General features: G+C 40.0%; 1 protein-coding gene across 2 annotated transcripts; it reads left to right on the top strand.

The window, feature by feature from the left end:
* Positions 1–90,359: 90,359 nt before the first annotated feature.
* Positions 90,360–287,544, top strand: BACH2 (BTB domain and CNC homolog 2). 2 transcript variants are annotated; one of them, XM_083348139.1, is made up of 7 exons: positions 91,203–91,221; positions 188,854–188,927; positions 200,061–200,203; positions 235,447–235,701; positions 263,257–264,807; positions 285,082–285,288; positions 286,428–287,544. In XM_083348139.1, the coding sequence occupies exons 4-7, from the start codon at positions 235,459–235,461 to the stop codon at positions 286,905–286,907; spliced, it is 2,481 nt and encodes an 826-aa protein (XP_083204265.1). In that variant the 5' UTR covers positions 91,203–91,221; positions 188,854–188,927; positions 200,061–200,203; positions 235,447–235,458; the 3' UTR covers positions 286,908–287,544. The 2 variants fall into 2 exon arrangements, with proteins under 2 accessions (XP_083204266.1, XP_083204265.1); XM_083348140.1 differs by lacking the exons at positions 91,203–91,221; positions 188,854–188,927 and adding an exon at positions 90,360–90,623.
* Positions 287,545–288,358: the final 814 nt, after the last annotated feature.

The raw sequence follows: 288,358 nt of genomic DNA, 5'->3' as shown, positions 1-288,358 counted from the left end.
AACCAGTGGAACAACCTGCCTGTGGTGAATGCTCCAACACTGGAAGTTTTTAAGAAGAAACTGGACAGCCATTTGTCCGAAATGGTATAGGGTTTCCTGCCTGAGCAGGGGGTTGGACTAGATGACTTCCAAGATCCCTTCCAACTTTATCATCATCATCATCATTACTACTACTACTACTACTACTACTACTACTACTACTACTTTGGAGAATAGGTTGGCCCCTATTGCATATGAATGCAAAATAAAATCAAGAGAAAACCTAGTGATAGAAGGATATACTTGTCAATGGCTTTCTTATGAACAATTACTACAAAGATTTAAAATAGATAAAATATTTTTTGATTGTGAGCATTCTAAAACTAAGTCTGAAATAGAACTATATGCAAATGATAAGTTATGGCAAAAATTTCATTTTAGGATATGAATATGAAAAAGGCTGCTATATCATGGCTACAAAAATCAAAGTTTTTTTTTTCTTTCTCTTTACTACAATCTATTGATTAATTCAATTTTAGCAGCGTAGGTATGGCAGGCCAGTATATGAATGGGTTTCTATGGGTTTTTGCAAAATACCATAGTCTGTTACCTCTGAAATGCAATTTGTCTCATAATTATTAACTGATTTTATTTCCTCAATAGTTTGCCAGGTATGACACTATCTTTTGCAAAATATACTATCATGGGCCCAAAGGACATTGCCATTTTTCTGCCTGTGAAATCAGATAAGTAACCCAGGTTCATGGAATTTTCTGGTGTTTAGAAAATAATGTAATGAAAACCAACCTGAAAACTGTTAAGTTGAAGTAAGAGTTTAATATAGCCTTCCTATATTTCCTCCTTTTGTATTGTTATCACATTTGGGCTGCCAGAAACCAGATACTCTTAGAGAATTAATGTTTTCTGTACCTAGTGGTTGCCCAGGTTTTTGCAACTCAGATGTGATGGTCTGAGGTGACAGCAAAGGATATAAAGGCAGAAAAGCAGGGAAGATGTTATAAAAAAAAACCCCTATATACATTCATTGCATATGGTTTGTACAATATCAAATCCATCTATAGAATTATCCTGAGCATTTCATAGTAATTTGAATTTTGGTGGACACTTAAAAGCAAACACTATTATGGCTAGTCCAAATACCTGCAACATTTTTGGTTGTAGAGCCACATTTAGAATTTTAAGGCCCGGTTACTCAAATATAAGACAATAGATTACCCAGTCATAACGCTGTTGTCTTGAAGGTTATGGACAGTTATAAGATACTGATTAACCAAATTCCTACTTGAAATGCTCTTAGCGTTACTTCTCCAGGACTTTACTATCTTTGCTTATCTTGACCTTTTTCTTGGGCATGCTTCCAAACCAAATACTGATCAGCAGGCATTCATTATTTCAAGCTGAGGGAAATTCTTAATAATAAACATGGTTGCAGGGCTTTGATTTCTAAGGTTGGAAGCTTTTTTAAAAAAAAACCATATCTAAAAATGTAAGTGGAGCATGGATTCTAATAAAAGTAGGTGTTCATGAGCATAAGTGAAACTGATGAGTAAAATGTCTGAATTTCCTAAGATTTTTTTTATACCTTTAGCAGGATGGGTGATAGCATGACAAGCAACTGACAATGTTATTTATAGGTCAAAAACAAGATCTTTTGGAGATTTAAAATGTAAAATATACAAGCATCTACACAAGAAGGATTTTGGTGAAGTAGAGTAGTGTGTGATATATAATCCAGATACGGTAAATGTTGCTTAAGGAGAGATAATTCCTATCAGGTTTTCTACAAAACCAAATGAAAGCAGTTAATGAAATCTGTGATTTTAAGGGAAATGAAAGAACAAAGACAGCATTGACTTAAAGATTATAATTATTGTTTAAGTGCCAGGGAATTAATGAAAGAACATCTCTTTAAAATTAATTCTTTGCAAATCAGTCAACTGTGAAAATATGGAAAAGTATGGGCTTTATTCAATATTTTTTTAACGTATTTGGATAGACAACTTGACCATGTCGGTTATTTCAGTTGTAAAGATCAAAGTATTTGTTGGGACTTATATTGAAGAAACAATCCATGTTATCCAACACTTTGTAATAAGACTTAAATGCATAATAAGTTGCTTAAATTCACCACTAAACAAGCAAAAGCACCATAAATCACCCACTCTGTGTAAAAAATGAGTGATTGTGCAAGTATGGGGTTCACCAGGAATACAGTGGAAATGCATGTGAGGGCCAAACTGTCAGATGCTGAAGACAAGGAACAATTATTTGAAGAGTATTTGAAGAGCCTTCCCATTTACCTGAGAGAGAAATGGTAGTACGTTTGGATGTAAATGGAAAAAAAAAGGATGTTAGAGGAAAATTGTAGGATGCTAAAGACAAAGCATATAGGGACGCGGTGGCTCAGTGGGTTAGGATGCTGAGCTTGTTGATCAGAAGGTCAGCAGTTTGGTGGGTTGAATCCCGAGTGCCGTGTAACAGAGTGAGCGCCTGTTACTCGTCCCAGCTTCTGCCAACCTAGCAGTTCGAAAGCACGTAAAAATGCAAGTAGAAAAATAGGGAGCACTACGGTGGGAAGGTAACAGTGTTCCGTGCGCCTTTGGCGTCTAGTCATGCCAGCCACATGACCACGGAGACGTCCTCGTACAAGCGCTGGCTCTTCGGCTTTGAAACGGAGATGAGCACCGGCCCCTAGAGTTGGAAACGACTAGCACACATGTGCGGGGGAACCTTTACCTTTACCTTTAAAGACAAAGCAAATGAAAGAATGGCAAATAGATGCATAATTGAAAGGCTTGGACAGAAAAGAGTTGCTGTGCTATTATGCAATTAAGCACTAGTCTTAATCAAGTTATAAAAGATGATAGATTATATAGGATGAGCTATTCTCATTTTCATCAGGCATTTATTTCCCTGCTTTAGGTTTATCAACTGTCTTATTCATTTCCAAGATAGCATTCTGAAAGCCTATATGATATATAAACTATGCATCATATCGCTTTCTTATTTACTGTAAGCATGCAAATTATTATTGTTGTTATTATTATTGTTATTATTGATCATTGCACAGCCAGCCAGATGTTCAGACTGGATTTGGCATTTTTGTCTACCTATCGAGTCCTTACCAAGGATCTGGGATAGGCAGATGTGGATGTTTGATGGTATTACAGATATCGTGGCAGGATGGAAGCAGTTCCTAGTAAGGCCACCTTTTGCAATTGACTAATGGTGAATTTGTCAATGCCAATGGTGTTCAAGTGGTGCACCAGTTGTTTTGGGATTGCACCCAAGGCACCTATTACTATTGATTATGATTATGATTGTGATTATATACACAACAATGTAAAATCACAACTGCAATTCTTTAGCTAATATTAGCCTTCATTCACATCAAGTTCTTTCCAATATCATAGGATGCCATGTATTGGCAAAATATATGTGTGAATCCAAGCACTGTGGCCTTTTATAATTGCCAGAGGAAAATTTTGTGACTGTGCTGATTTTTGAAGGGCTCTGCAAGATTTTTTGGAATGACACTCAGTGTGCCAATAATCACTGGGGCTTCCATGGCCAGTTTATGACATAATATTTCAGCCTCAATTTTCAGACCTTGATATTTTGTGATATTCTCCAATTCTGTGTTCTATTTTACTATCTCCTGGTATTGCTACTTCAATTATCCACACTTTATTTTTTTCAACCATCGTTAAATTTGGTGTGATAGGTGCCAAGAATTTATCAATTTTGTATTCAGAAATCCCACAGTATTTTAACTTGCTCATTTTTACTACCTTTTCAACTGCATGTCCTCACCCATTTTTCAGGATTGGCAAATGATAATTTTTACACATATACCAGTCAATCATTTTCGCAACTGTGTTATGTCATTGTTTATAATTAGTCTGTGCAATCTTCTTACAGGAGCTGAGTACATGATCAGCTATTTCTTCCGCTTTTTTTGCATAATTTGAATCATTTGATGATTTTTCAGTTCTGTCCTTGATTGCATAAGTTCAAAAAGCTTAGTCTCAAGCAGCCAAAAATCAAGCCTTCAGTTTCTTTTTTAACATTCCATTTCAAGCCATTTCCAGATTTTATCTTTATCCACTTTCCCCTTGATATTTTGTAGAAAGTAATGTAATGTAATGCTTTTCTTTGTTATCATTCTGTTCATGTTTTTATAACATTATTTTGATATTCATGTTTTGTTTCCCATGTTTCTTATTATGCTTCAGGCTCTGCTGAGTCCTCATGAAAGCTTATACAAGTGCCTGAAGTTTTCTTGGCAAGTTTTTGGAACAGGTATGCCATTGCCTGCTTCCTAGAGCTGTTGAGAGTGATTTTCCAAGGTTACTCACAGGACTAGAACTATTAGCCTCTTGGTTTCCAGGCCAGCATGCTCTCTCTTTCTCTCTCTCTCTCTCTTTTTCTCTTTTTCTTTCTCTCTCTCTCTATCAGTCTGGATTGCCATGTAAAAAATGATAGAGGTACAGATAGTGAAAAAAGGTAAAATATTTGGGTATATATTTATCAGCTAAATGTTCAACATTAAAAGAAGACAACTATATAAGACTATTGAAACAAATAAAGTTAGACCAGGAAAAGTGGAAGAATTTGAAATTGTCCTTACTAGGAAGGATAGCTACAATTAAGATGAATATATTGCCTAAGATTCTATTTTTGTTCCAGACAATCCCGATAAAACTTGGGGGACTTTTTTTTAAAGAGTTGGATTCTTTAGTTTTGAAGTTTATATGGCAGGGGAAAAAAGCTAGAATAAAAAAGAAAACTTTGCAAGATACTAAAGAAAATGGGGGTTTTGGTTTATCTGAGTGGACTTTGTATTATCAAGCATCCGTATTGACATGGGTGAAAGAATGGATAATGCTTAGGAATAAAAGGTTGTTATGCTTGGAGGGACATGATTTACAGTTGGGATGGCATGCGTTTTTATGGTATGGGAAAAACAAAATTCATAGATATTTTCAAAACCACTGTATTAGAAATGCTTTGATAACTGTATGGGAAAAAATCAAAATGAAAATATATGTAAAAATTCCAGGGTGGTTATCAACAATTGAAGCTTTTTCACATGTAAACTTGTTAGATTTTGAAAAAACGTGGACATATAAAGGTATTTTAAATATTGATGGGACATTGAAATCTAAGCAAGAACTGGAATATCAGGGTATCAACATGTCATGGTGGGTACGTTTACAAATACAAAATAGATATGAAAAAGATATGAAAATGTATGGATTTTATAAAGAACAAAATGTGTTTGATAAGATATTATTAACGTCTGATGAGAAATTAATTTTAAAAATGTATAACTTTTTGTTAACTTTAGAGATGGAAAGTGAACAAATTAAAGGGACAATGACAAGATGGGTGGAGAATTTTGGTTATACTATAGAGTTAGAAGAATGGCAAAAACTATGGGAGAGAAATTATAAATTGACAATGTCAATTGCATATAAAGAAAATCTGTATAAAATGTTTTATAGATGGCATTTACCTCCAGCTAGATTAGCAAAAATGTTTAAAAATGTATCAGGCAAATGTTGGAAATGTAAACACAATATAGGTACATATTACCATATTTGGTGGACATGTGATAAAGTTAAAGCCTGTTGGAGAAAAATACATGTTTGGCTAGAAAATATACTAGGAGAACATGTAGCATTTAATCCCGAATTATTTTTATTAGGTATATTACCAGAAAAGACTGATAAACAAAATACATACTTGGTTCTACATATCATAACCGCAGCAAGAATAAGTTATGCACAATGCTGGAAAAATGAACAAGTACCATCAGAAGAAGAGCTAATAAAGAAGATATTGGAATGTGCAGAGATGGACAGACTAACTTTGAGACTAAAAGACAAAGAAGAAACAGAATATTATGAAAGCTGGAATTTATTTTATAAATGGTTGGAAAAAAGAACCAAAGAATGAGATTTGTATATGTATTAATGAATTATAAACTCAGTTCACACGTTGTTTGGAAAATTAACCTATGTATGTAAAGAATAAAAATTTTTTTTATATATATATATATATATATATATATATATATATATATATATATATATATATATATATATATATATATATATATATATATATATATATATAAATTTCTAATTCTACCTGTTTGTTAAGAGAATTGGGCAGGACCAGGTGGCAAGGAAGAAAAAGCATTATTGATTACAGTATATAGCCTAGATTACAAGAATCAAGGCACTCATTTCACTTCTTAAAACACTTTTAATGAAAAAAGACAAATAAAAATAAATAGAAACAAAGTCCACAGTATGAAGGATTTTTAATCAATAGAATTGTGCTGATTAAAAATAATATATAATAATAATATAAATAATTATGTGTCATGCGATTTGCCCCCAAAAACTGTGGCTATAGCAACAGCACTTGCTAAGGAGGCCATGGTAGAAAAGATTCTTTTTTTAAGTTAGTTTCTTAATATAGAAAGACAGCAGGTTGCATTTACACATACTACATTTTGTATTTCTTTTACTATTTGCGAGCTTCACTTGACCTCAAGTTTAAGTTTAGATTTTCTAGCTTTCCACATTTAAAAGATTAATTCACACAGCACACTAAACCTTGCATTAACTGTATGAAGACATCAGAAACCCCATTTGAGGTCTTATTTATTTATTTATTTACACTTATTTATTCATTTTTTATCCCATCTTAATTCCTTGATAAGTAGCAGCAAATACATCTAATACTCCTTCCACCTCCTATTTTCCCCATAATAGCCACTTTGTGAGGTGGATTGGGATGATAGAAAGTGACTGGTCCAAAGTCACCCAGCTAAGGCAGGATTAGAACTCACGGTTCTGGTTTCAAGGCCAGCACTACCTTCTCTCTCTCTCTCTCTCTCTCTCTCTCTCTCTCTCTCTCTCTCTCTCTCTCTCTCTCTCTCTCTCTCTCTCTCTCTCTCTCTCTCGTACAAGAAAGACTGGCAGAGTCAGGAAGAGGAATTAAATGAGGCATCACTTTAGAAGCCTTATTTAGCCACAGAAGAATGAAGTCCAACCCTGCTTGTATCTCAGTCTGGGGTGGCCAAGTAAATAACTTATGATTCTTTAAGGCCTGCCTGTTTGTTGAGAAAAGTGGGCAGGACCAGATGACAAGGAAAAAATGAGTTCTATAGACTAAATTTCAAGATTCAAGGCATCCATTTCATTTCTTAAACAACTTCCTGTGGCACCCTCCTGCCCCCAATGCAAAAAAATAAAAAATAAAATGTTGGCTGTGGATTGCATGATCCTGGAAAAGACACAAATGGCAGATGGGCCAAGAAATTAAATTTTTGAAAGTATGCAAAGTATACTAAAACCTGTTTTTATTAGATGTATTATGGCTACCCACTCTCTGATCAGCATCCAGATATACAATTATAAACCATTCAGAAAAGAACATGGCAGTCCAGACTAAAAAAAACCTTACCAATAAATCATGATAGGGGTTCCTTGGCTCCTCAGGCCTTCCCTTCCACTTGAATTTCCAGATAGACTCTTCTATTTGACACATTGATCAAGGCATAGCTGGCTTCTCTCTCTATTCAGAGATACAGAATAATATTAAATCTGGCTTCAGACACTCCCTATCCACACCACCTTCATATTATAAAGTGAAAAGAAGGTACTTTGATTGTTCAAGAAAGAACCTTGAGGAATTAAAGGAAAAGACCTGCTCTATCGGCTAGGAAGAAAAGAGCAATGGCTTTTACTTCCACCCCAAATCCCAACTATTAAGGCTCTGTTGAATTATTGAATGAACTGTTTTGGAGGTCATTTTAGAGGACACTGAAGGTGAGAAGTCAGTAAGTTTTTATTGGGAAAATATATATGATGGATCACAGCAGGTAGCAATAGATGGCTAAGCTGATATATCTTGAAAAACTGAGTTGGGCCTGGTGACTACTTGGATGGAAGTGTAGGCTAGACTGGAAGTGTAGGCTAGACTGGAAAGTTAAAAAAAAGTCCTAGAAAACGCACATCTGTTGCCAAGGAAACTGCATGGATTGGATACATCCGTAAAGAGCCAAGGTGGATTTAAAGCAAATTTCACTTTTTTTACTTTCCACATGGTGGACCTAATAGGCAGAGAAGCAAAGGATCCCAATGGCCAGGTTGAGGGAACAGTGATCATAATTGTGACGTTATCATGCTGAAGATGTTTGAGCTCAGTGGTAGAGAAGTCATGATGTTGTGTCGGCAGATTAGTAGGGGAGTGGTTTTCCATCGGCGGGAAAACCCCGAGCAGGGGTTGGATGTTGTTTTCTCGGCGGGAGATTCCTGGCCGGGGGTTGGTTAGCGTCAAGCGGCCGTTGGACGTATATATAGGGCCACCCGGTCGGGGATCCCCAGTTGACCGCATGTGTATTAATAAACATTATTGTTGATTAACCTCGCTGTGTGTGCTCATCAATCCGAACATAACAAGTGGCGACGAAGGTGGGATCGACGACGGAACAGCGAAGGAAGCGGCGGAAAGCTAGCAACGCGCAAAGCGGGAAATTCTAATCACAGTCAACCAAATAGCCGATCATCGCGAGCGGAAAGAAAAAAACATGGCTCAAGTCGGATCTCTGAAGGAATTCGACCCGAACTACCCTGAAGACTGGGAGGAGTACATCGGCCAGGTCGAGGGATTCATGTTAGTAAACGGCATAACCGACGACCAGAAAAAAGCAGCTGCACTCCTCACCATCAGTGGCACACCGGTTTACCGGGTTGCCGTAGGACTTTGCCAACCATTGCCGGTGTCCAGCGTTTCTTACGCCGATCTGTTGGCCAAGCTAAAGGTCCATTTCACTCCGAAGAGATCGGAACTATACTGGAGGCGAATATTTGAGAAACGGAACCAAAAGCCGGGCGAGTCAATAACGCAGTTCATGGCTGCAGTCAGGGAAGCAGCCCTACGTTGCAGGTACGACAATCTGGAAATCAGAATCCGCGACAGAGTGGTCCTGGGGCTGCGAGACGAGCAGTTACAAAATAGGATAATCGCAAAGCCCACAGGCAATCTGCAAGAAGTCCTAGACGAACTCCTTACTTACGAGTCGACTGGGAGACGAGACCCCCCCACAACAGCAGGGGCGCCACAGCAGAAATTAACCTAGAAAGCCATGTGGATGGTGGGGAGGTGGATTACCAGTGGGAAGCCGACGTCGATGAAATCGCCTGGAGGTTCGGGAAGATGGCGGCAAGACCCCCTCGCACAGACGGCCCCGACCGCGGAAAGAGACAACAACCTCCACCGCAACAAAGATCCCAGAGGGACAACCAAAACCGACCTCGAGACCCTGAAGCAAGATGCGGTAGCTGTGGTGGCAACCACCCCCGAGCAACCTGCCGATTCCGAAATGCTAAATGCAGGAATTGCGGAAAAACGGGCCACATCCAGGCAATCTGCCATGGCAGACCACGCGACAACCAACTGCACGACATCGACGTGTGGCCCGCAGGTAAGGTAACCCCCAAACTTAGTGGCAGAGAGACCCCCAGACCTAAGGCACGCTCTTCCAACCGCGGGGAGGGGGTGGGAGTCAACCATGTAGGGAACCCCAGGATCAACCACATACTGAGGCCTAAATTAAAAATAGAAGTCTTACTGCAGGGCATCCCCTGCAAGATGGAAGTAGACTCAGGGGCCTCAGTATCGATCATTTCTGGCAGCACCTTAAAGCACATTGAAAGCACATGCAGCCAAAGAATTCCCCTGAAACCAACCCAAATCCAATTAGCTGACTTCCAAAAAACACCCATAAACATAAAAGGGAAGGCCACGGTCAGTGTTAGCTACAAGGGATTCATGGGCCCCTTAGATCTCTTGGTCACCGAAGGCCAGAGAACCAGCCTAGTAGGCCTCAATTGGTTCTCGGCCCTCGGAATTTGGGTGGGGGGAATTAACACAATAAACCGTCTGACCCTCAAATCCGTCTGCGATAATTTCGCAGACGTATTTGATGGGTCATTAGGAAAATACAAGGGCCCCCCATTAATTTTAACTTGGATCCAGCAGTTAAGCCCATAAGGCTTAAGGCCCGTAGGGTGCCTTTCGCCCTAAAACAAAAAATCGAGGCCGAGCTAGATAAGCTAGTAGGCCAGGGCATGCTGGAACCTGTAGAAGGAGGCCCCTGGGAGACACCAATCGTCACTCCCCTCAAACCAAATGGGGATGTGAGGATTTGTGCCGATTATAAAGCTACCCTTAACTTAGCAATGAAAAAACATGCTTACCCGGTCCCGACGGTGAAGCAGGTCCTCACGACGATCCAGGATGGCGCCATCTTTGCCAAGCTTGACTTGGCGCAGGCGTATTTGCAACTTACTGTGTCTAAGGAAGCCGCCGAGGCTCAAACGATAGTTACCCACAAGGGGGCGTTCCGAGTTCACAGACTTCAATTTGGAATAGCTGCAGCTCCAGGCATCTTCCAAGAGGTGATGGAGAGGACCTTAAAGGGCATACCTGGTGTATGCCCTTACTTCGATGATGTCCTGTTCGCTGGAGAAACTGAAGAAATCTTAGCTGACAGGCTTGAACAGGTACTGAAAAAATTTAGAGATGCTGGGCTTAAGTTGAAGAGGGAAAAATGCTTTATAGGTGTTAAATCCACTGAATTTTTAGGATACAGAATAGATGCTCTGGGCATACATCCCACTGAGGGAAAAATAGAAGCAAGTAAACTAGCCCCAGAACCCAAAAATAAGGCAGAGCTCCAAGCTTTCCTTGGTCTAATAAATTTCTATCACGCATTCTTGACACATAAAGCAGCTATAGATGAACCCCTCCACAGGCTGTTAGACAAAAAGACCCCATGGCAGTGGCAAGAAAAGCACAAACACAGTTTCCAAACCTTGAAGGACATATTGTCCAGCAGGTCCACTGTCACACACTTCATTGAGAACAAACCAATCTACCTTGCCTGCGATGCCTCACCTTATGGGGTGGGAGCAGTTATAAGCCACATGGATGCCCAGGGGCAACAGAGACCAATCGCATACTATTCCAGAACCTTAACCAAAGCTGAACGGAATTATGCGCAAATCGACAGGGAAGCACTAGCCATAGTGGCTGGTGTTAAAAAATTTCATGATTACCTTTATGGTAGGGACTTCACGATATATACAGACCATAAACCCCTGTTAGGCCTGTTCACTACAGATAAACAGACACCCCAAATCATGTCCCCTAGGATGCTCAGATGGTCTATTTTTTTAGCAGCGTACACATTCACCATCAAACATAGGCCTGGGAAGGAGATGGGTCATGCTGATGCCCTCAGCAGACTGCCACTATTAGATACTGGACCAGACCCAGCACCTGCAGGGCAAATCCTTTCGTTACAAGAACTACCTGAATGCCCACTGACAGCTAGGGACATCGCTTTAGCCACTAGTAAGGACCACATACTTAGCAGAATAGCTGCATGGGTCCAAGGGGGGTGGCCCAACAAGAATCTAGACCCCAAATTTACACCTTACTTCAGAAGGAAGGACGAAATGTCGTCACACCATGGGTGCCTGTTGTGGGGCAATAGGGTTGTCATACCAGAAGGACATAGAAAGGCAGTCATCGGGGAACTGCATGAGGGGCACCCAGGGATTGTGCAAATGAAGGCCCTAGCCAGAAGTCATCTATGGTGGCCAGGGCTGGACACGGCCATCGAGGAAAGAGTAGCAGGGTGTTACCAGTGCCAGAGGTCTAGGCCTGAACAGACACACAATCCCGTACACAAGTGGGAGGTGGCTCGCAACCCATGGTCCCGCATACATATAGATTTCGCCGGACCATTCCAAGGCCTAACATTCTTGGTTGTAGTTGATAGCTACTCCCAGTGGTTGGAGGTCGTGCCTGTAAAGTCCATGACTTCCACAAAACTATACAGGTTTTGAGGGGACTCTTTGCCACCCACGGGTTACCTGACGTGCTTGTCTCTGATAATGGGCCCCAATTCACGTCTAATGAATTTCAGGATTTCCTCAAGGCCAACTGGATTAGGCACGCGACGTCGGCACCCTTCCACCCCTCCTCCAACGGATTGGCCGAGAGAAACGTCAGGACAACAAAGGAAGCACTGAAAAGGATCATCCAAGGTGATTGGCACCAGAGACTGGCCCAGTTCCTGTTGGCTCAAAATATGACACCCTGCACAGCCACAGGGAAAAGCCCAGCAGAGATGAGGTGGGGCAGATGGTTGACAACTAAATTAGACAGACTCCACCCGGACAGGCTACCTGTGGAACCTGAACTGGACAGTTCAACCAGGTCTCTCAACATCGGAGACTTAGTTTGGGCCAGGAACTATGGGCAGGGGGATAAGTGGACACAAGGGGTAGTCATTGACAAAACGGGGCCTCTATCTTACATCATAGAGGGGGAAGGGGACCGGCTGATTAGGAGACACATTGATCAATTGAGGAAAAGGTCTCCTGAATTCTTGCAGGCAGCGAATGACAGGGATGTCCAAACACACAACGACATTAACAGACAGAACCAGAGGGTCGTCGCACCTGGTGGGGGAGGGGTAGAAACACAACCCAGAGGGGTGGAACCATCCCCTCAGGGGAACACTACCCCACAGTCATCGGCACTCATAGTAACACAACAGCCCACAGGTGCTCCACCAACAACTACACCCATACAGACAGCAAGGCCTGAAGGGGAACCAAACAACAGAGCGGGTAGTACTTCAGGGAGATACCCAGCCAGAGTTCATAAGCCACCAAATTACTTAAAGGACTATGTTAAATGATAACACTTATCTGGGGGGGGAAGGGGTGTTGTGTCGGCAGATTAGTAGGGGAGTGGTTTTCCATCGGCGGGAAAACCCTGAGCAGGGGTTGGATGTTGTTTTCTCGGTGGGAGATTCCTGGCCGGGGGTTGGTTAGTGTCAAGCGGCCGTTGGACGTATATATAGGGCCACCCGGTCGGGGATCCCCAGTTGACCGCATGTGTATTAATAAACATTATTGTTGATTAACCTCGCTGTGTGTGCTCGTCAATCCGAACATAACACATGAGAAAAGAAGATTAAAAGTGGTTTAAATGCTCAGCTCCAAATGTTTGGCGTCCACAGATTTTTCATTTGTTTAATTTCCTGCAAGTAATGAATATGCATCTGAAGTGGGAGAAGAAGGGTTTCACCACATTACCTCTTGGGATTTGAGCAGACCCATGTCCAGCATATCTTATTTTCTTAATTTCTAACACAAAACCCACCGCTGACATTTCTTCAGCAACTGAGATTTCTATTCTTTCCCTTCCCATAGTGAACCTCTTTCCTTCTCCATCTCTGTCTCTGTCTCTCTGTCTCTCTGTCTCTCTGTCTCTCTGTCTCTCTCTGTCTCTCTCTGTCTCTGTCTGTCTGTCTGTCTGTCTGTCTGTCTGTCTGTCTCTCTCTCTCTCTCTCTCTCTCTCTCTTTCTGTCTCTCTCTCTCTGTCTCTCTGTCTCTCTGTCTCTGTCTCTGTCTCTCTCTCTCTCTCTCTCTCTCTCCACCCTTGAGGAAGGATAATCTGGGATTAGCACTCACAGCACAGCAGACTGAATGTGTTACACGTAACATTAGAAAACAAAGTTTAATGCCATGGAGAAAATTGAATTGAAGAAGCAAATACAGGTAGTCATTGACTTCTGGCCACAATTGAGCCCAGAATTTCTGTTGCTAAGCGAGACAGTTGTTAAATGAATGTTGCCCCATTTTACGACTCTTGTTAGTAACGACTGTTAGTAACCCAGTTGTTAACTGAATCTGGCTTCCTCATTGTCTTTGCTTGTCAGAAAGTTGCAAATGACGATCACATGACCCCAGGACGCTGCAACCATCATAAATACATGTCAGTTGCCAAGTGTCTGAATTTTGATTGCGTGACCATAGGGATGCTGCAACAGTCGTAAGTGTGAAAACAGACATAAGTCACTTTTTTCAGTGCCATTATAACTTCAAATGGTCACTAAACTAATATAAGTCGACGATTACCTATATGGGGAGTGGGTAGCCTTTACACTTTTATGAAATGCTGTATTCTAATTATAACAGAAGGAGGGAGAATTATAATAGAAAAGTATAATAGAGAAGAGCAAAATATAGAAATATTTGTGTTATGTTCTGGTAGATCTGCTTTTTCAAGTTGAATGGATGCAATTCCTGCGAAGAGATAAAAACAACTGCATAACAACAGGAAAGTTATGCATGATGTAACGTTATCCTAAATTATTTTATTCAATCATTAACTGGGAAAGAAATTCAGTTCTATCCATAGGCCTGACAGATATATAGGGCAGTGCTTGCAACTCTGATGCAAACCTAGTTTTTGCTCATGTTAAGAAAATTCAATCCACTCCACCTTCATTTACTTGCTCCAGTAGCTGTTTCTGACAGAAATATGTGACATTTTATTGCTTATCTCAGGAAAAGGGGGAAAGTGGTTCAGCGTAAAACAGTGGCAGTATTCATAGAGGGAGCAGATTTATGAAATTATTAATGTACTGCAAGCTACAGCCAGCTTCTGGATCTCAAGATTTGACAGAAGTGGGGGGGAGCGAATAATACCTGACTATGATAAATGCAGTCAAGGAGCAAACTGAAAGCCTGTGGTGGGTTCACGATGTCTTTCCAAGGTTATGCTTGGTTTGATGTATTTTAAATTGAGATGATGGTGATGAGAAAATTTTGCCTTTTCAGCTCATATCTCTCTCTCTCTCTCTCTCTCTCTCTCTCTCTCTCTCTCTCTCTCTCTCTCTCTCTCTCTCTCTCTCTCTCTCTCTCTCTCTCTGATATATTGAATTAGGAAGGTGTGGCCCTGATTGTGCTTCTGATGTTTCTCTTCTGGTTAGCTTGGTATTGTGGTTTGGTTCATCCAATATGTAAACAATGGTCAGGTGTTGCTGACACTGCCTAAGTCTTTGGAACACAGAAGACTCTAGTCTCTAGTCTCTTCCATAGAGGGTTGGACAGGACTGATTGTACTTATTTTGAATTTGAAGCTAATGTAGCTATAAATTATAGGATGGTGAGGACTTTTCCTTTAAGAAGCAGGATTTAACAATATATCAGTGTTTTTGTGCCACAGATTTTAATGCTCAAGTAACAAAGAAAACAAGATTTAGCTGGATTGCAGTTACCAAATGTAAAAAGCATCTCAGGTTTCAGCTATGTTCTGAAGCTTCAGCCAAACAATTGTTTGGCTTACTAGGCTTAGATTTTTTTTTTTCCAAACCCAATCCATCGCGGTCTGCAAATCATGATTTGGAATCTAGTAGATTGGTGAGAATCCAGCCAATTGAAATGTATTGCCCAAACCATGATTAAAACAAGGCTTAGCAATGTGTGATTTCTATCTTAGAACAAAGGCTGCAAGAAAAGAAGAGGCAGAGAAATTCCTCGTATATGAGCGGAAGCAGAAACAGAATTCAACTCCAGATATGATAATGCAGATATCTTGAACCAAAACACGGCAAACTTCCAAGTTTTACTGCTTCTGATAAGCATTAAATAGCTATTCGTTTATGAGCTGTACTGCTGCCACCTTAATCCTGTTCTGCCTCTGACACTTTTTAGTGACCCTTGTAATCATATTGTGCATGACTATGGTGATAAGACTGATTGACATTTAAGTTCAGCTTTCAGTCTGCAGGTTGGGTGATTATGTGTTCCCCTTCAACAGCAGCAAAATAATAATGATAATGAATATATCCGTTCTATAAACCTGTCCCATTGACGTCTGAGGAAGTTGAGTTTGTTATTGTTTCAGCAAAATGCATTCTGCAGTTTCATTGCTTTGATCCTTGGCCTTGGGTGGCTTTTCAAAGCTTAGTGAAAAGGAAAGCAGGGTTATGAAATTTGTAACTGTTTATGCATCAGATAATTGTCTCTCTCGTGGCCAGTCTGCTCAGATGACTCACCTTATTCGCTCAAGAAAGCTCAGATATTGTTGAAAAAGATTTCTAACCACATTTTCCTTAGGTTACATTAAGGTTTCGAAGCAAATAAGAAAATACAATAGTTAATCACTTATACACTTTTTTTTACAACTCATCAACACGACTTCTCAGGACCAGTTATCATTCTTTTTTAATTTAATAAATTTATTTCTATCCACCCATCCATAATTTTTTTTTAAAAAAAGACTCTGGGCAGCTTGCCTTGTTAAAACAACCACAGCCCAATCTAAAAACTCAACATTGTTCCTATCTATGAACAATATAAATAATACCATAAACGCCACCCACAGTCACTTAAGTGAGATGGGCAGTATAGAAATGTGACAAATAAATATATTTATTTATTTTATTTTTATTTTATTGGATTTGTATACCACCCTATTCCCGTAGGACTCAGGGCGGTTTACAGGGCAGTTAAAATCATGAATACAAAAAATTAAAAACAAATAAAACAATTAAATTAAATTCAAGCCCCAAGAGTAAATCTAAAACCCAGTTAAATTAACAACCCCACAGTCTGGACCAAACAGGTCGAAGAGCCAAGTTTTCAGGTCCCGGCAAAATGAGCGAAGGTCGGGGGCAGTCCTACATTCTGTGGGTAGTTGGTTCCATAGGGCAGGCGCACCCACAGAGAACGCCCTTCCCCTGGGAATAACCCACCGGCATTCATTAACCGGCGGTACCCTGAGAAGGCCCTCCCTGTGGGGGGGGCACAGGATGATGGGAAGATGCTGCCGGCAGCAGGTGTTCCCTTAGATAGTCTGGACCCAAGCCATTTAGGGCTTTATAGGTCATTACCAGCACCTTGAATCTCACCCGGAGGGCAACCGGAAGCCAATGCAGCTCACGGAGAAGAGGTGTTACACGGGAGTATCGGGAAGCTCCCATCAAAACTCACGCGGCTGAATTCTGCACCAGTTGAAGCCTTCGGGTGGTCCTCAAGGGCAGCCCCATGTAGAGGGCATTGCAGTAGTCTAACCGGGAGGTCACAAGCGCATGAGTGACTGTACGTAGAGCATCTCGGTCCAGATAGGGACACAACTGGCGCACCAGGCGAATCTGGGCAAAAGCCCCCCTGGTCACGGCTCCTATATGATCTTCCAAACTGAGCCGTGAATCCAGGAGGACTCCCAAGTTGCGAGCCCTATCAACGGGGGGTAATACCTCATCCCCTATTGTTAATGATGGAGAAGGCTGTTCAGCCTGAGATGCCGGTATGAACAGCCACTCAGTCTTGTCAGGATTGAGACGAAGCCTGTTTCTCGCCATCCAAACCCGGACCTCCTCCAGGCAACGGGACATCACAGTGAGGGCATCACTGGGTTGGGTTGGGGTGGAAAGAAAAAGTTGGGTATCATCAGCGTACTGGTGATACCCCACCCCGAAACCACGAATGAGCTCACCCAGCGGCTTCATGTAGATGTTGAACAGGAGGGGAGAGAGGACCGACCCCTGAGGGACTCCACAAATGAGAGATCTCGGGGTGGACCTCTGTCCCCCTGTCAACACTGACTGCGAGCGGCCCAGGAGGTAGGAGGAGAACCACTGTAAAACGGTGCCTCCCACTCCCAGCCCCCTGAGACGCCGCAGTAGGATACCATGGTCGATGGTATCAAAAGCTGCTGAGAGGTCTAATAGGACTAAGATAGAGGAACAACCCCTGTCCCGAGCCCGCCAGAGATAATAAATTTAAAAAATAATAATAATATAGAGGGCAAGACTAAAGCAGGAGACATCTCTCTCAAGCAATTTCGTTTTCAATGCTCTCTGAGCTTGGTAGTTTTCTTGCAGATCTTTCTAGACTAGCACTGATGTTGTTAACCTGGTTTGGTAATGAAACATCTGCAAGGAAACCACCAAGCTCACTGAGCACCGAAGACCCCACAGTTCAACCCTGAGCCACAAATATTCTCTCTATCAATTTCATTATCATAAGTTTTCAAAAATTTAGCAACAAAGGGCACAGCCTTATTTTCAGAGGGACGCTATTATACACTGCCAGCAGTGCCATAGAGAAGGAACCCCTCTTTGCTTTAGCCCCCTGAACATCCAGATTGTTGGGGGCAATATGCTGACTCCGTAAACCGCTTAGAGAGGGCTGTAAAGCACTATGAAGCAGTATATAAGTCTAAGTGCTCTTGCTATAATAGATCTAACTGATCAGGCCGATACTGGCTGCAGAAGGCATTCTATATTTTTGTTGTTATTAAGGGTTGTTAGCATTTTTGTTACCTGGATATGGTAGGCCTAACTCTATATTCCTCATAAATGTGAGGAAGAATGAACTGGCTTTCATAAGATCCCAATATTCCTTAACTGAACTACGTAAAGAATCAAGCAGTGATACAACTGAGCACTTTTACTGTTCTTTTTTCCAATTCCAGGGAAGGTCTTGTAAATGTAGCTTTCTGTTAGGATTGTGCAAGGATGTCTGGGATCCTCAATTGAGAAAGCAGGCTAGCTAACCTGCCTCATTGTTCCAAGGTGCTGCTTGTCTCAACAGCTTTCTGCATCTGGATCAAAATTCTGAAAAATTGGAGTCCCACGCTCCCATTGCCTAACTTGAGGAAATCATAAATGGGATTTGCAGAAAAGTAAGACCGCTACTTTGGATTCTGCCAAATTGTATTGAAATTACTCCAGGAGATTTGAGTTACCCTCTTTTATAATCTTGGTTATTGAAATGCCCATAACTATTTGCTTTCTAACATAATAGAATGACACTTACTGGAAAGCCAGACCATTAGAGGGGATAAAGTATGCATTCTAAATGGTAAGGAAATCAATACAGCAGTTTGTAAGTTACATGCTGTTTCAACGGTAGAAACTGCTTGCTCAAATGACTTCTGCAATATTCGCAATAATCACTTTTCAACACAGCTTGGGACCTGTCCCATTGCCTGTTTTCAATTGGCTTAATATACAAATATACCTATTAGGTCAGCCAAAATGGGATGGGAAGGATTTAGGAGAACAAAGAACAGGAAAAAGACACAAAAGAGTTTACACAGCTTTTAAAAATGCATAAAATAATATCATTTGAAATGATTTGGAAGGGGTAGGCAAACAAATGAGCAAAGGGAAGAAATTTTAAAAAGTACAATTGAACAATGACTGCATTTTAAACAAAATGGGATCTACAGTATTGAGAAAAGGAAGGATGGGTCGGGAAAGAAAAGCAATGGATAAAAAGGTGCTGAAGAATGATCAAACAGCAAACAAAATGAGGATGGTGAAAAAATAAATAAACCAGATGTTTATTTGCAGGGGGGGAAAACCCACAACTCCAAATATGCAACCAGACAGAAAGAAATCATGGGTGACAATGATCATAATAACAGTATGCATACACCCCTCTCTTTCCCAAACCCTCTTTGGCAAGAAATATGATCCATTCTAAAGTGGATCCTAATCCCAAGACAGAACCTCTGACCTAAAGCTATTGATCTTTTTCTATTACTTGCTGACAATTTTTCAATCTGCTAAGCTGTAGGCCTTATAGCAATAGCACTTAGACTCCTATACTGCCCCATAGTGCCTTAAAGCACTCTCTGGGCAGTTTACAATATCGCTATATTAACCCTAACAATCTGGGCCCTCATTTTATCTAGCCCGGAAGGAGTGAAGGCTGAGTCAACCTTGGGCCCCATCAGGATCGAACTCCAGGCTATGAGCAGAATTAGCCTGCCATACTGCATTCTAACCATGGCGCCCCCTTATAAAACAAAAGGATTGTCAAGAATAATAGGGGAAAGTATCAGATGAAATCCACTTAAACATTTCAAGATATTTCATTTTATAAGAGTCATAAATGAGGAATCAGGTGGGTACAAGTAGTGCTCACTTAATGACCACAATTGGGACAGGCAATCCCATCACTAAATGCCCCAGTCTGTAAGGGAAATATCACGTGACTGCAAAGGGGTTTATGACATCACTTCCCTTTCAGTTGTTAAGAGAATCGCCACAGTCATTTTATGAAACATCATGTGACCATGACTTAACAGTTTACCTCCATCTTCTCTTTTAACTTTGCTTGTCACAAGCCAGTCACAAAGCACACAAACATGATCACATGATCATGTGACTGTGGGATACTGCAATGCTTGCACTGTAAATGGTAGGATTGGTCACAAAACTATTTTTTAACCCCATTATAATTTTGAACAGTCTGTAATCTGTTTGTCAAAAGAATCAGGTACAGAAAACTATTTGAGTTTCTAGTAAGAGTTGTACTGATATGACTTTGTAGATATTGATTGATATTTATTTATTTGCATCCCATCTTTATTATTTTTACAAGAACTCAAAGCAATGAACAGGTCTAACACACCTTCCTCCTTCATACCCTATTTTTCCCACAACAACAACCCTGTGAGGTGGGTTGGGCTGAGAAACAGTGACTGGCCGAAAGTCACCCAGCTGGCTTTCATGGCTAAGGCAGGACCTGAATTCACAATCTTCCACTTTCTAGCCTGGTGCCTTAGCCCAAACTGTCTCATAATGATATGCTACTAAAACATAATGAAATATGAATAACTTAATAAGAATAGTCTTGTGGAATCCACCCAAAACTCAGTTTGACATTTATGAATCAAATCTGGATCATTAAAATATACAATCACAGTGAGTGATAGTGCTTTGATGGTTAATTTAAAGATATTACTTAAATATTGATTCTACAGGACATAGTTTTACGCAGACAGGTGTCCAGAATGCTTTCCAATAATCATTTCAAAAAGTAATTAAGAACCAGGGATCAGCAAATGATCATTATTGGGAAAAGATACTGTGGAGTAAAACACCCATAGAAAATGCTTAGAAAAGAAGGTTTCTATTCTGTTTCTTTAAACTGAAGGCAGCCATGTATTTAATTATCTTTTAGTTTTTGTAAATTTCTGTGTTTTATTCTTGCCCTGTACACCGCCCTGAGTCCTCCGGGAGAAGGGCGGTATAGAAATATTAATAAATTAAATTAAATTAAATCCTTCTACAAAAGAAAATATCCTAGTAGAGAGAAGCCACAACATTTCATGTTTTACTAATAAGAAAAAAAACATTATAGCTCCTGGCCAACCTAAGGATGTCTGGTAGAGAAGATAGGTGTGTTGCGCATATGTTTGTAGCACCTTTCAGCAAAGATCGAAAAGCTTCACATTCTGCCTAATACTATTTTGAGTGCCTGCACCGGAATCACGTGGGGAAAGTGTTACCCTGTTTGTTACATTGAATCCACCAGCAATCAGTATCCCTGAAGTATCGCTAATTAAAAATGAAGCCCAAAGACCTCTCTGTGAAGCTTTTTGCGGCAAGAATAATCAGAAACAGGCTGTGAAACAGAAATAACTTCATCGGCAGGGCTGTGGTTCCAATCTGTAAGTAATGCCATCTGGTTGTCTAACAATTTAAGCTGTTAACATGGTTCCCATCATCGTCACAGTGTGTGATTTTGCACACATGGCATTGATTTGTCTACAGTTTTGGTGTGAGTCCTAAAATTGCTCTGCTTACTGAAGGATCTTGTAAACGTGCTTTGGCTGTCCCTTTACAAGCACATATTTCAATTACTTGCAGGGTTCTTGTTTAAAGAACAGAGCAAGGCTATTTTATAGAATGATTGTGGCAATTTTTCCCTCTCTCCTACCCACACCCTATATATCCATCCATCCATTCCTCCACCCATCACCTATCTATCTATTATCCATCCATCCATCCATCCATCATTTATCCATCTGCACTTGCTTCTCTATAAAAGAGCGAGGATTTCGGATGCTATCCATCTAGCCTTTTTTACAGCATAATGAGAACAATGTTGTGAGCACAGAGACCATCTTTTCATTTATTGTAGCAATATACTTAGGAGAAGGAAGAGTTGTTCGCCACCTTTTACATCTTGATTGAATTAATGAAGAGCTCCTGTCAACAGAATATTGGAACACTGTTATCATGTCACCCCTCGCCCTTCTTTTCATTAAACTAGACATACCCAATTCCTGCAACTGTTCTTCCTCTGTTTAACCTCCAGTCCCCTAATCATCTTTGTTGCTCTTCGCTGCACTCCTTCTAGAGTCTCAACATCTTTTTCATATTGTGGTGACCAAAACTGGATGCAGTTTTCCAAGTGTGGTCTTACCAAGGATCCCCTGCATCCTTCACATCTGAACGGGAACTTAAAAAGCTAGCCAAATTATTGCAGACTGTCGAGCTCCTGGGATAATTTGGAAAATTTCCCAGAAAAAAGAGACTGCGTTTGCATTAGGAGCTTGAGCTTTCGCAATAAGTCATTGGATTCAGGAGCCATCCTGAAGGATCTTTGGTGCTCATCCTACCTGTTCTTTGCCTGATTAGCTGAGCTGTATAGGGATGAAGAGGTGAATGTGTACTCTGTTAAACTGAACTGACTCTAGCTTCACTCTGGAATTCTGTCTGAATTTTCATTAGACCTACCTGCAAGTGGTTCTGAGCATACAGGTGGTCCTCGGCTTATGACCATAACTGAGCCCAAAATTTCCATTGCTAATCAGGACAATTGTTAAGTGAATTTTGCCCCATTTTATGACTTTTTTGCCACAGTTGTTAAGCAAATCACTGCAGTCGTTAAGGGAATCCTGCAGTCATTAAGTGAATCTGGCTTCCCCCATTGACTTTGCTTCTTGGAAGCCAGCTAGGTGGTTACAAATGGTGATCCACGTGACTGTGGGAGGCTGCAATCATACACACCAGTTGCCAAGTGCCCTGAATTATGATCAGGTGACCATGGGGATTCTGCAATGGTCCTAAGTGTGAAAACTGGTCATAAGTCATTTTTTTCAATGCATTGTAACTTGAACAGTCACAAAATGAATGGTTGTAAGTTGAGGACCACCTGTACTTTGGAGCTCTAGTTTGCTGGACATTCCTTTGCAGTGGCCTGCAATGTTTTGGGTACCAGAGATCAGTTCCATGGGGGGCAATTTTTCTGTGGACTCGGGGGGGGCATGGTTTTGCACCCTGTTTGCATCCTGTGCGTGCATGGGATGGGGCTTCGCTCGCTTGTGCTACCTGGTTCCTGGAGAGCCACTGGCCAGTGCTGGTCCGCAGACCGGGGATTGGGGACCCCTGTTCTATTGGACTTTCTTTGCACATGAAATTGATTCATGATTGCCAGGGGCCCAAGACTGAATTTTACCAGCACACCCCCAATATGACATGCGTACAATGCCTCTTAAATTAAAAAAACTCTTGTTTTCTCAAGAGTTTTAAAATATTTATTACACCAGCAATCTATTTTCCAGCAATGATTATTAATTGTTAGTCCGACATTTGAGTTAGGCTGAAGGGTCTGGGGTTGGGAACAAATAAGCCCGGTGTCATGAAAACAAACATAGCTACTTCTAACCAGAGACAGAAGCAAATAATTACTGGGTTTAAAGATACTGTCAGAAGAATTCCAAGACATGATCTCTCTTTAATAGACTCCTTGGCAGGATATCACATCACTCTGGTTCTATGGATTCATTTATAAATTATATATTCTCTCCATTCCTTCATGCAGTTTTTCTGCTACCTTGGATGAAAATGAGAATACTAGCAATGGAGGTGGATACAATGGTATTTACTAATGGTTTGTATAATTTCAATTGCAAGACTGTGAGTTAGGAGGAGAGAAATGGAATCTTTGCTCCTTGTTTAATCAGAGATTTGTGAAGCTCATAGAATCTAACAAATCTAGCAATGTCAAAGAAAGAAGCAGTTAGGCTTTCCCCCCTCTCTATGTTCTGAGGAAAAGCTCAAATAGAGCACATTTCAAGGGTTCTATGAAGAATGCTCTTAGTAAGGAGGTAGACAACTAGGGGGCGGCTGGCTCAGTGGTTGAAAACACCAAGCTTTCCAACTGACAGCCCAGGTTCAAGACCTGAGCACCATTTGACGGGGTGAGCTCCCCTACTTGCCTCAGCTCCTGCCCACCTAGCAATTCAAAAGCATGCAAATGCGAGTAGGTAAACAGGTATTGCTTTGGTGGGAAGGTAACAGCGTTCAGCGCACCTCGGCATATGGTGGCCACATGACAATGGAAACATCTGACTCCCTCGACTAGGAAACGGAGATGAGTGCTGTTGTGTAGCCAGTTCTTTGCAGGCATTGAGCGAGACGGGAGGTTCAAAACAGCAACATGCTTTGTTGAAGGTCAGAACAAACAGAAGCAACAAGGGAGCTGCTATTGCAGCTATTTATACGGTTGGCCGATAGGCGGCGACCAATAGGTTTGAAGCTAAGGTTTCCCGCCCAAAGACCTACTTAGCCGGCTGGAGACAACCAGTCTGGGCCAACTAGCAACCGTTACAAGTATACACTATTAGCAATTGAATTAGCAAACAGTGCAACTCCAGCAAACACAACATATATAAAACCCAATACATTACAAGTGCCACCCCCTAGAGTCAGATATGACTGGACAGGGGAAATCTTTACCTTTACTTTTAAGACACCTCAGAACCCTTTAACAAAATACTGAAGAAAGTGGTATAATGTGGAATAATGGCCTTAAGAGGATGAGTCTGGTTTGAACTTCAGGATGGAATTTATGTATACACTGTATGTTTTTAATGGGCCCCCTCTCTCACAGAAAATTGTCCTAAATGCAGGAAATGAGCACATCAGGAAGAGCACTGAAGAAAGGCTTGGTTTGGGGTTATTTTTGAGGTTATAGATCTGAAATTCAAAGTCACAATGGTGTACTAAAGAGGTGATATTGTAGTTGATTTTTTAAAAATAAAAAAACTTACAAGCAGGAGGTTTATTTGTTTGAAAAACATTAGGGCTCTCACCAATCAAAAAATGTGTACTTCAGAATTCCACCACCTTAGCCAACTACTTTCCACTTGAACTAGCAAAAGGACCAATCGGGAACCAATTTGGAATGTCACTAAATACAGAGGTTGTCGTAGATTCCCATGGAGCAGATGGAATTTTGCTTGTCTTTGGTGCTTGAATTCCTGGTTCACTTCTCTTTCTTCTAGTCAGTGTATTTATTCAAAGTAATGCTTTGAACGTAAAAGACTGTAGATAAGACATATTTTCTGCATTGAGCTTTTTTTTTCAGTTCTGCTCTTCCATTTTACCCTGCTTATAAAATGATAGAATGACTATTCTAAATGCATCTGAACTTTGTGGATAACCATAAACAATGTGATCTTCACTGAAACTCAGTTTGTTGTTGTTGTTGTTACCAATAAGGACAATTATGTATTCATTCTCAGGTAGAGATGGCCTTCCTCTAGCCATACAGCAGGGTGGTCTGTCCAAATACAGTTTAAATATTAAAAAACTGAGAGTGATAGAAAGCAGAGGTCTTGAACATGGCTGTCAGAAGTTGTAGTTGAGAGAACAGATGGAGGAGGCACTTAGCTTATCTCTGAATGCTGCTCTCCCTCTCTGGTGCAATGTGTTGTTATTTCTATTTCAATTACAGTAATTATTTTCAAAACCACATACATGCATTTAATGTATGCCTAAGTGGTGATACTGAAGTCTTTGCAAAATCCATTTTAAGATGATACTAATGTTATTTTTAACATTGCATTTGTGAAACTTTACAAATTAAATGTTTTTTTAATACAAATATACAGTTAAAATGAAACGAAAGGAAGCAAAGATAGGAAAAAGAAAAATGAGGTGATGAATTTATTTTTTATGACTTCCACTTGCAATAGTTTGATAAGGATGATGTTTGACAGCATTATTTAAGGCTTTTGGCAATTTTAGCAAGCTATCTTTCCTAGGGAAGAGGATGAATGAAATCCAGGTATGGACATTTGTGTCCTGATAATATTCAAGTAAGTACAGTGTAATACGGTCTACATAAAACAGTGCTGAAAACTTCCAAACTAGCCCTTCTAAAGAGAATGGCAAACCACTCTCATATTGGTGCCCACGAATCTGTCCATGAAGTTACCAGTCGTGTTTGACTCAAGGGAAACTTTTCCTTAATATATTTTAAAAGTTTATATTTTACCCTACTATATGGTGCAGGTTTAATCTACCGGTATATTATAATAATAATAAAGTTGGAAGGGACCTTGGAGGTCATCTAGTCCAACCCCCTGCTCAGGCAGGAAACCTGGCCTATACCATTTCAGACAAACGGCTGTCCAATCTCTTCTTAAAGACTTCCAGTGTAGGAGCATCCACAGCTTCTGGAGGCAGGTTGTTCCACTGATTAATTGTCAGGAAATTTCTCCTTAGTTCTAGGTTACTTCTCTCTTTGGTTAGTTTCCATCCATTATATGAACTATCTCTGAATTAGGGCTGAAAGGCAAAGCAAAATTGCTTTATATAAATGATATAGGTCCATCTATAAAGAGTTTAGGTTAGAAAAAATGTTTTTAGAAATTCAGGTTAAAACCAGACCTCTCTTTGTCTCTTAACTGTTCTGTGTTTTCATGATTAAGGGCAGGATTAAACTTAAGTCTCTTAGGATTGTTTATAGCCATCTAAATCATGTTCTGTTCAGAGAGCCAAGGGGGGGAAAGGGCATGAGGCAGACAACCTAAGAGGTGCCACAAATTCTTCAATAAGAGATAACTGGATGATTTAAGGTACAAGGTTGTTTGAGAATGGATGAAAAAGATTGGAACTGCAGCCCTATGTTTTGCCACATATCACGAGAACCAGGTGTTTTCCTTCAATGGATAAATTATTTGTTGCAGTTATTCATTTAAGTCATCTTATACCCAATGAATTATTCATTCCAGCTGCCGCCATGAGCTAATCAGGATGATCAAATATGAGGTCAGAAAGCAATTTTTCCTGCCAAGGGAACAGAAGCAGTCTGCAGCAAGGACAAGATTAGCACTTTTAAACTATCTCTATTTGAGTACTTCTAGAAAGCTTACTGATAACAGTATTGGCTCCCTATCTTTAATACTTAAAGATCTAGGGCAGGTAGCACATTGTATAATAAATTGTGTAATTCTGCAACATTTTCCTACTTATTTTCCAAAATTCAGTTGGCTAGCTGTAGCTGAGTTCACCCATAGTGCTTAATCATTACTTTGGTTAATCATGGCTTGATGAAGAAGCCATAATTGGTGAGTTCATAAAATACCCTAAGTCAGGGGTGTCAAACTGCCGGCCCATGGGCCGGATGGGTCACCAAGAAAAAGCGCTCACCCCATTGCCAGCAATGGGGAAAAAAGTCCCGATATGTCGCGTGATATCACGTGATGTTGCAAGTTTGACATGTCTGCCCTAAGTGATTTTTTTTTTAAAAAAAGTACAATTTAGTGCAACGTTTGAACTTAGAATATGGTTTGGATGTTAAAACAAGTTTGGATGTTAAAACAAATCATGCATATACTTGTTCTAGCTTGGTGGAAATATTAGACACATATTTGTTTATTATCAGATCATGGTGAATTATCCCTTTATTTCTTAAGGTTTCTTTCCTTGCTTTCTGGAAGTCTGGCAGCAGCCCTTTATGTACTAAGGAGAACTGGATACGATCTTTTATTTGAAGCAAAACCCCTGTTGCATACCTTAAAACTCACTCCAATCCTATGATTCTTTACTCAACGTCATGAGACTTACTCCTAAGTAACAGTAAATCTGCACAAGCCTTAATTTTAGTCTTAAGTGGAGTTTATTTATCTGCCTGGTTCTGACAGCTTAAAGATCTCACAGCTCATTTTGCAACATCCATAACAATCTTGATATTTGATCAATTGATGCACCAAAATAAGTTGGAGATAAGTTGGAGGACACAATTATTAGATTCTGCATGAGATATCAGAGAAAAATAGCAAGTGTTGATCCAAAGCAAACAAGAACAAGTAAACAAATGTCCATCTTCATAATTCACTTCTTGAAAAGCACCTTCTGCCACTCTTCCACACACTCAAGAGCCACCACCAGTTGACATGTCGTTGGAGGCACTTGTGTTATAAGTCAAACAAGACTGTTTAAACGTCTCTATCCATTGGTTGCTATAGCAGATCTTTTTCTAAACAAAGAAAATGCAGCCAAGCTGAAGTGAGCATGCAAGAAAACATGGAATGTCTGCCTCAAGGTTAAACCTCAAGGTTAAAAAGAGCTGTATGAAAAAGTTACATTTTTTTTCCTTTCATCTCTGCCAACGTTGTTATTCACAACACCCTTTCCCAAACATGGGATTTTGTAACTTGAAAGCTGATTTGGAAACAGGTTGAGGAAAGGAGGTTTATATAATGCTTTTTGAATGTTCAGAATTTTTCATTTACGAAATCTCAGCTGGCCTTACTTGACTGAACAACATAGAGCAATAATATTGCCATATGGCAGTGTTTTTCATCCTCAGCAACATTAAGATGTGTGGACTTCCAGAATTCTTCAGTCAGCATGCTAGCCAGGTAATTCTAGGAGTTGAAATCCACACATCTTAAAATTGCTGAGGTTGAGAAACACTGTTACACTTCATTTAGAGAAGGATGACACTAAGAAAAAAAAAGTGCCTATCTAGAGCTACCCTAATAAAGCACATAAAAAACAGAATTTTGCTCATAACACTGTCTGCCATCATGTTTTTCTCACCTTGCAGACACCTCTGTCAGCACCCCTGATCTTATGAAAATTCAGTAGTTGTCTCCATGTGCTTTTAAACTGTGAAGTCCAAAAGAATATTTTTTAAGTAAAGATAGGACTTCCTTGAAGTTCAATTCTCTTCCTAAAATTACATTCTATACGCAGGATGCATGTCCCCCTACATCATTCTATAATGCTATCGCACTAAATAATATTGAACTGCCATCAATGCCCCTGATGCAATACTTGAAGAGTATTTAATGTAAGGCTTTGTATATGTTCAGAACTTTCAGAGAGATAAATTATCAGTACTGACAGGGCAAGCTACTACAAATAAACAGAGAGCAAACCCACTCCTAATCTGGTACCTAATCAACAAACAAGTTCAGAGAGCACTAAGGATTCCACAGAGAAATAAATTATATCATACAGTATATATTAAAGTAATAAAATGCAGCACCATATGCAAGTGTCAGGTACACCATGGTAAGCCCACATAGCCACACAGCTTTGAAAGCTGAAATGGCTTCCAAGTGCCATCTGAGGTCCTGGTTATCACCTATTAAAGACCTAGGAGCCCTGGTAGTGCAGTGGTTAGAATGCAGTATTGCATGAAAACTCTGCCCACAGCCTGGAGTTTGATTCTGATGGGGCTCAAGGTTGATTTAGCCTTCAACCCAGGGCTTTTTTTCTCATAGAATGCTCAGAACGGAGTTCCGGCACCTTTTTTGGATGGAACCTTGTAGGGTAGGCAAGGCGGGTTGTATGACTTGTGTGAGTTCCGGCACCTTTTTCTTTTACAAAAAAAGTACTGCTTCAACCTATAGGGATTGTACAAAAGGGTATTCTTGTTGTTAGCCTAATTACCGCCATTTTGCTTCTGTAAACTGTGCTTGCGTTAGGGACACCATTGTGTGAAGGCAGGAAGAACATGTACACAGACCCAGAGATAAGAAAAAGAGTGGGAAAGGAATGAAATGTGATTGGCTGATATTATGTGTACTGACATGTGTAGCTTTATGATTGGTTGTTGCCTGCCTATATAAAGAAGTGCCTAACTGACCAGTATGTGGCACTTCTGAACGCAGCTGGCAGTGTTCCAGATAGTGTTCCACCCAGCAACTTTACTTGGCCAAATAAAGTTCTGCTTCTCCTGGAAGTCTCTGCTTGAGTCTTCTGATTTGCCCTCTTGGAACCTCAAGTTCTTTGGGTAGCTGCTGACCCTTACAAATCCTTCTGATGTTGGTAAAATGAGGTGCCAGATTGTTGGAAGCAATATGTTTACACTGCAAACTGCCCAGAGAATGCTGTAAAGCACTATGGGCCAGTATATCATCTAAATGCTATTGCTACATGTCTGAGGGCCAATTGTTTTCACTTCCAGCCCATAAACTAGCAAAGTTAGCATACTCCAGGGTATTTCTCTGATGTTATCTAGCAAGGCCCGGGGAAACACACCTTCACTGTTGTGCACCTTCCATCCAGCTTCAGATGTTTTAGACTCTGTTAGTTTAGGACCAGGATGTTAACTGATCCGGATATATAGGGGTAGTGAGTTTTCCATTGGGACAATTTATTACAAGTCTAAATTAAATCATCAGCAAGATGGATTCTGTAATTAATGAAAGGGAAGGAATTAGGATTGGAGTCAACATTCAGAAAAAAAAACTCATTTTATTTTATAAAACAAATGGCTTAAAAGGAACACATTTAAAAGTTAGGTGAGCAAAAATAGATTTGAAGATGGGATACCTGATGAAAATTTAGGAGCTACAATAAAAGCATCTGGATTGGATATTCAGCAGCCGGAAAGCAGGGAGAAATCAGTCCAGCTCTTGAGCTTTTCTATGCAGAACTTAGTCTTGTAGAATTCAATTACAGCTTCTCCCAGGAAAGTATGTTTAAGATTGCAGTCCCGTGTGCATCTGCATCAATATTGATTTTCTAATCCCAGGTGGCCTTTGTGTACTATGGTTACAATGCAGTCCCAAGCAAGCTTCTTCAGAAGTAATTCCTACTGAACTCTATACAGTGCTCTCTAGTAAAGGGGGGAAAAATGCCCTAGTGAGAAGCTTGATCCTGGTGATGGCCTCCATACAGTTTTATTGGTACTTTTAAGGAAGACATTTGTCACTGTATGCCTCTGGAACATTTTCGTTTTCAAATGTTGCAGTCTAGTGAACAATCCTGAAATTTCCAGGTGGCCCCCATCCAGGTACCTAGCCAACAGAACACATCTGTATAATCCAGAGTTCTATGTGCCCAGAAAGAAAAGCGCATAGAGAAGGGAGGCAAGGAGAATGGCAAAATGCTAGCCCCATTTTATTATTTAATTTTTAATTTAATTTTATTAGATTTATATACCGCCCTTTCCCGAAGGACTCAGGGCGGTTTACAGGTTGGTTTATAGTTGGTTTTGGACTGGGTAAAAAGGATTTAACAGAAATAGAAACTATTTAGAAACATATCTTTATGGAGCACAAGCCTTTTAACATTAAACATTAATTGTAAAACTAATGTTGAAATTAAAATTAAATTAAACGTTATGAAATCTAAAGAAGGCTGCTTGCAAGTGTATTTATTTATATAACTAACCAAATCAATAAATACACTTAAACATTAAATTAAATGTTATGAAATCTAAGGAAGGCTGCTTGCAGATGTATTTATTTATATAAATAAATAATATACTTAAAATTAAATTAAATTAAATGTTATGAAATCTAAAGAAGGCTGCTTGCAACCATATTTATGTATGTATGTATGTGTGTATTTATTTATTTATTTATTTATTAGATTTATGTTCTGCCTTTATTCTGCACAGCTCAAGGCAGGATGGATGATGTTCTGGCTAATTTTTCCCCACAACTAAAACATTTACAAGTGTCTAGTTAAAGAGAGGTGAGAAGCAGAAGTTGGATTTTTGTTATTCCTTCTTGAACACTTTGATTGAATCAGCTTTTAACATTTCACTATATTTCACATTCTTTCATCTGTTATTGTATTATAATTTGCACCACTTTATATTTCATTTTCAGTATGGATAAAGCGTGTGTCCATTATACTAGACCGTTCAAAGTGACCACGGCACTGTAAAAAGTGTTTTATGACCATTTTTCACACTAAACAACCGCTGAAGCATCCCCAAGGTCATGTGATCAAAATTCAGAGGCTTAGCAACTGCCTCGTATTTATGACGGTTGCAGTGTCCTGGGGTCACGTGATCACCTTTTGCAACCTTCTGGCAAGCAAAGTCAATGGAGAAGCCAGATTCACGTAACAACCATGTTACTGACTTAACAGCTACAATGTTTCACTTAACAACAGTGGCAAGACAGGTTGTAAAAGGGTGCAAAACTCATTTAACAAATGTCTCCCTTAGCAACAGAAATGTTGGGCTCAGTTATGGTCATAAATTGAAGACTACCTGTAATCTATCAGTTATAAAGTCCTCAGTCATAAAATTGCCTTCCTGTTGCTGTCAAAGTCAGCTATGCAGAGGGCTGATGGCTGAGTCCTGTTGACTTAGTTCTAGAAGTGACTGACTGGCCCAGTGACTCTCCTGGTTAGGAATCAAGCTGAACCTGGGTCTCTGGTTTATTCTAACATACTTTATCCTCTCTCTGTGCCACACTACCTCTGTAGTTCCAAGGAGTAAGAACTAATAAAAGCCAGTTTTACGATGACAACAAAAATTTAAAAATACAGGTTGGATTGCAACCTTGTGAACAGGACTTCAAGCTGTAAAGCTGTTCTTGATCTGAACTTATGGAAGCTCTCAACGGCGCACATGGTTTCATTAAAGTTATATTAGTCTTTGGAGTGGCTAAAAGGGTCTCGCCAGTTATTCATGAGAAATGAGATCAGTCTATTGGCAACACCATTCATTAATCTGATTTCTTTCGAAACGCTCTGAGTGGACATGATATGGTAGCCGGATCTGCATTTTAGATGCCTGTAATTATATTGATAGGATATGAAGGGGGGGGGAATACTGATCTGGCTGTTGCCGCAGTGCAGGGAGATGAGATAATGGAACAGCACTAGGCAGCCCTCTTCTGCAAGGGAATTGCAAAAAAAAAGGACAGGTTTTCTCATTGCCAGTTTCAGCAGCTTTTTGCTGATGGGTACGACCTTTTCCTAGTAACTGTGAAAAAAAACAAAATCCTGATCAAAGAAGATAGCAAGGAGGCACTTCACCCACACACTTGCAAGTAAATAGGTAAACCACAAACACTTGTTTGCACAGTTAGAAAGAACTTGAGTTAACATGCGAGTGCCACTCATGAAGAACTGGTGCATAATCACCTCTTCTTGTTTGTTATTGTGCTGCCCTTCCTTAAGCCATGTCCTCATTTGTCCCTGACTATAGAACAGGGGTGTCAATCTCAATTTCATTGACGACCTCATCAGCATTGTGGTGCCCTCAGGGGGGATGGGTGGGTGTGACCCACTGGTGGGTGTGGCTGCAGTGGTCACGGCTGACTGGATGGACATGGTTGCGGTGGGTGTGGCCACCTCAAAATTGCTTGGAGGGACACCTGTGGGGGCTGGGCAGGGTTGGGGGAGATCCAGGGGGTCTCTGGCAGGTGGGACGGTGGGCAGGAAGTTCATCCTGCAGGGTGAGGAGAGGAGAGGCAAGGTGGGGGTGTCATAGCCATGGGGCAAGACAAGGTGAGGGGCTGGGGCAGTTGCTGCCTGACACCATTGGCCCCCGCAGAGGCCACCGGGGCTGGCCCCTTGACTGATGTACTCTGGGACTCTGCAGCCCACTGCAAATACCAGGTCAGCCCTCCAGCAGTAGGTGAAGGAGGGGGGAGGCACAGGATGCACACCGCTGGATGCGCCTACTCCATTCCATCTGTTTTGGCTTGCAGTTGGAGAGCAGGTCACTGCTGGTCTTCTCCTCGGCCCCCTCGCAGATCTTGCCCTTGGACAGTGCATTGAGCCTGTTCCACTCATGCACCTGATGCACTTGGCCACACCTCGGGCCGCTGCCGCCAGCAACTCATGCAGGTCCATTAGGCTGCCACCACTGCCCAGATCTGCAGGCCCGCCTAGCACAAAGGAGGCAAAGTGGTCAGCTAGGAAGCTTGAGTAGAGATGGTATAGCATGCCCAGAAAGCAAAAGGCTGCTGAGGCCCAGCAGAGAGAGGAGGGACGCATGCAATCCTGGCTGGGACTGGGCAGCCCTGGCACCGATGGGGATCTGGCTTTCCCCGCTCAGGGTGGCTTTTGGCTTGCTGGACCTGAGCATGCTCTAGCACTTCTACTTGGGGCTTCCTAGCTTTGCCTCCTTCATGCTGGCCAGGCCTGCAGCTCTGGGAGGTGGCCTAATGGACCTGCACAAGAGGCTGGCAGGTGCCACTGTGGTGGGTACCAAAGTGCATGAGGGTAACATGCTCCACCCACAGGCCAAGGGCTTCACCCATGGGCCAAGGGCCACAATAAGAGCAGAGATCAATAACTGATTTTTTTTCTCCCACCTCTTTCCCCTTCTCTCCACGTATACAACTGTAGAAGTGGATGGCTTTCTGTAAGCAATTCTGAACTCTGCACATAGACCCCATTCCATGGCACAGTTTCTCCCTCTCCCAATCTCAGTTCTTACCTTTTGAGTTGCCTTCACACACTGGGCAATGCGAGAAGGGAGGAACTTCTGCAGTGAGTGGGAGAAGCCATATTTCTTCTTTGGAGGATGTGCATTGGGCTAGTCAATGATGCAGAGTGGTGTGGCCCAGGAATTACAAGGTGGGACAAGCATTTTGGATACTATAACTGGGCACAAGAAGAGGTAAAGAGTGATGTTTGCATAAAACCACAATGATGCCATCTGATAATAGCATCTCATAAATATAGTGAGTTGCATTAGGATCTTCTTAAACATGTTAAATTATTTGCCCATGCACATGTAATAGAATAACAGAGCTGGAAAGGAATTTGGAGGTCTTTTAGTACAACCTTCAGACAGGAAACCCTATATCATTTCAGACAAATGGTTGTCCAGTCTCTTCTTAAAAAACCCCAGTGTTGGAACACCCACAACTTCTGGAGGCAGGTTGTTCCACTGATTAATTGTTCTGTCAGAAAACTTCTCCTTAGTTCTAGGTTGCTTCTCTCCTTGATTAATTTCCATCCATTGCTTCTTGTTCTGCCTTCAGATGTTTTGTAGAATAGGCTGATCCCCTCTTTTTGTGGCAGCCCCTTAGATATTTTTCCTTCTTTTTACTAGAGTAGACATACCCAATTCCTGCAACCGTTCTTTATATGTTTTAGCCTCCAGTTCCTTAATTGTCTTTGTTACTCTTCTCTGCACTCTTTCTAGAGTCTCAATATCTCCCTTATATTGTGGTGACCAAAACTGGATGCAATATTCCAAGTATGGTCTTACCAGGTTTTATAAAGTGGTACTAACACTTTGACATGTAGAAAGCCATGGAGAGAATATGCAGGAACCTGTGTTTATTTTTTAAATGAAGTGAAGCTTATAGTTTGTATTACAATTCCCACGTGTTTCTGCTCCTGATAAGAAACTGTGCCACCAATTTTCAGCAGTATGATTAGCAGGGCCTCATGTGGCAGTAATGGGGAGGGATGAATGCACAGAAAGAATTTTAATAGCCAAAGAAAATGGCTTGTTTAATACCCCACTTCGGCTGAATTCACATTCTACTCTAAATTATTACCTATAGTTTGTAAGTCACAATGGTAGGGTTCACACAACAGATCAAATCAGAACTAAGCAACCCATTTGGTGGCCAATATGTTAATAAAAGGAACCTTTTTTTCCTCTCTCAATTATACACAGGATTTGTATTCCATTTATTTGGAATCTTTAAAGAGGACATAACAAATTCTTAACGTAGTATCAAAAGATTCTTTGTAGCCAGGTTCCATCAGCATGGCCTGACAGAATTAGTATCTTTCTAAGAATGGCAATTCTTCCCGATTAGTTTGCAGAATCTTAGATGGATGTGTGAATGATGAATTATAAATAGTGTAATCTCTGCTTTGTGGGATTCCTTACTGGTGTTGTTTCTTCTTGCCCACCCTCCTCAAAATACATGAATCGAAGCAGTGAATTTCTAAATCTGGTCATAAAATGTCTCTCTCACTATGTATCTTCTCTGAAATCCATTAAAGGTAAAGGTGAAGGTTCCCCCGCACACGCGTGCTAGTCATTTCCGACTCAAGGGGCCGGTGCTCATCTCCGTTTCAAAGCCGAAGAGCCAGCGCATGTCCGGGGACGTCTCTGTGGTCATGTGGCCGGCATGACTAGACGCCAAAGGCGCACGGAACGCTGTTACCTTCCCACCGCAGTGGTCCCTATTTTTCTACTTGCATTTTTACGTGCTTTCGAACTGCTAGGTTGGCAGAAGCTGGGACGAGTAACAGGCATTCACTCTGTTACGCGGCACTCGGGATTCGACCCGCCAAACTGCCGACCTTCTGATCGACAAGCTCAGCATCCTAACCCACTGAGCCACCGCATCCCTCCTAAATCCATTACAGCTTTATAAATAGCACCTGCTTGTTTGTTTTCTCCTCTCATCCTTCTTTCATTCCAAATCCTGTACAGTAAAAAAGAAAAGAAAAGCTATGGATGGTACAGAATATTTAGTGTGTTTCCCATGTGTCAGCTTTTAGACATTAATTATGGTACCAATAATAATTAAAATACTAAATGCAATTTATGTAACATTTTTCTAAAGAGTATCTTGCATTTTAAGATAGTAACTTCACACAACATTTTTAGGACCACACAAACCATATTTTGGGCTAGAACAATGTGAGACCCCAGACACTGCTTGCTCGTTCATAGTGTACAGTGACATGTTCATAGCATAACCCACCATTATTGTTTGTTAACTATGATTGCATGAAACTAGCAACCATAGTTTATTACCAAACATGATTAACAAAATCATGGCTTTCCAAGTCAGTAGTTTCGATGAAAATTTCACTTCCTGGCTTGACTGTGAACTGGCTAAGTATCTCGACTGCTGAGTATATTTATTTTGGAGGCTTTTTATTGTTTTTAATTGTTTTTAATTGTTTTTAATGTTTTAATTGTAGTATATTTTTTGAGTTGTAAACTGCTCAGAGACATGGACTGAGATGGGTGGCTGTAGAAATTGAATGCGTAAATAAATTTAAAAAATGAGAGATGCGGCTTGATGTTTCAGACTTTAGGAAGAAAACAAAAATAGCAAGAACTTGAGAAAAATATAATTAAAATCTAAATAACATTTAGTTGTTTTTAACTGAATCTTCCAATAAGCTACAGTACCTCACTCTCTCTCTTGGTCAGACTGAAGGCACAGAATGAGAGATGTCTAACCTAGAGATTATATGTAGTCCTCAACTTATAGCTATTTGTTTAGTGACTACTGAAAGCTACAACAGCACTGAAAAAAATGATTTCAAACCAGTCCTTATACTTACAACCAGTGCTTTTTTTGTAAAAGAAAAAGGTGCCGGAACTCACACAAGTCATACAACCCGCCTTGCCTACCCTACAAGGTTCCATCCAAAAAAGGTGCCGGAACTCCGTTCTGAGCGTTCTATGAGAAAAAAAGCCCTGCTTACAACCCTACCAGCCCACCCACCCCCGGTCACATGACCAACATTTGGTTGCTTGGCAACTAGCCTGTATTTACGATAGTTGCAGAGTCCCAAAATATGATCCCCATTTGGAACTTTCCCAGCTGGCTTCCAACAAACAAAATCATTTGAGGAAGTCAGATTTGATTAATGACCACACAATTCACTTAACAAGAGCAATAATTCACTTAACAACTGTATCAATTAAATTTGTCAAATCTGGAGTGATTCATCTGAGAACCACCCCGCTTAGCAATGGACATTTTGGTCACCAGTGTAGTCATAAGTCAAGGACCACCTGTACTGCCTCAGACTTTTTCTCACCTCACACATACCTTATCTGTAAATAGTTAGATAAATATTATTCCCTGTTAACTCAACACAATTGCCACCCCAGTGACCGAAAGGACTCAATTTTTTGAATATTATCAAATACCTTTTGGGGCTAAAGAGTCATTCCTTTGTTTTAAAAGCATCCAGACACGTACTTCTCCATATGTTGTGATATTAATACATACATGAATTGGCAGCTGAATTTTATAATTTCTGTGTATACGAGAGGGAAAGCACTCTGCAGTGTTATGGTAGACCAGATTCTTCTTTTCACTTACAGGCAAAGAAAGAAAGAAGCAAGGAAGGGACTTTGTGTCTCTTGATATTTTATCTGGTCTACTAATAACTGTATCAGCAGGTTTATAAGCTGATGTTCTTTTAATTGTTTCGCCCCCTCCTCTCATATGCATAAACTAATGGGCACACTACTTCTTGTCTCTTTTTTTTAAAACTGCTAATGGTTTCTCCAGTAATATAAAATGAATGATGGCACAGTCTGAGATAAACAACAACAACAAAAAAATCAATATGCATCCAGAGACCCCAACTGTAAGAGCAGGAAAAAGCTGCCTATGCAAGACAAGGGAAAACACAATTATCTATTCCTACTGCACTGCCGAGCCTAAGATGCTGAAATATCAACTAACAATTTCCATGACTTGGAAAATGAAGGTACAATGAGACAATGCCGCTGTTTTTCATGTCAGGTATGTAGGTGGTCATGGTGAAAAATAGAATGCTTGAAATTAAGCCACTGGATTAATCCAGCAGGACTGGTATGATGTTTTTATTATGAATCTCACTGGTACATGTATATTTGGATTCTACTCAATTTTACAAGGAGAATGCTATTCTTAAACACACCCCTTTTCCCCCCCTGTCGCTTAATCTCCCCTAATGCAAGTTAGCTATAGCAGCAGCTACCTAGTACACTTCTGGTACATAACATTTTAGGGAAGCTGTTGCAACTAAGCCTTCATTGACTTACAGTGATAAAGTCTCCTGCCTTAAACAGGGGGTTGGACTAGAAGACCTCCAAGGTCCCTTCCCGCCTTATGATTTAATGTTCTACGAACAGATCATCCACAGGAGGACAGACAAAAAATGAACTGAGTGATGGAAATGGAAAAGACAAGATTCATTTAAAGAGGATACAGAGAACCTGCGTTTGTGCACCCAAAGCCTCAAGCTCACTGCAAGAAAATGGAGGAATTTATATTTCAGATATGTTTGTTTTTTTAAAAAAAATAATTAAGATTGCTTCAGAACTTGGGTAATATATTGACCTAAATAGTTTTAATCCATAAGAAAACACAATTTGACACCCTATGGAGAATATTGATTTTTTTAATAATAAAATTTAGCACTTCAGACACACCCACAGACACACATACACAACACACAGAGAGACACATGTAAAGTAATGAGACACGCTCTGCAACTATAATTTATTTTCTGTGAAACTAGTTTCCTAGGAAACCTCTCTTCTACCTCTAACACCCGCCATCCTTTTTTCCACCATAGCCAAGAATCATTCTTCTCTTCCTCCTTACTTTAAAACTCCAACTCAACAAAATACTTCCTTGTTTGTTTTTTGCCTTTCCTTAAAGAACTTTCCTTTCTCTACCTACTTCCTATAGTGCACTTTGTAGATTTTAGTGACTGACTGATGCACATCACACAGATGTTTATACACCATCATCCATCCAAGGACTCAGAGTGGTTTACAATGCAATTGTTTAAATGTAAACAATAACAAGGCATTTTATAAATGAGAGCTGCTTCAAAGGAGACATGACTCCAGGCTTCCATTTCTTTTAGCACCCAACTCCTCTTTAGGCTGAATTCAAGCAGGAGAGCAGTACTTTCAGTATCAATATTGATACTGATATCAGTGTCAACACACATACATTTTTATAATTAAAAAACACACATCCTGAACTGCACCCAGAAGTCTGTTGGCAGCCAAGGATGCAACCAGAGTGATGACATCATGCTACTAATTTGACTCTTAGCAACCCAGCACTTACAGCAAGGCACACTAATCAAAGAATGAAGCAATGATCCCATAAATCACAGCAAATCTTCTTGGAGCATGACCATGCTGATCACCTATGACCATCATTCAGGATTTTAATTCAGGTTGTTTGACCCAGCCTTCAGGAAATATATCAGAACAGCAGCAACTCTAGCTCAGCAAGGGTAGGTTCCCTCCAGGGGTTTCATTTAGATATTGAACAGCATGGATGTAAAGGTCAGAGGGAATGACCTTGAAGGACTGGAGAAAGAGCCACTACTAAGACAACAATCAGAGAAGCAAGGTTTGAGCTTGAGAAATTGTTTCAGACAACCTCCTCCCTAGTTCACAGGAAGATAAAATGAAGGGGGAAAACACATTCGGATTTGCAAGATTCCATGGCCATAACTGTTACAATTAAAGCAGTCCTGACCTACATGGGATAGGTTAGTTAGCTTGGTCTGTCTTGTTAGGCTGACCAAGTAGGAACACAGTGGCTCGCGGAGTTAGGGCACTGGATTGGAGGTTAGCAAGCCCATGTTCAAGACCCAAGTGCTGCCGTGGGGTGGACAAGCTCCCATCCTTCACTCCAGCTTCTGCTAGGGACATGAATGTCCAACTGGGCATCCCCCGGCAACTGTGATGTCACCAGCTATTCCTTTCAACCTGGAAGTACCTTGGTGCTTCTGACATAAGTGCAATACTAGGTTGACTTAGAGCAGAGGTCCCCAACCTGTTGAGCACCAGGGACCAGTTCCATGGAGAGAAGTTTTTCCGTGGACCGGAGAGTGAGTGGGTTTGTGTGCTGCCTGCATCCCACGGATGGGGCTTTGCTTGTTTGTGTGGACCGGTTGCTGGCATGCCATGGACCAGTACTGGTCCACAGACCAGGAATTGGGGACCTTTGACTTAGAGGTTTGAATTATGTGGCGCCTCATAATGGAATAATCAAGAGCTTGGCTAATTTCCTTTCCCCACCCACCCACCCCGTATTCCCCCCTCAGGAATGCTGACTGGAATCACCCAATTAGGAGATGATGTAACTGCTGCAAAACATTGCTTCCATCCCCATCTTTCACAGGTGGTCCAAAGAGATATCATGGCAAATGGTATTAAATGTCACTGAGAGATCTAACAAGGACAAGTGCATTGCTGCAGTCCAGGCCCTAATCCAAGTCACAAACCAGTGATCAATGCTATTTCCGCCCAAGCTTGAATCTGGGCCATCAGCTTCCTCTGGAATTCTCCCTGGAAGAAGCTCTTCTCCAACAGCTTTCCCCCACCCCCCCAAAAAAAATGGTTGGAGGCAGAGGTTAGAGATTCAGTGAAAGTTGTCCAATACTGTATTAAGAGATGGCTTGCTGCATTCAATGGGAGAAATATTTCAGCCTTTTTGAAGGCAGGCCACGCTATTCCTGCCCTGATAGGGACACGGAACACCTCTCAGCGCTGCACACATGTTTCCAAGCTTCTCCCCCACCCCAAAAAAGAACCCAAGCAGAGATATATCCAGCCCATAGGTGGCAGAACTCATGCCACAGAAAACTTTACCTCCATCTCTACAAAGGAATCCCAGTTTATATCACAAGACATAACTTGTGTTGTGTCCTATAAGATGCTGTATAAATAGCAATCTATGTCAGAGGGAATGTGAGCAATGTTATTTGCAAACAATCTCGTAAGCAATTGCCAGCAAAAAAATCTTTTATCATCATTATCCAAAATGAATAAGAGTATTGTGAAACAATAAAAGCAGAGAAGATATTCCTTCAACCATGTTAGTTCCAACAATCTCTGCAATATAAACCCAGAAGGAGCATTCATACTGCCTGATTTATTCAAATATACAGTTCAACAGCTCTTCTTCAAATCTCAAGCTCTTATCGTTTTGCAGAACTTGAAACTCTGATTCGCTAACCAATTCTGACTGCATGCAATTGTCAAAAAGTGGTTATCCCAGCGGTTCTCTCACTCTGCAAAATTATGACATCCTAAAATGCTAAAATGAATTTGGGAGACTGCCTTCTACCCCCACACCCCACCCCTGTTAAGACAATGATTTAGGATTAGAATTGGGCAAGAAATAAATACAAGTAGATATTGATTAATGCAGTTAATGAATGCCATGAAATGATCACATTATTCAAATTCACACTATTCAAAGTGTGGAAAATAAAATAACTGTTTTGAGCTTGATGAAAGTAGGCAATGAAAAATGTTAAATAAATTTGTATAAGTATATTAAGGAAATATTACAGTGTGCTCGTGACCTCCCAGCTAGACTACTGCAATGCTCTCTACATGGGGCTGCCCTTGAGGACCACTCGGAGGCTTCAGCTGGTGCAGAATGCAGCTGCGCAAGTTGTGATGGGAGTTTCCCGATACTCCCATGTAACGCCTCTTCTCTGTGAGCTGCATTGGCTTCCAGTTGCCCTCTGGGTGATATTCAAGGTGCTGGTGATGACCTATAAAGTCCTAAATGGCTTGGGTCAGGATTATTTGAGGGAACACCTGCTGCCGGCATCAACTCCCCATCGTCCTGTGCGCTCCCACAGGGAGGGCCTTCTTAGGGTACCGCCGGTGAAGGACTGCCGGCGGGTGACTCCCAGAGAGAGAGTCTGGGAGTCACCCTTCTCTGTGGGTGCGCCTGCCCTTTGGAACCAACTTCCTATGGAACTTAGGACTGCCCCCAACCTCCGTTCGTTCCGCCGGGACCTTAAAACTTGGCTCTTTGAGCTGTCTGGCCTAGACTGAGGGGTTTTTAATTGGGTTTTAAAGTTTTAATTTTTGGGCTTAAATTTGATTACTTGTTTTAAATTTATTTTAACTTTTGTATTGTATGGTTTTAATTGCCCTGTAAACCGCCCTGAGTCCTACGGGAATAGGGCGGTATAGAAGTCAAAATAATAAATAAATAAAATAAGTATAAAAAGAATATAATTAAAATTTAAATTTTTGGTAAAGAAAGTCACAGAGTAGTTATAGAAAGCAAAATAAAAATAAAAATATTCAATCATAGATTCCAACATCTTATAATATGTTAGCATTGTTATAACTATGTTCTTGTCATTAAAATGCATCACATTTTTGCTCTAATGCAATATCAAGCCTATTTTTTAAAAAAAAATTGTAGTTTTTCTTGGGCAGGTTCTTCCTTCCTTTTGTACAATGAAGATTAGTAGTGTCTAAGACCTCAACTGCAAAGGTGCTTGAAGTAGCCTCAATTATACATGCTCCAGCCTCACATTAACTGAATTTTGGGGCACATTAAATGCAAACTGGTATCAATTTACAATTCACATGAAATCACCTATCATATTGTTCAAACTTGCACTAATTATGAATACACTACCTACACCCCACTTACTTTTAGTAATTACATTTCAATCTATACATCAAATAAAACAGCAACAGAATTGTACAATTTTACAAAACCAAATTCTTGCATTGGAAATAAATGAGCAAAACAACGCTCAATAAACCATAGAACCATATTTTAACAGCAACACAAGTAAGCACATGATGCTTACTTTTGCATAGTTTCTAACATCTGGATTGCTTTCTGAAGACAGATGCCCCGATTTCTCCCAGAAAAGGAAAACAAAGGTGTTTTAAGGTATCTTTAAAAGCTCTTAAAATGCTGCTGCTTGCAAAACGGACAAGTTGTAAGTTGCTTTTGGTGCATTGTCTCTTTGATGCACTAAGTTTTCCATCACAACCCATCTTTTCCTCCCCCAACACACACACACACACACACACACACACACACACTTGGAATGTCTTCCTCACTGCGAGAGAATCCCTCCACAGTAATTCTTTCTGCAGAGTAAGCAGTAGGTCAGATGGGCAAAGCTTTGCACAGAAGCCTTATGAGCTCTAGGCTTGATTATTCCTCCTTTGAAAAGCAAATGTGGCATGTTAAAAAAGCAATGAGAACAGTCAGGCTTCATAAAAAGGTCTGGAAATGTCTTCTGTTGCATTCAGTATAGCTTTACTTCAAGCTCACAAGTCAACTCAGGAAAAACTTAAAAGGATTTTGGTGATTCTCCATTAATACATTTATGACCTCTTGGTGCTATCTTTTTTATATAATATTTTTATTGAAGTTTTAAAATACAAAGATAAAAATAAATACAAACTAAGAAAAATATAAAAAGGAAAAAGGAAATGTGCAGAGAAAAAGAAAAATATGTATTTAAATGACTCCCTTCATCAAGGCCCGTACAATTTCAATAACTTATCACCTTCCCTGACATTTCAACAAAAGAACTTCTCTTTCATGTCTTAGCTATAAACAAAATACAAAACCTTGTCATTCAGTCCTAATTTTAAAAGTTATTAAAAGTTACTTTAAAGGTATACATTTTAAGTTTGCACAGGGTTAAGTTTAATCTTTTTTAAATTGGTTTTAACTTTTGTATTGTTGGTTTTTAATTCCCTGTAAACCGCCCTCAGTCCTCAGGGAAAGGGCGGTATATAAATGTAATTAATTAAATAAATAAATAAATAAATAAATAAATAAATAAATAAATAAATAAATAAATAAATGAATGAATAAATAAAAAATAAATGCACGGTATAGAATAGATGATACCTGGTTCAATAATAGTAACTGCAAGAGGGATCTTGGAGTCCTAGTAGAAAAACCCCTTCAGTATGAGCCAGCCATGTGCAGCAGTAGCCAAAAAAGCCAATACAATCCTTGACTAGAGGAATAGAATCAAGATCAAGTGAGGTGTTAATATCACTTTGGTAAGGCCACACTTAGAATATTGCATCCAGTTTGCGTTGTCACAATATAAAAAAGATGTTGAGACTCTCAGAAAGAGTGCAGAGAAGAGTAACAAAGATGATTAGGAGACTGGAGGCTAAAGCATGTGAAGAACGGTTGCAGGAATTGGGTATGTCTAGTCTAGTAACAAGAAGAACTTGGAGTCACTTGATAGCTAAGGGGTTGTCACAGAACAGATGCGGTCAACCTATTCTTCAGAGCACCCTAAGGCAGGACAAGAAGCAATAGGTGGAAACCAATCAAGGAGAGAACCAACCTAGAACTAAGGAAAAATTTCCTGACATTTAGAACAATTAATCAGTGGAACATCTTGCCTCCAGAAGTTGTGGGTGCTCCAACACTGGAGGTTTTTAAGAAGAAATTAGACATGCATTTGTCTGAAATGGTATAGGGTTTCCTGCTCAAGTAGAGGGTTGGACTAGAAGACCTCCAAGGTTCTTTCCAACAATTTAATCAGACATCAGAGGTTTTTTAACAGCACTCAACTCAGACAACAACCTTACTTCTATGGTTGGACGGTCAACCAGCTGTTAAAACAGACATGTCAAACTCACACCGTCACGTGACATCGCGCAACATAGTGGGACAGTTTTGCCACTGCCAGCAATGGGGTGGGTGTGGCTTCCACGTGACGCATCCAGCCGGTGGGCCGGCAGTTTGACACCCCTGTGTTAAAACCTCAATAGTCAAGGCAGCTAAAATATGGTGATGCTCACCATCTTCATCCAATACTAAGAAGTCAGCTGCCTCCAAAATGTTGTAAGTTATTAAGGACAGTCCTCTCCAGCTGTTGATCATAACACATTACTCAGTTTCCACATGTGGGCTTGGTTCATTCATTGTGCTTACCTGTGCTTGATTGACCAAGTCAGTGACTGGGTTCATATAACATGTTAAAATAAACAACTTTGTTTAAAAACGCAAAATAGCTAGGTTCATATGGCACTGTAATCCAAAGCCACTGAAGCCACAGTGTGGGGTAGCCTGTGTAATGTGAACCTAGTTGCTGAGGCAATCAATGTCTTGATTCTTCCCAAGCAGGAATACTTCTGCTGTGATTACAATTCTCAGAATTTCTAACTAGCATTGAAAAAGGTTGGTTGGGATGTATATTGCCTTTATATGTGGGTTTGTTGTCTCCTAGTGTTTGTCCTGTTAAGGTACAAGATTCTTATGTGTTGCATGGCACTTGCTTCATTTTCCATAATAAAGCTGTTTATGAATGATACAACAAGTTTTATTTTTTTAGCCAGCTTGTTGCAGAGCTTGATGCAATTTAGGACTGAGAGGGAAGGACTGGCCGTAGGTCATAGAGCTGGTTCCAGGACTAAAGAAGGACTACAACCTGAGTCTCCCTCTCCAATACCTTCACCAATACAGTTCATCGTAACAGTTTCCTGTTTCTTTTATATGTGGAAATACTATTATAGCAAATGGCTATTTTATACTAATTACTATGCATTTCTCTAAAGCAGGGGTGTCAAACTGCCAGCCCGCAGGCCGGTCGCATCATGAAGAAACCATGCCCACTCCATTGCCGGCAATGGGGAAAAAGCTCCAATAGGTCGCACGACGTCACGTGACATCGCGAGTTTGACATGTCTGCTCTAAAGGTTTTTAAAGATGTTTATGTCATAGGGTGGGTTGTTTGATCTTGGATTAGTACTTTGTGTGTATACATCCTTGGTATTTGTAAATCATGGTTATCATGGTTGTATTCAGCCAACTGTGATTGCTATTGTTGGCTTAATTCAAGTCCCACCAAGCTGGTGACTTCAGCTAGTCACAGTCTCTCAGGCAAACCCCCTCACAGGGTTGTTGTTGTTGTGGGAAAATAGGAGGGGGAAGGTGTGTTGGATATGTTCACTGCTTTATTTACAAAAACAATAAAGGCAGAATATAAATAAATAAAAATAAATATGTCTAATTAGTGCAGCAAATGAGCCCAGATCCAGATCCCACCCAGAAACTGATATACCTTTAAGAATCTTTTCTTAGGTCTGTGCACACTAAACCCTCAGGTTTATGCTCCTAAAGGACAATTGATAAATGATTGTTGGGGGGGACCACACCTGATGTTTGCCACTGCCCTGCCTCATTGCATAAGTGAATTCCGTACCTTCATTGTCTATTGACATTGTCTCTTCAATGTCCATTGAAAATATATTCATTCATCTAGTACCTTTTCCCACCCTCATTCATGCATTTGTGAGACCTCATTTGAGTTGCCCAGCCAGTGGGGCCACTCTATAGAAATATAAGCTTTTTGAAGAATATGAATAGTCTGCTAAAGATACTGAAATTTTTGCAGGCGGAAAAAGTGGAACAAAAGAGGAACAGGTCCCAAATTAACTCCAGTTAACTTTCAGTCTAAAAAGAAAAAGCTGGTCTTTCGGTCTTTCCATTTTTGTTCAGTCTCTGGAAAAGAAATGGTGGGGAGGAGGTCATTCAGGACTGTAAAATGTTTCTCCTTGGGTAGGATAGAAACTGAAGTCAAGAATGAATGCCCTTCAGCCATCCAGACAGTGCCATCTGAAGCCTTCTAAGTAGAATCGCACGGCCAAGCCTGAACAAGGGAATTTCAGTCAGAACTTGGCCCCGTTGAAAGCAGTGGTTGGAAAGGCCCCCGAGGCAGCATCAGTGCTGCAGCAGTTGAGGTAAACAGATTTTTTTTTCCATTCCTAATTTTCCTTCAATTAAATAGAGAACTCGCTTATGCAGACTCTTGTTTAGGCTCAGTCATGATTCGTTTAAAACTTCTGCCAACATATTTTAGTCATCTTCTGGCAAGGACTTGCGAACCACAAATGTTACATAGCTGCTGGATGAATCATTGCTTTAGATTGTCTAATTCCTAGACCAGTGTTGGCTTGCTTCCTTCACTTTGAAAAAATTCAAAGGGCCAGCACTGAAAGTGTCAGGAGAAGGGGATTCCTACATGAAGAATTAGAGGTTCTCCATGATGCATCTGGAATTAGGGAAAGCTAAGGGTAGACTCATGGGATATGCACCAAAACATTTCCATGTCTCAGATCAGAGTGGTGGTGATCTTGCATCTGAAAAAAATGGATCCTAATTTATTCTCTAAATTTTATAATATCTTGAGCCCAGGGCAACAGCTGAACAAAGAGTAAGCATTTTCTAACCCAGGGGTGTCAAACTGGCAGCCCGTGGGCCAGATGCGTCACATGTAGGCCATGCCCACCCCAACTCCACAAAGGCAAAAAACATTGCGATACATCATAATATGTCACGTGACGTGACCAAGTTCGACACTCGTGGTTTAACCTCTCCAAAACCTCTCATTGTGGAAAATGTAATTAATCCCATTTCAGTGGTGGGATTCAAATATGTGAACAACCAGTTCTCTGTGTGGATGCCACTTCCAGAAGTCCATTCTGGGCCTGGGCAACAAAAAAATTAGCTACCAGTTCTGCCGAAGTGGTGCAAACCACCTGAATAGCACCACTGTCCCATTTCATTTCTACATCTGTTCAGGGTTGGGTTTTTTTTAATTAGTAGTAAAGTTTATATTTGTTTCTAGACACATTTTTCCTAATATAAGTATCTCTTTATGCAGGTTTCCAAATGTGTTAGGAGCAATTTTCCCCCCATAATACATTTTTGTGTCTTGTGTTCAATAATAAAATATTTCAGTGCCTTTTGACAAACATCCTGAACCATAGTCAAAACAATTATCCTCCTTATCAGTCTCAACATGTTCAAAGTCTGAGGGGCGTAAGATTGTACCAACCACACAACACTAATCATAAAGTAAGATATTCAAAATTGTCTCAATGCCATCATAAGCCCTCAATATACATGAGATACTTAAATGCCCAATAGCTTTCAATGAAGTATCCCTGGTCCTCGTAACAGCAGAGTTACAGTGTGCTCAACTTTGTGAATATTGATCCTTTAAACTTTTCTATAATTAACTTATACCTAGATTAATGATTGGCTAAAGCCCAAGTTCACAACGATCACTACCTTTCATGGACAAACAGTTCCACATATTATTTCTGTGTTTATCTGCAATATTTATATTGCATTCCAAAGACTCAGAGGGTTAACAATCATAAAACATGCTGCAGTTTTCCTACCTTTATGCAGTGGTGGGGTTCAAAAAGTCTCACCTTTCTTTGATATTCTTTGGTATTGGGGTAAATATTAGGATTTACCCCATCCGTGTCATGGACACTCTTGTTACTATGATAATTTCTTTGCTCTCCCCTTGTAACTTTATTGGTACCTCCCAGCCAGGGGGACTCATTGCTGGGTACCCTAGCTTCCATATCTTTAAGTCAATCCATCACATTTTATGATAGGGAAAACTGGAGTAGGTCACCATCTTTTTCTCTTGGCCAGAGCCATGTGGGCCAGTATAATAGGTTTATACTGTTCACTATCTCATACAGTGAGGTACGATGGGGGCGGGGAGGGTAAGGCAAACAAATCATGGTTAACCATTGTGTGAAGCCAGGTATTCTACACAGATCTCTATAAGTGTTCTGTGTTGTCTTTGGTTTTGGTTGTTCATAATGTACTTTCGATTTATATATTCTGTGTATATTGAGTATTTAGATTTTTTAACATTTTTTGGACAGTTTTCTACAGTTCTACCTATTTCTCAACTCGTCTTATTATTAAAATGTTATATTCTGACCATCCTTACATAGGTTTATTTCAAAGCTCAGCCCATATTCAGCTGGGCACTGTACAGAGAGATTTAGTTTAAATCATATTAATCATATTCTGTGTAATTTTCAGTTTTGCATTCTTCTGCATCTCAGAAATAAAGTGCATTGTGAACTCAACAATGACAAATGCATAAATTATGCTTTGTGGCATTTCACTTTCATTTTTGTGGCTTTTTGGAAGCCATAAAATAAAATAATTGTTGGAAGCCACAAAATAAAATAATTGTTCTTAGCTACTATAGGATTAACTTGTTGACTTCTTTCAAGATGCAAAAAAGTAGGTTAATTAACTTTCACTTCATTTCATTCATTTTAGGACATGGCAGAAGAAATGTAATTTAAAAGATGTGCTTTGAGAGAAAGGAAGTTGGAGGATTTTTCACAAAAGACAACATACTTTAAAATATCCTCAGCAAAGACCTGGAATAAAAGATCATACATGTTGTGTATGTAAATAGTTAGCAATAAGCCATGAAAGATATTGCAAACACTGTGCAGCTTTGCAAGGTTTAAAGCGGGAAAATAAGGTGCAATCATTGGACGCCACAACCAAGGAGCGGGAAAACAGACTGTTTGTATTGGTTACAGTTCAAACGCTTTCTCTATAAAAGGGTTGCAACATTTGACATTTGACAGTTGACTTTGTGTATTCAATAAACTCGTTCAGTGTTAACCACTCTGAGTCCTCGTCAATTCGAACCAAACAACTGGCGACGAAGGTGGGATTGACAGAAGACCAGAGATTAGGAAGAATTGTCGTGAAGGCGGCAAAGTCTGAGCGAGTCACAGTCAACCGAGCGGCCGCGGCAGAATAGGAAAAAAATTCTCCGAATGGCGCAAATCGGGTCATTGAAGGAATTTGACCCTAACTTCCCCGAAGATTGGGAAGAATATATTGGTCAGGTCGAAGGATTCCTGTTAGTGAACGGAATCACCGACGACCGGAAAAAAGCGGCGGCACTTTTGACAATTTGCGGCACACCGGTCTACAGAGTCGCTGTCGGGCTGTGCCAGCCACAACCAGTCTCCAGCGTGCCCTATGCCGACCTCCTTGCAAAACTAAAGGTGCACTTTACTCCCCGAAGGTCCGAACTTTTTTGGCGGCGCATCTTCGAGAAGAGAAATCAGAGACCGGGGGAGTCCATACAGAAATTCGTCGCTGCCGTCAGGGAAGCCGCAGTTCGTTGCAAATACGATAATTTAGAAATTAGGATTCGGGACAGAGTTGTGCTGGGCTTACGCGATGAACAATTACAAAACAGAATAATCGCCAAACCTACTGGCGATTTACAGGAAGTGCTCGACGAACTCCTAACGTATGAGTCAACCGGGTATCGCGACCCCCCCCGCAGTAGCATGGCGACAGCACCTGAAATTAACCAAGAGGGCTATGTGGACTGCGGGGAGGTGGATCAGCAGTGGGAGGAAGAGATCGCCGAAGTCTCCAGGCGATTTGGGAAGATGGCACCCAGACAACTTAGAAGCGAAGGGCCCGAACCCGGCCGCCGGCAACAACCCGCAACACCGCAGAGACCACCGACCGGGGCACAACGACCGTGGCGGGACACCGCAACCAGACCGCGCGACAACGACACCCAGAACCGATGTGGCAGCTGTGGCGGCAACCATCCCCGCGCTTCCTGCCGATTCCGCACCGCCAAGTGCAGGGCTTGTGGCAAGACCGGCCACATCCAGGCCATCTGCAGAAACCGCGTCCGGGACTCCCGTCTGAATGAAGTCGATGTGTGGCCAGAGGGTAAGGTAACCCCCAATGCTAGTGGCAAGGAGACCCCTAGATCCCGGGCGAAATTTTCAAACCCAGGGGAGGTGGCCCGAGTCAATCGGAAAAGGCAGGGAAGGGGGCACAATTTTCCGGACGGAAAATTAAAAATCACAGTCCTTCTGCAAGGGGTTCCTTGCAGAATGGAAATCGATTCTGGGGCTTCAGTGTCGATAATTTCCACTGAAACCCTGGAAAAAATTGAACAACTAAGTGGAAAAAGAATTCCACTTAGCCCAACAAATATTCAATTAATGGACTTCCAAAAAAGTCCAATAATCGTAAAGGGAAAGACCAGCCTTAGAGTTAATTTTAAGGGATTTAAGGGGGTCTTAGATGTGGTAGTTACGGAGGGGAATAGGACTAGCTTAATAGGGCTTAATTGGTTTCCTGCCCTGGGAATTTGGATAGGGGGAATAAATTCTGTGATTAGAAATAAGACCCTCGAATCCGTCTGCAAAGAATTTGCAGACGTATTCGATGGATCTCTAGGCAAGTACAAAGGGCCCCCCATTAATTTTAACCTAGACCCCTCAGTAAATCCAATCAGGCTAAAGGCCCGGAGGGTACCTTTTGCCTTAAAAGAAAAAATCGAGGCCGAGCTCGACCGGCTTGTAGGCCTCGGAGTTTTAGAACCCGTTGAGGGCGGTTTATGGGAGACGCCGATCGTCACACCCCTCAAACCCAATGGGGATGTGAGGATCTGCGCCGACTATAAAGCGACCCTCAACATTGGAATGAAAAAGCATGCTTACCCGGTCCCGACGGTGAAGCAGGTCCTCGCCACGATCCAGGACGCCGCCATCTTCGCCAAGCTCGACTTGGCGCATGCGTACTTACAGTTGACTGTTTCCAAAGAGGCTGCAGAGGCGCAGACAATTGTTACCCACAAGGGGGCGTTCCGAGTCCACAGACTGCAATTTGGGATTGCAGCTGCTCCAGGCATCTTCCAAGAAGTGATGGAGAGGACCTTAAAGGGCATACCTGGAGTATGCCCTTACTTTGATGATGTCCTAATAGCTGGAAAAGATGAAGGAATGTTAGTAGAGCGACTGGAACAGGTACTGGGTAGATTTAGAAAGGCTGGATTAAAATTAAAAAAGGAAAAATGTAGCATAGGGGTTAAGTCCACTGATTTTTTGGGGTTCAGGATTGACAAAAGCGGAGTCCACCCTACCCCTGAAAAAATCAAAGCAATAAAAGGGGCGCCTGAACCAAGGAACAAGGCTGAGCTACAGGCCTTCCTAGGCTTGGTAAATTTTTATCACACTTTTGTGCCACATAAGGCTGCCATTGCAGAACCACTGCACAGGCTTTTAGATAAGAAGACCCCTTGGCATTGGCAAGACAAGCACAAAGTGAGTTTCCAGACCTTAAAAGATATCCTTTCCAGTAGCTCAACTGTAACCCACTTTATAGAAAATAGACCAATCTACCTGGCGTGCGATGCTTCGCCTTATGGCGTTGGGGCAGTAATCAGCCATTTAGACACCCAGGGAATGCAAAGACCCATTGCTTACTACTCCCGCACACTAACCAAGGCAGAGCGGAACTATGCTCAAATTGACCGGGAAGCTTTAGCCATAGTGGCAGGAGTTAAAAAGTTCCACGACTACCTGTATGGCAGGAACTTTACAATACTGACAGACCACAAACCCCTGCTGGGACTGTTTACCACAGATAAACAGACTCCCCAAATTATGTCTCCCAGGATGCTGAGATGGTCCATTTTCCTCTCAGCATATTCATTTTCCCTCCAATACCGACCAGGTAAGGACATGGGTCATGCAGACGCTCTTAGCAGATTGCCCCTTAGCACAACAGAGGAGGACCCTGCCCCAGTGGGACAAGTAATGTCCCTACAAGATATTCCTGATCTGCCCCTAACTGCTAAAGACATAGCTGAGGCAACCAATAAGGACCCCATCTTAAGGAGAGTAATGGCCTGGGTCATGAGCGGTTGGCCCAACGCCAACCCAGACGTAAAATACAGTCCATTTTTCCGAAGGAAGGATGAACTATCAGTTCATATGGGTTGCTTACTTTGGGGAACTCGTGTAGTAATCCCAGGAATCCACAAATCAGCTATTCTATTTGAATTGCATGAGGGACACCCTGGAATAGTAAGGATGAAGGCCCTAGCTAGGAGTCACTTGTGGTGGCCAGGATTGGACCAAGACATTGAGGAATGCGTTGCCAATTGCCATCTGTGCCAACGTTCCAGGCCTGAACAACAACACATCCGCACACATAAATGGGAGCTAGCTAGGAATCCTTGGTCCAGGATTCATATTGACTTCGCTGGACCTTTCCAGGGGTTAACGTTCCTTGTAGTGGTCGACAGTTACTCTAGATGGCTAGAAGTAGTACCGGTCAGTTCAGTAACGGCAGGCAGAACAATACAGGCATTAAGGGGCCTCTTTGCCACTCATGGGTTGCCGGATTTAATAGTGTCTGATAACGGGCCACAATTCACATCTATTGAATTTCAGGATTTCCTCAAGGCCAACTCGATTAAGCATAAGACTTCTGCACCCTTCCACCCCTCCACCAACGGATTGGCTGAAAGGAACGTGAGGACCACGAAGGACGCGCTTAAAAGAATCATTCGAGGTGACTGGCATCAGAGACTAGCTGAGTTCTTGTTGGCTCAACACACAACCCCTTGTTCGGCTACAGGGAAAAGTCCAGCTGAAATGAGGTGGGGAAGAAAAATCCTGACCAAGTTGGACAGACTACACCCCGACCGACTCCAACCAAACATTGAATTAGACATTCCTAACAGAACATTTGAAGTGGGGGACTTGATTTGGGCCAGGAACTACGCCCAAGGGGATAAATGGATTCCTGGGGTGGTAACTGAAATCTTAGGTCCCCTATCATACATCATTGAGGGGGAAGGGAATAGGGTCTGTAAAAGACACATAGACCAGCTGAGGAAAAGATCTAGTGGGTGTGTGCCAGCTGAGGGGGACCAAAGCTCAGTTAGGGCAAACAGTACAGATAACATTAGGCCAGAAAGTGGTGTAGTGGTTGGGCAAGATGACATATTTCCTGATGCCCATCAACAACAATTCAGTCCAATTGATTGGGAAATACCCCTGCGAAGTAGGCCAGTGACAACTGAATCCCAAACACAACCTAATACACAAGGCAGTACATCTGAAGCCAGTAACCCTGAGCCCAGGTCTAGTAGTAACCAGCATAGTAACCAGCAGCCAAGCAGTCAACCAGGAAGAAGGGTCCCTAGCAGCCAAAGCAACAGATACCCTTCTAGAATACATAGGCCACCAAAATACCTAATGGACTTTGTAAAGAAATGACACCAACTGGGGGGTAAGGGGTGTTGTGTATGTAAATAGTTAGCAATAAGCCATGAAAGATATTGCAAACACTGTGCAGCTTTGCAAGGTTTAAAGCGGGAAAATAAGGTGCAATCATTGGACGCCACAACCAAGGAGCGGGAAAACAGACTGTTTGTATTGGTTACAGTTCAAACGCTTTCTCTATAAAAGGGTTGCAACATTTGACATTTGACAGTTGACTTTGTGTATTCAATAAACTCGTTCAGTGTTAACCACTCTGAGTCCTCGTCAATTCGAACCAAACAATACACTCATGATTCTGTTGCATTTTGACAACATACAGAGCAGGATGAAACAAACAGGATACCTTAGAACCAGCAAGGAGTAACAACAACTGTCAAATGTCATTTTTGGATTAGCAAAAAGTTGCAATATTAAAGAAAATGAGAGAATAGACAAACTTCATGATTCGCGTTTCTTTTTTGTTCTTAGTAATATAGTTCTTAAATTGACTAAATGATCCTACTTACTAATTGCTGATCATTTTCTGTCTAGATTATCTAACCATCAAGCGAAGGTAAAGGAAATCTGCTCAGCGCCTCCATTTGCTATTGTTCCCAACTGTTGTCCAGCCCCATGATTCTGGGTCTGACTGAGCTCACCCTCTCCCAGTCTCCTCTCTTTAAAATCACTAAGTTGTTTACTTCTGTAGTGCACAGCAATGGCTTAGGCCTGGGATATTTGCAGGACCGTCTGCTGCCAGGAACGATCTCCCATCGCCCAGTGCGCTCACACAGAGAGGGCCTCCTCAGGGTACTGTCGGCTAGACAATGTCGGCTGGCGACCCCCAGGGGGAGGGCCTTCTCTGTGGGAGCGCCAGCCCTGTGGAACCAACTTCCCCTTGAGCTCTGGATGGCCCCAGATCTCCGGTCCTTTCGCCGCGGCCTTAAAACACTTCTTTTCCATCAGGCTGACCTGGACTGATGACAGGGATTTTAAAATGTTTTTTAACTTTTAACTCCAATTTTAATTTATTCTATTGGGGCTGTTAATTTAATTCTTTTTAACTTTTGTATTGTTGTATTTTATTGTTGTTAGCCGCCCTGAGTCCTTTGGGAGATAGGGCGGCATATAAGTCCCAATAATAAATAAATAAATGGAAACAATGCCATGCTGGAATACCACTACAACTCAGCAATAATTTTTGAGGGGCTCTAGATGCTCTACTACAGCATTTGGAGAAGCCTACGTAAAATGTATTAACACTATACAAATTAGATCAAAGAAAGTCTCACTTGCTTACAATACAGTAAAGCTTCTTCACAATTGTGCATCAACATGGACCACTCTTCTGCATTGAAACCAGATCTTCAGTTCCGGAAGTAACCCAATCTAACTTGTGTCACCTGTGAGCCAGCTAAGAATATGATTTGAAAAAAGCAGAGAAGGAAGGAAGGAAGGAAGGAAGGAAGGAAGGAAGGAAGGAAGGAAGGAAGGAAGGAAGGAAGGAAGGAAGGAAGGAAGGAAGGAAGGAAAGGAGGGAGGGAGGGAGGGAGGGAGGGAGGGAGGGAGGGAGGGAGGGAGGGAGGGAGGGAGGGAGGGACAAAGAGAATCTTCCATCTATTTCTTAACCTAACTGGCAAGAACAAAAAGACATAAGAGAAAGCCCACAAATACAATATTTACAATTATTTTACCCAGTAAAAAAGAAGCTAGGCAATGAATAAGTAAGGACAATAAAGTCAAAGCCAGCATCTTTGAGAATAAGATTTAAGAATAATTTAAAGAATTATTCTTAATGTCTTTAAAGATAAAAGTTTGGAATGTAGATTCATATTTATTGGATAAGTTAGATAAATAGACAGATAAATGAATATTATATGTTGAAAGGACTGGAAAGAGAGGAGAATCAAGCAAAAACAGATGAAGCAAGTATGGAAACATACAAGATGAAATATATAATATATCATACATATTACACAGACACACACGAGGAAGCGCTTGGAACTCCCAGTGGTGATATGGTACAAAAATAACTCAAGAGTTAAGAAACAGACCTATTGATCATTAAATCTAATATTCTCCTTTGCCACAGAGATGTTTTAACTTGAACATAACTACCGGTATGATATTTTTATTTTTTACCCCTTTGTGATATGGTACACTATCCAAAGTACGTACTGGAAGATGAATCTTACTGAGAATTTTGAACTGGGATAGGGAGATTTATTTACTTAAAACGAATTCCCTCAAATGTTCAGTGATCCACTCTGGATTCAGACTTTGCCTCAAATTCAAATAAAGGAAACCAGCAAATTAGGAAATCAGTATCTTGCCTGAATGGCTTTCTGGGTATCTCTTTGTATTCTTTTTCAAGCTAAGCTGGGTGGTCAAACTCTTTTCAAGTACCTGTCCAGTTACTTACTGTAGATAAGCCAAGAGAAGCTCTTCTGGGTCCTTTCTGATACACAGGAAAGGTCATCCTTTTGTAATTCCTAGGCTGCACAATGGCTGAGTCCTGCTTTCCCAGCATTCAGGAAGATGGTAAACACACATCTCATCTGCTAAGCTTTTAACCGTTAGTTGAATCCTATGTTTAATTTGAATTTTGATTTCAATCGCATTAAGGTTGTTTTAGTTTATATCTTGTATATTATCATAAACTGATTTTACTGTTAAGAAACTGAAAGGCAGAATAACTTCTTCAATAGTAATGCGAGGAGGTCTCTATAAAGCCTTTGTATGGTTTTAACGTTTAATCCTTCCGTATAAGATATAAACAATCTTCAAACTGCGACAGAGAGGAATTTGTTTCAAGCTTAGCCTAATTATTTGTAAGGCGTGCCTGTCATCATTTCAAATATAAAGGACAGCACAATTTGGAAGTTCTCTAAGCACGTTGGATTTGACTTACCGCACTCATCACGTTTGCATTCCTAGCATTTTATCCATTTTATTTAAAGCTGGAATAAATTAAACAAGCAAAAGGGACCACGTTTTTAGAACATAGGGGGTAGCACATGGAGGCTAATTTTTTACTTAGGCTCTCCTCCTCCCTTCTTTCCCTTTCTCACTTTTGCTAAGTTGTTAAGAGAAATAAAACTGCAAGAGGGAATATAGCTGCCAAATGTATTCTCCCTTCCCTTAGAACTATATATTTTGATTTATACACCAAAACTGTGTTTAGACATAACCCAGCTACTTCTACGCAGAGCAAATTGATTTATACCAAGAATGCTTAATTAAGGCAAAGAGAGCTTGGGGGAAAACATTCACTTGTCTAGCAAGTTCTTTTTAGGTTGGTGGGTTTTTTTTGCCAAGATCACACACACAAAAAAACATTAATTGCTATTGCTGGATAATTCTCCAACATATTTTTGTGTGTATAAATACCTTGTGTATAAGCCTGTATGTGTAAGTTTCTTCATTAGGCCACTTAGGCATATTTGTGGGAGAAAATAATGTGCTGCATAACTTTCTATGCTCTGGGTTTTCAACTTGTTCCTCAATGAGAGCACAAATGAAAGAGATTCACTGGGGCATATTATTCCAGCTTGCAGGCTTATTTTATTGCTTTTCAGTTTTTCTAACCTGCCCTTCATTTTGACATATTCTAGGACTGGTATGCAATTAAAGTAATGCAGTAAGATAATTAGTAAAATCCCCTCAGTGAGAGTAAATTTCTTTTTTTTAGATGTTCCTTTGATTTATTTTCACATATTAATTACAATTTTATATTTTATCTATTTTGAATATTATTTGGGGGAGAGAATATAAATGAAGTTTATAAATAAACATGAAGTGGGAAATAAATCTATGAAAAAAAAACAGACAGAAGAAAGTCCATGGATTGTGGCTGATAACAAATGTAATGAAGGAAGTAGTAAAGTCCATTGAACTTCACATGGTGTATTAAATTGTGTTAATGATGCCAATCATGCTTCCTCAGAGAAACTATATAGTAATAGAATTGGGGTTCCATTATAGATAAAAAAAGTTCTTTTCTTTATACGTAATATTCTACCTAATTGGTTGACCATACTTGAAAAGTTCCTCACCAGAATAATTCTGTTATTTAAACCTTGAAAAGTAAACACCATCATTATTACTTGGATTCAAAGACTAATATGCAACCAATTCTTCAGAAATAAATGTAGCATGGTTTCCACATAAACAAAGCGTTCAGAACTACCTGGCAGTAGCTTGTGGTGTATTTTCAAGGTGAGCTCAACATACAATTGATCCTAGGAAAGCTGGAGAATCTGTGGTTCTCAGACTACATAAACAGCTCCAGAGCTCTTAGGTACAGATTGTCCTCTGCCCAAAGTTGTCTTCTCTTCTGTAAGTCTAGCCACCGCCAGATACCTTTGAAAGACACCTTTGTGGCAGATACCTTTGAAAGTCCCATTTCTGCAACTGCAGTCATCAAAGTGTAGAAGTCATCTCATCTAATATTTTAGATTCTATACCAACTGTGGTCTGTGATCTGATCTAGACTACATTTGTGAGGATATTTTAGAAATGTAATTTCTTTTGGGATGGCCAGTCGTAATAGAGGCCTTTCCATCGAGTAGCAAGAACGTCTGATTCTCCTGCTTCCAAACAAATTCCCATCTTCCCTTCATTTTTCCCTTTTTCCTTTTTTTGAAGATGAATAAAAATGCTTTTACTAAATTGTTAAGCTGAAAAAGTCAGATACATGTTTCTAGTATATATTTGTGTATGTACTGAGCAAGCTATCCACAATACATCATGAATCTTTGGACATGGCCATCAAGGCCAAACCTGTAAATGAAACGGAATGTACAGTGTTATGTACTGGGCTCATTAGTAATACCATGTGGGTTGCTGGAGCAGCTAACGGCTCTCCAGCAACCCAGACTACAAGTCTCCAGTGCTGCTATTGGCTATCCCTAGGCGGCAATGGTTGCTTCAAACCTATTGGCTGCCACCTAGGGGCTAGACTATATATTGCACCTAGTTGCAGCCATTTCCCGAGTTCAGATTCTGCAAGAAATAAACCATGTGTTTTCCTGTACTCATTTACCTCATCTTCATTCCTGCGCCAAAGAACCCGCTACACAACACTGGCGACGAAGGTGGGATCCTGCTTCCCTGAAAAAGAGCTGAAGTCTACAAGGGGAAGGCAGCGCACGCTGGAGGGAAAAGTCATTTCCCCCTCCCCTCTCTCAAGGTCGGCTAGCAAGCTATGCTAGTGACCTCGTGCTCAGTGGACCCATTCCCTGAGCCTGGGAAGCAGGATTCGGAAGAAAACGCAGGAACCAGCAAAGACAAAATGCCAAAGGTTTCTCCAGATTCTGGGGTTCATTTGTTCTCTCTTGTTCCATAGCACCCACTACAATGAGCACTTGAGGAGGATCAGTGGTAAAGTTCCCATTTTGAAGCTAGTAAATTGTTGGTGACAAGTGGCATGATGGAAGACAAAAAAGACAAAGCTCTTCATGTATATCTCTTGTCATTTGGCTGAATTATAAATATATAACTAAAATTGAATATCTAAAAAAAGAATGATACCAAGCAATGATACCAATCCTTCATTCTGATCCAATGTCATTTTTCAGCCGTGATGGAAAAGTTGGCACTCATTACATTTCCCAGTGCTAAGGAAGGTGACCCATTCTCCCTTCCGTCCATCCATTTGAATCTGGCTCTGACAACCAGTAAATGGTTAATTATTCATATGAAATATTTAATGGTATATGGAGTATCCGAACATGATTAAGAGAGAGTGTAAGATGTGATATCAGAGCTGCATTAGAATAAGAGATACGCACTTAAGACATTAATGTTGCTGCTTCTTAGAAATTGCTTTTACCACTAGAGATAAAGGAAATTTCTCTGTGCCATTCCTGAACCCACAAAATCTCTTATTCAGGCCTTTCCTATATGAATGCTAAATATATGTTTTCCTTCTCCCTGTGTTGCTTTGACTATTCCAATTATTGAGCTTTTATGTTGTGATGATTTTTGATTATTTTTTTTGTAAATTGAATGTAGATGATCTGCATAAAGGAAATAATATTAAAAGGTATGCTGCATTACCAAGTCTATTGTATATGTAGGGTTATATGCCGCTTCAATGGAATATAATTCTAACCGGTTTTCACTTGCAATTTAGTCTTTTAACAAAGATTAAAAACTAATAAGTGTAACAATACATCCACCCACATAAGTATATCCCAAAGCGCAACAGTGGAAAACACAACTCCATTGTAGGAGGCGTCTCCATTCATATCTATCTCCTTCTGGACCTTCTGGAATGGTCAGACTTAATGGCTTTCCTAATGCCTAACATGGTTGGAGCCAATCTGATCTCAGAGGGAATGGCTTTGCACCAAAGTGAGGAAGCTACACATTTATGGAGAGTCTCCATTATCCAGGTCACGTTTGTGGGGTTTTTTTTGGGTTTTTTTAAATCCCATTTATATCCCGCCCTTCTCCAAAGACTCAGGGCAGCTTACAATCTAAGAAGCACAAATCAATGTGCTTAGCAATAGCCTTCATTCTATGTATATGCCTGCTTAGTAGGGCTTTCCCCCCCCCAAGCGGCATTATTACAAATTGCCCCCAACAATCTGGGTCCTCATTTTACCTACCTCGGAAGGATGGAAGGCTGAGTCAACGTTGAGCCTGGTGGGACTCGAACCTGCACTAATTGCAGGCAGCTGGTGTTACTTAAGGAGGCATTAGCCCACTGCTCCACCAAGGAGCAGTTTGTCCCATAGATGCCTTTTCCAAAGGGCAGCTGGACTTTCTTGCGGGTTTTTTTCTTTTGAAAACATTTTGCTTCTCATCCAAGAAGGTTCTGAACCAAAGAACCTTCTTGGATGAGAAGCAAAGTATTTTCAAAGAAAAAAGAAAAGGAAGTCCCATTGCTTTTTGGAAAAGCACCTTGAGGAAGCCACAGAGAAGGGTCATCCCGTGGTCCAGGATGATAGCATTCCATTAGAGACCCAGATTTTTTTCTAGATTTCTTCTTTCTAGAGTTTATTGGATAGGCAGAGGCCACTGAGAATAGTTGGGTTCATACCAACCCACAGCTGGAACATTCAGGATTTTCAAGATGACAACCTGCACTTTGACTCATATCCATAACCAGACAATTGGTTATGTTTCTAGTAAGCTTTAAATGATCGAAGCAGCTGCTAAAGAAATGTTTTCCAAACAGTGTTGAAAAAAAGGCAAAGAAAAGCTACAGGTAAATGCCAAAAATATAACCGCCATGGATATTTCTGGGTGGGGTGTTGTCTTGCAGATTTCACAAAATTCCACTTACAAACTGATCTCTGTTGCTTGGTTTTAGAAAAATCAGCTAAGTTGTCTAATTTCACATGTAATATAAAGCAGGCTTAAGTAGATATTCTGTTTAAGTTTATCAAGATGCTACTAGAATAGATAGGTTTACTTCTTTGCAGGTCTACAATGCCTGCAAAGAATCACCTGCCAAATGGAATGTGTACTTCCTAAACACCTAACCAGCCAATAAGTGTTGCTTTACCTGGAACTAGAAATCCTCTCTTAGCCATTTGTATGTACACAATATAGACTTAATACTCCTTGCATCATTAGACAATCATACTTTCAGAGTTAATCCTAACTTCCACTTATATTAGCTTACCTCTGAATTTCATCTGAACACATTCACACAAAGACCTTATTGAAATCCACACTGCAAAGAAATCTATCTATAATTTTCCTCTCTTAAATCTCCAAGCATTTCTTAATGTAACAGTTCCTGTGGATGAAGAACTACCTAGTTTGATGTTATGTGAAGAGGCATAAACCTGTCTTCACTTGCACAGCAATCAAATTCCAATGCTTGCAATCATTTTTAAAATTTCAAAGCTATAAGCTTTGCATGCTTCAGATCAAGTTTTATTGGAGTTCATGATACTACTTGTGATAATTTCAATGTAATCTTTTTTATGCTGGATATCAAATCTCCAGATGATTCATTGCCACTTTGTGCAGCTTTCTCAATATTGTTGAATTTCTGCTAAGCAACAAAGTACACACACACACACACACCAAAACAAATGTGAAGATGTATTATAATGGTGTGCAATATGCGTGCAAACTAAAACCATGCGCCATTACGAAGTTCAATGTTTCCCTTTAAAAAGCCTTCCTGAGTAGTGGGAGAAGTGGTTTTGGCAATGCAGGTCCAGGGGAGAAGACCATAGGGACAACTGCTTTGCCTACGACTGCATTCCCCAATTACACAACTTCCTCAAGGGGTGGGACCCCAGCTCCCATAATGCCCATTCTGTGAGGAAAGCTGTCTGGAATTCAATTAGTTTTTCATATTATATACATCTTGGTGGATACACACATATGTACACTTCTAGCTCACACATGAATTAGATGTTTAATCTTCTCTACAGTTTTAATGATTTTTTAGTGTTTTTATTGTTTAAATTTTTTTTATATATTTTTAATAACAATATACAGTATGTTTTGAATGGTAAGCCACCCATACTCATTTACTCACAGAAATAAAACAAACGAATAAATAATTAAAAAAAATCTGCTGCACCACAATTTACTGAGCTTCATCAAGATAAATATACCCCGATCACAACTATTGAATTTAAAAATTGTGCCATGCCTTACCATTACAAGGTACATCAGAAATTTATTAACTGATAAGATAAAATGGGATTTATTACAAGGACCGTGCAACTACTAGATGTATTTTCTGAATGGTTTGCAAGTCCTCATAGTGACATGATTAACCTATTCTTATGTACTCCATAATGTTTTTACTATGAATTAACTAAATCTCTGGTTGTGAGTGTATGTATGTATGCATGCAGGTGTAGCAAGACAAAAACATTTTCTAAAATTCTTAATAAAAGATACAGGACAGACACTGGCCTTGTTTTTATCCTCTTAATAAGATTAATCAGTAAACTTTATGACTCAGAAATCCTCTCAGGTAAAGGTCCAACATATTATATCACAAAGGCAGGGCTTTTTTCTCATAGAACACTCAGAACGGAGTTCCGGCACCTTTTTTGAATGGAACCTTGTAGGGTAGGCAAGGCAGGTTGTATGACATGTGTGAGTTCCGGCACCTTTTTCTTTTACAAAAAAAGCACTGCACAAAGGTATATATAAATAAAAACCAATCAATTAAACATCACTTTCTATATACAGGTGGTCTGTTTCATATATGAATAAAAAATAAGTAATGTCCCATCTTTGCCATGGAAAAGCATTGCAATGGAATCTGGAGCTTCAGCTGCAAGTGGAATCACATTATCCAGAAAATCAGGAGACTGGTGGCACCTTTCCTGATTAGACTTCCCAAGTTAAACTTTCCAACTTATGCCTTTTAATAAAATGTGTAAGTTGGAAAAGGTGCTATCACATTTTTTATTTTTAGCTACCATAGACTAATGGCTCTGTTCTCAATACTGTCCTCATAATCTAGAATTAAAGATGTATTCCACATGGTAAATACAGGCTATGAGAGACTTACTTACCTGCAAGCATTGCTGAAAATTATTTTCATGAATGAAAAACATATGAGTATAGTCCTCGATTTGCAACAGTTCATTTAGTGACTGTTCAAAGTTACAACAGCACTGAAAAAAGTGACTTATGACTGTTTTTAACATTTACAATCATGGGAATGTGATCAAAATTTGGCAACTGACTCATATTTATGATAATTGCACTGTCCCAGTGTCGTGTAATCCCCCTTTGCAAGCTTCCTGACAAGCAAAGTCAATGGGAAAGCCAGATTCACTTAATAAGTGTGTTACTGACTTAACAACTGTGGCAAGAAACGTTGTAACATGGGACAAAATCACTTAACAATCTCTCGTTTAGCAACAAATTTTGAGCTCAATTGTGGTAATAAGTCGAGGACTACTGTATTTTCTCCATGTAAACCTACATTAGTCTTCAGCACACAGCCTACTAAATGAACAAGCATTGAGACTATTCTGATAATATTCCCATGAAGCCTTGGCAAGACCCCTACTGGATATTTGAAAGCATTTATTTTTCTTATGCTGAGGGTCCTCTCTTGTCTTCAACAAATGGGCACTAGTCAGTACCTTACACATGCTTCATAATCTGAATGATGAAATCAGAGATATTTATGGAGTCCTGACAAAACATATAACTTCCTTTCTTTTTGCCTACTTAAGAATAAAGGCAGATATTCTCAACTAGCGGTGGTGAAATAAATATGAGCATAAATTCTTCAGCTGGGAAGCAAGTGTTTCATAACACAGTCATCTTTGCTTCTCTATCTATCTTTACATTTAATGACAATCTTAACAATAGTAATAACAGAAACGGCAAGAGTAACATTTCAGAATTCATGCTAAGAAATTATTTTAAAAAACGTGAAGCAGTTATATTCATTTAGGGATGAACCTAATAAAAAAGAGGTTCCCTTAAGTAAAACTCAGCTCCTGGGAAATAGTTGGGCCATGTAGTGTTTTTGGCAACAAGTAATTTGCCATTGCTTTCTTCTAAAATTTAACCTCTCCTCTCATTCTAGCATATAGGCCTAGGATTTCCTGATAGTCTCCCATCCAAGTAATAACAGGCCCAAACTTGCTTGCTTTTCAAAATCAGCCAAGGTCAGTGCTGCCACCTAGTGGGCATCTAAAATATGGATAATACCAATCTTTCTACCCTACTTCATTATATTTATTTAATGACATAACTATTACAGCAATTAAACCAAATTCTAGAATCTAAACTGCCAGCAGGATTGAAGTTTGAAATGCGTTTGAAAAAAGATTCAAGGAATATGCTGTGACACATATTGCACTAAATCACTGTTTCGTTAACCAGAGTTTCTTAGTGTGGAGTTTCTCAGCTATGTCCCATAGAAACCTAAGGTGCCATGAAAAAGTAAGGATCCCCCCCAAAAAAAAGGTTTAAGGGCCACTTTCAAAATGCAATGAAATACCTACCACCATAGGTTTGCCTCTTGTTTTTAAAGGTTACAGGAAATTTGATTTTTTTTTACTAATCAATAATTCAGCCTGAAAAAAGTTTTAACCCCTCCCTGTCTTAGTAAACAGAATGCAAATGGATGAATTTTACCATCTCACTAATCACAAACCATGATTTAAAAACCACACCATCATAGCAGGCCCATTGGCTAAGCAACCATGTAATCTGGGAGTGAAGAGATTTTTTTAAAAAAAATCAAAATGGTGGCTACACTTGCATGATCAAAGCCACATATATAACACAGACAAAAAGGGGGAGGGGTGCTGATCAAGTGATTGTAATCGCCATCTTGGCTTCTTTGAAGCTCCTTGTGTGTAGCTGAACCATATTCCATCTACTCCTTTCCCCAAAGACGTTTTTTCTTAAGATGTCGTGTATTGGAAAGGTAGGCCTTGACTTACAATCATTCATTTAGTGTCCATTTGAAGTTAAAGCAGCACTGAAAAAAATGATCGTTTTAAAATGACTTATGATCGTTTTATACACTTATAACCACTGTAACATCCCATGGTCACATGATCAAAATCTGGGCCCTTGGCAACTGGCATATATTTATGACACATGGACTGTCCCAGGAACATGTGATCACCATTTGTAACCTTCCCAGTCAACTTCTGACAAACTAAGTTAATGGGGAAAGCCAGACTCGCTTAACGACCTCATGATTCACTTAACAACTGCAGTAATTCGTGGCAAAAAAGGTTGTTAAAATGGGAAAAACTCACTCAATAGCTGCCTTGCTTAGTAGTGGAAATTTTGGGCTCAGTTTGGCCATAAGTTGAGAACTATCTGTAATACCTCCATATTCTCTTCAAGAAGATAGGCTGACAGGTGATTGCAAAAAAAAATTGGGGAGGGAAGAGTTTGGCAAATTAGAGTATGGTTTTTCTTTCTTAAAAATGTGAATACATTTCATCGCATTAGCTGACATTACAGCAATTTACTTTGCTGCTTTCATAAAAGGAGGTAATGAAGCATGAAATTCTCTACATCAGCCTTCAAATATTGTTCAACGACACATGAGCTTGGGCTGTGGAGGAGGAAATAAAATTAACAAGTTAAAAGAATGAGTCTCTGTCATTTCTAAATGAAAGAAAAGCTGTATTGTATAATTGTATATTGTAATTTAGGGCATGGGCATCTTTGTTGTTGTTTTTTCAAAAAATGTATTGGCATTTGTATCACTTATGAGAAATATATAAATTATGTTAATACAAAAAGGAAAGAAAAGATGGGGGAAAGACCCCCAAATCCCTTGCATTAGAATTTGTTGTTGTGTTTTTTACTCCTACAAAATAGGGGGAAAAAGTACTGTTAATGCTTAAATTACTTTCTTTTCCACTGTCACTCATTCAGTCTGCAGCATTTTCTAAATCTGCCCCAAGCTTACTTTAGCTGATTTTCTCTAATAAAGAAATATCTTGGCTACCACCAAAAAGGGTTTCTTTAAAAACACAAATTAGGGAGAAACCTGATTTCATTTAAAAAGTTCTTAAAATTAAAATGTTGCTGATGTATAAATTAAGGATGACTTTAAATGCAGACATTCCTTTTAATAATCAAAGTAATAATAAACTTATGCTTCATTTTTAAGCAAATCCTATTGAAAATATTTTTTATTTTTTTATTTTCCAACACATTGTAAACATGTTTTAACCTTAAAACAAAGAATCATCCACTTCCTAGAATAGAAATTTTACTTCTTTTGCACTTTGCAAACTGAAGTATATTCAGAAGTGAACAAAAAGTGAAATTATGCTTGAGCCATTTCCCAAAATTCAGAAATTTAGCATTAGACTGTCCTTTTCAGTTCCTAGTATTAAGAATTGTTTCTATGACTGGAGAGGCATATAAACTATATTAAATAAATAAACATCTAGAATAGAAATTTTACTTCTTTTGCACTTTGCAAACTGAAGTATATTCAGAAGTGAACAAAAAGTGAAATTATGCTTGAGCCATTTCCCAAAATTCAGAAATTTAGTATTAGACTGTCCTTTTCAGTTCCTAGTATTAAGAATTGTTTCTATGACTGGAGAGGCATATAAACTATATTAAATAAATAAACATCTAGAATAGAAATTTTACTTCTTTTGCACTTTGCAAACTGAAGTATATTCAGAAGTGAACAAAAAGTGAAATTATGCTTGAGCCATTTCCCAAAATTCAGAAATTTAGTATTAGACTGTCCTTTTCAGTTCCTAGTATTAAGAATTGTTTCTATGACTGGAGAGGCATATAAACTATATTAAATAAATAAACATCTGCCTATAGCTTTTTTTACACACACACACACACACACACACACACACACACAAAGCCAAACCTCATTAGTACTGAATAGGGTGTGGGGGGGGGGGACTGGAACAATAGAAAAAGCTGACATCTTTTCTGCCTTGCACTTTGTGTTGTGATTTATATACTGGAGTAGAACACAATATATTGGATTGCTTTGTTCATAGCATTAAAGAGGCAAATCAGACAACTTCACCAGTTTTTTTTTCTTACTAGAAGCTGGATGTTAATATCTTCCTTCTCCCAACATTATTGCATTGTGATCTTTATTATTTTTTGAAAATACTGTATAGATACTAGGATATACCTTCTCATCATTTCCTTTTTCCAAGATGAAGTAATGGAAGCATCTTCCAGTAATTAGATATTTTTTAAAAATATCCAGGCAGAATTGGGGAAAAGGGAGCTTCTTCCCATAGGGAGCCTGATTCTGAATCAAACATTCCCACACTCTGAATCTGTTGGATGTTCCCATATTATCCATTAGCAGTACCTATCTCATATATCCACATTAACAGTACCTAAAACCATTTTAAAAGTTTATGAAAAAAGGCAATGTCACAGGAAAATCAAAATTCATGTATCCTAAAATTAAATGAATGAATTTTAACATATTGTTGGTATTTTAGTTTGCATGGAATTACCATGACTTATTGAAGATTATAGGGACAGGCCTAAACCACCCAGATTATACTGAGGTGAGAGCCTTTAAATATATTAATGCAGCCCTATTGGTGCAGATCTTGGTAATGTTGCACAGCCTTGAAAAAAAGTGTTTCATAATGTTCAGGAATACAAACATAAGCTTCTCTGTGCAAGTCATTAAAGCAATTGTTTTCTGGGCTTCTTTGGATGCTGTTGGCTATCTCCACCTGCTCTTTGCACAGCAAAGCATGCAATTACGAATGTATATATGCTGTCATGGGCATTCACCATTTTCACTTCAAACCGTGAAAACAGCCACATGCCATAAGCTTTCCACCTTTTGTCCTGGTATAAAAATACATACATACATACATACATACATACATACATACATACAAAGGGGGAGGGTCTTGCATTTTAAGGGTGCAATAATGCTATCATCGTTCCGCCCTCTTTGGGAACATTGCTCGATGCAGTTTGTGGTCTTGCAGAAAACTGCCATGGACAATTCCAAAAGCAGCCCCTGCAACTCTGAAAAAGACAAGGTTGCTTCAGAGAGATGCTTCACACCCAGACCCATGCATGGGGAAAGCACCTTTCTGGAAGGATATCACAGCCCTTTAACAACAACAACAACAATAATAATAATAGAGTTGGAAGGGACCTTCTAGGTCTTCTAGTCCAATCCTCTGCTCAGTCAGGAAATCCTATACCATTTCAGAGAAATGGTTGTTGTCCAGTCTCTTCTTTAAAACTTCCAGTTTTAAAGCATTCACAACTTCCGGAGGCAGGTGGTTCCACTGATTAATTGTTGTATCAGGAAATTTCTCCTTAGTTCTAGGCTGCTTCTCTCTCTGATTAGTTTCCATCCATTGCTTCTTGTCCTGCCTTCGGCTACTTTGGAGAATTCTTCTTTGTGGCAACCCCTGAGATATTGGAACACTGCTATCATGTCACCCCTATTCCTTCTCTTCATTAAACTAAACATATCCAGTTCCAGCAACCATTCTTTATATGTTTTAGCCTCCATGAATACATTGCTAACTCATATTTAAGTGAATGTCCACTAGGACTCCGAGATCCCTCTCACAGTTACTACTATTGAGCAAGGTACCACCTATACTGTACATTTGTTTTTTCTTGCCTACATTTGTTTTTATTGCCTAAATGTAGAACCTTTTTTCACCATTGAATTTCATTTTGTTAGGTAACTCCCAATGTTCAAGTCTGTTGTCAAGATCCTTCTGTATCTTAAGCCTCTCTTCTGGAGTGTTGGTTATTCCTGCCAGCTTGGTGTAACCTGCAAATTTGATGAGTTCCCCATCTATCCCCTCATCCAAATCATTGTTGAAGAAGTTGAAGAGCACTGGGCCCAGAACAGAGCACTGGGGCACCCCACTACACACTTCCCTCCATGTAGATGTAGTTCCATTGAAGACCACATGCTGAGTATGGCCAGTCAGCCAGCTACAAATCCATTTGGTGGTGATGCTGTCCAGCCCACATTTTTCTATCTTATCAAGTAGTAGGTTGTGGTCTACTTTATCAGATGCCTTACTGAAGTCCAAGTAAATTATATTGACAGCATTCCTTTGGTCCACTATGGCACAACCCAGCAGAGTATATTTGGAATGGTTGAGAGTGGTAATACAGGCAAATTCTCAATTTAAGATCATAACTGGAACCAGAATTTTGGACATGAAAGGATATGGTCAATATGTGAGTCATCGTGTGACCACCCTGATTTTATAACTATTTTTTCCAGGTCATTAAGCAAATCATAGTTGTCAAGTGAATCACTCAATTGTTAAATGAGTCATGTGGCTGAAGTTGTGGTTAAGCAAATCCAGCTTCCCCACTTCACTTTTCTTGCCCGAAGTCAGCTGGGAAGGTCACAAATCACACTCACATGATCTTAAGATGCTGCACCTGTTGTGAATGGAAGCCAATTGCCCAGCACCTGAATTGCAATCATGTGACTCAGAGGTGATATGACAATCACAATTTTCAGGATGGGTTGTAAGTCACTTTTTCTGAGGCTGTCACACCTTCAAATCATTCTTAGTCATTAGTTGGAGACTACTTGTCTCGGTCTTTCAGCGCAAATAACTGATGTCTATAAGATTTCACATATTTCACCTAAAGTGGCAGCAACACACATAGTTATAAAACTCCCTGAAGGCAACTATACTTCCAACCAATGCTTTTACTATAAGGACATCCCCTTAATATGCAGATTCTGGCAGATTAATTTCTTCCTGGTGTTCTCCACCCTTTAACACCTTTGGGATTTAGCTGGGTTTTTCCTACATGTGTAGTAATCCTAGTTCTCCCTCCTAGCACTGGCAGAAGTAGGCAACCCATTCTGGCATCAGCAAGTAAGAAACAGTGGCAAGCTGCTGGGCACTAAAGCAATTTGTGACAGTTTGTTCAGAAGCTGCAAGCAAAGCAAGGATGAGAGACATCTTGTTATTCTCTTTGGGGAGCAAAATGTCTCTGCTCCTTCCCTTCCTTTTCTTCTGCTATTTTAAATTCCTGCCAGAAGCTTCAATCCGATAGCAAGTATTCTATCTCATTCGTTCACTCACTCGCATACACATACCATGAAAACAGATGGAACTAATCATATAGGTGATGATGTGGCCTTGTAACAATAGACGAGCAAAATATACCATCAACATTGCAAACAATCAGCAATCTGCTTCCTCTTATGGAAAGCATTAAAAAAGAATGGTTTTAACTTATGTACTAACTAACACTTTCTAATCTCGCCATTAAATCTCCAGCTGGTACAGTGCAGAATAACAATTAAGGGCAAGGTCTATTCAATAATATTTTTTTCAAGCTGGCCTTTTAACACTATAGAGAAAATGAAAAACAGGATGGCAAAAGGGATAAATACAATTGTTCAGGCCTTGTTTTGTTTTGTTTTGTTTTGATCCCCACCTAGCAAACATCTCAAACAAGTGACAGTGCCACTATTAGCAAGTAATTTTGCAACATTCTCCAAGGCTCTTGTCCTTAAAAACAGTCTTTCTTCCCACTTCACTCCATCTCCCATACAAGCAAGGGATAGTCATTCAGATTTAGGGTAAATGTAATTATGGTAGGTATGATTGCAACGGGCAAATATGGTTCTGATTGCAAAGAGTGTCCTGCTGAACAAAGTCACAGGAATATCTAGTGTCAACTGGAAGCCCAAAGGCAAGACCAGATAACAGTACTGGGGAAATGCTGCCCCATATTAGTAGACTTCTAATAATCATACAGTACCTGACTCATGCAATTGTCACTGTTAGTAGATAATAGTGCTTTCTTTTCTCAGCCCTGAATGTGTTAGCTTTAATTAAGTATACCAAGTTCTACCATAATATCATGAAAAAAGGAGAAAATCTTCTCGGTATTCCTGTTTTTCTATATACCTAATTCTGGAATGCCTGCATTCCATAGATATGGAAGTCGGGGAATCTTCCTAATATCTTACCAATTCCTTGAATACCTTCTAGCATTTATTATAAGCTCAAAGACTGTTGCTTTATTAAACTACTTGTTAATGAAAAGGATGGGACTGGACCATCTCGATATACAGTAGCTTATCCTATTATTATTATTATTATTATTATTATTATTATTATTATTATTATTATTATTATTATTATTATTATTCAGATCACGGCGGAAAGACCGAAGGTCAGGAGCCATCTGGAGCTCAACCGGTAATTGATTCCAAAGGGCTGGCGCGCCTACAGAGAATGCTCTCCCCCTGGGGGCCGCCAGCCGGCACTCTCTGACTGGCGGCACCCTGAGGAGGCCCTCTCTGTGGGAGCGCACAGGACGAAGGGACGTTGACGCCGTCAGCAGGTGCTCCCGTAAGTAATCCGGACCCATGCCATTTAGGGCTTTATAGGTAATCACCAGCACCTTGAATCTCACCCGGAGGGCAACTGGAAGCCAATGCAGCTCACGGAGTAGAGGTGTTACATGGGAGTATCGGGAGACCCCCATCACAACTCGTGCAGCCGCATTCTGCACCAGTTGAAGCCTCCGAGTGGTCCTCAAGGGCAGCCCCATGTACAGAGCATTGCAGTAGTCTATAGAAGAGGTCACGAGTGCATGAGTGACTGTACGCAGGGCATCCCGGTCCAGATAGGGTCGCAACTGGCGCACCAGGCGAACCTGGGCAAAAGCCCCCCTGGTCACAGCTCCTATATGATCTTCCTGACTGAGCTGTGAATCCAGGAGGACACCCAAGTTGCGAGCCCTATCAACGGGGGGTAATACCTCACCCCCCATGGTTAAAGATGGAATAACCTGAATTTCCCGAGATGCCGGCACGCACAACCACTCAGTCTTGTCGGGATTGAGCCAAAGCCTGTTCCTCCCCATCCAGACCCGAACTGCCTCCAGACAACGGGACATCACATCGAGGGCATCACTGGGGTGGTTTGGGGTAGAGAACCCCAAAACCATGAATGATCTCACCCAGTGGCTTCATATAGATGTTGAACAGGAGAGGCGAGAGGACCGACCCCTGAGGAACTCCACAAACGAGAGGCCTCGAGGCCGACCTCTGCCCTCCTGCCAGCACCGACTGCGAACATCCCAGGAGGTAGGAGGAGAACCACTGGAAAAGAGTGCCCCCACTCCCAACCCCCTGAGATGCCGCAGTAAGATACCATGGTCGATGGTATCGAAAGCCGCTGAGAGGTCTAATAGGACTAGGACAAAGGAACAACCCCTGTCCCGAGCCCGCCAGAGATCATTCACCAGCGTGACCAATGCCGTCTCCGTGCTGTACCCAGGCCTAAAGCCTGATTGGTACGGGTCCAGATAATCAGCTTCCTCCAGGAACAGAGGGAGCTGATGTGCCACCATGCTCTCAACAACCTTCGCAAGAAAGCGAAGAAAGCGAAGAAAGCGAAGAAAGCGAAGGTTGGAGACCGGACGATAGTTGTTCAAAATAGCTGGGTCCAGGGCAGGCTTCTTGAGGAGGGGCCTCACCACCGCCTTCTTCAAGGTGGCGGGAAAGCTACCCTCACTCAAAGAAGCAGTTATCACTGCCTAGAACCAGCCTCATGTCCCCTCCCAAGCCGCATAAACCAGCCAGGAGGGGCACGGGTCCAATAAACACGTGGTGGAGCTCAGCCTCCCCATGATCCTGTCCACATCTTCCAGAGTCACAGGATCGAACTCTTCCCAGATAACGTCACCAAGACCGCTTGTGTCACCTCTGTCAGACTGGTCCAAATCCGAGCAATTTTGTCCGCCAGATGTTGGCTAAACTCCTCGGCATGACCCTGCAAGGGCTCCTCCCTCACCTCCTGATTGCGGAGGGAGCAGGTCACCCTGAACAGGGCGGCCGGGCGATTATCTGCGGACGCGATGAGGGTAGCAAAGTAGTTAGACCTTGCCACCCTCATCGCCGTGAGATAAGACCTCATAGAGGATCTCAGTCGCAATCGGTCGGATTCAGACCGGCTGGATCTCCAACAGCTCTCTAGGCCCAATCTCCGACGCTTCATCTCCCGGAGCTCTGCAGAAAACCATGGAGCCCACTGGGATCTGCGCCGGGTCAGGGGCCACATGGGTACAACGCGGTCGAGTGCCTCCGTGGCTGCCTTTTCCCAGGCTTCCACCAAGGCATCGGCCATGCTGTGAGTGAAGGTGGCAGGCGGGGACCCGAGCGCCACCTGAAACTGCTCAGGGTCCATTAGGCACCTGGGGTGGAACCATCTTATTGGTTCCGTAACCCCGCGACGGGGAGTGGCGAAACAGAAGGCCAGCCGCAGGAGATGATGATCGGTCCATGACAGGGGCATAATAATTGGAGAACCCCCACCCAGATCATCTAACCACCATCCAGATAGAAAAACAAAATTGAGCGTGTGACCCCACCCCATGAGTCAGGCCCTGAATTACTTGCATCAGGTCCATGGCCGTCATGAAAGCCATGAACTCCCGAGCAAACTCTGATGATCCCCCCAGGGATGGCAGATTGAAGTCCCCCAAAATCATAAGTTTGGGGAACTCAATCACCAACCCCGAGAGGATATCGAGAAGTTCAGGCAGGGCTTCTGCTACACTTAACTGCTTACTGCAGTATGTCTGTTCTGGATACATGTTGAACTGAATATACATGTACATCTATATATGTGTGTGTATGAAATACTACCTTAAGTCACATCCATCAACATTTTGTTATAACACTGAACTTTCCAGTGCATACATGCTCACCTCTAAAGTTCCTCGGGCTTTCATTCAGCCCTTTCTGAGTGCTATAATAATGACATTTTATCAGGGTGTAAGAAAAGAGATCATTTCAATAAAGACTTTTTTCCCCCTCCTCTCCTGGTAAAAGACAGCAACTTTTTTTTCTTGGCCTTTTAAACAGTGACACATCTTCCTGCATTCAGAAATAATCAAAGGCCTGCTTTAATAATGCCTTTCCTTCTTAGTTCTTATCAGCTGGAAAGGTTGTTAAAACATGCATTCATAGGGCGATTCAAAGGTTTTATTCAATCACTTCAGAATTTGCTTATAATAATTTCTGCCATGGTTGTGTTGTTTTATCTGTAACAAGGTTAATCAAGCAAAATTATTTCCTGTGAGAAAAGGTCTAATTTCACATTTGGGTTGCATATATGTATTATGTGACAGGATGTTCCCTTCTCCATGGCCAAAAATTCTAGTTTGTAAAACTGAAGCAATTGCAAAAAGTCTACCAACTAAAGAGAAACCGTTGCTAATTGTTTATGATGTTGAGATCACAATGTTAGATCCTGACATATAAGATGACATAAAAAGATCACTAACCTTTGATTTACATATAATTTGTTGATAAAGCTACTATTATTTCTACTACTACTGTCATTTTGCTTTAATTATTTTTTCCCATTCTAACTTCTTCTCTTCACCTCCTATTTCCCTATATATTATTAGATTGTATGTCATTAGGACAGACAATTAGGTCTTCTGTATAATCACTTTATTGAGCCAAGCAAATACTTTCTTTATTCAGAATGTATTGATTATCCTGTTGATACAATAAGCAATCAAATATTTGTACATCCTTTTCCTATGTCTTTTCTCACTGCACAAGGGCAATTGTTCCTCAGAAACCTAGCTCACTGCCAACATCTAGAATTTTTTCCAACCCTTGGTAGCAACCTCTCCATGGTTGTTTTATTCCTCAGCCTCTTCCTTTTTCAGAGGTTTACTGTACCTCTGCTCTGTGATGTCTATCCTTCATGAATTCTAGACTATGTGTAAATTTTCAAAGGGTTCCATTTATACTTCATGAACTTGTTTGGTCAAAATGCTTATATATTGTTAGAGTTGCAGTGGGCTCATATTAAAGTTAATGGACTCAGTTAGTTGATCTTCTCTAAGATAAGATGATAACCTTTATTGTCAATTTGAACACACTGGCCCACATCAAAAATGAACTTCTGTTGCCTGCTTTCAAAAGAAAGTATATATCTACCCATACACATACATAGCACACATATTCACATTACACACACACACACACACACACACACACACACACACACATGAAAGTGGTAAGGATAGGGAAGGAAGATGTACTTTTCTCATTCGACGCAGAAAATGTAGGCGCTGCTGTGCCCACTTCATCAGTGTCTCACTGTTGAGTGATCAAGCTAGCCTACAAACTGCACACCCAGAAACATGATGCTGCTAACAACCTCCACAGGTGAATCATTAATACAAAGAGGTATGTGGCTGTGCCTGCCTTGTTTGGATGGTAACTTTGAAGCATCTGGATGATTTCCAACATTCTTGCATTTTATTTGCAATGTAACAGGACAAAGGAGGTTGGCAAATAAAAAGAAACAAGAATAAAACTACTAGCAAATCTTTTCCCTTTTTTCTGGGGTTGAGAAAGGAGTATGAATGAGTTTTGTTTCAGAATCTATGCTTGTTCATCTGCCATGGGATAGGCACCCACAGAACATTGGAAAGAAAATCATTGATTAGTTGATGGTTGGCAATAATCATAATTTATTGGTCACAGTGATTAGCAAATGCTTTAACATTTCATCCGGAGTAGACTGAATTTATTTTAAGGAGTCATAACCCCAATAAATCTGGAAGGCTCTGGATTGAGAGAGACAATTTTATCTTTAGGCCATCTGGACTGCAAGCGTGTAAATGTAATTTTGTAAAGTATTAAATATAATTTTAGTAATGTCAGGAACCCACCTTTACATTGCAGGACTTTACATAGATCAAACATAGTCATGTAGTGTAGTGTTTACTATGATGATTGGCATTGCTTGTCTAAAAGCTGGAATATATATTATTATCTAGGCTGATTTTAAACTAGTAATGCTTGGGATTGACCAGAATTGAATGAACCATTATTGTCAAAGTACAACAATGTATACATTGAGATTGGCTGACCCTCCCTTCGTGCCCCCACCCCCAACTTACAGTGACACAAACCCTCCATCTTATTACCCCATGTGAGCTAATTGCACAACGCACCGGTCTCACAAGTCAGTTATGCATAAAGTTTATAAAATTATTTCTCATTCAAAAGCCTAACAGCCCATGGATAAAAGCTGTTCTTCAGCCTGTAGGTGCCACTGGCTATACTCCTATATCTCCTACCCGATGGTAGGAGAGTAAAGAGATACCGTCCAGGGTGTGAGTCATCCCTGAGAATGTTCTCACTCTTCCAAGGCAGCAAGCCCTGACAATGTCATCCAGTGGTGTCAGGGGACAGCCCACAATGTCTTGTGCTGTGCTCACCACCCTCTGTAATTGTTGTGTATGCCACCATAACACCAGGTGGCATTGGTCAGGCGGCCTGATTGGTCAACCTGTCCGGCGGGAAATATAGGACACCGGGTTGGGTGTCACCTGGCCAGCGGGAACACGGAGCAACCGGGTTGGCTGACTCCAGGGGCATCAGTAACATAAGGGGCACCAGAGGTGGGGGCAGTTCAGTTCCAGCATGTAATCAATAAAGGCATTACGTATTATGCTGTCTCCTCATTGTCTCCACGCGGTCGCCCATGCTACAACAGTGGCGACGAGGATGGGATTCCGTGAAGTGCAGTAAACACGACCTCGGAAAAGCCGGATAGCGTCTGCCGCTGAAGGCAGAAAGACAACTGCACACTGTGGGAAAATTTGAAAAGCCGAAACGAAATGGCGAAGTTAGGCATTGTGAGGGAATTCGATACCCGCCACCCTGATGATTGGAAGAATCATGTAGGGCAAGTTGAAGGATACCTGCTGGTCAACGGCATCACGGAGGACCGTAAGAAAGCAGCGGCTCTACTGTCCCTCAGTGGACCGGTGGTCTACCGAGTAGCTGTGGGACTGTGCCAACCGGATGGGGTTGCCTCAATATCATACGCTGAGCTCAATAAAAGACTGAGCCAACACTTCATGCCCAAACGTTCTCAGCTCTTTTGGAGGCGAATATTCGAGCAACGGAACCAGCGACCGGGCGAATCCCTCACCGATTTTGTGGCAGCAGTGTGAGAAGCCGCATACCGTTGCAAGTATGATGACTTAGATGTCCGGATCTGGGATAGAGTGGTCCTAGGGCTCCGAGACGAATGGTTACAGAACAAGATCATCACGAAGCCCACCGGGAGTCTACAAGAAGTCCTGGATGACCTAATGACGCACAAGTCAACCGACCAACACGACTCCCCCCGCAATAGCAATGGCGCGAGCGGCTCTATCCACCAAGAAAGCCTTGTGGATGGTGGGGTGGGAGACTTTGATTTCGAGATGGAGATAGATGAAGTCACGCAGAGATTTGAGAGGACACCCATTAGGAATGACTGCTGTGACACCTCAGACAGACAAAGGAGACTAACAACAACCACAACTACCAGATCTCAGAGAGACGCGAACATCAGGCACAGAGACACAGAGCAGAGATGCGGCAGCTGTGGGGGAAACCACTCCAGAGCATCGTGCAGATTCCACACTGCAAAGTGTCGGAACTGCGGCAACATGGGCCACATCCAGGCCATTTGCAGGAGCCGGGTCCGTGACAGCCTCCACGACTTAGAAGCATGGGCACCAGGTACCGAAAACCCTTTGCGCCACAGCACCAAGCTCCTTCGGCCTCAGGCACGTACTTCTAACTGGGGAGGGGGGGTGAGATCCGTAGGCCACTCCACAATTAGGCAAATGTTAGGCCCTAAAGTTAGAATCGATGTCCGGTTGCAAGGAATTCCTTGCAAGATGGAGATCGATTCGGGGGCTTCGGTTTCAATAATTTCAGGGGAAATGTTGTCCGCTATTGAGGAAAAGAGTGGCCGCCGGATCCACCTAAACCCCACCCCGATTCAGTTAACAGATTTCCAATGGGCCCCGATCAAAATAAAAGGTAAGGCAACTGTAGAAGTTTGTTTTAAGAATTTCAGAGGCCCATTGGATCGGCTGGTAACTGAAGGGAGGAGAGCTAGTCTAGTAGGGCTCAACTGGTTCGGGGAATTAGGGATCTGGTTGGGGGGGATCAACTCGATTCAACCCAAAAATCTCGAATATGTTTGCAAAAAATTTGCAGACCTATTTGATGGGACATTGGGCAAGTACAAGGGCCCCCCAATCAAATTTAACTTAAACCCAGAGGTACTCCCCATTAGAATTAAGGCTAGGAGAGTTCCCTTCACTCTCAAACACAAAATTGAGAGCAAACTGGAAAAGTTAGTAGGCCAGGGAGTGTTAGAACTCGTGGAAGGGGGCCCTGGGAAACACCCATCATCACCCCCCTCAAACCCAGGAGAGAAATTAGGATCTGCGCTGATTACAAGGCCACATTAAATAAGGCTTTGAATCCGCATGCTTACCCTGTCCCGACGGTGAAGCACGTCCTCTCCGTGATCCAGAAGGGCGCCATCTTTGCTAAGTTGGACTTGACGCAGGCGTATCAGCAATTAACTGTAAATAAGGAGGCTGCAGAGGCTCAAACAATAGTCACCCACAAGGGGGCATTCAGAATCAACAGATTGCAATTTGGCATCGCAGCAGCCCAAGGTATCTTCCAAGAGGTAATGGAGAGAACTTTAAAAGGTATTCCTGGGGTTTGCCCTTATTTTGATGACATGTTAATTGCATGGGAGGATGAAGAAATTTTGGCTGACAGGCTTGAGGCTGTACTTGAAAGGTTTAGAGCAGCTGGCCTGAAGCTAAAAAGGGAGAAATGCTCCATTGGTGTGGCATCCACAGAGTTCTTGGGCTATAGAATTGATGCTCTGGGCATTCACCCCACTGAATCAAAAATCAAAGCAATCACACTGGCCCCAGAGCCAAAGAATAAGGCTGAACTGCAGGCATTCTTGGGGTTAATAAATTTTTACCACACATTCCTGCCACATAAGGCTACAATAGCTGAGCCCTTTCATAGATTACTTGACAAAAAAACACCATGGGCTTGGAAGGAGGTCCATCGTAAGAGTTTTGAGAACCTCAAACAGTTACTGTCTAGTGACTCTACAGTAACACATTTTATTGAAGATAAACCAATCTGTATAGTGTGTGATGCATCTCCTTATGGGGTGGGCGCTGTAATCAGCCATCTGGAAGCAAATGGGGAACAGAAACCCATTGCATATTATTCCAGAACACTGTCTAGGGCAGAGAGGAATTACGCCCAAATTGATAAGGAAGCATTGGCAATTGTGGCAGGTGTTAAAAAATTGCACGATTATCTATATGGGAGGGAGTTTACTATTTTCACAGATCACAAACTATTGCTAGGGCTATTTACAACTGACAAACTCCACAAATAATGTCCCCAAGGATGTTATGCTGGTCAATATTCCTCTCTGCATATACATATAAAATGGTTTACAAACCTGGTAAGGAGATGGGGCATGCAGATGCCTTAAGCAGATTGCCATTACCAGTAACAGAACCCGATCCTGCACCAGTGGGCCAAATCTTAGCATTACAAGAACTCCCTGAATGCCCCATCATGGCAAAGGACATTGCAGCGGGCACAACAAGTGATTCAGTGCTCAGCAGAGTGGCAATGTGGGTACAATCGGGCTGGCAAGAAAAAAATCCAGGGTCACAATTTCAGGCATACTTTGTGAGGAGGAATGAAATGTCTTCACACAAAGGATGTCTGTTATGGGGCAACAGAGTGATAGTGTCAGACAAACTCAGAAATAGGGTTTTAAGGGACCTGCATGAGGATCACCCGGGAATTGTGCACATGAAGGCCCTTGCTAGGAGTTATGTGTGGTGGCCTGGACTAGATAAAGCCATTGAACAACAAGTTGCGGGGTGCTATCAATGTCAGAAATCCAGACCTGAGCAACAACATACCCCTGTGCACAGGTGGGAGACCACTCACAACCTGTGGTCCAGGGTTCACATTGACTACGCGGGGCCTTTCCAAGGACAATTGTTCTTAGTGGTCGTAGACAGCTACTCTAGGTGGTTAGAGGTGGTGCCTGTGAAAAGTATGACGTCCGCTAAGACCATACGGGTGCTGAGGGGGCTCTTTGCCACACATGGGTTACCTGATGTAATAGTATCTGATAATGGCCCTCAATTCACATCTACCGAATTCCAGGACTTCCTCAAGGCCAACTCGATTAGACACACAATGGCTGCACCTTTCCACCCGTCCAGTAATGGCTTGGCTGAGAGAAACGTAAGATCTACAAAAGACGCACTGCAAAGAATTATTGCTGGCGATTGGCATCAGAGACTGGTGCAATTCTTGTTGGCTCAACACACTACACCCTGTACAGTGATGGGTAAGAGCCCAGTTGAGCTGCGCTGGGGAAGGAGATTGATAACTAGACTGGACAGACTTCACTCAGACAGAGTGGCCGCTGAGGCAGAACAGCCCAATGCAGCCAGGACATTATCTGTAGGGGAATTAGTGTGGGCCAGGAACTATGGAGTGGGAGAGAAGTGGATGCAAGGGGTGGTGGTGGACAAAATTGGGCCCTTGTCATACGTTGTTGAGGGGGAAGGGGATTGGCAGGTAAAAAGACATATCGACCAGCTAAGAAAGCGGGCACTGGAGAACCTCCCACAACAACAACAACAAGAGGGCTATACACAGCAGAAGCACAAGGGACTGCATATAGAACTGCTTCAAGATCATTCTGAACCACCACTACCGGCAGCAGCTCATCAGGCAGCAGGGCCAACAACACAAAATATTAGACGAGAGATTGATCTCCCAACAGGCTGGAAAAAAGTGGACATAGAAAAGATGTGCAAGTTGCTAGGAATAGAGTGAAAAGACTTAAGCTAAAGTGTGCCACAGACATTTGAGCAGTTACATTAATGGGAATTATCAGACAGTGTGCTTGATAGAATAATGATATGATAGAGATGCTCCATGAAGAAAGACATATAAAAGAATGATTGTTGCAAAAAATGAGGATCAGAAAAATATATTGCATGATATATAAATTGAGAGAAAAATAATGGTAAAAAAGTAGCCTAAGAAGGCAAGGAGTGGCTAAGGTTAAAAGAAGCACATAAAACGCAATTTCAGTTAAGGTAAAGCCAAGACATTTTGAAAGTAGGTGAAGATGGGTCAGTGAAGAGGCTTCAGCAGAGTAAATAAAATTAAAAACAAAAGGGTGTAAATTATTTGGGATGAAACTGAAATGAAGAGTGAAATGCTGTAAGACAGGGGTTTCCAACCCCCAGTCCATGGACCAGTACCAGGCCGCAGCATGCCAGCAACCGGTCCGCACAAACAGGCAACACACAAAACCACGCACACTCTGGTCTGTGGAAAACCTTCTCTCTACAGACCCAGTCCCTGGTGCCCAAAAGGTTGGGGACCTCTGCTGTAAGATGTATTTTGGAGATTTTGAATGAGAGTGACATGATATGTCAAAGAGTGGAAATGAAAGAAATGCTTGTTAATATCTAAGGGGGGAATGATGAAATGGAAGACGTAAATGCTGTGAAGATGTTGTTTAAAAACTGTCAGATACAGATGATGCAATTGAAGAAATATTGAAATATGAATGTGGTTTCCTAATGGAATGACTATGCAATATGCTGTATATGTGTTTGATCTATCTAGAAACTAGGAGAGTCTGAGTTCTAGTCCCACCTTAGGCATAAAAGCCAACTGGATGGGTTTGTAGTAGTCATTTGGGTCAATCTTGGTTAGGGAAGAACATGCTTAAGAGGTACAGGTCGTCCAATAACTTTAGAATAAAAATATGCCTCTGATGAAATCCCACTAATGCATTCCTGTAAGGCATATGCTTATGTAGGTAATTCACAGGTAATAATTTGAGAGGAAAATCAAATGAAAATGGTAATTTTGCAGATAAATCTTCACTTTAAATGGGATGATGCAAAAATTAAGTAGAAATTGGAATGCTCTTGCCTTAAACAGAAGTTTTGAGATATTGAACATCTTTTATTAAATATTTGTATTTAGATGTACAGTAGGTCTAGTGAAAGTTTTGAATTACTAATATGTTCTGATAAATTTATTTTTTTCTTTTTTAGGACCCTTTATTTGGAGTGGAGTCGGGGCGACTGAATGGAGCAAGCATTTACTGGCCAGGTGCTTTTCCTGATGCCTATGTGGAGTTCACAGTAGATATTTTCTTTTTCAGTCCAGAAAAACATCCATCACTGCCCAGGATTGAGCTCTCAACCATCCAAGTGGGAGGTGAACATCTTCATTTCTGGCCATCTTGCAGTGATAAATTGAAAAGAGTACAAGTGAGGGGGGAAAACAAAAAACCTCTGGCCTTATTATGCTGCTGCTATTTTGATGTAGTTCACCTTTGTCCAAAAGGGGTGTTATGGTCCTATGGTGAGCCAACAATAAAAAATATGCCCAAAAGTTTTTTTGGGGGGGAAAGGATAACTATTTATTGGATCCATAATGGGACCTCTGAACTATGAGTTGGGATCATAGTTCTGTTATAAATTATCACTTTGAACAATGGTCTCTAATATGTATGTATGTATGTATGTATGTATGTATATGTATATGTATACACACACACACTAATCCTCTTTGCTTATTTTATTAGACTTATACAGCACCTTTCATTCCAGAGATCAATGTAAGTAGAGCATTCCCTTATATTTGTGCCCTCAACAAAACCCTGGAAAGTAGACTAGGCTAAGAGAGAGCAATGGGGTCAAAGTCACCCATCTGTGACTGAAGAGGGATGAGAACCTCCGTTTCTCCACTCCTAGACCAAAACCCTAAAAACACTATATCAATAGAATATTTAGTTCCTTAAACGTACCCAGCAACATTCTGTGACTTTTTCTACTATATGGGGAAGAGTATTGTTTTTTTCATTTACCAGAAAGTCTCCCTTTCCTTTCAAAACAAAGAACCTGCATCAGCCTGAACAAAAGGTGAAACCCTTGTTTTGGAAAGTGTGCAGTGTGCTGCTCAGGATTATATTTACAGAGTAATGCTGCGTTTGAGATACATACTGTAGATATACATGCTTGTGCATATGCACACACAAGGAAGAAGGAATGTACTGTGCAGTAACTTTGCAGTGAAATAAAGTTCTCTGTGTAATAATAGTTTATTAATTGCTGTTTGGCATCCCTTTTTATAAGAACTGTCACAAAACAAATGTGCAATGGATTTTTGATAGAGGAGATACCCTCTAAATACATTGCACAAATTTTTAAAATGTATTTTAAATTATTTGTAATGGGTAAGGTATTTCCTGAAAGGAACACTGACATTATACTTTGACTCTTGGCTAATGTTGCAGGTAACAAAACCAACAGGAAAGCATTTGGAAAAGTCAACATCCTTCTGGCAAATATGACAAAAAGATGACAGAGCTATTTTCACATTATTTTAGGATTACAAATCTTAACACTGTTTACTTTAGATACATATTTTCCTTGTATTATGTGTAATCTTTTTGTTCAAAAAACTACTTCATTGAGTTTGTTATCACAAATAATTTCTCAAGTACCCTCAGATTAATGATTGATGAGACAAGAGAGAAAGAGGGAGGGAGGGAGAGAGAGAGAGAAGGTCTACAGAATAAATTTTATTATTCTTCAGATGCTGGCCACTTAATTTCAAATGCTGACACTGCTGGTAGGTACAATTTACTCCCCAGTTTCATATTTTAGTTCTTCATGGATCAGAATGCCTCTATGACATAAACACAGAAAAAGAAACAAACAAGGAATGGTTTAAATTTCAGACCAACATAGTGAGAAATAGCTTGTTACAAAAAAAGCTAATATTTCTAATCAAAACATTTAGAGTAAAAGCTGGTTTGGATTAAAACAATGAAAGAAAATCCCTTTCAATACATATGAACCAGCATTTAAAATTATCTCTTGAAGACAATTACTTATTAGTACTGTAGTGATTCAGAACATTGATTTTTAAGGTTTTAGGTGAGTCCTTTTACTAGATAAATAGTACTAAGCCAAACATGGTTGCTCAAGAAGTTGCATCTCACAGCCCAATCATGTGCACCTGAAAATCAGTGAGGACTATTACAATACTTTAAAGACTAGTCACATTATTAAGGCATAAAGCATTCATGGAATACATCCTATTTCAGCAGATGCATGAAGTATTTTTTCAGGGATAGGAACACATGCATGGTTACCAGGGGATTATAAATAGTAAGATCAAAGTGCACCATTTTGTGTGTGTGTGTGTGTGTGTGTGTGTGTGTGTGTGTGTGTGTGCACGTGTGCTTGTACGAGAGGGAGGGAGACTATATACATATTCAGCTAATTTATAAGGAATTATTCACATCATATTCATATACTTTAAGAGCTATCATGTATTCGTAAAAGCACTGTAAAAGGCAGCAAAAAAGCTTTCCTACATTGAAGGCCTTTTTTCTATTATTAAAATCTCACTTTTGTTCAGCCTGACGATTAACAATAGCTAATATGAACAAAAAGATAACGTATTTAGACTTACTGTTAGGGTCAGCTTGGACTAAGTAGGCATTGGGTTAGGATGCCAAAGCATAGAGTACCAATGTTCCCCATTTCTGAATCATTCTAAAATATATGCAAATATATGCATCAAATATATGCATCAGATAGCCTTAGTCTGAGGGAGAGACAAAGAAAATCCCTTTCTTCCTTCCTTCCTTCTCTCCTTCCTTCCTTCCTCTTTCCTTCCCTTCTCTGATCTTGCCAGCACAAATCAAGCCACAATATAACTAACCAATTTCCTCTTTTCGTTGACCTGCATCAGTTCTTGATTTTTATTCACTCAGGTTTAGGTTTAGGTTTTATTTGATTTGTATACCGCCCTTCTCCCTAGGGACTCAGGGCGGTTCACAGCGCATATATAAATAACGATGCAAAAGTTAAAAAAAAGATTAAACCAATGCCCAGTTAAAAAACAATAATACAATACTAAGAACAACAATTTAAAAACCCATATTCCCCCATCAGGCCAGACCAGCTAATTCAAATAAGTGAGTCTTCAGGCCGCGACGGAAGGTTCGGAGGTCTGATGTCATCCGGAGCTCCACCGGCAGTTGATTCCATAATGCCGGAGCGCCCACAGAGAAGGCCCTCCCCCTGGGGGCCACCAGTCGGCATTCCCTGACCGGAGGCACCCTGAGGAGGCCCTCTCTGTGGGAACGCACAGGGCGGAGGGGAGTTGACGCCGGCAGCAGGTGGTCCCTCAGCCTCATTATTCCAATCTTTTGCCTTAGCCTCATTAGTATCTTCATATATTTGCAAATAATTTTCTCTCATCTGCTACAGTAGGAAGGAAGGAAGGAAGGAAGGAAGGAAGGAAGGAAGGAAGGAAGGAAGGAAGGAAGGAAGGAAGGAAGGAAGGAAGGAAGGAAATCCAAACTTGTTCATACTTTAGCAAATTGCCTGCTCTTCTGTGAAATTGTAGAAAGAACAAATTGAATACAGAAGCTTTGATGAATTAAAATGCAGAAAAAATCATTTTGAACTGAAAATTTCCCAAAAATGCCGAAGAGTACAATTTTAATACACTATTTACTCAAATCTGCTCAGAAGTTGTCTCCAATAGAAAAGACACATAAGTAGATGCATATATGATTTCTGCCCTAATTCCACTTAAAAGTAGTTAGCCTTAATTTATTACGTTTCCTTTAAATACTTAGGGTTGATGTTTCTGAACATAGCTGAAATCTCTTGTCTATAATCACTTTTAGGTCAAAGGGGAATAAACATGCTTTTTAGTCATAAATTTCATCCTAACATACATGTAAACCATCTTTTATGATCTTCATGCATGTGTATTTAACAAAAATGAATCATGTTGGTCAGAGTGCCATGAAAGTAACAGCATTTCAGATAAATCCTGGTTTCCATGCTGCAGCATTTCCAAAATAGCATATAATTTTATTCATTTCTCCTCAAAAGTGCTGAATGCAGTAAGATATTCTTTGAGCTGAGCATCAAGCCTTTCCATAGTCCAGGGCTTTTCAACAGGTGGTACGCATACCACCTGTGGTACTTTGCCAAGTGGCAGGTGGTACGCAACTGCCAGCCAAGTGTAGCAGGGGAGAGGAATGAGCCTAAGCGAGCCAAGCCTGAGGAAGAGGCAGCTGCAGCTGCAGGACTGTCTGTGCTCAGCAGAAGCCCCAGGAGCCAGCAGGTCTCCAGCTGATTGGCGCTTCCCGAAGTAGCTCAGAGCTGGAGGTGAACTGAAGAAAAAAAAAAGGGGGGAGGAGAGAAGAGGCTATAAAAGGAGGTGGTTTGGGTGGAGGAAGGAAAAAAAATTGGAAAGGTTTAATCCCTTTAAACAAAGGTAATTAGTTTCACCCCCTTTAATTGAGTCTGTCTATGGCAGACATGTCAAACACAAGGCCCGGGGGCCGGATCCGGCCCACAAAGTGGTTTCATGTGGCCCACAAAGCCATCCTGGAAACAGTGAGGGAACGGCCCCCACTACCTTGGCCCTGACCCAGAGACCCTCCTTCTGCCAGAGACCCTCAGATCTGTCCCAGGCCCCCATAGGCACCCTTCATGCGAACGTTGTAGAGCGGCCATGCCCATCCAGTAGGCCATACGCACTCTAGCCACGCCCACCCAGTAGGCCATATGCACTATAGCCACACCCACCCAGTAGGCCACGCCCACCCTGGCCATACCCACCCGGCCCCTTGAGGGCAACCGCAATGCTGATGTGGCCCTCAATGAAATTGAGTTTGACACCCCTGGTCTATGGCTTTTAGAAAGTTTTCTTTGAAGGTAAACAGGCTTAATTTAAAGCTAAAGCTTTTCGCAATTGCCAGCCTTTCAGTCTAGATTGCAACATTGTGACACGTGACACCCTGAGGCAGCTTAAAGAGAAAAAAAAATGGACTTTGTGTTTCTTTATTACTTTGCACATGATTCCTGTGTCTTTAAGGGTACAGGGAACGGATTGGGTGTGTGTGTGTGTGTGCATTCTTACTACACTGTGAAAGAGCTCAGAAGGGAGAGAGGAAGAAGGGCTGACCAGCTACCTTAGGAGTCTACAAACTTAGCAACTTTAAGATCTGTGGACTTCAACTCCCAGAATTCCTCAATCAGCCATGAGGGCTGAGGAATTCTGGGAGTTGAAGTCCGCAAGTCTTAAAAGTGCCAAGTTTGAAGATCCCTGAACTAGCTGGTAGTGGTGCATATTAATAAACATGGATAAATTCATCATACATTTGTCAGTGCAAAGGGAAAGTGATTCAGCAAAGGAATAGCCACCGAAGAAATCAAAACTGGTTCTTTTTTTCTTTTTTCCTACAGTTTGTAATATTTTATTAGATTATAGAATAAAATACAAAAATACAAAAACAAATAGTAGGACATAGTGGGGAAGAAAAGGGGAAAAACTGAGGGGGAGAAGGGAAAAAGAACAGATTTCCTTTGTTGCAGTAGAAGGAAGCATTAACACTGAATCTCAACTTTTTACTTTTCCATAATATTATAAACTAGCCATTTCCATAACAACAAATGAATCTAATCAGTAAAATCTAAAATCCCCCCCACTTTTTTTTAGTCATCAAGGTTTTGACACCTTGCTAAACACTGGTGGTACTCAAATATTGTCATGTCCTAAAAGTGGTGCAATCTGTGAAAAGGTTGAAAAGCCCTGCCATAGTCCACCAATACTTCAAATCTTCCAATACCCACACTCATTGATTGCTTATTAGGTGTCTACTTTATGGCCTTCCATCTCTACCTCTTGAAGGACATTCTTTTTGCAGCCAATCTGACAGTCTCTCTGTCTTGGTTCAGTCTCTCTGTCTGATTGTTCCTACAGCTGAAGTTATTGGACTTTGTTTATCGTAATTCTTGACTTCGTTGTTTGCATTTATCTCAGACATATGCATACCTCTGTGAATATATGAAACCATAGGTTCTATATGTCATGTTTTGAAAGCACACTCTCAATTATGAAATACTAGTTATGGAAAACTAATGGTGCAATAAAGAAGATAAATTATTGTGTCATCACAAAAAAGCAGGATCTAAAATAAAAGAATTTATATGGGCAGAATATAAAAGAGGAATGACTCTTTTAAGATGATGCCTGCCATCTGCTGGTATTGTATGATAATGCATACGTGTTGCAGCAAAAGAGATGATCTCTTCCAACTGAAAGAATGTTTACTAGCCATGATGTTAATATCTTAAAAACAAACTTTTAGTATTGGTGACAGAGAATTAAATAAACAAATATTTTCCCTATTTTCAAAGAACCAACTATAATCTGTACTGTAACAAAAGGCATCTACAAGTTAAAGAAGTTTATGACAGGTCTAAAACTTCAGATTCTAACCAGCCAGAAAGCCTACTTTTTCTAGTTAATGGGGCAAGAGTTGGAGTCCAACATAATTCGGAGCACCAGAGATTCTTCCCTCTTGGTTTTGGCTTAGCCCTTTTTTTGTTAATAATGCAGATTATTTATTCTATTTTCTGTTTGTGGGGAGATATTTTTTTATCCAACCGTTTAGAATAAGTCCTTACTTAATGGCCAAGAAGAATATGTATTTATGCCATTGATGTTTATTATTATGCTAAGCCTTCTCAAATTATTTTGGCTTTTATTAGTCATCAAGACATATCATTACCATTTATTATTTTATGTTTTATTTAATTTTAAGCTGGGTAATTTTATTAAGTATTAACTGATGCTAAAGATTATTAAGTCATGCTTTTTTATTATTCAGAGGAAAGCTGTTATTTGGGGCCCAGTGTACAAATGTTGACACCATGCTGTCGGCACACTCACACAATTATTGCTATTGTAGTCATGGCTGGTCATAAAAAAAAGCATGATCAGAAGGTGAATTTGATCAAAGGCTCAGAATGATCACAACCATTAGTGGTTCCTTTCTGGAACCCAAAAACATTCCTGCAAATAACCCTACTACAAGACTGTGATTTGTTTTATAGTATATTGGATTTCTTATTTAAGTTTTCAATTTAAAAAATAAATCAAATGTCAGTCGGGACAAAGAGCCATCCAAGCAACAAAGGAGGCGTCTGAGGAGTATTAGTGCCCACGAGCGCAACGATGCCTAGCTCTACTTCAAAGCATCAAAGAAAACTAATTGCAGTACCAAAGAGGCATTAACAATGACTTTTCATCACCATTGAGCTTCCCTCCAACTACCGTACATGAAGCACGGGGAGGAAGAGGGGGGAGAAGGACTACAATTCCCAGTATGCCTCTCAAAAGTTGCACGAACACAAAAGGAGGAGGGAGCCGAGAACGATAAAGCGCCGCGCCGGAGAAACTGGAGAGGGTGTGTACGCATGCGTAAAAAGAACCGTCGGAGAGAATCTCCACGCAGGAACCCCTATTCTCAAAGTGGGCTTACGCCGGTCTCGGCCTATTCCCGCCCCGTTAGGAGCCGGTGCCACGCGATTTGCGCACCGTTGTTGTGAATGGGGGGGAAGGCGGGGTTCTCCTACTCTTCGTCCGTCCGCGCGTGTGTGTGTGTGTGTGTGGCGGTAGTGGTGGCGGCAGCGGCGGGAGGAGGATGATGTCAGCCTGCGAATGTCAACAATGTAGCGATTGAGGCGAGTAGGCGGCGTTCCTTTGGGAAGAGCGCGAGCCACGGGGAGAGTCAGCGTAGCCGACCGAACGGGGGCCGCAGGAGCAGCAACGAGCCGCCGCCTTGTGCATATAGCCCCCCAACCCCGAGCTCTCCCGCGGCAGAGCAATTTCTGCCTGGCTCCCCTTCCTCCCCCCCTTTTCTCTCTCTCTCTCTCTCTCTCTCTCTCTCTCTCCCCTCGCCCTTCTTGCTGCTGCAGCCTCCGCCTCCTCCTCCTTCTCCTCTAGTTTCCCTCTTCCACCTCCCCGCCCCCTCCCTTTTATATGCATATGTGTTACTTTCCCCCCTCCCTTTCCCCCTTTTCTCTGCAAGACTTTGCCTCGGGAAGCAGCTGGGTTTGTTTTTGGTCGCCGCTGCTGCTCCCGCTCCCGCTGCTGCTCCTGCTGCTGCTCCGTTTCAAAGGAATCGGCTTCTGACCCTTTTTCGATGCACATTTTCGCCAGACCACCTCAGCAACCAGAGAGCCCTCCAAAAGGGGAGAGATTCGGGTCGCTTTCGCCACCCCGCCGGCTCTTTCGCCTCCTTTCACACGCTCGCGGGAAAACACGCGGAGCCAGCCAAAGTTACGGTGCTAGAGGTGAGCCCCCCCCTCCCCCTCTCCCTCCCTCCCTCCCTCCCTCCCTCCCTCCCCGTTTCCCGGTTTTCCTCCCCTTCTGAAGGCTGGAGGTGAAGTTTGGTGTCCGCGGCTGCCGATTTCGCTTTTCTGACAGGAATATACACACACGCGCACACACGCACACACGCACACGCCTCTCGGGTTTTGGCTTGTCGGGAGATGCTCCTGGGTCACAGGCAAGATTGCACGCTCGCCTTGCTGGACGTGGCTTGGAAATGCTTCCACACTTGGCCGGTGCGGCGCATTCGCCAGCCCCGCTGCGCACGGTTAACGACCGGCGTCGATTTAGTTTTAACTAGCGAACCTGCGGAAGGGTGGCTTTTATAGGGGGGGGGTTGAGGAGGAGCACAGTGTGGAGGCATGGTGTGCGTGTGTGTGTGTGTGTGTGTGTGTGTGTAGTGAGCGTGGGAGGGAGGGAGCGAGAGGATTACGGTGGGTCAGTTTTAATTGTATTAAAGCTTCTATCCCGTCGCGCTGGAGTAAAAGTGATGAGTGGAGTAGTGGAAGCCGAGCAGGGATGGCTGTTTTGAAGGAGCTGCAGAAGGAGGAGCTCAGAATAGTAAGTCTGGCATCAGAAGGAATGAGGAGGGAGGGGGGGTCGGAGTAGACCGCTCCCTCCCCCCCCCCCAGCAGCTGTCAGGTTGCGAAGCCCTTTTATCCAGCCGGGAGGGAGGGAGGGGGACGCTAGGTACCAAGCAAGCAAATGCGTTTTACGCCCGTGCTTTTTTTCCGGCGCCTTGTAGTTTTTGGTCCTTCTATTCTAGAGTATCTCTAGAAGACTTTAGTAAGGGCATGCGGTGCTTCTCGAAAGGGGTGGGAAAAGCTCACCGTGCCTTAAGACAAGTTGCAGTAAAGAAAGAGGCTGGTCTGGAAAGATTCCTTTTGGCGTTGGCTAGAATAACGGGGAGGCTGGGGGGGGGAGAAGGGGAGAATAAAAGGGGGGCTGTGAGAGAAGGAAGGATGGGTGAGTGTGTGTGTGTGTGTTTGTTTATTCAGTCTGGGTGGCTAAAAGCTTCCTGACAGAAAACCCCTTAAAGCTATCCTGCACAGGCAAGGCACATCAAGCCGGCTTCATTATTGGGGGGGGGGGTTGTATACCAGTTCTTCCAACAGATTTTCCTATTCACATTCTGAGGTGCATTGTGATATCAGTCTGGTCAGCGCTGAGTTCCTTTACACACACACACACCACTCCATGTGGAGGTGAGATTACAGTACACCTTACACACCTTCTTGTGTGTTTAAAGACAGCTTGGTTTTGAAGCTTGCTAATTTTATTATTATCCTTTGGGTTGTCTTCATTCTTTTCCTTGGCAAATGCAGTTGTAGGGAAAAACTCTGTGTGTGTGTGTGTGTGTGTGTGTGTGTGCTGCAGCTGCCAAAAAAAACCCAACACAGTGTTAGGCTGCATTAACAGAGGGATAGAACCAAGATCACGTAAAGTATTAATACCACTTTACAATACCTTGGTAAGGCCATACTTGGAATACTGCATCCAGTTTTGGCCACCATGATGTAAAAAAGATGTGAGACTCTAGAAAGGGTACAGAGAAGAGCAACAAAGATGGTTAGGGGACTGGAGGCTAAAACATACAAGGAACGGTTGCTGGAATTGGGTATGTCTAGTGAAGAGAAGGACGAGGGGGGACATGATAGCAGTGTTCCAGTATATCAGGGGCTGCCACAAAGAAGAGGGAGTCAAGCTATTCTCCAGAGCACCTGAAGGCAGGACAAGAAGCAATGGATGGAAACTAATCAAAGAGAGAAACAACCTAGAACTAAGGAGAAACTTGACAGTTAGAACAATTAACCAGTGGAACAACCTGCCTCCAGAAACGGTGAAAAAGTATGCCTACTTGAGACATCACTACTGATTGCTAAGTTTTTGATGTATTGGTTAGTTATGCAAACAGAGCTGCAGAGTGATTTAATTAGAGGAAGCATCTTTGAAGAGAATAAGTGGGCACTTTCTTGTCTATGCCTTACAACAGGCAGTCTTTAGTTTTTAATTGTGGCTCCTCTATCACCTTAATCTGTTGAGTTGCACAGCAAAGGATAATTACTTCCCACTGCAATATCTTCCTTGCCTCATGGGATGTTTGAAGAAGATAATGCCTAATGAAAGACTTTGCATTTCCCCCACTGACTCAGATATAAGGTGAGAGATGTTAACTACAATGATTTTCCCAGATTATTACAAATGTAACATATAAACCACACAGCTAACTGCAGTGCCTATTAGGAAGTAAGCTAAATATGAAATCATGCTTCTCTGTTTTGTGGAACAGGTTATTTTTGTAATATAGTGGCTGTCTTTTTAAAAACACTTCTAAGTGAAGTTTAAAAGAATTCATCAGGCTTTCAATGATGGTAGTCCACACAAATCTGGAATAAACATTTAAACTGAGGTAACAGTTGGAAACACAATTTTAAATTTTTTTATTGAAAAGTAATTGTGAACTGTAGTATTTGCAAGCTAATATATAGCATAAAGTCCATACATTGGACAGCACACTGAAGTCTTATGCAATTTTACTTAGAGGACTCGTGAAATCTATTAAATTAATGTCCCCAGTTTAGGGAATATTTTTGTATTAGGAGATACCTGGATTGATTTTATTAAGAGACAAGTAAAACTAGAAGCTAAGGTGGAAACATTAATAATAAACATTAACTTCAGTCTTCGGGGCACATAATGTGAAAGTAAGAATCATTGGAAGAAACCCTGAAATATGCAAAACTCTCAAAGGTAGTTGAAAAAGAGGACACAGTAGCTGGATAATAGGGTTGATGACACAAGTATTCAAAAACTCAGTTCTTGACAGACTTGGTGAAGTGATATCCATTGAATCTCAAGGAGTCACCGTACAACAATAAACATACATTTGGAATTTTGTAAAAACTCTGACAAAATTGCTGCTGTGAAATGCTTATTGTTGTAAGCTCAGGGATGGCAAAGAGCAATTCAGTTCTTTATGCAGCCAACACAGTGCTAGGCTGCATTAACAGAGGGATAGAACCAAGATCACGTAAAGTACTAATACCACTTTACAATGCCTTGGTAAGGCCACACCTGGAATACTGCATCCAGTTTTGGTCACCACGATGTAAAAAAGATGTCGAGACTCTAGAAATAGTACAGAGAAGAGCAACAAAGATGATTGGGGGACTGGAGGCTAAAACATATAGGGAACGGTTGCTGGAATTGGGTATGTCTAGTTTAATGAAGAGAAGGGTGAGGGGTGACATGATAGCAGTCTTCCAATATCTCAGGGGCTGCCACAAAGAAGAGGGAGCCAAGCCATTTTCCAAAGCACCTGAAGGCAGGACAAGAAGCAGTAGATGGAAACTAGTCAAGGAAAGAAGCAACCTAGAACTAAGGAGAAACTTCCTGACAGTTAGAGCAACTAACCAGTGGAACAACCTGCCTCCAGAAGTGGTGAATGCTCCAGCACTGGAAGTTTTTAAAAAGAGACTGGCCAGCCATTTGCCTGAAATGGTATAGGGTTTCCTGCCTGAGCAGGGGGTTGGACTAGATGACCTCCAAGGTCCCTTCCAACTACTGCTGCTACTACTACTACTACTACTACTACTTATTATTATTATTATTATTATTATTATTATTATTATTATTATTATTATTATTAATCTTACACACAAGAGACAGAATCTTGCCAGATCAAACTCTTATTACTCTTACCCTAAACGATATAGACAGAGAGTTAGGCTATCCTAACTCTCTTCCTCTGTCTCCTAACCAGCTCTGGGCTATGTTGCCTGTTGTTCCCCCTCGCGTTTCTGGAATGTTCTCCCTCCTTTCTGTGAAACTGCTGCTTCACTGTAGTCCATCACACCAGCTCCTCCATGGGCACCATCTCTCACACTTGCACAGTCAAAGGACACAAAAAACAAATTATGCTAGAGTAGCTTTCCCTTACCATCCTCTTGGGTTCCATTAATGCTCTCTATTACCACCAACTTTGTCTGTGTTGGATTTGCATGCTAACAAAAAACCAGGCTACAATTGCCCAGCATCTGAATGCTCTTCATATCTCTGTGGATTTGTGCAAAGTGCAGAGGCCTTATAATTAAGTGTAATGTCAGAAGCTGAGATTTTATTTTACATCATGCCCCATCTTTATTTTTATTGTAAGATTTTAGAAGATGGGTCAAAAAGTTTGATGGGTACTAATTCTATACACAATATTGAATAAATTTGGCAGTATTGGTGTGGTGAATCAGGTGTCATACATTTCCCTGATAAATAAAATGGTTCCTATAGCCACCATATTACCTAATTTTTTTCTTATTTTATAATGCTTTTTCCTCTCTCCTGAATCTACAATCCTGCACGTATTTGCCTGAGACTAAGCCTATATAGCACAATAGGACTTACTCCTGAGTAAATATATTGGATATAAAGATTCTAAACTACAAATTATTGTTTCTTTGTTGCTCTATAAAAATAATTGAATATAAACTTATAGAATATATTTAATATAAAATTTACTTATCTAGAATACACTTAATAAAAGACAGGTATAGTTCCCTTGTAATACAATGATGAAGAAACAGATAACTGATTAGGTGGATGTTTTGCTCCTAGGTAGCCGTGGGATCTTTCAGAGTAATACTAAACTACTTTGATTAGTATTATATCAATGAGTTAGCTGAACATAATGGCTATGTCCTCTCCCTAATCATTGTAATCATCCGTCCTCTTGGTTAACAAGAACTGGACACAGGGAACGTACTCCCATCACTAAGCAATGCAGTTGTTAAGCATGTTAGGCAAATCCCACATAATGGTTAGGTGTGATCACCATTAGTGATCACCTGCCCGGCTCCCCATTAAGTTTGCTTGTCGGTGGTGAAGATTACAAATGGTGATCGTGTAACTGCAGAACACTGATGGCTGCAATATAAATCTCCTCTTTCAGCTTAACTTTTGACCGGTTGTTGAACGAATGGCTGTTAATCAAGTACTATCTGTGCGCTCAAGGGATAATTGTTCCATTTGAAAGCAGAAGTGTTCTTTGTAGTATATTTAAAAATCAGAATGTTATTTAATTAAGGCTAAAACTTGAAACAAGCCAGACCTAGTTTTGCTTAATTTGAAAACCGTAATTTAAATTTGGGGAGAAAAAATTGCAATTTCCAGGTGGGATACAGTGTTTGATGTAGTGCTGTGCAGGTATCATAATTATTTTGCTATTTGGTTTCCCCCACTCTATATTTATTGACATTTCTAAAAGGCCCAGTTCATCATAGAGTCATTTGAGTGCAAAACTAGAGTGTCTGCAGCTTAGGGATCTATAACTGAGAAAGTTATGGAACAGGGGTGTCAAACTGCCGGCCCACGGGCTGGATGTGTCAAGCCAAAACCACGCCCACTCCATTGCCCGCAATGTAAAAAAAGTCGTGATACATCGCAACACGTCATGTGACTTGGTGAGTTTGATATCCCTGTTATAGAAAGTTCTGAAAAGTCTTGCAAGAACAAGACTTTTTAGGAAATGAGCTGCCCAAACTTTAACCATAAAATCCTTTGAACGTATGACTGCTGAAAGCAGCTTACAAAATTTGTAGGTAAGGAGCAGGCTGAGAGTTAGGAGAGAGAGACTTTATCTTTCTCTGCCTAGTATTCTCAACTTTGTATGCAAACATGTATGAATGAATCAGTATTTGCTCATGATGCTAGACATGTGACTCTTAAGATCTACCAATCTGAATTTAAACATAAATTGTAGTTTGTTTGTTTGTTTGTTTAAAAGGATTTTGAATTCCTTGTCTTGAATCTTTTGTTAAATCCACTGTTTTACCTATTTTCTTGATTAGTTTTAAAGCAAAAGATATAATGTCCACCCATTTGAAACTCATTCATGTATCTTTTTTATATGAGAATATTTGTTTATTATTTGGATTTATATACCGCCCCTCTCCCGAAGGACTTTGATTTGTACATGATTTGATATTTATAGCATTTTGTATAGTTGCATTCACCTGCATAAATCCATGTGTGGATTTTAAGACAACCAATCTTTATTATAAAATGCTAGGTTATAGTAGTGAAATAAAGTATGGCAACAGACATAGATATTTTTCCCCCCAAAAGAATGCTGACATTACTAGAAGGCATCACATCTCCCTCACATTTAAAAACTTCCTCTTAGTATAACTAGAAATCAGGTGTTGCACTGGAAATGTTAACACTTAACAGCAACATTATTAAAGGGAAGGTTTTTTTTTAAACAAAACAAAACAAACCCTGCATTATAAGTGTGGGAATAAGAGTTTGGATTGATTGTTTGTATCCTGAGTTTTAAGAGTAACTTGTTTTGTGACTTGCTTCCTTTTCTCAAGCTGCACAAATAGTGCCTTCAGCAATGGTGTGGAGATGTTGGGTGTTTTCAGTTGAGTTCCACTGATGAGCTACAGTAAAGAAATGCAAACAACATTTGCGATAAAAATCTAGCTCTAATTAATGTTTGGAAAGTATAGGCGGGAGAGACAGGTTAGATAGATGTGTGGGAAATTTACAGTGCAATCCAGTGCACACTTACTTCCAGCAAAGTGTTATAAAATCGCAGCAATCTAAAATAGGAAAGTATGTTAACAAAGCTTTTTCTTATGATAAGAGTAATGAGCGCAAATAGCATGTTTGATGCTTTTTCATGTCAAATGAAATTGCAGCATCTGTTTCTGTAGGAATTTTCAAATGTTTCAGATTTAAATTTGCAATATATTGAAATAATGTATATGAACTCAAATAAAGGTAACTATGTTTTGTATTTTAAATATTGCTGACAATCCTACTTTTAATTTCACATGTCCAAAGTTGGGGATGCCTATTCAGTACATCTTAGCAAAAAAAAAAAGATTTTTAAACTGAGGGATAAAAAGAAAAAAAAAAGTTACTGATATGGTTGTGCGAGTTTGCATGAACTTCTGTATTTAGAGAAATGTATTCTGAACTTCTGTATGCCTAAAATATATCTTTGATATTTCTACTTTGCCTGCATTGATATTTCTCACTTTAGACTTTTCAGTTAAGCGACAGGGTTTAGAGCTGAACTTTCCCATTTTGGAATTGTACACCCAAATTCTTTAATATTCCAAACTGATATCTAATTAGCTTTATTCACCACCAGCATAACCATCTCCTCTTTCTCACATAATTTAGTTGGCTGCAAGCTCCAAAGAAAATTGGTTTTACAGACATCAGAATCACAAGGCTTCTGAAGCCACAGGAATTTGATTCCTGAAGATTTTGGTACCAAGATCAAGAACTTGATCAGTGTTTTTTGAACCTGCTGTGTTTTGTACAGCTAACTTTTGGGCAAACTGAACACTATGCAAACTTTCAGGCCTTGTTATATTGCCAGTGAGCACCTCAAGAACATAGCTAACAGCAGTCTCACTTTCTGTTAATATGAGCAGTGGTCACTCTCATAATTATTTGTGAGTTTGTATAATTATCTAAATTAAATCCCAAGAGGGGGGTATATTATAACAATATTGCAAGAAGGGGGAAAAAGACATGAAAAAAATTTTTTTAAAGAAAAAGCCAACGCCCCCCCCCTGCTGTGCATTACAAAACAGCTCAGGCAGAAAGCATTGTGGAACAATTGTTTTAGCTAGTTATGGAATGCTAGAGAGGGCCTTTATGACTCTTCTAGTGTTAAATTTGTTATCATTTTCTTCCTCTATATTTGGTTCCAGTTTGTCCTTACACCCCAATATATAGAGAAGCATCATAAATTTTTTTGCAAATGTTTAGTTCTGTAGTAGGTAATTTGCTAGGCATTGTATATTAATATGAATAAAAATGTGAGTGGGAAGGTGTGAGTATTTAGACCATATGTTTAGACGCTGTATTTGAAATACATGAGTTGTTTGAACTAATGCAACAACTGCTTTATACAGATTATGGATGGTATGGAAATATGATTAAGATTTGGCAAATGTCTGCATGGGAAATACATTTCCCAATCTCAGTTGGGGTGGTTTATATGTTAATATTTCCTGATGCACATCTATTAAAGGTTAATAATAAAGGATGGGAAGGGTTAAGATTCCAAGATAAGGCAAGATATTATCTCATAAAAATGGAACATTTGTTTTCAATTGAAGTGTTGTCAGATTATAAACTTATTTATACATTTTTAAATTGTTTTCTGGTATATGGTCTTGGAGGATGTTCCAGATTTATGGGGCCAGGAGTGCCTCATGGGTAACACAGTTGTTGTTAGCTGCGAAGTCGTGTCTGACCCATCGCGACCCCATGGACATTGTTCCTCCAGGCCTTCCTGTCTTCTACCATCTTCTGGAGTTCATTTAAGCTCACGCCTACTGCTTCAGTGACTCCATCCAGCCACCTCATTCTCTGTCGTCCCATTCTTCTCTTGCCCTCAATCTTTCCCAGCATTAGGCTCTTCTCCAGTGAGTCCTTCCTTCTCATTAGGTGGCCAAAGTATTTGAGTTTTAGCTTCAGGATCTGGCCTTCTAAAGAGCAGTCAGGGTTGATCTCCTCTAGGACTGACTGGTTTGATCTCCTTGCAGTCCAAGGGACTCGCAGGAGTCTTCTCCAGCACCATAGTTCAAAGGCCTCACTTCTTTGGCACTCGGCCTTTATTATGGTCCAGCTTTCACTGCCATACATTGCAACTGGGAAGACCATAGCCTTGACTATATGCACTTTTGTTGACAGGGTGATATCTCTGCTTTTTAGTGTGCTGTCTAGAATTGCCATGGCTTTCCTCCCCAGGAGCAAGTGTCTTTTAATTTCTTGGCTACGGTCCCCATCTGCAGTGATCTTGGAGCCCAGGAAAATAAAATCTATCACTACCTCCATTTCTTCCCCATCTATTTGCCAGGAATTGAGAGGGCCGGATACCATGATCTTGGTTTTCTTAATGTTACGTTTCAACCCAACTTTTGCACAGTAGCCTTAATTTAAGTTTCAGACAGCTGTCTTCCAGCAGGGTAACATCAGTGGTCCTAAGTGGAGTATGTTTGCTGAAAATCCCACCTGGATTTTATGGAATGTATCTGAATGTGACATCACTGCAAGAGCTAACTGTTGATTAGAGTAATTATAATATCTAATGTTCATAGTATTCATAGTCCCTTAAAAAGGTCAAAATGTGAACAAATTATGCATCCGGAGATCTGTAATATAAATGCTCCAAGGAAAAATAGAATTTGTTGCAATATGAGTTTAAATATGAGATCATTTTTTCCCAATAAATAGACAAATGTGTGATTTCCAACACACATACAAATATACAGGGTGTCCCCAAAAATTTAAAACTTCAAATAACATTAAGAATTTTGGATCACCTGGTAAATGTAAATAAAGGGATTAATAAGAGTTGAGGTAAACCCCACTCTTTAGTCTTCCACTTTCAGAAACTAAGTAGTTTAAGTGGTAAAATAAGAGGTTCTTTGCCCTTTTATTTTAAAAAAAACATTAAAGCCTTCATTTACTTATAACTGTTGCCTGGCTGCTTAAATGGATGGTCTTCTTAGAAATGTAGAGCATTTTTTAAAAACACAGAAAAAAGACTTACTATGTAAGTCAAAACCTGCTGCCTCTGCCTCACATCATTTTTTTATTGTCCAAGTGACAGATGCTAGCCCAAATTTATTCTGTTCAAAATCCTCATAGGAGCAAAATGCTCTCGTTTGTTCCCACCAGAATTCAAGGCAGACTTTGTTTTAATTTGAAGCACTGCATCAGTTTGCTTTGCATTATTGAAAGATTTTGTTATTTTTGTTATCTCATATTAAGTAATGTTTTAAGATAATGTCTCAACATGTAATGTTTATATCCCTTATGAATCTGCTGGTATGCCTTCTGATCAGCTAAGTCTTTCCTCAAATATGACTAATCTGGAGGTAGCATGCAATAATAATTATCACCATGAGTTTTGCTAGGAAACTGACATTGGTGCTTCAGTAGTTGAAAATAATATGTTGGCAATACTGATATTTTTCCTATTTATGTCAGACACAATAACAGATTATTCTGGATTATTTAAATTTTCCACCTTTCTATTCTAAATTTGATTAAAGTTTGTCACATCTGTAATAATGTCTACTCAGCAGTTGCAAAACTTGGCCATTGTTTTGTGTATACTAAGCATCTCCTACTACTACTCCCTTGACAGCTGCATGAACTAAGTATCCATATTGAAGCTTGCTTCAAGAAAATGTAAAATTCATGAGTTTAGCCAGCTGAATTGCATTCCGCTTTCTAGTTACACTGAAGCATCTTTGTGGTGTGTTGAAAAGCATCATACTTAGCCTGCCAGTTCTGGAGCAGAAATTATCATTTGCGAACAAGCAAGCAAACAAACAGAGGTTTAGAAAGAGAATGCACAGTACATGTTTTTCAAAGGAAAAATAATTTTAAAATAAACCCTAATTCCATGCTTTATATAAATTAAGTATAATCTTGGCAATTTCTGTGAAAGTTTTTAAAATAGATAATTTACCTCTCCCTGTTTGAGATTTAGGTAGCCTGTTTTTCACAGTATTATTGCTGTACTTCTACATTCTCTAAATGCTTTTCAAGTTACAATACAATCTTATTTTCAGTAAAATAAATTCTTCTATATTAAATATGTGTTTAGAATTGCAATATTCATCTTTCTACAAGTAAAAAAAAACACCAAACTGGTTATGTAATTGTTAATTATACAAGTTTAAATTAAACTAAGGCCTCTCATATCCATATCTAGACTGAAATCATTAAATACTTTCCATTGGTATTCATGAACAGTGTTATGGAGATATAAACTCTTTATCATAGATTGATATATTCTGTTTTTTTGATATTTTATCATACACTTTAATTAAGATTACAGAAATGAAAGGCTCAAGCTATTTATTCTAAGGAACATTTAAGCACTTGTAGAAATCAGCAGATGTACATTCCTTTGTATGTATTCTGTTTTTGTGCCCAGTCTTACCTTGTAGGCTCAGATGGCTTAAAGACATTTTATCACTATCTCATTATGCATTTGTAGATCCACATTGTAAAGTGTCTCATGATTATTTGTTCCACTTCAGTCCTGCTCTTCTGTCTGGAGCTCAGAGTCTTTGAATGCCTGTCTATTGGGATGGGGAATAATATACAACTGTATGGTTGGATCTGATCTTACCTCATGCATAGAGTAGAGCCACTCAAACCTAGTAATTTATTATAAAGTTGCCCTATTGGTTTCCATAATTCTGTTCAAAGAATGACTACTTCAGGTATACTTTAAATTTAAGATAACTGAAGAAGACACTGCTTGTTCAAGATCATTTATTATGTTTGGATGTTTGGATTACATTTATATTTTCTGAACTATATTGAACAGTCTATCCATCAGAACAAACATGCCTAGAAAAATATTAAACAGGAAAGAAATCCTAATGGTCTTTTCTGATTGGGGGCTGATATTAGATGTTTATGTACTTACATGTTTTTCCCAGAGGCAGGTTATTTGCACCACTGAAAATGGTGAACTTGAACAGATGTAGTAATTCATTGTTACATTATTAGTTTCATAAACAGTGGATTTTTAGTTTAAAAAGGGTTTGTGAAAATGTTTTTCTGAAAAATCTTATCTGTGCCATCTCTTTGATATCCGTTATGTTACACCAACTCTCCAATGTATAGTAGAATGCCCTTTTTAGTCCCTGTACATCTTTCATAAATGCATGTTTTTTTCCAAAGAATACAAGCGTGACCCTTTATATTGTGGAGTATATTGAAACTGTGTAAGTGTTCTAAAGTGAAGCTCTTACTATGAGATCTTAGAGAGCGATATTTTGCAATATTCCTGTTCTCACTTGCCTTTTTGGCAAATCTGAAATCTAAAATTGGATGACTTTGAATGACATTGTAATAATCTGCAAGTACAGATTGCATTTTCTCTATTAGTGAGTCAATGTGACCTTCCTTCCATTTTTCATTAGATAAAGGGTTTCCAGGTCACGAGACTTTGTTATAAAGAGAGATTGTGTCCCAGCATCAATCTTTCTAGAAATTAACCTTACACCTCTGCTTATAAAATAATCTCCCAGCTGAAGTGTTAAATACTTTTGAGTGCTCTAATTCAAAGTAAGTTTCCCACTCATTAAAAATAAGGGCATATTGCTTTCATGTAGGACAGATTTTTATTTTTCAAAAAGAGAAGTTACTCAGACGCTTTGAGCTGTTTTATAATGCTTAAACAAATTGATTCTGAAGACTTAATGCAGCTTCTAATTATAGCTAACATTCAGAGGTGATTTCTTTGAATTGGACATGTAAATAAGGAAATGAGAAATTGTGTGCTACTGGTTTTCTACATGTTAATTGTATGTGTGTCCACGCTTCCTGAGTAGAAACTTGTGTGTGCATGTGGGTCTGTGTGAGCATACACGCACTCACACACTTCTTTGTGAGCCTTCTAAAAATGTCAGCAGTTTCCTACAGGCAGCTCTTGCTGACTCACAGGTCCACTGCAGCACAGCCTACCTTAATTTAAGTCACCTGCAGTAGGAGAGTACACACTTGAAGATTGTGAGAAAAGTGCTTCGTTACTGAAAGAAGTTCTTTATGCTGCTGTGGCTTCCTTCCTCATTGAATAATACCCTACATCTTATAGTGTTGTGTTGTTTTTTCTCTCTCTTTTCGCATTGCTCTTGAGCTGCATGTTTGGTGCAAAAATCTGCTGTGCATCTGCTGGAATGTTACAGTCAAATTTCATGTAATGAAGGCTTACATTTGTCTGTACTGTGGGCATTCGGTGACAGCTCTCCTGAATTTGACTAGGAATTGTCAGAGGTCTAAAGTGAATATGAGCTCAGAATGGACTCTTTCAAAACCTAGTTATCCTATTTACACTTCAAAATTATAGATGTGTTAAAGGCAGACATACTATTATGTTAAACTAATAAAGTGCAAGCAGTTTTGGATTTATACTTAAGGATGTACATACATAACACACCTTCAGGGTGAAATGTTGTAGAGTAAAGGATTTATACCTAAAGATGCACATATATAATATACTTTCAGCGTGAAACTGTATAGGAACAGAGTTGATGGATTGCACAACAGTCTTTAGCTCACAAGCTTTATATCTACAAGATAATTATGGATTGCTACTGCTCCTTTCCTCTGGCCTAATCTCCCCCTCCCTTTGATCCTATATATTTTCTTCATTTGTTACAATAATGGACTGTGATATTAAGACTTCTAAATGAAGAATTGTACTTACTGAATGTAATTTTAGGATATGTAGAAGGTTTTTATTTCTAGCATTCATCTGTTCACATACTTGATGCAGAGTTTGAAAACGCCTGAGGGCTTTTTCCTAGCCATAGTTTCCACAATGGTGAGCCATTAGATTTGTGAAAAACACTTTTCAAGATAGCCTAAAAATACAAAATATTGAAATGAAATAATAAAATAAATATGGCCTGCAGAAACAGATGCACTAGAACAGGGTCCCCAACCCCCGGGCCATGGCCTGTGTAGAACCAGACCATGTGAGTGGCTGGCTGGCACACACGCCCATCCACACAACTCGTCTTGCAGGAGTGGCGGGCCTCCACACATTTACATAGCTCGACTTTGCATGAGCGGCAGGCCGGCACACATGCTACTTATAGAGGCCGGCTCCCCTCCCCACCCCACTGAGCCGCTAAGCTGTAAAAGTTGGGGACCGCTTCACTAGAACATTTTTCTGCTTTTAGTGGACCTAGGCAGCGATCAACACGATAGGGCTAATTCTTATTGACTGTAGTAGATTAAAACTTAGTGGTTTCACTTTCTTCTGTGGTTATTGTAGCAGTCTGTTTTTCACATAATCATATAAAGAATTCACACAACGTACTCTTAGTTATAAAGCTGTAAGTTGACAATGTCTTGGGTTTTATTTTGTCTTCAAACTAACTGGTGTTTGCCATATTTATGCAACTGAGACATACAGTATATCTTACTACATACCATGTTTCCCTGAAAGTAAGACCCACCCAGAAAATAAGTCTCTGTTTGATTTTTTAACGTGCGCCTAATATAAGCCCTACCCCAAAACTAAGCCTAGGGGGGAGTGGGCATGGCCAGCATGGAAAGTATAAGAGCGCGGGAGCTGACGATATCCAGAAGCAGCCGTAGCCCGCACAGCACAGGTAAGTCCGAATGCTTCAACCACCAGGCCGGCCCTCCAAACAGAGGCGTGGGGGAAGGCAATCCTGCCACATCGCACAGCCACCTGGCTCACAGGAAGCTCACGTGGAGGCAGCAGGCAGAGGCAGGCGATCTGTGTGGCAGCCTGGCTCACAGGAAGCTCATGCGGTGGCATTGGCAGGAGGCAGAGGCATGGAAGGGAGACAGGCGATCCAGACACACTCCATCCCATCGTCTCTCAGCTTGCCCGCAGCTGCGCCTGGGCAGGTAGCCCTGCAGTGTGTCATGATTGCCTGCCTCTCCCCTGCATGTCTGGTTACACCTGCTGCTTGGACAGGTAATCAACTCACCTGTGCTGTGCAAGCTGCACAGCTCCAGAGTGCACCGGCTAATGGGCCAGTGGGCTGCAGAAGCTGTCAGACATCATCGACCCCCGCACACTCGCCACTTCTTGTGTGTGTGGCCAGGCTGATCACCCCGTGCACCCACTACCTCTTGTGCACTTGGCCAGGCTGATTATCCTGATACCGTGTTTCCCTGAAAATAAGCCCTAATGCATCTTTTGGAACCAAAAATAATAACAATATCGGGTCTTGTTTTGGGGAAAACACCGTACAATAATTGCAGGATTGTTTAGAGTTTATGGTGGTGTTCAGTGGTGGGATTCAAATAATTTAACAACCAGTTCTCTGACCATTTTAAGTATAAAAAAATGATATACCGAAAGGTAGTTTATTATTTCATGCATTTAATACTTAAATAAAAACAATAAAAGAGGTACACAAAACTAGATTATTGTAAGATATTAAGATATTAATGAAATATTAATATTTTAATGAAAAAATTAATGAAATAATGAAAATATTAATGAAAAAATATTAAATAATACCTGCCTAAAAACAAACTCTTATTTAAGATATTTCCATATTGCTTCTTGATTGGCATCCTCACTTGCAATTTTCTTCTCTTTTATCTAAGCATCATCGGCTGTATGATTTATCCTTAACCATCATTTCACTGTAGGAATAGGATCCCATTCCTTTAGAGGTAGGCCAATTAAACTAATAGTCATTGTGTTTGATATATTAGAAACAGGTGACTTCTCTGAACATATTATGTTCATCTTTGAAAAACCCTTTTCCACTTGCTGAACTTACAGCAATTGTTCTGACAATATTTTTAGCTCTTTGAACACTTTCAGGAATTGCATAGTTCTGGGAATTTTTTAAAACATTTCCCACAAAATCTCGCTAATCATTAATATCAATTTGGAAATCTGGACAGGAGACCATGCCATGACTGTTCCAGAAGGCCAGACACCACCCAGGCCTTAAAGTCCTCCCTTGGCAAATGGGCCACCGGACCTGGAGACGGGCAGGCTGTCCATGCACCGCCTACTGCGCAGTGTGTAATCGGCGGCCAAGGTGGACTGGGGGCAAGACTTCCTGGCCATTGGGCCTTCCCATAGGGAGACCGGAGCTTCCATCAACTGGGCACCCTTCACTTCACTGGTTTTGTGGTGTGGGCCAGCCGGGAGGCACAAAAGATGGAGTCTGCCTCACCACAGGACTGGGAATTAGGGGGCTTGGACACTGAAGCCCATAACTGGTTCAGCAAATTCAACCAAAAATTAGGTATTGGTTCTGCTGAACCAGTGAGAACCAGCTGAATCCCACCACTGATGTTGTTGCCAACTTATCTTTGCCTGAATTCATAACTGAAGGGAAACAATGTGTTTGTCCTATTGATTTTGTTTCGCCCATGACTGAAAATGTAATATATTAGTTTAATCAATTTTACTATTTTTTCTGATTTATAAGTATTCTGTTTCTTTTTGAAGTATTTGTTGCTTAAATAGGATTAGTTAGGAGTCTATAGCAGATTCATTCTGTCTACCAAACAGCCAGCTTGAAACTGAAAGTATATTTTGTTGTCTTTAAACAGATATTATTCTATACTGAATAAGTAACAATTTTACCTATCAGGTGGAATATGATTTTAAGATGCTCCCAATAGGTGCTCTCTATGTGTCAATATGTTCCAAATCATATTTGTCCTTAAAATCCAGATCTCTGTCCAGCCCTTTACCCTTGGTAAGAATTACTTTTTTTTTAATCCCATTTATATCCCGCCCTTCTTCGAAGACTCAGGGCGGCTTACAATCTAAAGCCCAAATCAATGTGCTTAGCAATAACCTTCATTCTATGTATATGCCTGCTTATTAGGGCTTTTGCCCCCCCCCAAGCGGCATTATTACAAAGTCAGCTTATTGCCCCCAACAATCTGGGTCCTCATTTCACCTACCTCGGAAGGATGGAAGGCTGAGTCAACCTTGAGCCTGGTGGGACTCGAACCTGCACTAATTGCAGGCAGCTGGTGTTACTTAAGGAGGCAATAGCCCACTGCTCCACCAAGGCTCTTTATGGGTTAGTCAACAAAATTGCTTAATCCAAGGAAGCAGAGGGAATCTTTCTTGTTACTAGTCTGCTCTGATACACTCCCCGCCTATTAATGAATGGAAGGGAAAATAACTTTTGAGAATTGTGGAAGAAAAGGCATTCTTGGTTTCTGCTGATACATATGACTCATTGGTTTCAGGATGTTTTTCTACTTCTAATAATAAATACATGCAAGATTTTCAGAACCTGTGTTAAAAAAATCATACTAAAAGGTTGGAAAACCTGATAAAAACATTTTTTTTATTTCAAACAAAGCATTCAGTAATTTCTATATTGTATAGATGAATAGGTTTCTTCCATTGCATTTTAATAATATATCATTTTCTCCATACACTGCCTCAAAACTGTTTCTTAGGTCTCTTTCTTTCTTTGTTATAAATGGCTGGAAAAATCACAGCATATGCTGATTAGGGACAGGAAAGAAATCAGCCAAAATATTTTCAAGTCACTAGAGGCGCATTTGACCCATTGAGTATCCCTATATTTTGTATATGTCTTTGTGTGTGAACACCTTTAGTCCTTTCTTTTCTACTCGGGTAAAAAGAGCTTGTTTTCAACTAGATGCTGTTGGACTGCATCAGCAATTTGAAAGTTGTTGGTAGGCAGGTCATTGATCTATAGTTGTCTGGTCCATCCCTTTTTGTTGGATTTTTCATTATCAGGTAAGTTTTACCAGATGTTGACCAATCTTCAGTTTCACCTCCTTGCATTATGTTGTTAAACGTATGATATTGTGGCTGTAGGCCTGCCAGATGTTCCAACCAAAAACCATGCAGTTCATCTTCACCTAGTACCAACCAATTCTTGACCTTTCCCGTCCTTTTCTCCACCATTTTGCTTTTATCACAACTTCTTTTTTATTCTTATCCACCTCCTTTATCCAAGCTGCATTCTTGTTATATTTCTTTGGCTTGTCCCATAGCTGCACCCCAAATCACCCTGTTTCTTCCATGTCAAATGTTGATTGATTCACTGAACTCTCTCCTTCGATGGATTGGTCGAAACATTTTTGATTGGATTGAAATTGAATATTTTGCCTATAGTGCATTATTATTTTAACTTATAGTGTGCTTTATATCCTTTATGCAAGGCCTGCAGGGAGCCAGTTGAAGTGGGATAAAGAGGCCCAAGGGCAGGATGGGAGGTGATGTAGTTTCTCTGTGGTTAGTTATAATGGTGAATGATCGTGGGAGTGCTGCAGCGGCCATAACTTTGAAACCGGGTCATGTAGCTTTTGGGGATCCATTGTAATTTTGAATGGTTGCTAAGTGACCAATCATGAGTTAATAGACTACCTATTGTCTATTAAAGCACAATGTAAACAAAACACTTTAGGATCGGTTATGATTGGAAAATACTTTTTACTATTTTGATACATTTGTTTATTTAAATTAATACTATGAGATGAATAGCTACATATTGTTCTATTAAAGTTGAAGTTCTTGTTGTCTTAATTCATAATTTCTTCTTCACGTGTAAAATTTTTGAAGTAGTCTGTTTCATGAAGAAGATGGATGGCATATAAATTTAATAAATAAATAAATAAAAATAAGTAAAACAAAAATGGGGTGTATCAACCAGAATGAATGTGAGCAAGATAAAAGTGCTTAATTTAACATAGTTGTGTTCCATTATATTTCACATGCTTTTAAATTGGTCATGCAATGTGTTTTCAAAATTATTCTGTGTGTTCAGCCACATTTTTTCAGCCTGTTTAGATTTTGTATCCTTTAAGGGAAAGCCAATATGGAATAATAAACAGAATCTTGATTTAGATTGGTGAGACCCATATTCAAGTTCTTACTTAGCAATGAGCTCATTAGGTGACTGGTTACTCATTATCTTAGCCTAATTTACATTGCAAATTGTTACTGGAATAAAAATGAGAAGTTGAAAACTGTATGCTATTTTGATCTTGTGGAGGGAAATAGGATATACCATAAATAAAATCTGTAAAGTTATTAAATGGGCAGAATGCAGTCAAGTATATTGTTTAGGAATAAAAACTCTTGATTTCTGTGCACCTAAAGTATGCAAAGGTCTGAATACAATTCTAGGTGTAATAGAGTATACACTGAGCAGTAGCCATGCTTATTTAATTGTTATATTTTAAAACAAAGAATAGTAGAATGTTTTATGAATGTTTTTATTTGCTTTGGGGCAAGTTTTCAGAATAAAGTTGTTTTATTTTCCCCCAAGTAGATGAGATAATTGTCCAAATGTATGTTTATTTTGTTGTTTTATTTACTAAACATAGCTGCAACAAACCACTAGTGCTTGTTGTTTCTACTGTTATATTAACAAAGAAAATCATTATATTCAAGAATGTGTGTTTTTCTAAAGTCAATATTATGATAAACTTGCTGAAATAAGAGAAAGGGATTTATTTGAAAAAGCCATACTCTAACATTAAAAAAAAATGCTTTGTTGAATTTTAGAGTTAAATACTGGAAAGCTTACCTCTGGCAAAGTTATAAAATCATATTAAAATATTAGTAGAAATATAATGGTCAATTCAGAAGGGCAATAATTTAGATTACTGTACAGTCTCAAGTTAAATTCCAAAACCATTGTTTAAGTATGGTATATATTATTCCGATCAAAGGACCAACTTTCTGACAGTGAGCTTCATGCAATATAATTTTGTAATCTTTAATTGTCTCCTAGTGGATAACAAGATTTAGGAGAGGATTTAGGTCAGATTGGGTCCACTTTGTATCATATCAGATGAAAGATATGTATTATTTTAAATACCTTAATTGTTTGAAGCTTCTGAATTAAAAGGTGAAGCATCCCAGCATTCATCAGATGAGGGGCCAGGATATGATGTTTGTGGGTGCCCCTATAAGTTTGAAAGGCATTGATAATCTTTAGGAGGGTGATTAAGCAGAACTTGTTTATTTATGGAGCTTTTGACATTTGGGATGCAATTACATTGCAGATTCTGGGGTGGAATAATGGTTATATACCAAGATTTGTTATTATGTATCTTATGCATTTATTTGCATTTTGTAAATTGCCCACAGTTCCTGTGAAGTGAGTGGTATATAAATATCATTTATACATACATGCATACGTTTTGTTATAATGGTCCTTGACTGGTATATATTCATATTTACCTTTAAGTAAGTGAGACATGACAGGCTGAGGTGACATGCAATATAACCCAGAGTCAACATGGAAGCAAATGTGATGAAGTTGAAAGCTTTTTATTGGAGGAAAAGGAATGAATTTATATGTAATAGAGATACCTGATGTACTGGTAGTCCTCATTTAGCAACCATTCTCAATTATCATAGTAATGAAAAAATTACTACCAATCCTCACATTTTCCATCTTCACAGGTCTCTAAAGCAAAATAAAATTGGTATAAGGTCATAAAATTTTGAAGTTAACTTAGTGACAACTTTGTTTAATGATCAAGGTGCTGGTTCTCATTGCGATCATTAAGAGGAGACTACCAGTGTTGTACAGGTAAGCTAGAATTAGACGAACCAAAGGAAATTTGGTTCTTACACCCTCTTTTCTGGAAGAGAGTAGCTTGAGTTTATAGCATTAGTTTGTAATGTTGTAAGCCTGTTATGGAGATGCACTGAAGTCTAAATTTTTAATTAAGAGGCCTCATGCAAAAGAAATGATGTGTCTGAATTTCACAAGTCACCTTACGGCATTCTACTTACTTTTCACTTTGTTCACTGAAGGTGCAATTCAGAATATTTATCTCTTTATTTAATTGAAAGTACTTTTAACTCAACCCAATCTGGAAGGTTTCTGGGTGATGTACAATATATACATAGAAGAGGGGGGGAGAGAACCCTATCAACGTCACAATAAAACCCCATGAAAAACACAAAAGATAAAAGCCAAGATAGGTATCCTCAATCAATCAGCTGGACCAAGTTGAAAATTAGCTTAAGTTATTTTCAGAATGTCAACAATAGTGGTGTCTCCCCTGGGGGGGTTATATTAAAAATGACTGTTGCCTCACTTCATCCTATATAATTCACCAGAAAGTTAGGGGGGATTTTCAACAGATGTTTTCTAGATGACTATTATCAGTCATCAAATTCCTGATGCATATATATACATGAATACAAAATTCCTACAATTCTTTTGCATTGCCCTTTTTTGTCTAATTTAGCATGCTTTAGATGTGTTGAACTACAACTCCTAGTATTTCCAGTCAGCTAGATCCATGCATCTCTGGAAGAGTGCCAAGCTGTAACAGATTGAGAGAATCACAGTTCTGTCTTTCTTTATTTTTCTTCTGCCTCTCCTAGTTTTCTATTTTGTAGGTTGAATTCAAGTAGGATGTATGAAACATTAATTTGCCTTTCTCATAAAATTGTTTGTCTGCCAATTGAGGTTTCCTTCTACTGGTGGAACCTAATGACTAATACTTAAATTTAACCACAAAGCTCTTAGTGGAGAGGTAGAAGTATGAAGAAAACAAACAATATTCAGTTATTCCAGTTCATGGTTGTAAAACCTGGCATGTTTAATAGTTGAATTATAGTATAATTCCTTCTTTAAACCTGATGGTTAATACAATAGATGAAGTATATGGCAGTGTATGCAAATTTATGAAGTCTTCATCACAGATATTTATCACCTTCCTTTAAATTCTATTTTGCCACTCCAACAATTTTATTTTCCATTATTATGTATATTTTTCTTGATTTTAAATTAAATCACTTTGGTGCTATTCAAACTAATAAAATGGCCTAAGAGCTACAGTGCATTGAAGAATTTTCTAAATTCTAAAAAGGAGAATTTAGTAAAAAAAAAAGTATAGGATCAAAAATGGAAGCGAAAAAAATGTGAACTATCAGCTATCAAGAATTTTTTCCTTGCACATATTTCCTCTTTTAGTTGATTCCTCAAAACCTCAAAAAAAAAAAGAATTAGATTGACCAGTCAGTTATTCCTGTGAAGCTATGTATTTAAATTTTTAAATTTCACTTGCTAAATCCAGTCTGCCTGAAAAAGCGGAATCCTTGTGCCATAACATTAAGCTTGTCAACTGTAGTCATCATCCACATTTTCATGGAGATTCCGTAGCCCATAGAACGTGAGCTCAAAATGATAATTGCTCCAGGCCCTAGAGGAGAAGCTGGTTTTTTTTCTTTATGAAAAGAAATGATACATGGAAAATGTCCATTGGTTGAGGCTCTGGGAATCTTTTGGAATTACCCCTTTTAATAATAAAGTTTGCCTTTTTAAATATAATAGGGTGTTCCTTCAACAAGGATACACGGGAGGTGCCTTTTCAAGGTTCCAGAGAATTCTTTTTCTGCCTCTGTCCACTAGGCAATCAGAAAGAAACCACTTGCTAATAGGCACAGAAGTTGTTTAAGAGTGAAGGTGCTGTAATAGGCTCCTCGTCACTTACAGTACTCTTAACTGCCTGGGAAAAAAGAATATCTTTTCAGTAGCTAATTATGAACATAAAGAGTTGTTCTCCAGCAATTATGTTGAAGTATGTTGGGGAGTCTGGTTAATTGCAGCATAGCAGAATCGTGAGCAGTCTTGCGCCGAGCCATCAGCTTCTTCAAGGAAGAAACCTGCAAGTGAAGGAATGAGGGCCACTTGAATACATTTGATGAACTGTTTGACATTCCCCTTTATTTATTATTTAAAGAAGGTGTGTGGCTCCCCAACTTAAAAAAAAGTGATCTGCCTTATAGAAAATCAGCCAAATTGAGTCCATTAGAATCTCAGGGGTGTGTGTGTGTGAGATGAATGGCATCTGAAGCATGCCCACACAGAGATTCACCTGATTGTGTCTGCCCATTTCAGAAGATCAGCATGGGTATGCTTCAGGTCCCATTCATGAAAAAAGGGCTTTATATGTGGCAATCAGCTCTTAATTTGCATCTGGAAATCTATAGAAAGCCAACATAGTTTGCAATGTAACAGTGTTACACGTCGTTATTAGGGTTACAGATAAAAATAATTTGAACAACCCCAAAGAGGAATCAAATCTTTCAATCCATAACCATATAATGTGTAAACTGCAATATTTCTAAAAATGCCATCTGCTGGTTATTTCATAATGAAAATTACTCACAATTTTCTCATTTTGATGATTTAAATGAAAGAGCTGAGAATTTTGAAGTTTCTTTGAAAGAGGACAGAGGAAACTTATAGGTGGTATTAGGCTCAAATATAGAATTCCAGAACTGTTTTTACAGATGCTACGGTTGTGGACACTAAGTTGATATTGAATTTAATTACGGCAGCAAGACTCTTAATAGGTCAATATTGGAAGAAGGAGGAACTGCCGACTATAGAAGAATGGACTTTAAAGGTTTCTGACCTGGCAGAGATGGCAAAGATTTCTGCTTATTTGAAAGATCACTCGCAAGAACGTTATGTTATGGAGTGGAGAAAATGGATTGAGTATATCCAGAACAAATATGGGACTAAGAAGTTTCATGTAGCATTTGAATAAGTCTTCCTTTCTTTTTTCTTTTTTTCCCTTTTTTTAATATTTAATAGTAATAGTGTTTGTAGTTATCCTATATGAGCTAGAGAGTGATAGATTTTAGAGTTTATAGTTGTTAGCATATGGATGTTTATGATTGTTTTTTTTGTTTTTATACCTTGTACTTAGCTTTGGGAAGTGGGGGGGGAGGGGGGGAGGGGGAGGGAGGGATGGGTACAGGAGGGGGAGGGGGGATTGTTAAAGATAAAATGTATGTTAAAACTTTTCAATAAAAAAAAAGAATTCCAGAACTGTTTTGACATTTTGGGATGACTCTTTCCATTTACCAACTACGGTAAATATTGGTGGTATGAACAGTGAAGGAACAAGAACAGTTATATTCTAGAAAAGAAAAAGTAAACAGATGACCAGCAAATACAGGCCTGATACATACTGTATACTAAGCATGTTAATGTGATTTTTGACTTAGTATGTTGTAGGAATTGAACCATGCATTGTTTGTTTAACAAATTATGATTAAATAGCTATGCTCTATGAAGCCACATAGACTTGTTGTTTCCTTTTGCAATCTTCTCTTCCCTTTTTACTTTTTCTCTATTCTTTCTGCATTTTCTTCAACAACACTAGTAACTGGTGTAAAAACAGATTTAAGAAATCAGAAATATCTTAAGGAAACTTGCATTGTAGCTGATTGTCTTACATCAGCAAACTCGCTCTTTTACAATGCCTATTTAAAATTTAAGAGCATTTATAGTTAAGTTTATATATTCTAGAATTGAGGCATCTTTTCAGAGATATTTTTTTTATTGAAACACAAATGGGCAAGAAATCAGTGGGAGCAGGAGTGACTTCAAACTTCCTGTCGGCTTTCCCATTAATTTCCTTGTGGGAGGGAAGCTGACAGTGAATGTCAGAAATCTTCCTTCCTTCCTTCCTTCCTTCCTTCCTTCCTTCCTTCCTTCCTTCCTTCCTTCCTTCCTCCCTCCCTCCCTCCCTCCCTCCCTCCCTCCCATGGAATGTATGGATGACGTTGTGCCTTAGGAAGCAACCAGACAAGAAAAACGGGAACAGGCTAATGGATCAAGCAGTTAAAAATGGCAGCGGGAAGCTTGTGCTTTCAGATTTGCAAGATTCTGCTAATACAGTAAAGTAGAATTAGTTCATCTAGTTGTCTGGTTTACCTGGGAGAGCTGATGTCAGTCTTGCATGTCTGAAAGTATAAACTATCCACCACCATTTTTAACTCTTTGATTCATTATGGCAGGTCCTTTCTAAATTTCTTTCTTCTTTCTGTTAGGCCACTGAGGGCTTTTCCTGAGTTTTTGATTCAAGGAAAAAACTTGCTGAATAGCTTCTTTTTACCTTTAGTGTGTTGCTCTTAATTTTGAAGGCAGTAATATACAAAAAAGTGCCTTCCTGTATAGAAATAATGAACCTTGAAATATTATTGTATTCCATCTCCTATTAGCCCAGCCAGCCTGGCCAATCATGAAAGATTGGACATTGCCAGCATAATACCTGCAGAGTCCCTGTTTGTGGTGCGTCTTGAGCAGTTATTCTGTAAATTGTTGAATGAATTGTTCTTGAGGTCTTTGATGGTTTGTTTTGGATTGGATCTTACCTAGGGTCCCTCCAAGATAGGCTAATGTGTAAACAACTTTCTCATTTATCAAAAGCATTTTAGGACTTTTATCCCTGAACTGCACACAGTAGTAGTTAATACCTACAATTTCTGTGTATCAAGAGGATAAACTAGAAAGTAGAGCTCATTGAATGTAATGGTAACAAGCACTTTTAGAAATGAAATAATGTTAAAAAGTTTGAGGTCATCCCCCAGTTGCTAGTATGTTTTCCAAATTACAACCGCAGTGTTTGATATAGTGCTGCAATGAAACCCTATAAAGAGGCAATTTCTTTCTTGGCTGAAGCCTCTTTTATTTCACTTGGATCTAAGCTTGGAAAGTTTGGAAGGGTTCCTAATGGAAAAGTTCCTAACAGAAATGTGAATGGCCCCCCTGTATGTGTTTTTAAAAAATCTAAATTGTAGCTGAATGCATTGTATGAAGCATTCAGATGAAAATCCTTCTTGGCAGCCTTGTCAGTGATTCACTATGCAGGTGCACTTCAATTCAGTTAAGTAAACCACTACTTTAAATAGTCATTCAAGTGAAGCATTGCAGTTAAAAATGGCATTTAAATCTTTGCTTTCCTTTTTTTTTTTAACTGGCCATCTCTTTCTCCTTCTTTAGCGTCAGGCACATTGGGAAGGGTAAGGAGGAGAAAAGAAAGAAGCAGATTGGGGCTTTGAAAAAGAGAGAGCCTTTTTTGGGTGGACTATTAGACATAGATTGTGTAAGCACTCGATAGTTCAGTTTGCCTAAATCATAATTTATGTGATTTCATTTAACAAATTCTCTGCCGGCACTGTTAATTAAGAATTAACATCTAAATTATTTTTTTTGGTGATTTTTATCTCTATGATATTAGTTAGCCTTATTGATTGTTGTTTGCGGGGGGGGGGGAAGGTGACTTGAATTTAGGCCTTGGTTTTACAAGAAGTCCTTGTTTAACAGCTGTCTTGTTTAGTAACTACATATCATAATTTGTTTAGTTACGACAGTGATGAAAAAGTAATACTTGCATTTACGAACTTTACAAAGGAAAGCTGAAGTAAAATCATACGCGCAGTTTCAGTTTCACATAATAACCAGTTTATTTAATGACTGAGTTGTCTCTTTATACGGCTTCAAATCATGGTTTGATTTGATTTTTATCTCAAAATCATGTAATCTAGAAAGTATAGTAATAATCAGGATGATCTCAATCTTTTTATATTATTTCATTTCTAAAAGTGTTTGTTACCATTATGTTCAATGAATAGTCTAGTTTATACTCAAGAAGTAGCACCTTGAGAATTATTTTTCATGTTTCTATTGTAACTAAAATGTTCTTAAACCATATGAATTCAGATTCAGGGGGTTTTTTTGGTATTAGACTTCATCACTATTGGTCAAATCAGTCTAGTTCAAATTACAAGTAGTCCTTGAGTTACAACCATAATGGAGTCTGCATATTACAGTCATAAATTGTGATGGTTATAAATCAGGCCACCCATGTGATCAATCTGATTTTATGACTTTTTATGAGGCAGTCATTAAGCAAACCCAGTGGTAAGTGCTGGTTTTCAGCAAAACTGTCATAAAACATGGTTACATGACTGCAGAATGCTGCAAATGGCCATATATGTGGGCTGGTTGCTGAGCATCCGAAGTGTGGGTCATGTGACCTGGGGACAGCCATCAGAATTTTGAATCCTAGTCATAACTATCCCCCAGCAAGGTCTGTCATAAATTTGGTCACTAAGCGACTGTTTATAAGTCAAGGACTACCCGAATAATTTTATAGTTCAGATGTTTCTCCAGGATCCTTGGAAGAAAGGTGAGGCACCAATGTAATAGTTATAGAGAAATATTTAAAATTGGGGATATACATTACAATAATTGTCCTTTGGTCATTTTACACAGAAAAATGGAATATTGTAGAAGCAAAATCCTGGTGACATAAATTTTCATCAATAATAAAAGTCAATTATAAGCTTTTCTTTTTATCCTCAAATTTGAGCTATTGATAATGGATAGAGCAAAAAATGTTTGATCTGTCAACAGCCAATCTGATTGGTTCATTTGTATCTCTAGCTCATGAAGTATATAAAATCTACCATTACTGGAAAACTAGGGTTAGTCTCACTTAAGAAGGAAAATATTTTATAAACAGGATGTTTTTTGAGAGTTTATATGATATAAAGTTGATTGTAACTTTGAATTTATTATAATGATTAAACTTGCATTTATTCATGTAAATGTGTTACTTACAACAGAAGGAAACTTTTAAAAAAAAGTGACGCAAAGCATGCATAAAAAGCTCTATTATTTTCCTGTAGAATTTTGTTATGAAAATGGTTGTGAGAGATGCCTAGGTCTACCCTGATTTATAGAGGGAAAAAGTATTGTGAATCATAGTGATACCAGAAGGTCAAAAGGAAGTTATTTCTCATCATCATCCAGCTTAGTGTGGTTTATTCAAAAGTGGAAAAGACTTGTCAGAATAGCAATATTTCTTTCCTGTGGTTGTATATGTTAAATGTTTAATTTTTATTTGCGACTTCTGCACTACTAATGCTTAGAGAGATCAGGTCTGTTGTACTTTAACTTCATTTTAATTTGACATTGCAACCAGCTTAATGCATTGTAGCAAAATAATACTGGGACATTGATTTACCCTTTGGACAGACTCCATATATACATTTACTCTTTATAAGCACCTAGTTGTGTGCTTATTCTGTGGTTGTTGCAGTGCAGCTGAAAATTACGTAGGAGACAATTGGCTTCCTCTGAGACAGTTACAGGTGGCCAGATGTGGGTGGAGTGAAGGGGGGAGAAGCTGTGGGAGAGGTACAACACCCACATCCTTTGGCTTACATGTTTTTTTGTGCTACAGAAATTTTGATCTGTGCTTTGCTTTCACTATTCACTACTTTGGTTATACCTGAGGTTTGGTTTCAGAATATAGTACTGTACACCCTCTTTTAAGTTAGTGAAACAGTTATGAAGTTACTTGGAATTCAAATACAGTAAGGATTTAATGCTTTATCTTAGGCTAGAAGATAGCAATTCTGATTGAACAAAATTGGACCTGATTCCTGCTGAGTTTGTAACTCTGTACCATATTCTTCAGCCCTGAAGAGGGGTCCTTGACAGCAGGAATATCTCGTAAGACTACAAAAGGGCAAGAGGTGTCAAAATGTATGCGGTGATTTTGCTGGTGCCCTTTTTAATCTACGGTAAATCCTTTCATTGAAATTCTCTTTTATTTTGAAACGTAGCTTTCATCTATTTTGTAAGATCAGGATTCTCTCTGTGTTGGAGAAATAGGTCTTTAGATGTTCTCAAGTAGCTTTCCAAACAGTATCCCCAGTATTATTTGGATATTCTACAGTTCCATAAAATATGCTGTATCATGGAAAATTTGAAGGGCAGTTTGTCTTGGCAATGCTCAGAATACCAAGACTATTGCTGTTCATAAAGTTAACAGAGATTGATCTCTTCTGGAGGATTAAGACCCTTTAGCTTGATGCCAGTCTTGCACAACCACAGTAGGTTTGTCAGATAAAATGGGAATAAAATGTGTGTGGCCTTGAACTACTAATTTGAAAAATAAAATATAAATACGTGTTTTCAAGTTTTCATGGAGGGCGATCTTTCTGTGGAGCTTGGAGGAACATTCTGATGTTAATAGATGAGTATGTATATTGCGAGACCTTCTATTCTTCATTTTTAAATTTCTGCTCTTGAAGCAAGACTAATTAAAATCCATTTTTCAGTAGGACTGAAATTGTTGTCAAATCCATGAGTAATGTGAAGTAATACATATTGGTAGACCAAATCAGCAGGGTTAGGGATTTTTAAAGGAAGAAATTACAAATACAGCCAGGTGGATGGCACTTTTCTTTACCCTCCGTGTACATGCCAAACTGACACTTTATTGGGGAGTTCACAAATATTAACTCCTTTTTTTAAAAAAAAAACACCTTGCATTTTGTTGTTCCCTGAGGATGAGAAACTCCAAAGCCTTAGCAGGGTATTGCATTTCAGATGTTGTGCTACCTGGGTAGCAGAACAACAAATTGCAGCAAAGGGGCTCCTGGGAAAAATAATCCTATATAATCCCTTGATAGAAGAAATACAGAACTCTTCAAAAAAAATTAAGGCTATCCAAAAGAGTTCCAGGGTGTACTTTCAAGCTGACAATATTGGAATCTGAAGATGGGTGTGGAAAGAAACCAAGCCAAGGAATTCAGAGTAGCATTCCTAGCACTCCCTCCACTTTTTCTTAATCACAACAACCTGAGAATGAGTAACTGGCCCAGATCCAAGGCCAATAAAAGTCATTTTGGCACATGGGGAAAAATCAGTGTACTATATTATTATCATAATCACCACCACCATCATTATAATTAGTACCATTATTATTTCATAACATCAAAAACCTGTTGCTTAAGGTAACGCCAGCCATAGTTCTCTAGAAATTTCAACTCTTTTTTCCTTTGTGGATGCCTTGCACATGCCATTTTTTTTGCAAGCCTTCCTGCTCAAAAATTCCACAAATTCTCAAAAGAATACTTCTCCATTGTCTTTTTCTTGTTGCAGGAACGTCTGCAACCCTATATTGTTTTCTTAATATAAGCAAGCTTGTTGATGACAGCAGTGGAAAGGAATACAAATCATAATTTTCTGTCCTCACCCAAAGCCTTGTTTTAACATTGAGCTGTCAGTTCCAAATCTAGTTAACACTTTTGCAGTTGTGCAGTAGACGGGGATGATGCCATTTTGGATACCGAAGAATCTTATAATATATAAAGAATTTTTTTCATGTCATGTCATGGTATGAATTCTATGTCATGAACCTTCTAATTAACAGCTTCCTTCAACTTCCAACCTTACCTGAGTAAAACTGCCGGCCCAAGGGCCAGATGCATCATCCGGAAGCCGCGCCCACCCCATTGCTGGCAATGACAAAACCATCCTGATACATTGCGTGACGTCGCGTGACGTCGTGAGTTTGACATGTCTGCTCTAAGTTGTACGGACTTTTATAAACCAGCTACATCAGCTCCTGCCCTCCACAGTCCCTCTTTCTTTGAGGGAAGTGTAGTTGTTTTCCATTAGCACCTTTGCACTCTGTGTTTTAAAACTGATGGACTGACACATAGGGTGGCTTGGTTTCTTTATACACCGATTGGTGGGTTCAGATATTGATAGCTTATGAAAAGGTAGTTAGTACCTTTTCTTCAAGCCGGAAGGCCTGACTTTGCTATTCAGAAGTGTGAGGAACATGAATAGTATGTTTTCAGTGTGTGTGTGTGTGTGTGTGTGTGTGTGTGTGTGTGTGTGCACGCGTAATAGATCGGAGCCCCTTCTCTATCTCTCTTTGCTTTATCAGACAAGCCTCTTCTTTGTTTCAAATTTATCTTGAGTCTTAAGGTTTTGCAAAACTTTTTTACATTTCTGTAAATTTTGTTTCAAAAAATGGGCCCAATCTCTTTCTTTCTATATAACCAATTTCTCAGTAGTCTGGAACGCAAATATTTCTTGTGGTTAGATCTATTTTTGTGGGAAAACTTTTTAAAAAGCTCATAAAATAGAGAAAAATGCAATTTCTTCTACAATAACATCAGTTGTTATTAGTGTTTTGTTGAATAAGTGTTTTTATGTCATTATATAATGCTTTAAGGCTGAAACAATGCATTCTGGGGCATATTTATCTCTCTTCTTTAATAAGTTTCTGACTGTGCTTGCTTTAGGCATATTTTAGAGTTAAATGATAGTCCCATCTTCCAAAATGTTTATTTCAGCAATATCATACCATATATTTTCAGTTTGTTCAACTGCTTGTCTTTCATTGTGTTCTTCTCTGTATAACATTTTTGATGGCCTCAAAGGAGAATCCCTTTCAGTCTTTCATTCTTTGATTTGTTACTAATCTGTAGTTTAATTTCTTCTTGTCAAAGTTCAGATTAAATTTATGGAAATACTTAGCAGCTGTATGAATATGAAGAAAGAAGAATTGTATTTAAATTTAAAGTATAACTAGGAGAAAGAATTTTACTACTTAGCTAAATATCAAAGTTCAAAGAATCAAGCTAATAATACTGAAAAAAGTAACACCCAATACTTGTGTATCATTTTCATTTCTGCTTACTATTAGTGCATTGGGATTGGTGAGCTTCAGAAATAGTATCAAGTAACCATTTCAGAGTAGCTATTTGTTTTCACTGTATCTTTACTTAGCAAGAATTTTATTGAATTGCATAGACTGAGCAAAGCTTTAAACTGAAGTATATTGGTTGAACTCCTATTTTAGCCCCATTCCAGTGTGTGTGTGTGTGTGTGTGTGTGTGTAAATTTTTTGGATTGCTAACAAAGAATTAAAGGGAGACTTTTTTGGAGCAATCCAAAAATTTACACAAATAATGAGTTGTCACAGTTGTGACTACAGCCTGTGGATGGCCTTAGGTTAGGCTGATACAGGCAATAAGATTTGGCCCATATTTGGGCCTTGCAAGGTATTCTAAAATACTTAACAAATACTTAACATATACACACACACACACACACATGTTATGACAAAATAAATATTGAGACTTTGAAATGATCTAAATTTGTATATGGTCATTATGCAATGTGTGTATGCCATAAGTAAACTTCAAAAGTAGGGATTTCTAGAAAATAGATCATATAGGAAGAAATGGTCAAATAGTTTTTTCCCCAAGCACTTTAAGAATATTCTATGACTAGCACTTTGAATTATGCTAATAAACCAGTGTGCAGCAATGATATTGTTGCAAAGGCCTGTTCATTTTAGTCTAAATTATATAAGTTGCATTATGTTTCAACAGAAAATTGAGTAACTTTCAAGAATTGCCAATAAGCTCTTATCATAATTAATAACAACAACAGTAAATATTTATTATGTTGCAGGCGTATGTTAGTTTGAATTCTAAAGTCCCAGAGTACTTTATTTTACCATTTTCTGTTACATTTTCTATTTTATAGTCCCAACCCTTCTTGCTTGTTGGCAAATGATATTTCTTGCAGAACTTGCAATGCACCAGTGTTGCTACTTTGTCATGCCATTTGTAGTTAATCTGTGCCATCTTCTTGCAACAGCTAGCCTGCCACATAACCCAGATTTGACAATTGTTGATAAGAAAGACAATAAATTCTGTATAGTAGACATTGCCAGAATCTGGAGATAGCCGAATAGAAGAAAAAGAAATGGAAAAAATAGCAGAATACAAAGACCTGCAAATAGAAATAAAACAATTGTAACAAAAGAAAGCAAAGGTAGTACCAATAGTAATAGGTGCCTTGGCTACAAACCCAAAACAATTGGAGCACCACTTGCCCATCATCGGGATTGATATATTCACCATCAGACAATCGCAAAAGATAGCTTCACTTGGAATGAGTTGATAGGTGGACAGAAATGCTAAATCAAGTCTGAACATCTGGCTGACTATGTGACAAACAATGGTGGGATTCAGCCAGTTCGCACCACTTTGGCAGAACCGGTAGCTAATTTTTTGTTGCCCAGGCTAGAATGGACTTCTGGAAGCAGCATCCACACAGAGAACCAGTTGTTCACATATCTGAATCCCATCACTGGTGGTGAACCATAATTTATTAAACATGTATGCTCCCCAACTCCTAACAACCCCTGGGAAGCTCACAACAGTAAAACAAACTAGAATTAAATCAGTAAAAAATAAAAGATGGTGAGAAAGATGAAGTGAGAACTCACTGTCCCTTGCCACAGGCCCGGGTGAATGTAAGGTGGGTGTGAACATATCCCTGGGTTGATTATTCCAATAATTGATTCAGCCAAAACAAAATAAAGTTATTCCTAGTCAGAGTTGCAATTTGGACATCAAAAAGGAAGGGTGGTTCAGGAATACCTTTAAAGTTACATTGGATTTTTCAAGAGCAATCTGATCTAATTTAGAATTTGATGATTTCCTATTGTTTTATGGGAATTAAGCCACACATAGTCTCTCTTCATTTTCTCACCTATATATTCTGAATTTTTGTGTCCAACAGATAGTATGGCCTGGACAGTGGTAATTATACAAAAATAAAACAAGAAATGTACAAAAAGATACATGGCACGGGTCCGGAGTACCTTAGGGAGCACCTGCTACCGGCATCAACTTCCCTCCGCCCTGTGCGTTCCCACAGAGAGGGCCTCCTCAGGGTGCCACCGATCAGAGAATGTAGTTTGGTGGCCCCCAGGGGGAGGTCCTTCTCTGTGGGCGCCCCGGACTTATGGAATCGGTTGCCGGTTGAGCTCCAGATGGCGCCCGACCTTCGCTCCTTCCGACGCGATCTGAAGACGCATTTATTTGAACAAGCCGGCTTGGCCTGATGGGGGATGGGTTGGGTTTTTACTATTGTTTTTAATATATGTATTTACTGTTTTAGCTTGGGCATATGTTTAATTCTTTTTTAACTTTTGTATTTTTGTATTTTTTATATGTTTGCCCTGTTCACCGCCCTGAGTCCTTCGGGAGAAGGGCGGTATATAAATAAAATTATTATTTATTATATTAATGAAGTAGATTGTTAGCCACATATAGAAGACATTGTCCAATCATGGCTTAGTTATTTATCTCAAGGATTATGCATAAGCTATTCAAATAAGGAAATAGATTTTTCCCAAGTTAAAAAAAAGATTGATGACCAATTATTTTAGAAAAAGCCCTAAAAATGATTGATATTTGAATTTTAATTACTGTTTTATATTTTCAAGTAATATTAGTTTATTTGTTTTCAGACTTTATTCTTCATTTTTGTGCTCACAAATCATAAACCTTTGCCAAAAGACAAAGTATATCTACTCTATTTCTTCTTTGTTGTCTTAGGAAGAATTTCATTCCAGTCTCTTCCATGGTCTTCTGTATAGATGCATTTTTGTTCGTCCACATTGCATTACAAGAAGGGGGGGGGACTCTTCAGGAGGTTTTTTGTAAATTAAGAAATAAGCGTTTCGCTATTTTTCTTTAAAAAAAACCCTGTGCTCTAAGAAATTGGCCCTGTTGAAATAGACTTATTTGGTAATACACACATGTCTCTGACTTATAAACATCATCTCAGATGCCAGCCAGGCCATACTTTAATTTTAAAGCTGGTGATAGTGCTCCATCCCATGCCAGGCATTAGAGTGTTATTGGCTAGGAAATCTCTGTGCGGCTAAATTGGGAATTCCTCTAGTTTACTTCTCTCAAAATAGCTCAGCAACTCAGCTCATAAGCTTTTGGACTCTTCCATGATTCCAAGTTTTTTTTTGTAGAAAGAACTGAAATCTCTAGAGGTGCTGCTTGCTATCTTGAAGCTGGCGTTTGGATTGAGGAGTCCTATTATTTTTACTTCTGTTGCTTGTATGTATGTGTGTATTTATATATTTATATTTCAAGCAATGTTCTTCAGAAATTTAAGCTTCTGAAAACATGACAGTGAATGGTTTTAACAGGCCTGTGAAATTCTCTCCAAATGTCGTTTGGTATTTAATAGGCTCAGTGGTATGATCTAACAGCTAATGTATTTGGTTTCTTATTACCAGCCTCATGAGATTTATGGATTCCCTGCCTGCCCCTCATCCCCTCTTTTAAACTTTAGATTTGTTTGCCAGAATATGTAATGTTGGTTATGGTAAGGATCAGGGATAGATTTATTTATTGGAAATAGAGAGTTAAGAAAGAATCAGCCTTTACAAATTAGAATTTGTAAGTCCTGCAGTTTAATTAATTTTCTTGTTGAAAAGAAAGCTTCCAAGTATATATTGTTTAAATTTGGTGTGGAGATGGAGGTAATCTAATGGTTGTACCATTCATTACTTTTGTGTGGTAAATGCCAAGTAGATTACAAACATTTCCTTTTCTTCTTGGATTTATTGAAATAAATAGAAGGTATATGGTTTTAAAATGCCACTGGAAAAGTTCATGAGACACACCAAATCTAAGAATAGATGCTGGTCATTTATTAATTTGTTCTGCATGATTCTAATATCCTGAAAGATTCCTAAACATTTCATGGGTCAGTTCATAGTTCAATTGGAAAATTAAAGAGAAAGAGAAAAGCATGAGGTAGTATTTTCAGAATGTTAGACCTAAAAAATGGGTAACGTTGAAATATGTCAATCTGTCTCGGCAGCTTTAGAACACAAATGTGTTGTTGTTTTTCTTTATTTCTCGATTGTGATTTGAAATAAATCCATTTTTAAGATACTTTGGTCTTGAAAGAGAAATCAGCACAGTGGATCTTGTTCTGTATAGAATGAAATTCTGAAACATCTCTTAACAAGATTAATGGACAGTATCTAAATATTTATAAAACATAAATGAAATTATACTGCATTGAGAATATTCCTGTATTACAGTAAATATGTTCTGGTATTGAGTCAGTTTTATTTAATTTCTCTTGCTTATTTAACTTTATACTTTAAACCAATAAGCTACAAATTTGCATGATTGCCTGCTTATGATTACTGTGGGGCTAATTGCATTAAATCAGTTGTTCATAGATGCAGGTTATATTAATAGTTGAAGAAAACTGGTATCTTTATAACTCACAATTTGAATTACTAACTGAATTTCTGCATTAAACTGCTAGGGTAGTGTAATTTAGTATTGTGATGAAGCAAATTATTAAAGCAACTTTATTGGGTGCGATTCAACATTACATTTCTTTAGTACCCACACTCTTATTTGTAGCAAAAGCATTTACCCTTTAAAATACGTCAGTTGAACATATTTTGTGTGCAATTTATGCAAGGAGTTACAGCATCTTAACTAAACATATTATCTTGGAACCAGACTGCACTTGAAAGTGGCCACTGGTATTAATATTTATACGGTCAAATAAAGCAAACTTAAAGGATATCTGGGAACTTCATATTTAGGTATCCTTTGTTTAACTACTAAATAAGTTTCCAAGAAATGTAACTATTATAGAGTGGGATTAGGAGAACTAAATTTCAGCATTAGGAACACCCCTCCCCCAAAGATGTGTATTATAAATTGAATTACTTTTAGATTATTATAATCACATGACTGAATAATACATGTTGGAAGAATAAGATTAACCATGTACAGGTAGTCGCTACTTAACAAACCATTTGTTCAGCAACAATTTAAAGTTATGGCACTGAATGACTGATATTTATGCCAGTCCTCAAACTAAGGATCATTGCAATACCTGAATGCTCACATGATTTAAAATTAAGGTGCTTGGCAACTTGTCCACAATTATCACTGTAAGGGGCACTTCAACTGCCCTGCGCCTTGCTATGCCCTTTTGGTTGCCCTGTGTTCCACCACCCCAACCACCCTTGCTGTCCTGCACTCCACTGTGCTCTCCCCCCACTCTCTATACTGTGCCACCCCTGCTGCCCTGCGTTTTGCTGCCCCCACCCCCTTGCGCTCTGCCCCACCTCCCCACACCTTGCACTCTGCCAACACTGCTGCTCCAGCTGACCTTCGCCATCTTGCTTGTGCTGTTGATGAAGCACTTGCTGACAAGCACCAGCCATTGCTTCGCAAAGGGCCGGGCTGCCACTCCTCCTCACCAGGATGAGGAAAAAGATGGTCAGCTGGACATGGCAGGAGCAGCAGAGTGTGGAGTGCGGGGCAGGAGAATGGGGGTGAGGGGGAAGCGGCAGGCAGCCTAGTGCAGGGTGGCCAAAAGGTCAGAGATGGGAGAAGATAGCTGGGTGGGGGGAATTGAAGCAGAGGCAAGCATGGGAGGTTAGGAGACTTGTGAGGTTGTTTCCTAACAACAATGCAGCCCTGGACTAACAACCACAACCTGGAGTACCAAACTGCCATTGTTACGCTACATGGTCATGTGATGTTTCACTTAATGACTACCTTCTTAGAATCATTAAGTGAGGACTTTCTGTAAGTAAGACTATTGCTGTACCACTGTCCAGAAGGAAAATTTCGATATGTTAATATGAGCAGAAATTTTCACTGGGTTTTTTTCTCTAGAGCCTCCTGAAAAAGTGCTTGGAAAGGTTGGGAGACTTTCTGAAAATATATGGGAGGCATGGCGACAATGTAAAAAAGAACACGCTCAAAATGCCTATTCTTCCCTTATCTATTGCCACAGGGGTCTTCAAACGTGGCCCTTTTATGACTTGTGGACTTCAACTCCCAGAATTCTGGAAGTTGAAGTCCACAAGTCATAAAAGGGCCAAGTTCGAAGACCCCTGTATTACCATGAGAGCTTTTAGCAGACCTCTGTCCATTCCATGGTTTGGCCTTTTGCTTTTGAGAGTTAATTGCTACTCCACTGATGGAATGAGCTTTACAGGCATGTACATTGTTAGAGATGTTGTCCACGTTATAATATTCAGTTCTGTTAGGTTCAGTAAATATAGAGTTAATAGTTTAATATGATACACTTGTTAATTTGCTGAGTAACACAAAAATGTGTTATAACCAGTGCTTTTTTTGTAAAAGAAAGAGGTGCCGGAACTCTCACATGTCATACAACCCGCATTGCCTACACTAAAAGGTTCTATCCAAAAAAGGTTCCGGAAATCCGTTCTGAGCGTTCTATGAGAAAAAAAGCCCTGGTTATCACTAACACACACTAACACATTGCTATGTAAAAGCTTACTTTGCATATATGTAAGCTCCGCTTGAATTGTCACAGCACCAATTAAAATTAGCATCTCCCCCCCCCCTTTGCATTAGTGCAAGAGGTAAATTAAACATTCAGTGCATCTGGTAAAATGATATCCAAGCCCTGAAAATACATATTAGAATAGGGTATGTATGTATTAAGATGGCACATAACTTTTGGCTTTTGCTGCAGTAGCCGAATTCAGCTACCAGTTTATGAAAACTAATATTTTTTTCTTTTGCAAACGAAAATTCTTTTTCCACAACAATAGTCCAACAGATAGGTTGGACTGAGAACACTGACTATTTAGACCTGTTTATTCTATTTTTGGTTTGATGGTAGATTAAATGAATGCATTTTATCATTATTTGTTAAATGTTTGAAAGATGTTAAAATAAATAGAAGTTTTAATATTCTGGGGTTTTTTTGGACTTTTATGCATGACAGGAAAAAAGTTTCTTACCAAATAAGTTCTTGATGCACTTTATTTTGGTACAAATATCAGCAGATGTCCACTTTATATTAATGACAACTTAAACAATGGCTCTAGGACAGGGGTCCCAACCCACAGGCTGCGTCCCACTACCAGGCCTTGAGCCTTTCAGAACCAGGCCATGGAAGTGGCAGGCGAACAGTCACATGCATTTCCACTCACACGAGCAGCGGGTGAGCATATGCAAGTGTGCTTCATTTGCACAATGTGTGTCCGCTGCTTGTGCAAATGGAGTTGCACACGTGAACCTACCCACTGTGTGCTACGGAACCTTCCCCTCTCCCTTCCCCAGGCCAGCCCCAAAGCCAAAAGGGTTGGGAGCTCTGATCTAGGATAGGCATAGAAAGATTTCCAGGATGTTTTCCCAAGAATAGATTTACGGTATCCATTTTTCTAATATAAATCTAGATTGATAGAAGTCCTACATTAGTTGAGGAAGGAGGAATCACATTAAATATGTGTATTTTTTGTGAACATTACTCATAATGTTCATATTTATTTTCTTTAATACACAGTCTTAAAAATGGTAGATGGTGTAGCAGTTTGAGACATCACATTAAGAGGGTCTATGTAACAGTATATTAGGCTAATATTTTGCATGTTTTTGGATGGATTGAGGCAGTGCTTTTCTCTCCCCCCCTATTCTAAGGACAATTTTCTCTTAAATAATTTGAATATAATTGAAAAATCGGTCTGCTTTGCTCAAATCTGTCTTCATAAACTATTTTTCTTCTCTCAGTTTCACTGAGCTCAGCTTATCTGTTTGCATTTTGTTTTTTGTTATATACTGTATTCTTTTAATCACTGCGACCCACCTTGGCTGTTGGAATAAACGGAAATTTGGGAAATAAATTCAGTAATAAGCAGTGTTTTTTAGCTTCATTGGATTCTATGGAAGTTCCTCTTTCAGAGCTAAGAAAAGGAACAAATTATTTAGAAAAATAAAAATAGGTTCAAATTGCACATGTTTTTATTAGCGGAAGAGTTTGAAACAGTCTCATTTCCTATTTCATCAGTCACCTTATGCTTTGTAATTCATCTAACACCATTTGTCTTTGTTGAGGTTGAATTAGGTCAAACTAGCACAGTATTCTAGTTCTGTTAGTTTATTAATAATTTACAATTATTGCATTTTAATAATTTGGCAATTCTTGCATGTGTTTTCATTTTTAAATAAATAGGCAATTTAAATTCAATTTATCAGAATAAAATATGGACAGATTTTGCTTGTTTATATGGTTAATCATTATACTTGATACAATTCAACTCTGTTAAATAATTTTCGTTAAATTTTGTATAATACCTGAGGTATTTTCTCAGGAAGCATAGCACTAAATCCTGAAAAATATAATAACAACAACAACAACAACAACAATAATAACAACAAAAATAAAAATAAAAATTAGCATGCCCATGTTTGAGAATTCACAGGAGTGCATATAAAGCCTTTATTTCTTTCTCTTAGGTTTCCGAGTGCCTTACAAATTAGACCAAGGATTTCAGAGAATCTGTGATTATTTTTTGAACTTAAGATTAGAAGTAAAACACAGTGGCATAAAAGCAAGTAACGAGACCGTGACATGAAAACAGTAAAGGTGGTATAATTTTCTCTGCAGTTAAAATTCATTGTGTCTGTATTATTTTTTTAGGAATTAAAGAATTCCTAAAAATGTACAGTATATAGTTTCCCTTATGCAACCACCAGGTTTTCTGTTATCATACAGTACTTTAATGACCTACAGTATTTAAACAAGACATAATCTAGTTAAGTATAACCCCATCTCTTAAATACTTAAGAGGTAAGAATAGAATTGCAACATTACACAAATTTTGCAATAATTACAGAAAGAATTTATAGTGTTAACTTTTATAAGGAAGAAATTAATATTAGTGATTCAGCTGTTTTCCATTAATCGAGTAAAATATAATGAATTACAACAGTGGTTCTCAACCTTTTCTTCACCCTGGACCACCTTTAAATACCTTTTGTGGCAATAGACCATGGCCACCAAGACTTAACTCAAGGTTTAAATCATAACATTTCTTCAAGCTTTCGTGCACCTCCTGTGATGACAATCATGGCCACCCAGGGGTCTGCGGACCACAGGTTGAGAACTACTGGATTACCGTAAAGCAGCAGGTTCCCAGGAAGGAGAGAGCATATTCAGAGGATGGGGGTGAGATAAGAGATAACATAGTCCAGAGCTGAATTGTGGGAAGGGGGAGAGATTTAGGATAGGCAGTCTCTAGAAACTCCCAGGGAATATATCTTTTAGGTTAAGGTAGAATAGGCTTTTGAAACTCAACATTAAGAAAACCAAGATCATGGCATCCGGCCCTTTCAATTCCTGGCAAATAGATGGGGAAGAAATGGAGGTAGTGACAGATTTTATTTTCCTGGGCTCCAAGATCACCACAGATGGGGACTGCAGCCAAGAAATTAAAAGATGCTTCCTCCTGGGGAGGAAAGCCATGGCAAATCTAGACAGCACACTAAAAAGCAGAGACATCACCCTGCCAACAAAAGTGCATATAGTCAAGGCCATGGTTTTCCCAGTTGCAATGTATGGGTGTGAAAGTTGGACCATAAGAAAGGATAAGCGCCAAAGAATTGAGGCCTTTCAACTATCGTGCTGGAGAAGACTCCTGCGAGTCCCTTGGACTGCAAGGCGATCAAACCGGTCAGTCCTAGAGGAGATCAACCGTGACTGCTCTTTAGAAGGCCAGATTCTGAAATTGAAACTCAAATACTTTGGCCACCTAATGAGAAAGAAGGACTCACTGGAGAAAAGCCTAATGCTGGGAAAGGTTGAGGGCAAGAGAAGAAGGGGACGACAGAGAATGGATGGAGAGTGACTGGATGGAGTCACTGAAGCAGTAAGCATGAGCCTAAATGAACTCCAGAATATAGTAGAGGACAGGAAGGCCTGGAGGAATGTTGTCCATAGGGTCGCGATGGGTCGGACTCAACGTCACAACTAACAACAACAACAACAACAGAATAGGCTTAGTGTGGCAAGATTCTTTATATATTGCATAAGCAAATAACTGAAATTTCACCTATTTTATATTGTTCTTGAGCTAGACCTGATATAAAATAAAATTTGTTGTGGAGAAAATTCAACAAATATTTTTGTTGAGTATAGTTTGAAGGGAAATTGTCATTTATGTTTGATACCCATGAGTTGTTCCAGGTGCTCCTTCCTAATCAAGAAACAACCCAAAAGCTATGCTTAGTTGGTTGCATGTGAATTGTTGCATGCAGCAGTTTTTTTTCCACAACTTGAAAGCATTATATAATTAGAGAAAATAATAGTTCTTTAATTCAGTTTAATATTAACTGAAGAGATTTGATGTCCTTGATCACTTTCTAGATCCAATTATTTCTGGAATAAGTACATTTCCATTGAGAAAGGCTGTTTGGTTAGAATTTTGAAGACAGAGTAATCCAATTTGATTTTGTTTTTAATAACCTGAAAACATACTAAGTGTATTTATTAAGGGTTCAGCCCCCTGCAAATACTGGATAATATTACATAGTTTGACCTAATTGATTAGTAGAACACCAAAAATTGATTGTAACACCTAATTGATTGTAATAGATCAGAACACCAAAAATTACTTTCTGGATTTCCTGATTGCATTGTTGTACTTGGAATCTGAGTACTTCACCAGTAGCAAGAATTTTTTGTTGCTTTGTTATATTTTTCCTAAATACCCTAATCACAGTATATGAATACAATTTGGAATGGCTTGCAGACTTTATCTTGCCTAATTTTTTAATTCCTTTACTTTTTCCCTATAAACATTTCTACAATATTTTCCCTGAGGCTTAGCCTCTAAGACAGAGGTGGGGAACTATGATCCTTTTATGACTTGTGGACTTCAACTCCCATAATTCCTGAGTCAGCCACATTTATATGTGGCTGGCTCAGGAATTCTGGGAGTTGGAAGTCCTCAAGTCATAAAAGGGCCGTAGCTCCCCTCTCCTGCTCTAAAGCAAAAGCCAATGGGGGTCAAGGTCATCCAGTTCTTGCAAAGAGGCTATTCCGCACAATAGATACCCCTGGGCCCCAATAAAATAATATTGTTTCACCGGGAAGACCTGGACATAAGACCTCCTTGCCTAATTGCTTGATAGTTACCACTGCTGCTTCCTATTTCTTTGGTGATACTCTTATCTTGCACCCTTTCACGTAAGCATGATATGTGAGAGATGGAACACCACAGCCTATGTTGCTACTTGTGAGTAAAAAGAGAGAAAGACGAGAAGTGAAACAGATGCAACTTCTGATTTATGTAGCTTTGAGGCATGGGGCTACAAAAAGTACCGTATCCCCCCTGATTGTGGGATGTGTGGATAATAACACGAGATTGTAATTTAATATTAAGTTCATTTAAAAGTAAGAAATAAGAAAATGTAAAGTTTCTGTTTTGATTTTAGGTAGCTCCATGCAAAAAACCCTCAGTGTGTAAAAATAGAGAGCTGTTCCAAACCACAGGTGGTAACTTGAAAAAAAATGATACCCTATACAAAAACTATACATAACCATCTAAGACTCTGAGCAAATGCTAAAATGGTGCCTATTTGCTTCTTTTTGAAAACACAGTAATGTGAAAAAAATGCCAGTTTGCATCAAACATACAGGAACTGTGCTTATACAGAACCCACAATAATCAGAAAGAAGTTATTAGAGAGAAATGCAAACAACATACACAGTGAATCAAAGACCTGATTGCAAATTCTTAACTAAAATGTTCACCTGTGCTTTAGGAATAGCTGGTATTGCTGAAACAATGGAATCATCTTTATTTCTCCAGAGTCCTTCCTAGTTGTCACCTTTAATTAGAGACTCTGGAGTGGTGCTCCCCTCCCCCTTAGGTCTTTTCTTTGCTCCAGGACCAGCTTGTTACTCTTTCCATTTTCTCAGGAGGTTTGCCTCCGATTCCAAAGAAGAAAATGACATTTTAATCAGAACAGAAGGGCTGGGGGAATCTCTTTTTGCCTGGGTGTCTAAGCCATTCCTGAATCTAATGAGGTTCTGTATTGGCTATGTCTGAGCCAGCCTCTTGGTGTCTCACCTGAGAAGCTGGCAGATAGCAAAAATGTAATGGAAGACCTTTCCCATTTGCTACCATTATAATAATATTTTGTCAAAAGCATATGATAAATATAAGTGTTCTAAAATGACTGAGGGAGAAAAATGCAAACAAATAACAAATCAAATGTTCCTCATGTAGGAAAGGCAGTAGCCATAGTTATGAAAACAATTCTTATATTCTTTGTGCTATGACTATGTCACAATTAAATTTGCAGGCATTTGGAGCTAATTTACACTTCGTTCGGTACCCCACAATGCAAGAGCTGCTATTTCACATATTCTTTTCAAGCTGAAACTATATTGTAGTTCCGATAATAAGTATGTGTGTGCATATATTGTCATTGGACAAACTCTAGGGATATAGTATCAGGGAGATAACCTTGATTGAAATATGCAAAAAGTACTACATAAACAAAGAGGGCTGAAACATTCTTTCCTTGCTCTTTGCAAGATAATATTCAGAAGAGATTTGGGCAGGCTTCCAGCTAGTGCTGGTAAAGCACAACCAGGCTTGCAAGGATCTGTTATTGTAGCTATTCTCTAAATCTTCCTGTGGGGTCGCTTTCCTGATTTGCTCTATCTTCTAGGACTGAGATATGGTTGTCATGGGCACTGTTCTGTAGACCCTGTGGTGAAGTTTAGCCTTAAAATCAGATGGGATTGCTGCTGATGTGCTTAATTGCTATTCTGTGGCTGAGTTGGTAATAGTGCTCTCTGGACTTGCCTTCTCTGTACCTGAAATTGAAGATGCCTCAGAAGTTCATAACAACGATGGACTTGATTCAGATTATTTATGTTAGACCTGGTTTTTATGGTAGTCACAATATGATCTGGAGATGAGAGACATGGTCATCAGTAGTTTGTTATAGATATATTACTCCTTGTTAGTCTTGGAGGTTCTGTCTAGCGTTCAGCTGGATCTCTCAGTGACTTTTAATGCCACCATCAAGGTACTCTGCACCAATTCAAGGGACTGAAGTAGGGGGTGTGTTTTTGTGGTTGCTCTCCATCCTGAAATATCAATTCCAGTTGGCATGGAGAACCAACCTATTTTGTACTTTCCCCCCCCCCCCATCCAGGATTTCACGAAGTTTCTAGCTTAGGTTGCTCATCAACACAGAGTTGGTGAGCAATTGGAATCCTCCTGGACCTCAAGCAGCAGGTAGTAGTTATGGTCAAAATGGTCTTTGTACAAATTTATCTTGTGCATTAGTCCCCTTTTCTGGATTGGGAGGCCCTGCTCATTCATGTCTTAGTCACTTCCTGCTGGTTTATTGCAAAACATTCTATGTGAGACTGCCCATGAAAAGCATTTGGAATGTGTCCAGAATGTGGTAGTACATGTAACTCTGGGTGCACCATAGTATCCCATATAATATTGCTGCCATGTGAGCTGTACTGGTTCCCTATAGCAGGGCTTTTCAACCTTTTCACCCATTGTACCACTTCTAGGATATGGCAACATCCGAGTACCACCAGTCACCTAGCAAGGTGTCAAAAACTTGATGACAACCCCCCCCAAAAGGAAAAAAGTGATGAAGTACAGGTAGTCCTCGACTTACAACAGTTCACTTAGTGACTGTTCGAAGTTACAGTGGCACTGAAAAAAGTGCCCCCCAAGCCACAGCCGAGCAAGACACCTGCCTGCCCGCCCGGCTGCACTCTTGCTCCTGTCCGAGGTTTTCATTGTGAGCATTTCTGTTGAGGATTGGCAGCGGGGGTGGTTTGGGGGGGAGTTTGGTTTTTATTTCCCCCCCCCCGTCTGCTGGGTGGTTGTAGCAGGTTTTGGTCACTTCACATGACCCTGGGACACTGTGACCGTCATAAACATGAATCAGTTGCCAAGCATCTGAATGTAAATCACAAGACCCTGGAGATGCTGCAACATTCCAGCTGATTGGCGCTTCTTCTGGGCTCAGCAGAACCTCCAGGATCAGTGCCGAGCTCCAGCTGGAGCCTGGTGCTGATCCTGGCACTTCTGCTGAGCCCTGACAGCCCTGCAGCTCCAGCCATCTCTCGCTCAGGCTTGTGCGGTGCTGCCATTCCCCTCCCCCGCTACCACTTTCCTAGGATGGTCGCATACCACCTGCCAGGTGCCAGTGTACCACAGGTGGTACCCGTACCACTGGTTGAAAAGCCCTGCCCTATAGGGTTCTGGGTGCAATTCAAGGTTCTGGCTGCCACCTTTGAAGGCACCAGACTGGATTATTTATAGTACGACATAGCTCTGGTAGTGTCTGCCAGTTTCTACTAGATGTGGCAGTGCAGATGTGCTGCTCTCTGTGAAACAGTATTATTTTATTGGGGCCCAGGAGTTGTGCTTTCTGTGTTGTTGTATCTACCATGTGGAACAACCTATTTGAAAGAACTGGATGATCTTGACCCTGTTGACTTAGAGGCTAGGGGGCCAGGATGTTAGTAGAACCTAATATGTGTTTTGCCCTTATGTTATTAAACAATTTTGTGAGATGCTGTCATTATTTTTAATTGGGCATTGCCTTATGGTTTTAATGTGTTTTTTTGTTGCCTAGAATTACTTGAACAGGATGTGTGGCTATAGAAATTGGTTAAATAAATAAATATTTATTATAGGTGAGATGCAAACTTGTTGGTGGGGAGAAGGTAAAAGAATAGACGCTTTATTTTTGCCTGTTTTATGCTCAAAATTCCCAAAATTAAAATCTCTCTTCCTCGTGGAAAATCAGCATATTTTTTAATTTATTGAATAAAGGAAATATTTATGTTGCTACTCCACACTTTAGATAAAATGAAATCCTAATTTTTGGTTTACAAAAACATACTTTTAACAAAAAGTTTGGAAAAGTAATATATCCCTGCTAACAATGGAATGTCTGAGATCCCACTTACTACATTATTTTAATAAGGTGGCTTCAAATCCTTGAGTCTAAAGTGGGTTAGTAATTCAGAGGTTTAAATCTGATTCTTGTACCCATACATATACGTTATGGGAAAGCTGCTTTATTCGTCCCACTGTTATTCATAAGTGTGCCCTTAATTAGTGCCTTCACTAATTTTTATTTAATTTTAAATTATATTTAAGGTAGAAAGAAAAGGAAGAATTTCAGTCAGATACCATTTAAAATGTTGGACCGTTTTAGCAATTCTAGAGAATGGCTTGCTGTAATATACACATGCAAAGATATTTAAGAAGTTTTAATATTTTATAGCTCTGGATACAAAACCTAAATCTGCTGTCTAGTTTCTATGGTAACAAATACTGAAGTATGTCTAGCCAACACTGACTCTTTGAATTTTTGTGTTAATTTTTTTAATTTCTTATTTTTGTGAGTGCTAAACATAATTCATATTTTAAGCTTTAACCAATGTTTTTGTTTAGGAGAAAGAGATAATAGGTGATTAGATAGGAAATGGATTAAGAAATATCTTTTTTTAATCCAGATTTTATTGATACAATGTTCTGAATCGAGTGGCTGAGAATGATTTACTTTAGTTATTATAAAATACAATGGTTGCTACAAAGTTTTCTTGAGGACATCACAAAAATGGTTGCCCTCCACATGCTATTGGCTTGAGTGTTTCACACATTAAGCATTAGTTGAAACTTGTGGCTTACCTCAAAGCTGTGGTCCAAAACCCTCATATTGGTGAGGTGTAAACCCAGCTGTTTTGGAGGCAATCCTCATCACTCAATTCTATACCACAAATTTTCCCAGTATGTTGTAGAATTGTGCAGAAAGTGTAACTCAGGTCATTTTTTGTGGAACATTCCAGATAAATAAAAAAAATACATATGCAACATTATTGTGGAGTCCTGAGAGCACCAAGGGCTTTACAGTTCATCCCTGAGCTACAAATATTCTCTTCTATTGTAGTATAATTTACACACAGTAATTTACACACCACGCTAAGCCAAAAACTAACCTGCTACTATGTGGACTGGTGAGGAAAGTCATACTAGTTAGTGTGTGTGTGTGTATACACACACAGTACATATATCTACACATATATACATACATTACAGACAGGCAATGGAATTGTGGCTTATTTCACCGCTCAGCTCCTTCATCAAATGCCTTTGCATGTTGTCCCACATTACCCTTTACTTCCTTTATTGCTAGTTCACTTTAGAAACAAGATGGAGAACACTTTTCTTCAGAGATCATTGCTTTCTGTTTTCATTTCCCTAATACAAACTTTTCTCCTTTATTCCATTTCTAGACAACGTCACTGAGATTATAACCATTACTTTCCCTTTCCACTTTTTCTTGCTGTCTTCTTACAAAATTTACCAACAGTCAAAAAAGATGTCTGATGATTGATGAAGAAAGAGAAGAGTAAAAATCTTTATTGAAAATTTAACCCATTCAAATCAGGCTTCAGACCCAAAATTGTACTTTCAAATATTCCTAGATCAGTAGTACCGACACTGGGTTCCTACATGTTGGTGGATAATAACTCCCATTATCTCCAGGACTAATATTCTACCATCTGTTGATCCAGGTTTGGTAACCTGCATTGCAGACGGATGTTATCATTGTCTTTAATCCTGTTACATTACAGTTTCTAATAACTTTTGGAAATTGCTCATTAATCAGAAGAACAAGTATGAGAACGCTTGGTGCTTCTGCCTTCAATCCTGTAAAAAATAAAAATTTAATCATAAGATTAAGAATTTAACGAATCTGAAATAAATAACAAAATGCTAAAAAGATTTGATCTTACAAAGTTATAAATCGACTAAGGGTTCTGATAAAATTGGAGTAATGAAAATTGCAATAAGATTTTGGAATTAATTATAAAGAACAGGTTCTCATTGGAAATAGATTCTGTTTTGGTTTTTACAAGACATAATAAAGATAAGCAATTTCATTATTTTAAAAACTTTAAAATATTGTTTAATATTTAAAATATTAAATATTCAAACAGTAAACTAATATGTACAATAGCAGCAACAGATAAAACTATTAAAGTACATGCAGCACAGTAAAATTACTCAAGACTGGAATATAGGGGTTAGGGCTGCAGGTAGAATGTTATCCATTTACCATTAGGGATATTCAACCTATTGGAGGGTATTGGAGAGAATATCCCCTTCCTGGTAATCGTCAGTTCATTTAATCGTTATGTCACCCAATTCTCAATGACATATGATGATATGCAGAGTATTGAACATTTCTGAGATACACTAATGTGACAATAATGCTAAACACTAACAGATATCTAACTGCCTTTCATCAAGGGAAATTGCAGTTCTGTTTTCCAGATCTTCCTTTAAAGTCTGTGAAAACCAGGTTGAAGTATGTTCCAACTAGTCAAGGCTATCTGGAAGAGCAATATCAGACAAGGCAAAAGAAGAAAAGCAGCTCTAGTTTTAAACTGAGGTTCCAATTTCTGCTCTATTATTAAAAAAATAATTTAAATTGTTTTTGTATGCTGTGCACTCACCGGACTCTAGGCAGCTTACCAGATTAAAAACATGAAAATACAGTACATGCAGTTAAATAAAATGACAAAAACCACATCTTCTTTCATTGTTGCCAGCTACTAAGGACACCACATTCCAAAGGCCCAGCAAAAAAATATTGTTTTCACAAGCTTCCTAAAAGATAAAAAAGGGAGGGGGGGTATTTCCCAATAAGCAGACTGCTGAGAAGACCATCTTAGGGACATCTGCCCCTTGATTCCTAGGGGGCTAGATATCTGTGGTGCTCCATCCTGACTAGGTGGAGATTCCATTTAAAGCAGATGATCCTGCCATTAACAAGGATCCATGTCATACAGGGTTTTACAGGTGACCACTAGCACATTGAATTGTACCAAGAAGCCAGTGGCAACCAGCATAGTTTCCCCCAAATAGATATTCCATTAAACCAATTAGTACCAGTCAGTAGGTGGCAGTCACATTTTGTGCTAGTTGGAGCTTTGTTTCAGGTTGTATTAAAGGCAGCCCCGTAGAACAAATTGTAGTAGCTCAAGTGCAAGATGACTAGAGCATGAGTCACCATCTTCAGCAACTTCAGGTCAGAAAATTTGCACTTCAGAGAGAAGTGGGCAAAGATTCTTCTAGCCACATCCTTCACCTGCCTCTTTAAGCAGGAACTATGAGTGCTTGGATTATGTACCTGCTCCTTCAACAGAAGTGCCATCCCATTAAGTAAACCAGTCATGGAGCCATAAGGCCTATGTTTCAGCAGCTATTGAGATTCATTCTTGAGTTTGCTCCACTCTATCCAGACCTTGCAATCTCTACGTACAATTATAAAACCCAAAGGAAACATTTGTCAGTCTTTTGACACAGACCAAGTTAGGAAATAAGCTCCACTTGCACTACTGAAACTTTACTCTTACAGTATATAATAAAGAATCTTGAAAGTCTGACAAAGATTCTGTTTCTCTGCTCCCTCATCCCCAATACTAAGGAGAATTGAGGTGGGCAATCTTGAGTTTCTTTCATAGTCTTGCATTCCCAGTATAAGCTGGTGTTTATCTAATAACTGTTGAATATTGCCAGTCATGTTCAAGGCCATCTCTACGTCCTCTGCATATATAAAGTTGGGTATCATCACTGTATTGGTGATATATAACTAACCAGACACAAAGATGATTTCCCCTACTGGCTAGTTACGTATGGATGTTAAGAATCAGAAAGAGGATCAGGGCCTGAGAAACTCCTTACTAATATTTCTAAGTTCTTGATCCCCCTTTCTCACCATTGCCAGTTGGAACTGCTCACTTAGGAAACAGCAAAACCACTATAAAACAAGGCTCCCGTCCCCAAATTTCCAAGCAGTCCAAAAGAATAACATTAAATGCTGCTGAGAAATCTAACAGCACCAAGAAGAGTCTGTTATCATCATCCAGTTTCCACTACAAGTCACCGGATGAGTGACCAATACAGATTCCATCCACGCCTGAAAATGAATCCAAACTGTCTGAACTCATTCTACAGAGATCTCTGTCCATTTCCTCAGGTGTTACAGACTGATTGAAATTATTTTTGCCATTTGTGAGACTTTACACATCTGAATGAATGTGTAAATCCACATTCCCCCAGAGGGACCACATCCTCCTAAATAATGCCATAAATTGATATTCCACAGAAGCAAAAAGGAATTAATGTTTCACTGCCCTTACTACCGTAGGTAGACTTGAACTTGAGGTCATACTACCTCTGGTTATTCTTGTTTTTCTTAACTAATAATCACCCCAGGAATCTCCCAAGATGCTTCATCTCCCAGATCCAGGTAAACAACACTTTCCCTACCTCCATAGAGCAATTAAAGATCCATATCAAGCTACTGGTCAGGTCACAGTTGTCAGGAAAACTGTCCAGGTGCCCATTAGAAACCAACTGGATCCGTAAATGCCTCAGACAGACCTTCTTATTAAATGCACCCCCACGTTTACAGAAGGCTATGGCTTAAAGCTGTGAGAGAGACAGATTATGAACCAACCATGACAATGGACAGATCTTAATGGCCTCCACTTTCAGATGATCTCCCAATTTCTTTGAGATAAACACTAATTGGCTATGTGGTCCTCTTTATAAGTTGGAATCATGATGACTTGAGACAAGTCCACAGTGTCATGGCAGCTATGAATTCTCAAGCCTCCCTCAATCTCATTTTCAGTACATGGAGGCTGATATCCCCCAGGATGCAAAATATAGGAAAATCCTCTACAGCAAGGTGATGAGATGAAAGAGTTTAGGAAGAGAAAGCAAGTATTATACCAGCAATATGCTCAGCATTTTCCTGCCCCCGAAACTCACATATAGAACCTTATGTAGAGCCCTGGTGGCGCAGTGATTAGAATGCAGTATTACAGGCTAACTCTGCCCACCGGCTGGAGTTCGATCCCAACAGGCTTGAGATTGAATCAGCCTTCTATCCTTCCAAGGTCAGTAAAATGAGGACCCAGATTGTGGGGGCAATATGTTGACGCTGGAGCAGCTCAGACTGCTGTAAAGCACTATATAGGTTTAAGAGCTATTGCTATTGCTAATCCAGTGGTTTGCGAACAGAAAGTTCATGCATTTACTATGCAGTCCAGGCTGTCACTAAGAATTAATGTGAAGGGCATCCTTTGAAAAAAGTATGTTTTTTTTTTTTTATTGAAAAGTTTTAAAATACAATTTTCCTTTAAAGAACCCCCCTTCCCCCTCCCTCCTCCCCCCTCCCTCCTCCCCCCCCTACCTCCCCCCCTCCCCCCCTACTTCCCAGAGCTGAATACAAGGTATATATATATAAAAAAAAAACAAACCTAAACAACCATATACTAACAACTATAAATTCTAAAATCCATCACTCTCTAGCTTATATAGGATAAAGCAAACCTTAACAATATTAAGTATATATAAAAAAAAGAAAAAAGAAAAAACTAAAATAAGAAAAGGACACTCTCTAGCTTATATAAAATATAAACTTATATAGAATGGAACAAACCTTAATAGTATCAAATATATATTAAAGACAAAAAAAAAAAAGGAAAAAGAAAGAAAAAAAAAACCCCTTCTCAACCCTATACTTAAAAATATGGAACGCTTCACATCCTAAATAAACTCCATCCATTTTATCCATTCCATGATATAACATTCTTACAAATAATTTTTGAAATTAACCAAGAATCCCAAATCAAAAAACTTTAAAGTCAACTCTTCTGTATTCGGCCGTTCCTCTTCCAATACCACATCTATAGTTATTCCAAACATAAAAATAAGAAAAAAAAGATTGCAAACAAAACTTAAACCTCCATTTAAAAAATCTTTTGTATATTCCCCCAAGCTTTAATCCAAAAAAGCTCACCCTTTCCACAGAACCACCAAATATAAAAATATATTGCGTCTACACCCAAATCTTTTCCCACCTCCCCTACTTGACCACTTGACTATATCATAAAAGTTCCATAGTCTTCTGCAAATCCTGCTATTTTCTCTTCTTAAATCGTTTTGCAGCAGCACGCGTCACCCTCTGTTTTATAGATTCATCCGACGAGGTTGTCTTTTGATCTCCTCCAACACCGTTGTCTTCTATCTGACCATCTTCGGCCTCTTGATGCACTCCTTCTCCAGATCCCTTTCCAGCTTCCAAAAGTGTTAATGGCGTTGCATTTAAAACATTATTGTAAAAATCACGCGCTTGCATCACAGTAACCAGACGGTACTTTTTACCTTCGTGCGTCACCATCAACCCCACTGGGATCTCCCATCTGAACCTTATATCTCGCTGCTTGAGCTCTTGCACAAGAAATGTAAAATCCTTCCTTCTCCTTAAAATCTTTGGAGGAATTTCTTTTAAGACCAAAACTTCTTGATTAGCAATCACAACTTTAGTATCATAAGCAGCTTGTATAACTTCATCTCTAGTTTCTCTTTTTGCAAAATATACCACCACATCTCTAGGCAACTTTCTCTGTCTGGCAATCCATGAATTCACACGAAACACTTTGTCCATGCCACCTTTTATTTCAGATGCTGGCTGTTTCAACACTATTTCAAAAGCCTCAGAGACCAGCTGCTTTAGATCTTCCTTAGTATTCTCCTTTAAACCTCTAATTCTAATAGCAAACTGCATCTGGAAATATTGAGCAAGACTCAGTTCCTTTTCCATTATATTTTCATTCTCCAGTACTTTTGCTTCTAATATAGCATTCTTTTGAGTCAAGTCTTCTAGCTTTTCCTCCAATTCTTCCACAGACCGAGCCACTTTAAGCACTGGAGTCAAGATGTCTACCCTCATCGCTTTGAGCTTCTGTTCCATCCTCTCCTCCATTCTCTTCTCCAATTTCTCCAATTTCTCCTCCATCTGTGCAAATCTAACATTAATTGATTCCAAAATTACCTGGGTATGCTTTTCAAGAGCATCTTGTAAGTCCTTTGATGTCAATACATCAGGAGGATGCAGCGCCTGCAATAATGATTGTTGCACGGGAGAAGTTCCAGCACTCCGAAGAGTTTTAGGGGGTGGTTTAGCCGCCATCTTTTACCAAATATGACGCACTTTCACTTCAGATTTATAATCCAAAAAAGTCCATCAAGCTGGAGAGTAAAACATAATAATCATCTTTACCATTTCCTCTTGTATCGCTCTGCCTGCTCCTTTAAACCATAGTCATTCCTTCAGGCAGGGGTGGTCGCAGACGGCTGGCTCTGCTCCAAGAAGTCAGGAGCAGAGGCGACGGCCAGCTGGGAGCAGCCCAGGCTACGGGGGAGTTCAATCCTTCAGCCGCCCAAGCCATAAGCTCAGGCGGCCCTGGAGAACTCTACCCCTACCTGGGAGCTCGCCCCCTCCTCTTCTCCCGAGGAGGGGGCTTCAGATTCGCCCGAACAGCTGATCGGCGCTGTTTCGGGCGAAAAAACAACAGCTGAGCCGCGGGCAGCCAGGGAAGGCTCCCTCCGTCGCCGCGGAGCCACCGGAAGTCGAAAAAAGTATGTTTTATAGAACCTCTACAATGTTGGCATCAGAAACTATAACGATCTTTTGTCCTTACTTCTCAGACATGCTTCTGGACAAAAGGCATGTCAGACATTTACAGGTTACCAATATCTACATTATTCTACATTTGAGGTTTGATTTTTCTCTCCCATGACTTGACCTGTGATCATCTTCAGAATTGCTAATACCGTCTTTTATAAAGATGTTCATTTTGGGGAGGGTGCTCAGTCCTTGGCATGCCAAGAAATCTTGGTTACAGAACAGAATAACAGAGTTGGAAGGGACTTTGGAGGTCCTCTAGTCCAACCCCCTGCTCAGGCAGGAAGCCCTATACCATTTCAGATACATGGTTGTCCAATCTCTTCTTAAAATCTTCCAGTGTTGGATCATCCACAACTTATTGAGGCAGGTTGTTCCACTGATTAATTATTCTAACTGTCAGGAAATTTCTCCTTAGTTCTAGGTTGCTTTTCTCCTTGATGAGTTTCCATCCATTGTTTCTTGCCTGCCTTCAGGTGCTTTGGAGAGTACCTTGATTCCCTCTTCTTTGTGGCAGCCCCTGAGATATTGGAACACTGCTATCATGTTACCCCTAGTCCTTCTTTGGATATGTCTAAACAAAACAAACACAATTCCAGCAACCATTCTTTATAGGTTTTAGCCTCCAGTACCCTAATTATCTTTGTTGCTCTTCTCCACATTCTTTCTAGAGTCTCAATATCTTTTTTACATCATGGTGACCAAAACTGGATGCAGTATTCCAAGTGTGGTTTTACCAAGGCATTATAAAGTGTTATTAACACTTCACATGATCTTGTTTCTATCCTTCCGTCAATATAGCCTAAAACTGTGTTGGCTTTTTTGGCAGCTGCAGCACACTGCTGGCTCATATTTAAGTGATTGCCCACTAGTATTCTAGGATCCCTCTCACAGTTACTACTATTGAGCTAGATACCACCTACACTGTACCTGTGCATTTGGTTTTTCTTGCCTAAATAAATCTTACTTTTTTCATTATTGAACTTCATTTTCTTAGACAGTGCCCAATTTCAAATCTGTCAAGATCCTTCCGTATCTTAAGTCTATCTTCTGGAGTCTTGACTAGTCCTGCCAGCTTGGTGTCATCTGCAAATTTAATGAGTTTCCTATCTGTCTCCTCATCCAAAACATTGCTGAAGATGTTGAAGAGCACTGGGCCTAAAACAGACCCTTGGGGGTACCCCATTGCATACTTCCCTCCTTGTAGATGCAGTTCCATTGAGGAATACACATTGAGTGTGGTTGGTCAGCCAGTTATGAATCCATCTGGTGGTGATGCTGTCTAAGCCACATTTTTCTATCTGATCAAGTAGTAGATTGTGCTCTACTTTATAAAATGCCTTACTAAAGTCCAAGTAAATTATATCCACAGCATTCCTCTGGTCCACTATTTTTGTCACTTTATCAAAGAATGCAATAAGATTTATCTGACTGGCATGAACTGTCTCCTCCTGAAAGGATTTCTGGTAGCAGAGGCTGGAATAGACCTCTGCTTTGAAAGTACTGCAAGTTAGCAGAAACAAGGTAGAACTAGATCACTCAACAATTGTTTCAGTATAAAACAGCTTCATATGTTTTATATTTCAGTAGTGGGATGAGAATCAGTCACCTTTTGAATTGCAGCCATTCATAGACCTGCCTGTCATGATAAGAACTGATGTCAGTTCTCTCCTCTTCTCTGCTAGTATTGGATATTTCTGCTGTGGTAAATCTCCTATGGCACAGGTGTCAAACTCAATCACATCACGTGATTTATCATGACATATTGCAACTTTTTTGCCTTTGGGGAGCTGGGGTGGGTGTTTAAAAATGTCATTTTAAACACACACAGAGGCACACATGCATGCATTAATGGCTAGTAACAAGGCTTTTTAGGTTCTCTATTTTTGTGCAATATTTAACTTAAGAATTCCACCTTTCATCAAGTGATATGTTTCAGCTGATACTATCTAATTTTCTCATAACTCATTCTTTTTCCTCGAATGTATTGGATGAAAGAGGTTATTCTTTGCAGCAACAGTGTAAATATATTCATGATTGATATGGGATTTCAAACGTAGGTGGCATTTGACAAGAGAAGCAGAATTTATGTATGTTTGCATATAGGTGATTTATGTTAATTTTGTTTAAAAAGGAAACATTTTAGCCCAGCTTTCTAGCAAAATGTTCTTCCTATTCAAGGACAATTTTCAAGAAATTTATTATCTGTATTAATACCAAATATGGTGAAACAAACAGGAGCTTGTGGCCCAACCCCATCCCCAATCACATAACAGTCTAAAGCAGACATGTCAAACACAAGGCCCGGGGGCCAGATCTGGCCCGCGAAGTGGTTTCATGTGGCCCGCGAAGCCATCCTGGAAACAGTGAGGGAATGGCCCCCACTGCCTTGGCCCTGGCCCAGAGACCCTCAGATCTGTCCCACTCCTGCCCAGGCCCCCAAAGGCACCCTTGATGCGAACAATGTAGAGCTGGCCACGCCCACCCAGTAGGCCACTCCCACCCAGGCCATACCCACCCGGCCCCCTAAGGGCAACTGCGATGCTGATGCGGCCCTCAATGAAATTGAGTTTGACACCCCTGGTCTAAAGCTAACAGAGGCATTATTCCCAGACTTCCAATCAATGCCAATAGGCATTACCATAAGCCACTATCATGGTAGGAGTAGAAAAATTGGTGCAATCTTTTCACAACTAAAACTTAAGACTTTGTTGTATTCTTGTATACTGTTGTTTACCACATGGAAAATGTAGTAAATAAATGTTAGTGTTTAGATCACAGGACTTCTCAAATTTAGCAGATTTATGCAGAAAAAATGGAATCCAGATTAAGTTCTAATAGCATATGCAACCGTTTAGATTTTTTAAAATAATTGTGTCCCCTTCATTTGTTTACAATCATTGATCACAGTTTGGGAATCTCTGTGTTAGATTGCATTACTTGTAGTAACTCAAGAAGCATCTGTTTGCATCAGTACAGTAAATGCTAGGGTGAGAGATTACACAGCACAAGCTGAAGGTACTTTTGCTGTTTATCCTAAATTTGCTTTATCCTAAATTTTCAGGGATAGTATTGTTTCAAAATGCGGACGATATAGTAGGCACGATTTTAAACTTGTGCATCTCCTGTCTATATTACCTACTGTAGATATTTGTCATTTACCAATTTTAATTATTGCTCCTCTACTCCACCTACACATTGTCAGAATTCTACTCTCCATTGTGTGTTTTGTGTGCAGGTGTAAACAAACTTATTTCTAAGAAATCTGAGTGTATAGGTAGGGCTCCCCATTTTGAGAATGCTCCGTTTTTTTAACGCTGTTGTCTCAAGTGTCACCATTGCCAGTTCTAATTTCTGTCCACAAGCAAGTGTGCAAATATCAAGGGATGCACATGCTTGTGATCCCATGTACAAGCAGGAGTGCCTGTTTTTGCCTTGTCATAACACAGCAGCACTCTTGTGTTTCCAGTTCAGTGAATGGGAATAAATTCTTGCTCAAAAGTTTTTTTTTTAAAAAAAAACAGATTCCAAAAGATGCATGTAGCTTCAGAGGGAAATTCTTTGTGCTTTACAGTTGTTTGTGTGGATGGGAAGCAGATGGTAAGCTGGGACACCCGCTCAGATAGCTAAGGAGCCAAAACATATGGTTAATAGTTAGGAGAAATAGCTTTTGGGGCCAGAGCTTTGCCGACTGCTTCACATTACAGATTGTTACAGTGTGTGTCATTACATTGCCAAGCTAAGTGCTTAATACCCACGGCGGGCTCTGAGAATACTCTTACACAAACGACTTTCAGCTCTTTGCGAGCACAAATTGCAAAGCTGATGTCACAGGCAGCTTTTAAAAATGCCACTTTGCTTCCCCCTCTCTTCTTACAACGAGGTAAGAGAGAGCTTGGCTGCTTTACAAACTGAGCCGCGCCGCATCTTGTGTTTTCCCTGCGTCGCCCTGACTTGGCTTTGTAGTCCCATTTCCTTCCAGGATCGTTTGCTAACCCAGCGTTTCCCAACCTTAGGAACTTGAAGATGCGTGGACTTCAACTCCCAGAATTCCCCAGCCAGCTATAGCTGGCTGGGGAATTCTGGGAGTTGAAGTCCACGCATCTTCAAGTTCCTAAGGTTGGGAAGCGCTGTGCTAACCTAGCAAAAGGCTTTACCTGGATGGTAGACTTGCCCTTTACAAAGTCGCCATTAGAAGTTCCTGCCTGTTTTGGTGGCTGAGGGCAACGGGTTGCCCACCCACCCACCCCCGTTATCTGAGGAACCGCTGTGCTCATTCGTCTGCTTTTCGTGGCCCGCTTCCTTTTATTTTTAGCCAGCTCCGTCAAGCCTGACAGGCGGGTCATTTGAGCCAGAGAAAAAGGGCAGAGCTCCAGGTCTCTTCCACAAAGCCATTCTTTCCCTCTGCCTCCCTCCTGGGAAGCCTCCCGACGTGGCCGCCCGCTCGAGGCAGATGGATTTGTTGAGTCATGTGAGATCATTTACACAAAAACACAGCCAGGCAGAGAACCGGGGGGGGGGGGGCGGGAGGGAGGAGGAGGAGGAGGAGGAGGGGAGAAGCCAGCGTGGGGTGTGGGAAGGGGGAGTTCAATGAGGAGAAGTGAGCGAGGGAATGGACGGGTGGGTGAGGGAACGTGCAGCGCTGTTGACTGGAGGCTGTGGAAAAAAAAATCGTCGCTGAAGCGGCCAGACAGGAACGCAGCCTCCCTGAAGGTAACGATGTCTTAGTTTACAGCGGAGGGTGGAGCCACGGCCGAGGGGGAACGCTTGAAAACGAGATTGTTCGCTTGCAATGAAAAGCCACCGCGTGCGCCTGTGTGTGGGGGGGGCAGGGGGTGCGGCTCCTTTCACAAATGGCAACGGAGTCGAACTACTGGGCAGGACCGGGGTGTTTTTTGACCCAGAAATATCCCTCGCGTTTCAAATCAAGGGAGGGTGGGGGGAGAAAACCAGCGTGGGATTCAAAAGGAGCTTGGCTTTGTCTTGACGCCAGCACGCTTAGTAGATGGGGGGATGGGGGTAGAAGAAAGGGCTGGAATGCAAACGTGAGCACTGATTGTGTGTGTGTGTGTGTGTGTGTAGGAGGAGGGGGGTGGTTGTTGTAAGCTTTCTGCGTATTATTTAAAGGGGCAGCCAGGACTTGGGGGGAAGCAGTTTGGGGTGTTATGTTAGTCCAGCGTTTTCCAACCTTAGGAACTTGAAGATGCGTGGACTTCAACTCCCAGAATTCCCCAGCCAGCTATGCTGGCTGGGGAATTCTGGGAGTTGAAGTCCACGCATCTTCAAGTTCCTAAGGTTGGAAAACGCTGTGTTAGTCCACCGCATTCAGACAAGAATGATCGTGGCGCGGACTGAAAGTGAAGGGTTTGATTTTGTAGTCGCATGCAGACACATGATGATGAATGACTGAGGTAGTTTGTTTGTTTGTTTATTTATTTATTCGGCTTACATACCGCCCTATTCCCCAAGGACTCAGGGCGGTTTACAAGGCAAAATTTAAAAACAATCCAATAGAGAATTAAAATAAAATTCAATTAAGTCTAGCCGCAAAAAATTAAATCACAATTTAAAAAACATTCAACCCGTCAAGTCCAGACCAGATAGCTCACAGGTCTGCAACCCGCGGCTCTGGAGCCGCATGCGGCTCTTTCAGCCGTCTCCTGTGGCTCCCAGTCCTCTGCCATGTGCAGTCCCCCCCCCCAAAAAAAAGTGGGACTAAAAAAGTTCAACCAATCAATTCAAATATGCAGGGTAGGTGCATATCTCGCCTTGTCTCCACTCTTCAGTCAAACCCTGTTCTGCACATGCGCACATGTACGCGCATGCACACATATTTTTTGCGGCTCCCAGTTTTTCCTTTTGTGAGGGAACCAGTTCCGAGTGGCTCTTTCACTGTTTCAGGTTGCTGACCCCTGAGATAGCTCAAAGAGTGAGTTAGTTGCATTTGTCTTCCAAACGGTGGATTGTGGATTTTGTTTACTGTTGCAAGGAGCAAAACAAAATTGGGGGAGGGAGGAGAGTTGGAATTTTTCATTGCAGTGAAGAACAGTTTGCCATGTAGTGTGGATGTGTGTGTGTGTGTGTGTTAGCATGTGCAGGATGTAGATACAGATTTAGACCAGTTTTCTGTTCTGTGCTTGCCTTCCTACAACTCACTCTTAAAAGAGTTTCAGTCACAGACATCTGGAGGATGCCAAGTTGAGGATTTTTGACTTTTGCAAATTTAAGTTGGGGAAGTATTGGGAGAATTAAAACATATTGCAAGAGAAAAAGCATAAACTAGGAGATCAAGCTATATGGAGAGATATTGTGCTTGGTTATTTAAATGCAAAACTGAAATATTTGTCAAATGCTGGCTTGTCTAAATAAGTACTTTGAAATATGTTCTGCTGGTATTTTTAGCCTGCTTTCTTTGATCTTTTATTGATCTTTTAAAATCTAAAAAACTTGCACATCCTTTCACACAGAAAACAGCCCTACCAGGAGAATACATAGGTTTTTTGTATGGGAAAGTATTACAATATGTGAGTTCCTAGTTCTCTCTTAAATTTTATTTATTTTTTATTTATTATATTTTTATCCCACATTTATTACTTTACAAGTAGCTCAAGACAGCAAACATACATAATACTCCTTCCTCGTGTTTTTCCCACAACAACCCTGTGAGGGAGGTTGGGCTGAGTAAGTGTGACTCCCCCAAAGTCACCCAGCTGGCTTTCATGCCTAAAGTGGGACTAGAACTCAAGGAGTCTCCTGGTTTCTAGGCCAACATCTTAACCACTATATCAAACTGGTACACCCTGTGAGAAAGTCCACGGTCCTATCAGAACCTTATAAAAAGCATTGTATATAGCTGTGATCTACAGAACTATGGGATTCCATGTGAACTTAATGGAATCTCATGAGACATGGGGGGGGGGGGAAGCTCATTCTAATTTAACCAGTTTTCTATCACTACAGCTTTCCTTCTTGATCACCAGTTATAGGATTCAGATCTTTGGCTGAAAAAGTTTGAAAACCCTACTCTGTGTGTGTGTGTGTGAGAGAGAGAGAAATATAGAGAAAAATTGCTTTAGCAGGGAAATTGAAATGGAGAGAAAGATAGGTACATATTTATCTAATCTTTTGCATATTCCTAAAGCACTTTTCTTTCCATTAAATTCCATAATGCTGTTGCCTTCATGTCAATCATCCTGATTCACACTCCTCCATATTCTGTTCATATTAGGAGAAGAACATCTTACATGGACAGATTTAAGTAGTCACCTTCTTCTCCTTTAAGAAATAAGCAAAATATTTATTACCTGTAGATAATCCCTGGCACTAGGTGCCCAGTGGGGCTTATTTAGATCATTCTGAACTAGCCCAGTACCTCAGATCATCAGTCTTGTCTTGGAGATGCCAAGAGGGCAAGTAATATATCTCAGATTATGATTAGATTAGATTAGATTAGAGTCAAATTGTTCTTGACTCCTACTGACCACATGCAAGTAGTTCTCAGCTTACAGCTTTTCATTTAGTGACCTTTCGAAGTTACAATGGCACTGAAAACAGTGACTTATGACCATTTTTCACACTTACTACTATTGCAGCATCTATATGGTCATGTGATCAAAAGATGGACACTTGGCAACAGGCTCATATTTATGATGGTTGCAGTCTGCTCCCCTTTTGTGACCTTCTGACAAACACAGTCAATGAGGAAGCCAGATTCACTTTATAACTCTGTTACAGTTGCAGCAATTCACTTAACAGCTGTGGGAAGAAAGGTCATAAAATGGGACAAAACTCACTTAACAACTGTCACGCTTAGCAACAGAAATTTTGGGCTCAATTGTGGTTGTAAGTCACAAACCAAGTTAAATACATTTTATCATTTGGTAGTATGTGTAAGTATAGTACTGATTACAATGTCAATTTTATTCCAATGTATTTATTTAAAAAAATTAAGATATATATCATTCTGAGTTATGAACAATTCCATTATTCTGTCTTAAAATCAGTTTAATTTGCAGTGCTAAGGAGAAAAGTTTATATATATTTGATTTTATCAAAATGAAGATTATAGAGTCTGGAATTTGGTGTCTTGGATTCTATTCTAGCACATATATAGAAATATGGGCTTAACATGAAGCATTCTTTTTGAATATATATTCAAACATATTTCTCTTTATATCAGCTGAATTAATCAATATTTTTAATTCATTACCTTTTGCATATTCCTTTATGCACATTTTGGAAACTTTTGAAACATAAATATGTGAAATTACATTGGACATCAAAAGTTGTAGAGATGAAATTGGTACTATATGACAAGGCATCAACCCTGAGTATTTTGATCATGCATCAGTATCCAGAATAAGTAGGAGTTACTAGTCAATTATGATTCTTTTTTTAGCTTGAAAACTAACTATTGATGACCATAATGCATTCTTATGATTGGAAAGGAGATAATATAAAACAAGTCTATTAATGAGAAAAGTTCACTTTTTCTAGTTTTATATGTCATCTGTTCCTTGGGCTATCTGAATGGAGGTAGTCTCTTTGTGCATATTCACACATAAATGATCAAAGGCAGCTTTGAAGCAGCCATGTAAGCCTTTAAAGGTTATGGCTGCTTTCATGCTTCAAGTTGTGCTTTGCAATAAATTGCAAAGTACTTTTCTCAAAAGCCTTGCATAGTCCTAATATCAACTTTAATTTGCAACTTCATATAGAACATTTTCATAATAATTATATGTTACCTGAAGATGTTGTGCAATATTGATACAATATTTCATACTGTGGTTCAAGAGAAGATTGTGGTTCATCCTTAGTGGATGTAAAACAACTGACAGGAAGCCATGGTCCTCCTCAGAAATGCATTGGGTGTATACGTATGTACTCTTTTTTAAATTATTTTAATTCCATTTATATCCCGCCCTTCTCCGAAGACTCAGGGCGGCTTACAAGCTTATCAGTAGCCTTCATTCTATGTATATGCCTGCTTGTTAGGGCTTTCACACACACCCCAAGCGGCATTATTACAAAGTCAGCTTAATTGCCCCCAACAATCTGGGTCCTCATTTTACCTACCTCGGAAGGATGGAAGGCTGAGTCAACCTTGAGCCTGGTGGGATGCGAACCTGCACTAATTGCAGGCAGCTGGTGTTACTTAAGGAGGCATCAGCCCACTGCTCCACCAAGGCTCTTAATGTATTTCTGAGGAGAGTGTGTTGAGATATCAAGATCTGCTTTTGGTGGTTTCAGTGTTTGGTGGATAGAAACACTTAAATATCTTATTTGGGATAACTGTATAAATTATGGACTGCACTAGATCAAAATCGTCTAGAATATGTGTTTGAATTATTCATGATCTATGGGCTGATTTGGCAAACTGTACTACTGTGCAACATAATATTGCTATTTTAAACACACACGATTTTTTAAAAATTACAACCAGGATATCACTTTGACACCTGTAGGAAGAATATACTCTCTGATCCAGATTACCCCAGTGATGGACCATCTTTTAAGCATGGCATGACAAAAATTCAGAAAATGCCCAACTTGATTCCGGTGTTATGTATTACTTAAAGAAACATCAAATAATTACCAAAGAAAAAAAAGGAAAACAAATTCATTTTGGGAGGGCCTGTATGAGAATCCGCAGCTTCTGAAAATTAGGCGAGAACAGGGCATGCTTGCAAGAATAGTTGTTGTCAGGTGTTGGTGAATGCTGGTGTGTGACCCAGAACGTCACGGCATGTCATCTTTGACACGTGTCATAGGTTCACCATCACTGTTCTATACAATAAAGGATCTTTGCATCAACAGGCTTCTGAATACAGACCTGAAATGCATTTTACTGGAGATTTAACGTGTATCGTACTAAGAATTGGCTACAGTATTACATACTATTTGCAAAATCCTATTTCTGTAAGCAAATTGTTTTTACAGGATTGGAACAATCACATCTGTCACCTACATGAAGAAAAGGTGGCAAATGTAAAGGCTTGTGTGTGTTTTTTTTAATGTCAAAGTTTTTCTAGGGGAGCATTAGTAATGCTAGTAAATAGATACTTTAAATAGTGGGTATTTCAAAAGCCCACAATGAAAGAAATTATGTATAAAACGTTCATTATAGTAAATTACTATTTTTTTATCATTACTAGTTTTTATAAACAAGTAGAAACATCATTTTCCATGCGTGTACTAGTCTTGCTGCATAGGAAGCAGCTGAATAATTGTTGCTGTTTAAAATGTCACATATTCCAATGATAAATGCTACCATATAGTTTACTTTGCATTCAAGAGTTAGTTAATAACACTGTTCTGAAATTGCCAATGACATCGTTTTTTTTATTTGCAAAGTTTCCCTTTTAATTGTTTCTTTAAGCTTCTCATTCCTCCTCCACGTTCCCTGCTCTACTGTATTCTGCCCACACAATGTCTTTAGCTGAGATTAACATTAAGGAAAAATGTAACCCAATTAAAAAGAGGGGAGGGGGAAATAGAGAGCAAGTAACTTCTAAAGATTTGCTTTGGATTTTAGTTTGCACTGTATTTATAACAGTTGCCGCACCATAAGAGGGTCTTATGGGAGAGTGGTAAGCAGCCAGTGCGTGGCTAGAACTGAAAGCCGCTTATCTCTTTTAATAAGATAACATCATTAGTGCTGACAAAGTAGTGCAAATCAATAGAGATAATGGACTGTTTCTATCTCTCCTTCCTATTTGGGCAGAGCTCAGCAATTAGAATCTGCTGAATCACAGGTTCCAGCTTGGACTATTATTCACATCTACAGTTGTCACTTATGCACCTCAGGAGAAGGTGGGGGGGAGGGAAGGCAGGGATTACAATACCCTTTTAGACTCAAAATAATAAAGCAAGATTGTGAAAGAAGCCATACAACGGCCTAGGCCAGGGGTCGGCAACCTTGGCTCTTTTATGACTCGCGGACTTCAACTCCCAGAATTCCTGAGCCAGCATAGCTGGCTCAGGAATTCTGGGAGTTGAAGTCCGCGAGTCATAAAAGAGCCAAGGTTGCCGACCCCTGGCCTAGGCTCAACTTTTAAGTTGGCTGAAACTTATTTTGTCTGTCCTCCATGTGCTCTTTTTTCGAATATTGTGAGAATGACAACCACTCTGGTCTCGCACCAGTGCAGTCTTAGCCCCCTCTATTCAAATCACCAAGCAGCCATGCCACAAGAGAGGAGTTACTACAAAGGATAGGGTAGTGGAAAACAGGAGCACCAAATATCGAAATGTTTTGGTTTTTTTTAAAATTACTGAATGGTATCCTTTTCTAAGGGGGCACAATGGCTCAGCAGTTAAAGACACTGAGCTTGTCAGTGGGAGAGCTGACAGCCTGAGTTCAAGACCCAAGCTCCACGCAACGGGTGAGCTCCTGTTACTTGCCTCAATTCCTGCAGAGTGAGAGCAAATGTGAGTAGATTAATAGGTACCACTTTGGTGGGAAGATAACAGCATTCCATGTGCCTTTGGCATATTTATTTATTTATTTATTAGTTGGATTTATATACCGCCCTATTCCCAAAGGACTCAGGGCGGTTCACAGGGCAGTTAAAACAGTACAAAAAGAGAATAAAATGGAATTAAATGCCTAAGGAAAGGCTGGACTATCAACCTAGGACTCCCGAAACCTCATGAAAATTGTCCTAGGTGCTTTCTACTGCTTCCAAAGACTATATCTTTCTATCTTTCTTTCTTTCTGTCTGTCTGTATGTCTGTCTGTCTGTCTGTCTATCTATCTATCATCATCCATCCTCTATGTCTGTCTGTTTATCTATCTATCATCTATAGCTATGCTGGCCAAAAATGTCTTTGAACAATGCTGGCTCCCTCCACTAAGAAATGGCAATGAGCACCGTGCCCAAGAGTCAGACAGGTAAACCTTTACTTTTTTTTTATCTTTTCCTGAGTGGGGGAAAGAAGTAGACAAAATATATATATACATTTACTCATAATGTTTTCCTTTCTAAATGGAAAATCATGATGTGAGACTTTGGTAGTACAGCTTTCTCTCTCTCTCTCTCTCTCTCTCTCTCTCTCTCTCTCTCTCTCTCTCTCTCTCTCTCTCTCTCAAAGGTTACTAAAACCTCAGAAACTTTTTTTCCACAGAATTGTTTTTTTAAAAAGCTGTGTGGGTATTCTTGAATATAGGGTTTTCCCCTAAAGTCTGGCCTCTAGAATAATTACACTTCATCAGCACTTGTGACTGCCCTGTTTTACTGTTATAGGTTGTATAGCAACAGTTCAGTGTGGGGTAACGAGCAGCTTTTTCTCATTCTTTTTTATTAATACAGGAATTTTGAAGAAAAAAAACCCACCTTCCTGTTTTCTTTTTCTTTCAAATTTCTTGCATCAACAAAATGAACAATGTCACAAATTCTGGGGATTTTATGCGGATGTCATAGAATTAGTGGCAGACAAGCAACAATCTGGAGCAAGGTGGCCAGGGCAGCTGGGGACAAGAATTTTCTCTTTCTCCCTCAATCATCTTATCATTTGCTATAAAGAAATAATTCTCTTTTATGCCACCCTGTTGCAAGAAGGACAAGATGCTGTCTAGATGTCATGGGTTGCTTACATATGTGTTGGAAAAGAGCTGGTAAACACTGGATATGTAAATTGGCACAGATTTACCATAAGCACAGTCCCATTTAAATACAGTCAAGTAAGAATGACCGTTTAGCTTAATAGATTATTCTTCTAGGCCTGGAAAAAAGTCCTTGGAGTTTTTAACCACTAAGCATTGCTTAAACTAAACACAGAAACAGAACATAACTCTAAAAGCATCTCCCAAAGCTGTTGCAAGTTTTTTTGGGGGAGAAATAGGTTGAAAGTAATTCATTGTATTCAAAATAATTATGAAGAAATAAGTGACTATATAGAGTCTGCCTTTAATTTGGAAATATTATATATTTACCTAAATATGCCAGTATTCTAATCTATCATCAGAACATAGGCCACATAATTTTTGAAGGCTCTTGGAATTTTTGACCTGAAAATTGTATTATTCATATCATTCCTGACTGATTTTCCATTGTGTCTGTGGATCCGTTGTAATCAGATTTTCTCTGATTTTTCTGATTTTTATTAATCAGTCCATGGTTTGTGACTTCAAGAAAATGTGGTTTTGGTTTTCTAAATTCATGAATATTCAAAGCTTAAATACATGTGTAATCTCTAAGTAGGGAACAAGCATCTTTTAATCCAAAGCTAACATCTTAGCGTACATACAAAAGTGTACTTAAAAAGATAACCTTGGATAGACCTACCGTAGTTAAGTAAAGATTAAGAAGGGTTGAAAGTAAGTAATCCCACATTTTCAGTGATGTTCCCTTCTTCATCTTTTAATTTTCTGATACTACTTGAACAGGAGATAATTTTCCCCTCAAATAATTTACCTTTACATTATCTTAAATTTGCTGAGAATATGATAATGGAGGCAAATAAGAGTGTGTGTGTGTGTGGTGGGGGGTGTTTCTGTCTAATCTTCCTTTCAAGAGTGGGAGTTGATTTAAATTCAGGCTTGTCATCCTTTCAGAGAAATGCAATGTATAAAAGATTAGCAACCATTACTGTGTCTAGAGAAGCAAAGTATTTATTGATACAAAAGCTTAAAACTTCACTTTTCATTGCTACCAGTTGCCATTGGCAAGGCGCTGCGGCAGGGTGCATTAATTCTCATGCCTTTTGGTGTTATACCTCATTGTCTACTTCAGCGTTTTCCAACCTTAGGAACTTGAAGATGCGTGGACTTCAACTCCCAGAATTCCCCAGCCAGCATAGCTGGCTGGGGAATTCTGGGAGTTGAAGTCCACGCATCTTCAAGTTCCTAAGGTTGGGAAACGCTGGTCTACTTCATTTTCTTTTTCCCATGTAATTGTTTCAGAGGCCGTTGGCCTACCTAGCACTTCTAGACATTTGATAGTTCTATAAAGGCACTGACCTCTTTCTGTGAGTTTGGGATTCAGACTAAGAAAGGCAGGTAGCAATTTACTTTATTGCCAGTCAATACTGCCAAGTTCTCAGGTAGACAAAGCGCGTAAGAGCCATTTACCTTACTCCCTTCTTCTCCCAAACCCTGGAACCAGTAGGATAAATTTGTTATGGAAAATATAGGCAGAAGCACAGGGAAGTACTGTTTGTTAAATAGTCTTCACTTAACAGCTGCCCCATTTAGTGACTTTTCAAAGTTACAGCGGTAAAGTAACTGCTATAACTTTATAACTGGTCCTCGCACTTATGACCTTTGCAGGATTTCTGCAGCCACGTGATCAAAACACACGCACAACAGGTGGGTGTTTATGATCATTGCAGTATCCTTCTGTCTGATGATTGCCATTTGTACACTTCTCAGCTGGCTTCAGACAGGCAGAGTCAATGAAGAAGCTGGTAGCAACCTCACAAGCTGCAGTCACACGATGTCTTGTTTAATGACCCGCACGTGATTGACCATGGCACAAGTGAGATTGTAGGTCCTGTGGGATCATGTGATGTTTCCCTTAATAACTGTCACTTAGTGATGAAGTTGTTAGTCCCAATAGTGGTTGTTAATAAGCAAGGATCACTTATATTTTAGAACTGCTTTGCTCCATTGCGTAATTTTATCTTTGCTTGTATTTTCATACCTTTTTCTTTGGTTGCCATTTCCTTGATCAGTGATTATTAATTCTTTTATATAAATCTAGGTTTATAATTTGATTTAGCTATGTCATTTTCCTGTTATTCATTTTGTTGCTTTTATTACAATTTTAAAAAAACCTCATTTGGTATGACTCCATTCCTGGACATGTCATGTATAATTCCAAAAACAAAGGGAATTTATGTGGATGCTTTTGTGGATGAGCCGTGGCAGGACTGGGGAAAGAGGGGTACAGTTGCCTTTGATCAGCTGCCTTTGATAATATCCATCTAGGATGCACAACAATTTATTTAAACCACAGTTTAGTTATGGTCAGGCTAAATATTTTTCTGTGTCTCTTTTTTGTAATTGTTTGAAATTTATCTGTACAGTAGTTTATGCTTGTAGAAATTTGGTTATCTCCCACACTGGAAAATATCCTACCACAATATGATGCATAAATGCAGATAGATTTTTTTCTGTGTAGGCTTAGGCATCTGATCTGATCAGTGTTAAATTTTATTTTTTTAACACTATTTAAAAACCTAATCTGAATATGGGAAATGTGTGGTTGCAATTTTTCAGTTATTCCCCTATTTTGTAGCCTTAAATAAGGCATTTAATTTCAATGGAACTTTTAGTAGATTTATGAAAGTAGAATCCCAATCTGAGTATTTCTGTTTTATTTAGAGTAGATTGCAACTATTATAGCATGCTAGTGTGCATCCCATCACAGCAAAATAATTAAACTAAGAATTCTGATGTCAGTCATGTATTATTTGCATGAGAATGTCGACTGGCGGCCCCCAGGGGAAGGGCCTTCTCTGTGGGCACCCCGGCTTTATGGAACCAACTGCCGGTTGAGCTCCGGATGGCACCGGATCTTCGCTCCTTCCGGCGCGGGTTAAAGACCCATTTATTCGAACAAGCTGGCCTGGCCTGATGGGGGAACCTTAGGGTTTTAATGGGTTTTATATTTTGACAGTTTTATTGGGCAATTATTTAATCTTTTTTTTAACTTTTGTATTTCTATTTATATGCCCTGTTCACCGCCCTGAGTCCTTCGGGAGAAGGGCGGTATAAAAATTCAATATATAAATAAATAGCAAGCAGTGTACACCTGAAGTTATTTTTGCCCAAGTATAATTCAGTATTTCCTAAGACACTTAAATAGCCTCTTTCTAACCTGTTGTCATCCAAATATGTTGAAAATGCAACTTAGCATAATTCTTTATGAAAGTACTGTTAGCTTTAAATCAATGCTAAGTAATAGCCAGTCTGCTTTTTCAGTGTTACATTGAATATTTTAAGATGACTTCTGCTATATAGGTAGTCCTCAACTTACAACCACAATTGAGCCCAAAATTTCTATTGTTAAGTGAGACATTTGTTAAGTGAGCTTTGTCCATGTTACACCACTTTTTTGCCTCAGTTGTTAAGTGAATCATTGCACTTGGTAAGTTAGTAACCCTGTTGTTAAGTGAATCTGGCCTCCCTATTGATTTTGCTTGTCAGAAGATGTAAAAGGGGATCGCATGACCTTGGGACACAGCCACGGTCATAAATATGAACCAGTTGCCAAGTATCTGAATTTTGATCATGTGACCATGCAAAGATCATAAGTACATTTTTCAGTGCCATTGTAACTTTGAATGGTCACTAAATGAACTGTTGTAAGTTGAGGACTACATGTAATTATAACTGTGGGTGGTGTAGGTACTCCTCAAATGAACATGAACTGTAATATAGCATAAAATAACCAATGGCCAATTGTCAATTTAAAGTATCTTTAAAATGTAAAGGTGCATTTCTATCATTTAGTGCAGCGTTTCCCAACCTTAGGAACTTGAAGATGCGTGGACTTCAACTCCCAGAATTCCCCAGCCAGCTGGCTGGAGAATTCTGGGAGTTGAAGTCCACGCATCTTCAAGTTCCTAAGGTTGGGAAACGCTGATTTAGTGTGTGTTCCTTTATAGAGGAAAGCCCTTGGGCCTAGCATGGCATCCCCATTTCTGAAGATATAATTCTCCATCTTTTACTCTTTAAATACTTTTATTTGTAAACATTTTAAAGATCTGGGTATTTTTGTACTTTGTTGTGACTTAAGCCATAGACCTACTTTAACCCATCTTGTTCTCAGGGGAACATATTTCTGAGTAGGTATAAAGGTTTGTGAGAATTACCTTGAGAGATAGGAGGAAGGGCTGCCACCAGGGCAATGGTGTGACAAGACATGTATCGGCCCCCAGAAGTATTAGGGGTGAAGAAAGCATCCCAGAAGGGAGACTCCCAAGTTCTCTGAAAAGTAAAGACAAAGGAGAGGAAAAGAGCTTTAAGACTAGCAAGATTTTGGTACTGTAACCTTACCATAAAGGTAATTGTAATTGGTACTTACAGTTTGGGCCACCTTGAGAACCTTGGAGTAATCGTAATTATGTTATTGTTTGGAGAAATGGAATCTGTTCCCAATACACTGCCTGATTGATGCCTATCAAGTGATTTATCTCATCCCATGCCTGATTATGTGAAGACCTTAGGACAGGGGTGTCAAACTCAATTTCATTGAGGGCCGCATCAGCATTGCGGTTACCCTCAGGGGGCCGGGTGGGTATGGCCAGGCTGGGTGTGGCCTACTGGGTGGGCGTGGCTAGAGTGCATATGGCCTACTGGGTGGGTGTGGCCAGCTCTACATCATTCGCATCAAGGGTGCCTATGGGGGCCCGGGCAGGAGTGGGGACAGATCTGAGGGTCTCTGGCAGGAGGAGGGTCTCTGGGCCAGGGCCAAGGCAGTGGGGGCCGTTCCCTCACTGTTTCCAGGATGGCTTCACGGGCCACATGAAACCAATTCACAGGCTGCATCCGGCCCCCGGGCCTTGTGTTTGACATGTCTGCCTTAGGAACATTAGAAGTTTCGAAGCAAATGTTTCCAAGTATTCATACAAACACCTTTTCTTATGTAAAGATATGGTGGGACAATAGGAAGTCTACAGACCTTGAAGCATGTAGAAACCAAAGATTAAAGATTTAAAACTCCAAGTAGGGGTCCTAGTTAGGAGGAGAAAACTAGGCACTGAAGTTTGAAGAACCACTGACCCATCAAACGTTAGTTTGATATGTTGAAAAAGGAGCAGAAAGTCTTACAAGAAAAACAGAACCATCCTTGTCTCAGCAACGGTTGGGTTTATGTATGAAGATATATGAAAAATGAAAGGGAAAGCAATTAAAGAGGTATTGGTGGCGGCCACAGGGACTGAAAAAGAAGATTTCTATGTTGATATTTTAACAGCAGTGAAAGCTATTAATTGCTATTGCTATCTAGATGGGGAAAATCAGCAAAATCACTCCATCTTAGCATCTGTTCCTAATGCCTTTCTTTTCTCTTCTAGAAATAAAGCACTTTCAGCTTTAACATTCTTGTCAATATAAGCAAATAAAATAAAACAGTTGTTTTCTTGCATAACTGTCTCTATCATTAAGTATTTCATAAATACTAATTAAATTAAATCCCACATTACTCCAGTTGCTAAATATTAAATAGTTTGTTACCCAGATGAATAAATAAAGACATAAATAGGTCACATCTACCATAGAAACCACAGTGACTTCATGATAAATCTATAGAAGTGAGACTTTTTGAATCATTGTGTTCCTTATATTTTATGATACTTTAATTTGCAGAAATTTATCTTTTCACCCTCTATAAAGAGAAAAAAAAACCTAATGAAAAGCTGTTCTGAACAGTTACTCTGCTTTGGTTGCTGGCTGATGTTTCTCCATTGTGTGTTGCTAAAGAATTCCTACATTCTGCAAAATGTGGAGAGGAACTGACTGACAGATTTAATAGTGCGTTCTGAGACCTTGTAGTATCGTTGCTGTACAGGATCAGAACACTGGAGAAAATTGCTTAAGTTTTTGTGGGTTGGGCTTCAGAGACAGAAATTAAAGAAAAGCAAGTTTAAGGTTTATTAAATTTATATGCCACCCTTCTCCCCGAGGACTCAGGGTGGCTCACAACAATAAAAAGTTAAAAGATATAAATACAAAAATTAAAAGAGGATTAAACAATATAAGAAATAAGAACAATTTAAACCAATAAAAAACCAAATTTAAAAACCATGATCAGTCCAGACCCGCTTGTTGGAATAACCAGGTCTTTAGGTCACGGTGGAAGGACTGAAGGTCAGGGGCCATCCGCAGCTCCGGGGCAGTTCATTCCAGAGGGTCGGTGCGCCCACAGAGAAGGCTCTCCCCCTGGGGGTCGCCAGCCGGCATTTCCTGAAACAGATTTTCTCACTGGAGAAGGTAGATGTGTCATTTTATAGACCCAAGTGATTTTTTTAAATTCTGTTTGCTTCTATATTCCTACTCTAATAGGTATTCAAAGGACCTAACAACTTTTTAAAAATATTTAAAATTAATTAATTTGAGATTTGGGGAAGGGGATGCAACTTTGCAAATACAGTATTGGAGGAATCAAACACAATTTAGAAGTGCAACTGTAACCATAAAGGAGTTCGGAGAAAAGCACTTTCCCACATGCCAGAAAGGCAGATCTCTTAGTAATGGGGGAATCTTCCCAAAAGCATCTCCTACATATCTAAATGAAGTATAGCAGAGGGTATGAATGCAGGCAATAGAGAAAAGGGTAACAAATTAGAACCTTATGTATGACACCAGTACATAAGATGTAATTTGCTACCTCAACAAACATAGGCAAGTTAAAGAGGAACTTGTATTCAGATCAAATAGCAATCCGCTAACAGTTCATTTGTGCATTTTAGTTCAAGTACCCCATCTCATCCATTTAATAATAATTTTCATGGAAAATATCTTACAGGGAGTCCTTGACTTAGGACCAATCACTTGAAATTACAATGGACCCTCAAAAAGATACTTATGACCTGAATTCAAAGTTCTGATGTCTGCCCTTACACACACAAACACACACACACACACACACCCCAATCACATGTTTGCATTTTGAGTGCTTGACAACCAGCCTGCATCTGGCCATTTGCTGTAAAACTATGGTCTTGTGAGTGTAATTTACAAGGGTTTTTTTTTTTGGCCAGAAACTGACGTTTATTTCAGGTTTCTAGCAAAAGTGCCTATGTCAGACAATGCTTAATGATTATGACGTTTGCAATCATCACGTTCACTTTACAGTCATGTTCACTTAATGACCACCATGAAATCGAGTCAGTCATGTGGATGCCTCATCTTACAACTGTCATAAATACAGCAGAAATTCTGGTCTTCAGTACATTGTAAGTTGAGAATTACCTGTATAGCAGTGTTTTGTTTTTTGTTTTTCATTAACGGGAAGGAATGCTCAGAAAGAGAATTTTATTATTTGTTTCTTTGTTTGTGAAATTTATTTGCTGCCAATTTCGCCATGGGGCTCCTTCTAGGTGCCTCACAACAATCAAAAGAGGAAAGGAAAGAAGCACAATAGAAATAAGATAATAGAACAATGAACAGTGACAATCTTCCAGCTGGCTTCATGCCTAGGGCAGAATTAGAACTCATGGAAATTGTTGGGGGCAACAGTTTGAAAACTGCTTAGAGACGGCTGCAAAGCACTGTGAAGCAGTATATAAGTGCTACTGCTATTGCTAATGCAAACATGAAGATTTTACAGTTTGTCAGAAAGTCATGAGCAAGAATGAAATTGACAGGCAACTGACAAGTATTTAGTCTATTTCCTCCTTATCTTCACTCCAGGTTATTATTTTTTTCTGTCTTTTGGGGTCTTTTTGGAGTGCAATTTTCTTGCAGGTTGAAGTTGACCAGTGGTTTTTCATTCTTTTTTCCACATTTATTCCTCTTTATTCCACATAGCTTTGTGTCTTATATCAACAACCTTGTTTATTCTCAAGACTTTTTTTTTTTCAAAAAAAAGTGACAATAAAGCTTATCTTATTTCAAGTTGGGAAAACTGAAGGATGATTACAGATTAGAATCAAACTGCTTCTGAGAATTTGGGTAACAAAAATCATGGTGTGAAGGTACCCATATTTGGACCCTGATGAGTTATAAAGTTTTTAGCATTCCTTTAATTCTCTCTCCCCGCCACATCCCAATCTATCCAGACTTCTTTCTTTATGATACTAGAAAATGTTTTTTTCTTTCTTTTGCTTCTTATATATTTTTCCCCCTCTCTACTGAGACCTAAAGATAAAGGTAAAGGTTCCCCCGCACATGCATGCAAGTCGTTTCCAACTCTAGGGGCCGGTGCTCATCTCCGTTTCAAAGCTGAAGAGCCAGCGCTTGTCTGAGGATGTCTCCGTGGTCATGTGGGTGGCATGACTAGACGCCAAAGGCGCACCTTCCCACCATAGTGGTCCCTATTTTTCTACTTACATTTTTTACGTGCTTTCTAACTGCTAGGTTGGCAGAAGCTGGGACGAGTAACAGGCGCTCACTCTGTTATGCGGCACTTGGGATTCGACCTGCCAAACTGCCGACCTTCTGATCGACAAGCTCAGCGTCCTAACCCACTGAGACCTAATGCAGGGCTTTTCAACCGGTGGTACGCGAGCCCCTGGCTAGTGGTACATGAGTCCAGGCTAGCTAATTACAGTGAGGGAGGGAACGAGTCAAAACGGAGTCACACAGACCTGGAGATCAGCTGGAGCTGCAGAGCTTGCCAGAATCCCCAGGATCTGTGGCAACATGCTAATTGGAGCTTCCAGTGCACCCGGAAGAAAAGAGGAGGGCAGAGAGAAGAAAAAGTATAAAAGGGGCAGAACGGCCTGTTTTCAGAGGAACGGCGAGTGGAGCGGCAAGCAAGGAAGGGTGAGTGAGGAAGTGGTGTGTTTAGGGGGGACGGAAGAGACTCAACAGTTACTTGTCTGAGATGGTGCAGGTTCTCCTGCTTGAGCAGAGGGCTGGACTAGAAGACCCCCAAGGTCCCTTCCAGATTCTATTCTATTCTATTCTATTCTATTCTATTCTATTCTATTCTATTCTATTCTATTCTATTCTATTCTATTCTATTCTATTCTATTCTATTCTAATGCAATTGGCTTCTGAGAATGTTCACCAAACTGTATTATTATTAGAATTGTTATTAGAATCAAGATAGACCACGTTTAAAGTAGTTTTAAAATAGAATTTTCACTTATTGATTTTAGCAGATTTTAATTCCCTTTCTTATATGTTAATTATGCTTTGGAACCCTGAATGGTTAGGCATTTGCTTTGTGTTAATTTTGAAGTTTGCATATTTTAAGACTTACAGAACATTTCAAAAACAAAATACAAAAAAGGTATACTGCGAATCTGTGGCTCTTGAGGATTTCCAGAATTTAAATCTTACCAGTGTTTTGAGATTTTTATTTTGCTTTTACTTGGATGTTCAATAGTGCGTCCATAATTTTACAGTAATGTTTCATGTGTGACAACTGTTTTTAATTTTTTAGGCTGTAATACTTTTGAATTGTAAATTCTGCCTCTCCTTTCCAGTTAACTTTGGTGGAAGAATGGAACAGATATTTCAAGTATCTCTTACCAAACTGTTCCTCTGTGACTGATACCTTCCTAAACTCTAGTATCTTTATACCAAATATAAAGTTCTTAGAAGAGCAGAGATGCTAGTTTCTGTGGGATTATTTTGCCAGTAGCTAGACTATCTGTACAAATTATTCTCAAGTGTGTGCTTTGCTTGTCCATACATTATGTACTGAAATACATACATAGTTGCTGTTTATTGATATTCATGCTACAATATCTTCCAGATGCTTGCAATGCATAGTATAAGCCCTGCACTTGAAAGCTAATGGAGAGGTTAGGAGCATGAAGCATGAACCGCAGATTCTTTAGCTCAAATCCCAAGTTGTCCATTAGTTTCCTAGGTAGCCTTGGATGATATCGACTGTAACCTTCCATATGAAATATGTGAGTAGCAGGACTAACCTGCCTCACAGGGTTGTTTTTATAAATCATTATAATTGCATGGAAGGGCTGGAGCAAGTAAACTATTATGAAGTATTTTTAACCATCCAATTTTTAACAATCCAACTTTTTAAATTTAGGAATAAGTTCTCCTGATTTCACTTGGAGACCCCTAGAAGTAAACTATGTATTAAGCTTGAAGCTGTTAATAACATTCATGACCATGGTTACGGTAATAAAAAAACCCCCAGAAATATTTAATGAAACTGCACAATAATATAGCTGAGTAGACAAACTGTGTGAAAGGAAAAGTAAGACAGAATTGTCAGAAGGAAAGGAAATTATGCTGTGGAAGCAATGTCTTGGGAAAATAATGAAAACCAAACTAGTATTTTTAATGAGTCACCTATGGAGTGAGAATTTAATGATCTTATTAAAAAGGAAAGAACAAAAAAAGTTTTGTCAAAGAAAATTACAATGCATTCGGCACTGGGAAGAAAACACAACTGCATACAGAAAGACAAATACAAACCGAGGATCATTAATATTTTAGGATAAGGAATAAAAGAGAGCAAGCATGCCTGTGTATGCATTTTGTTTATATCAGGGGTTCCCAACCCCTGGTCCATGGACCAGTACCGGTCCTCGGCATGCCAGCAACTGGACCGCACAAACAAGCAAAGCCCCATCTGCGAGATGCAGGCAGCACACAAAACCTTTTGCTCTGCGGAAAAACCTTTCTTCACAGAACTGGTCCCTGGTGCCCAAAAAGTTGGGGACCTCTGGTTTATAGCATTTTAATCCCGTTGTAATGCTTATGGAGCACAAACAGCCTTGAAAAGCAGTAATTATAGATCCTAAAAGAGCAGCACATAGAAGTTGGTTAAGTAGTGTTCTGACTTGTTATCTTTTCTAGCACTAGGGGTAATAAGAAAAGATTGATCTTTACAAATAATTTGTTAAACATTTTACAGCCCTTACAGACTGGCTACAAGTAGCCCTTCACTTAGAACCACTTGTTTGGCTACCATTTGAAGTTATGGTGTCACTGAAAAAAGTGTCTTATGACTTACTTACACCCTCCACGGTGTTAGTAAGTAAGGTACTTAGTACCTATGGTGCACTCTATGGTATTACTAAGGTTGTAGTGTCCTGGGCTCATGCCATTTGTGACCTTCCCAGCCAGCTTCTGATGGAACTCAGTGGGGGAAACTGTATTCTCTTAACAACCATATGATTCACTTACTAACTGCAGTGATTTGCTAAGGTAAAAAAGGTCACAAATTTGGGCGACCGCCTGCTTAACAATGGAAATTCTGGTCCCAATTGTGGTTGGAAGTCAAGGACTACCTGTACACCTTTTTCTTTGTTTTGTTTCTCCTTTACAAATGTTGATGATGGGCTGTCAAGTTTCCCATGAACCACAATGTAAATATACTAAGAAGTCTGTACTAGTCTTATTGTCTGTATGATACATTGTGAAAATCAGTTAACAGCCCGGGAGAGGACGTGCAGCTGGTTCCAGGCAGTTATATCGGCTTCTTTGAGTGAGGGTAGCTTCCCTGCCGTCTTGAAAGAGGCGGTGGTGAGGCCTCTCCTCAAGAAGCCTGCCTTGGACCCAGCTGTATTGAACAACTTTCGTCCGGTCTCCAACCTTCGCTTCCTTGCGAAGGTTGTTGAGAGTGTGGTGGCGCATCAGCTCCCTCTGGTCCTGGATGAAGCAGATTATCTAGACCCGTACCAACCGGGTTTCAGGCCCGGGTACAGCACGAAGACGGCATTGGTCGCGCTGGTGAATGATCTCTGGAGGGCTCGGGACAGGGGACATTCCTCTGTTCTAGTCCTATTAGACCTCTCAGCAGCTTTCGATACCATCGACCATGGTATCTTGCTGCGGCGTCTCAGGGGATTGGGAGTGGGAGGCACGGTTTTACAGTGGTTCTCCTCCTATCTCCAGGGACGTTCGCAGTCGGTGTTGACAGGAGGGCAGAGGTCGACCGTGAGGTCTCTCGTTTGTGGAGTTCCTCAGGGGTCGGTCCTCTCGCCTCTCCTGTTCAACATCTATATGAAACCGCTGGGTGAGATCATTCGTGGTTTTGGAGTTGGGTATCATCAGTATGCTGATGATACCCAGCTTTTTCTTTCGACCCCAAACCACCCCAGTGATGCCCTCAACGTGATGTCCCGTTGCCTGGAGGAGGTCCGGGTCTGGATGGGGAGGAACAGACTTCAACTCAACCCCGACAAGACTGAGTGGCTTTGCATACCTTCATCCCGGGTCTATTCGGATATTCCATCTCTTTCTATGGGGGGTGAATTACTACCCCCTGTAGATAGGGCTCGCAACTTGGGAGTCCTCCTAGATTCACGGCTCACCTTGGAAGACCACATAGTGGCTGTGACTAGGGGGGCTTTCGCCCAGGTCCACCTGGTGCGCCAGTTGCGGCCCTATCTAAGCTGGGATGATTTATGCACGGTCACTCATGCGCTCGTGACCTCTCGTCTAGACTACTGCAACGCTCTCTACATGGGGCTGCCCTTGAGGACCACCCGGAGGCTCCAACTGGTACAGAATGTAGCCGCGAGAGTTGTGTTGGGAGTCTCCCGATACTCCCATGTTACACCTCTGCTCCGCGAGCTGCATTGGTTACCAGTTGTCTTCCGGGTGAGATTCAAGGTACTAGTAATGGTGTTTAAAGCCCTACGTGGCAGGGGTCCGGAGTACCTTAGGGAACACCTGCTGCCGGCATCAACCTCCCTGCGCCCTGTGCGTTCCCACAGAGAGGGTCTCCTCAGGGTGCCACCAATCAGAGAATGTCGATTGGTGGCCCCCAGGGGGAGATCCTTCTCTGTGGGCGCTCCGGAACTATGGAATCAGTTACCGGTAGAGCTCCGGATGGCGCCTGATCTTTGCTCCTTTCGCCACGATCTGAAGACATTTTTGTTTGCACAAGCCGGCCTGGCCTGATGGGGGATTGGTGGCACGTAAAAATGCAAGTAGAAAAATAGGGACCACTCCGGTGGGAAGGTAACAGCGTTCCGTGTGCCTTTGTCGTCTAGTCATGCCGGCCACATGACCACGGAGACGTCCTCAGACAAACGCTGGCTCTTCGGCTTTGTTACGGAGATGAGCACCGGCCCCTAGAGTTGGAAACGACTAGCACGCATGTGCGGGGGAACCTTTACCTTTACCTTTTTATAAATGTAGTATATTAATTGTTTTAAAATCGGGCAACTATTTAATCTCCTTTTAATATTTGTAACTTTGTATTTTATTCTTGCCCTGTGAACCGCCCTGAGTCCTTCGGGAGAAGGGCGGTATAGAAATATTAATAAAATAAAAAATAAATAAAATAAAACATTAAACTCATACTGACCCGTCCATTCACCATTCACAAGCTAGAGATCATGGGATTTGGAGTCCTAACAAACATCTCAGGGGAGTTCGTGCTGCCTCCCTTGTAAAAGAAGGACACAAATGTGTAATATACTATAGGTGGTCCTCAACATATGGCCACAATTGAACCCAAATTTTCCATTGCTAAGCAAAGCAGTTGTTAAGTGAGTTTTGCCACATTTACAAGCTTTTTCCCCCACAGTTGTTAAGTGAATCATGCGGTCATTAAGCAAATCTGGCTTCCCTCATTGACTTTGCTTGTCAGAGGTTGGCTGGGAAGATTACAAACAGTGATCACATTGACCCCAGGACAGTGCAACTGTCATAAATCCATGCCAATTGCCAAACACCCAAATTTTGATAAAAAAGACATGGAAAAAGTTAAATAAAAACCCTATATTTACAGTGTATATCCAAAAATTAAATGACTAAATACATGTTTATCAGTAACAAACAAGTGTTGAATCACAGAATAAACTAGATAATATAATGCATTGCTTGGATTAACTCCCCTTTTTCTTAACAGTTTTCAACCCTGCCCATGGAATGGAGTTAGGAGCTTCATGATTGATGCAAAGGCAGGAACACATCAGTGACCTGCTTTGAGTAGCATTGTAATTAACACAACAGATGGTTCACTGACAATGTAAAAACCTAAGCAAGAAGGATATACTTATCACATGTGTTGTAAATGTAGTAAGCATGCTTGTCTCAGCTTATTTCTTTCTACCCTGGAATAACAGAGCTGGGACTGATCTACTTGTAGCGACAATATTTTTTTTATTTTAAATGTTAAACTACAGGTTCATTGGTTTCAGACTATATACTGCTCATTCTTCAACTACTAAGTGGAGTGTGCCAAGGGGATGGAAAGGGGGGCATTTAAATAATGAAGACAGCAAGAGTCATGCTGCCATCCTGCATATCTATGAGTTACCTTAAACCACGGGTGTCAGACTCGCGATGTCATGTGACGTGTCGCGACGTATCATGACTTTTTTCCCATTGCTGGCAATGGGGTGGGCTTGGTTTTGGCATGACACATCCGGCCCACGGGCTGGCAGTTTTACACCCCTACCTTAAACCTTACTAAATTGAATAAGTTTTTAATAGTTTAATTGTATTCAAGATTACATTATTTATCCACATAGATATTTATTTATTTAGCATCTGGCATATCATACATGGACTAGCAATATATGTTAACATTTCACCTAGCTTAATAAAACACAATAAAATATAAATGTATGTTACTACTGTAGGTGGAATGTTAATATATGTTGCTAGTCCATGTATCATATGCATAGAAAGAAATTACTGTCTTACATAGGATAAAATTGTGTGTTGATAGGAGAGAGACTACAAAGTTACCTTTTGTGTTTTCAAGAAAAATTGAATCTGTACAAAGGAAAGAGATTTATTGTGCATTAATTTCAAGCTGACCAAGCAGTTTCTAAGAGTTTCAGCTTTTGTAGAAGGAAAGTGCTTAACATGAAATGTCATTAATTGCTTAATTATTTGAGATACAAATTGTGCGCTCAGCAATTTGTTCATCTTTTATATGGTTTCATTTAAGTAATTCACCATAAAAGCATCCTTCTGTTAGAAGCAGAAATGATAAATCTTCTAAACAACTAAATCCACTGCAAATTACTGATAGTTTTGTTCTGGCTACTCATCCATTTTATGCATATGTTAACAGTCACATTGAAACAGTCCAATCACCAATACTTTTTGTTGTTGTTTTTAAAATGAATTAGAGCACATTAGAATAGTATAAGTTGGATAGAAAAATGGCAAACAAAGATCAATGTATTGAATTGAAGGAAAAATATGTAAATTGAATATGGATCTGTTGCTTAAGGAACCTAATACAATGCTGGTGGAAAACGAGAGGTCCACAAATTTTATTGTTTAAATGAATTTCTCAAGATGTGTAGGAGTTCTAAACAGACAAGTATCACCCCGTGAAGAGAATTGTGCTAAAATAAATGGTAATCTCAGGATGCCTTTGGAAACTGATCTCTTTGTTTAAATCAACTTGCTGTTAGTTAAATTTACTTCCAAGAGTGTTATACTATAAAATTATATCAATTAACTTTGATTTTGCCATTGAATTAATCTGGGCATGGGATAGAGGAAGTACACTTCATCGATACAGGAATTATTTAGTTTTTAGTTGAAGTAAAAAAGGTAAAGGTTTCCCTGCACATGCGTGCTAGTCGTTTCCGACTCTAGGGGCCGGTGCTCATCTCCATTTCAAAGCCGAAGAGCCAGCGCTTGTCCGAGGACGTCTCCGTGGTCATGTGGCCGGCATGACTAGACGCCAAAGATATTAACGTCATCTCAAATACTCTGGGATATTTCATTCATATGTGAGGAGTGAATCAGATGGCATTAACATATTACTAATAGCCTATTTTGGATTTGAGCAGAATGTAATCATAGTAATAATAAAAAATTTTTAGAATTGTATAGGGAGCATTTGTGCCATTAGTCTATTGAGTAATTGGTGCTACTATTGAACTGTTTCTTTTTTTACCATTTAATTTGTTACTAGTATTTGAGAAATGCTAGCATATCCCCACTTCTGTTTCCTTTTCTCAAGGTGAAACATACCCAGCCCCTTCAGTCTATTTCTTAGGACTTGCTTTCTAGATCCCTGATCATTCTAGTTGCCATTTTCTAAACCTCTTCTGATGTATCTGAAGCCTTCTTATAGTTTGGAGCCCAGAAATGGAAACAGAACTTAAACTAGAGTTTGATCAAAGTAAAATAAAGTGGAACGTATAATTACTGATGATTCCTAATGATTTAGGGTATTGTACCACTGTATTTAAAGGGACGCGGTGGCTCAGTGGGTTAGGACGCTGAGCTTGTTGTTCAGAAGGTTGGCAGTTTGGCGGGTCGAATCCCGAGTGTCGCATAACAGAGTGAGCGCCTGTTACTCGTCCCAGCTTCTGCCAACCTAGCAGTTCGAAAGCACGTAAAAATGCAAGTAGAAAAATAGGGACCACTACGGTGGGAAGGTAACAGCGTTCCGTGCGCCTTTGGCGTCTAGTCATGCCGGCCACATGACCACGGAGACGTCCTCGGACAAGCTCTGGCTCTTCGGCTTTGAAATGGAGATGAGCACCGGCCCCTAGAGTTGGAAACGACTAGCACGCATGTGCGGGGGAACCTTTACCTTTACCTTTTTACCACTGTATTTGCAACTCAAAACTGCATTTGCTGCTTTTTTTTTCATCCAAATCATCCTGGTGGTTCATTTCAGTTGGTAGTCTACTACAGTTCCAAGTACTTTTATGCAGATACTCCCAGGAAAGCATCTCCAGTCCTACGTCAGTGCAATGATTTTTATTTCTTTAGTGAAGAGCTTTGATCTTGACACTGTTAAGTTTCACTCATTAATTTCAGCCCATTTCTTTAACTTACCAATATCACTTTAAACTATATTTCTGTCTTCCAGGGTATTAACTCTCCTATCACGCTTCATGTCATCTGTAAATTTATTGCATTCCTTTAACTTTTTCATCCAAATCATTTAATATAAATATTGAAAAGTAGAAAATCTAGAATGATTCTTATGATGCGGATCCTGATCTTGATTCTGTTTTCAATTCAGTGAGGATCCATTTATCAGCACTCTTTGAATATGATTTTCAAATGGGTGACACATCCATTTAATTACAGTATCACGCTATACAGTTCTGGTAATCAGTACATTATGCAATATTTGTTAAGTGCTTTGCTCAAGTCAAGCTATATTATATCTGCTCCATTTCCACTATCTATTCAAACAGTTACCTGATCAGAACATGAGATAAAATTAGAGATTTGTTCTTTACAATTCCATATTGATTGTTAATAATTGTGATATTATTTTTAAGGGGCTTACAAATCAATCCTTTTGTTATCTTCTCTAGATCAGGTATCAGGGTCAGAATAATTATACATTTGCAATTTTAAATTTTTTTTATTGAAAATTGTAATAACATAGTAAAAGACACTGCAAACTAAAGTCAGAAGGGGAGAATAAAAAGTGAAAAGAAGAAAAGAAAGAAAGAAGAAAATGGGAAAAGACTATTTAAAGAAGTGAATCCAATCTTCATCACAACAAGTGGAAACAAATTTAGTAATTTTTTACTTCCTATAAGATTACATGTGAGTGTATCTTCTTCCCATTAACCATCACTTATACATGTGCAAATCTATAAATCATTAACATTTCAGTCCTGGTGTCAACAAAAAGTTCCCAAAGATTTCCCAGAGCTTTATAGAAACATGTTTCGTTTTAACCTTGGTCAAACAAACCAACTTCGAAGTCCTTTCTTTTGCTTCTTTCTTTGGTCTTTAATTTATTCAGATGTTGTCATAGGATTTTATCTCTCTTCAAATTTTCTTTTTCCCATCTCAAAGGAATCTCTGAGGCTTTAGCAAACCTTTTTGGTAAATCCACTAAGGAGTCTTTATCCAGGTCATTCTCCTGGCTTATCATTTGTATTTTCACTTTAACTGTCATCTCTGTATTATCATTCACTTATTTAAAAAATAGTCAGTGTTTCAAGAATTTCTTTATCATCTTAACATTTATGCATCAAGCGAGATTTGTTTTTGCTCTTTATCCTGTAGATCAGGGGTTCCCAACCGGGGGTGCAAGACGATATTCCAGGGGGTGTGAAAACTTGGGTTTTCAAAATTATAGTGTATATGCATAATTTGTTGCCATTATTTCAAACTTTTGTAAGGTGTGTGAGAATATATCAGAAGCGTTCTAGGGGTGTGGGGGTAGAGAAAATTTGAGAGCTGCTGCTGTAGATCTTCCTAGGTATTTCTTTCACATTTCTTCTTTAACATCTTTTCAAAAAAATAAATCTGTCCATACCAGAAATGCAGACATTGTTGCTGAGATTGTAGCTGCTATTTTCTGACTCCATTCTTCAAAGATCTGAATTATTTCACATATCATACCATTTGTGGAAAATAGCAGTCATCATTGGAGAATTTTAGTTTTTTATTGAATATTTGCATATAGGAATATCTCTTTGAAGCTAGGTGAATACAGGGTTTAGGATGTCTCAGAAATCAATTCCCCCCGCCCCCCTATATTTAACTCATTCAATGTTCAGAGTGATAACACATTAAAAATCAATGGGTACATTTGGGGGGGGGAAACACAGATAAGCATGTCAATAAGTGTTTGCCAAATCATTTTTATGGAATTTTATTAGACTAATTCAAAATTGCAAAATAGGATCATAGGTTTCAATCTAGTCTCCTCAGAATTTCTTCATCAGGCAAATTATAAGCCTTTCCACTCAGTGCTTTTCTTTCACTTGTTCTAAGTCATGAACCTGCTTTTAGCTACCCATGGGAATGAGTTGCAGACATGCAAATGACTGTCAGATCTAGTGCTGATTTTAGCTTGCACTTTGATTTTTCTCAAAGGCTGATAGTGTGAAGAAACAAGCCTGCTGAACTGCTTGGAAGCCATCTGGGATTCCTTTAACCACCCACAATCCTCACTTAACAGCAGCCGCAGGGAGTATCACGACTGCTGTTGCTAAGTGATGCAGTCACGGGATGCCATACTTTATCACTGCATCACTTAGCGACAGAAATTCAGCTCCAGTTATCATCATTATAAGAGGCCTACTGGTAACACTTTCTGATGTGCTAATTTTCAACATGCAAAGAGTTTGCCTAGCCATTTGTAATGGGAAAGACCTGGGAAACCGGATAAAAAAATGTTGCCCAGGCAACAGTCTGATAAAACAGGACATATAGCCCATAGCTGGATAGTGCATAGATTAGGAGGCTCAGAAGGGACCCTTCCTATTTTCTCAGGCTATAAAGGAGAAGGAAGATTTATACTTTCAGACTTGCAAGATTCTGCTAATGTAGCCTTACAAGAAAGATGAGGCCAAATGTGCATTAAAAAAACAAGAAATACAAAGAAATTACTTCAACATTCTTTTACAACAGATATAAATTTAATTTGATCTCTTAGTCCAAGATTACAACGTAACTTTCATTTTTTTTCTATCATTTACTAGTTTTCTAATCATCACACCCATAAAACATAATTTTATTTTTTTATTTCCTACCTGGCTTGGATGAGAAGCGAAACATCTTCAAAGAAAAACAAGAAAGTCCGGCTACCTCTTGAGAAAGCACCTTTGGGACAACCTTGACTTTAGTCTAATGTTAATCTTGGTGTTAATCTCTGCTCATCTGAGTGTTGATTGCTGTTGAGTGTTCTGGTCTTTTTGTTCCCTTTTTTGGCTTGTTGATTGTCTCTTTTGAATGGGGTATAGGTGTTGTTTATGTTTATGTGCCTGACAATGACTAATTTGTCAGAGTGCCAGACTTTCAGGAATTATCTAGCATTTTTGGTTTGTTTTGGACTAGGATGGTTACAGTTTCCCATTTGAAACTAAGTCTGTCCATGCATTGTGAAATTAAGGAGTTTTTGTCATGTCTTCTGACCGTTAGTTGGTGTTCATGGATGCACTCTACTAATTTACTGCCTATTTGTCCAATGTATGCAAGATCTTCAAACAGAGACTAGATAGACATCTCTCAAATAATATGACACATTGAATCTTACCATGAGCTGGATAAATTGTATTACACAATTTCCAAAGGCACTTATACCTCAAGGTTCTATTATTCCTTTTAAGTAAAGGGATAGTAATTCTTTTAGCTAAATTCCCACCTGATGTATCGTGTTTCCCTGAAAGTAAGAACTGTCCCAAAAATAAGCCCTAGCTTGAGTTTTACGCTTATACCTAATATAAGCCCTACCCCCAAAATAAGGCCCTGACCACTCTGTCCCACCATCTGGTTGCATGAGGTGGAGCGAGGCACACACATAAAAATCAAGCTAGGGCAGGGATGGGGGGAGGGTGGAGCTGCTACCCGCACCTGTTTACCTCAGGACCACTGCAGCCAGGCTTCACATGCCCTGACAACTGCCTTGCCTCACAGCGGCGGCACCAACAGCCCCATCCAGAAGGAGCCCGTGTCGCCACCGCTGGCCCACTTCTGTGGCCGCTCACCACTGCTCAGGCACTTTTGCTGGCGAAACGGAGGCTGGGTCATCCCACAGCTCCATTCTGGGCTGCAAAGACCTTTCCTGAACGCCTCTGTCAGCAAAACGGAGGCCATGGCGTGACGTGCGCATCATCCTGGAGCTCCATTCTGGGTTGCCGAAACCTTTCCTGAAGGTCTCTGCTGGCAAAAGGGAAGCCGGGGTGTGACACACGCATCATCCTGGAGATCTGGGTTGCATAGGCCTTTCCTGAAGGCCTCTGCTGGCGAAATGGAGTCTGGGGCGCAACATGCGCACCATTCTGGAGTTCCATTCTTGGCTGCAGAGGCCTTTTCTGAAGGCCTCTGCTGGTGAAACAGGCTGGGGATGACGCGCATGAACGGCAGCAGAAGAAGTAGGCCAGCGGTGGCCATGCGGGCTCTTTCTGGGAAGGCCTGTAGCAAAACATCCCCCCAAAATAATCCCTCTTTCAGAGGCCAAAAACGTATAAGACCAGGTCATATTTTCAGGGAAACATGTTAATACTGAAAGGGAGCCTGTATTAATCAGAATAGTAAGGAGTAGAGCAGGGACAGGCTGTTAACTTGTTTCTCCCTGACTTCTGAACTTCCTGTACTTCTTTGGCTTCCCCAGAGGTGCTGTTTACATTATTTTAGAAAACTTGAGCTATTAGCTGCATTCAAACAAAGAATGTAAGATTAATTTGAGCCATGTAACATGACAAAGTCTCTGGTTTTCATAGTTCATTTTCCCAGGGTAAATCAGCCTGAAAAAGTACTGGTGATCAGATAATTATGCAGTATGTATAAATATTAACATGGGTGTAAAATAAAACCCAACAACCTCAAGATACATGTATTCTTACCACATTTATGTAAATAATGTCATGGTGAGAAACTTTCTTAAGATGATTTGTCTGCTGTTCACAAAATTGGAGGGAAAAGAGTGGCCAGTTAAAAGGTTAAGCTTGCATCTGCGGTATAAACAAAGGCGAAAAACCTCCACGGAAGTTCTGTAGAATTTTGCAAATCGAGGGAGATGAGCTCATTTCTGAGTACAGTTGAGCTTGTGGGGAATCTTTTGTTAGTAACTTCATGTTAGTCTTTTCCCATCCATGAAGAGTTAAGATGTCAGTGAAAATTTTTCTGGCTTTTCACATGCAGAATGCACTAGGCTACATCAGAGGAAATGCTTCCTGCATGGGGAGTCCAACTCGTCTGTGGAAGCTCTGTGGTGTACCTTAATGAATATTTCATTTTCTTATCAGGAAAATATTTTCTTCTGTAGAGCATTGCAAAAAAAACCCCACTCAGAATCATTTTTTTAAAAATGTACCTATCTAATTTAAATAGCTGCTATTCTCACAGGTAAGCGACTCTAGGCATCAAACAACAAAATTAATCAAATGCTTGTTTCTTTGTGCTTTTTGCTCCTCCATCTTTGGAAAATGTGTGTGTTGGGTAGAAGAAAGAAATACAGGAGTTTCAGGTTGTCACCTAACGTTTTTAGATGCTGACTTTAGAATTTAGTATGTTGTCAGTGAAAAGGTACATCATGGGTGTATTTGTATTAATTAAATATCCATACCATCATATAAATTGTTGGCAAGGTGCTTTTGGATGGTGTGGGGGGTGGGAAGGGAGACAAAGAGACTCAGAATTTTGTTTGATGTTGGGAAGATCCCAGGAAAAGATATTTTTTCCTGTGGTACAATAGCAATGAAAGCAGTACTGGTGGACCTCTGTCAAATGGCAGAGGTGGGAACACATATGACTGTACATAGAATGTTCCTCAATCCTTTAAAAGTTACTGGAGAACATGAAGGCTAAGACCATAACACTGGGAAGATTAGTAATAGTTTCACATGGCTCAGATGAATGTGCTTGCATCAAAATGGCTCTTTAAAAGTGAGTGTTTACAGAACTTACAATGAATCTGCTCTCAGAAATGTAGGTCAGCCAGTGACCTTGCAATTGAATGAGGCAGCAGTTTAATAGTACAACTGACAGCTCAGCACCAGTAAACCTCACAATCTCCAGGAAGCTTGTCATGACAAATGTAAACACGGTATATCCTGTATTTTCCTGACTGACTTTTTTTTCCAGTTGCCACAGCAGAAACCACAAACTGTCAGAATGAAGTCCTCTTTCCTTGTTCCTTCATGTCCCCAGAAATGATTTGCAACATTTCTTAACTTGTTGTTGCGATACCTATTATGTATCCAAGTCATCTGCATAGCAACAGCCACCAGGGGGCGTTGGCCTCAACGGTTTTGGCGGGAAACCTAGTTTCGGCGGGAAACCTAGGGCCAACCCCATTGGCTGGTCGCCTACCTGACTGGGTATTTAAGGAGGCCAGGTAGCCCTTGTTCCAGCAGTACGCTACCCCCCCAATAAAGAGCTGAACACGTACTCCGGCTGGCGTCTCTTCCTTGCGTTGGACCCACTACATTACAGTGGCGATGAGGATGGGATTCGAACCCACGCGCCCACTACATTACAATACCTGTATATCTGGCAGGCCTTTTGTTAGTTATAGTGACTGTTTCAAAGTAATTCAATTACAGCAAGATTTTGGATGATCGCAGAATGTTTGAATAATTTCCAGTGGTGTCTTGTTTTATATGATATGGAGCAGTGGGAAGCTCATGTTTCTGGTTTTATATACATGTGCGAGAGAATAGAATCCAAGTGTGAGCATTGGGCATTTGTCTTGGTGTGATTTGCACAATTATAAACATGTATTTGCATTTAATTGTTGATCACCATGAATAAATGTGGTTTGTATTATTCAAATAATGTGTGACAGTTGTTCACACTGGAGAAAATCTGTCATAGAAATTATCTGCCTTGATTTTATCATTCTCTTTCAGACAACTAAAAATGGTAAAAAGAACTTGCAGCAGTTTATTTTGTATCCTTCTGAGAACATTTTTTTTATATTCCTTCAGTCTGAACAAAAGCCAGAGTGTGATTTTTAAAAAACTGATATTATGAATAACCAGAGAAAAGTGTAAACTGAATGCTGTATTGTATCTGGATCGCAGACTGAGAATAACTCTAACCCTCAAAAGTGCCATCTCCTTCATGCAATAAACTGCAGCTCTTTTAATTGTAACTGCCAGTTTTGACCTTAAATTGCTCCCTCCCACCACAGCTGGTTCTGACTATGTTTTTGAATTTCAGCAACAGAACAATGCAGTTGTGTAGTTAAAATAACTTTCACGCTGCATTTCTACTGTTTAAAAAGAAGAAGAGAATGTGTAGAAATCTAGGAAAATAAGGCCCTGTCTGTTCCATTAATAGTGTCATCCTGATTATAGCCCCAGCTACTTTTCAAGATTTTTCCTTCTAGCACAGAGATTCTATATTGCAATCCAGTCTGGTAGGTTTGGTAGCTGATAACACAGGCATCTCCTATTCCCAACTAGACAGAACAAAGAACACAAATTATGTTTTTCCATCTAAGGATACATGTGATATATCTGCTTTCCTAATCTTTCTGTTGTAGAGTTATCAGAAAATGAGTACATATGTCATCCTTGTGTTATTAAGATAAATAAAGTTTAGTAAGTTTCCATTGGAATGGTGTCATATGTTGCTCCAGCCTGATTCGGATAACCTCTTCTGGGTGAGTCTCTTTGGGTTAGTTTACTGTGTCAGCCTAAGTCAATTTAAATGGTTGTTAGGAAAACAAAGTGAGAAGAAGATAATCGTACCATGCACAAGTTTGTTGGAAATACTGCAAGTAACTTGTTCCTCAACATGTTTAAAGAACTCCAGGCTGGGAATGATTGTATTCAATATTTTAGCATACCTTTTTCTAAACTACACTAACAGAATCTTTATAATGTAAAGGTAAAGGTTCCCCTGCACATGCGTGCTAGTCGTTTCCGACTCTAGGGGCCGGTGCTCATCTCTGTTTCAAAGCCGAAGAGCCAGAGCTTGTCCGAGGACGTCTCCGTGGTCATGTGGCTGGCATGACTAGATGCCAAAGGCGCACGGAACGCTGTTACCTTCCCACCGTAGTGTTCCCTATTTTTCTACTTGCATTTTTACGTGCTTTCGAACTGCTAGGTTGGCAGAAGCTGGGACGAGTAACAGGCGCTCACTCTGTTACGCGGCACTCGGGATTTGACCCGCCAAACTGCCAACCTTCTGATCGACAAGCTCAGCATCCTAACCCACTGAGCTACCACGTCCCTTAACAGAATCTTTCTATTTGGGCTCAATAGGGAAAGCTTCAGGGAAGTGATTATTTATTTATTTATTTATTTATTTATTTATTTATTTATTTATTTATTTATTTATTTTGATTTATATACCGCCCTTTTCCTGAGGGACTCAGGGCGGTTGTTCTTTAAACAACACAGTACTTTTTTATCCCGAAGATACAAGTTCTGTGTGGATAAAAATTAGCATGCAGGTATTTTAAGAACCTTCAGCAATCAAGAAAAATGATATTACAATAAATACAAAGAAGTAACAAATAGAGTATATGAAGGATAACTATCATGCACACATAGATGAGTACCTGTCCTTATTTTAACATACTTACAAATACCAGATGTGAAAGACACAGTCTCCTTTGAATTGATACAATTTCTCTTTCTTGTATTTGATTTTCTTTGCATCCCTGAATGGGTCTCTTTTGTTTTGCTTGTTATGTACTGCAAACAGAAATTGTACTTCTCAGCCAAGTTGGAGAATTATAATTTTCATTCCAATAACCATTGGGCCTCCCTTTTGCAGATAGAGTAGTCCTTCTTTACTAAACTATTCTGATAATGAACAACAAAAACCCATAATTGTAGGATTTCTGGCTTTCTCCGACTTTATTTATTTGTGTCCTGTTTTGTGTGCCTAATAGCGCCGCCTTAAAAATGATAAAATTTAGAAATCTTCCAAAATATTTATCTAGTTTAAAACTGCTTTTTTAAATAACTGCTTTTTAAAATAACTACCTAACAGAATATCAGTGTGTTGTGCACTGTAGCTAAAAATATTACAAAAATGAGAGTATTTGATGCACAAAGTAATAACTAATTGTTATATATCCAAGGGATATATTTCATTCGTATTATTCATTATAAATATTTGTATTGATTAATGCAGGAGTCCCCAACCCCTGGGCTGCGGCCTGTTTGAAAATGGGCGGCGTGAGCGGTGGGTCCTTGCACTGGCACTCAAAACTTCACTGGCAGGGGTGGAGGGCGCTTGTCCTCATGTGTGAAGTACCCACCGATCGTACGAATGGAGCTTTGCATGCAAGTGCAAGGACACCACTTGCACACAAAGCTCCATTCACATGAGTGGAGGCTCATGCACCCACCACTCACACCAATGGAGCTGCGCGTGCGTGTACCTGCCACTTGTGCACCTTGGCTGGGCAGCCAAGATGGCAAGGTTGAGGACCGCTGGATTAATGTATTGTATGCAGACATTTGTATTTCATATACTTAGTTATGGGTTCTGGACATACATTTAGCATTGACTGTTTCTTAGTACAATAGTTAGTTGTTTGATCTACTGCAAACCTTATAAGGCATCTTACACCGTAACAGGTTATTTTGTTTTCATTCAATACAATGAATGAAATACAATGAATTTGTGGTATAACCAAAAATTTGTATTAGTCACAATTGGAGAAACTGCCTCATAAATCTGTATTGTGATTGATTAGCAGTATCTAAAGAGAGCATTTTGATAGGGAATGTCAAGGATTAGAAAACTACTTTACAAAAATGCTGGCTACCCTTGAAAATATTAGAGGTGACTTTCAGAAACATTTGGCATAAAGTCAGTCTATTGTCTACTGAGTTTGGCGGCAGCTTTCAGGAATCACAGTTCTAGATACTTTGTATGGCCTGCTTCCATTTTAATTGATAATTGTACAGATTTAAGCGCTGACCTCTACCATTGAACTGTAACCTCTTTCCAATGGGGAACTTAAATTGCAAGCAATAAATTGCAGCACAGAGAAGACAGAGGACATAATGTAATGTAAAAGGGCCCAGCACGTATGCAAAAATTCCATATTCAGTTGCCAAGAGAAAATGTTTTCCCAAAACCCTGGAAAGCCACTGCCAGTCAAACTCTTGGTATTAAGTCAAGAATTAATGTTTGTATTGCCTTCATTTACTTGTTTTTGGTTGGCCTGAGGATGCTCCATTAGTTATTGGTGATATTCTCCCAGCCTAATGACTCATAGAGGATGACTCATTTGGTACTGCAGTTTTTCTTCCTTTCATAAGAAGAAAAAGAAAACGGCTCGTCTATGACAATAGATTGTTATTGACAGGGATTAAATGTTTTCATTTACTTTTAAATTTATTTGTTTGCTTGTTTTTCTTATTTATATAACCACCAATCTCATATATTTGAGTCTGGGTGGACCACAAACCGTTATAAACAATATAAAACAGCAGAGCAATACAATTTAAAACAATAAAAACAATATAAAAATGTTTAAACTAACAAAATTAATAAATTAGTGTCAGGGGTGAAGAATTAGGACCACACATTAAGTTCCAGTTAAGATTTATTGCTCACCTAGTAAACAAATGTTCAACACTAAATTGACATTAAATAAGAATCAACAGAATTCAAGAGGAGTTGGACTTGGATCATATGCAGTGAGTCTCGACTGAATCCTTTCTTGATGGAAAGGATGCGTCATGGTTCCGTTAGATGAGACCAGTTAGAAATAAGAACTCTGAGGCAATTGCTTTCATCAAAGAACACTTTTAATGGCTACATAATAGCAGCACGAACAAAGGTGAGACCAAGACTGAAAGTTCATCCCCCCCAAAGGTTACAAAGCAAAAGTTAAAGTGCCCACCCCTTTGGTGTGTCATAAATCACAATCCCCAATTAACACCTTTGGCAGGCTGTGTAATGGTAGCTCCAGCCTGGCAAATACTTAGGCTGCTTGACCTTGGTTCCCACAAGAAAGTTACTGTTTTGACTAAACTACAAGAATGCATCTCCCCCTGCCCATGGCTGTGGGAAACGAAAAACAAAGAAACATGGCTTCATTCAGAGCGTTTGAAGGTTTGACACTCTGCCTTTTCTCCTACCTCTAGTCACATCCATTAATAACAATCAATGCAGTTAGGGCACAGCTTCTGCCATATTCTTAGGTCCCCATGCCGATTGGCAAAATCACATTTTCAGAGCCTTGCAAAAGACCAGCAGGGTTGGGATCAGTCTGATCATTGGCAGAGGGGGGATGATATTCCACATGGCAAGTACCACAACAGAAAAGGCTATCTTCCTGGGCGCAACAAAACAATACTCCTTGCCTGACAGGATCTGGAGCATATCCCTCATGTTGGACCTGGTACTGTTGAGAGGAAGTGGTCCTCAAATAACTAGTCCCCAAAAGGGGCTTTATAAGTCATTACCAGAACCTTGAATGGATCCCTGAAGCAAACTGGCAACTAATTCAGTTTACAGAGAAGGAGTGTAACATGCAGCAACTGTGGGGCAAACATTACTGCCCACACAACAGCATTTTGCACCAGTTTTAAGTTTTCTCAGCTTCTGGTAGTTTAAAATGGCAGATTTCAGATTTTCAATGCGTTTTTGTAAATTTTAGAAGTTATATGATGTTATCATACTTGCCATAGATCTAATTAACCAGACAATGACAAATCCCTTTAACAAGGGATATTTTTTTATTTGGGGGTATGTTTTGTTTTGTTTTTTAAATCAAATTAATTTGTATATTAATGCCACTTTTATTCCATTTCTGTATAAATAATGTTGCATTTAAAAAAAGGTTTCTACATATCAGTCCAGCCTCTTAGGTAACATTCAGAGGTTTCTTACAGTCATGGTTTTTGTAGTTGCCTCTTGTACGGAAGGCATGCCCGAGACAATTAAACATGTTAAATGTGACACGGATATCCAAATTTTAGCAAATATTGCACTTTTACAGTTTAAAAATTAATTATGGACAATATTAACCCATTATTTTGTGTTAGTTAATTAAATCCTTGACAATACTCAAGTTGCTATCTCCTTTCCATTTATGTGAAAACAGAAAGCTAAGATGAAAACTACTGTTGCTTTTCCACAGCCATCTTTCCAGTTCAGTACATTGCCTCGGGTTTAATCTCATGCACTCCTTACTTCTGCAAAGCTTTGCTGGACTACTTTCTTCCAATTGCAACCAGATGAAGCCACATTTCTCTTTCTAGTTGATCTGCTGTTCCTGCCTCCCACCTCTACCCCTCCCCCAATTTTAACTACTTAAGATATTCCATTACAACATTAATGTAGACTGCCCCATGAAGAAACCTGTAATCTGCATTTACATTGGCCTGCTACTTAGGTCTTACGCCCAGATAAATAACTCCATATTACTGTACGGAACATAAAGCGGCTTGTGTATTGGTATTTAAAATTTGATTAAATTCATGCATCCAACACAGTGAGTTTCCAATTTTTCACCTCTGGGGAGCTTTTCCATCAAGATATGATGCATTGACTTTTTCTGCATAATGCAGAACATTTTATGAAATAATTCTAGAATAAATATTTGGGATGTGTTATGTCAGACTTGCATGCCTTTATTTTTTTCTGAGTGTGCACTGAGAATGTGTGTCAAATGTGCAGCAAATTATCCTTGCAGCTGCCCATTTCTGGGCATAAGAGCTACGTAGGAGATTACAGGAGAAGAGACAAACACACAGAAATGCAAAACAAAAATTACCCAACCTTACTTTTCAGTCATGACTAAACTGATCGCATATTGTACTGGAAAATACTAGATATTTAAACCATTGACAGCTTCATGTGGAGATTGGTAGATATGTTCAAGGTTCCCTTGTTAAGAAAATTTCAGAAAAAGCTAGTAACATTTTTTGAGAATGAGTGGGATGTTGGTGTACTTTTCTAAGAAGTAAGAATTAGTTTCTAAAACTAGTGTCTAGTACAGGGGTCGGCAACCGGAAAAAGGCAAAGAGCCACTCAGAACCGGTTCCGTCACAAACACAAAAAAGTGGGAGCCGCAAAATGTGTGCGCGCGTGCATGCATGCACGCATGTGCATGCGCAAAACAAGGCAAAACGTGCACCAGCCCTGCCCCCCATCCACCTCCAGTATGGATGGCTCTGCCAAAAGAAAAGCAGCCGAAGCAAGCCTCCCATTGAGAGAATGGGGCGGCGGAGGCTTGCAAAACGGTGGATCCAGCCTCTGCCGGCGGCTTGCAAAACGGCGGATTGAGCCTCTGCCGGCAGACACGCTTGCAGAATGGCGGATCGAGCCTCTGCCAGCGGCAGAGGCTTGCAGAGCGCGGATCCAGCCTCTGCCGCCGGCAGAGGCTCGATCCGCCGTTCTGCAAGCCTCCGCCGCCGGCAGAGGCTCGATCCGCCGTTCTGCAAGCCTCCGCTGCCGGCAGAGGCTGGATCCGCCGTTTTGCAAGTCTCCGCCGCCCCATTCTCTCAATGGGAGGCTTGCTTCGGCTGCTTTTCTTTTGGCAGAGCCATCCATACTGGAGGTGGATGGGGGCAGGGCTGTGCGCGCTTCCCCCCCTTCCCTCTCGTCACCGGGGCTGTGCGCGCTTCCCCCCCTTCCCTCTCGTCGCCGGGGCTGTGCGCGCTTCCCCCCTTCCCTCTCGTCGCCGGGGCTGTGCGCGCTTCCCCCCCTTCCCTCTCGTCGCCGGGGCTGTGCGCGCTTCCCCCCCTTCCCTCTCGTCGCTGGGGCTGTGCGCGCTTCCCCCCCTTCCCTCTCGTCGCCGGGGCTGTGCGCGCTTCCCCCCCTTCCCTCTCGTCGCCGGGGCTGTGCGCGCTTCCCCCCCTTCCCTCTCGTCGCTGGGGCTCTGCGCGCTTCCCCCCCTTCCCTCTCGTCGCCGGGGCTGTGCGCGCTTCCCCACCGGCGACGAGAGGGAAGGTGGGGAAGCGCGCACAGCCCCGGCGACGAGGAGCCAACAGGGGGCGGGCGGGCGAAGCGCGGCTTTCGCTCGGCGGGGCTCTCAGCCCCGGCGACGAGGAGCCAACGGGGGAGGCAGGCGGGCGGGCGAAGCGCGGCTTTCGCTCGGCGGGGCTCTCAGCCCCGGCGACGAGGAGCCAACGGGGAGGGCGGGCGGGTGAAGCGCGGCTTTCGCTTGCCGGGGCTCTCAGCCCCGGCGACGAGGAGCCAACGGGGGAGGCGGGTGGGCGAAGCGTGGCTTTCGCTCGGTGGGGCTCTCAGCCCCGGCGACGAGGAGCCAACGGGGGAGGCGGGCGGGCGAAGCGCGGCTTTCGCTCGGCAGGGCTCTCAGCCCCGGCGACGAGGAGCCAACGGGGAGGGCGGGCGAAGCGCGGCTTTCGCTTGCCGGGGCTCTCAGCCCCGGCGACGAGGAGCCAACGGGGGAGGCGGGCGGGCGGGCGAAGCGCGGCTTTCGCTCGGCGGGGCTCTCAGCCCCGGCGACGAGGAGCCAACGGGGGAGGCGGGCGGGCGGGCGAAGTGCGGCTTTCGCTCGGCGGGGCTCTCAGCCCCGGCGACGAGGAGCCAACGGGGAGGGCGGGCGGGCGAAGTGCGGCTTTCGCTCGGCGGGGCTCTCAGCCCCGGCGACGAGGAGCCAACGGGGGAGGCGGGCGGCCGGGCGAAGCGTGGCTTTCGCTCGCCGCGCTCTCAGCCCCGGCGACGAGGAGCCAACGGGGGAGGCGGGCAGGCGGGCGAAGCGCGGCTTTCGCTCGGCGGGGCTCTCAGCCCCAGCGACGAGGAGCCAACGGGGGGCGGGCGGGCGACGTGCGGCTTTCGCTCGGCGGGGCTCTCAGCCCCGGCGACGAGGAGCCAACGGGGGAGGCGGGCGGGCGGGCGAAGCGCAGCTTTCGCTCGGCGGGGCTCTCAGCCCCGGCGACGAGGAGCCAAAGGGGGAGGCGGGCGGGCGGGCGAAGTGCGGCTTTCGCTTGCTGGGGCTCTCAGCCCCGGCGACGAGGAACCAACGGGCGGGCGGGCGAAGCGTGCCTTCTTGCTCGTCGGGGCTGCTAGCCCCGGCGACGAGAGGGAATGGGGGGGGGAAGAAGCAGATCTACTTACGTTTTACTTCTTCCTCTCTTCCTCCACTCTGCCAGTAAAAAAACAAAGGTTTGTGGGCGGTCCCACAAACCAACCAATCAATTTAAACTTTTCAAGTTTTTTTGTGAGAAGTTTAAATTGATTAAGTTTTTTTAGTACCATTTTTTTTTTCAAGAGGGAGGAGGCCTGGGAGCCGCATGGGCCGGCTCCGGAGCCGCGGGTTGCCGACCTGTGGTCTAGTAGGCATTTCATTTATTTATCTATATTGTTTTATTTATACAATATTATTTATCAAATATTTATTTATAAAACATTTTACGTATGTTTATACATTATATTTTACTGTGTTAGAGTAGCCAAGAAATTCTATCCGTATGGTAAGACAAGCAGACTTGGAAATATCTGCAAAGTTATAAAATAGTTACATATAAGTTTTTAAAACAGCAGCAAAAGAAAAAGTGTAAATAAAATCACTAGATGATTCAACTGACTGACGCAGTGATAATTATTAGTTTGAAAAAGTAATTGATGACTCAGATGCTTAATGCTGTGGCAGCTTTTGTATTTCAGTTTCATATTAGCTTCTTTTTAGGAATAGTTTTTAGTTGATAAAGTTAAATTTATTTTGCACATCACTATTCAGTCAGAAGAGCACCAATAGCTTAGGCATAAACAAGTCAGTTTGCTATTATAATTAGTCTAACAAGGACATCACAATTAAGCATGTAACTTTCCCTTTGTAGTTTAACTGAAAAAATAAAATTTGCATTTCTCTGTCACACTGCAAAGGAAACATATGAGTCAAAAATTTACCACTTCTGTATCTTAATTATTCCATTTTCAGGATATATCTAAAATGGGATGTCAACTCAAAATGCAAAATACTTTGCTGAATCACAGAGAAAAACAAAATTACAGGTAATTTTATTTAATTAATAGTCTAAAACTCATCTGGGACTTCAGAATCATTTGTGAGAAAAAATATTCTATCCACGACATTTGAAGTAAGTTGTCATTGACTTATGCCTCTAATTTCTGGAGCGGAAAACAAATTCCTAATGAATGAATATGTAGTGATATGTAATTCAGTTATGGCATTATATGGCTTTTGTTGAAAATGTTACCAAAGGCCAGATATATTGCTACCCTTAATACAATTTTTGTTTTCAAAAATACGTTTTGTATTCCTTTTATTGAAGTCAGTGATTGAGAGTCAAGCCAAACCTCCTTCAGTTATGGTGTAAACTTTCAGAAAGGGGGTGACATGTGCCCCTTCCTCCAGGCTGAGCCTCCATTATTGGGTGGGCTGCTAAGCCAGCTTTATCATCAAACCTCTAAAGCAGGGCTTTTCAACCTTTTCACCGATTGCACCACTTTTAGGACATATTTGAGTACCACCAGTGCTTAGCAAGGTGTCAAAAACTTGATGACTTAAGAAGGGGGGGGACAGATTTTGGGTTTTACTGATTAGTTTCATTTGTTGTTATAGAAATGGCTAGTTTATAATATTATGGAAAAGTAAAAAGTTGAGATTCAATGTTAATGCTTCCTTCTACTGCAACAGAGGAAGTCTGTTCTTTTTCCCTTCTCCCCCTCGCTTCCCCCCTCCCCTTTTTCCTCCCCACTGTGTCCTACTATTTGCTTTTGTATTTTTATATTTTATTCTATAATCTAATAAACCATTACAAACTGTAGAAAAAAAGAACCAGTTTTGATTTCTTCGGTGGCTGTTCCTTTGCTGAATCACTTTCCCTTTGCACTGATAAATGTATGATGAATTTATCCATGTTTATTAATATGCACCACTACCAGCTAGTTTAGGGGTCTTAAGACTTGTGGACTTCAACTCCCAGAATTCTCAGCCCTCATGGCTGGTTCAGGAATTCTGGGAGTTGAAGCCCACAGATCTTAAAGTTGCTATGTTTATAGACTCCTGAGCTAGCTGGTCGGCCCTTCTTCCTCTCTCCCTTCTGAGCTCTTTCACAGTGTAGTAAGAATGCACCCCCTACCCAATCCGTTCCCTGTACCCTTAAAGACACAGGAATCAAGTGCAAAGCAATAAAGAAACACAAAGTCGGGGTTTTTTTTCTCTCTCTCTAAGGTTCCTCAGGGTGTCACGTGTCACAATGTTGCAACCTAGACTGAAAGGCTGGCAATTGCGAAAAGCTTTAGCTTTAAATTAAGCCAGTTTACCTTCAAAGAAAACTCTAAAAGCCATAGACAGACTCAATTAAAGGGGATAAACTATTTACATTTGTTTAAAGGGATTAAACCTTTCCTGTTGTCTTTTTTTTCCCTTCTCCCACCCAAACCACCTCCCTTTATAGCCTCTCCTCTCCTCCCCCACTTCTTTCTTCAGTTCACCTCCAGCTCCGAGCTACTTTGGGAAGCACCAATTAGCTGGAGCCCTGCCAGCTCCTGGGCCTTCTGTCAAGCACAGACAGTCCTGCAGCTGCCTCTCCCTCTTCCTCAGGCTTGGCTCATATAGGCTCATTCCCCTCACCTGCCACGTGGCAAAGTACCACAGGTGGTACGCATACCACCTGTTGAAAAGCCCTGCTGTAAAGCATCAATTACATCAGTAGGGTTGACATACACCCTGGGTTTCAGTTCCATAGAACTATAAAGATGACTGAAATTCCATTTCTGTTGTTTTATATTTTTGTCAGCTACATGAAAAGTCTTTTGAATGCTCCTTATTTAGGTGAAGCAACTGCCCCCACCCTCCAAAAATAGGCAAGTCTCCAACAAAGTATTTGGAATCTTCAGTATGGGTAATTCTGGACTTACAACCACAACAGAGTCCAAAATTTCTGTTGCTAAGTGAAACATTTATTAAGTGAATTTTGCCCCATTTTACAATCTTTCTTGTCACAGTTAAGTGAATCGCGGTAGTTGATAAGTTAGTAACATGGTTGTTAAGTGAATCTGGCTTCTCCATTGACTTTGCTTGTAAGATTTCAAAAGGTGATCATATGACCCCGAGATGCTGCAACAATTGTAAGTGAAAAACAGTCATGTCACTTTTTTCAGTGCTGTTGTAACTTTGAATGGTCACTAAATGAATTGTTGTAAGTTCTATCTGTACAGTAGTTTACCTCTGCTATTGGGAGTTTTCTGCTTAAAGTCAAAATTTGATTTTCAGTATATTTAACTTCGGGAATTCTGCTTCATCAGCACTGGAACAATTTCAAAATCATGCAGAGCTACTAGGAATAGTGTTTGCATAACCAAAGTAGCACATCTGTGAAAAAAGTTGATGTCATCCATAACAGCTAAACATTAGGCCTAAATATATGCTTTGAAAATGATTCTGAAGAAGCGTTGCGAGTCTGTCACGTGTGCAGCATCTTTCTGCTATTTAAATTAGCTTTCACACAAAATTGGAGGGAGAAAAAAGATCTGGCCACTTTAAGGTTGTGATTCATCACATTTTTAAACGAGCTCATTTTAAAGAAAAATAGAAACAAAGATATCTGTAGAGCATAAGCATTCCCTTAAGCCAGGGGTGTCAAACTCAATTTCATTGAGGGCCGCATCAGCATTGCGGTTGCCCTCAGGGGGCCGGGTGGGTATGGCCTGGGTGGGTGTGGCTTACTGGGTGGGCGTGGCTAGAGTGCATATGGCCTACTGGGTGGGCATGGCCAGCTCTACATCGTTCGCATCAAGGGTGCCTATGGGGGCCTGGGCAGGAGTGGGACAGATCTGAGGGTCTCTGGCAGAAGGAGGGTCTCTGGGCCAGGGCCAAGGCAGAGGGGGCCGTTCCCTCACTGTTTCCAGGATGGCTTCGCGGGCCACATGAAACCACTTCGCGGGCCGCATCTGGGCCCCGGGCCTTGCATTTGACATGTCTGCCTTAAGCCAAGTGTATGAAACTCCTTTAAAATATGTGAAAACTATCCTAAAAAGAGTGTTTTTAAAATGAAACATACAGATGACATACAATAGTTCTAGAATTTTGTCATTAAAAGTTCCCCAACCTCTTCATAGCAATAAAGTCTTTCCTGCCGCCTTGAAGGAGGCGGTGGTGAGACCCCTTCTCAAGAAGCCTGCTTTGGACCCGGCTGTTTTAAACAAATACCGTCCAGTCTCCAACCTTCGCTTTCTGGCGAAGGTTATTGAGAGTGTGGTGGCGCATCAGCTCCCTCTGTTCCTGGAGGAAACTGATTATCTGGACCCGTACCAATCGGGCTTCAGGCCCGGACACAGCACGGAGACGGCATTGGTCGCGCTGGTGAATGATCTCTGGAGGGCTAGGGACAGGGGTTGTTCCTCTGTCCTGGTCCTATTAGATCTCTCAGCGGCGTTCGATACCATCGACCATGGTATCCTGCGGCGTCTCAGGGGGCTGGGAGTGGGAGGCACCGTTCTACGGTGGTTCTCCTCCTACCTCCAGGGCCGCTCGCAGTCGGTGTTGACAGGAGGGCAGAGATCTGCCCCGAGGTCTCTCATTTGTGGAGTTCCTCAGGGGTCGGATCTCTCGCCTCTCCTGTTCAACATCTATATGAAGCTGCTGGGCGAGATCATTCGTGGTTTTGGGGTGGGGTATCACCAGTACACTGATGATACCCAACTTTTTCTTTCCACCCCGAACCAACCCAGTGATGCCCTCTCCGTGATGTCCCGGTGCCTGGAGGCGGTTCAGGTCTGGATGGGGAGAAAGAGGCTTCGTCTCAATCCCGCCAAGACTGAGTGGCTGTGCATATCGGCATCTCGGGTTAACCAAGTTATTCCATCCTTAATGATGGGGGGTGAGGTGTTACCCCCCGTCGATAGGGCTCGCAACTTGGGCGTCCTCCTGGACTCACGGCTCAATTTTGAAGACCATATAGGAGCCGTGACCAGGGGGGCTTTTGCTCAGGTTCGCCTGGTGCGCCAGTTGCGTCCCTATCTGGACCGAGACGCCCTACGCACAGTTACTCACGCGCTTGTGACCTCCCGTTTGGACTACTGTAACGCTCTCTACATGGGGCTGCCCTTGAAGACCACTCGGAGGCTTCAACTGGTGCAGAATGCGGCCGCGCGAGTTGTAATGGGGGTTTCCCGATACTCCCATGTAACACCTCTACTCCGCGAGCTGCATTGGCTTCCGGTTGCCCTCCGGGTGAAATTCAAGGTGCTGGTTATCACCTATAAAGCCCTACATGGCCTGGGTCCGGGACATCTGAGGGAACACCTGCTGCCGGCATCAAACACCCTTCGCCCAGTGCACTCCCACAGGGAGGGTCTGCTCAGGGTCCTGCCGGTAAGAGATTGCCGTCGGGTGACACCCAGGGATAGGGCCTTCTCAGTGGGAGCGCCTGCCCTCTGGAACCAGCTGCCGATGGAGCTGAGAACTGCCCCCGACCTCCGATCATTCCGCCGGGGCCTGAAGACCTGGCTCTTCGAGCTCTTGGGCCCAGGCTGAGGAGAAATTTTTAATTGGGGTTCTTTTTAATTGAGTACAGGGTCAATTTAATATTTTTAATTTGGTTTTTAACTTTTGTATGTTGGATTTTTAATTCCCTGTAAACCGCCCTGAGTCCTCAAGGAATAGGGCGGTATATAAATGTAACTAAATAAAATAAATAATGGTTCCTTATCAAATCAGGTTATCCCACATGAAGGTGTAGTAAGGCAATCAATGTCCCATGAATACACTTTCAAAGCCATTGACTAAGAAACATTCTACGTCACCTAAAGATTTTGGGACAAGAGCGAATATCTAAGTTCAGCCAAGTTTCTACAAATCCCTTCTCTAACCTGAGAGCTTTCCAGTTTGGTGGGCTACGATTCCTAGCATTTCTAGTCAGTATCACCATTGCTGAAAAACATGAGGGATGAAATCCAGACATCTGGAGGGTGTCCTGACTAGGAATGGGTAATTCTATGGGATCCAAGTAGAAGTTCAACACATGGCCTGCTTGCATCAATCTGTCAAGTTGTACAACTTGGGTAAAGAGTTTTGGTTACTCTTTTGTTTCAGAAAAGGAACTTTCCTATTTATCAGGTGGATCACTTATTTTCAATATTGTATGGTTCTCCTGTGAGAAGTTATACAAAAACACAATATATTAGTGTAATCTTGTTCTGTTATATTAGTATTTTATATTCTGCTTAAAATTTGCTTTGTGAAGGTTTTATTATATATCAGTAATAATAGAAGAGAGGGAGGCCTGTATGAATTAATGAACACAATCCATTTTAATGTTTTCAATTAGAACAATAATTATATTGTTCCCATTGAGCCACTACTTATACCAAAATACTGTGTTTAAATCCATTGCTAAACAGTGGGGAAAATTTACTGCATTAATATAGAAATAGAAATGTTAGGAAAGTGAAGAACATTAAAAACATCTTTGCATGTTAACACAAATCTGTTGATAACCAGTATGTCACATGTACAACAGGATATTACAGGTACGCTATATTTTTGTGAATCATTACTTAGCAGATAATCCTGTTATTTTTGAGTCAACCACATTTTTATGACTGAAGTAAGCCATTTTTTTCTTTAAGTACCTTGAAGGGATTATTGTACATTATTTGGTTTTAAACTGAATTCAACAGGTAGAGTTACAGTTCTTTGAAAGGATAACTTAAATGTTCAGGTGATGAAATATAAAAGGGTAATTATTTCTATTGACATTCAGATTAATTCTCAGATAATACTTCCGGTTAAATATGGCAGGATTCCACAAAATGACAATAGCATAACTATGCTTAAACTACAGTTTTTGAAGCTCTTTACATGATTGGTAAGTTATTCTATTTCTTCTGCAAGATTTAACGCTTCTTTGTCAGGTGGCATTGAACAAAGAAATACTATGTACCAGACATGGAGCTGTTACCATAAAACTTATTGAAACTAAATTATTAGGTCTTAGCAAGTTCCTGTTAAGTATATTCTGTCACTAAAGCATTTTTTACTTCTTTAGAAAGCCCATGTGAGAATTCCTTTAAATAAATGTGGAGATACATAATGGTTTGCTATAAACATGCCTTTATCCACTGCTCTCAACATTAAATGGAATAATAAAACCCCTGTGACTTGCTGTATTGTATTATGCAGAGAAAATTATTTCAGAGAGAAATTTCTCTATTAAACTCTAAAAGGAATGGAACATAGGTAATATTTCCTTTACTTTGTCCTGTGGAGTTAGCAATTGTATAATAAATTGTACTTTGCTGCTCATCTAAGTATGAGCATCTGCTATAGTTCAGATACAGCCTACTAAAATTTGTTCTTAAAGTTTGAAGAACTTTGGGAACTGCAGGACTAGTTCTGTAGGCTAGTTTTAACACCTGATTTCTATATGGGAAAAGCTTTAAAGTCTTGGTGGAAAAAAAGATTTTTTTTTAATCCTTAAACATGTTCAATGGAACTCAGGAAACAGTTAGCTACATGTAGATAAAATGATGGAGTCCTTAGTGCTCTTTGAGCTTCGTGGTGGACATTTAAGCTTGTAGACATTTCATTATCCAATGGATAACATCAATAATTGTGAATGTGGAATTTGCTCCCTCTTTATATATAGTAGCTTGCCCTGACATTGTTGGTGAACATTAAGTAGGACATTAAGTAGTTCCTTAAGAAGGGCATTGATTAGGGGGAAAAAACAGCATTCAACCATTTTGTTTTCTAAGTGATCTTTGGAACCAGATGAAATTGGGAAACTGGCAGGCACCAAGGCAGTGTCTGTTGGCACAAAAGTGCCAGTGGGTGTAGAACAACATATTTCTGTTTTAATCTAAAATGTAAATTTTAAATTATCAATTTATATTATTTTATTACAAATAGGATAGCCAGGGAGACTCACTAATGAAAGCATTGTATTTTGTATAAAGCTCTGAGGAAAGCTAATACGGATCGTCTTTGACTTACAGCAGTTAATTTAGTGACCAAGTGACTTATAACTGTTTTTCATATTTACGACCGTTGCAGCTTCCCCGTGGTCACATGATGAAAATTAAGATGCTTAGCAACTGACTCACATTTATTATGGTTGCAGTCCCTGGGGGGGGGGGTCATGTGATCACCTTTTGCAACCTTCTGACAAGCAAAGTCAATGGGGAGGCCAGATTTACTTTAACAACAGTGTTCCTAACTGAACAACTGCAGTGATTCACTTAACTACTGTGGTAAGAAAGCTTGTAAAATGGGGCAAACCTTACTTAACAAATATTTCAATTAGCAACGAAAATTTTGGGTTCAGTTGTGGATGTAAGTCGAGGCCTGCCTATAATATATCTATCTAAACTTATTTTTTTCAAAGTTACCATATGGTGGTTTTCCATTATTTGTTTTAGACTACAATTTCCATCAGTATCCATCATCTCCAGCGAGAACAGTTGATATATAGGTGTTGAATTGATGTATGTTGTGATAAAATATATCTGTTGGGCACCTAACTGGGAACTGCTGCTTTTAAAGAAGTCATAGACCAGACATGTCAAACACAAGGCCCGGGGGCCAGATCCGGCCCGCAAAGTGGTTTCATGTGGCCCGCAAAGCCACCCTGGAAACAGTGAGGGAACAGACCCCACTGCCTTGGCCCTGGCCCAGAGACCCTCCTTCTGCCAGAGACCCTCAGATCTGTCCCACTCCTGCCCAGGCCCCCATAGGCACCCTTGATGCGAATGATGTAGAGCTGACCACGCCCACCCAGTAGGCCATACGCACTCTAGCCATGCCCACCCAGTAGGCCACGCCCACCCTGGCCCCCTGAGGGCGACCGCAATGCTGATGCGGCCCTCAATGAAATTGAGTTTGACACCCCTGTCATAGACTTTCAAAGAAAGCTGACCAATTAGTCTCTCATAGTCTCTTCCTTTTGAAATGTGAGGTAAGAAATTGTTTTCCATTAAGCGCCTGCCTGATAAATACGTGTTTTCACTTATATTACCAGGTTTGAACATAGCCAGAAAATTATTTCTCTTAGTACTGCAAGTATATTCTTACGGTTGGTACATTATTTTTACCATGAAAAAGAAGTTGTTTCTGTCAGCTGTTCTTATATTTCAGAGTGGCTATATAAAATAGAAACGTGGAATCGGCTTAGAGAAGATACTACTGTTGAGCTATGCTTTGGGACTTGGTTAAGTTACAGTTTACCCTAGCGTGACCTCTTGAGCAGAGAATTCCAGCTTTCATTTTATTGATCATGTGTTAAATTTGATATGCATTGGCTTGCTCAGTGCAGTGCAAAGATGTCTAGGGGACACAGGGAGAGAAATAAAGAGTGAAACATTTGCAGTAAGGGAATGCAATGTTTGGGGTTCAATCCCAGGCTTTTACACCAGTGAACATCAGTCAGTCCTTCCAAGAACATTGTAGAGTTAGTTCTAAGGTTGTAAACCTCCTGCGTCATATTACTTATCTCATAAAATAGTCGTCTGTTTTTTAAAAAGGACAGAGAGAAGAATGGCTGAAATCTGACTCTCCATGGTATTTAGAGTCTGCATAACATATAACTTTACATAAGCTGTAATATTTAATACGGGGTTTGATAATTTTAATGTATTTAATTGTATACTGTGAGTAAGAAAGGCAGTTTCTAAATTCGATGTATAAAATAAAATAAATATTAAAATTTATTAATTAAAATAATTATAACATATCTTACTCTTTTGAACAGGTAACCACAGGTCTGCCACCTCAGAATAGTGTGAACTCCTTCCCTTAAGCTCTCAGAGACAGAGAGCTGGGATGTAACATATCCATCCCTATGTGTGAGGTTTTGTATGACTTCCATCATCCTTCTTGGAGGGAAGAGGGGACAATTTATTTTTATACACTATACAGTACATCGTGTGAGATATTTTTAGTGCCTTCTGGTGGTCTGTGTAGGTATGTGGTAGGCTTACTCTTACTTGAACACAGTTACAATCATAGAAGGTAGATGAGGAGGAGGAGGAGGAGGAGGAGGATTATGATGATGATGATGATTTTCATTTTCTAACTACATTGCAATCAAAATCCCCACGTATAGCTTGATTTGTAGAAGGGAAAAATTACAATAGCCTCAAGCTACTAAACAGCATGTCTGTTCATATAAACTTGGCTATGTGTGTATAAGCTAGGATGCAGGCTCACTACATTTATGATTACCATGTGGTAGACAAGACTTCCTTGACCTGATATGTTCCAGATGTGTGGAAAAGCAACTTCCAGAATTCATAGTCTGTATGCACTGCGCTGGCTGGGAGTTTTAGCCCAATGCTACCATACTATATAAGATGCTTCCTATTTATCTCTCCTCTTTCATTCTTTCAGTATTTTGGAACAATTGCGAATTCTTAGAAGCTGTATTTTTACTGTTGAAAACATACAGGGCTGTGCTTAAAATCTCCTAATCCTTTTTTAAGCCCCAAGCTAAACATTTCAGTTGTCTTTTCTTTTTAACAAGATACTTAATATTTTGCAGATGTATTGTTTTTACCCGTATGAAAGCAGCAATGCAGAGAGAACTCTTTACAAAGCAACCTTTATTTCTATTATCCCTATCCTACCCCATTCCTTTTTATGACAGAATTTTCCTATTCCAGTCCAGCTTTTTTTTCTATACTTTATTTGTGAATTAAACAGGCATTCATTCTAAGAAGGACAAAAACAAATTCTGCTTTTTGTAGAAATGATTCTATTCTAACGATTCATATTTTCCAGTATTAATTTTCTAGAGAAATATAATGGTTTTGCTGCTGTGGAATTATTCTTCTCTCGATCACATTTCTCCCTCTTTTTGTTAAGTTCAATTGCTGCACAAGCCAAAGTGATGTCAGAATGACCACACACATATCAGGTTGTCATGGTGCAAACGGTGCGATATTTGCATCAAAACATTTGACACAAGGATAAAAATTGTTCATTTGCATTATCACAAACATATCTTTCTCGTCCCTTAAATCCAACCACACCCTGATGCTCATTCCTTTGCTCGTTTTATATTTGTGCGTAATTTTACCTCCCCTCACCACTGTTTTTCCTCTAATGAGTGAACCTGGATAATTACAGTGGCCTAAGTGAAGGGGGATAATATCCAGCAAGTAAGGCATATTTACATGGTGAGAGCAAAGAAAAAGATGAAATCAGCTGAAAAAAATGGTATTAAAGTTGAATAATTCCTGAATGGATAAAAAATGAGAAACAAGACAGTTATTGTTCATAAATATTTTCTGGAAAATGCCAATTAATTTCAGATCAGATATGATTATTTGGTTTTAAAATATTAAAACTGAACCCAAAGTTTCTTTTCTTCTCATATAGATTAACAGCAGTTCTTTACGAGGATATTTTTTATATCTGATCTATACCTGAAACATTGAATGCAGCATGGTTCAAGGAAATGTATCTGCTGATTCTGTGGCTACAAGTAACAACAGTGTTTTTCTTGAATGCAACAGAGAAAGCATCAATTTCACCTTAACTATTAATACTTTCAATAGACAATACAATTCATTTGTAAACATCAAATAAGGAGAAATCATAATATGGATAAGACATGGATCATGAATTTTCCAGTTGTTAGATGACTAACAGTGATGTGATGTGAAAATGGTTACATGAATTATGTGGAAATATTATCAGCTATTAATACTAATGTATTATTAAAGTTTATTTTATGTTATTAATTATTAAATTTGTTTGCTGCCCATCTTTCCATGAGGTGACACTGGTTATTGAAATACTGTATACTTCAAAGTATATTAAAATCTCTGTCTTCATACACTTGCAAATATCATTTTGAGATGCTCAGGCAGGATATTAAAAGGAAACTTGGCTATTTCATTCTTTTTATGGTCCCTCTCAGTTTTTATCTCTTGTGTTCTGTGCCTGTACACAGCGGCATTTTAGAATTTGCTATTGCTAAACTACAGATTCTTTTTTATTGAAGATACGTTTGGAAATCTTGAGCACTGAAAAGACTAGCATTGCTACCATTAACATATCCTGTAATGTAAGTTCACTAAGTAATCAGTAATCTTTTTAATGAAACTACAAGTATGGATTCAAGTAAAGGCAGAGAAAACTCATTTTTCTCAATACTGTGATGTTGTGTTGTATTTTAGATTGCTGAACAACCAGAAGATCATCCTGTGAATCTTTCAGTGTTCATATCTTCATGGATTTCTGTAATCGATTAATTTCTCCGTATATCCACTTCCCTGTTTCGTGAGAATATTAGCCGGCACAGATTCTGAGAAAATTACATGTAAGTCCTACTTTTGATTCCTGTTTCATTAAAAAGAAAAGGGTTATAAAAAGAACCTTTTCCTAATGGGGAGGGGAAGGGAACCCAATAATCTGTGTACTTCCTGTGAAAGCATTTTAAAATGTAATCCATCAGTGTATTTATTATTTATTTATTTTATTTTTATTACATTTATATCCCGCCCTTCTCCTTGAATATTCTCCTAAACCTTGAATAAATTGAATCTCTGAAGTACTGTTACTGTCTCTTTAAAACTAAATGGAGTAATTTTGTCATTTCATGAGATTCTTGAGCAGGGCTTTTCAACCGGTGGTACACGTACCACTGGTAGTACACGAGCACCTGGCTGGTGGTACGTAGCGTCGCCTTCCTCCCCCCGCCTGCTCTGCTCCTTCCCAGCTCGCTTGTGGGGAAGGCAGCAGCAACGGTTGTGTCTAGCCCCATGGGTCTGACACACAAAGGAGGGGGGGAACCCCAGCCCTGGGCCGCCACCTCCCTCCCAGCTTCCTCACCGGCCAGGGCAGGAAGCCGTCGACCCGCCAGGAGCTCTCTGTGGACTGGAGCCCATTGGCGGAGATCGGGGCTGGCCGTACAGAGTCGCCAGCTGATCAGCGACCCTGGATGCGGCCTCCCGGGCACATGGGGTTGACTCAGCAAGGACGGTGCATGGGCACGACTTTATTTCCTCCCAGAGGACACTCCCCAGGGCCGAAGGAGCAACCATGGCAAGGTGGGAGTGCCACGTCGTCCCAGAGGGAGCAGAGGGGGGTTGCAAGGGAAGTGTGTCTGCCAGCCAGCAGGGCCCCAGAGAGAGTGAGCTTCGCTGGGGACAGTGTGCATGCCTGCCCCCGGCATGCTGCCTTCAGGAAAGCAGGGGCGTGAGACGCGGATCCCTGTGGCCAGAGTACCAGGAAAGCAGCAGCAGATTGGACCACCCAACCAGCCCGCCTGTCAGCCGGGAAGGCAAGAGGCCGACGGCGGCTCTCGGCACAAGCCGGTCTTGGCTCTTCCTGCCTGAAGGTGATCTTTACATCAACCTTCCTCCCACCCCCGCCCCACTTCGGCAAGCCAGGAAGAGTGTGTGTGTGGAGGGGGGAGAAATCCCTGGCTGCAATTCCCGTGCAAGATTTCCTGCTTGCCAAAGGAAGAGACCAAAAGGGAGGGAAGAAAGGAAGGAAAGAAGAAAGGTAGGGACAATGGAAGGGAAGGAGGGAAGGGACAAAGAGGGAAGGAAGGAAGGAAGGAAAGGGAGGGAGGAAAGGAAGGAAGGAAGGAAGGAAGGAAGGAAGGAAGGAAGGAAGGAAGGAAGGGATAAAGAGGGAGGGAAGGAAGAAAGGAAAGAAGAAATGTAGGGACAATGGGAGAGAGGGAGGGAAGGAAGGCACCCACCCCAGTCCCACCCCCTCCACCAGAGACCCATGGATTTCCCCCCCACACAGGCACCCTGCAATCTGAGTGATGAGCTGGCCACGCCCCCCCACCCCAGCCATTGACTTCGCTTGTCAAAAAGTTGCAAAAGTTGATCACATGACTCTGGGACACAGAAGTCATAAGTATGAATCAGTTGCTAAGCATCCAAATGTAAATCACATGACCTTGGGGATGCTGCAACAGTCATAAGTGTGAAAAATGGTCATGTCACTTTTTTCAGTGCCGTTGTAACTTCAGAGAGTCACTAAGCAAATTGTTGTAAGTTGAGGACTACCTGTACTTTATCATTTTTTCCTCTTTTTTTTGGTTTTTGGTCAAGTTTTTGACACCTTGCTGGGCGACTGGTGGTACTCGGATATTGCCTTGTCCTAAAAGTGGTACAATGGGTGAAAAGGTTGAAAAGCCCTGTTCTTGAGTACTTTTTTCTCTGACAGCAAAGCTTAGAAGAAGAAACTTTATTAAGCCTTTAGGATTTTTTAATATATGAAATTACTGTAGAAATTTTTTAAATGTGGCATAGTTAGATGATGGAACTCTTGTCCAATACATTTCCTTATAAACTTTTCCATATTAGGTTATAAATTTGGTTGAGTCAGAAAACCATACTTTTTACAGTTTATCCATTTATCTGTTCATTCCTTTCATCAACAGTGGAGTTCTTAAGTCATTGGCATTTTAAGGAAATCAGTCTTGAATTTTGCAGAAGCATGGTAACTGAGAGTTTACTGGATGACAATTTTGACCATAACTTGGCAGACTTTCACGTTTTGAAAACATGAATTCATGTGTGTTTTTAAAAATCAAAAACTCCCTAAATGGGTTGCATCCTTAATACATTTGAAGAAGTAACCTCGTTCTAAAATTCAAGTAGGAGCCTCCGTCCTCCACACACACATAAATTGAGAGAAAATTCTTAATCTAGCTGGCCTTCTGTCCCTCCCCAACACGTGAAGGTTTAATCAAACGACAGGGACCATCAGACATGTCATCCATGGTTCCAAAATAAAAATGTTCCCAACTCCATAGGAAACAAGTAGGGGAAGAAATGAAATGAAAAACGCAAAAACCTTTTTCTAGTGACAGTTTCATTGTTTGGAACTGATCTGTACAAGCACTTTTTCTTCAGATTGTAGAATTATAGAAATTCCATCTATCGCAACTCTCTTAATATAATTAGGATTTTTAAAGCTTTTATAGTCAGATTGGATAATAATGTTTCCCTGTTTATCCCCAAATTATAGGCCTTAGATGCCAGGAGTAATTTCTAAACAATGAATATGTTGAATCTGCTTTAGAGCACAGCAACCCACCAAAACCCTGAAAGGAAGACTGTAGCTTGGGTTATAGTACTATATGGTAGGAGTGTAACAGAGTTGATAGTGCTTGTAGATGAAAAGCTGATCCTTCAAATTAGTAGCTGGATAAAAAATAAATGTAAATGTTCCAAGAATGGGAGCTGTGAAACTTAAAATCCTCCATTTTTCCCCTGAATATATCCTAGGAAGTGCTTAATGGGTAAATTTTCTTACTGTCTATGTATACATTTTATGCATGTGTGTTTGTATAAAATATAAACGCATGTACACACATAACATATACCTTATAACTAGACATACACATACACCAAAAAAATTGCAATATGTAATATTTCTATTTTTAGAGATGTTTTAATATTACAACTGTCTAAATTCAGAACATTTTAATATTACAACCTTAGTTTTACATCTGAGTTTTTATCATCTTCAAAGTACTTTGACAGTTTAATAATTTTTCTTAAAAAAACCTGGTCATTTTTCATTTAGTGGTAACACATTGAAGATTTTGTAATTTCTTTTTGCTTTTAAAAAAAAGACACATTAAGAGTGCTATAACTTGTCATTTATGTTTTTAAAGCAGTTTGAAGATGTTGCAGATACAAAATCTGAGTGTAATACAGATAAAAAGGGTGTAATGTTGATTCAAAAGTCCGGACATCTAAGAGTCTGTGTCTGTTTGAAGTTGGAGGAAATGTGCTTTTTCCACATCAGACTCAACTTCTCATTGTAGGTTGTTTAATGGTCAGTTGTATTCAGATCCATAAATGTCTTTTACAGCATTAACTGGTAGAGCAACTAACACCCTTTGCTCAAAACTAACTCGAGATACTGTCACTCATAACACTAACTTTAACACATCATTTGTGCCACCTTTTGAATGCAAGTTCAGAAACTATTATTTTATATTCCACAAAATTAAGGGGCAGCTAACAGGAGAGTCATTTCATTTTTCATCATTGGGAAGAGGCTTAAGGGGAGACAGAAGGAGCCAAAAGTTATAGTAAAACCCAGCCCTTACTATTGTCAAGGATAAAATGTCACAGCATAAAACATTTTAAAATCATGTCATTGAGCTGGCTTGTTTTGTGTCTGAATACGTAGGTCTCATAAAGGGAAGTTATGTCCTGATAACATATATTTCCTTCTAAGTCAGTCACCATCTTTTACAGACCATAAAGTTTCCAATAGAATATTAGATGTGCCAAGTGCTAGTCATTTATTTCGAGATACCAAAGTCAGATTACGGTACTCAAATGACATTATTAGTGAAATCCACTTTCCCTAACCTTAGCCAGTGAAACTAAAATTCTTCTCACCACATAAGTTTTAATTTTACTTCAGTTTCAGTACTTCTGTCTGTAATAGCCTCTAAGGTACAGTCATCCAGTAACTGATCTGAGGGCATTGTGGTTGCAGCTGAGTAGTATATGTCCCATATTTCATACCACCTTTTTTTACAAGCTTCAAAGACCAAATAGTTTAGAATTTTTGCAAATCATCTTTTTTTCAAAATGTTTTTATTTTTGAGAGCTTTCACAATATTATTTTGTTATTCCCCTTATCTTACCCTTCAGCAGACTCCATATGATGAGGAGAACATTTTAGGTTTTCATATAGATAAGATAGAAGAGAGAAAAAGATATGTTCTCTCTGCTTTCTGTCCATGTAAATATGGTGGGTCGATAAAAACTGGTGGGAGGAGGGTCAAGTAGATTAAGACTTGTACTCCATTATTCCTGAATGTAAAATACAGCATAATGCAGACATGTCAAACACAAGGCCCGGGGGCCAGATCCGGCCCGCGAAGTGGTTTCATGTGGCCCGCGAAGCCATCCTGGAAACAGTGAGGGAACGGCCTCCACTGCCTTGGCCCTGGCCCAGAGACCCTCCTTCTGCCAGAGACCCTCAGATCTGTCCCACTCCTGCCCAGGGCCTCATAGGCACCCTTGATGCGAACAATGTAGAGCTGGCCACACCCACCCAGTAGGCCATATGCACTCTAGCCACGCCCACCCAGACCATACCCACCCGGCCCCCTGAGGGCAACCGCAATGCTGATGCGGCCCTCAATGAAATTGAGTTTGACACCCCTGGAATGAGTTTAAATAACATAAAATAAGATTTAAAATTAATATTTTTAAAAACCTACCAGAAAGGGAGCCATATAGTTGAAGCGGTTGTCTTCCCCTCGGTGGGTATGTTCAGACAATGGCTAGAGCAGGAGTCTTCAAACTTGGCCCTTTTATGACTTGGCTAGCGTGCCTGGCTGAGGAATTCTGGGAGTTGAAGTCCACAAGTCATAAAAGGGCCAAGTTTAAGACACCTGGGCTAGAGAGACATCTGTCGGAGAGGCATTAATTCAGATGTGTGAGTTCTGAGTTGGTTTCAGTGACTCCTCCAACTCTAGAATTCTGATGGAAAAACTGAAGATGTTCAAGATTGACGGCTGAGAGGTAATTTGGATTTTGGCAGGGTATAAATACAATCCATAAATAAAATCTGGATAACACGAGCCCAAGAAATGGACAAAAGTAGTAGGGAAATCTTAAGGAGAAACAATGCTTCCACAAGTCCTCCTAATAGTGGGTGTGACACTACTTTTCCTTCTATGACTCAAAACTGGCCATATTCGAAGTCTATGAGTTTTGTTTTTCTCCATTTCTCCCTTGTATCTCAGTTTTTAGATACTTTGATCCTAATGCAAAGAAAGCCTAACTAAGAGGATTAAGACCTGAATTGTACTGTTTGTGAATGAGAAATGAACTGGAAATACGAGGACTGCAGGCTGGGCAGTTAAAAAAAAGCAATAAAAATTACTTTTGAATTGTTGACTAAAGTTTGCCAAGGATCAATCTCAACTTGAAGAAGACTTTATCTTAAAAGAAAGAAGAGCCATAATAGGGTTCTGATATCTTATCCAGGTTCTCAGGAAACCATGGCATTGCAACAACTCGTATCTTTGTAGGATAAAGCAAGTACCCACCCCCTAGAACCAAAACACTAACAAAATGCAGCTTGTGGAAGGGAAAGCAATGATATTCTTTATCTTCTTGTGTTACAAAAATATGTATTGAAGGAAAAACACTCAGGAAGACCTCTGCTGAAGTACTGAGTGCTACATTCTATGCATGCCCTATAAAATTTCAATCCCTCTATCCATCATTTCCAAACCTCAGTCTTCTCACTAAGCACTTTTATGCTGGACTTACAAGGGATGCCATGTTCTCTTAATAACCTAACTATGGGGATATCAAAAATAGCTTTAATGAAAAGAGGAAGAGGGCTTTCTAAACAGCTGTATCAATAATCACAAGGTGGATGTACAGTTAGTCATGTGCAAATTAAAACAGCACTGCTCCAAAATGTGTGTATCGTTTTACAGAAATAAAGAAAAAAATTAGGTATGCATGAGCCCAGTATGTGGGGAAAGAGTTGTATGTCATGCGTAGATGTCTATGAAAATCAGACTAATTTGCCAAGCAATTTCTGAAGTGCAGTGTTGAGTCCCTGTATCATGCTTGGTTGTACACTGTTTTGGTATCTTATGAAGTGATCATGACCACTGGAATTTTCTTCTTCTTATAGCCAACTTCATGGGAGGGGTGTCTGCTCAGGGTGTAGAACTTATTTTATTCACAGAAGTCCATAGGTTCGATTTCAGAGAAAAAGGATTAGATAGTAGATAATGGGAAGTGTATTTGTCTGAAACCCTGCAGAGCTTTTGTCCTTCTGCTTAGATGGAAAAACAGCCTGCCTAGATGTTTAAGACACTTTTCTCTGCCTTTTTCTGGATAGAATGTTCATACAATTTCCCATAATTAATTCCAGCCAGCAACCTCTTCAAAGGACAACTCCTTCGTTAATTACTTAATCTCTGCACAATGGAGCCACAAATAGGCACTTTGACATCCTGTTCGTTTTAGTGGTAGCATTAAGTGTATGCCTAAATTGCAGCTACTGATGCTCATTACACTTAATTTTCATGATTCTCTATTTAATTTTGCATAGATTTGCCTTGATGATATTGTACTTACTGTGAGTCTGTGCATATTAGAGCTGAAAGACTTTTTCAGCTAACCAACAGAAATTTCTTGTCTGTTAGATTTATGTATATTTGTTCCATCCCTCTATTGTATTAATCTGTGATAAAATAAGCATCTTGAGTATTTTGAGGCTCAGAGATTTATTGTTAAATACATTTTTATATAGATTACTATGCAGCATAGTAAAGATAGAACAGTGAAATCCAAAATGTTAAGTGGATTCTGATTCGTATAGAATGTGCAGATCAGATTGATTTCATCAGAATTGACCAAAGCATTAAGGGAAGACGGTATAGATCAAATTTAAGGAACAAAAGAAATGTGCAAGTGAAAAATGCAGAATTCAGTCAGATTCCTTCCTGTTTTGCTATTGCAGATAGGAGGAAAAAAAAGAAATTCCAAAGAGATGAAGCTCAGGAATCAGTAGATCAGTACCTTCCTTCACTCTCCCCATCTCTTTTCAGTTTACTTTCAAGTCTCTATGCCAGGGGTCTTCAAACGTGGCCCTTTTATGACTTGTGGACTTCAACTCCTAGAATTCCTCAGCCTGCATGCCTGGCTGAGGAATTCTGGGAGTTGAAGTCCACAAGGCATAAAAGAGCCAAGTTTGAAGACCCCTGCTCCATGCAATTCCAATGGATCTGAGTTCTGAATGCATCCCTCAAAAAGTAAACAAAACTTTTGGGGTGGTGAAGGTAGCAAGTGATGACAAGACTTGGGTTAGAATGAGCCATCATTCTGGGATTTTTTTTTCTGTCTGTAAACTTTGCATTTGTAGATGTTGAGAGTGTAGGCGTACAAGAAAAAAAAATAGAGGTGTTAATAAGACTTTCCATCTATTGCCCTTTCTTATACAACTGAAAAATAATACTCATATAATCTAGGACTACGGACGAAGCAGAACCAGTTTTCAAAAGCTCTCTGGTCTTTCTTCTATTGATCTGGTGAGATCTGTTGGGGATTTGGAACCTATTGTAAAAATTCTTTTTTAAAAAATAGAAAAAAAGGTCAAATGAATAATTCTGTATAAGACAAAATACTGGAACTTGTTGAAAGTTGGGAAAAGCAATGGTATCCATTTTAAATGGCTTGTTAACAGCTGTGGGGGTCGGGAAGTCTGGCTTAAAATTAGTAAAAGATCTGTTATTTCAAAGTATTGTTATGCTAAGCATGGATTTGGAGAGAAATTCTATCTTGTAATATCAGTCTAATATCCTCTTTACCTTAAAAAAGATTGTTTTAGAGGGCCACTCTAAACTAGTATGGAGGTTCCTATCGGAAGCTCTGTATTCTGAATTTTGTTTGAGATGTTCACATATCTGAGGATTTTTTTTAGGAGAAAGGCTTAATTTTTGATGAGAGCTTACTTCTTTCTTACAATCATATTTGAAGCAGACTTGCTACCATTGCAGTCTTCTTCAGTACAGTATGAATTTCTGTTGGCAAAAAGGAGTTAAGATCTTTCTAATAGGCGAAAGCGGTCCAGGAATGTTGCATTTTTTCCCCAGAATAATTTATGTATGCTAAACTTACCTATGGATGCACTAGGTCTTTAGTGCGTATGCTCAGTCAGTTGGATTGGTCAGTTATAAAAGCTTTGCATGTGTTTTGTGGGACTGAAGAAAGAGAGATAGAGAGAAGACGCAGAGCTTAAGAAAGAGGGGGAAGCCATGACTAAGAGAGGACGAGAGAGAATGGAAGGAATGGGTCATATTAATTGCAAACAACATTCAATTACATCTGTATCCAGAAATAAAATATGTAGCAGAGGAAAAGAGGATGACAAACAGCAAGATCCTTTTGACAGGTCAGATTGCTAAACCAGGTAGTCCCTTTCTTCTACCTGTGCCTTTGTTATTTTCTACCTAAGTATGGAACTTACTACTTTTCTTGCCATTGAATCACTAGGTTAATGCAATACTAGGTTCCTCTATTTATTTATACAAAGACAGACAATTTAGAAAGGTATCACTGGGGTCTAGATTACTCAGTTAGATTAGACCCCGGTCATAGAGACAGAGAAACAGAAAGGAAATAACAGCGTATATGTGTTTAAGACTTAGTGTCCTCTTATTTAATTGAAGAAACCTATGCTCTACCTTTCTGCTTTATCTCTTAAATTACTCTAGGCAATATGCAGCATAAAATATTTGTCACTTTAGTCTATGAAGGAAGATAACAGAAAGAGGCAGCCAAAGATTATATTACATTCGTGTTCGTTTCACACATCAGTATGCAGAACCAGACACACTTATAAATGCTCCTTACGTATAGGAGATGACCTAATCTCAGAATAACCCTTGATATTTGTAGCTCAAGACAGTCATTATAGCTCAAACTGAGTAATATACAGCATTTAGCCCTAGCCATACATTTGTAACAATGCATTTTGCCGTGTATTTCTCATTGGATGTTCATTTGAGGAACGCTGTGTAGCACTTACAGTAATGTTTAGGGATGCATCTTATGCATAATTGGAATTCTCAAATAAGACTGACATTTGGGATGTGGAATATAAATGGAACAAGGGCATTTCAACAGAGCTCTGTAATTGGGGGTGAATGGAGTAAATGTGTACACATGTGCTGCAGAAGGGCACAGTGGAAGGTGAAACTGCACACTCTTCAGCAAATGAAGGATGAAAGCCAATGTATCAGTGTCACGGCATGACAGTGTTGAGTATAAATGATATTGTCACCGAGTACAGCAACTATCAAGGGAATTCCACTCCACTGAATTACATTACTTAGGCAGACCTGAAGGTATTGTGTGTGAATGAGTGGAGACACTGGAGAGGGCAAAAAAGAGTTTGTCAGCATAAACCAGGAATTATTTCAGAACAACTGGCTGCAGGGTTCAGAGTTTCATGCATTGCTAAGGCTAGCCATGTTAACGCTTTTCAGGGAATTCTAAACAGAATTTTTTTTGATGGGTAAAATTTGCATGTGTCACATTCCATTTGGTTATTTCAATCACAAACATTTATTTTCATGTGTAGTAGAGATGCCAGTGCATGCCATTTGGGTAAAGCCAAATTAAAAGAGGAAGACTGTTGTTGTGCTAGATATCTGCTACGTCTCATTGTTTTAATCATGAGGAAGGTTTATTTGCTGGGACTTATATTTCAGGCATGAGTGAGTGAGGTTTTTCCTCATTCTGGGTCCTGTATTTGACATTTCATTAAGGGGAGAACAGTGCAAAGTTAAGACTGAATCAGGGACTTTCTGCTTTACAACATTATTTTTTGCAGTCATTGCAGTATATCATTTTTTGAGTTTGGCATAATCAGAGATCACAAAAATATCATCAGCATTACATTACTAAAATACAATTATCCACAATACCTCTTCCTTTTTTGCGAAATATTTGTTTCCCTGAGAAATACTATTGAAACCATAAGAGCTGTCTTGAAATCAACAGAGTCTGAATTATTAAGATGGGAACAATAGTAGTGGTATTAATGGAGCAGAGAATTTGGGTGGATAAAATGCTTTAGGGAAAGATAAAATAACAAAATTTTAGAAATGGTTCTATGGGGGGGGCTATTGGAATGCTATGGGGAAGGGCTATTTTCCACTTGGGTGAGAAATGTTGTTCCCACAGTTGTCTCTTTCTGTGTTGACACACCAGACTATTTCCAGCATATTTGATAAAACTGTATTTTTTAAGGCAGCGCCAGACAACTTATTTAACTTAGAGGAATTATTGATTTCTGCCCAATCTTCACAAGAGACATAGCCAAATAATCGTTCTAATGATATTACTAGATTTGCTTGAAGTGAAATCCTAAGGTGGCGCTGCAGTGCCCTTTAGTATGCAGTGGTATCTTTCCATTGCTAAGCAAACAGGAATCTTGCTGCTGTTATCATTTATAAAAATAATGTACTCTGTAGTTTTTCCAGTGTTTTGTCCATCAATCCTAACAAGCAGTTTCAATATGTTTTGAATTATGTGTACTTTAATACTATATTGTTCAGCATTTTTGCATGTCCACTGGTAGAATGCATGTCCAGAGATGGTAAAATGTTCCTTCTTGACTTTTACATTTCCAGTATATGTTTGAAGTCCCTTTATTCATTTTGACAATATATCTTACAATAATATTACAAATCCCAACTGCTTAAGAAATGCTGTAATGTTTCTTTCCTATAGTCTTTCCAAAACAACATTTAATTAACCTTTTTTCTTTAATTATACAATTATATCAAAGGATTGTTTTCTGGTAAATGCTGAATTATGTTATTAAATTGATAGTAGTATACAAAACATACTGTTGTGTTTAATTTTCAAAAACACTTTATGAAAATATTTTTTAAAAAAAATTCCATCTTGGAAAGGGGAGAATAACATTTTCCCTACACCAGTGTCTATCTTTAAAAATCCATTAATGTAAACTGTTCTTACTAAAGCGCTTGTCATTGAAATATTAATGTAAATTCATATCTCAAGAGAGCCTGACATGTGAAATGCAGTTGCGTATACATTTGGCTTACTATAAAACTCCCTCAAATGGGTGTCCAGATTATTTATTTATTTATTTATTTATTTATTAGTTTTTATAAACCGCCCTTCTCCCGAGGGACTCGGGGCGGTGTACAGAGGAAGGACGAAGTATACAGACCGAACAATAAAATAATAAGAAACACTAATGAACACAAACTGGGACCCCAATTAACGCTATCATGCCAGGCCAGCCTGCTGGAACAAAAAAGTTTTTAAGTCGCGACGGAAGGTACGGAGGTCAGGGGCCATCCGGATTTCGGTAGGTAAGGTGTTCCAGAGGGCTGGCGCACCCACTGAGAATGCCCTCCCCCTGGGGGCCACCAGCCGACATTCCTTGAGCGGTGGCACCCTGAGGAGGCCCTCTCTGTGGGAGCGCACAGGACGGTGGGGTGCTGACATCGGCAGAAGGTGCTCCCGTAGGTAGTCCGGACCCATGCCATGTAGGGCTTTGAATGTCATTGTTAGCACCTTGAACTTCACACGGAAGGCAACCGGAAGCCAGTGCAGCGCACGGAGGAGAGGTGTGATATGGGAGTATCGGGAGGCTCCCAAGAGTGTCCGTGCCGCCGCACTTTGCACCAGTTGAAGCTTCCGAGTGGATCTCAAGGGCAGCCCCATGTAGAGAGCGTTACAATAGTCCAGGCGAGATGTCACAAGGGCATGGGTGACTGTACGTAAGGAATCCAGGTCTAGATAAGGCCGTAGTTGGCGAACTAGTCGAACCCGGGAGAAGGCCCCCTTGGTCACAGCTCCAATGTGGTCTTCCAGGGAGAGCTGCGAGTCTAGGAGGACACCCAGGTTGCGGGCCCTATCAGCAGGGGGAAGTAACTTGTCCCCAATGTTAAGCAGTGGGACGTTCTGAATCTCCTGGCTTGCCGGTACGTACAGCCATTCAGTCTTGTCCGGGTTCAGTTGAAGCCTGTTTCTCCCCATCCATTCCCGGACCGCTTTCAGGCAGCGGGACATCACGTCTAGGGCATCACTGATATTGTTAGGAGTTGAGATAAAAAGCTGGGTGTCATCAGCATACTGATGGTACCCTACTCCAAAACTGCGAATGATCTCACCCAGCGGTTTCATGTATATGTTGAACAGGAGAGGCGAGAGGACCGACCCCTGAGGGACTCCGCAAGCGAGAGGCCTCGGGGTCGACCTCTGTCCCCCTGTCAGCACCGACTGCGAGCGACCCTGGAGAAAGGAGAACCAACGCAGAACCGTGCCTCCCACTCCCAGTCCCCTGAGGCGTCGCAGCAAGATACCATGGTCGATGGTATCGAAAGCCGCCGAGAGGTCTAATAAGACTAGGACAGAGGAATGGCCCCTGTCCCGGGCTCTCCAGAGATCATTCATCAGAGCGACCAATGCCGTCTCCGTGCTGTAGCCCGGCCTGAAACCCGATTGGTACGGGTCTAGATAAACCGCTTCATCCAGGATCTGAGGAAGTTGTTGCGCCACCACGCTCTCAACAACCTTCGCAAGGAAGCGAAGATTGGAGACTGGACGAAAGTTATTCAAAGAGGATGGGTCCAAGGTGGGCTTCTTGAGGAGAGGTCTCACCACCGCCTCCTTCAAGGCGGTGGGGAAGTGACCCTCACTCAGAGAAGCAGAGATGACCGCTAGGAACCAGCCTCGTGTCGCCTCTCGAGCTGCATAGGCCAGCCAGGAAGGGCACGGGTCCAGTAAGCATGTGGAGGAGCTCAACCTTCTCATAATCCTGTCCACTTCCTTAGGAGTTACAGGATCAAATTCTTCCCAGATGACGTCGACAAGACTGTCCATGTCTTGTTCTTCCATCTCAGCCCAGTTGGAGTCCAGACCAGTTCGAATCCGAGCGATTTTATCCAGCAGATATTGACCAAATTCCTCGGCTCGACCCTGCAAGGGTTCCTCCCTCACCTCTTGGTTTAATAGGGAGCGAGTCACCCTGAACAAGGCAGCCGGGCGATTATCTGCGGACGCGATGAGGGTGGAAAAGTAGTTGGATTTTGCCACCCTTATCGCAGCGAGATAAGACCTGGTGAGGATTCTTAGTCGCAATCGGTCGGATTCGGATCGACTGGCCCTCCAACGGCTCTCTAGGCCCCGTCTCCGACGCTTCATCTCCCGGAGCTCCTCGGTGAACCATGGGGCTCGCTGGGATCTGCGCCGGGTCAGAGGCCGCAAGGGTACAACTCGGTCCAGAGCCTCCGTGGCTGCCTTTTCCCAGGCTTCCACTAAGGCTTCCGCCGAGCTGTGAGCAGGGGGTGCATGCGAGTCCCTAAGCGCTGCCTGGAACTTATCAGGGTCCATTAGGCGCCTAGGGCGGTACCATCTGACTGGCACCGTGCACCCACGGTGGGGGGTGGCAAGGGGGAAGTCTAGCCGCAGGAGGTTAATCAAGATTAACTTGATTAATAAATAAAAATAAAACCAGAAAATTATCTCACTTTTCTAGTTACCCATAAAGTTTTATCTAGATATACTTGTTATTCAGTGCCAGACTGGCATTATATACTGAGTTTGGAAAAGGAAATGTATTTTGAACTATAGAATGAAAGATGTCCCCCCCCCCCGGCTTTGGAACTTCAGAAAGGGTAAACAGATTTGATATCATTTTGAGACAGACTGTGGTACTTAATTAAAATACTAGTATTTCATATTACAATACAATATTCTTTATTAGCCAAGTGTGATTGGACACACAAGGAATTTGTCTCTGGTGCATAAGCTCTCAGTGTACATATAAACAACAAAGTGATATAATCATGATACCAATAAGAAAGAGGAGAAGGATAATAATAATACAGTCTTACTACTGTTCATCAGTAAATATCCTTAGATACAAGACAGTGCTGTGGGAATTAGCTGTTCAGCAGAGTTATGGTATGTTGGGGTGGGGGGATTGTCTTGTGTCTAGTTGTTTTGACACGCAGTGCTCTATAGTGACGTTCTGAGGGAAGGAATTGAAACAGTTTATGTCCAGGTTGTGAAAATATTTTCTCAGCCCTCTTTCTGACCCATGCAATATACAGGTCCTCAGTGGAAGGAAGGCTAATTGGAATTGTTGTAAGAAGTGGTAGACTTACAAGGGCTCTTCCTAAAATCCACTACCATCTCTATAGTTGTAAGTGTGTTCAGCTCCAGCTTGTTACAGCTGCACCACAGAGCCAGTTGTTCAACCTCCCGTCTTTATGCACACTCATCACCATCTCAAATGAGACCAATGACTGTTGTATCATCTGCAAACTTCAGTACTTTAACACAAGGATCCTTCAAGAAGCAGTCATTGGTATAGAGAGAAAAGAGTAATGGAGAGAGCACACAGCCCTGGGGGGGGGACACCTGTGCTAATTGAAGGGTATTTGATGTGATTTTACCTAGCTTCACCTGCTTTCTGTTAGAAAGCTTATAATTCACCTACAAGCGAGGTGAGGCACAGCTAGCTGAATCTAGAGAGAGGAATTTCTGGAATGATGGTATTCAATGCTGAGCTGAAGTCTACAAAAAGGACCCTTGGGGATTCAAGATGTTGTAAGATGTAATGCAGTGACTTATTATAATTATCTATGGATAGTGATGGTTTTGAAGGGTCCTCAAAGATAATCCTAAGGCCCTTTGTAAATTTAATCTTTTTCTCTGCTATCCTATTTATTTATTTATTTATTTATTTATTTATTTAATTGATTTTATATACCGCCCTATTCCCGAAGGACTCAGGGCGGTTTACAGGGCGAATTAAAACAATACAAATAAACACAATTAAAATAGAATTTTACCTTTAAGGTTGATTATTCTCAGGTACACTGTAATTTCTAGACCACAATTCCATTTTTAATGAATGAGATGGTCTCGCTATGACAAAATTCAGAGCACGTGATGAAATGCCCTTTACTTTTTTGATGGGAGGGTAGCAATAGTTGACAGTGATCTCCTGTCAAATCTACAGTAGAACACATTTGGGTCATCTGCCAGTTGCCGATTCCCTTCAGTAAGAGAGGGAGGGTTTTCAGTAAAGGAGGGAGGGAGGCTGTATAGTCTCAGGACACAGTTCTTGTCAAAACAGCATTCCAAAAAACATATTCAACCATTCTTAACCTTGAAAAGTTCAAACTACCATGGGAAAAGTGTTTCCTTTTTTACTTTCTTTGCAATGAAATTTCATGGAAGCTAAGGTAACAGGAAACTGCAAAAGCTACTTCAGTTTTATTTTTTTTAATAAGACTTAACATGACTGCAGTAAAGAATTGTCCCTTTTCTCCCTTGTCAAGCTTTACAAGAAAGATATATTAAATGGGAATGAGAAGTAAGAGCACAAAGTCTCCAAGTAACCTGTAAAATTTGAAAAGTCTTTGATCCATCCATGAGATAACCTGTAATTTCAGATCAGGGCTCCATGGTTATTATAACTTGCCCCAAGCAATTTGCTGTTGTCTCAGGCTCAAATTCCCAGTTTATAGAAATGAAATTATAATTAAATCAAGTTTATGAGTTGATTCAGAATTGCTTTGAACAGGAAATGAGAATAGTTTCCAAGTAAATCACTTTGTGTGACTAAAAAAAACTGTACTGTTATTCTGCCTGAAGACATTTATCCCAGATTTTCTGGTATTCTTAATCTTGTCCTTCCTGAATTTAATACTCACAGGAAAGTGCTAAATTACTTCAATAGGTTTCTTCTCTCATTCCTTTACACTAATTCAAATGAGAGATTGAAGTTGTTGAACCTGTGACTGTGTTGTCTACATATTTTTATTCTTGAAGATGGTGTATTGTTAGTTATTTAGTGAAGACTTAACCTTACAATTTAACACATCTCTGTTAGTACGTAAGAAACTATATTTTATAATTTGTTCTGAAGTCATTGCCTAGAGAAGTCCAAGTTCATGCAATTTTCTTGGCAAAGTTTTCCAAAAGTGGTTTGCCTTTGCCTGTTTCCTAGGGCTGAGAGGGTAACTTGACTGCAGTCTAGCTGGCTTTGTGCCTAAGACAAGACTAGAACTCATAGTCTCCTAGCTTCCAGCCTGGTAGTTGGTTGAACAAATACATTTTATTTTGTTTAAAACTAGAATCAAGCTATACTTGAAAAGAGTTCAATCATCATGACACCCCTTATTAAAAGCTGTACTCCTGATTACCGCATAGAACCAAAGCCCAAAGTTGGGGCCATTTAGAGAGCCTCTCCTTACTGATCTGAATACCTAGACCAGGGGTAGGCAACCTTGGCTCTTTTATGACTCATGGACTTCAACTCCCAAAATTCCTGAGCCAGCATGGCTGGCTGAGGAATTTTGGGAGTTGAAGTCCACGAGTCATAAAAGAGCCAAGGTTGGACTTCCGGTGGCGACGCGACGTCGAAAGACAGCCGTTTTCGGGCTGCCCGCTCCGCAGCTGTGTTTTTCCATCGTAAACAGCGTCTATCAGCTGTTTAGATGGATTTGAAGCCCCCTCCTCGGGAGAAGAGGAGGGGGTGAGGCCCCAGGTAGGGGTTGAGCTCTCTGGGGCCGCCTGAGCTGAGAGCTTGGGCGGCTGAAGGATGAGCCCCCCCGAAGCCTGGGTTGCTCCGAGCTGCGCAGCGCCTCTGCTCTGGGATTCTTGGAGCAGAGCCAGGCGTTAGCAACCACCCCTGCCAAAAGGAAATACTTTTGATTATCAAGATGCAGGCAGAGCGGTACAGGAGGTCAAGGTGAAGTGGACTCTTTATTTTTACTCTCTAGCTCAATGGATTTTATAGCTTTAAAGTGAAAGTGTGTAATAAGTGAAAGTGGGGGAAGATGGCGGCTAAAACTTCTAAAGCTCTTCGGAATGCGGGGTCTTCCCTGGTGCAAGAGACCTCACTGCAAGCTTTGCTTCCTCCTGCATCTCCTCCGGTATTGACGCTTAAGGATTTACAAGACGCTCTTGGAAAGCACGCACAACTGATGTCTGATATGATGGATGAAAAGTTGAAAAAGCTGGAGGAGAAATTGGAGGAGAAAATGGAGGAGAAAATGGAGAAATTGGAGAAGAAGATGGAAGAGAAGCTGAGAGCAATGAGGGTGGACATCTTGTCTAAGGTTGTATCCGTAGCTGAATGTGTGCAACAGCTGGATGTAAAAGTGGAGGATCTCAGTCAAAAGAACTCTATATTAGAAGCAAAGGTATTAGAAAATGAAAATATAAGGGATAAAATGGATGAAGAATTGAGCCGTGTTCAGTATAATCAGATGCAGAATGCTATTAGAATTAGGGGTTTAAAGGAGAATGGTAAAGAAGATTTAAAGCAGCTGATTTCTGAGGCTCTGGAAGGGGTACTGGGCCAGTCAGCATCTGAAATTGAGGGAAATATGGACAAAGTTTTTCGTGTAAATTCATGGATTGCAAGACAGAGGAAGGTACCCAGAGATGTGGTGGTCTATTTTACAAAGAGAGTAATTAGAGATGAAGTCATTCAAGCTGCTTATGATACTAAGTTGGTAGTGGCTGAGCAAGAAGTTTTGGTTTTAAAAGAGATTCCTCCGAAGATCCTAAGGAGAAGGAAAGATTTCGCATTTCTAGTACAGGAACTTAAGAAACGTGATATTAAGTTCAGATGGGAGATTCCAGTGGGGTTGGTGACAACGCACGAAGGTAAAAGACATCGTTTGGTTACTGTGGCTCAGGCACGTGATTTTTATAGTAATGTGTTAAAAGCAACTCCCCTATCATTTTTGGAAGCTGCAAAAGGACATGGTGTGGGAAAGTTTCAAGATGTTGCAGACAGACAGACAGAGGACAATGGTGTTGGAGGGGATCAAGCTACAGTCTCATCGGTTGCTGCAGGAGGCCAGAAGATGACGCGTGCCGCCCTAAGAAGAGCGAGACGAGAGCAAGAGCAAGACCAGCGGAAAGTTATGGAATCTTCAAAGTGTGCTTACAATGAAGATGTAGGAGGAGAGCGGTCTAAAGAAGTTTTGGGGGTCATGACAGAGGTGCTCCAAAAGTTTTGGGGCGTTAAGATTGCTGATTAAATTTTTAGATTAGAATGTCAATGGAGTAAAATTATTATAGAGGAGAAAGAAAGTTTTTTTTCTTTTTTTTAATATTTTATATAATTTAAGATTGATGTTATTTGCTTGCTAGAAAAGTATATTAGGGTTACGGACTTAAAGTATGTGTTGAACTAAGAGTGGGTATGTAAGCACCTAATTAATAACAAGTTGTCTTAGAGATTGCTTAAAAAATTTTTTTTATATATATACTCTTTTTATTTGAACTTTTATTTGAACTTAAGGATGATTTGGAACTGTGAGACATTTGGCGTGATACACGCAAGAACTATTTTAGATTATAGTTTAGTTTGGTTGGAGATTATTAAGATTAACAGAGATAAGCGCTTTTGGTGCGTAACTGAGAATTTGTTTGGAAATTAGAGAAAGGTGGGAGAATGCAAATAGCAGGTGAAAGTTTTTTTTTCTTTTCCCTTTTTTTTTGAAATTAATATGAATAAGGACTGGGATTAAGAAAATTTATTTTGAGTAAAGATCTTTTTTTGTTTTCCTCTTTTTCTTCTCTACTTTATTTGTAATATTAATATTGTTTGTATTCATTTTATATGAGCTAGAGAGAGATAGAATTTATACTTTATTGTTGATAATATAGGGGTGTTTATGTTTGTTTTTTGATTTTATGCCCTGTATTTAGCTCTGGGAAGTCGGGGGGGGGGAGTAGGGAGTGGGGGAGAGGGATAGGGGTGGGGGAGGGGGGATTAAAGTCAAAATGTATTGTAAAACTTTTTAAATAAAAAAAAAAATAAAAATAAAAGAGCCAAGGTTGCCTCCCCCGACCTAGACTGAAAGTGTGATATTTTGAGTACTTCGGTCATAAACCATTTTACTTTTTAAAGACTAAAGTCAACATCAGGAATTAGATTCTGTTAGCTGGCACTGATTTAAGAATTAGCATTAAGTCCTTATGTTCAGTCATGCACCAATTGTAGCTTCCACACTGTCTTCAAAGTTCACATGGCAGTAATCTAATCATGAAGCTATTGCAGCACGGATCACTGAACCAAGACGTCACTTTCTAGAGTGATACCAGAATTGCTTCTAGGGAATGAGATTCACATCGGCAGAGCTTTTAATTTAGATGATGATGTTATAATTGATGGTAGTGTGTCATTGTATTAGTTGTTCTTTTATCCTATGTCTGTTATTAGTGTATGATAACTAACATTACAATTGTTGCTACAAAAACAACTACTCCTGTGCGCAGCCTTGTTGAACCTTATTAATAAAATAATATCAAAGGAAGTGTGATCTCATCCAATATAGTAAAGAGCATGTTTTGCTCCAGTGAAATATTGAGTACAGCACCTCCGTAGCTTGCTTTCAGAAGCAATCTGGCTTCACTTCATCCTATGCCTTCAATGCCTATGAGGCTTCACTTCATCCCATGCAGAACCATCTATAACAAGGATATCAAACTGGCGGCCTGTGGGCCAGATACTTCACACGCAGGCCACACCCACCCTGGCTCCGCAAAGGCAAAAAACATCACAATACGTCAGGTGACGTGATCAGGTTTGACACCCGTGACCTACAAGCTTGTGCCAGGACTGGCCAAGGTTACTAGGAGACAGTGAAGCAACACAGGGTGTCACCTCAAGGCAAATGGCATCACCTCATTAAAGCCAACCAAAACTGCATCGCACAGGTGTGGTATAGACCACCTTCCTAGATCTTAAGCCTGAGAACCACCTTCCCCAAACATCTCATCTTTTGTGGACTCGCCTCAGTTTATCAATTATCATCCACCCCCTCATTTCTTCCAGGCAGCTTTGCAAGATCTCCTGATCCATGTGACAAGGAGAGAATTAATGAAGCAGATTCCACATAGCTGTACCAGCTTGGTGTAGATATTCAGCAATTGAGAAGAAAGAATAAAATCCAGTAGGCCCCCACAACAAAAGAACTGGGAAGATGAACCAAAATCTCTCATTGCCACTGTCCTGTTGCAATGGTAGAAATGGGATACTTGTAGTTCAAGGCCTCAGGTTTCTAGCTCACTGGGCCATTTCAACAGTGTCGCATGATCAATGCTGTCAAAAACCACTAGAGATCCAGGAGAATCAACCTCATAGGACTCTCTTATCTCTTTCCTGATAAAGGTTATCAGTCAGGACAGCCAAAATGTTGGGTGCTTTATCCAGGCTTGAAGCCAGACAAAAGCTTATTAAATAATTTATTTTAAATCATATTTTTCTACACTTTCTCCAGCAGAATTATACCATCTGGACATCCTATATATTCTTTATATTTCTCTTCAATAAGATGTGCCTATGAGCATGATCAGATTTAATATCTTTAACATGGAGCACCATGTTAGCCTCACAGATGTTCCCTTGATTTACACGACCATGCAATCATCCTAGCATTACCAAGTTGTCTTATTTATTTTCTCACTGCTTTCTGCCATTCATTTGGAAAAATGCAGAAGCTGGAGAGGCATAATATAAGGATGAAGAACTTGTAAATCCCCAAATATTGAACAGCAGCTGCCATATCGCAGGTAGATGAGACTCCTGGGAATTGGAGTTCAGAAAAGTCTGGAGGACCGCAAATTCCCCAGCCCCAGATAATGTCAGAAGATGCCCTTAGGTTGGCTTTTGAGGGCAGAATATATGAAAGCATTTTACATCTTACTGACCGCATCATAAAACTTGTTCTGCCAGCTGTTGGCACATAGTTTTTAGACTTGATGACAGTGCAACAGTATTACAAGGACATTCCTCCTTAGTGTTAAAAACAGGAAAGCTCGTGCTATTTTTTAAAATGTGAACCTATACAGATTTTGGGCATTATCCAAAGCAATAGCTTGTCATGAAGGAAGGCACTTGGTTTTCTATACCTTGTCAAAAGCCATCAACTGCTTTTAGAAACAAAGAACATTTCTGTTTTTGAAACAGTATCTTAATTCCTGGAAGCTACTAGTTAATATATACAGGTAGGTCTCATTTAATGTTGACGTGTTCAGCAAACATTGAAAGAACAAGGGGTACTTAAGATGAGTCCTTGTAGTTGTGGCTACTGTGACATTGCCTCAGGTATGTGATTGCTATTCAGATACTTGAGCATTGGCTCACAATTGCAACATCACAGCACCCTGCACTCACATGATTGCCATTTGCAAACTTCACAACTGGCCTCCAACAAGCAAAATCAATGGGGAAGCTGGCAGAAGGTTGCAAATGGTGATCACGTGACTACAAGATGCTGCAACCATGTGGGATTTGTCTAACAACTGCAGCAGAGTCACTCTGTGAGTGAGATGGTCCATCTCTAAATTTGATAAATAAACTGGAACTACTGGAATTGCTGTTGTAAGTTGGTATAGTCACGTGATATTACACCCTGCCCTATGACAGATTTCCCAGGCCTGATTATTGGTAAATAAGGACTTCTTGCATTTATTATTATTGGATTTTAAATGGTTTCTTGTGAGCTACATTAAAAACATTTGTAAGGAGGCTGCAACTCATCTCACCACTATGGCTATCCCACTCAAGCAGGGCAGCCTGGTGAATTACAGCAATAATTAATTTAAACGATACTTACTTCCATTACCTTGTTTCTTCTCTTCCTACCAGAAAGATAGGAACAAGGTTTAAAGAAAGGAACTGCCTTTCCCTTTTTTCCTAAGGACAGAAAACATGCAAACGTGTACGTACTGACTCGAACACCAGCTAACAACACCAAGATACAATCTGAAATCAACGGTTTAAAGTAGTTTTTACTTCATTAGAAATCAGGCAGTAGCAAAGAGGAACACAAATGGGTATTGGGCATAGAGAAAAAGGATTGGATTCAAAGAGTGAGTGTAAACAAAGGCAGTTCATCCAAACAAGCTTAAGCCCCATGGGAAAATAGTTGTGAAAGAAATTGGGCAAGGTTTTGGGTATATCCAAATAAAAGAAAAAGATACACCTGTAACTGTTCTAGAATCTGGCAAGTGCAGCTGGCAGGTTTGGTAAACATGGTTCTATTATTATAATTATATAATTATTACATATAATTATGTTATATAATTACATTGTTATATGGTTTGTTGCACAGTCAGCCAGATGTTCAGACTGGATTTGGCATTTTTTGTTCACCTATTGAGTCCTTCCCAAGGACCTAAGATAGGCAGATGTGAATGGTTGATGTTGTTACAGATATAGTCACAGAATGTAAGCTGTTCCAATTAAAACTGCCTTTTGCAATTGACTGATGGTCAATTTTAACAATGTCAATGGTGTTCAAATGGTGCTGGGTTGTTTTGGGATTGCATCCAAGGTGCCTATTGCTATTGGTACTGCCTTTGCGTTCTATTGTCACAGTCATTCTATTTCTATTTGCAGGTCTTTGTATTGTATTATCTTCTCTTAGAGAGCCAGTTCGGTCTAGTGGTTAAGGCATCGGGGTAGAAACTAGGAGACTGTGAGTTCTAGTCCCTCCTTGGCCATGAAAGCTAGCTGGGTGACCTTGGGCCAGTCACTCTCTCCGCCCTCCCCCTCACCTCACAAGGATGTTGTTGTGGGGAAAACAGGAGTATAAAGGTGTATTAGATATGTTTACTGCCTTAAATTATTGATAAAAATAATAAAAGATATAAATAAATTAAAATAAAAAATATTGTAATGTGGTTATTAAAGTTTTCCATTGCTATCATTAAAAGCCTTCTAATCTATTTTGTTCAAAATGGGAAGATAGTTCTCCAAAAGCATGAACGTGGGAAATTTAGTCCAGCTTACTGAAAAACAAGCATCCTTTCATCTTCACCATTACCATCATGAGCATGGATTGGTGGACCTTCTGTTTAAAAAAAAACAGCTGCTGAATAGCAGAGATCAGAGACATTTTAAAGCAGCTCTGTTAGCTTTCTTCCCTCATGAATAAGTCTTGTCATATTAACTGTAGTAGTAGCATTCTGTACTCTGTCTGCTTCAAATTTCCAAAACACTAAATAGTAATTGAAAATAGCTGCACAGAAGCCCAAATACATATTTTCCAGCTGTCATAGTTAAAAGATAGTGAAAAAGGGAGGTGATTAATTGCACATCACTGTGAAAGAACATTAATAAAAATATGTACTGTTCGTGAGTTATGTTTAACAGAGATAGCCATTGCTTTGTCAAGCAACTCAAGTTTATGAAATACTAAATAATTAGCAGTGTTCATGAGGCAGTCATTTTTAGAGCTGGATGTCATCCTAATAAGGCAATAGCAAGAATGGTAATAGCATGCTCATGTCTTTATAGCCAGTCATATTTTTTTTTTTCTTGAAAAGTTGCTTTTTATGAGAAGATGATTATTGCACCTTTTCAGAATGACAATCTGAATAGAAGGTGTATTTTTGTTCCATGAGTGGAATCTTTTTCTTGCTTTCTTTAAGTACAGTGGAACTATCTAAAGCCTTGAAAAAAGTATTTTAAAAAAGTGGGGTCAAGTGTCTACTTGACATTTCCCTCTAAACTGAAGCACAGTCATTTATGAGCAGGTTTGGGGCAGAACTGAGGGTCAGTCTAACACTAATATTATTTAGCTTTTATTTTACCTTTGTATTAATGAAAATTTTATGAGCTATTTTATTGAAGGCATTGCTGAGATAGTATAGCACATCTGTGCCATCCCCTCAATTACAAACTTTAAAATGCTATCAAAGAAAATAATGTTAGCCTGGCATGCTATGTGTGTTAAACCCATGTTAGCTCTTCTTAGTTGCACTCATAAACATGCTGCTTAATTTTCAGAGTTAAAGATGCCAAGGCCTGTAATTTCTCAAATCCTCCACACTCCCCTTTTGGAAGACAAGAATGACATTTGCTCTCCTCTAGTCTTTTGGGACATCACTAGTCAACTAGGATACAGCCAGGAAACAGATACAGCCAAGAGTGGTTGTATAATCCTCCCTATTATTTAGTAAAGTAAATAGCATTTAGGACAGTGATGGCGAACCTTTTAGAGACCGAGTGCCCAAACCACAACCCCAAATGCACTTATTTATTGCAAAGTGCCAGGGGCACATCAGCATTATGGTGCCCTTGGGGGGGACAGGGAGGCGCTTCTGAGTGCCGCCTCTGGCACGCAAAAACCAGGGGCGCAAAAATGGGCCACCGTGCTGCAAGGCGCTACACCATGCAAGAACGGGGTAGAGCAAGCAGACACTAGCCCCCCATTTGCAGTGCGCACATGCACGCATGCAAAATGCTTCTCCCTCTCTTTTCTTCCAGTCCACCAATGAACAATGGTTGGTGACCTCTGCTCTACCACCTCTACTTGAGTTTGCTAGTCTGCCACTTCACCTGTTTTGTGCTGAGCGGGGCTCCTGCTCTGGGCAGCAGTGGCGGCCTGATGGACCTGCTATTGCCAGCAGTGGTGCGCGTGCCAACAGAGAGGTCTCTGAGTGCCACCTCTGGCATGCATGCCATAGGTTCGCCACCACTGATTTAGGATGTAATCCATCTCATCCTGGAGACTTGAATTCATTTCAATTAGCTAACTTCTTCCTCCTGAAACAAAACAGACACAGAATACAGGGAGTGCAGAATTATTAGGCAAATGAGTATTTTGACCACATCATCCTCTTTATGCATGTTGTCTTACTCCAAGCTGTATAGGCTCGAAAGCCTACTACCAATTAAGCATATTAGGTGATGTGCATCTCTGTAATGAGAAGGGGTGTGGTCTAATGACATCAACACCCTGTATCAGGTGTGCATAATTATTAGGCAACTTCCTTTCCTTTGGCAAAATGGGTCAAAAGAAGGACTTGACAGGCTCAGAAAAGTAAAAAATAGTGAGATATCTTGCAGAGGGATGCAGCACTCTTAAAATTGCAAAGCTTCTGAAGCGTGATCATCGAACAATCAAGCGTTTCATTCAAAATAGTCAACAGGGTCGCAAGAAGCGTGTGGAGAAACCAAGGCACAAAATAACTGCCCATGAACTGAGAAAAGTCAAGCGTGCAGCTGCCAAGATGCCACTTGCCACCAGTTTGGCCATATTTCAGAGCTGCAACATCACTGGAGTGCCCAAAAGCACAAGGTGTGCAATACTCAGAGACATGGCCAAGGTAAGAAAGGCTGAAAGACGACCACCACTGAACAAGACACACAAGCTGAAACGTCAAGACTGGGCCAAGAAATATCTCAAGACTGATTTTTCTAAGGTTTTATGGACTGATGAAATGAGAGTGAGTCTTGATGGGCCAGATGGATGGGCCCGTGGCTGGATTGGTAAAGGGCAGAGAGCTCCAGTCCGACTCAGACGCCAGCAAGGTGGAGGTGGAGTACTGGTTTGGGCTGGTATCATCAAAGATGAGCTTGTGGGGCCTTTTCGGGTTGAGGATGGAGTCAAGCTCAACTCCCAGTCCTACTGCCAGTTTCTGGAAGACACCTTCTTCAAGCAGTGGTACAGGAAGAAGTCTGCATCCTTCAAGAAAAACATGATTTTCATGCAGGACAATGCTCCATCACACGCGTCCAAGTACTCCACAGCGTGGCTGGCAAGAAAGGGTATAAAAGAAGGAAATCTAATGACATGGCCTCCTTGTTCACCTGATCTGAACCCCATTGAGAACCTGTGGTCCATCATCAAATGTGAGATTTACAAGGAGGGAAAACAGTACACCTCTCTGAACAGTGTCTGGGAGGCTGTGGTTGCTGCTGCACGCAATGTTGTTGGTGAACAGATCAAAACACTGACAGAATCCATGGATGGCAGGCTTTTGAGTGTCCTTGCAAAGAAAGGTGGCTATATTGGTCACTGATTTGTTTTTGTTATGTTTTTGAATGTCAGAAATGTATATTTGTGAATGTTGAGATGTTATATTGGTTTCACTGGTAAAAATAAATAATTGAAATGGGTATATATTTGTTTTTTGTTAAGTTGCCTAATAATTATGCACAGTAATAGTCACCTGCACACACAGATATCCCCCTAAAATAGCTATAACTAAAAACAAACTAAAAACTACTTCCAAAAATATTCAGCTTTGATATTAATGAGTTTTTTGGGTTCATTGAGAACATGGTTGTTGTTCAATAATAAAATTAATCCTCAAAAATACAACTTGCCTAATAATTCTGCACTCCCTGTAGGCAGTCAAAAGATTTGCATTTCCCCCTCATCCATTATCTGTTTACCACCCTCTTTGCCTTTTGTTTTAATTCTACTGTACCTAAATAACCTTTTTGTTAATCGTTTTTGATATCTCTTGCAAGCCTCCGCTCAATTTGAGCTTTAGCTTTTCTGGCACTGTTCTTACAGTTTCCGGAGATTACCTTGCATTCTGTGGTTGTGAGTCTTTTATTGCATTTTCTATACATTTTCTCATGCCGTACAGCACTTTATAGAGAATCCTTATGTATTTATTCTGGTCTTTTCAAATATTTCCCATGTTTTCTTTCTTGTAGGAATTGTTTGCTATTCTATTTCCTTTCCTATGACACTTTTCTTCTAAGATTTCTGGCCATCAATCCTACTATCTTCCCTCAGAGTTCATCACCATCCACTCTTCTGAAATCTAGCATGCAGGTTTGATTCCCCCCCCCATATTTCTTCTGTTGGATATCATGAATTCAAGGATACCATAATCTCTTTTCTCGCAGAAATATTAGTTTCCCTGGCTTCTTGAACTCACTCCTCCCTTGTTGGTAAGTTTAGGATAGTAAACTCTTCAATTTTACCTTCTGACAAAACTTGTCAGCAAGAAAAGACAACAATGGATCTTTGATCCTAGGCAGCTGTCAAAGTACAATTGGAATTTTCCCTTTTGCATGTCTCTCTGAAAGTTGTCTCCTGTATCTTTTCGACCTGTCTGTAATAAGCTCCCACAATGATGCCCTGTTGTCCTCTTTGATAGGTTGAGAAAGATTTCCATGTTTTAACTCCTTTTCTGTCCAATTATCATTTTTTTCTCTATGTATTTACAATGCAACATCTCCACCGTTTCTGTTGAGTCTCTTCCAGACAAGTATCTGTTGAGTCTGTTTTGACTAGTTGTAGCCTTTCAATGGGATGTACTAATCATGAGTATCATTACACCAAGTTTCAGGGATGGGCTATCAGATCCAATTGCCCTTCTGAGATAGTATCCCTCTGTTCCTCTTATTTCCTTTATCTTGCAAAAATATATTAGCAGTCACCAGTCGTAATATATTCAAGATGGTTACCTAACTTTTATAGGCTCTATCGATTGTCATCGATAGAGCCTATAAAAGTTAGGTAAACATCTTGAATATATTATGACTGGTGACTGCTAATATATTTTTGCACGTATTTGCCAGTAAACATAAAATGAAGGCCGTCCAGTTCTTTTTGGCCAATTATTATATTTCTACTTATCCCTGGTTCTCTAGATAAGAGTGATTTATGCAACTGAGGATGACATGGCAAATTACTGCCACTCCCTAACCTTTTTAAAAATTGCTAATACTGTTGTAATCTGTAATTACAGAAATCAGCGTGAGAATTGTGGTACTGTATAATTATCTCTATCTGATACTTTATTGCTGAATGAATTATTAATCTAGATCATTCTTTTATATTTGCAGCAGCTAAGGAATCATAATAATATATGATTACATTTCATTATTTCTGCCTTTGTGTTTTTGGATGTTGTAATCAGTCATTCAATTTGTTTTTGTTTTTAGTACGCCCAAATATTCACATGGTTATAAATTACATTGTGGTTCAACATTTAGTGATTTTTTTTAATGCTGTACTTACTCTTCATGTTACTTGGTTGGTAATAAATTTCAGGACAGTACTGCACAATAAATGAGGTGAGAAGCGTCTGAAGAAAAGATGACTCCAGTCGCATGGTACAGGACAAATTAGCTGGGTCAGCCTTTTCCAACCTAAGATTTTTCAAAGCCAATAAAGGAGAATATTTGTAGCTCAGGGTTGAAATGAGGGACCCTTGGTGCTCTTTGAGCTTGGTTGTTTTTTTGCAGACATTTCATTACCCAAACTAGGTAACATCATCAATGCTAGACTAACACTGATGATGTTACCTAGTTTGGGTAATGAAATGTCTGCAGGAAGACAGCTAAGCTCAGAGGGCATGAAGGACTCCTCACTTTGCAAAGCCTCTGAACAGCCCAAGAATCCTGATTTTCAATCCCAACATATCTGTAGCTGGAGAAGACTGACCCAGAGCATATCCTAATATATCTGAACAATTGTAGCTCCAATTCACATTCTTGAAGTCAAATGGATGCTGCTGCCCCACAGGGAATGCTGATTTTTAAAATGCAACAAAAAGAAAGATCATTTTTAAATTTACATTTTCCTTTTCTGAAGATAGGAATGATATTGCTCAATGTAAGCATTTTGGTATATGACTGAGATTTGCCAGGAACTATAATGCTGATACTGTTATTATGATTAAAGCTATATCTTGCGTTGCCTTGATCTCCCCATGCCTTCCCACTATCACCATGGGAAGCTGTGTAGGACAAAAGAGTTTAAACCTCTAAATCTCTCTATTATGGTAATAGTTGAAACAATGTTCAAGTTAACTTATATACAGGAAAACACTGTACATATGCAAGGTAATGAATACATAAATACATTAGTATATTTTATACATGAGAGTTTCTAACTTTGAGAGGAGGAACTCTGTGGTTCCTCCTAATTAATTAGCTATGTAATAAACTATGATTCTTAATCACATTTATGTTTGAGAAGTAAACCCTGTGTTGAATTTTGCAGTGGAGTCTACTTATAATTTAGAATTTTGAAATAGATTAATATACTGACCTGTGTGTGAATACCTGTTATTGTGGGAACTTTTTCTTTCAATTAGATAATTTACAGGTTTCAGTACATTGTGGGGCAGCAGTGTACTTTAAATAAATTAATCCAATTAGAGTTTGTTTTATCCTTGGTTATTTCCACTGTTCCGTTTCTGCCTTAAAGATATTAACAAAGCTGCAAAGGTAATTTATGAAATTAGAAAAAAAATAGTTTCTTTGCATATTGGATAGTTCTTCCTTATTTTTTCAAAATCTATTGTATAGGCTTCATATTTCCTTTAAAAATAGTCTATATAAACATGCGTAACTGTGACAGAAATATTTCAAAGAGGATACTCTTTGTTTAATTGAAGATAACATGTATGACAACTGCCATAAATAAACATCCTTTCATTCATTCACTCCAGTTATATAACATTATATACTGACTCTCCTGTGCCAGATGTGTAACTGAAGTGAATGACTGTCTCAAATACTCTTGCCAACTACCTGGACGTGTCTGGCTATTTTCATGGAAGGTACAGAAGTAATTTACCTCAGCTGCCTTCTGGGATGTTTTGTGACAGCCCAGGGCTTCCTGGGTTCCTCCATCCAACCACTAACCCAGGGGTGTCAAACTCAATTTCATTGAGGGCCGCATCAGCATTGCGGTTGCCCTCAGGGGGCCGGGTGGGTATGGCCAGGGTGGGCGTGGCCTACTGGGTGGGCGTGGCTAGAGTGCGTATGGCCTACTGGGTGGGCATGGCCAGCTCTGCATCGTTCACATCAAGGGTGCCTATGGGGGCCTGGGCAGGAGTGGGACAGATCTGAGGGTCTCTGGCAGAAGGAGGGTCTCTGTGCCAGGGCCAAGGTTGTGGGGGCCATTCCCTCACTGTTTCCAGGATGGCTTCATGGGCCACATGAAACCACTTCACAGGCCGGATCTGGCCCCCGGGCCTTGTGTTTGACATGTCTGCACTAACCAGACCTAACCTTGAAGAGCTTTTTTCATATAGACAAAGTCAGCCTGGTGCTGACATCTGCTGGGACTTCAAACCAAGGGTCCTGCTAGCTAATACATTCTGATAGGTGCTCTGGTTCAGGCAGTGTTAGCACTTGACCTTCTCAGCTACCTTGTCAATGTTTCAGCATATTCCTTTGCTTATGCCTTCCCATGGGAAGGGAGGCTGAATTTTAATTTCCCACAATCCCTTTTATCCATGGATTTTGGCTTGCATTACTAATCAAACATTTATATGTGGTTGCTGTTTTCCTTTACCTACCCGGAAGCCACTGTCATTAGCACAGAGAATGGTAGATTTCTCTTTTCTGGTTGAACTTAAAAGTTCTTAGGGCAGCCTCACTATGATGTTGCCTGATATCAGCGTTTCAATCTTGGTGACAGCCGGAAATGTGGACGTGTCTTTTGTTCAATGTGCTGCTTACTGGAAAGCCCTCATTGTCTGTCGCTCTGAAACATTCCCAGTTTGAATCCTCTGGATATTTTGAAAGCAGCCACAATAACACTTCTTAGATAGGGGATTAGAAAATGACTCGAGGAATAGAAATCTTTGCTGCTGGGACAACTACTTATTCTGTTTCATACTATTTACTTTCAAGCAAAGAAGAAAAACTTTTCCTTAACTTATTTTCCAGTCTATTAGTTATAAAACAACATCACATCTTATTAATGCTTTTTTTTTAAAAGAGCATCTTCTTTTTTCGGTCTTTATCCTGACGATGTATAACAACTTTTATTGCCTTTTTTCAGTTACGCATTTTAGTTATATAGCTAATTTTACATGGCTTGAAAAGCACGAATAAATCCAAATGATGCATTTAAGTGGTCTTCCTATTGGTATCATAGAATCATTGGGCTGGAAGAAATCATTTAAGCCACTTAATCCAACCATTTGACCAGTGCAAGAATGGCACCCTATTCTCCTCTTTGAGTATATCTAAATATACTTTCTCTCTATTAAACAGATTTATTCTATTTATCTATTCAAACAAGCCGGCCTGGTCTGATGGGTTTGGGGTTTTAACATTATTTTTAACTAACTTACTACATTGGGCACAATTATTTAACTTTAAATCTTGTATCCTGTATTCTTATTTTTATTTCCCTGTACACCGCCCTGAGTCCTTCGGGAGAAGGGCGGTATATAAATCAAATAAATAAATAAATAAATAAATAAATAAATAAATAAATAAATAAATTAATTAATTAATTAATTAATTCTCATACACCTTTTATTTTGGGAGCTATCCTACAGTCAGAATCAGCCTTTCCATAACTAAAATCCATTCATCTTTATCCTATCTTCCCATCTTAAGAACAAAGAAGAGGACTTAAAGAAAATGAGCTCGTTTCAGATGTTTGCAAACTGCTGTCATATTCCCCAGGGGTCCTCAACCTTGGCAACTTTAAGACTTGTGGACTTCAACTCCCAGAATTCCTCAGCCAGCCAAGCTGGGAGTTGTAATCCACAAGTCTTAAGGTTGCCAAGGTTGAGGACCCCTGATATTCCCCATCTCAAGACCCAAGTTCTAGTCCCTAAATCTCCTATTACTCTCCCTGAAACCATGCCAATTGCTGAATGCAATTCTCAGCATGGAGTTTGACCAAACTAGAATAAAGTAGAACTATTGTGGGGTTCCCCCCCCCACACACACACCCAGATTTGGACATTACACCTCGGTTGATTGAGACCTAAAGAAGCGCAGGCAATGCTTTTCCAATTTGCAGACGATATTAAACTGGGCGGACAGAAAACAAAACAGAAAATGACGTTCAAAACTATCTTGTTAGGTTAGAAAAATGAACTAAAAGTATCTGAATGAAATTTAGCTAAAGAGAGACAGACACTTGTGAAACTTTATTATGTCACATTTGATTTGCAATCAGTTACAATAGAGGACCTTGCTATTACCAAGCCAAGGTACTAGTAATGGTGTTCAAGGCCCTACATGGCAGGGGTCCGGAGTACCTTAGGGAACACCTGCTGCCGGCATCAACTTCCCTCCGCCCTGTGCGCTCCCACAGAGAGGGCCTCCTCAGGGTGCCACCGATCAGAGAATGTCGATTGGTGGCCCCCAGGGGGAGATCCTTCTCTGTGGGCGCCCCGGCTTTATGAAATCAGCTGCCGGTTGAGCTCCGGATGGCGCCCGATCTTCGCTCCTTTCGCCGCGATCTAAAAACATTCTTATTCGAACAAGCCGGCCTGGCCTGATGAGGGATTGGTGGGGTTTTTCTATTGTTGTTTTATTGGGGTTTTAATTGTATTGACTGTTTTTAGTGGGCATATATTTAATCTGTTTTAAATTTTTGTAATTTTGTATTTTTATTCTTGCCCTCTTCACCGCCCTGAGTCCTTCGGGAGAAGGGCGGTATATAAATATTATTAAATAAATAAAATAAATAAAATCCCTGTTACACACAGTTGCCTTTCGTTTCGCAAGTGTCTGTCTCTCTTTAGCTAAATTTCATTCAGATACTTTCAGTTCATTTTTCTAACCTAACAAGATAGTTTTGAACGTCATTTTCTGTTTTGTTTGTTGTCCTCCCAGTTTAATATCATTTGCAAATTGGAAAAGCATTGCCTGTGCTTCTTTATCCAAGCCTACTCCTTCTCTTCCTCCTCCTCCTCCTCCTCCTCCTCCTCCCATGTTGCTAGCCTTCCAGCATTACCTTTACTTCCTTGAACAATTTTTGCCCTACAATCTTTATTTTATTTTATTTTTATTCCATTTATATCCCGCCCTTCTCCGAAGACTCAGGGTGGTTTACAAGCTTAGCAGTAGCCTTCATTCTATGTATATGCCTGCTTATTAGGGCTTTCATACACACCCCAAGCGGCATTATTACAAAGTCAGCTTAATTGCCCCCAACAATCTGGGTCCTCATTTTACCTACCTAGGAAGGATGGAAGGCTGAGTCAACCTTGAGCCTGGTGGGACTCGAACCTGCACTAATGGCAGGCAGCTGGTGTTACTTAAGGAGGCATTAGCCCACTGCTCCACCAAGGCTCAATCATTTCTTGGAAAATAAAAATGATGAATAATTGCAGCCTGATGTTTTCCAGGCCAATTTCCCAAGAAAAAGACAAAGCTAAGCAGGGAGTTTGGGTTTTGTTTTGAAGGAAAGAAGGACAATCGGAAGAGGTGTCAGTTGCATTTTGTTAAGGCAATATTTGTAACTGATTATGCCTTTTATGGTAATCATCTTGCAAATAGAGAAGCTTCCTTGTATCAATCATTTTCAGTCATTTTTCCAAGGTGCAAACAGCCACAAGGACGATGCAACAGTTTTAAAAATAGGATCTATTTTAATACTACTGTAAAAGAAGACAATAGAGCAATAAGAGTAAAACAAATAAGCCTATTTTTTCCAGATATATATATATATATATATATGGTAGTTTCCCTAAGTTTCAATTAGGGTAATATCTTTGACCTAGTTGGTTTCAGTTTCATCAAGACCTCTCCAAATAATAAATGGTCTGTTCCATTTATCTACCTCATGTTTCTTTGAAGAAAATCATCTAGCCTTTTTATATTATTTTGTAGAGACGAAGTGCAGTAATACAGTCAATACTTCACAGGTGTCCATAGCAAACTGAGATTTCATTGTACGAAGCGATGTGATAAAAGCTCTAGTTCTCACGTGTGTCCCTGCAGTGTCACAATGGCATTGCAATACACATTTATTCACTCCCCTGGCAGATGCCTGTTTAAAAAAAATCAGGTGTTTCCTGATACATGTTCTTGAATAATTCTTATGCTATATTTCTTTTGTAAAGCTTTTAAACGTTATGTATATTGCCACACTACAGTCTCCTTCTTAAGATCTGCCTCCTATTATTTTGTTCTCTTGTCAGAATCACAGGCTTGCGTATAAGTTTATATCCAGTGACTGGTATTTATTTCTATTGAAGTACAGGTAGTCCTCAACTTACAACAGTGCCGTTTAGTGACCGTTCAAAGTTACAACAGGAGTGAAAAAAGTGACTTATGACCATTTTTCACACTTATGACCATTGCAGCATCCCCGTGGTCACATGATTTACATTCGGCTGCTTGACAGCTGGTTGATATTTACGTCCTAGGATCATGTGATCCTTTTTTGTGACCTTCTGACAAGCAAAGTCAATGGGGGAGCCAGTTTCACTTAACAACCATGTTACTAATCTAACAAGTGCAGTGATTCACTTAACAAATGTAGCAAGAAAAGTCGTAAAATGGGGCAAAACAAATTTCTCACTTAACAACATAAATTCTGGGCTCAATTCTGGCCATAAGTCGAGGACTATCTGTACTTATTTCTATTAAAGTTCTGCATTTAGAAGTACATTTCAGATCTACCTCGGCCTAGATATCATAGAATTCCAGGGATACCTATTTCCATGTAAGTATGCGTTTCTAAATGCATTTGCTCTGGGTCAGGAAGTTCTTAATTCAAGTTTCATCTCCTGCAAACTCTCAAGATGTAGTTAGGCAAACCACTAACCCTCAGGCCTCTTCCATTAGCCCTGCTGAGTAATTGCAGCTCTACTTTTCAGATTTTATATAAGATAACAGATAATCTTTGCAAGTTCTGTTAGGGTTTTCAGTATAGTTATAATTCTGCTATCATAATATCTAAATCAGTTTAGTAAGATCTGAGCTTCTCATGTGTCATTTTAAAAGGGTGAAATATGTGTTTTGCATGTAAAAATCCACAATCAACTTGCCCTTGAAATTGGAGACCTACAGTAATATTGAGAATTTCAACCACACTTTCCTGTAATGCCACTAAGCGCCAGTAATTCCAAAATACCTAAAAACGATAGGTTGAATACTCTGATTTACAAAGATTGTCTCAGATATTCTTATCCTATCCCCTTTTTCTCCAGGCAGCTTATACTATTAAAACAGCGTTTAATAATAGCCTTCAACGTTTCTTAAAATCCGTCTCTCTCATTCAGCATTGTGGAGAAGAAAAAGCCAACGAAGTGGGTTGAGTAAAAAGCTTATAATGCAATTGTCTTTTCAGAGAGAAGAGATTTCTTGAATTCTTTGTCGTAGCTAAGAATTAAAATGCTGATCAGCAGTTCTGCAGAGAGCTGGCTCAACTACGCAGGGTGCAGAAATCATGATGTAATCTTCCTTTTTTTGTTTTTGTTTTTGCAAGCACTGTAATAACTCACTTTTGGCCCTCTATCTCTCCCTTATTGTTTGTTGCTTCTATTTTAGGGTGTGAACGGTATGTCTGTGGATGAGAAGACTGAATCCCCCATGTATGTGTATGAGTCAACAGTCCATTGTACCAATATCCTCCTGTGCCTCAATGACCAGCGGAAGCAGGATATTCTCTGTGACGTGACTTTGATTGTGGAGGGCAAAGAATTCCGAGCCCACCGGGCTGTGCTGGCTGCATGCAGCGAATACTTCTTGCAGGTGTTAGTCGGGCAGACAGAAAATGACCTGGTTGTCAGTCTGCCGGAAGAGGTACAGTATGCCGTTGTTCATCAGTCACTTTAAAAGCAGCCTTTCAAACATGGCAGCTAGGAGAGAAAACAAGCTCCTCTCTTTTGTGCCCCACTGCTTAGGAATGAAATAAACCTGAAGGTTGTTTTTTTTTAAATATATATAATTCCCAAAGCTCTGCATGTTGCTCAAATCAGACTCTGCTGGAGGGTGTTTTAATCCTGAGAAGGAGAGTAGGATGTGATGCTGGGGTCTGCAGGGTGAGAGAGCAAAAGCAAAGGAAACAGCCTGCCAGGAGCAAAGAAACATCAAACGAGGAAGGAAGGAAGAGGTCCAAGCAGCACAATGGACAGAGTGAATCCTTCGTCCAGTGCTTTAAAAAGAACATGCAAAAAACATGACCACCCTTAGCCAAATTGCTATGCGCTTTAGGGAAGAAAGCATCTCAGAGACTAAATAAGAAGCAGGATGATTAATTCTGCTTCGCTAGTTCAGTTTTCCTTTCAGAGACCTCTGTGAGACTTAACACACACAAAAAGAGGCTCCATTTTTACCCTACCAAAATGCTGGGATTCCTTGGGTGGTTTTGTTGTTGTTGTTGTTGTTGTTGCTTTTCTTTTATTTTCTTTTTTTATATCTGAGTGCATGGCTAAAGAAAAGAGGTGACTTGCTAAGATTTAGGCTTTTGGCTATTGCGCTGATGAAATTGCTCAGTAGTGCTTTGTAAATTCTGCCTTGAAAAGTTAACTTCGCAGATTCGACAAGAGGAGTTAAGGGAAAGGGGAAACATTTAATCCAAAACATCAAAGAGAACACTGCACTCAGCGAATCTTTTTCCAAGTTCAGTGTTCTGTCAAGGAAAAGAGTTTACAAGCCCAGATTTGTCAAGTTAAGAGAGGGTCACTGGGACACTTTTGCTTGGCTATATGTAATTGTAATATTGCTTGAAAATATTTGAAAGAATGCTTTTGCTTAAGCTTCTTTGCTTGAAAAGTACATAATGTAAGGTATGTTTTATATGCTTCCCAGTCTGTTGACAGATTCAATAATTAAATAAAGCCAGGCACACTAAAGATCAGCATGTTATCAAACCCGCAGTTAAATTAAAAATATTTTATGTCATGAAATACAGTCTATCTGATTTTTATGTCACCATATATGTAAATGATGTAAATTTACTATTATGCATTTGATTTTTATCCAAGAATTATGCTTTATGTGGGGAAAAAATATTATGCAATTTGTATAGTCAAGTTATAACAAAGGTCTGGAAATACAGCAGGATTTCTTCCCACCAAAAACCTCCTGAAGATTCTCCCACCATAACTCCTTTCTACCCTCATTCATGCATTTGCCATAGTATTTTGTAGTTTTTCTAGTTGTGAATCCTGCCTCTGACTAAATTCTCTACGTGCAATAGCTATTATGCTACTATGGGGTCGAAAAGACCATCACTTCTTGTCCAATCTGTTGCCCAAAGTCAAAAAGATCCTCTCTAATACTGGAATCAAAGTTGAAGATGTTTTTTCACACCAAAGCAGGTGAAAGATCCTCACTCCAGTTTCCATTATGACATCTTCTGACTTTTGGCAATATGACTTGGAATGAGAAGATTGTAAACAGTCCATACTTGCTATTAGTGAGAGCATAGCTATTTCCAGTGCTTTTTTTGTAAAAGAAAAAGGTGCCGGAACTCACACATGTTATACAACCCGCCTAGCCTACCCTATAAGGTTCCATCCAAAAAAGGTGCCGGAACTCCGTTCTGAGCGTTCTATGACAAAAAAAGCCCTGGCTATTTCTCTCTAGAACAGAGATTCCCAACCTTTTGGGCACCAAGGATCGGTTCCGTGGAGAGAGGTTTTTCTATGGACCAGAGGGGGCGTGGTTTCATGTACTGTCTGCATCCCACGGATGGGGCTTTGCTTGTTGGTGCAGACCGGTTTATGGCATGCCACGGCCCGGTGCTGATCCACAGACCAGGGATTGGGGACCCCTGCTCTAGAAGTTGTAGAAAAGAGGAGAAGACATTCAGCAAGGCTTCCAGAATTGGGTCTGGAGTATGTGTTGATTGTTTTGGTCTTTTTAATTTTTTTAATTTATCTGCTTTTTCCTTATTCAGCTAATAATTCCTGTTACTTGGCATTTTGTGATGTTTATGGGTAGGAATTTTTTATTTTTTAAATTTTAAATTAAATTTTTAATTAAATTTTTTGGTGACTTCAAAATATTTTGACCAGAACTCTTTTCAATCTTAGCCAATGAAACTGGATTAGTGAGATCTGTAGCTTTTCATATCCCAGTTCAGATATGAATTGTCACCTTAAACAAATCACAAAGTGATCATCAGAAGTATCATTACTGGTAAAGTCCTGTCTCCTTCAAGCTGATAAAGATGATCTCGGTCAGATTCAACTCCTTGCCATTTCTTGACAAGATTTATTGTCTTAGCTGCAGAATAAAACTGAAGGTCATAAGATTATTGTAATACGAAATTGATAAGAAATATTAAATGCATTAATCCTTAAGGACATGCAATAAATTAATATTTTATACTAGTCTTGCGAGTTGGATGTGGACTCAGGCGTATAAAATGGCCTTTATAGAGTCCTATTTAATTCTATGGGAGTTACATGGTGGATAAGATTGGAATCTACGTCTCTTATAAAACCCTAATCTTGTATATTAAAAATACATGGTTATGTATCTTGGTCTATTTCCTTCTCCTTAAAAAAGTAGATTCATGATTTTTACAACAGCCTTGTGCAGATGGAAAAGGAGGAATCTTTTTCTAAATGCATGTTGAAATTGGACCCTGTTAAATTCAAATCAGTCATTGTCTAAGAAAGAGATTAAAATTATAGTCTTGGTTTGATCTCTGTTCCTTTCATTTTTTATTTATTTACATGTAGAACCCATTCCTTTTGACAAGACATTCTAATTAATCTTTTCATTCATGATAAAGAATTAAAAGTAGCAATTGGGAATATTTCCCACTTCCCATCTAGATTACCAGAGAGGGGGAAAAACGTGATAGAAAGACATGCATGGCTGTGAGCCAAGGATATAGTAGGTCATGCCAATATTAGTTGGCAGACAGCCATTATCTAATTAACATGGCTTCATAGCTATAAGTAATAATTCTTAGGAACTGATTGAGTCATTTGTGGTGCCATGGTACTTTTACTTTAGAAAGAGTCAGTACTGTTTATAGTGGTGTCTGAGTCATTGGATTGCCTTCCCTTTGCCAATTAAAGCAAAGCTGCATTAGTCATAGGGAGCTGAAAGCAGAGTGGAAGGAAATAACACTGGGTTCATTTTCCCCTGCTCTTGACAGAGTCCGACAAAAGGAATTAGCTCCATTGCAAGTACGTAATAGTCTTGGGTCATTCAGGTACAAGCTAATAAAACCTGTCCACATAAAAGTGGTTCATTAGCAATGGAGCAGGAATGAAGTGTTCTCAGGCTGAAAGAAGGCAGGCATCCTCCTCTTCAGAAGGTGAGGAAGAAAGGATCAGCTAATTAATCAGAGGGCTGTGGTTACCAAGCACGGTTCTACAAGGGAATTCTGAAACCGTTGCCATACGAGAATTTGGGAGAGAGAAAGCCAAAGAACTAACATGACATAAGTCATCCCAAGATTTCACACTTTGTTAATATGAAATGCTTTGTTATTGTAGCCTACCACATGTAGGGGAACCCAGCGTTATCTTCCATTCGGCTTCCTCGTGTCTATTTCGAGTTATACGCTTCTCAAATGCCTGCCCGCAACCTGGCAACCCAAAAGACCAGCTCCTTGACAATCCCTTTCTCTCCCAATTTGCCTGTGTGTCAAGACAAAACACTACAGTATTATATACTTGCCTCCCATTTGGTTTTTATTGCTAAAGAATGCAGATTAGAGCCATAGGTAGTAAGGTTGACCGGGTGTTTGGGGGAGAAGGTCCAGATTGCATTTAAGTCACATGTGGGATGATAAGCAAGCCAAATAGGTGATCGCATAATAAAATTTGATCTTGTTGGTGAATTAATACTGCTGTTAAGTGTTAATGTTGCTGTTAAGAACTAATTAATAATCTTTAGCCCAAATGACAAATGGGTCATAGGGTTTTGGCTCAGTTTTCATTGTTTTTCAGCATTTATAAAAAGCTTAGGTAGAGGAATTGAAGGGATACTCCTGAGGTTTTAGGGACTTTTTCATGTGCATGTACAGATAATCCTCAGCTTACAACAGTTCATTTAGTGGGCTGTTTGAGAGTTACAATGGCACTGAAAAAGTGACTTGTGACCATTTTTCATACTTACAGCTGTTGCAGTATGCCCATGGTCACATGTTCAGAATTCAGTTGCTTGGCAACTGACCCATTTATGATGGTTGCAGTGTCCCAGGGTCACATGATCGCTTTTTGCCTCCATTTGACAAGCAAAGTCAATAGGGAAACTAGATTCATTTAACAGCTGTGTTACTAACTTTAACAGCTGCAGTGATTCACTTAACGACTGTAGCAAGAAAGGTGGTAAAATGGGGCAAAACTCACTTTAACGGTCTACTTCAGGGGTGTCAAACTGACGGCCCACGGGCCGGATGCATCATCCGGAAGCCGCGCCCACCCCATTGCCGGCAATGGCAAAAAAATCCCGATACGTCTCACGATGTCACGCAACGTCACGAGTTTGACATGTCTGGTCTACTTATTAACAGACATGTTAGGTTCATGGACGGAGAAACAAGGTCTTTTCTTGGACGGAGAAACAAGGTCTTTTCTCGCATTTTCAAAGACACCGGATCAGGCAAGCGCTACTCAATACTTGGAAAAAAATTAGATCTCACAATTACACCAAAATACCGGTCTGGCTATCCACCCTTGAAGCGATAGTTTACCCAAATCTGTTTGATTTGGGTAACATAATCTCATACAAGGATATTCTGAATGAGGAGGGGGAATTGAAACTTAGGAATGAACTAGAATTACAAGGTATAAAACTCGATTGGTGGGCCTACTTACAAATCCAATCGAGATTTAGGAAGGATAAAAATGAATGGGGGATATATACCTCTGAAACAGCATTGGACAAAATATTATTGGGACCGGACTCTAAACAAATAAGGAATTTTTATAAATTACTTTTGGGATATAAGCTGTTTGAAGAGCAAGTGAAAGACCCCATGTTGATCTGGGCTAACAATTTAGGACATAACATCGACCTAGATACTTGGCAAACAATTTGGGATAGGAATAAAAGGATAACACTGGCCTCATCGTATAAAGAAAATTTATTTAAAATGTTTTACCGATGGCATCTCCCCCCAGCCCGCTTAGCAAAAATGTACACAACAGTATCTCCCAAATGTTGGAAGTGTTCTGAAGAGATAGGCACATACTTCCACACGTGGTGGTCTTGCAGTAAAACACAAAAATTTTGGAGAATGATTTGGATTTGGCTGAAAGAAATATTGAAACAAGATCTGGAGTTTAGTCCAGAACTTTTCTTGTTGGGAATCACGAAAGAGAAATATCCTAAAGATGTGCTATACTTAACGATCCATATTATCACAGCAGCTAGAATATCATTTGCGCAAAAATGGAAAAAGAATGAGATCCCAGGACAAAAAGAGGTTATTAGGAAAATTTGGGATTGCGCTGAAATGGACAGATTAACTTTGGAATTAAAGAATAAAGATCAATCAGACTATTATAGAATTTGGAACAAATTGTATCTTTGGATGGATAAAAAGAAAGGTCTCTATTAGGTTTTACAGACTAGCTCACTGTTTTAAATATTGTGGTATTTCACCGATTTGTAATCTAAGTGTATTTAAGTGTATTTTTGATGTACATATATACATGTATATATATATATATATTTAAACATTGTAGACAAAAAGGTTTGTCAGCTCGCTGGTACTGTGTCCAATGTTTTTAAATAATAAATTTAATAAAAAAAATTAAAAAAAACAAAAAAAAAAAACAGACATGTTAGGTTCAGTTGTGGTGGTAAGTCAAGGACTACCTGTATTTTATATATTTAGACTTACATTCTGCTCCAGCCAACTGACTCTGAGTTGTATACATCTTCCTAATAATTAAGGAACAGCCAATTAAAACCAACCTGTTCAGGATGTTAGGATTGTCTGTCCCCAGATACTCTCCCAAAGAGCCTGTTTTCTGGCTCTTCAAGAACAATAAGGGTAATAGTCTAAACTTGTCTGGAGTAGGCTACAGAAAAGCTGTAACCCTTCCCTACGAGGTGAAATTATTCATCTCTGCTTAAGGGCATTATACCAATTCTCAGCTTGCTGTATATAATTTTTACAAAGCTGACTTTGTAAAAATGCTGCTTGGGAGGGGCTGAAAGCTCTAATAAGCAGGCATATACATAGAATGAAGGCTACTGCTAAAGCTTGTAAGCCGCCCTGAGTCTTCGGAGAAGGGCGGGATATAAATGGAATTAAAATAAAAAATAAATAAAAATAATAGCAAACCAACAGCTGAGTTTGAGAGCTGAATTTTTTTTGGGGGGGGTTAGGGTGTTCTGCTGAGGTTTGTTTCAAATCAAAATAAAGAGGCTATTTTTCTGTAAGATGTAAAGTTTTCTAAAGTCCATTATGGTCCTAGACTCAAGGAAACTGCTATTATTTTTCCTTCTCCGGATACGGGATTTTACTGTTCCCGGTGCCAGTCTATAAGTATTGCTTATTCCGTAGCCTGCTTCAATCATTGCACAATATGTAATCAGGATTATATGTAGTGGGAGAAGCATCTGGTTGCAAAACTGCTGGCATGTCACTACATTCCTCCTCCTGCATTTAAAATTTCTTGCAAGCCGTAATGGTGAAATAATTGCATAGCAGCAGTTTTGCTTTCCCTCATGGTGCTCAATCAGGGGCTTTTGTTTTGTTTTGCAAGTACCCAGATAAATGCATTAAATGCGTGCCAAACGCATACTATAGATAAAGCACTATAAAATAAAATTTGCCTTCTTTTTGTATTGAGCTGGAGGTTGAGAGAAATTTTATTACTGTAGGATCTGCAGTCATTTGGAGCAGGAAAACTGATTAAATAGCATCCTTTGTGCTCTCCCTGCTAGGCTGATAGAGGAAACCTTAATTGGCTTTTGGTGTTTGGTGTTCTTCGCTCTGGCTTTCAGTTCTACAAAAGTGAAGATGATAACAAATCACTTTCTGATTATATTGTGAGAGATTAAGATGTGCAAGCAGTGTGCGGTGTGTGGTGCCTGTACCTAATAAAAGCTAGATTCCAAATAAACCTGGCAATATGGAGAAATGCCCAAATTAAACAATATAAATCCTGTCAAGAAAAATGCATTTAGGAAGGAAACTCAATCACATTAATACAAGATGAATGACACCTGGCTTGACTATAGTAAATGAGAGAAAAGTACTAGGAGGTTTAGTAAACATCTGCTAATGCAGCTTCAGAGTGTGTCAATAGACACTGAGTCCAGATAATGAGAAGTAATAATCCCTATCCAATTGTAGTGTTATTTACAATAAGCACTAGCCACTATGTTTTTGCACTTCCAAACTGTCTGCAGTGAAAAACTTTATCCATGAAGACTCTTCATGCAATTAAGTACCTTGATTTTCCATCGTTATCGCTTGAAGAGCCTTTGTCAATCAAAGCAGCATTCCAGTAGAGCAGGGGTGTCAAACTGCCGGCCACGGATCAGATGCGTCACGCGGAAGCTGCGCACACCTCAGCTCCGGCAAGGGGAAAAAAGTCACAATACGACACGTCACGTGATGAGGCGAGTTTGACCACCCCTGGATTGGAGTGAGTTATCTGCTTTATATGAGAATGACACCTGGAAAGCTAAGGCACTTATTCCTCCTTTCCCAGACGCAGGCGAGGTCATGTCTTTATAGTACCTAAAGATACTGATAATTCCCCTTGACTCTGCCTCAGTCAGACCTTGCCTAGAGTACTACATCCAGTTACGGCTGCCGCAATTTGAGAAGGATATCAGGTATCTCAAAATTACTCAGTAGTCCATGATGGATGATGAGAGACCTGGATAATCACATGCTCTGTGGGAAAGTTGAATGATTTAGATATTTTTAACTTTAGGAAGAAGCAAGAGGCAAAATGGCATGTAAGGTAACAAAAAGTGGGACAAAACACCCTATCTGCAAGATAAATGTTGTGAGGCTGAGCAAATAGTGATGCACCCTCACCTCTGGACGTTAGTAGATAAATTCTTCAAAAATGCTAATTGAATTAGAATGCACCTGAGGTAAAATAAATAAATAAACTTTTGTGCCGAGTGTCTTTAGAGAAAAATGAAAATGAAACATCAATATCTTTATATAAACCTGCTGCATAAATAGAATTATAAACATGAATGTCTGTTGGATCAGATCAACAGCGTATGTACTGCATGTCTGTTCCATAGTGATCAACCAGATCCATTTTGAAATTTACAGACATGGAGAGGAGAGTCAGAAGTCATTGTTACCTAGCACTGGCACTTAAAATATGTTGCTTATGACCCCAAAGATATTTAAAAACCAGTAAAAACAAATAGCTTTTCATAGACTGAATTTTTCCGATTGCCTTTTGAAAAAGTGTGAATTGCTATTCATCACACGTAATTATAGTGAGTTCCATATTTTACCTATTGTTTAATCAGACCTGAATCATTCCACGTTTAGTGATTGACAGAGAAAAACCTATATTCATACATTCAATTCCATGCCCAATTGAATATACTCCTATGGTGTCAAATACAGTGCTACCTGCCTTTGTTCCATTCATCCTTCTGCACTTGGATTTTATCTGCATGTAGTTCTCGCTTAGGTGACCACAACTGAGACGGCACCTCCATCACTAAGTCCTGTGGTCTCTAAACAAAAAAAAATCACATAACTGTGACAGGCTTATGACCTCACTTCCCCTTTGGTCATTAAACAAAATGAGTTTATTTCCATTTTCTTTATTAAAGCTGCTTGTCAAAAGCTGGTTATGAAGCGCACAAATAGTGCTCATGTAACCATGAGACACTATAGTGATGCCCAGTGGTGATCATGTGATTAGAGCTGAGACAGTGGTAAATGCAACTAATGGTCGGAAAGCTTTTTTTTTACATTCATAATTTTGAACAGTTGTTAAAGGAGGCAGTCAGTAAACAAGTTTTATTATGTTTTTTTATCCCTTTTTGTATATTAATTATAGATCAGAAAGATGAATGAATTGCACAGTATGGTATGTTTCAACTGTGTTTGGACTGACATTTTTAAAATAAAGTCTTAAGAATCCGTATATTATTCAGTCAAAGTTGATATTTAGTCTTGTTTGTGGGGACTGAAAATCAACTTTCACTAAGGTGTGTTGGGGGGGGGGAAGGTGTTGAGACTCCCTGTGCCTTTTCACTTAAATCTTCATTTTCTCTGTGAACTGTCATCCAAAAGTCTTTTTAGTGATCTTTTTATTTACATTAATGTTGCAGTTGAGAAGACAACTAACATCTCTTTTTCATTCAGTGACAGGATAATTATTTGACCAAATAACTGAATGGATCCATAATCACTTTCTAGATCTTGGGATCTGTTTGCAGAAGAACTTCAGTTGTCTGGGGCAGAGTTCCCCAACTTTTCCGGCTTTACGGACCAGCAGGGAGGGAGAGGGAATGGTTCTGTGTGAGCAGCACGTATGTGCGCAGCACCATGTGCGCAAGCAGCAGGCAAGCGCACCTACCATTCACACAAATGGAGCGCACATGATCGACCACTGCTTGCACAAATGGGGATGCATGTGTGCACTCTCCTGCCAGTTCCAAACGGCTCGTGGCCCTGTAGTGGGCCACAGCCCGGGTGTTGGGGACCCTCGGTCTGGGGGACCCTGGTATTCTGCAAAATATAGTTTAGAAACACTGTCATAGAACATGCTATTAGAAAAAGGACTAGTTATCTGATTGATAACAAGGTTTTAGAAACAAATGTGAAGAATAAGATGATAATGAGTACTCAGTATAACAACTCTAACAGCTCATATCTTCATTATCATAGGCACTGTTCAACTCAGTACTAAATGCTGGAAAATGCAAGCAAGAAATTTTAGCTCTGTGCTAATTGATGGGCTTGGCCTAGCCTGCCTTTCTTGCTGATCCAAGATTGACCACATTGCACAGAGTGAGGCAACTTCTCAAACAGGAGAGAAGAGATCCTCTTCTCCAGAAGTTTCAGAAAAGCTTCTAAAGTGCAAAGGGACAGCTATACATCTCCTAGAGTACTCTGGTGTGGTAGTCAGCACTGATTTGTCACTAGGGCTGTAATGAAAATGAAATTTAAATTGCCAATTCAGCTTCTGAAGTATGGAAGAATGGGGCATTATCAAGTTTAAACAATCTATTAGAATAAATGCAGATTATATCTTCATGGATATAATCAGGGGGGTTGATTTTTTTTCTTGGCAACAATACAAACAATACAGAATGATAGACAATGGCATTGCCTTGTCTCAGAGATTTTCCAACTCTAGTATACGGTAGTCTCTCCTCCAAATAATATCCATGCCTGACTCTGTTTAGCTTTTTCAAGATCACCCAAACCTGCTATGACATCTAAAAGACTTATGTTCTCCTTTAAAAGCCTGCAAGGTGTTTATGACATGCAGGAGAAAGCCTTTCTCAGCCCACTAGAAATGGATACAAATTTGATGAGAAGTTTTCATGGGAATCCTTTTCGCTTGAAATATAATAGGTTTGCAAGCCATATCAAATGGAGAGTAAGCCAGGAATGTTGCTTTACCTTTCAGTAGACTCTACACGGTAAAAGGGAACATGGCAGAGAGTTAATCTTCTGGTGGAAACCAGCAGGTAGGAACATGCATGATAGGAGGGATTGGCTTACAGGGAGTAATCACCTGGATCACTGGAGTTGATTTGACCCAGAAACGGGATATTCCTTGCATGTGAAAGTCCTCACCTTTTTTTGTGGCTATTTTGGAACAACAAGGGGCAGCCATTTATTTGGGCAGCTCTTTAGGTACATATCTGCCTCAGTTAACTGCTAATTCTGCTTTTAATTGGTTGGCTGTAGTCTTTTTTTCATCTGTTCATGTTTTTTAATCTATTTTAATTACAGTTTTCCGAGTATAAATTTAATCAAATATTTGACACCCATTATGAAATATACCACCTTTGTTTGATAGCACTAGACTTAGATACCCCTCCGCAGTGCTTTACAGCCCTCTCTAAGCAGTTTACAGAGTCAGCATATTGCCCTCAACAATCTGGGGCCTAATTTCACCGACCTTGGAAAGTTGTGTCAACCTTGAGCCAGTGAGAATCGATCTGCTGGCAATTGGCAGAATTAGCCTGCAGTTCTGCATTCTAACCACTACATCATCACAGTCCTTAGTTCCCAGTACACTTCAAATTTCCATATTGGTCTGTGTACATTTTTTTGCTTTAGCACATGTAATACTTGTGCATGATAAAAACATTCTCATAATTTTGGAATCTCATGCATCAAACAACACAGTAAAACAAAATAGAGGCAGGCAGTATCCTTATCTTCTTTAAATAGTAGTAATGAACAATTATTGCAGCTATTAATGTTAACCACTAATGCCTTGGTGGCGCAGTGGGCTAATGCCTCCTTAAGTAACACCAGCTGCCTGCAATTAGTGCAGGTTCGCATCCCACCAGGCTCAAGGTTGACTCAGCCTTCCATCCTTCCGAGGTAGGTAAAATGAGGACCCAGATTGTTGGGGGCAATTAAGCTGACTTTGTATAATGCCGCTTGGGGTGTGTGTGTGAAAGCCCTAATAAGCAGGCATATACATAGAATGAAGGCTACTGCTAAGTTTGTAAGCCGCCCTGAGTCTTCGGAGAAGGGCGGGATATAAATGGAATTAAAATAAATAAATAAATAAAATAATATCATGTCAACCATTGATATAACCTATTGACCTAACTGGGGAAATAAATGTTTTTGGCCAGGAAAATAAAATTTGTTACGGGACAAAAATAAAAGGTAAAATATACTACTGTTTCTGTGAGACATTATTTTAAGGACAATTGCATGCATAGTTTCACAGTTCCATTGTGAATTTAAGGAAGTTCAGCTTCCTGAAAGCTAGGAATTAAACAAATGAAAAACAAAATATAATAATCGTTTATCAATATAATAACCACAGTGCTGGAGTTCTTCTATTGAGAAAAACTGATTTAAAAAATAACACAGTTTTGAGGTTATAATATTGTACATGTTACATGAGATTGGGAAAATATCAAAGTGTAGCAAAGAATTTCTCAGCCATTCAGTAGGGCTATTACCGACAATCCTGAGAGATGAAGTTCATACATCTAAAGGAGCCCCAAGCTTAGTGAAAGCTGTTTGAGATTGGGTATTCAATGGTTTGAGTATAGTTCACTAATGTTAGATTTTGTATTTAATGATGCTAAGGGGAATGTCCCATCTTTTTCCAGCTCGATCTTTACATAGTGATGTGAGGCAAGTCTGCCAAGCTCTTTGCTGACGTCCTGCTATGAATCACAATATTCAATCCCTCTAATCTCTTTCATCATCAGGCTCATATTTATTCTGTGAAATTAATTGGCAGTTGATTCAGGATAGAAAAAAAGTATTTTCTCCAAAAACTGTTTCATTGTAAATTATAAGATATGTCTCTTTGTGTCAGTCATTGTACAGCAATCAAAGGAGCAGGTTCAGGTTTTCCTGTTCTGTAAATTTCCACAGTCTGGACAATCTGGAAGTTGGTATTCTTTGCCACAGATTTTCCTACTCGTTTAAAGCATCAAACCTTAAAATTAATAATATAGTAACTGCAGATGAACAGTACTAACAAGCCTAATCTGTCCACTCATATCTACTCTTCTTTCCATGCTTCAGCAAGACCCCCAGTAATATATATATAGGGAAGAACAACATAAATCCAAGGCAGAGATATAACATCTTTGGGATGTTTCTGTTACAAGTATTAGTTTGTCCTTAGGTAAAAATGTTGTCAATGTGAGAATGCAATGATAGGAAAAACTACACTTAAGCTACCAGCTCAATTTAAGCTGCTTTAACTCAGCTGCTAATTGAATTAAAGCACGGTAATTGTCCATAGGGCAGCTATGAATCCTAATTTCAAGATATTACAAATACACTGGAAGACTGGAAATGTTGGGAAGTAGAAGGCTAAATGTAAATTAGGAAGCTCTACAACGGGTTCCCAACCCCTGGTCCGTGGACCGGCACTGGGGTTGGCATGCCAAAAACCGGACTGCACAAACAATGCCCCATCTGTGGGATGTAGGCAGCATATGAAACCACACCCCCTCCAGTCCGCAGAAAAACCTCTCTCCACGGAAACAGTCCCTAGTGCCCAAAAGGTTGGGGGCTACTGCCCTACAACATAGTCTCAGATTTTATTTTATTACAATAGAGCTAAATAGGATATAAGGACCTCGTTCTCTTTCTCCATGGAGAGCAGTATGTACTCTGATTGGCAGTGACTTTCTCAAGTCTCATTCATCTGTATTCTTTAAAATCTTTTTAATTCCACCCCTGAATCCTGAACATGCAAACTGTGATTGTATGAATTGTATAAATACCGCAAAAACGTGTTTTCCCAAACACCTATATGAACCTATATGAGAGCCATGATGCAGAATGGAATTGGCTTAGGGAGGTTTTTTTAAGTATGTTAATTATTATAGGATTTACAGTACAAATTTCATGTGCTTTTCATCTCTCAGTGTTGGGGAATAGTATCATCAATTTTTACCAGCAGTGATCAGAAGAACAAATACACTGATATTTCCAGAGAGCTGGAAGCCACATGAGTCCTGAGGCCACTATTCACTTATTAATATAGTATACTGTAGTTACTAGCTACAGCTAGATGCTGATATTACAGACTTAACATAATATAATTCCATCATGTGCCTGCAGCAATTGCTCACTGAGGTCTTCGCCATTTGTTTACCCTGCTACTAACTTGACAGGTGCTCATTCTTACTTTTACTTGCCTTCTCCCTTTGCCTTTGGAGAACGGCAGTTTGCCTCCATCAATACTTCAGGTGACAGCAATAAAGCTCAACTCTCTGATGGTGTATATTTTGTTTTGTTCAAAGCGAGTGTCGATATTGCTGATTTTGCTTCACAAAAAGAAGTTCAAATTTAGCTTTTTTTTCTTTTTTTTAAGCAAATGGAGTGTGTGGTCTACCCACTGATGTGATCAAATGGGCACAATCTGTTCCTCTTGAGATACTTTAGAATTTAATTCCCAATGCCCCCCTCTACCAACTTGGACAATAACAAGGGATTATGGGTATAATAGTCTGAAAGCTTTAGAACAGCAGTCTCCAACCTTTGCGACTTGGCGGCCGGGGGGGGGAAGGGGAACTGGACCGCGTGAGCGGCAAGCTGATGCGTGCAGCTCAACTTGCACAAGTGGCAGGCCAGTACGCACACACATGCGCACACAGCTTACACAGCCCAGTTTCAAATAGGCCACTCCACAATAATGGACCACAGCTCGGGGGTTGAAGACCCCTGTTTTAGAGGATAGCAAATCCAGATGCTATCACTTTGTGATATCAGGTTATTATTGACTCTGCTTTTCACTTCCTTTCTTGCTTTTTGAAGTACAAACTACAGAGGAAGCTGCTTTATGCAAAATCAAATGATTGATTCAGCTAGTTCAATGTTGTTGGTTCTTTCTGACAACCACTTTCTGAGATTTTTTGGCAGAAGTCTTTACTAGTTTCCTAGACAGTGGGACTGGAGCCTGGCACTTCTTGTATGCAAAGCACATATATTACCTCTCAGTCATGTCCTCCTTCAGCTCTCAAAACACAACAATAACAAATCTCTTAACAACTTTCCTTTATTATAGACTATGAGACGATTGATAAAAGCAAAGCTGCCTTTTCCTTTCCTGTCAGTACATCTTTTTGACCAGCGGATCTCTTGCCTTCCTTTGTCCTTTCACTGATTTAGACATGGAATGACAGTAACTTGTTGTTAGGGATGAACAGAAAGTATTCCTAAACATATTTGTGTCCTTATCACAAGCAGTTCCTCTGCCTGGTCCTTACACTTGCTTTTTCAGTACTTTTAGTATTGTTATGTGTCATATGAATTTTGATGATCTGTTGCATGTTGTTTTTCCAGTTTCCTCCCCTGTAATAGTATTAGTTTTTCTGGCACGGAGGAATACAAACGAAAACCCAGGAGACCACATTAGCATAAAATGTCCCGGTTCTGTCAGTTTGATTAATCTGTCTCTTTGTCTCCACTCTATATGATAAGTGCTATTAATGGCTGCAACACTTCATATGTCAAAGTCTTTCTTCTTAATGACTTGAAAATGTGGTTTATTTACCCCTCCCCTTTTTGTATTATTTTTCTCATTTAGCATTCCACTCAAGAACAGATTTATTCTGAGCTCTTTCATTATCTTACTGGTTGCAGCACTCCAGTGATTACGTATAGTGTTGGGGTATGAATAAAGATGTGTTCCAGGGGTAGCAGCTGCTGAGACAGGCTGAAAATAGATCTGGTGTACACTCAGCACTCTTCCCAAAGGTCTTTTATTTATTAGTAACAGTCTTTGGTGTTAGCTTGGATTCTCATTTAGTAAGAAGGTTTTTTTGCTTGTTTGTTTTTCAGAGCAGTGACTTGGCTCTATTTACTAAGCGTAGTGTGATTTTTTTAAAAAAGAAATTGCTCCAGTTTTGTACCGAAGGAGTGACTTCAACTAGCACAGTTATAATACCATCCTGATCAAGTGATCTGGCCTAGCCTGCATTCCTCTCTTCTTTCCTTCCTTGTAAACAACTTTCTTGTTTCCAAGCAGAAGTTGGCTAGACCCCTTCTTAAATAAGGATCTTGCTAGTATAGCTTTTTGTGGTGGTATCTACAGATAGCAATAGCACTAGCACTTAGATTATATACTGCTTCATAGTGCTTTACAGCCCTCTCTAAGCGGTTTATAGTCAGCATATTGCCCCCAACAATCTGGGTCCTCGTTTTACCCACCTCGAAAGAATGGAAGGCTAAGTCAACTTTGAGCCAGTCAGGATCGAACTCCTGGCAGCGAGCTGAATTAGCCTGCAATACTGCATTCGAACCACTGCGCCATCACGTCTCATTTTGTATACCAATGCTATCGATGTATTTTCTCTCATAGAATTTCTGAATGTTATTTCTGTGAAGAAATGTATAGTGCTGTACCCACCTCCATTTCTTTTTCCCCACCCCTTTACCATGCTCTTGTCCTCGCTTTAAATTTGGTAACGCATATAGCAAAGATTATAAATATGTGTTACACTTTTACGAGTAATTGTACACACTGTTTCTTTCAGGGAAATGGAAGTTAGATCTCTTGATCGAGCTTGCTGAATATGTAAACATTCTTCCTTGAACATGGGAACCTCAGTAGTTCTGATAGATCTGTTTTGCTGAGATTGGATTAGCTAAAACTAAACTGCCACCAGAGTGCTCCCATTGAAAGCCATTCCTCTGAGTTATTTTGCAGCATTTCTGAAAGTATTTTTTCTGCTGGGAGGTTATCCTTGTGCACTTTGGCCTGGCCAATTCCATGGATTGGGAAATGCCCTTAAAGGTATCTTGCCTAGCTTTCAAACATGCAGGAGCATTGTGTACATTGGTGCACTATCCCTTACTGGAACACAGAATTATCGCTGAGCTCTTAAAACGTTTAAATTTTGGGTTTGTAGTATCATATTTCGCATAATGATGGAGGTTATAATGAAATCACAGGCAAAAAGAAATGTAGGAAAGAATGATAGAAATAAATGTTTGCAGTTTCTAAAAATCTGCCTATCTTGGCCTTTAAAAAAAGATTTCCCTAGGTTTTAAGGCAGGGGTCTTCAAACTTGTCTGCTGGCTGAGGAATTCTGGGAGTTGAAGTCCATAAGTCATAAAAGGGCCAAGTTTGAAGACCCCTGTTTTAAGTGAAGTTCCTAGCTTCTACTTCACAGGCAAATCTCAGGTGAAATCACTGCACTAGAAAAAAAACACTATAATTTTAGAGTTTTTCTGTATTGCATTAAAAATACATCGCATTTTTAATAGAAGTATACTTTCAATGCACTTTAGCATTCTAAAATTAGAAATACTGTATTTATAGTGGTGACATAGTTACTTCCCAAATGGAATAAAACTGCAGGCCACAGAGCTGGAGCTGAACCCAAGTATGACTCTGGAACAATGACTCTTCAGAATGAGTTATATTTGACCTGCTTATGCTGTCAAGGAAATTGAAGTAAGGGGAGTAAAAAATAATGAAAGCCAGATGGATTGTAGAAGATTCAGTGGTTTTCTCTGCAGAAAATGCAGCAGTGAGGTTTTACAAGAAGTTGACTTGCATCCTAATTCATAGTAAAATATTTGTATAATCAGCCTGGGTGAAGGAAACCAAGGTCTATTTTGGTTTTATTTCTCAGACTGTATATATCTTTGTCATGGCCTTTTATAAGCATGCAGTGAGATTAGACAGGAAGGTACAAAAACTGTAAAAAGAAACAATGGCAAAAAAAAACCAGTGGAGAATTTACTGTTTTAAATAAAAGGAAATTGAAGGAACTGTGAGAAAACAATAGAGCAAATGGTAGAAAAAAAACCTTCAAGAAGAAAAATGCTAAGTCAGCGCTGCCTCCATTTTGCTGCTTTCAATGGTGTGCAGATCAAAGAGTCCTGCTAGTATAGAGAAATTTTTATTCTGTAGTGCCTTGTATTGTCTTGATATTGAGTGGTTCTGGTTGAGGGTAATTTCTCTGAAGCATGGCACTTAAGGTTTTTAGGAGTATTTAGAGCAGACATGTCAAACTCGTGACATCACGTGATGTCATGCAATGTATCGGGACTGTTTTGACATTGCTGGCAATGGAGTGGGTGCAGCTTCCGCGTGACTTGTCCGGCCTTGATTTAGAAAGAACATAACTGATTTCTCTTTCTGACTTTCTTTTATTCTTCTGATATTTTTGACACAGAAAACCAAAGGGAAAATAGCCAAAGAACGGCTTTATTTTGATAGCCACAGAGACTGTTGAACTGGAAGCACCACATTTTTAAAAAAAATGTATTTATTTATTAAATTCATATGCCACTATCTCGCTATCCAAAACAATTCTTAAGTTGCTGTCCCTATGGATCTGTTGTTAGTGACTAACACAGACATGTCAAATTCGCGACGTCACATGACATCGCGCAATGTATTAGGATTGTTTTGCCATTGCCGGCAATGGGGTGGGCACGGCTTCTGCGTGACACGTCCAGCCCGCAGGTCGGCAGTTTGATACCCCTGGTCTAAAATAATCCAATTTTTCTGTGGTCACATTTTAAACCCATTATATCTCAATTTGTCATCAAACGCCACAAGTTTAGAGTTTGATTTATTTTCCTTTTCAAAATCAGTCCAGGTATAAATACCCTTTGACTCATATTATCTGTGTTAAAAAGGCAAACTTCTAAATAAATTTAAAATGAAGCAAGTTGCTCCATAATCCATGATTCAAGAGCCCCCTACATTTTGCTGCTTCTGCAAGCATGTCCCTAAAACATTGTCCCATGAAAGCTTGTAACGGGTTTTATGTGAAGGATATTGAGTGTCACGAGGTTGATTAAACTATGAGAGAAGATAAAAATTAACTTCAATTACTGACTTTTGTGTGGCTTACTAGAATCCTCCAAAACAGTTAAAAATAAAATCAACTTATCCTAACATTGATTCCAGCTTGCATGTCCAGATTCTGTGCACCATTTTAGAAGGATTGCTTGAAAACAAGGATTGCTTAAAATTTTAGTCCCTTCCTAATTCTTTTTATCTCTGAATGATAGAAACAAGGATAAAAATGCTTTCTCAGACATAAATAGCAAGATGATAAATTATGTTCATAAAAACAAGAGCCAATTTTTCCTGGAGCTGCCTAGCAAAAAGATGCTCACTTAAGAGAGGAGCTAGCTATCTGCCAAAAAAAAAGCAGGGAAAATTAACCAAAAAAAATTTTGATTATAGAAAATAGAGAAGGATACTCAGCAAATCAAATGTCTTTACTATATGTGAATTAATACTAAATAGTTGGACTTGAATCTTTCTCTCTCCCTACCTCCCTGTCTTTGTAGCCTGGTAAAATTGATTTGTAGATGTAGCTGAAATGAATGTACATGGATGTGATGTTTTTTCACTGGATTTGCAGTACATGATTTACTCCTGAGAATGACTTACATCAGGGGTCCTCAACCTTTGCAACTTTAAGACTTGTGGAATTCTGGGAGTTGAAGTGCACAAGTCTTAAAGTTGCTAAGGTTGAGGACCCCTGACTTACGTCTTTCATGACATCACCAACTGTGTCAGAGTACGTATAGCTTGGTGCAAAGTCCTCTTCTTATATTAGAAAAAAAGGGCATTTGAAAGTAAATTATGAAGCTACTAAATTTGCCAAATGAGAATCTCTCTTAGTTAAGAGGTACTAAATCATGATATTAATTTTCTAATTACTAAACATAAGATGATTCATCGTGCCGAAGGTTATGTTTTTCATCATATGGAAGTAAATGAATCAAAATAACATTTTGTTGTTCATATTTCATTCAGTCAGCACTAATTGCAGTTATTTTCTTTGAGTGTTTCTAAAAGGTTGTTTATGCTTTTAATAAGATGAGCAGCTGTAATGATACTGGCTGCCAGAACTGCAGCCTTGTTTGAGATTCACTGTACTGTGGCAATAATCTACTGTAAGTATAAATTCAAAGTGAGCACAGTCTTCACATAGCAGATGAAACCTGAGCTTGCACACAACTACAGTCTTCTACACTTGCTGTCTTTTATCAGAAGAATATTGTTCTGCCGGCATCAAGTTCCCTTCGTCCTGTGCGCTCCAACAGGGAGGGCCTTCTCAGGGTGCCGCCGGTAAAAGACTGCCGGCGGATAACACCCAAGGGGGAGGGCCTTCTCTGTGGGTGCGCCTGCCCTTTGGAACCAGCTGCCCACGGAGCTTAGGACTGCCCCCGACCTTCGTTCATTTCGCCGGGACCTGAAGACCTGGCTCTTCGAGCTTTCTGGCCCAGGCTGAGAGTTTTAATTGGGGTTTTTATACTTTTTCAAGGACTGAATTTAATCTTTTTTAATTGTTTTTAATTTTTGTATTGCTATTTTAAGCACCTTGTAAGCCGCCCTGAGTCCTATGGGAAAGGGCGGTATATAAATTTAATAAAATAAATAAATTGTCTCACTTGGTTGAGCAAACTCAGCTAAAGCAAAATGATGCTGTTTTCAGTAATAATCAGCTAATACTTAAATATTAATACTTAATATTAATACTTAATACTTAATATTCAGTCACAGAATTATACAGAACAAAATTAACATTTTGTATTTATCAGTCTTCGGATTCCAGAATGGGATGGGGGAAAATTAAATAAATAAATGAGATCTTCAGCTTCCTGAACATTTCCATGCGAGAGATAAATCGAGTGGCAATGCCAGTAGATTTTGTTTTATTTATTTATGTAATTTTTATTCTTTTTGGCTGTTCACCATCTAGTAGGTCAGGATCAATGAACATTAGATTAAAAAAATTACATCGACATGCAAGATGAAAGGCAAACGATTTTCCAAGGAACATTTATTTTATAAAGTTTTATATGGCTATCCAACTCATAAAGGCATGCCTCTGGGCAGCACAGAAACCATAAAAACAAATCATAATAGTACAAAAAAAACCCAAAACCCACAGTACAATTCAGGTAGTCCTCATTTAGCAATTGCCTCATACAATGACTATTTGCATTATGGTGATGATGAAAAAGTAACTTTGCTTCCAGTCCTTGCATTTATTTATGACCTTTGCAGATCTGAAAAGGAAAGAAAAGAGTAGTAATATCCTAAGCTGAGTTATGGTTTCAGTTAGGCCACAGGTCTGCAACCTGCGGCTCCGGAGCCGCATGCGGCTCTTTCAGCTGTCTCCTGCGGCTCCCAGTCCTCTGCCATGTGCAGTCCCCCCAAAAAAAAGTGGGACTAAAAAAGTTCAACCAATCAATTCAAATATGCAGGGTAGGTGCATATCTCGCCTTGGCTCCACTCTTCAGTCAAACCCTGTTCTGCGCATGCGCGCATGTACGCGCATGTGAACACATTTTTTTGCGGCTCCCAGTTTTTCCTTTTGTGAGGGAACCGGTTCCGAGTGGCTCTTTCACTGTTTCAGGTTGCTGACCCCTGAGTTAGCCACTACTTCACTTAATAACCAAGTTACCAGTCCCAATTGTGATAATTATTTTTAAAATTTTATTTTTATTTATAAATTGGGACTAGAGGTATGTAAAACGTTGCAGGATGAGCTCACCTAATCCTCCTGAAGTCTACCAAAATCAGAGCCAATCAAATCAATGTCAAATTTTATATTTCTGTTTGTCTCTGCAGCTAACAATATGAATTTAGCTAAGAAATCTGATTTCTTTCCACGTTTACCCAAATAGAATTTGGAAATTATTGATAATTTCTGCTTTAGATGATAGAAGGATCTGAAGGAAGGCAAAACTTTTATATGAGGCTGCAGCCAGATAATTATTTTGAACACTTTTGTTATCTGATGAATCGGAACATTAAAATGTTTTCTGACAATATCTTAATTCTGTAGTCCTGATGATTTTTTCAGGGCTCAGAATGTTGCTGTGCTATTTAATAATTTTCTCTGTGTTGCAATACAATAGCAGGGCATGACTGCCACTGTTTAATTTGTTAAATTCAAGACTGATAACATTCTTAAGTTCAAAAGAACACAGTTATTTAATAATCCTCAGAGGTATTTTTATAGGTGCACATTTTCTAATCATCTCTGTATTACTGAGCTTTTTCCTCCCAGCTTAATATGCTTGTTATGATAGAAATGATACAAGATCAATTTTCTCCCCTAAAACCCAGCACAAAATGTATATCTCCCAGACTGCTCAAGCAGCATTTAACAACAGATTCTGACTAGAGAATTCTTTATTGGAAGACCTAATTTAACAAAAGAAAACCTGCATTTCTCAAAATGGTGTCAAAGAATTTACATAAACCACTGAGATGAACTCGCTTATAAAAATATCAGCATGAAAATAAATGGTCTGTCTACAAAAGATATGGAGGGGTATATGGGGAGAATCTGGGTAGCTGCCCAATAAAAGTTCATTTATTTATTTATAGCTTCCCATGTTATATAGAATTTTGTAGTGTTTTAATGTCCTGCTTTACCCTGGTGTGGCACATATGCAAATCTTGGAGAAACTGACTGGACCATTCTTATGTGAAAGACATGACCAGCTGTAGATAGTCCTCAAATTGCTCTCTACATGGGGCTGCCCTTGAAGACCACTCGGAGGCTTCAGCTGGTGCAGAATGCAGCCACGCGAGTTGTGATGGGAGTCTCCCGATACTCCCGTGTAACATCTCTTCTCCGTGAGCTGCATTGGCTTCCAGTTGCCCTCCGGGTGAGATTCAAGGTGCTGGTGATGACCTATAAAGCCCTAAATGGCATGGGTCCGGATTATCTTAGGGAGCATCTGCTGCCAGCATCAACCTCCCATCATCCTCTGCGCTCCCACAGGGAGGGTCTTCTCAGGGTGCCGCCGGTCAGGGAGTGCCAGCGGGCGATCCCCAGGGGGAGGGCGTTCTCTGTGGGCGTGCCTGCCCTATGGAATCAATTGCCGGTGGAACTCCGGATCGCCCCCGACCTTCGTTCGTTTCGCCGGGACCTAAAAACCTGGCTTTTTGAGTTATCTGGCCTGGACTGAGGGGTTTTAAGGTTTTTTAAATTCTAATTTTAAACTTTTGGGGGCTATTGATTTTATTTTATTTTATTTTATTTTTTATATTGTACTGTTTTAATTTTGCCCTGTAAACCGCCCTGAGTCCTTCGGGAAAAGGGCGGTATATAAACTGAATTAAATAAATAAATAAAAATAAACTACAAGCAGAACTGGGACCAGAGTTCCCATTGCTAAGCAAGGCAGTTCTTAAATGAATCACACCTGATTTTATGACCTTTTTGACACAGTTGTTAAGCGAATCACTACAGTTTTTAAGGGAATAAGCGATCATTAAGCAAATCCAGCTTCCCTTCATAGACTTTGCTTGTCAGAAGCCAGCTTGGGAAGGTCACTGGTAGTGATCACTGGACCCTGGCATGCTGCCATGGTTATAAATGCATGCCCAAATTTTGATCATGCGACCATGGGGAGAACATGTGATGGTCTTCCAAGTGCGAGGACTGGTCGTAAGTCACCTTTTTCAGTGCTATTGTAACTTTGAACGGCACTAAATGAATAGTTGGGACTTGGGACTACCTATATTGGATATTCCTTTATAGCTGTGCAGGTGATACACGTCACGGTCCCAATTTTGATTCTTACCCCAGCTACATAATATTACTGGCTTCTTTGAAGATTATTTATTTAGATTATATTACAGAAGGGCTCCTGCCTTCAGGATTTAAATTAAGTGGGAGAAAAAGTAAAAGAAGTACACTCGGGAAGCAGGAGTGGATTATGAGAAATTAATCTGCAGAATTCATTATTCATTTACTTATTTAGCCTTTCAGTTTTTTTGTCTTTCATTTTATTTATTGAGTACTTAATGTGGCAATTTAAAATGTAGACCAGGGATCCTCAGACTTGGCCCTTTTATGACTTGTGGACTTCAACTCCCAGAATTCCTCAGCCAGTGTGGCACGCTGGCTGAGGAATTCTGGGAGTTGAAGTCCACAAGTCATAAAAGGGCCAAGTTTGAAGACCCCAGATGTAAACCATTAAAATCCAGTAAAAACATCAGGATATTACCTATGGCCGAGGAAGGTCTTGACATTGGTTTCTGAAGATATGCAAGTGTGGGGTTGAAAAGAGGTTGCACTCCACAAGGTGAGAATAGCAGGAGAGAAGGCTTCCTATTGTTCCCCCAACCAAGAGGCTGTTATTTTAGGTCTTTAATATCCAGAAAGGTTCTTTTGAAATTATGTGTTTCCTCTGATAATCAGCCCTCCTGCTGTTTAGGCTTTAAAAGTTGAAAAACAGTGCTATTAATTTATTCCAAAATATAAGCCCTTGAGATTCATCAAGACTTGCTGACTTGCCTAACCTGACCCTGAACCCTGCCCTCTGAATTTAGGAGAAAGAAGTGCTATTGATTTGGTAATACTTGACAAGGTTCCCATCATTAATTTTCCATATGTTTGCTTTGCCCAACCCAGTTCAGAAATACTGGCATTTGCAACACTCAGAATTTTCAACCATCATGCCCAGCGCTGCTGAGAATTCTGGGAATTGCAATTCCAACACATTTTGGGAGTATGGGTTCAGGAAAGTGATCTATTTCTATGCTAAAAGTGTGATCATAGACTTTGTTTTTGCCAAAGGATACTGGAAGTGATGGTAATTTAGTTCGAGATGCAAAATTTAAAAGTCACCATAAACAGTTCTAGTCTAATGAAGAATTGGGGTTTTTTTTTTCTAAATAGCTTGTTCATCCTCATGAAGTTCATGTATTCTTTCCCTCTGGATATAAATGTCCTATATTTGTTAAAAACAAACAATTTAACTGCAATCTGCAAAAATTACGTGATAAAGTTTGCATGTAAGCAGCTCTGTATTTGGAAGTGCCAGACACATCTGTCTGTCACGTTGACTAGGGAGCTGATAATGTACACGGCAACTTTTAAAACTAAGAGTACAAAATGCAAAAATATATGCATACATATATATATGCCAAGGTTACACCAACATTTTCTCCTTTTAATAAAGAAGAGAAAGAATGTTTGAAGCACATGACATTCAAAGGATGAGCTGTGTGAAAAGAAGCAGAGTTAATTCTCACTAAATCTGGTGCTTCTAGAATTTTCTTTTATTAAATAAACTGTAGCTTTGTGATAGTGCCTATCAGGCTGTTGGTAAAAAAAAATCTATCCTAGAAAATAAAAAGTTGGAGCTTAATGCAGGCATAAAAATTAAATAAAGTGTTAAGTATCTGTATCAAATTATCTTGCCACTTGTACTTCAATGGCACATTTTGCATAAATATCATCAGTAGAAGATGACTCAAGGGATTTGAAGAGTTATATATTTGAAAAAAGAGGTGCATTCATAGAGATATGAGTTAGAGAAAGGAATGAAACTTTTGCTTAGCTCAAGAAGTATATACGTAAATTTATATAACACATCTAGTGGAACAACCTGCCTCCAGAGGTGGTGAATGCTCCAACACTGGAGGTTTTTAAGAAGAGACTGGACAGCCATTTGCCTGAAATGGTATAAGGTTTCCTGCCTGAGCAGGGGGTTGGACTAGATGACCTCCAAGGTCCCTTCCAACTTTATTATTATTATTATTATTATTATTATTATTATTATTATTATTATTATTATTATTGTGTTAGGCTATCATTCTATCATTTCTTCATTTTAATCATCTCAACAGCCTTGCAGAGAAACAAAAAAAAATCAGTCAAAACCTTTCTTGACTAAATAAGAATTTGAGCTTTGACCTTTCTGGTTTGTGCAAGAGCATCTAGCAACATGGAAGAACTATATTGGTTGCAAATAAATGTTTATGACTCTATAGAAGCGAGGGTTACTTGGATTACAACTAATCTAAATTAACTTCTTGAGGATTTCAATGTTCCTGGCACTCTTTTGACACATCCTAGAATTTATAGAGATTAGCCATAAAAAGGTGTGATAGGAAACTTTTTGACATAATAGTCCTGGATGGATACTTTTCTAGGTTCGGATGCCAAAATAAAATGTCCTTGTTTACTATAATTTCATGAAGAAAACTACAGTTGATTCTTTTTTAAAAACCATAATGGCATGGTTCATCCCAACATTCTAAGCCAAAATCATTCAATCATATTTGATTTAATTTACATAATAGGAATCCATCCAATCGGTGTAGATGCAGCTAAAAGCTAAAGTACTTTATAAAAGATCTTAACAGATCGGTACTCTTGGAGTATTGGCTTTAATGTTTTTTTTTTAAAAAAAATCAAAAATACATGAATTTTATTTGCATCATGAATACTGCAGGCCGTTTTTGTATACGCAATCCATGCTTTTAGTTATGCTGCTTAGTACTTAGTTTGCTTAGAATTTACGTCAGGGTGGGAATCTTTTCACCGCATTGTAAATATATAGTGTGTACTTTTAAACTTTCCCTTTATAACCACTTTATAATCCTCAAATATCTGTTTTCTGGTTCTAGCATTATAAAGGCAAGCATGTTGGTGGAGCCATAATAGGGGCCAAATCAGTTTTCACAAAACTTTTGGCTAATGAATGTTTGCACTTTCCAGGAAGCCTTCCTTTTAGTCGTAGAAGTTACATATTTCCATCATCTCTACAGTTTCCAAAAAATCTTTGCTAAAGGCTTCTCTTGAATCTGTAAATATTCCTATTGTAGTCCTTCACAATAATAATAATCGTACCTAGTTCCTGTTGTAAAGAAATTAGCTCCCTACACCTGTCTCCCTCCAGATTTTTGCCTCATATACTGTATAAGAACAAGCAGCTGTGCCTCAGATGATGGTGTAGCAATTCCTCCAAAAGAGATTGCATGAAAAACCCTCTGGAGCAAAACACAAGGAGCAGATGTCTGGAATGCTGCACTTTTAGGGGCCTGAAAGCCTTTGACTCAGCTTGAGTGAAAAATACACAGTGGAATGTTCTGAGTCAGTGAAATGTTCTGCGTAGACCTCATCAAGAGAAAGTACTGTACTGTTTAAAAATAAACAGGACAGCTTACTTCTTTTGCAGTTCTTCCACCTAGTGGGTGTTTTCTGTAAGTGCAAGATGGTTTTTTGTGTTCTTAGGAAATAAAACTCCACAGGGACCGTGAATCAAAAAAATATTTACTGGGGGGGAGGGGTTTGAAATTAGAAACTGGGCTGGTTTGACTTAGTCTGCTAAATGGTTGCTGTATCTCCAGAGAAATTTAAGAGTGGTTGTGGCAGCCTAGGCATATTGCAGACGGAGAAATTGACCTCCAGATTATCTTTCTAAATACATGACTAAATGTCACAGGCAAAGTGAGAATTATTCTTGTTACTTACTCAGATTAAATTCCACGTGCTTCCCAAGGATCCTGACTTCTTTTGAAGTGCCACTTAATTAAAGTTTTCCCAGCAATGGAGATCTTGACCCAGCTAAACTGAATAAAAATTAAATATTGTATATGCAATTTCTGTTGAAAAGTACCGTATAGTTTTTCCAAGAATAAATTTAGTAATACTTTATTCTAGTTGCTAAGTCTGCTTTAGAGAAACATCGCAAAATTGATAATTATGCACTCATGAAACACTTGACATCCTCCAGGAGCTCCCTAGACCAAATACTATTTGGCAAGTGCTAGAAAACTCATTGCCCTTGAATCGTTTGCTGAATGTATTGTTTAGCTCATTCTATTACATGAAACTATAAAGACAAAATAATTAATTAGTGGAGGCATTTTCCAGTGCTGACTAATATACTAGAGGGGCTTGGGAAAAGTAGCAACGTTGAAGGTAATACTGGCAAATTCCCTATTTTTTGTTTTGTTTTGTTTTTCATTGCAGGTCACTGCCAAGGGATTTGGTCCGTTGTTGCAGTTTGCCTACACTGCTAAGCTACTACTCAGCAGAGAAAACATACAAGAGGTCATCCACTGTGCCGAATTTCTACGTATGCACAACCTGGAGGATTCCTGCTTCAGCTTCCTTCAGACCCAGCTGCTGAACAATGAAGATGGCCTGTTCCTGTGCAAAAAGGATCTCAGCTATCAGCGGATGCACGAAGATGAGAACTCGGAGGGAGAAGAGGAAGAAACTATGGAGTCAGAGACTTCAAAAATATCTTGCTCAAGAGAGAGGATGCACTCGGAGCCCTTTAACTTTGAACCCGCCACGTCTGGAGCCAATAAGGAGGAAGGAATGCTGCCAGACCCGGAAATACTGGTGGATGATGGCAAGGATAGTTCGGATAAAGAAGTAATAACACGGTACCCCAGGTATAAGAAATACCAGCTAGCTTGTACCAAGAATGTCTACAACACATCACACGTTAGTACCTCAGGTTTCACAAGCACATTCAATGAAAAAGGTTCAGGTGATGACCTCAAACCAGAACTTGCTGTTGGGCAAATTAAAAGTGAGCCTAGGAATGAGGAAAACGATGAAGAAAACATCACGCTTTGCCTCTCTGGAGAGGAGACTAGTGTCAGGGATAAAGAAGGAGATGTTGAAATGGACCGAAAGCAGCCAAGTCCTGACGGAGCTGGCAGGTCTAAAAACAGCTCCTCTCCTTCCTGCCTCAGATCTTTCTTCAACAGAACAAAAACTATAGACTTAGATGGCTTCCCAACTACTTCCCAACAGCACTTTGCCAGAAATCCAGCATGCCCTTTTGACAAGGGGACAACTCAGGGTGACCATAAAGCTGATTATGTCCCTTTTGTGGGCAGTTATGGGCTCTCCCAAGCTGTTCAGAAGGATGCTTCCAGTTTTACAGTGGGATCACCTCTAAGAAGTCCTGGCTTTGTTGAAGGCCTCTGTAAGCAGGAAGGTGAGGTGGACAGGAGGACCGTTATATTCTCTTCAAATGTTTGTGACCAAGTAAACACTTCGGTGCATTCATATTCTGGTATGAGCAGCTTGGATAAAGATCTCACCGAGACTGTGCCAAAAGGACTGTGGGCAGGAAGCAGCCAATCTCTTCCCAGTTGCCAGACCTATGCTCATATTGGACAGACAGCTGACCATTTCCCAGGACGGATGCGGCCCAACACCAGCTGCCCAGTGCCAATTAAAGTTTGTCCTCGGTCTCCTCCTCTGGAAACCAGAACAAGGACCTCCAGTTCATGTTCCTCCTACTCTTACGCAGAGGATGGCAGCGGTGGTTCTCCCTGTAGCCTGCCTCTGTGTGAGTTTTCATCTTCCCCCTGTTCTCAAGGAGCTCGATTCCTGGCCACTGAGCATCAGGAGCCGAGCATGATGGGAGATGGAATATACAGCCAAGTCAGACCCCAGATAAAATGTGAGCCATCCTATGGAACAAACTCTAGCGATGAGTCTGGATCGTTCTCTGAAGCAGACAGTGAGTCATGTCCTGTGCAAGACAGAGGACATGAGGTAGGGATCTGTGATAAGTACACCTGCTAACACTTCTTGTGACCCATTCAGAAAGTCATTATTAACCTAATGGCCTTCTTTGTATCCAAAATGCAGAGAATAGTCACTTTTGTCCAATATTCTATTGATGATGGAGTCAAGCTCATTGATTACTGGAAATATGTCTGAGAGAGTAAGAAGCCATCATATAAAAAGCTTCCATAAAGTCTTAAAGTTGCTTGATCTCTTGATTATAGGGTAACTGTAGAGATAGGGAGTACCTCGTAGCAGGTTTGCTTCTCTCCCTGCCCACCACCACCACCACTCCCCACCATCCACTTGAGGCATAAAAATGCCCCCCTCCTTTTTAAGTTTTGGACCAATCGTCATTAGCATTAGTCATTGCATTCAGTTTTTTGTTAACAATTCATACCAGCTTATCTACCAATTCAGTACACTGATTGGGTATTAGCTGTAATTTGCAGACTTTTGGAAGAAAAATAAATTCTGATCAGAGTGATCTAATATGTCAGTAGAAGCAAATGTCCATACAAGGTGAGGAAGGGAAGAGGGAGCAGTTTTCTTGTCTGGGCACAACGAGTGTGTTTACCTGATCATCATCTTTGTTTTACTTATGTTACTTTTTGTGTACTTTGTTGTATAGTCTTTTTAGAGAAAGAAAAATGAGAATTGATCATATACCTTAAGTCAGGGGTAGGCAGCCTCGGCTCTTTTATGACTCATGGACTTCAACTCCCAGAATTCCTGGAATTCTGGGAGTTGAAGTCCATGAGTCATAAAAGAGCCGAGGTTGCCTACCCCTGACTTAAGTCATATCCTTGATCTCTCTGGTTTCCTAAATTCACATGACTTTCTAATAATTACCCAGTTAAGCTTTTCATCTGTAATGCCTTTGATACTGCAACCAGCGAAAAACCTCTTCAAAGGGTTAATAAGGAACCAGAGAGAAATTGAGTGAGCAGGGAAAAAGGCATCAGGGACATATACAAAACTGATAATATCTGCACAGATGTGTTAGCCAGCCTGCTATTATTCTTATCAGCATGACATCCATTCCTTTAGACAATTCATTGGGGAATAAATGTGCGGTTACAGCTTGTTCATTGTGAAACACTGACTCTCCCTCAAGTAAGCTTGAATTATTGCAAATTTTAAAACTTACACTGCTGATACTGTGGAACCCATTTAGGTACCATTAATTAGGCTCAATTGATGAAACAGTTATTGGTCCGTCATCTTATTTTGATCACAGTGTACAAAACTGTTACCAATTTGGCTTCAGAAAACATAGCATTTTTATATGTGGTTCCTTTATTTCTCACCAACTAATTCCTGTAGCAGTGGTAATAACTGTCACATATGTACATATACGAGGGACGCGGTGGCTCAGTGGGTTAGGACGCTGAGCTTGTCAATCAGATGGTCGGCAGTTTGGCAGGTCGAATCCCAAGTGCCGCGTAACAGAGTGAGCGCCTGTTACTTGTCCCAGCTTCTGCCAACCTAGCAGTTCGAAAGCACGTAAAAAATGCAAGTAGAAAAATAGGGACCACTACGGTGGGAAGGTAACAGCGTTCCGTGTGCCTCTGGCGTCTAGTCATGCCGGCCACATGACCACGGAGACGTCCTCGGACAAGCGCTGGCTCTTCGGCTTTGAAACGGAGATGAGCACCGGCCCCTAGAGTTGGAAACGACTAGCACGCATGTGCGGGGGAACCTTTACCTTTACATGTACATGTACATGTACGGTAAATGGGGGTGTTGAAAGGTTTTGTTTATCTCTCTTGCAAAATTTGGAAGAGAACATAAGAACTTTGAGGTATCAAAATCTTGGGGAAGATGTACTATGAACACTCTGGCAAAATGCTGAAGCTCATCTATGCAAAATTTAATACAGTACAATATATATACTTGAATTTTCTAGCATATGGTACAAATAAACTGGATTGGTTATTGTCATCAAGTCACTTTCTGTTCCTAGCAATCATACAGATAAGAGTTTCTCCATGACAATCTATCTTTAGCCTGTTCTTTCAAGTCTCCCAATGGTGCACTCATCGCTATTGTATCGGAGTCCATCCATCTTCTTGCTGGTTGTCCTTTTCTTCTACCTTTCCCAGCATTACAGCCTTTTCTAGAGAGCTGGGTCTTTGCATAATATGTCCGAAATAGGTTCAAAGTAATTTGAGTCTGATTATTTTTCCATCAAGGGTGAATTCTGGGTTGATTCTTCAGCGATCCATTGATTTGTTTTCCAGTATTCTCAGGAGTCTTTTCCAACACCAAAGTTCAAAGGCATCAAAGCTTTTTCCATGTTGCTTCCTTAAACCTTCACTTCCACAGTGAATCAGAGTGAGTACCATAGCAAGCGCAATTCTGATCTTTGTAAATATAGTTACATCATGGTCTTTGAATATATTTTCCAAGGCCGCCATGGCTGTTCTTCCAACTGCTAGCCTCGCTATATTTCTTCATTGCTTGTTCCTCTACTGTTCATGGTTGATCCTGAAAGGCTGAATCTGTCCACTACTTTTATATCTTCATTGTTGATTCTAAGGCTAGTCGTTCTACATGCTTTCATTAGTTGAGTTTCTGCTTTATATTTAATTTTTCTCCCATTTTTTTCATTGTGTTCTTTGGCTTTTAGTATGAACACTTGCATATCCTTTGCATTTTGGCTATCAGAGTAGCAAAATCAGCATAGGGCAGGTTATATTCCATTTCTCCTATTTTAAAATCACACTTATCTTTTTCCAATCCAGCTTCCCTTTACACACACACACACACACAGTACAAGTTAAATAAATAAAGAGGAGAATATACAGTCTTGTCACAATCCTTTGCTCAACCTTTGCCCATTTGCTTCACCATGTTCTGTCTATACTGTGGCTTCATGACCTGTATATATATTTCTCAGAAAGACCATGAGTTATTCTGGGATTCCTATTTTTCTGAGCACTTTCTACAGCTTGCTATGATCAACACAATTAAAGGTTTTTCTGTAATCATTGAAACACTTGCTAACTTCTTTTTGGTATTTTTTTTGGCTTTCTTAATTATCCAGTGCGTATCAGCAATAATGTCACACATTCTTTGGCTTTTTCTGATGTCAGCTTGAACAACTGGCAACTCTTTTTCCATGTAGGCTTCTAATTGCATTGGATGATCTTAGTTATTATTTTGCTAATATGTGAAATTAAAGATATTGTGCAATAGTTTACACACACTGTTAAATCTCTCTTTTTTGGCATTAGAATCATTTGGCTACTGTGTCATTCTCCATATTTCCTGAGATAGCTTGGTTAGAACCTTAATTGATTCTTCTCTGTTGCTTGCAATATTTCAGTGGGTATTTCATTAATTCCTGTAGCCTTGTTAATGACCTGAGTGCTGATCTAACTATTAGTACTAGAGGTTCTTGTAAAATAAGGAATATCTTCTAAGGTATCTTGGATGTTGTCATCTCTACTATAGAGTGTTTCATTATATTTATTTATTTATTATTAATTCGGTTTATATACCGCCCTACTCCCAAAGGACTCAGGGCGGTTTACAAGGCAAAATTTAAAAACAATACAATATAAAATTAAAATAAAATAAAATTAAGTCTATGCCTCCCATCTTCCTTTGATGTCCTTTGAGTTGGTTATCTGTCAATTGGCATCCTTTAGCATACCAATCTGAGGTCATCACCGCTTAAGTTCAGGGACATTTTGAAAGCCTTTCCTTATTTTTACATGTCTGTGCCCATCTTCAATATCTTTACAGAATTTGTTGTAATACTGCTTTTTGTCTTTAGCAGCTCTCTGAAACTGTTAAATTCTTTTCTGAGAAAGTTGTTCTTCTTAGCTTTGGCTTCTCTTCTCCTCTTGGCAATTTCCACAGTTTGCTTTCTTCTCTTTCTTAATTTTTGTCAGTCTCTTTCCAGAGTGGTGGGATTCAAATATGTGAACAACCGGTTCTCTGTGTGGATGCCTCTTCCGGAAGTTCCGTTCTGGGCCTGGGCAACAAAAAATTAGCTACCGGTTCTGCCGAAGTGGTGCGAACGGCTGAATCCCACCACTGTCTTTCTATATGAATCCTTAACTACTTCTTTAAATTCATCCCATAATTCCTCTGCTTCTTTTTCAATAAGGTTCAGGACTTCAAAGCAATTCATGATGTTCTTGAAAATGAGAGTATACAAAATCACCTTATGGAAACTGCCTGGTTTTTTTTCTTCTTCTGTAGTTTAACTTGGAGTGAAGCTTGGAGTTAAGTTCATGATCTGTTCTGCAGTCAGCACCTGGCCATGTCTTTGATCTGTAAATGAACTCCTCCATCTTCTTTTATCAATAACATAGTAAAATGTATTTTATATACTTTTATTCCATCTAGTAATGTCCAAGTATAGAGGCTTGATTTTGGTTGTCTGAAGACAATGTTAGTTATGAAGAAATCATTGGAGTGGCAGAAATTGATAAGTCGGACTCCTATTTCATTTTAATTCCCGAAGCTATACAATCCAACTACATTTTTGTCTTTCATGTTTCCACTTAGGCATTCCAGCCTCCAATCATAAGCAGCATATCTTGTTGACAGGTTCTTTCGATTTCAAATTGAACTTAAATCAACTCATCCACCCCTTCGTTCTCTGCACCATTAGTAGTTGGAGCCTAAATTTGAGTGAACATCATATTAAAGGGTTGTCCATGAAGCCAGTCATTATTATTTGATCATTGATTGCATTGTAGCCAAGTACTGTTCTTACTATGTCCTTTACAATTATAAAACCAATACAATTTCTTCTTTGTTTTTCATGCCCTAATGGGCGGCATGGTGACTCAGTGGTTAAGACATTGGCTTGTTGGCTGGAAAGCCAGCAGCCCAAGTTTGAGACCTGAGCACCGTGCAAATGCTAGATAAATAGGGACCACTTCGGTGGGAAAATAACAGTGCTCTGTGACATGCTGGCCACATGATTTGGAAATGTCTTTGGACACCGCTGACTCAATGGCCTTGAATGGAGATGAACACTGTCTCATACTCTGCAACCGAGTAAAATCCACAGGGACTCCTTTACCTTTTTTTACCTTTCATGTCCTAATAATCAGTGAGATCTTCTGACTGAAAGTATCTGATCCCACTCCATTCACTTTATAATTGTTTCATGTCATCTTTCACTGTGTTAAGCTCTCTTGTGTCTGTGTTTCCTACATTCCATGTTTCTACTATAATTCTGTCTGCAGTTTTGGATTTCTTTTCTTGTAATGGCAACATCAGTGACTAGATGTCCTGAAGATTTTAATCTAGCCGTGTCATAAACACCATTAGTACTCTTGAGAGAGCCTCTTCTTCAGTAACATGTTAAGTGCCATCCAATCTGAAAAGCCCATCATCCATGATGTGGCAACACAGCAGGGGGGGAGGGGTTAGGGGGTAAAGTAAATACTAGTACTAATAGAGCTGTCACCCACAAATACAAAATAGATTTTAAAAATTAAAAAAATAATACGACCTGTTTTTTAAACTTTTGGATTGAGTCCCAGATACTAGTAATACTCAGTAAAACATTGTCCATTTCTGAATACAGAGATGGTGTGTAAATTGGCACATTGTGAAATAGGTGAAAGGTTTCAATTTTGCTTACAGTTTATGCTGTGTGAACCAAGACGCTACAGAAACATGTTCTAAAATGGGTGCATATAACTATATCAAAAGAATGAAATGGGATTATTAACGTTTTTGTGTTATAAAACAAACTTACAAAATGGAAATGCTATTTTACTGCGTAGCTTTTTATTGACCGCAGAGTAAAGGTATAATTGGAGTTCTTGTGCAGTCCACATTTGCATCCAATTCCAGTAAAAGATATGAGTAGACTCAACTATTTTAAAACATAAAAGAGAAGCAGATCTATGTAGCAAAATTTGGACACAAGTAAAGATAAACAATTAAGACAATATGTTAATTATATATGGAGTTGTCAAATAAAAACCTCAGCTTCAGAGAGCAAAAGATTTTGGAAAGGGGTTGCACTTTTATCATCTGAATTATGCATTTCTTTTTATACAAGCAGGAATAAAAGATTAAAAGAAAAGAAGAAATACACTTTAAGCTTCAAATTCAGCAATCCAACTTCTTACATACTTTAACCAATTTTTATAATAGAAATAATTTATACTTTGAAGACAAAAGTTTAGTTACAAATTAATGCAAAATGGGAATTCGTTTTCTTCTTGCTGACCCACTTTTAATTTCTTTTCTTCTATACCTTTTTTGTAACTTTAAAGCAACCACAAGAGAGAGGAAGGGGTATTTTTATGAAATTCCCTGTAGATTTTTATAAGCAAATTCAAAACTTCAGACAGCTTACAGTAAGAGCAGAGACTTTATGGAGAGGTTTAATGGAATGGCAAAAAGCATTAGCAGATTGTCCTCCAAAAAACTATTAATATTCAAGTGAATCTCATCTCTGATTTTGGTAATTTCTTTTATACAAGAGATCCAGAGGACTAGTACAAAAGCATTCAGTTAGCCTATGAGAAGGAAGAACAACCATGATCTCTTGAATGACAATCCAAAGGCGTTCATGTTAGCTAGAATTATAATTACCCACATAGTCCTCAATTTACAACCATAATTGTGTCCAGAATTACCGTTGTATGTTGTTAGTGGTCATTAAAAGGGTCACCCTGAGATCACATCCAATTCTGATGACCTTTTCACAATAGTTAAGTGAATTCATTTTACCCAATAGGCTTTCCCTCCTCCTCCTCCTCCTCCTCCTCCTCTGATCAGAAATTGGCAAACCCACCAAAATTGTGTTCACATGACCACAGGATGCTGCAAACGTCCATAAATGTAACCCAAGTGCCCAAAATGCTATCACGTAACCAGAGAGGGAGGCATCCATCCATCAGAACTTTGAAGTCATGTCATAAATACCTTTTAAGGAGCCCTTTGTAACTTTGAACGATCTCTAAGCAACCAGTTGTTAAGTAAGGACATATTGTAATATCTAAAGAGATAAGTGTTTGTTTGTTTTTCAGAATAGCTGAAGGGTCATCAGCAGACTTACACAAAGCTAAAATTGTATGTAACATATCTGGCTTTATTCTCTTTCCGAATTAATGGATATTTAACAAGCTGCTTGATGCTTTTTTATCAAACCTGCCCCCACACCCATAGTTGGCATACTTAAATAAGAACCACACAGATTACAGAAATGCATCATTGGTGCTAGTTAGGATGAAACCATATTCTTGAAAACTATAAAGGCAAATTCCTAGCCAAACCTGTAACTAAGCTATGTAAGTGAAATCTCTTTTAAAAAAAAATATTTCCATGATCCCCAGTTCTGGACTGGATTGCCTCATCTTCACAGCCTGGGCTGCCTCATTTTACTATTTTATGCACATTGGGATGCATATTTAGTGAATATGGCTCCCTCCTCTGTGAGCACTGTAGTGCTTGTGGAATCTCTCCTTTGGCTGTCATGAGACTTACTTGCTCCGTCTGCATTTGCAACTTAAAAAATAAGCTCCGGACTGAGAATATTACAGAGGAATAATTCCTGCTGTCCATCTGATTTTACCAGAACACTTCTAGACTTACAGGAATCCCCACAGGAGTTGGAAGCACTCATAACATGAAGATGATGGACAGTTGGAGCAGCAATGCATTTTGCAGGGCAACTATAATTGCCTGGGAGGCAGGGGAGTGAGGTGAATAGAGACTCTTCCCAAAACTGTCTGAAAAGCTTTGAAATATAAGCAGAGAATCAGTAAGAAAAGAGCTAGGATACTGAATAAATTGGAGGAGGAGAAAGGGAACGTGTGTGTAAATTGTGGGCTTCTGTTAGAGGTATAGGTTGTTTATGTTAGGGTATTCGGGGTGATCTAGAAAGAGAAAATTGCAGTAAAATATATAGTTTTGCTTTTCAAGATCAGGACCATCTTTAGCTTTTCCTTCAGTCTCCTGGATAAATTACTTGTTCCCTCAGATCAGCCCTGCATCCATTCTGTGACTAACCATATCTATCAAGGAAGCCGTTTCTCACAGGAGACCACAAAGAAATCCTTCTTCTGCCCCTTAGAAATATCTGTCCTTTATATCAGGGCTTTTCAACCTTTTCACCCATTGTACCACTTTTAGGATATGGCAACATCTGCGTACCACCAGTCGCCTAGCAAGGTGTCAAAAACTTGATGACCAAAAAAAAAAAGGAAAAAAAGTGATGAAGTACAGGTAGCCCTCGACTTACAACAGTTCACTTAGTGACTGTTCAAAGTTATAATGGCACTGAAAAAGTGCCCCCCAAACCACAACCGAGCAAGACACCTGCCTGCCTGCCTGCCTGGTAGCGCTCTTCCTCCTGTCTGAGGTTTTCATTGTTGTGAGCATTTCTGTTGAGGATTGGCAGTGGGGGTGGGGTGGGTGGTGTTTGGTTTTTATTCCCCCCCCCCCGTCTACTGGGTGGTTGCAGAAGGTTTTAGTCATTTCACATGACACTGTGACCGTCATAAATATGAATCAGTTGCCAAGCATCTGAATGTAAATCACAAGACCCTGGAGATGCTGTAATATTCCAGCTGATCGGCGCTTCTGGGCTCAGCAGAAGCGCCAGGATCAGCACTGAGCTCCAGCTGGAGCCTGGCGCTGATCCTGGCGCTTCCACTGAGCCCTGATAGCCCTGAAGAAGCGCTGATGCTGCCGCTTCTGCTGAGCCCTGAGAACCCTGCAGCTCCAGCCGTCTCTCGCTCAGACTTGTGCCGTGCTGCCACCGGTTCAGCTCATTCCCCTCCCCCGCTATCACTTTTCTAGGATGATCACGTACCACCTGCCAGGTGCCAATGTACCACAGGTGGTACCCGTACCACTGGTTGAAAAACCCTGCTTTAGATGCCTGCTGGCATTATTTGGGAATAAGGGTCAAATAACATGGTACATTATCTATCAGAGTGAGCTGGTTTACATTAGCCGAGTGTGTCTCTGGGCTAGAATGTAAGGTCATTACCTGCATGGAGGGAGGGTTATTTCTGAAATTGTTCTCTTTTTACATAAGAGATTAAGAAATACAACACTTCGTTTTTTGAACACCCAAACTATGGTTAAGTTTAGGATATCATACATGCACCCTGAAGTGGAAGAAAACAACCAAGCTTAGAGAGAACCAAGGACATACCTCTGAGTGAGGGTTGTGCTATATTGTTAATACCTTCTGTAGTTTAATGATTTATTCCTCCATCTTGGTTTTCAAAATCTGTAAATGAGATTGACCTGTTTACTACTACTTTTCAAAGGGTGGGCAATTTCTCTTGCTATGAAGGAGTTAAACCGGTGGTCATTTTTTAAACATGTCTGTCCTTGGATGCAAGTTTTTTTGGGGGGGCACAGTGTGCTTGAGTAGAAGGTAGCTCAATTCTGTATATTCCTTGAGTAACTCATTCATTTCAGCCAGAGAAAACTTTTCATGCTTCACAACATTCAAATTAGACCCCTGCCAGGCATCCTAGATGAGGCAGCCCAGAACTTCAGATTGTAAAACTTAAAGAACTTATGGTTGAAATGCTTCCGCCCACATAGTTAAAATTGCTCTCCAAATACAGAGTTAATCTTAATTTTAAAACCTTTTGAACCATGTAGATAAAGGAATACACCTCCCTAAATGAACACGGGCAATGCTTTGTCAGAGATGAGACAGGCAATAATAAGAAATAGGAACTGCTATTTTTAACAGGTGATGCCACCAAAAGCTTGGGGAGCTAAGGGTAAACACCTGCATAACCCATGAGGGCTGTCTGGTATTCATTACTATTTGGAAATACTACTTGTATATTTTAGGAAGTTCTGGGCTGCCTCTTGTGTAGCAGTCTCCCAAGAAAGGAAACCCCCAGATCATGTATCTATTCAGTTTCATTTTTAATTTAGTGATTGCAAAGATTTAGTTGTCTGTTCATCATTGTACTATTTCACCCACTTGCTGGGAATAGCTATAACATGGGAAGCATGTAGATAAAATACATGAATTGAAGTATTTATTAAGAACATTTTTCCAAGGAGGTTATGTGCAGTTAAGCATTTGAAAAGATAATGTATCTGAAAAATATTTTTTGTGTCTTGAATATAAAGGGAGACGCTTAAATATTAACATTTACAAACTCTTTTCTCTGATTTGCTGGTGGTGCTTATGCCGTGAAGACCTGTTACTTTTTTTAGCCCTCACCATTTTCCAGCTGGACACATCACAAAACTCTTGCTCAAATTGACCAAAGTTTATTTTTATTTTTTAAACATGCTCTTTATTTAGATTACATACACCTGACTTCAAGGTCTTTCAATGTTTGACATCTTTTTTTAAAATACAGAAGTAGGCCAGATTATGTAAATAACATGTACAAACATGATGAATTGATCTACTGCTAATCAAAAGATAACAGTGGAAGCATAATTGAAGTGACTACAAAACCGTCTTTAAGAGAATCTCATAAAAATGCAAACTTTGGAATAAATATTCCTTTTTTATTGCTATTTTGTGATTTGGCCTGACTTCTGTTTATTTACTTGGTGCCTCTGAGTCATTGTTGGATCTCGTCAATGGCTGGACTAGGCCCTGCAGTTTTCTTGGCAAAGATGTCCAGAAGTGGTTTATCATTGCCTCTTTCCTAGGGTTGGCAGAAAGTGACTGACCTGGGTGACCCAGCGGGCTTTGAGCCTAAAGCAGGATTAGAACTTACCATCTCCAAGTTTCTAGCCTGCGGCCTTAACCACTACATCAGATAGATCGGCTATGTCAGATAGATGGGCTCTCTTATTCAATTTGCATTATTTAACTTTATCCTGGATAATTGAAACAGTTTTCTTAAGCAGAATCCATATATTGTAGCGCTCTCTCTCTCTCTCTCTCTCTCTCTCTCTCTCTCTCTCTCTCTCTCTCTCTCTCTCTCTCTCTCTCTCTCTGTGTGTGTGTGTGTGTGTGTGTGTGTGTGTGTAATCAGAGCTCATAGGACTGGAAAAACATAAAAGCATATTCTACTCTTACTTAATTCTTACCTTGTATGCAAATCTGAATATAATGTTCAGATATTCAAAAGAGAAACTTAATTACTAATATACCCTGAATGTTCTGCAATCAGCTAATTTCTGGATTTGATATGGAAAAACAATTGAGTGAGCAAATTACAAAAGTTGATCTTCATTGCAGACATAAGGCAATATTTGCAAGGAATCAATAAGGCCCTGCCAGCACCAGCATTACAGGGACATCGGAAGCTACTCTGTCTCAGAAGAGATGCTATCCCACCTCAAGAATACAAGAGGCATATAATAACATGACGTTGTATACTGCTTTTTAAAGTATAGAAATGAAAACATACATCCATAGTGTTTGGGCTACCCAAAACTATTTAATTTCAGTACAGTCTAAGGATCTAATTTCTTTTTAAAATGCCGGAATATTGTGGTAAACCACATAGTCCACCTGGCACTAGCTAGTGAACTTGTCTACACATTGCACAAAGCCATGGTTTGGACAATCTCGATTTGTTGAATAAATCCCAACTAGCTGTGTGTAAACAACTTGCTAAACAGTATACCATGGCTTGCAGGTCATAGTAACTGAGCTGCCCCAGTAATAGGCCAAAATGAACGATATTACGACTGACCAACCAGACTGAACTACGTGGCTGATCTGTTCAGAAATTAACCCAAAGCATAACTGTCCCAGGTATATAATAAAGGCATAACAAACTGTATATACTTGGAAATTTGAACTTAGCTACTAGGCCTGTTAACACTGACAAAGCATTGACTTGTGGCACAGGGTGAGAAGGTTGGGGTTTTTTTTGTTTGTTTTTTGTACTACTGAAAAGCAAGGCTGCTAATGGGTCCTTCCTGTACATAGATGATAGTCTTTGAGGTGCGTAATCACCAGTGCTTAGACATATGTTCCATCTATATATTATTTATTTATTAAATGTATATGCTGACCATCTTACTGTCAAGCGACTCTGGGCGGCTTACAATATCACAAAAATAGAAATACAAGAACTTTAAAATGTGTAAACATTAAGAATTAACAAACATTAGGTAAATTAAGAACCAGTATACAAGCCAGACGGATGTGGGTTCATCTTCTTAATCCACTAACCAATTCAGCGTTAAAAGCCAGGGGTGGGATTAAAAAATGTGAACAACCAGTTCTCTGTGTGGATGCCACTTCCAGAAGTCTGTTCTGGGCCTGGGCAACAAACAATTAGCTACCGGTTCTGCTGAAGTGATGCAAACTGGCTGAATCCCACCACTGGTTAAAGCCCACATTAGGGCCCCAGGCCAATTGGCCAAGCCAGGTTTTGAGGCCTTTTCAGAAGGCCAACCAGGTGGGGATATAGCTGTAGGGGCACAGTGTTCCAGAGGGCAGAAGCCATGGAAAAAGTAAAACCAGTGATCTGTAGAATTCAAGGGATTACAGTAGAAATCGTCTCCCTCTGAGAGTTTAAAATAATTAGTGTCTCATCTACCGTCTTTTCTAAATATCAGGGATCTTGTGAAGGAAACCAAGTTGCAGTGGCATATGGTTACTGTACTAACCTCTCCTAGAACATGCACGTAATTAGGCAGAGTCTAAATGTTTTGGTTTAAAATGTATGAAAAGAGAAAATAGACACTCTTCCTATCACAGAAAACAGTCTTACTAAGCACAGTGGTTCACATCACCATATCTGAGGTCAGTCTTTGTATATTTAAACAGAACATTATTTAATTGTGAGGGGGTGAGCCTTTTCTGGTGACTCATGTCACAGTAATATGACCTGTATGCTGTGTGTTTGTGTTTATGTAGTTCCACAGGTGGGACAAGAAGGTGAAGGTGAAGTAGCCGAAGGACCACTCGGGACGACAGGCTACTTAATTAACTGTTTATTCAGAGCAAGACAAGACAGAATAACACGCCCGGCTTTTATAGCTGGCAGCTGTCAGTGAGGGCCAATCAGGATCGTTCGTTTTGGCGCCGCGTCTATCCGGACCAATCCGCGTCGTCTGTTCTTGACAGTTCAGGCTTCCGCATGGTACGGTGTTTTGACAGCCGCGAGCTGTCAGTGGCTGCGCCTGCGCCCTACGAGGAACTTTGACAGCTGTCAAAGTTCCTGCGTGTTCTCCTGTCAGATTTGTTTTCCCTCATCGTATAACTTGTTAACTTATATATTACAGATATAATACACCCCTTACCCCTCCCCTGGAGCGTTCCCTCCCCCTTGGTCATTGGAACCTGCCCACTGGTAGTCCTTTAGGTAGGGCGGGGGCTCTTCGGTTCCTGTCGGAGCGACGAAGTGGGGCGATGTCTGGTTCTGCCGGTAGTGCATCTCTTTGCCCCTCTTCCTCTTGGTTAGGTATCGGTAGTATTTCTGGGGGGGGTTGTAGGTCGTGTTCCTTCGGTTGGGGTTCTGGGGTATGTGGTGGTTGTCTGGGTCTGAGTTGGTCTATATGGCGGCGTAGATTGCCGTGAGTTTGTGTGGAAATGAGATAGGAAATGGGTCCTGTTTGTTTAAGCACTGTCCCTTGGACCCATTTGTTTTTATCCGTGTATGACCGTGCCCATATCATTTGCCCTGGTTTGAGTGTGCGGTTTGGGTGGGGGTGCTCGTTTTCTTCCGGGTAGGTGTCAGGATGTAGTCTGTCGAGCCGCGTTATCAGCCTTCTCCCCCATCTTAGTTCCGCCGGTGATTTGCCCGTTGTTGTGGAAGGCGTTGCATGTTGTGACATTAAGAACTGGCTGAGTCGCCGCTGCCAGTTTCCCTTGACGAATTTTTTCAAAGCTTCTTTTGTGGAACGCACCATAATTTCTGCCATCCCGTTCGTCGATGGGTGGAACGGTGCAGACGTGACCAGCCTAATACAATTCTTCATAGCGAAGATCTGAAATTCACGAGAGGTGAATTGAGGGCCATTGTCTGAAACTATGGTGTCTGGGAGGCCGTGTGTGGCGAATATTTTCCTTAGGGCTTGTATAGTGGCTCCTGACGTAGTTTTTCTAAGGGGAGTGACTTCTAACCATTTAGAATAGCTGTCCACTACAATTAGGAAACTCTGTCCCTGGATAGGTCCTGCAAAATCTAAGTGTATGCGTGACCATGGGTTTTTTGTAGTCTCCCATTTGTGAATTGGTGCTTGGGGTGGCTCGTTTCGTGTTGCTTGACAGGTGTAGCACCCTCCCACATATTTTTCTATCTCTTTGTCTATGCCCGGCCACCAGACATAACTCCTGGCCATCGCTTTCATCTTGACAATGCCTGGATGTCCTTCGTGTAAGATGTCTAATGTTTGATTTATGTTTTTATTAGGTATTATGACTCGATTTCCCCATAGCAGGCATCCCCTGTGTGAAGATATTTCATTTTTCCTGTTGAAGTATGGCTGGAATTGGGAGTGTGGGTTTTGTGCTGGCCACCCTGTTGTGGTCCACCTGAGAATTCTGCTGAGTATTTTGTCTTTAGCTGAGTTGTTAGCTATAATCTTTGCAGAGAGGGGACAGTCTGGGAGTTATGAAATTGCTAGAATCAGTCCAGCTGGGGCTGGGTCTGGGTCCTTGTTTTGAATTGGCAGTCTGCTGAGGCAGTCTGCGTGTCCTAATTCCTTTCCTGGTTTATGGATTAACTGATAAGAATAGGCAGATAAGAATGTGGACCACCGTAGAATTCTCGGTGAGAGAATCTGAGGTGTTGTTTTATTCCACGTGAATATCCCTAGTAGGGGTTTGTGATCTGTGAATATAGTAAAGGGTCTCCCATAGAGGTAGTCATGAAATTTTTTAACCCCTGCGACTATTGCTAGGGCTTCTCTGTCTATTTGTGCGTAATTCCTTTCTGCTTTTGACAGAGTGCGTGAATAAAAGGCTATGGGTCTTTGGGTGCCGTCCTTGTATAAATGACTTAACACTGCCCCAATCCCATAGGGAGATGCATCGCAAGCGATGCATATTGGTGTGTCTTCTCTGAAAAGGGTGATCGTTGAACTCTTGCAAATAATCTTTTTTAATGATTGGAAGCTATTTTCATGTATTTTGGTCCAGGACCAGGCAGTTCCCTTGTCCAGGAGCCTATGCAGAGGCTCTGCGATAGTGGCTTTGTGGGGAAGGAAGGCATGATAAAAGTTTAATAATCCTAAAAAGGCTTGGAGTTCTTGTTTATTCTTTGGGCTTGGTGCTGTTTGAATAGCCCTAAGTTTTTCGGTGGTGGGGTGGATGCCCTGACCGTCTATTTTGTACCCTAGGAATTCTGTGGAAGTGACTCCAATGGAGCACTTTTCTCGTTTAAGTTTGAGACCGGCTTCTCTGAGCCGGCTCAGCACAGCTGACAGTCTGTCAGCTAAGTTTGCTTCATTTTCTCCGGCGATGAGAACATCGTCGAAATAGGGGCAGACCCCGGGTATTCCCTTCAGGGTTTTCTCCATGATCCCCTGGAAGATACCCGGGGCTGCCGATATGCCGAATTGGAGCCTTTTTACTTTAAATGCACCGCGGTGGGTGACAATTGTCTGGGCTTCCGCGGTGTCATTTGTGACAGGCAGTTGCAAATACGCCTGCGTGAGATCAAGTTTAGCAAAAATGGCGCCGGAGCGGATGGAAGCAAATACGTCCCTTACCGCTGGCACCGGGTAAGCATGGGGGCTGAGCGCTAGGTTGAGGGTCGCCTTATAGTCCGCACATAATCTTATTTCCCCGTTGGGTTTAACAGGGGTGACTATTGGGGTCTCCCAGCTTCCCCCCTCCGTAGGTTCGAGCACCCCGAGACCTACGAGGCGTTCTAGCTCATTTTCTATTTTTTCTTTGAGGGCAAAGGGTTCTCTCCTAGCTCTATCTTTATGGGTTGGATTGCTGGGTTTAGTTGTAAAGAGATGGGGGGACCCATGTATTTTCCTAGCGTGCCATCGAAGACGTCTGCATACTTGTTGCAAACGGCTTCGAGACTGGGTGATTGGACTGTATTTACCCCCGTTATGGCGATTCCTAGAGGGCCGAACCAGTTCAGTCCTATCAGGTTGGTGCGGTTCCCTGGCGTTACTAGAACTTCTAAGGGACCCTTGAATTTTTTGTACTCCACAGTAACCTTAGCCCTCCCTTCCAGAGGAATAGGGGTTTTTTGGAAATCTGCTAGGTGGACCTGGGTTTGCTTCAGAGGAATTTTTCCCTTGCTTTGTTGGCAGATCTCCTGATACGTTTCAATTGAAATTAAGGAGACTGCTGACCCGGAGTCCACCTCCATGAAGCAGGGCACTCCCTGAATTTTTACCCTGATCCTCACCTTTGAGCTTAAGCTGTTTACCCTGTCAATGGTTTCTACAAGAGCCCATGGCGTTTCCCCTCTGTTGGCCCGGGTAGCCTGCCTACCTGGGGAATTGGCCTCCAAATCATTGACGTTGTCGCGGCCCCGGCTGCGACACACCGGTTTGATGTGGCCAGTCTTCCCGCAATTGTGGCACTTCGCATTTCTGAACCGGCAGCTTCCTCGGGCATGATTGCCCCCGCAGCTGGCGCAGGCGGCCCGTTGCTCGTAGCGCGGCGATGGCGGAGGGGGGTTTCTGGATCTTCGGCGATCCGATGTGTCGCTTCTTCTCTGTTGTCTGCGTTCCATTCTGCGCTGAAGGGCTTCCCCGTCAGTGAAGTCCACCGACTCGTCGCTGTCGCTGAGCGTTGCGCTCTCTTGATATACGGTCGCTGGGCTCTCTGGGGTCGTGGTAGTCGGTTTCTTCTTGTGGTTATACTCGTAGGCCATGATTTCTCTGGTCAATTCTGCCAGGCTCATGTCGGTTTTGGATGTCAGCTTCTTCTGTAGACGTTCGTCCCTCAACCCGATCACCACCTGGTCTCTGATGCGGTCTTCTAGGTCGGGGAAACGGCAGTTCCGCGCGGCATGTCTGACCCCGGCGATGAAATTGTTTGCGGGTTCGTCTGGTCGTTGTTTCTTCTGGGCGAATTGTACCCGCCAGTACAGTTCTGAACGGGCCGGCACATAATGCTTAGTGAGCTGGTCTACCAGGTCCGCGTAGGAGACCTCGGTGATGGGTACCGGGCTAAACAGCCCTACGGCAGCATCGTATACTGGGGGTCCGCTGATGTATAGAAACGCGGCGGCCTTTGCTCTGTCTTCGGTGATCTTGCTGACGAGGAGGAATCCCTCGACTTGTCCCAGGTGTGATTGCCATCTCTCGGGATGGCGGGTATCGAATTCCCTCTCGCGCCCGAAGTTTGCCATGTCGTCCGGTCCTAGGTCTCGCTCCGTTGGAAGTTAAAACTTCCCGTGACAGCTCTGGCCGGGAACTCTCTTCCACGGCTGTGACTTCAGCTCAGGAGCGATCCCATCCTCGTCGCCAGTGAAGTAGCCGAAGGACCACTCGGGACGACAGGCTACTTAATTAACTGTTTATTCAGAGCAAGACAAGACAGAATAACACGCCCGGCTTTTATAGCCGGCAGCTGTCAGTGAGGGCCAATCAGGATCGTTCGTTTTGGCGCCGCGTCTATCCGGACCAATCCGCGTCGTCTGTTCTTGACAGTTCAGGCTTCCGCATGGTACGGTGTTTTGACAGCCGCGAGCTGTCAGTGGCTGCGCCTGCGCCCTGCGAGGAACTTTGACAGCTGTCAAAGTTCCCGCGTGTTCTCCTGTCAGATTTGTTTTCCCTCATCGTATAACTTGTTAACTTATATATTACAGATATAATACACAAGGTTCATAGACAGACAATGTGAAAAGAAGTAATATATTCATGGGGTTGTGAGTTGGGGAAGTATGGAAATTTTTATCTATTTATTTATATATATAAATTTTGCACAAGGCCATCAAGTTTGGCATTCATTCACTTCTCCACAAACAAGAATAGTTAAGCTAATATACTTGTTTGCCCATGATATGGGCAAGCAAACACACACACACACACACACACACACACACACACATCATGGGCAAACAAGCATTTTAGTTTAACTATTCTTGTTTGTGGAGACGTGAATGAATGAATGCCAAACGAAATGGCCTTGTGCAATATTTACCAAACAAAACCAGGCAAAAAGATTTCTATTGGTTGTGAGAGTTGCTTATATTCCAGTAATTTTCACAGCTGTGTAAGGGGCAGACTTGTGTCCAAGCTATCCAAATCTATTCTCATATGCCAAAGGAATTTTCCCTTGGGACGTCTGAATAAGAGAAGGCATATGTGAGCTATATCTTAATGTACTCTTTCTGTCATTGTCAGTCTTAAAGCACATGGTGCCATCTACTGGGCATATCAATATAGAGAACATGTAGCTATGATATACTGAGATCTTGAAAATTAATTGGTTCTTTGTGACAGAATCAAAGGCGAGGATAACAGCCCTGGTGGTTGAAACTGAAGTCATACCAATCTCATGTCCATTTTACAACATTTGCAAAGTGAATTCCTCCGTAAATCTCAAAATAAAGCTTTAAGATAACTTTCTACTACTAGCTATTCAAAAACCAATGGTTATGATTGATAGCTATTAAAAAAAAACTATCCGCCATGAATTTGTGCAGTTGTATTTTGTTTAAAAAATACCTACAGTACGTATATAAATTAGAGCACATCACTATATGACATGGTAATGAAACTTAATTATACCCTCAGCTATCAGTCAGTTCACATGTTGATCAGACATTGTAGGGTGAGTCACCTCTTTATTTTAAGACCTTTCCATGTCTCAGGTTGGTTTGTAAGCTAGCCAATGAGTGCAATCTTTTGTTGGTCATACTAGTTAAACATTTCTCCCTCCGTGTGCATATTTTTGTGATGTGGGGCAACCCAATGCATAAACAATATTCCAAATATATATTGACATAATGCCACCTACATATTCATTTTTTGGAATTTTCTATTATTTCATTTACTTGTTCATCAGTAGTGCAGATTCGGCTGACATTTATAATGAACTATCTGCCTATATTCCCAACATTTTTTTTCTAGAGAAATTTCTAAGAGGACGTAAAATATCCATTGTGTTATTCTGCTACCTTCTGAATGTCCTTCATGCATTTAGATTCTTGCTTCTGAATGCTTTTAATTTTCCTCTAAATCAGAGCTTTTAAAGCATCAGTATATCCACTTTCAATAAGGCTGTTTCAGAATGATAGCAACATAGTCGCTTTTTGAAAACATGCATTACTAACTACAGAAAGTGTTTTCTTTTTTATGAAAAGCAATGATAGCAATAAAATAATGTTTTAATATTTTATTATACTTGTTTTTTTTTAATTTTTTATGAATCATTTTTTTTATTAGAGAAACTGCCTTGAGTTTCCTTACCACCCAGGGCCTTCTGATTATGGTGGTGGAAAAATGTTGTTAATAATTGGATAAATACATTTTATCACAACACAGAAGAGCATGAATGCTTAAACAAAATAAATCTTGAGGATTTGCATCAGCATCTGAATTTGCTTTGGAACCCTTTACATCTTATTCTGATGATTTATTTATTTGCTGTCAAATTGGATGATGTATGGTTTCATTGATGTAGAAAGAAGTATAACTAAATTCAACAATTAACACAGAAGATATGTATAACCTAGGGACGCAGTGGCTCAGTGGGTTAGGACGCTGAGCTTGTCGATCGGAAGGTCGGCAGTTTGGCGGGTCGAATCCCAAGCGCCGCGTAACAGAGTGAGCGCCTGTTACTCGTCCCAGCGTCTGCCAACCTAGCAGTTCGAAAGCACGTAAAAATGCAAGTAGAAAAATAGGGACCACTACGGTGGGAAGGTAACAGCGTTCTGTGCGCCTTTGGCGTCTAGTCATGCCGGCCACATGACCACGGATATGTCCTTGGACAAGCGCTGGCTCTTTGGCTTTGAAACGGAGATGAGCACCGGCCCCTAGAGTCGGAAACGACTAGCACGAATGTGCAGGGGAACCTTTACCTTTACCTTTATATGTATAACCTAAGTTAAGAAAATAAAGGTTTTACTTTAGGATTATTCTTTAGTATAAAGTATTATTCTTTGTAATTTTAATTATCCGTCCTTCAAATTGGAGCCTGTATTTTGAGGAGAATATGAAAAAAACCTCATTTATGTACACCAAGCTGTTTGTACTTGATAGTGTAGCTGATTTTATCGTATAATAGTCATTTACACTGTTAGGATGGCTATTTCTTAAAGTTGCCTACAAGGTAGGAGTTAATATTTGAACTATATTCAACTGTGTTATTTAAATAAAACAGTATTATTCCAAGGAAACTGCTAAATTCTTTGTTAAATAAACAGTCTGTTTGTTTCCTTTGTTTTACCCTAGGTGAAACTTCCATTTCCTGTAGATCAAATCACAGATCTTCCAAGGAATGATTTCCAGATGATGATAAAGATGCACAAATTAACCTCAGAACAATTGGAATTTATCCATGATGTTCGGCGGCGCAGTAAAAACCGAATTGCTGCCCAGCGCTGTCGCAAGAGAAAACTGGATTGTATTCAGAATTTAGAATGTGAAATCCGCAAATTGGTAAGTAAAAAAAATATTAAATACCCTTATTTATTAAGTATTTCGCCTTACACTGTTCATTAGCCAAATTTGATAAAATCCATTTAATCTATTTTACCTTATCTTTATCACACTAAAATACTAAGGCTTATTAAACATGCTCAGTCTTCTGTTTAATACACGCCAGATTTCCTTAATCTTGAACAAAATGCATCAGGTATCTTCTAATCATCCTTGAGTGTGATTGAGTAGCAGGTCAACTCCTTAAAATTGTATGGATAGAATGTTCCCCATCTCAGCCTCTCTCCACTAATAATTCATAGCTTTTCTAAAGACCATTCTGTCATGTCTGTGATCACAAACATATATCTTTATCAGTTGACTTGGCTCCTTCTCGTTCCCTGATCCTAGCCCTTTTTTTCTAGTCCATCATCTGTTCATATTATACTGTATGTGTGTTTCTGGTTGCGGAATGTAGCCTCAAGAGAAGAATGGCTCTTTATTTTGTTCGGGATTAATTTAATTTAATTTAATTTAATTATGGGACTTATATGCCGCCCTATCTCCCGAAGGACTCAGGGCGGCTAACAACAATAATACAACAGTAATACAAATATTAAAAGAGATTAAATTTACAAAGCCCCACTAAAAACCAATAATTAAAACAAAATTAAAACCCCCGTCTTCAGTCCAGGTCGGCCAGTTGGAAAAGGTATGTCTTTAGGTCGCGACAAAGGACTGGAGATCTGGGGCCATCCGAAGTTCTCGGGGGAGCCGATTCCAAAGGGCAGGCACCCCAACAGAGAAGGCCCTCCCCCTGGGAGTCGCCAGCCGACATTGTCTGGCCGACAACACCCTGAGGAGACCCTCTCTGTGTGAGCGCACAGGGCGATGGGAAGTCGTTCCTGGCAGCAGACGGTCCTGTAAATATCCCGGGCCTAAGCCATGTAGTTAGTTCTTCCAATCCACTGTTCCCCTGTTAATTTGAAGATCTCTGATCTATTTTCTGTCTTTGCTTTTCCACTGTCTAGTGGTACCCTTCAGACTTCTAGAATCGTGTTCTGGATAATGTGCCAATCAGTTAAGACCTGGTTTTGAAATTCTGAAGCCTGACGCGCCAAACCTCTCTTAAAAAATGAATGCTGTTCTGTATTTGACAGGTTTGTGAGAAAGAGAAACTTCTGTCAGAAAGGAACCAGCTGAAAGCATGCATGGGAGAGTTATTAGATAATTTCTCCTGCCTTTCTCAAGAAGTATGCCGAGATATGCAGAGCTCCGAACAGATCCAAGACCTTCACCGATACTGCCCTGTGCTCAGGCCTATGGATCTTCCAACAGCAGCTAGTATCAACCCTTCATCAGGTGGAGTGGAACAAAATGTGGTAACATCCCAGTGCATTGGAGAAGGCTTGCAGTGCTGTTCAGAACAAAGTCCAGTGCAGCAGCTGGGAGCCCACTGGCTACCCAACAACATCTCTGACAAATGTGCTGCAAGAGGACCGGATGGAGCTGACCAAGTTACTTATTCTGAGCAGGAGCTCCCTCCAGAGCAGAACAACCAAGCGGTGACCATGGATTTCTGTCAGGAGATGACTGATAAGTGTACCACAGATGAGCAGCCTAGGAAGGAGTACACCTAGTGCTTTTGGTATACCTTTTACATCACACCCAGCAAGGTCTCTTCAGTCAGTCAGTGGCCACAATCATTTGTTCTCTATATTGAAGAACATACTTGGTGCACACTACAGTGGTCTTAGCAGCAATACTGTTTTTAAGTATTCCATCCTCTCTACAAAGCAGGAGTTTAACTTCTTCACTATGGTGCTATCCCATGCTCAGGCAGGGGAACAAAGCAGTGGCAACACTGTCTGATTCTTTTTTATTGTTGTTGTTATTGTTACTGTGTTTTAATTTCAATATTCAACAGGGATGGACGTAACACCTCTGAGGACCCAAACGCAGCTTTTTCTCAGTGGCCCATGTCACAACACCCTAACTCAGGAATTTCCTCTGAATGTTCAATTTTTCATTGAAGACAGCTTCTTTACACATCAAAGTTTTATAGCTAAACTGTACATATATATATATATGTATATATATATATAGTATATATAAAATATATATCCATATGCAAAAAAAATACCCTGCATGGCTCAGAATTTTCTCATGAAAACAACTGGAATTTTAAATTTCTATTGTATAAAACAATTCCAACATTCCTTTCTTGGTCTACGCTAGAAGTAGCTTGTATATGTTTTAATACACCCCCCCACACCCCGCTGCCACTCAGTTCACGGTTCAGCAATATCCTCTAGTTTGTACTTTATTTATAAAGTTTCAGTGTTGGAAACTTTGAATTTTTAATTTGGGACAATGTTTTTGGCACACCTAACGTTTTGTGCCCGTTTGAGCAAAGTGGATTTTATTCTTATCTTTCTCACAGATACTGTATAGCAATGGTCAATTTTGCCACTTGCACTGAGTTTTGAATCAAACCTCATTTCATAAATGAAGTTGTAACTTTGATATATTTCACATATTTTATTCATTGCTTTTTCTTTTTTTAAAATTCAGCAAACTAGGGGGGGGAACCTCAGGAGTTGATTAAGTAATGAATTATTAGTCTTGCCAAATATGGAATTCCTCTTAATAGTGTGAATTGGGCATTCATTGTATTTATTTTTGTTTATTCTTTTTTTCTTTCAAGTTAAGCCAAATGGTATAGTTAGTATATATTATCAATGCTGAAAACTAAGGCAGCTTTCCCCAAGTTGGATATGGTGACTGGAAATAGTGAAAGTTCTATCACAATGCATCTGAAGGATGCCAGGCTAGGGAAAGAGGGTGTAAGGCAAAATTGCTTAGATTCAGTGGTTTCATGTCTGTCAGCAAGCTTAAATCAAGGCCTCCGCTCCAGATTTTGCATTATTAGTGTTTATTATTTCTCCAATGGTTCTACTGCAGGAGTCTTCAAACTTGGCCCATTTATGACTTGTGGACTTCAACTCCCAGAATTCCTCAGCCAGCGTGCCTGGCTGAGGAATTCTGGGAGTTGAAGTCCAACAAGTCATAAAAGGGCCAGGTTTGAAGA

Source organism: Vipera ursinii, assembly GCF_947247035.1.
Source record: "Vipera ursinii genome assembly, chromosome: 1".
NCBI lineage: Eukaryota > Metazoa > Chordata > Lepidosauria > Squamata > Viperidae > Vipera > Vipera ursinii.
Note: the sequence above shows the minus strand (reverse complement) of the source record. Positions and strands in the feature narration are given on the sequence as shown.

Excerpts from the sequence above, each read along its gene's own strand:
- BACH2 (XM_083348140.1), top strand. The coding sequence starts at position 235,459 with ATGTCTGTGGATGAGAAGACTGAATCCCCCATGTATGTGTATGAGTCA. Across the intron at positions 264,808-285,081 it reads TGCAAGACAGAGGACATGAG|GTGAAACTTCCATTTCCTGT; the intron begins GTAGGGATCTGT and ends GTTTTACCCTAG. Across the intron at positions 285,289-286,427 it reads AATGTGAAATCCGCAAATTG|GTTTGTGAGAAAGAGAAACT; the intron begins GTAAGTAAAAAA and ends TGTATTTGACAG.